The following is a 288,358-nucleotide window of genomic DNA, read 5'->3' as shown; positions in this document are numbered from 1 at the left end:
TTTAAATCTTCAGTCCATTTTGAGTTGATTTTTGTAGATGGGATCAAATAAGGATCTAATTTTATTTTTGTGCTTAAGGATACTCAGTTTTCCCAAGAATATTTATTAGAAGGCTGTTCCTTCCCCATTGTATGTACTTGGCCTCTTTGTTGAAAATCAATTAACTGTAAACGTGTGCATTTATTTCTGGTGTCTGTATTCTGTTCCCTTAGTCTGTGTGTCTGCTTTTATGCCAGTAGCGTATTGTTTTGATTATTTTGTAACATATTTTTTAATTGGATGGTGTGATGCCTCCAGCTTTTTTCTTTTTGCTCAAGATTATTTTGGCTATTCAAGGTCTCCTGCAGTGTCATGCACATTTTATAATTTTTTTTCTATTTCTGTGAAAAATATTAGAATTTTGAGAGGGATTGCACTGAATCTGTAAATTACTTTAGGTAGTATAAATATTTTAATGATATTATTTCTTCCAATTTATGAGAGTGGAATATTTTTGTGTCTTTCTTAATCAATGTTTTGTTGTTTTCAGTTGTATATATTTAATCTCCTTGGTTAAATTTATTCCTGAGTTTATTTTTGTAGCTATTGTAAATGGCTTTTATTTCTTTTTCAGATGGTTCATTTTTAGTGTATAGAAATGCTACTGGTTTATGTATGTTAATTTTGATTCCTGCAACTTTACTGATTTTTTTTTTTAGTTCTAATTGTTTTTTTGGTGGTCACCTCAGAGTTTTGTAGATATAAGATCATTTCATGTGAAAACAGATAATATAACATTTTCATTTTTTTTTTTTTTTGAGACAGAATCTTGCTCTGTTGCCCAGGCAGGAGTGCAGTGGTGCGATCTTGGCTTACTGCAACCTCTGCCTCCCGGGTTCAAGCAATTCTCATGCCTCAACCTTCTGAGTAGCTGGGATTACAGGCGTGCATCACCCTGCATGGCTAATTTTTGTGTTTTTAGTAGAGACAGGGTTTCACCATGTTGGCCAGCCTTGTCTTGAACTCCTGACCTCAAGTGATCTGCCCACCCTGGCCTCCCAAAGTGCTGGGATAATAGGCATGAGCCACTACTCCCGGTCAACATCTTCCTTTTTAATTGGAATGTATTTATTTCTTTTACTTGTCCAATTGCTCTGGCTAGGACTTCCAGAAGTATGTTGAGCAGAAGTGGTAAGAAAGGGCATAAGTATCTTACTCCTGATATTAGAGAAAAGGATATTCAATATTTGGTATACAATTATTCATAGTAGTATTTTATGATTCTTTGTATTTTTGTGGTACCAATTGTAATGTCTACTCTTTCTGATTTTGTTTAATTGAGTCTTGTCTTTCTTACTCTAGCTAAAGATTTGTCAATTTTATATTTAAAAAATAAACTCACATGGATATTTTCTTTTGTTTTTCTAGTCTCTATTTCATTTATTATGGCCTTAGTTTTTGTTATTTTTTTTCCACTAAATGTGGGTTTAGTTTGATCTTCTTCTAGTTCCTTGAGGTGTAACATTAGATTGTTCATTTGAGTTCCTTCTTTTTTTACATGTATGCATTTATTGCTACAAAATTCCCTCCTGAAACTGCTTTTGATGCATCCCTTAAGTTTTGACACATTGTGTTTCTAATATGATTTGGCTATGTCCACACCCAAGTCTCAGCTTGAATTGTGTCTCCCAAAATTCCACATGTTGTGGGAAGGACCCAGGTAGAGGTAATTAAATAACAGGGGCAGTTCTTTCCCACGCTGTTCTCATGATAGTGACTTAAGTCTCATGAGATCTGATGGGTTTATCCGGGGTTTCCACTTTTGCTTCTTCTTCATTCAGTCTTGCCACCACCATGTAAGAAGTGTATTTTTCCCTCCGCCGTAATTGTGAGACCTCCCCAGCCATGTGGAACTGTAAGTCAAATTAAACCTCCTTTTCTTCCCGGTCTCAGGTATGTCTTTAGCAGCAGCATGAAAACAGACTAATAGAGTAAATTGTTACCAGGAGTGGGGAGTTGCTGAAAAGATACCCAAAAATGTGGACGTGATTTGAAACTGGGTAACAGGGAGAGGTTGGAACAGTTTGGAGGGCTCAGAAGAAGACAGGAAAATGTGGGAAAGTTTGGTACCACCTAGAGACTTGTTAAATGGGTTTGACAAAAATGCTGATAATGATATGACAGTAAGGTCCTGGCTAAGGCGGTTGCAGATGGAGATGAGGAACTTGTTGGGAACTGGAGCAAAGGTGACTCTTGTTATGTTTTAGCAAAAAGACTGGCGGCATTTTGACCCTGTCCTAGAGATTTGTGGAACTTTGAACTTGAGAGAGATGATTTAGGGTATCTGGCAGAAAAAAATATTAAGCAGCAAAGCATTCAAAACATGACTTGGGTACTGTTAAAAGCATTCCATTTTAGAAGGGAAACAACATAAAAGTTCAGAAAACTTGCAGCCTGATGATGCAGTAGAAAAGAAAAATCCATTTTATGAGGAGAAATTCAAGCCAGCTACAGAAATTGGCATAGGTAGCAAGAAGCCTAATGTTAATCCCCAAGACAATGGGGAAACTGTCTCCAGGTTATGTCAGAGACTTTCACGGTAGCCCCTGCCATCATAGGCCCAAAGATCCAAGAGAAAAAAGTAGTTTCATGGGCCAAGCCCAGAGTCCCCGTGCTGTGTGCAGCCTAGGGACTTGGTGCTCTGTGTCCCAGTCTCCACAGCCATGGCTGAAAGGGGCCAATGTACAGCTCTGGCTATGGCTTCAGAGGGTGGAAGCCCCAGGCCTTGGCAATTCCACTTGGTGTTGAGCCGGTGGGTGCACAGAAGTCAAGAATTGAGGTTTGGGATCCTCTGCCTAGATTTCAGAAGATGTATGGAAACACCTGGATTCCCAGAAAAAAGTTTACTGCAGGGGCAGGGCCCTCATGGAGAACCTCTTGATAGGGCAGTATGGAAAGGAAATGTGGGTTCAGAGCCCCCATACAGAGTCCTTACTGGGGCACTGCCTTTGTGGAACTGTGAGAAGAGGGCCACTGTCCTCCAGATCCCAGAATGGTAGATCCACTGACAGCTTGTACCGTGTACCTGGAAAAGCCATAGACACTCAACACCAGCCTAGGAAAGCAGCCAGGAGGGAGGCTGTACCCTGCAAAGCCACAGGAACGAAGCTGCCCAAGACCATGGGAACCTACCTCTTGCATCAGCATGACCTGGATGTGAGACTTGGAGTCAAATGAGATCATTTTGGAGCTTTAAAATTTGACTCCCCTGCTGGATTTCAGACTTGCATTGACCCCATAACTGCTTCTTTTTGGTCAATTTCTCCCATTTGGAATGGCTGTATTTACCCAATGCCTGTATCCCCATTGTATCTAGGAAGAAACTAGCTTGCTTTTTATTTTACAGGCTCATAGTTGAAAGGGACTTGCCTTTTTTCAAATGAGACTTTGGACTGTGGACTTTTGGATTAATGCTGAAATGAGTTAAGACTTTGAGGGACTGTTGGAAAGGCATGATTAGTTTTGAAATGTGAGGACATGAGATTTGGAGGGGATGAGGCAGTATGATATGGTTTGGCTGCATCCTCACCCAAATCTCAACTTGAATTATATCCCCAGAATTCACATGTGTTGTGGGGAAGACCCAGGGGAAGGTAATTGAATCATGGGGGCTGGTCTTTCCCATGCTATTCTCACGATAGTGACTTAAGTCTCAAGAGATCTGATAGGTTTATCCTGGGTTTTTGCTTTTGCTTCTTCCTCATTCTTTCTTGCCACCACCATGTAAGAAGTGATTTTCACCCTCTGTCATAATTGTGAGACCTCCCAAGCCATGTGGAACTGTAAGTCAAATTAAACCTCCTTTTCTTCCCAGTTTCAGGTGTGTCTTTATCAGCAGTGCAAAAATGGGCTAATACAGTTTCTATTTTCATTTGTTACAAAAATTTTTAAATTTCCTATGTGAATTCTTTTTTTTTTTTTTTTTTTTTTTGAGATGGAGTCTCGCTTTGTTGCCCAGGCTAGAGTGCACTGGCGCAATCTCAACTCACTGCAAGCTCCACTTCCCAAGCTCACGCCATTCTCCTGCCTCAGCCTCCCGAGTAGCTGGGACTACAGGCGCCCACCACTGCGCCCAGCTAATTTTTTTGTATTTTTAGTAGAGACGGGGTTTCGCTGTGTTAGCCAGGATGGCCTCGATCTCCTGACCTCGTGATCTGCCTGCCTCGGCCTCCCAAAGTGCTGGGATTACCGGCGTGAGCCACTGCGCCCGGCCTTGAATTCTTTTTTGACCCATTAGTTTTTCAGGAGAATTTAGTTTAATATCCACATGTCTGTGAATTTTCTGGTTTTCCTTCTGTTATGGATTTCTAGTTTTATACCACTGCAGTTAAAAAATAAACTATGTGATTTTGATCTTTTTAAATTTGTTGACTTGTTCTGTGGCTTATTAAGTAATATATTTTGGAGAGTGTTCTATGTGCACTTGAGAAGAATGATTCTACTGCAGTGCTAGAAGTCCTAGTAAGAGCAATTAGGTAAGAGAAAAAAATTAAGAGCATCCAAGTTGGTAAGGAGGAAGTCAGATTGACCAGGTATGCAGATAACATTATCTTACATATAGAAAATCTGAAAAGTTCCACCAAAAAACTCTTAGGACTGTAAAATACATTTCATAAAGTTTCAGGATACAAAATTAAACAGACAAAAATTAGTAGCATTTTTATAAACCAACAACAAACTGGCAGAAAAGTAAATTAAGAAAGCAATATCATATTCATAATAGCTACAAAAAATGAAACTACCTGGGACTAAATTAAACCAAGAGGTAAAAGTCTGTAAAAGAAAAGCCATAGAGCACTGATGAAAGAAGTTGAGAGGACACACACCAAAAAATTAGTAAACCTCACATGTCTATGAATTGGAAGAGTTAACATTGTGAAAATGATGATACTGTCAAAAGTGATCTACAGATTCAATGCAATCCCTATCAAAATTCCAGTGACATTCTTCACAGAGATAGAAAAAGCAATCCTAAAGTTCATATGGGAGGACAAATGATCTCAGATAGTCAAAGCAATCCTGACCAAAAAAAAAAAAAACGAAACAAAACAAAAAAAAACAGCAGACATCACACTACCTGACTTCAAAATATATTATGAAGTTATAGTAATCAAGACAGCATGGTACTGGCATAGAAACAGACACGTAGATCAATGGAGCAGAATAGAGAACCCAGAAATACGTTCTTGTAGTTATAGCCAACTGATTTTTGACAAACGTGTCTAGAACATTCACTACGGAAAGGGCAGTCTCTTCAATAAAAGTGTTGGGGAAAATATTTATCCTCCTACAGAAGAAATAAAAATAGGTTCTAATCTCACACCACATATAAAAATCAATTCGAAATGCATTAAAGTCTCAACCATGAAACCAAAAACTATGGAACTACTACGAGAAAACAAAGGGAAGCGCTTTAGGATATTGGTCTGGGCAAAGATTTTATGAAAATCTCAAAAGCACAGGCAACAAAGCAAAAATAGACAAATAAGATTACATCAAACAAAGAACCTTCTGCCCAACAAAGGAAACAATCAACAGAGTAAAGAGACACCAAGAAGAATGAAATAAAATATTTGCAAATTATTTATCCAACAAGGGATTAATATCCAGACTATATAAGGAACTCAAGCAAGTCAACAGCAAAAAAAAAAAAAAAAAGGAAGAAAAAGAAAATAATAAAAAAATTAACAAACCAGGTAAATGAGCTAAACAGAATTTTTTCGAACAAAAACATACAAATTCCCAACAGATATGCCTAAAAATGGTCAACATCACTAATCATCAGGGAAATAAAAGTCAAAAGTCAAAACCATAGTGAAATAGAAGCTCACCCCAGCTATAATGAATAATGGCTATTATCAAAAAGATAAAAAAAATAACAAATACTGATGCAGATGCAAAGAAAGAAGAACTCTCTTTACATTGTTGGTAGGAATGTAAAGCAATCCAGCCATTATGAAAAACCGTATGAAAGTTCCTTAGAAAACTAAAAATAGAACTACCATATGATCCATCCATTCCACTACTGGGTACAAAGAAATTAGTATGTCAGAGACATCAGTAACCCCATGTTTATTGCAGCACAATTCACAATAGCCACAATAGGGAATCAAACTAAGTGTTTATAAATAGATAAATGGATAAAGAAAATGTGAGATACACACACACACACACACACACACACACACACAATGGAATACTATTCAACCTTAAAAAAATAACTAAATTCTATCCTTTGCAGCAACATGGATGAGCTTGGAGGACATTATGTTAAGCAAAATAAACTAGGCACTGAAAGACAAACACCACGTGAATGAAATGTTCTATATATGTCCTTGAGGTCTAATTTTTCTGAGATGTAATTGAAGTTCCAGTTTTTTGTTTTTATGAATGTTCTATCTGTATGTTCTGTTCATTGTTGAGGGTGGGGTTTGAAGACACTTAACTGTTATTGTATTGCAGTTTAAGATGGTATTTATTTAGACTGTTAGTATTATGTGAGAATTAAAATGATAATGACATTAAATTTATAGATTTTGTTATTTTTTGTGAAGACAAACCTATAGACAATAATAGGATAGAGATGTCACATTTAAACTTCATGATTGCATTTACATGAACTCGTGTTTGAATATGTGGACTCAATTCAATTTGGGCATAAAGTTTTCAGATTTCATTTGAATACCTGCAATGATAGAAACAGATTTGGTGAAACACAAATATGGACCATGTTTGGTTTAAATTCAATTTCAAATTTGACTCTGTATGAGAAAATAATGAAATTAACAAATAAGAAAGAACTGTCAAATATTCTGCCAGCAAATACTAGCTTGTAGATGCTGAATTATTTTAAGATTAGCTATCAACTTATTAGTATACGAGAAAAGAAACTAAATTTGGATGAAAATTTTGATAGCTACACAACATAAAAGGGAATATATTACTTTGAAAGGCTAATGATATATTTAATGACTCTGGGGAATTGTAAAAGGAAAGTGAATGTTAAAAAAGAGTAAATTCTCTGCAGTTTTCCAATCAAACTTCTCAAAAATATACTTTGCTTTTAATTAGAATCCGTTTAATTGAAAGAAAGCATATAACATTGATTTCTAGAATTTTATATGGTTAAGTAGAAACTTTATATGTCGTGGTGTATGAATTTTTTGTGTACAAAATTTTGTAGTGATATGGGCTGGAAAGAGATATATGCTGGATTTCAGCTACTAAACATTGATGATACAAAGTTATTTTTCATTACACTTTTGGTCAAGGAATATTCTTATATTTGACTATTTTATTTCAGTGTGAAATAAACTAAGACTCATTTTAGCTTGTGGGTAAATCTGTAAATGAGTCTTAGTTTATTTCACACTGTAATAAGATAGTCAAATATAAAAATATTCCTGGACCAAAAGCATAATGAAAAATAACTTTGTATCATCGATGTTCAATAGTTGAAATGGTTAAGATTTATAAATGAGCTTGGCACAGTAGTTCACGCCTACAATCCCAGCACTTTGGGAGGCCGAGCTGGGCGGATCACCTGAGGTCGGGAGTTTGAGACCAGCCTGACCAACATGGAGAAACACCATCTCTAGCAAAAATACAAAATTAGCCGGGCTTGGTGGCGCATTCCTATAATCCCAGCTACTCGGGAGGCTGAGACAGGAGAATCGCTTGAACCCGAGAGACGGAGGTTGCCGTGCGCCGAGATCACGCCATTGCACTCCAGCCTGGACAGCAAGAGCAAAACTCCGTCTCGGGACAAAAAAAAAAAAAAAGTAAATGAATAGCTTTTCTTTTTGATACAGTTTCATCTTTTCTTTGCCTGAATCTTGTGTAGCATGGTATAACGTCTCAGATGAGAGAATTAAAAATCAAGTCGCTCTGTAGATAAGTAAGACTTCTTCTATGTAGTAGCGAATGTCTCTCCTGTGAAGTTCTGCTTCTGTTTAGTGTGATAATCGTGAAAGATGAAAGATTTTTAGGTAAGAACATTTCAGTGTGACTTTTGGCATATTTTTAAAAGGGGCAATATTCACAGCTGTTTCTCTTTTAAAAATCAAACAGTTTGCAGCCAAATAAAGGACGTAAAAGGATTAGAGGCAAATAACTTACAGGCACTAATTTTGATTCATCATCAAAGTGCCAGGCACTAATTTTGATTGGGTTTGTGACCTCTGATAAATTTTTTGCAAATGATAATGGGACATTGAGAAGGTACTTATTCTGCGTGAGATACCACTGGATATTATGGCTAATTTGTAAAAGAATTGAAGTATTCGTGTGTTTAAAACTGGGAACAAATATGCAGAAATTGTAGATATCTGCAGTGATGGTGGGGATTTGATAATATCACCAAACAAAAGGGGCACATATTACTTTTTTTCCCTTAGTCTGTCTTCAACTGCTCTTTCTGATATAACCTTGTATAACGTCTTACTTTGTATTAATACTTTAAAATAATTTAGAGCGTTATTATAGTGCCTAAACAAGTAGTTTTAGACTTAAAAATTAAACTTGGCTTAACATTATTAAATGTAGATAATTTATGTTATTTTTTTCTTCAGCTTTTATTTTAACTTCCAGGGTACATGTGCAGTATGTGCAGGTTTGTTTCATAGGTAAATGTGTGCCATGGTGGTTTGCTGCATAGGTCAACCCACCACCTAGGTATTAAGCCCGGCATCCATTAGCTATTCTTCTTCATGCTCTCCCTCCCTCTTATGCCTGTAATCCCAGCACTTTGGGAGGCTGAGGCAGGTGAATCATTTGAGGTCACTAGTTCAAGGCCACCCTGAGCAACATGGTGAAACCCCCTTCTCTACTAAGAATACAAAAAATTAGCCAGACGTGGTGGCACACATCTGTAATCCAGCTACTCGGGAGGCTGGGGCAGGGAAATTACTTGAACCCGGGGGGCAGAGGTTGCAGTGAGTCGAGATCGCAGCACTGCACTCCAGCATGGGAGACACAGTGATACTTCGACTCAAAAAAAAAAAAGTGGGAAACTTTTCTCATGTAGTAAAAAGTGATAGCTAAACTTAAAACTAAGTACAGAAAAATAATTGAAATGTTACATGAGTTACTTCACATAAAATATATATTTTTTATATCTCGTCTTCATAAAAAGATGAAATAAAGGAGTTTATATATACCAGCTGCTGCTTCTTGGTAATTTCGGCACCTTGTCAGTCACACAAAAGAATATCCAATAAACTCAAGTAATGTTGAAATTGACACCTTGCAATTAGTATGTTTGTGTGTGTGTGTCTGTAATAATCTGAGAATTATTCCAGCTTTAACATTCTCAGACAATGATAAAATGTGTTGATAGTTAATATGCAGTTATTACTCACCTCTACAATACATTGTGTTTTGATATTTAAAGGATTTTTAAATTCTTTCCATCTTCTTATTTTAAATAAAAACTATAAATATCACTTTAATGGATGCCCCTAACTAGTGAGTTCATGAAGATTTCCTAGAAAAATTGTAATATGAATAATTGATATTGTATGAGCTCCATGGAAACCAACTCCATTCTTTCTGAGGTCTAACAATACATGTTATAGTGTACTTAGCACTGTGCTTCTGTATGTAAACAATAGTCCAACTTTATTTTCTCGAGATGTTCTCATGTATTTTTAAGCTGCTTGGTACAAAAAAATTATTGTTTCTAATTTCTCCATAAATGAAGAGAAGATTATAAGACTACAAATTTGGCATAAATAACATTAAAAGATGGGAGTACATTGCCCCTATCAAGAGACTTAGTAATGTGACACATTGCTCTTCATTCCACGTGAGTGAACATCATAAAATCAACATGAATTACAAATATCTTCCTGTTCTTGCAAAACCTGCAGACTTACTAGAAAACACAGGTTCTGAAAGCAAATATTTGCAGATCAGTTGTATCCCTGGAAATACAGACTCTTGAGGTTTGTCTAGCAGCAGGTGTTCATTCAAATTACTCATGATGAAACTTAAAAGTTAACAAAAATAATTATTATGGTAATTGTGTCTATTTTGATTTCTGCCATAACAAACTACCACAAATTTAGTGTTTTAAAATACACAAATGTGTCATCTTATAGTTCTGTATGTAGGAGTCTGACACAGATCTAACTGGGCTAAAATCAAGCTGCTGTCAAAGCTGCATTCCATTCTGGAGGTTTTAAAGGATGATTTTTTTTTCCTTGATCATTCAGATTATTGGTATAATCATTAAAGCTGTAGTAGTGAGATCCCTGTTTTGTTGCTGGCTGTCAGCTCAGGACCAGTTCCAGCTTCCAGAGGTCACTTGCATTTTTTTTTTTTTTTTTTTGCCTGAGTCCCCCTACTTTTCAAAGTAAATGACTGTGGGTCAATTTCTCTCATGCTTCAAATCTCTCCTTCTTCTGTCTCATCTCTTTGATGCATTCCTCTGCCTCTCTCTTGGCTTTGAAGAGTTTATGTGATTAGATTGGATGCACCAGGAGATTCCAGTGTAATACCCCCGTCTCAAGGTTTGTAACCTTAATCATATCACAAAGTCCCCTTTACCACGTAGGGTAACACATGCCCCGTTTCTGGAGATTAGGGTATGGACCTCTTTGAAGGTTTATTATTTTGCCTATCACAGTAACAATAATAAAAAATATTATTAGACACTTACTATATACCAGCAACTTTTTAAGTGTTTTACATATGTGAATTAATGTAATCCTTGCAATAACTATGAGGAAGAAATTATTATTATCTCTATTTTATAGATGAGGAAAATGATTCAGGGAAATAATTTAACTTTCCAAATGAAATGCACTCATGTAGAAAGTTAAATAAACTTTCTATAGTTATACAGTTGTAAGCCTAGTGTTCAAATCTAGCTATCCAAGTCCACAGGTACTCAGATCTTTACATTTTATTTTTTGTCCTGCCTTACAGGGAGTCAAGACATAGCTTTAGGTAGAAGCAGTTAAAGTAGAAGGTATTAAACTACTTATATAATAATTCATCCCAGTATATTGGCTGAAATCAAGGTGGGACTTACTAGCTCAGATTCTTACGTATGTTCTGTTCCCATATAACAAATGGGGTTTTGTCATTTCGTGTTTTCAGGCAGATTATCCATCATTATCTAAAAGCCACCACTTTGACTCATTCCAAAACACTTTAAATATTGAGATATTTAATCATGGAAGAGCCTGAGTGAGGAGAATCAACTTTCAGCAACTAGATGTCAGCTTAAAATTGTAGAAGCCTCCTAGTAAAGTAATCATTCTTTCTCAAGAGGCTGTGACCATAGAAAGTAAGAATGGTGAAATAATGTAATATTTGCTGGGGCTTTCGCAGTTGGAGTGTATGTGTGTAAATTTGTGGATGTAGGTGCATGCATGTTAAACCAATGATGACGTTTTAAACAGGACATATTACAGGACAAAAAGTAACTTTTGTTAGTAAAACACATAAAAAGTATGTATCCTTTGTTTTAAAGGTCTTTTGAAATAAATCCTGCAATATAGGATTCATAATGTCTTTTGTGAACTGAGTAAATATTATAACCACACAGACATATTTAAATAATGGATGGTTGAAATGCAAGCCTGTAATATGCAATAGTCTCAAGGTTAATGGTAACACATTCCACCTTTAGCTTCTAGTGTTACAGAAAGAAAAAAAATGCCCTAAGGTATTTCAGCTATTTACCTGTAAATTGCAATAAAAATTCCATTACATAGAGCAGTGTACACCCTTATGAAAATCAATGAAGTCAATACAACTTTAAAAATAATCTTGTTTACAAATCCACTTACATCACAGTGTATGAATCCAATATTCTCAGTGGTATATGACTAGATTTTAGTTAGTAAGCTGCCAACAGAATAAATAGTTTACAGATGAATATATTTGCAACCATAAAATCTTTGATTATTCTCTTAAATAAAATAATTACTGTTTCTTTATTCCCTTCTCCTTTCATTTGCTCTGGAAATGTACTGACAGCAAAAATACCATTCTTGAACAGTTAAATAATTAAGAGTGTAGAAAAGAGGTTGAATTAAAGAAGGAAGAGAGAAAAGAAGAAAAATGAATCACAAATATTTTGCATTTTAAGAATGGCAAATTGCACTACCTGTTGGTAAACATGTCTCTTTCTTTTAAACACATTACCTTCGATATCTGTTTCTCAAAAGGAAAAAAATATATGAATATCTTCATGTTTTGTTCCCAAGAAACTTTCTTGGAATTAGACAAACATTTTAAATGTTAGTATAATATATTTTGAAAAAAATTTTATTATTTAAAATATGATTTCATCACAAATTGCTTTCAGGTCTGTAATCATTATTATTGTGTAAATAATGATGACCATTTTTCCCCATGCCACTTGTTAAGACTGTTCCAACCATCTCTTCCTTACTCTGTTATTTAAAAAAATCTGTTTGCTTTGAGCAATTTTATTTTATTTTTTTTTTTTGAGACAGAGTTTTTCTGTTGTTACCCAGGCTGAAGAGCAATGGCGAGATCTTGGCTCACCTCAACCTCCACCTCCTGAGCTCAAACAATTCTCCTGCCTCAGCCTCCCAAGTAGCTGGGATTACAGGCATGCGCCACCACACCCCGCTAATTTTGTATTTTTAGTCGAGATGGGGTTTCTCCATGTTGCCCAGGCTGGTCTCGAACTCCCGACCTCAAGTGATACACCCACCTCGGTCTCCCAAAGTGCTGGGATTACAGGCAAATATTTTTGTTTTTTTATTTAGTCATTAGTTGCCTAAAATAAACAAAATATGTTTTGTAGTACTGCATATGAAAAGGAAAATGAACTTTGTTAGGCTTTCTAACTGTATTCCATGGTAGTAAATTGGCCAGAATTTCTAACTAACTGAATAACATAAATCTCTTGATATTTTCCTTTTTTCTTTCTTTCTTAAGGAAATCTTTTTTGCTATCAATATGAGCATCACTGAATCGAAAGGTCAAGTTATTAGCAAAAACTGTGCTGTGTAATGTTACTTTGTCTTAGAAGAAAACTGAAATGACCCTATGATGTTACTCTGAGGAGGATGTAGTGTATCATAGAGAGGGAAGAAACTGAAATGGAAAGGTCAGAGTGTCTTTGGGGATGGTGAAAAAGCAATGTGGTGTAAAGGAGTCATATTCCTCTTCGCAGGCTTCACTTTGCTTATAAACACAGTTTCTAAAGGCAAGGCTAATTCATTATCAAAACCAAAAAGGACCTTGTAAAACATACTTCAGGTCCTGAGTACTAGTTATTAGAATACTTTGGGATTCAAGACAAAGCAGCTAATTCCAAGTCAGTAAATGGATTTGTATAGCCATAGACAATTTGCTTATTTGGGGGGCCTTAACTTCATACAAAATGAGGGACTGGCATCATTGAGTGTTTCTCAACATGTGAACAGATTTTTCTATGTTCTTTTGTTTATGTCTAAAATGTGTAATTTATATGGCTTACTCATACAGACCATAATTTCTTTAGAAAGTCTAAGCCGGCTGATGGATAAAACCCCTCCCAGCTTTCACCCCATTATGTTAGGCCACATAACATAATGGGGTGAATGTCTCCCCAATCCATATCTGTCACTATTTTAGTTTTCAATAATCATGGATCAGGTACCTTCTGTGCATCAGAGAACTATGCAACAGAATTGCTAAGACATACAAAACTATATAATACACAACCCTCCCTAAGAATAATAGAGCTTGGTAAATAGAGGAATACATGTACACAAATAAGTGTAATAAAGAATTTCAGGTGCACTCAGAGAGCTATTAAGTTAGAATTAGGAAACTGTGGAAGAAATCCAGTTTTACCTGGGGCAAAGTGAGGTGATTAGTCCAGAAATATTGTATTTTAAGGAAATTATATTTGAGATTTTTGTAAAAAATTGCAAGGGGTAGGTCAGCTCCTCAGAAGAAAACCATTCCAGACAAAAATAATATAATAGCAAAAGCAGAATGTTCCCATAAAACAACTGGGCATGGTCAGAGTAATAAACAACTCAGTAGGTTTGAGCATAGAATATGAGGGTAGATGCAGCAAAACAAAATGATGGTGAATTAGGCAGAAGTTACATTTTCTGGACTAGAATTATTTCACAAAAGGTTTGGGTTTTATGCTGTAGGCAAAAAGGATTTAAGGCGATAGTAACATGGATAAAGCACTAGGATCTGGTTGTAGAGGAAGCTGTTTAAGGAGGTAAAACATTAAGAAGGTATTACTAATTTGCTGTGTGGATTTAGGGCTGTTAAAGTATAATTTTTCAAATGAAAAATTGTGAAACTCATGTAAAAACATAAAATGAAATCAAGAAAAATATTTTATTCAACTAATATATGTAGAAAACATTAACATTTGAGAAACTAGTTATTTATAAGCAATAGACAATTTAATAAAAGATTGTTAAAATTGCTAAATTGGTTTAAAAACTGGTTAATGTCCAAAAGGGCAGTAAACTAACTTTGATTTACTTGTTCTTTCAGATGCAAATTATGTAGCTATCTATTTCAGAAAAATCAATAAAGAACCATTTAACTTTACTAAATACTGAGTAAGGCTTTTAAGCAATAGTATGCAGTCAATTGAAAATTATATTTTCCTAAACCTTGGGTGGGCCCATCCTCCTGTATAGATAGAAAATACATGTCATCTACCTATTTGCCCTGTTTCCAACTTTTAGATGTTTTTTTTTACTTGGGAGAACTACATCATCAGTATTTTATTATGCACCATCCCTTCTGCTGAGTTTATGTACCATGTAATTGAACAGTTTAAAATATGCATATATAAGTTCTATTGTACCCTATAATAGTGTATAAATCATTAGAAATTTTCAAACTCAATATAACACTTGAGAAATATTTCTTGCCTCTAGAAATATTTATGGACAGCATTAAACAATGGACTCAATAATTATCATTTCAACCTGTTTTAGGTATATCTGTTTTGTCCAACACTCTGTCATACTTTTTAATAAGGCAATTATTTGTTCCTTCATTATAACCAATTAGCTCATTATGCACGTTTTCCACTAGATACATGGGCTTCTAAGGCCAATGTCACACAAAAGAAGGAGGTGACATAGTTAGGCATAACTATCTCATCATAACATTGTTCTGTTTCTCAGTTAACTCTCAGATTATTCTGAAAGCAAGAAAGGGGACTTATGGCTTTTAGTGGGCCTTCCTAAGATGTGAACTCTGTGGCCAGGATCTAATATGTGCCATGCTGAATGAATTCACTATAATCTCTGGTTATAGATGCTCATTGTGAACTTATTTCACAAAACCAATTCTGAGAAATCAGCATCTTAAAAATATCTAATAGGATACTGACAATATTTTACAGGAACAGCTGAACACTTGATACCCTTGATTTATAATCACATCCCCTTAGTAGGAAATATGAGGAAAAGCAGCCCTCTTTATATATTTATATAGTTTTACTTTAATAAGTCAGGACTATAAGACCTTATCCGAAATAAGTATAGTCTATTAAATACGATGCAAAAGAAAGTCCAGAAATCAACTACTCTAAATGATATATAATTATATTTTTGGTGGGTGTCTTTCCATATTTAACTGGTTTATATCTAAAGACTTTATGTAACAAGTCAGTATATTCTTGTTTCTGAGGGGTTATTTTCTAATGAATTTGTCTTAAAGAGAGGACTTGTGTTACATAGCTGAAAATTAACTTTGTTCATTGGTGCAACAAATATTTATTAAATCTTTCTAAGTTCTAGCAATCTGACAGTCAAAATCTCATACTTTCAAAACTCTTACACTGTAGTAGGGGGAGTCAGATGGTAAGTAAATACATTTGTATATAAGTAAGCAAGAAAAGTTTCTGTGGTGACAAGTGCTTTACAGAGAAATATTCATGTGCTAGTGATTGAGAAGCTTTCTAGGATAGGGGGTCAAGCTAATATCTCTCTGAAGAAGTTAAGTTGACCACGAAAGCTGAGGTACAAAAGAAAGCCCATCATGAGAAAATAAAGTGGAAAAGCATTTGATACCAAGTGAACACACAAGACAAAGTGGAGAGTGGATGTGCATGCTTAAAAAAATAGAAGAAAGCCAGTGTGGATGGAACAGGGGGAGAAGCAAATAGACTATGAGATGCTGTGGGTCGTAAATGACACCCTGAGGTTTTGGTTAATGGCAAAAATTTGGTTTCAACTTCAGAAAACTTTTCCAAAGTAACACTATTTTAACCATGTTCTATGTCATGTAATTTGATAACTTACTTGCCCATTTCTGTTATATTGGGGCCCGAATTTAGTCACTGTAAAATATTGTGAAGCTATTTAAGATATGCAATATATTAATGCAGATAAATTAGCTTAACTTTTACCTAAGCAAATATTTTATCCAATGTTTCTATTTTAGTAAAAGGGACAATTAATAGTAGTTAGTTCTTATATCAGCTGTTGGGAGAAACTATTTATAGGAGCTCACTCGAAGGATCTGTTTTCCCATCATTGTTCTATGCAAAAACCTATCTTTGAATCTACCTCTTCTTCAGAGTTTAGTACCTGCTCTTCATCCTACTTATCACCAACTTTCTTTCCATAATTGATGTGTATATATATCAATCTATTGACCTAAAATTGAAGGGCATTATAAACATACTTCTGTTGAAGAAGTGTATAACCTTCAGAAAAGTGATCTACAGTCTTGTTCTTAATGTTGTGGAAGAAACGAGTTAGTTGATACTGAAAGGACTAAGCTGAAGAAAAACCTCCTCCCAGATTTTTCTAGGAGCATATTATTTCACAAGAGAGATGAAAAGCTACTCCCAGAGATGGAGAAGGAAGAGACATTGATTATTTGTGGGAACAGTTTTGAATTCAGTGAGATGGCTCTTCGGAGACTGGGAAGGAAAAAGAGTACTGGACTATAGTTGATTCAATGTCCATTAATTCCAAAAATAAAAGCAGCTCTAGTTAATTGAAGTGAGGGGGAAATGTTTGGAACAATTTTGGAGGCTAATAGCCTTCATAAGAAGTTTGCAGAACAGGCTCAGAATTAGTAAGAAATTTATATGATTTTATATAAACCAGATGAACAAGGGAAACAAATATAAGAGAGTTCAGCAACTCTGTCATAATAGGAACTACCTGGTCAAGAGGCAGCTACTGATCTTACTAATGCAGTTGGACTTCCTTAGCTGCAATGAGAATGCCACATGCTTATGTGTGATCCTTGTTAGTGTGAATAATATGTGTGCTGTGTTTTCCTAAGATTTGCTGTGTTTGGCATAAGCATACATAATAATAAATGTACATTCTATATTGCTGAGTATTATTTCTTAGAATCCTAAAATATCTGTAAGATATATTCTTTATGTGTATCCTCACCAATAGATATATTTCTTAAAAGTATTTATAAAATTGAGAAAATATATTTTATTTTAAGGTATTGAGGTCATTAGTTTTTAAGTATCAATTTTAATTATAGACAGTAATTATTAACTTCCTCCTATGAAAGGTGGAACAATATCTTCTTTCTTTTTGTTAGTTCTACTACAGCTTTGTAGAATCCAGTTTATAAGATTTGCATCCTGTGGTGGGTCAGGATTCACAGGACTAATAAAAATTTCTTCTATGTTCTAGAAAATTAAATGGTCTACACACACCTTTTGAATGTAGTGTTTGTTTTTTTGATTTTTAAGTTTTGTGGGCACATAGTAGGTGTATATATTTATGGGGTACATGAGATACTCTGACACAGGCATACAATGTATAATGATCACATTATACTTCTTTTGATTTTTTAATAAGGTATTTTCTTGTCTCCAAAAGGCCTGGCTACTTTGAATTCTTTCACTTTTTCCTTATGATTGAACTGTACCCTGTTTGCTAGATATCATTTTTTATTTCTTTCTTGTGTGAGATTTTCTTCTAGGAAATGAAGAATACATACTAGCTAAGCTTAGCAGGATTTCTTTCTTGTGAAAGAAACAAAGATTGGTACTCTAATGCATTGGGCATTGAATGTTGCTTCTGGTTTTACTACTTTCCTTGAAGTAATTATTTTCTCTACATGAATATCCAAAATATTGTTTCTTCATAAATAAATTTTAACAAATTTGTATAAAATATGTTACATATTATACATGAAATTTTTCTAGAACTAGATATACTTTTCCAAACTACAGATTAGTTCTTTACTGAAGGGAAATTTGCTTATATTTCTATTTTTTTGATACATATGTTTTGGTTTCTTTTCTTGGGAATTCGATAATGCTTCTGTTGTATAGATTTTTATTTCTTCCATATGATTCTGCTTCTTGCTGATAGCTTTAATTTCTTTGTATTTTTTATGCATAATCAATGATATCTTGAGTATTCAATATAAGTAATTTAATTTTCAGAAATTTCTACACTTCTTGTCATTTAAATTTTTCCAGCATTTTAATAATAATGTATTTTGGTCATAAATGTTTTTTCTTATATTTTAAATATGTATTTTCTTCTATTTCTATTTTAGCTATATATTTTTTCTATTGAATTCATATTCATATTTCATTGCACAGAACAAAAAAATCCGAAAAAATTACTTCTGTTTTTTGTATTTTTATTTATTTGAGTTGGATTTTTTTGTTTTGTTTGTGACAACGTAGATTTCTCTTTCACTTTTTAAAAATCTTGACCTTTTAAATAACCATGTTTATTTATTTCTCTTTTATCTGATATAGTCAGTGAATTTTTCTGTCCCTTATCACAGAATTACAGACTAACTCCCCACAACCAAGACACAGTTTGAGGACCTGTGATTCTCTGTTTCCTCTTCTTTCCTCCCTATATTCTGTATCCAACACCACAGAAGGAGAAGGGGAGCACAGTAAGGCAGGCTGTGTCCTGGACTGTAGCTTGCTTCATATTTCACATCATAGACTTTGTTAAATGCCCTGCATTATGCTCCCACCATCTAGTTGGGGAAGCTCCATTAATGTGGAAAGACATTTTTGGATTTCCAATTTTTAAAATCTTCAGAAGCTTTTATTTTTGTAAGAGAGCAAACTACTGTACATTTACTTCCTCCATTTCTCCCCATAACTATTTTACTACCACTTCATCACAAAAGTTAAAACATGGAAATAGCCATTCAGCTTGCTTTACATATTTGTAAAATTCAATAAGAATTAACATGGTTTGTTAATTCATTAGCATGGCTTCTGAGGAATAAAGGTGGAATTAGAGACATCGTGCCATTACTCCAAAATATTTCTTTCTTCAAAATTGATGAACTGGTGCTGTGAACCCTCTGTCAAATGTTTCTACTATAAACATCTTAGACAGCGGATGGATGTTTCCCTGTAGAAATTAACTATTAATGAGGAGAAATATGAAAGTTAGGTGATTGTGAGAATGAAAATCACCAGGTATTTGAAATTGGCATAAATAACCTTGTTTTATCAAAAGAACATTTCTCTTAAAAATCACTTTCCATTTTCTGCCAGGATTCAAGAGCTCTTCTTAATTCATCTATTGAGTTTAATTTAAAACAGTGATTCTCAACCCTACTGCACATAAGAAATAACTAAGGAGATTTTTCAAAGTGTTTCTGCTTGGACTCAAATCTAGACAAAATGAAAATAAGTTTTAGAGCGAGGCCCAGACATCCACAGGTAATTCTTATGAAAATTTAGTGCTGGAAACCATCAGAGAATGCCAACACTAAAGTTTTTGATTCAATATTAAAGACAAATATCTTAAAATATTGTTTTGTTCTACCCAAATTGTTTTATTAAATACTAATAGCTATACATTATTCTAAATATATTTTGCAAAGGTAATGTAAGCTTTTCTACTAGGATGTGAAGAAAACATACTAGCTAAGCTTAGCAGAATTTCTACATAAAATTACTATTCTGTGACAAATAACAGTTCTTTCCTGGATTAAACATGTGCTGTCTGACATTTCCTTTATAGTTATGCAGTTATCTTATGTCATATATTATCTAGAATGTTACAAGGGGAATCCACTGGATCTCATTTATCACCCGTCTCTTTGAAATCAAATCAGTGTTATGTGAGAATATTGAAGGATCTTTTCACTAACGAAATAAATAAAACGTTAAAGTCCTAGCTGCACCAACACTTTTTAAAAATCTAGTAAATCGAATTGTATTTTAATAGGTTCCACAAATAATGTTATTCTTTCTGTTAGACTTTTATTTAGCAAAAAAGAAACACTTTTAATGTGCTTTAGAGTATTCACCAACACAATATATTGCACAATTTTCATCTGAATATTGTATACTGATGTAATATAAATTTTCAGGAAATATGCAGGGTGTATATTCTATCAGTTGCTTCTATTGTATCACTTGCAGCTTAAACATTGTGTCATAAAATGACTTAGCATAGGCTTAGCCCAAGAGTTTACTAATGAGCAAAGATGTAGATTTTAATTTTAAGTAATGAACAAACTCAATGCCATAGACAAAAATTAAATATTAGTCAGCTGAAGAGAAACGTAATTATATTTGCTATTGGATCAATGACCAGTGTCTTTCCTATTCTAAGTTACATGAAAAGTGTCTGTTTCCAGATCACCAAATTGATGTGTTTAAGTATTAGAATAGAGCATTCCATGGATAGAAAAATTAATAGTGTTAAAATGGCCATAATGCCCAAAACAATTTACACATTCAGTGCTATTCCTGTCAGAGTACCAATGAAATTTTTCACAGAATTAGAAGAAAAAAAAATTCTAAAATACGTTTGTAAACAAAAAGAGCCCAAATAGCCCAATAAATCCTAAGCAAAAAACAAAAACAAAAACAAAACACCAAAGCTAGAGACATGACACTACTCAACTTCAAACTATACTGCAAGGCTAAAGTAACTAAAACAACATGATACTAGTATAAAAACAACACGTAGACCAATGGAACAGGTTAGAGGACCCAGAATAAAGCCATACACCTGCACACCTACAACGATCTGATCTTTGACAAAGCCAAAATAACAACTATTGAGGGAAGGACTCCCTATTCAATAAATGGTGCTGGAATAACTGGCTAGCCATATGCAGAAGTTGAAACTGGACCCCTACCTTTCACCATATACAAAATGAACTCAAGATGGATTAAATACTTAACTACAAAACCTATATCTATAAAATAACCTAGAAGAAAACCTAGAAAATAGCATTCTGGACATCAGCCCTGCCAAAAATTTTGTAACAAAGACATCAAAAACAATTGCAACAAAAACATAGGTAAGTGGGAACTAATCAAACTAAAGAACTTCTGCACAGCAAAAGAAACTATCAACAAAGTAAACAAACAACCTACAAAATGGGAGAAAATATTTGCAAATTATGCATCTGACAAAGGTCTAATATCCAGAACCTACAAGGAACTTGAACAAATACAGGAGCAGAAACCAAACAATGCCATTAAAAAATGGGCAAATGACATAACAGACACTTCTAAAAAGAAGGCATACATGTAGCCAACAAGCATAAGAAAAACTGCTCATTATCACTATTTGGGAAATACAAACCAAAACCACAATGAGATAGCATCTCACACCACTCAATGATTATTATGAAAAAGTCAAAAAATAACAGATGCTGGGGAGGTTGCAGAGAAAAGGGCATGCTTATACACTGCTGGTGGGAATATAAATTAGTTCAGCCACTGTGGGAAGCAGTCTGGAGATTTCTCAAAGAACTTAAAATAGAACTATCATTCGACCCAGTAATCCCATTACTGGGTATACACCCAAAGGAATATAAATTGTTCTACCATAAAGACACATATACATGTGCATTCATCTCAGTGCTATTCACAAAAGCAAAGAGATGGAATCAACCTACGTGTCCATTAATGGTGGACTGGATAAAAGAAATATGGTACAGACACACCATGGAATGTGCTACACAGCCAAAAAAAAGAATTAGATCATGTCCTTTGCAGCAACATGGATAAAGCTAGAGGCCATTATCCTAAGTGAATGAATGTCTGAACAGAAAATCAAATACTGCATGTTTTCACATATAAGTAGAAGCTGAAAATAGAGTACTCATGGACACAAAGGAGAGAACAATTCCACTTGAGGGTGGAAGGTGGGAGGATGGTTAGGAATGAAAACTACCTATCAGTGATTATGCTGATTACCTGGAAGACAAAATTATCCATACACCAAACCCCCGTAGCACAGAATTTACTCATGTAACAAGCCTGCACACACACCCTTTGAACCTAAAACAAAAGTTGGAAAGGAAACAAACAAAAAAGAAATAGAGCATTCATAAAACACATAGGAGTAAACCAATAAAATATCATAGTTTAATTTTATCAGGGCTCTCAGAATCAAATATTTAAAATTTATTAAGGGATTCTGACAATTGCAGTTTGTGAATCCTAAAGACCTGCATACTACTTTTGAAAATAGAAGACATTATTTAATAACTGTTCTCTTTACGAATTTCTAGAGGTTTGTAACTGTTCTAGTACTGAAATCTCTTGTTTCGAAGCTCTTTTAAGTGTCTAGCAGTGGTAAGACCATAGGATTTGGCACCAGTCTTATTTGGATTTAGATCTTGAATCAAATACTTATTCAGAGTTCAACAATGGATAACTTACTTCTTTTGAGCCTAGCATCCCTATCTGTAAAATTATGAAGATAAAAATACCTTCTCACAGGTATGTTTTAGTTACCTATTTTTCAGATAATCTCTGCATGTATGGAAGATATTATTTGGCACACAGAAGTCGCAGAGTACATAAATAAATAAGAATAAAAATAATATTAACAGTAATAATAATTACAATGAAATTGTCTTTGGGGTCTACCAGGCCCCTACAATAAAGTTTAAGTTCATTAATCTAAAACTTCAAAATTGATCTACTAGAATGCTAACTTTCTAAATAGAAAAGAAGTTTCCTTATTTAAAAAGGAGGCATGCTTTTGAGAAATGCGCACATTCGAACAGGTGCGATATTTGGAATTTTGTGTGGTTATTTGTCTTTTTGGAATCTTATTCATATCTTTCCTTTTGATTTTCATCAGGTCTAACACTTCATATGTTTGGTCTGGAAAACTCTTATCAGTATAGATCAAGTTTAGGAAGAATACATGCCAATATTTTGAATTTGGTCAATTTTGGTATGGACTGGGCAATCTTTATAGAACCCTTTGCCATATACTCTCCTTAAAGTCCACGATGAAAATACCACTGTTATGAAGTCTTCCAAAATATCTAGGTAAAATAAGTCAATATTGATCTTATTCTGCAGGAATGCTAACATTTTTCTAAACAGAAAATCTCACTAAAACTTTGCTAGCTACTCTTTGCTGCTATCCGTATTCTTAAATGCCTTTTATACAATATTTTTTTCTGGTTAAGTAGCATCAAGTGTGGAGGAATCAATGCAGTTAATTGAGACTCATTTTGGTGAATAAAAATTATTGTGTGGCAAGAAAGTGAACCTCATTGCCACATGTTCAGTGACCAGCAAGAAAGAATCTTTAATTTGTAGTAAAGCATCAGAAAATCTATGAAATACAAACTCTACTTAGGTTTATTGTTTGTTTTTAAGTCACAGTTTTTATGTTCTACTAGCATTTTTTTTCTGCTCCATATAGCTTCATTTCATGGCCATGAAGCGTATTCAAAATAAAGTTAAAGACAATAAATTTTGATGATAGGAACCTGTTTTAAAAATATCAAACAATTCTTTTTAGGTAAAATGTGCTTTTAAAAATCTGTTCTTAGAAGAAATGAGTAAATCCCTAAGAAGTTTTAGAGGCTTAATTTATTAATTTTCATGGATATCATTGGAATTATAGCCTTAAATACATTGAAATACCTAATTTTTCATAGTTAATGCTATTTAGCTTCTTTTCATGTTTATAACACAAAGCAGCCCTCATAAAGAACATATCTGAAGGAGAGAGCTTCCACTGAGCTTCTGCAATCCAAGGGATAGTGCTTATTTAAGGGGTTAGTCCAGGGTGGGGCATTGGTTCTTTTTGAGTTTAGGGCTACCATTAAAAGTAAATAAAATAGAATAAGCAAAAATGCATTATAGCTATTTTTCCAGGCACATCAACATTTTGTTTGCACTGAGTTATTACCAGAAAGCATCACCTTGGACCTTAAGGGCAGCTATGAATATGGCGGCACGTGCTGTGCTGGGTGGGCAGGACATTGCAGCCTGGTAGCTCCCATCAGCATTGGTGGTAGCCACACGTGTGCAAATCACTGTTATGTAATGAGACAATCCAGAATGTGGCAAGGCGACAACTCTCAGTGTTTCTTCCTCTCTAGACTGTACATCCTTTGGGTTAAGTGTTGTACCTTGTAAATATTTATATCGACAGAGGCTAGCAAAGAGCCTGGTACATAAATAACTTTTTTATTACTCCATTTAATAACTGAATGTTAAACATGAATGAAAATTTTCTGTTTAGGTATGTATGTTTGCATGTGTATTCACATACAAGAGAGACAAAAAGACTAAAGTAGCAAAAAAGAATAAATCCATACTTGCAGCCTTGCTTTTTTAAATTTTGAATCATTCTATTCTGTAATTTTTTCTGGAAAAACCTGTAAGGTCTTATTGTTGGAAAGAAATTGTGAAAAATGTCACTAAGACAACATTTTTGAACTATTATTTTATGAAGCAGTAGTCTTCAAAATTGGGTACCTCAGCATCTGAGGATACGTAAAGAGTTTCTAGCAGGTACATGGGCATACACATAAACAGCTTTTTAAAAAATCAATTTCCAGATCTTCAACTTCAATATGTGTCTTTTCCTAAAAAAAATCTGCCAGAGAACATCTGTAATCTGCCAAATTTTTTTTCTGTCTCTCCTTTCAAAATTGGCCTTTTACCACTCACTATACAAAAGAAGAGAGTGCATCTCACCCATCCCACATAATGTGATATGTTCCCACAAGGTAAAAATACATCCAAGCACCAAACAGTTCTGTTAGATATATTGCTTTTGAGAAGAGCAATGTAAGGGTAAAATAAAAAGGACAATATCTAAGGGGCAGCACCCTAATTTATTCATATAAAAAACTAAGGGTGGAGCTTTGTGTAAATTATCTAACATATATTTATCTTGGAATTCAGTAGTGAGATTCCAATCATGGCAATATAAAATTATGTTTAATTATAAATTAAAAATGAAGGCAGACATTTTCATTGAAATTCAGTCTGATTTTGGCCGATAAGAGCTGCCTTTGCCATTTGGATTACCTGATTGACATTTCTCATAATTTGAAAAGACTACATCTGAAGATTCTTTGTCTTCATAAAAAATATAAGTGAGGTTCAACATTGAATCTAACACTGTAAGTGAAGTTCGAATATTTAAACTGTACTAAACGCAAAGCTTAATTATGGTAAACTTAATTAAATGACCACAGTGAAGCTGCTGTGAAGGATGGAAACCAATAGCACTATATCTGAATTTGTGCTGCCAATGGGTTTTATTTTCTGTTTAAAATAGGATTGAATAAAAAAAATGCTAGAAGCCTTTAAAATTAACTGTAAAAATAACTGTGTAAAATTATGATAATATTGATGTCAAGTTTAAAATGTGTGAGGACATAGAGAATTTTTAAAATTCTTTCAAAATAAAATGTTTTCAAATGAAAACAGACATAACAGCAGAGATTTCAGACTGGTTTCCAGTTTTATTATTGTATTTGTGTAATAGTATTATTGTGACCATTGTATTGTATGGAAAGCCATTACTCATTTAAAATATTACCTTGGCCTCCCCTTTCTTATTTCTCTTTATCTTCCAGAATTCAAGCAAAGAGTAGAGTAGAGAAACTTGCATTTAAAAGAGGATTTTTAGTTCTGGTTCTTAATGCTGGGCAGAACACATGAATTTGCCTACTTACTCTTCTCACCCAATTAAAATAGCGATCCACAGAAACAAAGCAGAATACATATACATCACCATATGTCTTAGTCATTTTGGGCTACTGTAGCTAAGTAACACAGTCTGGATGGCTTATAAACAGAAATTCATTTGTCTCAATTCTGGTCGCTGGAAGTCCCAACCAAGATCAGGGTGCCAGCATAGTTCAGTTCTGGTGCAGACTCTTTTTGCAAATAGCAGTCTTACATCGTATCCTTGTACGGCAAAAAGGGAGTAAGAGGACTCTTTGGTGTCCCTTTTATAACAGTACTGATCCTGTTTGTGAGGGCTCCATCCTAATAATCTAATTACCTTCCAAAAGCCCCACTGCCAAATACCATCACATGCGGGGGTAGGATTTCAACGTATGAATTTGGAAGGAAGGGAACAGAAAACATTAAGTCCGTTGCATTATATAATAATGTCCCATTCAGCACTTATCTTTTGAAAATATTTTTTGAAAATAGCACTATTTGGAGATTTGTAAAATCCTGTTTCTTGGTTTTATATATTTGCAGTTAGCCTCAGTTTTCCTCAAATTTTCTACTTCATAAATATGTTCAGGCTTACTTTATTCTAGTCTTCATTCATACAAGTATTGGTCAACTCTAAGGATGGAATAGAATAATTATTTACTATACTCTCTATAATGCAAAAGAAAAACTTGTCCTAATCCTTACTTGCCTACTGATTTTTTTCTTCTCATTTTATAACATGTCCTTGAAACAATTATATAATCTTATACTTCTTCATTTCTGTAGAAGAGTTCCAATTGCTTTACATCTTTGCCAATATTTATTGTCCTCATTTTAATGTTAGCCATCTCAGCAGATGTAGCACATTGTGGTTTTAATTTGTATTTCTCTGATAATAAATGATATTGATGACTTTCTTACTGGCACTGGCCATCTATATGCCTTCTTGTGAAGTGTTTGTTCATACATTTTAAGCAGTTTTTAAATGGTTGTTATGTTTTTACTATCCAATTTATAAGAATTTCTGATATATTCTGTATATAAATCACTTGTCTGTCATATGTAATATAAACGTTTTTCTAAGTTCATATTTATTTTCTTAATGGTATATAGTAAATCTTTTTTTCATTTTCTGTCAAACATATTTGCCTACCTCAAAGCAATAAATTTCCACTAAATTTTCTTTTAATAATTGTATAGTTAGCTTTATCTTTAGGTCTATAATTTATCTTTAATTGATTTCTTCATATATTGGGAGAAAGTGCAAATATTGTGTTTTTAATATGTTTATTCAGTTTTTCTGGCTCCATTTGCTAAAGAAAAATTTCTTCCATCATTTTTTTTTTCATAGAACTTTTTCAAACATCAATTGACTTTATAAGTGTGAATCTATTTCTGGATTATCTGTGCTTTTATGCTTTTGATATGCTTTTCTATTCTTGTCCAATAGTATATTATATTGATTATTATAAGTTTATGGTAAGTTTTGATAACAGTTAGTATGTATTCTACAACAGTGACCTTTTTTGGGGAACTGTTTTGATTATTCCAAGTTCTTTGCATTTTCATATGAGTATTTGAAAAAATTATCAAATTTTTCCAAGGAAGCCCATTGGCATTTTTACTAAATTTGCATAAAATGTATGGAACAATGTACAAATATTGACACTTTGAAAATATTGAATTTTCAAATTAATGAAGATGGTTTATTGCTCCATTTATCTAGGTCTTCATAATATTTTACAATTTCTCTTTACTTATTTACTTTTCTGAGACAAAGTCTTGCTCTGTCTCCCAGGCTGGAGTGCAGTGGTGTAATCTGGGCTCACTGCAGCCTCTACCTCCCAGGCTCAAGCAGTCCTCCTACTTCAGCCTCCCGACTAGCTGGGATTATAGGCATGGGCCATCATACTTGGACAGTTTATTTATTTATTAATTATAGAGATAAGGTCTCACTATATTGCTCAGGCTGTTCTCAAACTCCTGGGCTCAAGCAATCCTCCCATCTAGGCCTCCCAAAGTGCTGGGATTACAGGCATGAATCATAATGACTGGTCTTTTTCCACTTTTCAGTGTAGAAATCTTGAACTTTTTTTATTCATTCCTAAAAATTTACTTTGTTTACCTTTTTAAATATCTTTTACTGTAAACTGATTTTTAAAATTCGTTTTTCTGATTTCAACTTTGTTAACTTGTCCTGTTTTTTTTAAATTATTATCTCATTGAATTTTCCCTGGTCTTAATTATTTTCCTTCTATTAACTTTTGATTTCACCTGTCTGGCTTTTTCTGAATTTTAAGGGGAAATTTATGTGATAGATTATTAAATATTTTTATTCAAATATAATCTTTTAAAGTTATAAATTTCCCTCTAAACACTGCTTAGCTACATCCTAAAAGGCAGTCAGTTTTATATAACTCATCATTTTATTTTTGACCCAGGGGCTCTTTAGAAATGTGTTATTTTAATTCCAAAAATGCACTAATTTTCTAATAGTTGCATTGTTACAAAGTCCTAATTTTTTTTTCACTGTGGTTAAAGACCATAATCTGAATTTTCAATAATTATATGTTGTCTTATTCTGTTCTTATGCTGCTATGACGAAATACCCAAGACTGGGAAATTTATAAAGAAATGAGTTTTAATTGACTCACAGTTGTGCATGCTGGGGAGGCCTCAGGAAACTTACAATCATGTCAGAAGGCACCTCTTCACAGGGCAGCAGGAGAGAGAATCAGTGCTGAGAAAAGGGGGAAAACCCCTTATAAAAATCATCAGATCTCGTGAGAACTCACTCGCTGTCACAGGAACAGCATGGGACAAACTGCCCCCATGATTCAATTTTCTCCAGTTGGTCCCACCTTGACACATGGGGGTTATTACAATTCAAGGTGAGATTAGGGTGGGCATGCAGAGCCAAACCATATCACATGTGTACTGGAAGAGAAAATTTATTTTTTTGTGGTAGATTGTAGTGTTTTAATTTATCAATTAAGTCAGGTTGGTTGATAGTGTTTAAATATGCTATGTATCTTGTCACATTTTTATTTAATTATTCTAATACTGTGTGAACGATGATAAAAAGCTCCAAATGTGATTACAGATCTGCTGATATCTCCCTATAGGTAATCACTCTATGCTTCATATATTTTGAAGCTCAATTAGGTGAATATACAGATTTTATGCCCTCCTTCCAAAATTCCTCTTAATCATCGTATCTCAATTTTTAAATGTTAATATTTTTATCTAACACTTTTTGGTCTTATATTAATATAGATGCTACCGAATTAAGTTTAATTTTTATCATTTCATATTCATTTTATATTTTATCTTTCCTTATTTTAATTTAAATTATATATCATATAAATACAATATAGTTTTATTTTTTTATCCCAACTGACAATCTCTGCCTATTAAATGGAGTGTTTAATTTATTTACATTTAATATCATTATTTATATAGTGAAGTTTAAGTCTACCCTTAAACTTCTAAAAAGCTACTGCTAGCTTTTTAGAATCTCTTTGTTTAACTATTTAAATAGGTGTTCTAGGGCAGTATTTCTCAATATTGTCACTGTTGCCATTTAAGCCTGGATAGTTCTTTGTTGTGAGGGGCTGTCCTGTGTATTACAGTATGTTTATTAGCATCCTTGGCCTTTATTCTCTAGATGCCAGGAGTACTCCTCCAGTTACAAACAACCAAAAATGTTTCCAGATATTTTCAAATGTCTTATGAGAGAAAACAATCACACATTGTTTAGAATAAGTGCTCTAAGGATTAAAATTTGTAATAACAAGTTATCACTATTGACTTAAGGACAATATTGTACCACTTCATATAACATGTGAGAACCTTAGACTAGTAAAATTATTTTATCTCCTCAATATGTGAAACTATTGTGTATATATATATGATATTAATAATATATTTACATATATGAAAGATTATCTTTTATATTTATCCACGCATTTAGCACTTCTATTACTCTTCATATTTTTTGAAAATAAAAGCTTCCATCTGCCATCATTTTCCTAAAGAACTTCAGTTAAATTTCTTAGATATGCTGATAACATTTATTCTGCATTATTTTGAAATCTGAAAATGTCTTGAATGCACCTGCATGTTTGAAGAACATTTTTACTTTTTAACACTTTATTGGTATTCCATTGGTGGTAATGAAAAGTCAGTCATCATTTGTATGTTTCATCTCAAATATTTAATATGTTGTGTTTTTTTCTGGCTATTTGTAAGACTTCTCCTATTCTTTATTCTTGAGCAGTGTGACTGTAATATGTTAAGGTGTGTCTTTGGATTTATTCTGCTTAGGGATTTGCTGTGTCTTTTATATTTTTCACCAATATTAGGAAATGTTTAACTATGACCTTTTCAAATTTGTTTCTCCTCCATTCTCTCTAACCTTGCCCCCTGGGATGCCAAATGGGGATCCCTTCTCAGGAACTCCCTCTTCTTTATGACTGTGTCTTTAAAAACTCAGAAGCTGCAATAGTTGGGAAGCTGAATGTTTCTACTCTGATCAATGACACCACGATGAGCTGTTTAGACCCTTTCTCTTTCTCTCTGTGTCACAGCACTGTAGCGCCACCATGCGAACACTTGAGGGCTTGACACGGTTTACTTCTTTTTTTTTTTTAGGTGAGGAATTATTCTTTTATTTTTATTTTATTATTATTATACTTTAAGTTTTAGGGTACATGTGCACAATGTGCTGGTTAGTTACATATGTATACATGTGCCATGCTGGTGTGCTGCACCCATTAACTCGTCATTTAGCATTAGGTATATCTCCTAATGCTATTCCCTCCCCCCACCCCCCGCCCCACAACAGTCCCCAAAGTGTGATGTTCCCCTTCCTGTGTCCATGTGTTCTCATTGTTCAATTCCCATCTATGAGTGAGAACATGCGGTGTTTGGTTTTTTGTCCTTGCAATAGTTTACTGAGAATGATGATTTCCAATTTCATCCATGTCCCTACAAAGGACATGAACTCATCATTTTTTATGGCTGCATAATATTCCATGGTGTATATGTGCCACATTTTCTTAATCCAGTCTATCATTGTTGGACGTTTGGGTTGGTTCCAAGTCTTTGCTATTGTGAATAGTGCCACAATAAACATACGTGTGCATGTGTCTTTATAGCAGCATGATTTATAGTCCTTTGGGTATATACCCAGTAATGGGATCGCTGGGTCAAATGGTATTTCTAGTTCTAGATCCCTGAGGAATCACTACACTGACTTCCACAAGAGTTGAACTAGTTTACAGTCCCACCAACAGTGTAAAAGTGTTCCTATTTCTCCACATCCTTTCCAGCACCTGTTGTTTCCTGACTTTTGAATGATTGCCATTCTAACTGGTGTGAGATGGTATCTCATTGTGGTTTTGATTTGCATTTCTCTGATGGCCAGTGATGGTGAGCATTTTTTCATGTGTTTTTTGACTGCATAAATGTCTTCTTTTGAGAAGTGTCTGTTCATGTCCTTCGCCCACTTTTTGATGGGGTTGTTTGTTTTTTTCTTGTAAATTTGTTTGAGTTCATTGTAGATTCTGGATATTAGCCCTTTTTCAGATGAGTAGGTTGCAAAAATTTTCTCCCATTTTGTAGGTTGCCTGTTCACTCTGATGGTAGTTTCTTTTGCTGTGCAGAAGCTCTTGAATTTAATTAGATCCCATTTGTCAATTTTGGCTTTTGTTGCCATGGCTTTTGGTGTTTTAGACATGAAGTTCTTGCCCATGCCTATGTCCTGAATGGTAATGCCTACGTTTTCTTCTAGGGTTTTTATAGTTTTAGGTCTAACGTTTAAGTCTTTAATCCATCTTGACTTAATTTTTGTATAAGGTGTAAGGAAGGGATCCAGTTTCAGCTTTCTACATATGGCTAGCCAGTTTTCCCAGCACCATTTATTAAATAGGGAATCCTTTCCCCATTGCTTGTTTTTCTCAGGTTTGTCAAAGATCAGATAGTTGTAGATATGTGGCATTATTTCTGAGGGCTCTGTTCTGTTCCATTGGTCTATATCTCTGTTTTGGTACCAGTACCATGCTGTTTTGGTTACTGTAGCCTTGTAGTATAGTGTGAGGTCAGGTAGCATGATGCCTCCAGCTTCGTTCTTTTGGCTTAGGATTGACTTGGCAATGAGGGCTCTTTTTTGGTTCCATATGAACTTTAAAGTAGTTTTTTCCAATTCTGTGAAGAAAGTCGTTGGTAGCTTGATGGGGATGGCATTGAATCTATAAATTACCTTGGGCAGTATGGCCATTTTCATGATATTGATTCTTCCTACCCATGAGCATGGAATGTTCTTCCATTTCTTTGTATCCTCTTTTATTTCATTGAGCAGTGGTTTGTAATTCTCCTTGAAGAGGTCCTTCACGTCCCTTGTAAGTTGGATTCCTCGATATTTTATTCTCTTTGAAGCAATTGTGAATGGGAGTTCACTCATGATTTGGCTCTCTGTTTGTCTGTTATTGGTGTATAAGAATGCTGGTTTACTTCATTTTATTCTCTCAAGGGTCACTGTGCTGTACTCCATATTTTCCAATGCCTGAAAAGACTGCCTCGTATTTAAATCAGACTTATAGTTGTTTTCAGCAAGTCAGCATGAATGGCACTAGAAGAAAAAGTCAAAGTTCTGTATCAATATTTAGTCTGATCCGCTTTCTTTGTTTTTAAAGGCATTATCTAATGTACTTTTTAAAAGCCATTACTGGTTAAATCATTCTCCAGAACTTAACATAAAACACAGAAAGATAAGCCACATGCAGTGAAAAATTCAAGATGTATAAATTCTAATCATAATACTGACAAACTATATTGGATTACGGCATTTTCTTTATGATACACTAAAATTATTAGCCATGAGAAAATTGTATAGACCACTTCACTATTATGTAATTATTGACTGAGTGAGCACAATGGCACACAAAACACTGAAAGGCATATATATCAGTAGTGTAATATAATGACACATACATGCATATTACACATCTATATATTTCAACCAAAATGTGGATAATAATGAGGATAATGATGATGGCTAACACGTTTTTAGTGCTTGCCGTGTGCCAGACATTTACCTGTGTTAAGTACATTGATCTCTACAAAAATTCTATGAAACGAATATAATCATTATTCCCACTCTCCAGATGAGTAAAGCAAGACCATGAGAGGCTTAATAATTTGCTCATTTACAAAGCTAGAATCACCATAAACCTTTTATTCTTGCAAAAATAGTATACTTTTATTTTTTATTCTGAGAATTTGTGAACTAATTTCCTGACTCAACTTGTTATTGTTTTTATGGTTAACACCTTGTTAACTGTGGACAGGTGTTTCCCAATGGGGGATTGAGCTCCAACCAGGTGTCAATGAAAAGAAACCAGAAAGTTGGGTTAATAAGACAAGGAAAGTTGCCATGTATTTGAAATAGGGCTGTAAATAGGCTTGTTCTATCAAGAGAGAGCTATTGTCTTTTAAAATCTCTTCTAGTTTTTTTTTTTATAAATTGTCAAGAGCCTTTTGTATTTATTTGATTTTGATTTTAATTTGTTAACATAAAATTTGCTGATCTAATTAGTGTAAATATAGTTTTGATCATTGATTTTCATATCAAAATGAGTGCTTTATGAACCCTCCTCTGAATATTCTTTGCTAAATTGTACACTTTATAAATACAACATTAGAATAAGAGTAACCATGGAGGAAGAAGTCACATATATTAATAACAGTTGTGACAGAAAAAACTTTTTCACATTCTAAACATATTTTGTCAATCCTTTGCATTATGCAGTAATGGAATTAGATAATATATCATGACCTGCAGTAAACCCAAATTTATATAATATGCAGGTTTTGTGAAGAATTATATTGATATTTCTTTGATCTGCACAAATTCAATTGTATACATTAGAAGGAAACTCCTAGGCACTTTTTCACAAAGATGGTTATAGCAAGAAGGCATGATACTTCTCCAAAATCGACCTAGATTAAGAGTTTAAATATAATGGTCAGAACATCTAATTTAAAATGGAAATAATAAAATAACATTTTACGACTATAAGGTAAATAAATATGAAAAGTATTCATCAATTCTGGTGAGAATGAAGTGAGTTATGTGTGTGTGTGTGTATATGGTAGAAAATAAATTGTTAAAATAAACCAATGGTTGTGTAAAGTAATATAGTAAAGGAAGAGGGAAGAGTGTAGAAATGCCTTAATCTGTATGAAGAGATAAATAAAACGATACTTTTATATTCAATATTTTTATTACATGCATGTATGCTACCGAAATAATCAGAAATGTTGAAACGTTTTCATTTTAGTGTAATTTCAAGATGAGTGCTATAGAAATGAAGTAAGGGGTGTTTGTAATTTTAAATAGAGGGGTCATGGTAGAGCTCACTGAAAAGATAATATTTGAACAAAGACTTGCATTAGGTAGATATTTTTAGTGTTTTTTTTTTTAACTCTTAGATCTTAAATATGTTTGAAATTCAAGAATCCCTGGAGATTAGATTCTTTTTTGCCTCCCCAAAATAGATGGCCGGTAGTGTTAAACCCAAACCCGGTTTCATTCATTGTGTTGCTATGTCAATATTGTCATATGCCAATCACTCATATATTCATGGGCTTATTTCTAGGATATTTATTAAACACCATAGGTGTACATTTTTAAAATTCCTGACTGCAAAACACATGGTTTAATTTAAAAGTTTTAATTTATATATTAATGACATATATTTGTATTATAACATATAGTATAATTATATTTTGAGATCTGATAATTACTCCCCTTTTATTTTGCTTGTATTTTTAAGCTTTGTTTAGATTTATATTTACCTATAGTAATCAGAAACACCTGGCTAAGTTTTAGAAATAATCTGTAGTGATGGGGATTTTTATTATATTGAATTTATAAATGAATTTGGGAGAACTGTCATTTTCTAATTCAAATATATGATATACTTCTCCATTTAATCTAATTTTTTTAACCTTTATAACTTAAAGTTTTATTCATTTCTTTTTAGGTTTATTTTTTGCTACTATTTAGTTTTTGTTTCTATTATAAATTTAATATTTTATATTACTTTTTAAATTAATGCAAATACATTTTTATGTATATCGATGCTGCATCTAGCCATATTGTTAAAACTTCTTATTAATTATAATAATGTGTCCAGTAACTTCCTTTGATTTTCTGGAGGTACATTATTACTGCTAATAAATAATGTTATTCTTCTCTTTCTCTTCCTCTCTTTATTTTTGTGTTGACTGGAAACTGCAACTTATTTTGAAGGTTTGCTCTGTACTTGATTTTAATAGAAATATTTCTGTAGGTTTCATGTTAAGTATGATAATTGTGGTAAGTCCATAGTTAAAAATTTTAACCAAAGTTTCCATTTCTTCATAGTTTGCTTAGATATTTTATCAAAAATGTGTGTAGAATTTTATTTTATCCATACTTTTTATAATGTAAAGTACATTAATAGATTTGTTTAATGTTACAAGATATATTAATTCCTAGTTGCTTACTATGTATTTTTATCCAACACTAAATACATTTTGTAATATTTATACAAAGTATTTTTGCCTTTATATTTATGAGGTTTTCCCTTTGCTGCATCCTAGTATTATTTCTTACAGTACATTTAGTAGTTTTTCAGTTTTTTACTGGTTTGTAATAATTTTATAATTTGAGAAATATCTATTTTTTGAAAATCAGTAGAATTTGTCAGTGAAATCTGAGATTGGTATCTAATTGTGAAATTAAATACCAATTTTAAAAGGTATGGTTATTGGTGACTTTAGATTTTCTAATTCTTGGGATACATTTGCTAATAATATTTTTCTATAAGTTTGTTCATTTTATCTTGTTTTTATAGGTATTGTTTTAAATGTATATGTATTCACCAAAATTTCAATTTCATCCTTACCTCTATTCAAACTCAAGTTTCAGATTTATATATTGCTTATTTAAACATTTTTACTTTTTTTTTGTCCACACTTGTTAAAACCGTATGTATTTTACTTTTTTTTTTGAAAAACCAGATTTGGAGAATATTGATAAACACTATTTTATTCTTTTTTGAAAAAAAGATGTCTGCTTAATTAGCTTATATTCTTCTCATTACTAAACAAATTCAAAGAGATAAAAAGAGAAATTCTAGTCACATATCTAAGATCCAAATAGTCCACAGATTAAAAAAAAAATGTCTTAGGCCCAAAGGTGTCATAGGAGCCATAGATTCTTTATGGTGACCCACGATGAAGCCTGAATAAAAGATTAGTGAGAACCAGGATTGAGGCTTAATTCGGTAGGCACTGGTGTGTCTGAACTGATGGACTTGGTCACTTCCCGTATTGTATTCTCAAGCGTCTCTCCTGAATGATCAATGCCCACGTCAGAAGGGTTTGATAAACATTTTTATTATCACCTCTACTCAGAAGACTGACATAGTGAAGACAGGGACATATTAAGAGGGTATAACAAATGCAGGGGTTATATTTTTAAATTGGTAGAACATTTTTAAAGTTTAAATATATTTAAATGTTTTTTTTTAAGTTTCACTTAATCTGGGCACAAGCTTGTTAGTAGATCTTTGATGTTCTGTAGAAAAATAAACTATTTGAATCCAATTACCATATTGAAAATATTCCTCTAATTTTTTTTTTTTTTTTTTTTTTTTTTTGAAACGGAGTCTCACTGTCTCCCAGGCTAGAGTGCAGTGGCGCTATCTCAGCTCACTGCAAGCTCCGCCTCATGGGTTCACACCATTCTCCTGCCTCAGCCTCCCGAGTAGCTGGGGTTACAGGCGCCCGCCACCACGCCTGGCTAATTTTTTGTATTTTTAGTAGAGATGGGGTTTCACCGTGTAAGCCAGGATGGTCTTGATCTCCTGATCTCGTGATCCGCCTGCCTCGGCCTCCCAAAGTGCCGGGATTACAGGCATGAGCCACTGCGCCCGGCCTAATGTTTTAATTCCCTGTTATTTCTCCTCTATTTGTCTGAAGTTGCTATTCAGAATTTTAAATATTTCATTTACGTAAGAATCCTTTCCTTAGTTCCAGACACTGTGAATATTTTTTATGCAGATTAAAGTGTACTTGTATAAAAACTTCAGGAAAAATACAAAACAACAAATCCCAGAAGCCAAAATCAGATTACAGATCTAATAAGCTCTGTGAATTCATATGTGCAGCAGCTGCGCAGAAATGTGAAAACGTCACCAGGTAGAATGCAATTTAGATATGGTATCTATTGTGCATGTGTTTATTATTTCTTTATCTTGGGATAGGAATTTAATATTTTATACATCTCCCAAAATTATTATGCATTGTGTAAAATTTCTAAGGTCAGATTGTACAAAGATCACTGTCTAGAAATACGGGTTATCAAGTATAGGAAAAAGCAAGATGATTTTTTCCCCCAAAATCCCACTAGTCAATTTAAGAAAAGAAGTGTAATGAATTTGAAAATGAGAGACTAACATATTCTATTCCCTTAAGCACTCGAAATTTTCTAATGAAGGAAACATCTCCTGCTGAGCTTTTCCTTGGAAAACCCAATAAAGTTTTTATTAAAATGAACAGTAACAGAAAAGGCAAGTTTAACGTCAATTTTCTGTGTGGGTTCATAGAACATTTTCTCATAAAAAGCACTGAAGTCCTTTATTAAAAAATCAGTAAGACCCAAAAATGTAGTTTAGAAAAATAACTATTAATTAAGCTTTGAAGCGTATTGTACGATTGGAAAAAAAACAATTTATATAAAAGTAAAATGAAAATAGATGCCTTCTGAAAATAACTTAAATGAATAATGGTTTCACCATTTAGTTAAAACAGAAAAGTTTGGACTGAGCATATGAAACCAAAAAGTTATCAAGCAACTGTATATGATCAACTTCCTCAAGTCACCTAACCTTGCTTGAGCCCAAGACTCTTTAGTGGGAAACTATTTTATTTATGAACAAATGAAGGCTCTTTCACTATGACAAACATCACATTAATAGACCATCTTGATGTTAAATAAACCAAACATCATCCTTAGTATTAAAACAAAAGGATCATATCTTCAAGTGTGAAATATACTTAATGAAATATACTTGAAGTCCCACATCACACTGTCCAAGTGAATTTGGAGAACATTTTCACTTCCTTTTGTCAGAAAAACAAAAGAGCTTTGTAATTTATAATCCTGAAGGAAGCTATTAGCAATAACTAGCCTTTTGCCTTAAAAAATGCTAATCAGGTCAAGTAGCTGGATAAACATGGACATTTTACTTCTTTGCTTCTTAATGTTGGAGGTTACAAGATTAAAAAACCTTCCACTAATTGTATTTTTAGATATTATAATTTTAAAAATACATAAACATTTTTCATGAGCTATGAGTAAAGTGTAAGCATCTTCTTAAATAAGCAATCTTTACTCATGACTTAATACTAAATTTTTAAATTAGATTTTGGATTTTGCATTTCAAAAGTCGTTTACAAGTAAAATATATTTCTCAGTCACCTGCAATGGAACACTGTCTCACACTTCCCTGTTCCTGGACTTTTTTACAAAATGCCCTGGCATGAGCCTTACTGGGTCTATTGATATTATCTTGAATGCATTAAATGTTTACAAGGTCTTTTTGATATTTCTTCCCATAATAATTTATCTTTAAACTAGGGGAAGGGAAGATACACAAATAATATCAACACATAATGTGCGGCTCACAGTCATTAAAAGACACACACTGAGAAATCAATAGCTTTTTATTCCCTTTTCACAGCATTAAATCAATTATTTTGTCTTAAGATTTTTGATCCAAGAAATGTGCCGTGCACAACCCAGACTACTTCCCATGCCTGCCCTTCCCTCTGCTTTAGTCATTTGCAATAATGACTCAAAACTGTAAACAAAAAAAGAAAAATTAACTTTTTTTTTTTTTCTCCCTCTTCTTGTCTCCAACAAGGTCTACCTTCTGGAACTTCTCTTGCTTTTTTTTTTTTTTTTTTTTTTTTTGGCTAAGTAGGACTTTTGGACTGGAAGATGGTACTCCTTTCATCTTCTCTTCCTTTGAAAATATCGACATAGATTTCCTGTTTGATTTAGCGTAACTGAGCAGAACAATCCTGAAATTCAACCTTCTAACAAATTAATGGGAAAATAATGGACAATTTATTGTTGGAAGGAACATTAGGCCTTAGCAACCCTGATTCTTCCATATGTCTATGAGGAAATCCATAGTTCAACATGGTCAGAAGGTCTCACAGCTTTTCAGGGCAGAAAGGACTTAGAATACAGGTGTAATGTCAAACACAGAACTTTTTAAACAGTGTGATTTTATAAAGTGAAGGATCAACAAAAACATGTATTTACTTATTTTTCTATTTGTTACAATAGAAGCTTAGTTTTGGTTGATTTTGTTAAAATATTTATTAATAGATAAAACTCTTCCTCAAATAATTTGATGACTTGTTGGCAAGGCTACAAATTTTCCTCACCATTTGGAATTTTCTGTGCCATCAATCATAGATTTTAAGTCATTTTATCTGAATTTTATAGTGTAAAAAATATCAGAATTCTGACATTTGTCTGGGTAAAGAACCTATAGCACAAGACAAAAATAATATGTGCCAAAAAGCCACAAACTCCCTGTCGTCACTTTTTTGACTTACAAATGCCTAATGATTAAATTTAAAAGGAAGAAAAGTCCCCTTGCAGTGCAGAAAACAAGAATTGTTATCACATCTGCATTCTCAAATAAGTTTTAAAGAATTTTCGATGAAAGATTATAATCCACAATTGCTTAAATGGGTCAAAATGTAATTGCATTCAGATTGAAATGACTATTTGTATGGTCTATACTCTTGTATTAGCCAAGCTTTCAACCTTGTGATAAAATCAATTTGGTGATCACAATAAAAATCGTTTACTGTGTTATGGACTGAATATTTTCCTCCCCCACCCTCCCGCCCCACCATTCCTATGTTGAAGCTTTAGTACCTAATAGGATAGTATTTAGAAGTGAAACCTTTGGGAGGTAATTAAGGGAGAGAAGGTCACCAGGGTAGAGACCTCATGAAAGGATGAGTGCCCTCATAAGAAGACATACTAATGAGCTTGCTCTCTCTTTCTCTCCCCACATTCACTAAGAAAGCAGGTAAGTATTCAATGAGATGGCTTCCAAATGAAACCCATCTTGCTGGCAACTTGATCTTGGAGTTCCCAGCCTCCAAAACCGTGGAAAATATGTTTCTCTTTAAGCCACCCAGTTTATGGCATTTTGTTATGGCAGCCTTAGCTGACTAATACATATCACAACATAACAGAATATATAAGAATATGTAAGACCTGAAATTGTAATTACTTTTGGTTTGCTTCCAGATACAGAATTTTTTAATAAAAAAGAAATGAACAAACGTAAAAGATTTGAATTATATGTATTAATTTTTATCCTTTTAATTACTTATATTACTTACTTACTTTCACATTTGCACCTTATGTAACTTCCCTGTCCCTTATCTTTAATGAGTCCATATTCAATGCTTTTATTTTTATGTTGGATACATTATAAGAATTTAAAGGAATAAAAAATTATACTGTGCGTTTCTTCCAATTTCATTTATTTTTTCAATTGCAAGCATGCTGTATTTATTGTAATTTTTGTATTATGATCTTACACAGTGCAGTTATGGTAATTTTGCAAGTGTTTTCTATTTTAAACAAACAAACAGATAACAGATGATAGATAAATGAATAAATTGATAGATAAGCAGACAGACTTATTGGAAGTATGATGCCACTTTATTTTACATTTATCCTCTCCTGTTTATATACAAAGCCTCTTTCAAAATTGTGACTAACATTTTATGTACTCAGCTCTTTGGGAGAGAAAGTGCCATTAAGAAGAATATTACCTCACCAATTTCACAAAGACCGGTTCCAAAATTTTAAATGAAAGAAGCCAGTTATTTCTCTTTACCTTCATCAGCAGAATGTGAATTTGGAAATAATCATATTAGTCACTTTTACTTTCTTCCTACACAATGAAAATATGTGTTTAGAAAAGTTCAATCAATTTTGTTAATACATCTATGATTTTCTGAGAGTCTTTTACAGTAAAATTTATATCTCAATGTTAATTGTATGGATACTTATTTTTCATTATATAATGTTCAAAAAAGAGAATGTAGTTATGTTAATTTATGTATGGAGGAAAACCATTGATTTTTGGCTGCTTTAAGAACTAAATACATATGATTCAACATAGTTAGGAATGTATATAACAAAAAAGAAATAAAATTTACCCTAAGAAGATTTTATGTTTTTCATGCATTGAATATCTTAAAATGAGCATAGGGGCCAGCTGCGGTGGCTCACGCCTGTGATCCCAGCACTTTGGGAGGCCGAGGCGGACAGATCATGAGGTCAGGAGATCGAGACCATCCTGGCTAACACGGTGAAACCCCGACTCTACTAAAAAAATAAAAAAAAAATTTAGCCGTGCATGGTGGCGGGCACCTGTAGTCCCTTGCAGTGAGCCGAGAGTGCACCACTGCGCTACAGCCTGGGCAGCAGAGCGAGACTCCAACTCAAAAAAAAAAAAAAAAAAATGAGCATAGGTACAGTGTATCCAAAGTGTAAAAGTCTGAGTATCTTTGATTGTCTAGACCTTCTCTAGTAAATGCAAAAAGGCTGACTCAGTTTCAAAAATCACCAATGACCCCCTTGTAGGAGGAAGAATAGTGGACTAAATATCAATTACTAGCCGATTTCCTCTTTCCTAGATGCTTTCATGAAAATAATACTAAACAATTTATAATGGCAGCACATCTACCAGGCTATATATCATAGCTATCCCTTGGCATTAAGGAAGATTGAGAAAAATAAATTTGTAGCTTGATACTTTTTTTCCCGCAATAAAGTTGAGTTTGTCAGTAAAGAAGGAGAGACTGGCAGCTGGATAGGCAACTTGGAGTCTCCTAAATTTCCTACTAACTTTAAACTCTGTCAACTAAAGATAAAGTGAGAATGAAGAACAGATAATTTTCAGGCATTACAAAATTTTTTAATGAAGAAAGAAATCAGTACAACCTATAGCCAAAAGAGAATATTTAATGGTAGCAAAAAATTATTACAACAAACAACAAATAAAACCCTAGATAAACTCCAAATGAGAGATTTAGTTGGGAAGCTGAAAGGGGATGTGAAAATATGTTGTTTTTTAATATTATAAAAGCTCTAATGTATATAAAGAAGTTAAGACATTGACAGCAAAAAACCTGAATATGTGGACATAAAAAATAAGCATTAGCTGCTAGAAGAATAAAATTATACACCTATATTATATATATTACATATATTTTACAAAATACTTTATTAAAAATAAAATAAAAAATTACAATTATTTCCCGTGATAAATCCCAATTATTTCCTAATAATTCATATTTGAGTGAAAACTAAAATAAATAATATATAAAATAAACAAGTAAACATGGCCAGAGGTTTAAACTTATGAATCAAAATAATAAGTATAATTGTCAATTTTTCTCAAAAGTAACATATAAACAAAAATCACATCTGACAAAAGCTGAAGAAACAAATCAAGTAAGTGAATGTTTTAGATGAAAATAATTCAAGTCAAAGAACATTTAAATGGGAAGAGCACCAAATGATAAAATAAATCATCAGCCTTCATGCATTTAACAACATAGTGTTGAACCATGGAAAGTATAAGTTGAGAAACACATATATGTTGTAGAAAATAGCATTTGAGGTCATAGTCATACTATGTCAGAGTATAATAAATAATAATGTCTTAAATTAAGGTTGTTTTATAAATAAGCGCAATTTTATGTGTAGTCTGTATCAATTAGGTTTTCCTGTTTTAAAAAAAATACATAAAAACTTAATGGCTTATAAAACAACTATTTAGCTCTTGAAACTGTGATTTCTTCCAGGTGGCTTTTCTGCTCGTCTCCACCTGGGTTACTTCTGCATCTGCAGTCAGCTGCCAATAGATTAGACAATGCCGCTATTATGAACTGGTTGACTGTCTGCTTGTGTAATGGTAGCAACTGAACCATATGCTACTGTTATTCAACAGGCTGTCCTGGGCTTGTTCATAGGATGGTGGATGATTTCCAACATCTGCAAGAGACAGCATTTTACAGGTCTTTGTTTCCATCACATGTGTTCTTATCCCATTTTTTAGCCTAAAGTGTGTCTATTGCAGTTATTCTCTTCCACATCACCACTGTATATTAGGAGAATGGATACAATACACACACCTATTAAAAATGAATAAGAATGGGAGGCACATGACAATCCCTGTTCATGGCAATTTTGAAATCCAGACAGCAAGTATTGGCAGATGCCATTACTTCAAGGACAGAGCACGTTTTCTATTAGGACTATGTTCTGCTCCCTGGGAGTAGATTATCAGTATCATGCTCTCTAATGCTCTCTTGGATTGGCTTCTTCATTCATCATTGTTCTCCATGGCTCTTGGCTCTGAGTTCTGGAACCTTAGCTCTGCTGTCTTGGACATTCTTCACATTCCATAAAAATTATTCCATGTTTGCATCTGACTAGCTTCATCGGCCTGGTTCCTGGCCATAAGAGTTTGGAGATGCAAAAGTCTCTTCATTTTGAGCAATCTCTGTAAATTTTAGTCCAGGCTAGCAGTGTATTTGCCGATAAAACTCTCTTAAATACTATTTTGAGTTTATATGCATCTTATATGTGTCCTCTTCATGTCTGGAAGAAAACAACCATAGCAGCTTTTCTTTCTTGTTTCTTTTTTTCTTAATAATGAAACAGGACTTTTTATAATTTGGGCATATTTAGCTTTAGTGGGATGTTAATGACCTTAAGATCCATAGAAGCACTTTTATCAAAGTGAGAAGGTATACTAGGTATTGTTTTAATTCTTTCAGAGATTTTAACAAAATGACTTATATTTAACAAATTGTTATATTTAACAAAATGAGCCTCAGCTATGTAGTTTGAGTTAATTTTTACTCTGAGGTCATTTTTTACTTTAAGAATATTTTCATGGCTGAGAGTCTGGAATTGAAGAGCAGTTTTATTTTCTAACACAGCAAATTTTGGTCCCTCCATAGTCTCTCTAGATTCTGCATGCAAATTAAACTGTTCCTTCTTTAGCTCATCTCTCTCTCCTTTTTTTTTCACACACAGCTAAAAGAATCCAACTGACATTTTAAACATTATGCCTGGAAATCATCTTCACTACTAGATGCAGTAGGTTTATTTTCTTTTAATTTACTGCAGGCAATTTTTGTTCTATCTCAAAACATGGGTTGCCATTTTTTCAACCTACTATAGCAGCTTCATCCCTGCTATTATAGCTTCCACTACTAGCTTTGTCCAGGACTAGGATAAATCAAGCAAGACATCTATGGTGAAAAATTTAAGATAGATAATCACACTCAATGTTGTGCTTGTATTACCGCCATAAATTTTATACTCTAAATGTCTTACTCTTAAGGATTTATTTCAGTACATATTGTAATTTTTAAGAAATTATTATGATTTATTCACCATTTATCCAGTCTCCTAAAGGTAATGCCACATGTTCTAGGTTTTTGTTGTGGTAGCACCCTACTCTAAGAACCAATGTCTGTATCAGTTAGCCTTTTTTGTATAACAAACTATCCTAAAATTTAATGACTTATGTAACAGTCATTTATGTGCCCCATGATTTTGCAGATCTGCAATTTGGGCTACCTTCAGCCAATTTGAGCCTGTTAAGTCCAGCTTGAATCATTCATTCATTGAGTCAGCTGTCAATAATCTAAGTGACTTTTCACTGCAGAGATTCAATGGCTAACAGCTGAGAATCTGGGTGATTCTTCTAGCCTGCGGCAGACTAATAGTCAGCTAGACTCACATATCCATTAGCCTGCAAGTTGACTATAACTAGTTGGAATATGACAACCTAACCTGGAACAGGGGCTTCCCTGCATGTAGTGTCCTTTACTCCAGATTTGTCCATGTGGCAATTATGGAGTACCAAGAGCAGCAAGAGTGGAATCTATGAGATCTCTTTATGCTTATGTGTGGAACTGACACAATAGTACTTCTGCTATCATGATTGCTCTGCTGCTCCAGATTTCGGAACAAGTGTAAGGCTTCTTGCAGTTATACTTGCCAATCAGGGGAAAATATCATAGTTTCAGTCTCTGAACCCACTGAACCTACTGGGCAAGAATACATCTGTCACATGGTCTCCTTAAACCTTCACTCCTACCAGGACCCACAATAGCATTTTGGGTTAAGCCCTAATCTGTATTCATCAGCTCTTCAAGGGTCTGAATACTCCCCTTTCCCCACTGTACTGTTAGACTGGAAATTGGCCATGGGTAACTTTGTCATTTCATTTGCCAAATGGATAATTATTTGAGTAATGATTATCTTATGTATATATCTGTTCTTATATAACTATTTTGAAGGGTTCTTCCTTAAGGAGTCCTTTCTTAAAAAGTTAAATTGATGGATTCTGAAAGTGAGAATCAAATCACATCTGGAGATGGAAGATATCCAAATTTTCCACTGTGATGGCTGATACTGGCCTTCTGCTTGCCAACTCACCTTTTCTGTTGCCATAGTTAAATAAAATAGTCTGGCTCCTCATCCATCTTGTGTCTAAGAGTACCATGGTGTTTTAGCCATCATACAGACCCAAGCAGGTTAAAGAAGCTGAGCTTTGAAGCAACACTGAGTTTGCTGCCCACTAGAGTAATTATATCCTCTTTGTCATTGATGTTCAAGTGACCTCACCTGGCTTCTGTCTTCGTCATCTCAGGCTACCATAACAAAATACCATAAAGTGTGTAGCATTTAAATAACAGAAAAATACATCACAGTTCTGGAAGTTAAAAATACAAGATCAAGGTGCTGGAATATATATATATATATAGAGAGAGAGAGAGAGAGACAGAGAGAGAGAGAGTCTTGCTCTGTCGCCCAGGCTGGAGTGCAGTGGAGAGATCTCGGCTCACTGCAACTCCCACCTCCCAGGTTCAAGCGATTTTCCTGCCTTAGCCTCTCAAGTAGCTGGGATTACAGGTGCGCACCACCACCCCCCCAACTAATTTTTGTATTTTTAGCAGATGGGATTTCACCTTGTTGGCCAGGCTGGTCTCGAACCCCCGACCTCAGGTGATCTGTCTGCCTCTGCCTTCCAAAGTGCTGGGATTACAGGCATGAGCCACCCTGCCTGGCCTGAAATATTTAAAGCCTGATGATTGCCTCTTGGTTCACAGATGACAGTCTTTTCTCTATGTCTTCTTATGGTAAAAGGGGTGAAAAAGCTATCTGGGCTCTCCTTTATAATGGCAGTAATCGCAGTCATGACCCAATCAACTCCCAAAGGCCTCACCTCCAAATACCATCACAATGGGGATTAGTTTATAACATTTACATTTGGGGTGTATGTAAAAATTCAGTCTATAACAGTCTTCAGGCTGGGTATGATGGCTCACTCCTGTAATCCCAATAGCTTGGGAGGTCGAAACAGGCAGATCACTTGAGCTCAGGAATTTGAGACCAGCTGGGAAACATGGCAAAACCCTGTCTCTACCAAAAATACCAAAAAAAAAAATTAGCCTAGCATGGTTGTGTGTGCCTTTTGTCCCAGCTACTTGGGAGGCTGAGGTGGGAGGATTGCTTGAGCCCAGAAGGCAGAAGTTGCAGTGAGCCAAGATTGCACCACTGTACTCTAGCCTGGATGACAGAGTGAGACCCTATCTCAAAACAAAACAAAACAAACAAACCAAAAACAGTCCCTTGTATTATAAAATTTCAGCGTCCTCATCAGTGCTATGGAATCCAGTTCTATAATAGCATCTCTCAACCCTGGTCTACAGTTCATCACCTCCATTAATATTCTTAAATATGTGGTTAACTTTTATTATTGCCTATTGAATAGAGTTTCTTCTGAGTCTTTTTCTGGCAAGTTTATGCAAGGTGTGGATTCTCTGGTCTAAAATAATAAACTCGTTATAACATATGACTCAGTGAATTTTCAGACTTTGTCGCAATTCTGGGCCAAATCCATTCTGGTATCTCTACTGTAGGACATTGACGTATCCAAGCTTCAAGGAGTGATTTCAGCAGCATATTACAATTTGTGACAGGAGTCCATGCCAGGAATTTCAACTCTGACTCATGGTACAGTGCTCTCATGTCAAAAATTTTTCTCACTTATAGCCTTTTAGTAAGCCCCTTCTTATCTAGTATTCACAATAACCACCCAAACTTGTATTTTCAACTTACTAGTATATGTGCAGTGAGATCATACAACTCTTTCTGACTGAAAACTATTTCCAGAGAAGAGTCTACATTTCTCTGCTCAAGTTGTGCTATGACTTCTTTCTAGGTGATTATTGGGAGACAATGAGGGATGGGGAATACCTGCATTGAAGAGGGAAAGTGCCACTTTACAGGAAACCTTCCTACATTGAAGTCTGCAGTATTTCAAGCTAAGTAGGAGATTACTTTTCTCTAACTGAAGGAAGGAAGGTTTTCTATCTGCCTGGAGTGTTCACATACTTGAGATTCTCAAACTCATCAATAAAAAGGCCTGGAGTATCATAGGGAATCATCCTTTCCTGTCAGGTCTATAATTTTGGCATATGAGACATAGATACTGTTCATAATTCTCTTTTGTGGCTTTTTCTACCCTTAAAATTAGGTTATTAATCTCATTTTCAATACAGTTTGCCTAGAAGTTTCAGGAGATCATTTGAATGGTCACATTGCAGCCTTTTGGTTTTCACTGTGGACCTTGAGGTGATAGTTAATGACTGAGTTTGTGATGATCAAATAAACATACATTACTTTACCCAATGACTCAAATATTTAATTTCCATTGATCAATTCTTGAGAAGATACAGGAGAATATGCTCCACAAAATGAGGGAGTAAAATGAAAACAATGATGCCATCGGGTCCTAGAAACATGAGAACCAACATGGAAGACAAAGAAAGATAATTATTTCTGGTGATGGCAAAGGGATGTCACAGGACAAGTGCTTTGAAGCAGGCCTGGAGGACCAGTCCAGTTTGGAGGAGGATGGAAAATTCCATTTAATCATATTAGATTGATCCGACACAATAGTTGTGGCAGACAATAGGGGAATATATATAATGAATAATTATAAAGCTATTTAAACAAAAATTTAGCAAGAATTGACTCCAAAAAAAAAAAACTCGTTACTAGAAATAAAACTTAATTTTAGTACACAGGTGACTGAGCTGTGAACAATAGTTACAAAGTTAAAATGACACAAACACTAAATATTTATGAAGGCAAAAAATATGGTATAACTATATTAGAAGTGTGAGAGAAGTCTACATTTTTTAACGTAGTAATAAGGACAGTCAAGTTCTTATATTTTCTAAATAAAATCAATAGATAATATTTAAATTTTAAAATAAAAAAGCATCAGAAAAACTATGTCACCTAGAAATAGGAATTTAAAATATTAAGAGTCAGATAAAAATAAAAAGAGTCAGATAAAGAAAAGAAAAACCAAGAGTCAGATAAAAATATAAAATATATTTAACTCTGAAAATAGGTATCTGCTGAGGATTGAGGCAGAAGACAGTTACTTAGTCTCTTAAATCAGTTTCCTCATTTGTAAAGAAGGGTCACACAACTAGTAGGAGGATTTAATGAAATGATCCACTGAAAACATCCACCACTCTTCCTGACACTTAATTGCTACATACAAAAATATAAATATTGTGATGGCTAATTTTATGTGTCAATTTGCTTGAGCTAATGGACACTCAAACAGCTGGTAAAATATTATTCCTAGATGTGTCTGTAAAGGGGGTTCTAGAAGAGATTAGCATTTGAATCATAGACTGATTAAAAAGAGCCATCCTTACCAATGGGCAGGCATCCTCCAATTCCACTGAGGGCCCAAATAGAACAAAAAGGCATGAGAAGGGAGAATTGTCACGCTTCCTGAGCTGAGACATCCATCTTCCCCTGCCAGCAGACATTGGGCCTTGGTACTCCAGGAGGATTCCTTCCCCCTCCAACACTCCCACCCTTGCTTTTTAGGCCTTTGGCCTCAGACTGAATCATACTATTGTCTTTACTATGTTTCTTTGCAGATCCTAGGAATTTTTAGACTCCATAAGTGCAAAAGCTAACTGCCATTATAAATCTCCTCTTATATCTACATATATTCTATTGATTCTGCTTCTCTGTAGAACCCTAATACAGACATAACTGATTATGCTCTAGTAATCAGATTTTTAAAATTGTCAGCATATCAGTGAAGTTACTATGCTCATTGTATTCACTGAATTATAACTAGTGAAAAAATCACAAATACAAATAATTATGTTGAAGTTATTCCTATGATTCCCTAAATTGATACCAACCGTTATGCAGTTTGACACTTTTAGCTAAGTAAGGCCTATATATGACTGAATAACATGAGAAGATATAGCAATAACTCATATGTGCAAATAACTGGATAACAAACGCAATTATTTTGGATAATTCTTCTAAAAATAATAAAAATCTAGTAAATAACTTCAGGTCATTAAAAAGACAGAATAGCTAAAGATTTTCCTAAACAAATTAATGTTTCCTTTGTGCCTTGATGTCACTCTATATGGGTATCTTATGTCAATGTTCAGCAAGTGTCAAAGAGAAATACAGTTGTGGGCTTTGGTCTTCTTCAATGCAAGCTAGAGATAAGCAGAAAAAATGCATTCAATGTCTGTGCTTCGATGTAAGTTAGAAGCTAGAAAACATGAAAATGCTACTGGGAAATGTAATATATGGAAATTGGTTTGCATAATCCTACTTTCTGACAAAGAATGATGGTTTCCCTACATTTATCTATTTGATATCATAAACTGCTTATCTCAGCTGCAGGGCTGATACTGCTTTCCATGAAGCAGACAGTGAATCATAGCTAAATCAAACACTGCAACTCTTTTAAATGTAAGGATGTGCAGTTTGTTTATCTCCCAATGAGGACACTCCATCAAATGCATTTTCTTTCCAGAAACAACTGAGCGAAGCTATTTTAAAATCTGTTTAGTTGAGGATAGATTTTCATTATTTATTTATCAAACTGTTCTCTATTACACTAAATCCAAAGAGAAAAATATACCTTAGTTACAGAAAGTAAATAATTGGCCAATTGTACTTTACATTTATCAAATCTACCATCTTATAAGCATTAGGATATGTTTTAGTAATATTTTTGTTGATAACTGTTCAAAAGAATATTATGTTTTAAGAAAAACTATTTCTATTTGTTGTTATAATATGTATCATCTAAATAATTTCTCCAAATTATAAATATCATCTTGAGACACACTGTAGGAATAAGATGGATATTAAAAGAAATTATTTTTGGTTTAGATAATTTGGATTTTTTAATGGAATTTAAACAAGAAATATATATGCCAAGTGAAAGAAATTACTGAAACAAATGAGAAACAAGATTTTTGATAACTGATATAAGAGTACACATAAATATTGAGGGAATCAATGTGAGAAAACAACTATCAGGTAGAATTAGCTAGTTCTTGAAAAGAGATTGATCAACAGTTGGTTAAATGAATATATTCAAATATTTTTTTCTATAAATTTATTCATAAAGATATTTAAATCACTAAGAATGTGACACTATTAGTGAAAAAATATTTCCTTAAGTTTAAATTACCAGTCTATCATTTACTATCTGCTTGATTGGGCCATATATGTAACATATTATCTGTAACATGTTTCACTCACATCCCAGGGGATTGTTCGGTTATAAAAGATAATTTATGTAAGTAAAAATAACATATCTTGCACAGAGTAATTATTCCACAATCATGTTTCCCCTACTTTCCTCACTTTTATTGCCTCTTCAAAATACCTTAAGAAAGTTGTGTATTTTGACTGTGTATTTAAAAACGCTTTTAGAGTATTCTAAATAAGGGAAAGGGAATGCCACCTTAGCAAACAGTTCTGTACAATGTCAGCCTTCTACCTGTCAATGGTTTGCAACCTAGGATGGTTTATCCCAGGAGAATTAGGAAATTATTGGACATATTTTTGGTTATCACACTATGGAGGTGCTACTAGCATCTAAGAGAATAGCCACACTGCTGAACATTCTGAAATACACAAAATATAAAGAAGAGCCCTCCTCAGGCAGAGAATTATCCAGCACAATCAGTCAATACTGCTGAAGTTGAGAAACCCTGGTCTATGCATGAGAATGGTCCATCATGTTAAATAAAATGTATAAAATAAGTAGAAATAGTCCATTTTTCTTTACAAATAAGATTTGCCTTATAAATTTTAGGACAGAAAAAGATAAGAATGAGGTTAAATGTAACACAAAGCAGGCAAAAAAGGATTTTACTGACTGAAAGACATAGGTTTGCATAACTGACTCCAACAAGTGAAATCTATGAAGAAAATGGGCAAGTTACCCCAATGTCTTGGAGCATCAGTTTCCTTGGCTAAATATAAGAATAATAATGCCTTCCTTTCAGGGTTATAAAAATTAAATGAAATCACAAATATAACATTTCTAGCAAAATGTATGGCACTAAAGTGATGTCCCTCAAATGGCTTTGATTATAGAGATGTATAGTCAAGAATAAAACTTACTCTGAGATAAACTTATTTTCTTGACCAAAGTGATTTTATTTTAAATTTTAAACTGGAAGTTTGGATTCTGACTTTGGAAGCCAAATGTTTACACATCTTTCTGTTAGATCAAAGGGCAAGGCATTCATACTGCTAACCACTCTAAATCTCTCACTGTCAACCACCAAACCCTGCTGGCATTTTTCTACAGCTATTTTCACTCCATGTAACCAAACCTCCAAAATTTTAAGAATAATGCCATGTAAAATCTTTAGCATACTGTAGTTATTCTGAGTTTCCTACTATACTCATGTAAAAACAAACTACAGTTTTGCTTGTTTTCTATTAATATATTAATTCAAAAATCAGATATGGGATATAAGGAAAATTCATTAGAGAACATCCCAGCACAATAAAGAAAATTTCTAAAAACTCAAATCACAGTAGCCATGAACTGACTAAAAGAAAGTCAGACCATTTATATGTGTGTGTATATATATATATACACACATCTGTGTATACATGTGTGTATATATATATACACATACATGTATATATATATATACACATACATATGTGTATATATATACACACATATATATGTGTATCTGGTGGTCTCAGATGGAGATGAGGAACTTGTTGGGAACTAGAGTAAAGGTGACTCTTGCTATTCAAAGAGGCTGGAAGCATTTGCCCCTGCCCTAGAGATGTGTAGAACTTTGAATTTGAGAGAGATAATTTAGGGTATCTGGGGGAAAAAATTTCTTTAAAAGTTTGGAAAATTTGCAGCCTGACCATGTGGTAGAAAAGAAAAACCCATTTTCTGGGGAGAAATCCAAGCAGCTGCAGAAAATTGCATAAGTAATGAGGAGTCAAATATTAATCAACAAGACAATAGGAAAAATGTCTCCAGTGCATGTCAGAGACTTTTGTGGCAGCCCCTCCCATCACAGACCTGGAGGCCTAGGAGGAAAAAATGGCTTGCTGGGCCAGGCCCAGAGCCCCCCTGCTCTATGCAGCCTCAGGACTGGTGCCCTGCATCCTAGCTGCTTCATATCCAGCTATGGCTAAAAGGGGCCAAAGTCGAGCCCACAGTGCTGCTTCAGAGTGTGTAAGCCCCAAGCTTTGTCAGCTTAAATGTGGTGTTGAGCCTCTGGTTACAGAGAAGTCAGGAATTAAGATTTGGAAACCTCCGCTTAGATTTCAAAGGATGTATGGAAACTCCTGGATGTTCAGCAAGAAGTGTGCTGCAGGGGCAGATCCCTCATGGAGAACCTCTGTTTGGACAGTGCAGAAGCAAAATGTGGGGTGTGAGGCCCCTGCAGAGTCCCCACTGGCGCACTTGCCTAGTAGAACTATGAGAGGAGGGCCACTGTCCTCCAGATCCCAGAATGGTAGATCCACTGACAGCTTGCTGCATGTACTTGGAAAAGCCATATACACTCAACACCAGCCCATGAAAGCAGCCAGGAGACAGCCTGTACCCTGCAAAGCCACAGCGGCAGAGCTGTCCAAGACCATGGGAACACATCTCTTGCATCAGCATGACCTGGATGTTAGACATAGAGTCAAAGGAGATCATTTTGGAGTTCTAAGATTTGACTGCTGCATTGGATTTCAGATTTGCATGGGGCCTGTGGCCCATTTGTTTTGACCCATTTCTCCCATTAGGAATGGTTATATTTTCACAATGCCTGTACCCCCACTGTGTATAGGAAATAACTAACTTGCAATTGATTTTACGGGTTCATAAGCAGAAGGCACTTGCCTTATCTCAGATGAAACTTTGGACTGTGGACTTTTGAGTTAATTTTGAAATGAGGTAAGACATTGGGGGACTGTTGGGAAGGCATGATTGGTTTTGAAATGTGAGAACATGAGATTTAGGAGGGATCTGGGTGGAATGATATGGTTTGGCTGTGTCCCCACCCAAATCTCATTTTGAATTGTAGCTCTCATGATTCCCACGTGTCGTTGGAGGGATCCAATGGGAGGCAGTAAGCTTTCTTGCTTGCTGCCATGTGAGATGTGACTTTGCTCCTTATTCATCCTCCACCATGATTGTGAGGCCTCCCCAGCTATGTGGAACTGTAAGTCAATTAAACCTACTTCTTTTATAAATTACCCAGCCTCTGGTATATCTTTACTAGCAGTGTGAGAATAAACTAATACATTCCCTCACAAAGTACATCAAGTACTCACAGAAAAAAAAAAGGAAACAGACCCAAGAAAAGAGGTACCCCTAAAGGAAGAGAACAAAAACCATGTGGGAGGACAAAACATTTCCCAAAGATGGTATGTTGTGTAATAAATTGCTAGGGCTGCCATAGAAAACTACCACCCAATGTAGGTAACCGAAATAAGAGAAATGTATTGTATCACAGTTCTGGAGGCTAGAAGTCCAAGATCAAAGTGTCATTCATGTTGAATTCTTCTGTTGACTTTGAGGAAAAATCATTTTTATTTCTGTCTCTCTGGTGGTTGCTGGCATTCACTGGCTTGTAGACAAATAACCCCAATCTCTGCCTTCTGATTCACATGGCATTCTCCCTTTGTGCATGTCTGTCTCTGTGTCTAATTTTTTTCCCCTTTCAAAAGGACATCAGTCATATTGAATTATGGCCGACCCCAATGACCTTATTTTAATGTTTGTTTGTCTACATTTTTACTACTTCATAAAGATCCTGTCTCCAAATAAGGTTATTTTCTGAGGTACTGGAATTTAGGACTTCAATCCATGTGTTTTGGGGAGCACAAGTCAACCCATACTATTGCCTTTCCACACTACAGACCATGAGTCTTTATCTTTCGGAAGGGCAAGAACAATTTCTGTCCTTAGAACACTGGCAAAAATTCACTACATTTGGAAAGGGAATAGGAGGAGAAAACATCCTGTTCCTGACGAGGGGCAATATTATGTGCTGAACCTCCAACTGTAGTTGAGTGAGGACCAAAAGAACCAAGAACAACAAGCCTCATAGACTCAGGGATACAGTGCATGCCTAAGACTGAAATGTAGTCAGAAAAACAGTGAACACACCACTTACTATAAGCCAACAAGTGACAAATAACAAGTGACAATAGATTACTGTTAAAAAGAGTTGCAAGAGAAAAACAAAAACACGTCTATACTCTCTTTGAGGCATAACACAAATGGAAGCTCTAAATCTCAGAATCAAGCAGACATTGCTCTGACAAACCAACCTCCACCCTACCCACTAGATATTGCTACAGAAATTTGAAATCTAATGTGCAGTGAGTGTAACCATAGCAACAACAAATATCAAACCTAATCCAACTCTTAAATACATTAAATAAATCTCCACTGTAAAAGTCTGGCAGAAGAAAAAGAATACACATACCCAAACATGAAAACTTTCTTCATTCTACTTGTCCCACATACAATGGCTGCCTTTAAAAAAAAACTATAAGGCATAAAAAGATAAGAAGAAACAGAATCTGAAAAGACAACATGATCCTAAGAATTAGTCTCAGATATAACACAGCTCTGACAGGAAATTTCAAATAACTGATTAGTAAGTTTATGGCTCTTATAGAAAAAAAAGGACAAAAAGCAATACTGTTCAGTATACAAAGTATCATAAAAATCAATGGTATTTCTAGACATTAGCAATGAACAATTGAAATTTATTATTAAACCATTTACAATAGTATTTGTAAGAGGAGGGAAGCAGGAAGGAAGAAAGGAAGAAAGGAAGGTGTTGTAGTTGAATTGATCCAAATTCATATGTTGGAGCCCTAGCCCCCAGTAGTAAAATGTGGCTGCATTCAGAATGATTAAAAAGGGGATTAAGTTAAAATGAGGTCGTTAACGTGGGCCCTAATCCAGTTTGACTGGTCTCCTTGTCAGAAGAGGAAGTTTGGACACACAGAGAGGCATCAAGTATGAGTTTCTACAGAGGAATGACCATGTGAAGGCACAACAAGAAGACAGCCACTTACAAGCCAAGGAGAGAGGCCTCAGAAGAAACCTACTGACACTTTGATCTTGGACTTCTAGTCTCCAGAACTGAGAGAAAATTAATTTATATTGTTTGAGCCACCTAGGTTTTGTTAAGGTGGCCCTAGAAAACTAATACAAAGAGAAGGAATAAAGGAACAGAAAGGAAAAAGATATAACTCCAACAAATTATCTATAGAATTGTGTGATAATAATGACAACACACTGAGGAGGAAATTAAAGAACAGTTACATTAATAAAGAGAGATACTCTGTTTATGGACTTGAAGCTATTATCAAGAGGTAAATTCTATCCAGTTTAATCTATAGATTCAACACAGTCTCAATCAAAATCATGGTAGTGTTCTATCTGTATTAACAAGAAGATTCTAAAATTTTTGTGGAAAAGCAAAATCAACTAAAATAATCAATGCAATTTTGAAAAATAAGAACAAAGTTGGTGAAGTCCACTACCTGATTTCAAGATTTACACCTAGATCAATGAATTACAATACAGAATCCAGAAACACACACACACAATAATAGTCAAATAATCTTTAATGAATATGCAAAAGAAATTGAAAGAAAGAATAGTTTTTCAGCAAATGTTGTTGGGACATATAAACATCTATATGCAAAAAAATCAATCTGGACACACCACACTTTATACAAAAATTAGCTCAAATTATATAGACCTAAATATAAAACATAAAAGTTCTAGAAAAAAAAAACCCTGCATGACACTGGCTTAGGCAAATCATTTTTTTAATACAACACTAAGAGTAAAATCCATTAAAACACTGGCAAATTGTGAAGTAATCAAAATTAGAACATTTTGCCCTGTGAAATATATTGATCAGTGAAAGCAAAAAGAACTCTCTATAAACAGGGAATTAAAATTTGTATGTCATATCCTCAATAAAGGAATTATACCTAGAAATTATAAGAAACTCACAAAAGTCAACAATTAAAAAATGAAGAATCAAAAAAGAAACAAAAATGAAATGGAGAATCCAATTTGAAAAATTAGGCAAAAGGCCTCAACAGATACTTCAGCAAAGATATTAAGATGTATGGATGACAAAACAAACAATAAAAAAACCAAAAAACAAAAAAACATGGAAATGTGCTTAATATTTTTAGTCATTTGGGAAATGTAGAGTAAATCACAACGAGATACTACTAACCACCTACTAAAATGTTTTAAAAAATGGTAATATGTGCTGTGAGGATGCAGAGCAATTGGAGCTCTCCAATAATTTGTGGTGGGAGTGCAAAAATGGTAGCCACTTTGGAACGTTTCCGGCAATTTCTTAAACGGTTTACATGCATTTGCCTTATGACCTAGAGTCCCACTCCTGGCTTTCTACCTATGAGAAATGACAATATATATTCACACAGAACTCAGTATGAAAGAAATGGAAAAATCATGATTAGAACATGACACTAATAAATTGCTAAAGGCAAGATTCCACTAATGAATTCAGAAATTACAGGAAGAAAGCTTAAGCCAAACCAAGATATTTATTTAGTTTCAAAGTATCTCCTCCAAAACATTTAGTAATTACAAAGACTGAAAAGAAAAATTACTGTAGAGAATCCTGACATATCCCACCTGCTACAGTTTGAATGCTTGTCTCCTCTCCAAACTTCAAGTTGAAAGTTAAACCCCAATGTGATAGTATGATAGTAATAAGAGGTGGGGTCTTTAGGAGGTGATTAAGTCATGAGGGTAGAACCCTCATGAATGGGATTATCAACCTTATAAAAGAAATGGAGGAAATTAGCTAGGTCCTTTTTGTCCTGTCCCTTCCACCATGTGAAGACACAGCATTTGTCTCCTCTGGAGGATGCAGCAAGAATGCTCTATTTTGGAAGCAGAGAATAGTAGCCTTCACCAGACATTGAACCTGCTGGTGTCTTGTTCTTAAACTGCCCAGCCTCCAGAACCATGAGAAATACATGTTTGTCGTTTATAAATTATCCAGTTTCACACATTTTTGATACAGCAACACAAATGGACTAAGACATTGCCGTATCCAAGTGATCAGGACCAACAGTAATGGATAGTTATTTTAGGTGACTCCAGATCTAATGCACATGACCTTTTTTGCATTGTTCCGAATAATTCATCACCTCAGCCTGAGTAGGAGAAAATATGAGGCACACCCAAATTGAGAGACATTCTACAAAATAATTGACCAATAATCATCAATGATATCAAGGTCTGTAACAACGTGGATAGAATATGAAACTGCTTCAGAATGGAGGAAGCTAAGGAGACATGACAACTAAATGTAATGTATGATTCTAAATTGGATTTTGGAAAAGATAAAAGACATTAGTGCCAACACTGATAAAATCAAAATAAGCTCTTTACTTTAGTTAATATATTGCACCAAAGTCAGCTTCACAGTTTTGATAAGCATTCTGGAGTTATAGAAGACATTGCCAAAGGAGAAGCTGGTTAACGGTATATGGGAACTCCCTGCAGTATTTCTGGAACTCTTCTTTAAAACTAAAATAACTCATTTTTTTTTAAAAAAAGGAAGTAGATGTGCATTCTTCCATTTCCTATTCCCTTTTCTCCTTTGAGGGTGACTGCATGACCAGAGTGAAGGAGTCAGCTGAGCCTAAGAGGTAGTGATACTGAGGAGATGGTAGCAGGGATAGGTCCAGGGTGTGGTAAAGCCAACAAGACCAGCACTTTCCTGCTTTCCTCTGGCCTCTAGTGATGACTTACCATTCTTTAAATTCAGAAGCTTTTCTGATTTTAGCTCTCTGATTTGAGTTTGGGACACCTGCAGAATCCATCTGCTATTGAAAATTTCCAAACGTAAGCCTCAAATTGAGATTCACGGAATTCACAATTGAATTCACAGAAGATTCAAATCTTCTAATTTGCCTTTCCTCTTCCTCTAAGAGACAACTAGGAAAATGTATGGGAACCTCTACTTACTCTGCCCTAACCTCCAGAACTTTGATCTTAAACCTATACTTCTAATTTTCACTTTACACCCAGGAAATGAAGTTGCATTTACTCATCTGTTGCTAACAAGTGGACTATGATGGTAAAATGAAAGTTCTAACAAAGACTTTGCAAAAATGATATCAGATGCACAAATGACAGGTGGCCCTACAGGGCTAGAAGGAAATAGGTGGACAAGAATGAGTCAGACAACTATTTAAATTTTACTGACACAGCATTAGTAAATATTTCAAAAGAGCAGATATGAGTATTTGTGAAAAGAGTCTTTGAAGGAGTGGTTGGTATAAAAGAGGAATGCCTGCTCCTCACAATAAGCACGTAAAGGGGTGCCCTGGAAAAACCCTGATATGTGCCAGTGTAACTGAGGGAAAGAGTGGACTGGTCCCTGCTGTAAGAGATTTGGGGATGAGTGCTCCTTGTGGAACAGATGTGGGCCAAGTGTGAGAAACAACCACTGTGGAGTCAACTTAGTTCCAAAAGAGCCACCTGAATAGTTGAAGAGTCATCAGCAGAGAGAAGTGGAGGTATTTATAGAATCCTAGAAACTACAAAATGTGTAAGTGGCCAGCTACAGAAAAGATGCTTTTGTCTCAGTCAAAGGAGCTGTAGGTGGAAGATTTCTGAAGAGAGATTTCTGAAGAATACACTTATGAGAGGCAATTCTAACCACCAGCCAGATGAGGAGGGTATGATTCCAGTTCCCGAGAATGACCAGATGTAATAATTTTCTACCTCCTCTACTTTCATGTTCTCCAAATTTTATTACTTTATCTGAGGGCTCTGAAACCACACATAGAAAGCTGGAGAGTGCGGGCAAAAATGATAGGTCTATGTAGGGATAAAAGAAGAAACCACATATGTTCTCATTATGATCTTCCTATCTGTGGCAGACCCTACATGATGGAGAGAATAAGACAATTTCAAACCAAAAGTTATGCCTAATATACAGGCCTGGACATTTTAATTACTGATTGGAGAAGCTTATATCAACTGAGAATGACCAAAAAAAAAACACGGGACTTGCTGTAATTTTTAATTGAGGCAGAGAAAAACATACTCATTGAATGACTTAACAGTTCAGTGAAGATGAAAATAAAGAGGTTTAATTATTTATGCTGTAAGGTGGTCTTGTTTAAATGATCAGTAATTTGGTCGTTTAGTATTTGCATTTCTATAATAAATAATAATAGTTATTAATAACTAATAAAAAATAAATAAGTTATTGTTTATACAGGTTGAATACCTGTTATTCAAAATGCTTGGGACAAGAAGTGTTTGGATTTTGTTCTTTTTTTTTTAAGATTTTGGAAAATTTGTGTATACATAAGGAGATAGTTTGATTATGAGACCCAACTCTAAACACAAAATTTATTTATGTTTCATATACACCTTAAACATATAGCCTGAAGGTAATTCTATACAATATTTTAAATTATTTGCTTCATGAGGTAAAGTTTATGCTAGGTACTTATGTGTAGAATTTTATACTTGTGGTATGATAGTAGTGTTTCACATTTCAGTAAAGTTTCAGATTTTGGAACATTTGGGATTTCAAATATTTGGATGAGAAATGCTCAGCTTTTTATAGAAAATGAAATGTAAAAATTTAAATAAATCTGATAGAAAAATATAGGTTTTAAAAAATGTTACATGGAAAATTCAATATCAATGAAAATTTAATTTAATTTAGAGTGCCTCTGCACTACAGGATGGGAGAGGTGACACATGCCTGTAATCCAGTGCTTTGGGAGGCCAAGGTGGGTGGATCACCTGAGCCCAGGATTTCCAGGCAGCAGTAAGCAACGATCATGCCACTGCACTCTGGCCTGGGTGACAGAGCGAGACCAGGTCTCTAAAAAATTAATAATAATAAAACAAAATACCTCTACAACTGGCCAGACATGGCCAGAAGTTAGGAGTATTAGAATAATATGTATTATGCATAACGGAATTTGATAAAGTCATTGCTCATTAAATGAGCATAATACCTTTGGGAATACCGAGAAGGAATCAAGGAATTCCTGCAAAAGTTAACCTCCATCTCCATAAGAAAGATTAGTTTGGTTTCCTCCTTTGTACTACTTGTGAAAGTAGAGAAAGAAGAAGATAGAATACCAGGACAAGACCAAAGCAGAAGTTCTACAAGGATGCCATACACAAGAGATATGTGTGTGCGATAGGGCTTGGAAAGGGAAGCAGAAAGGATTGGCCGTCAAAAGGTGAGCATTTTGAAAAGTCCCAGAGACAATGGGATGAAATTACTGTATCTATTTTAGAAGACAACTAAGCATTAAAGGCATATTCACAAACATATTGGATTAAGGCAAAAATAGAGACTGAATGCCAGTCAAGGTCAATGAACCATCATATATTTGAAGAGGATAAAATTAAAAAAAAAAAAAAAACAACAAAAAACAGAGACTTTGTTTTATTTGTCATAAATGGGCATTGGTTATAACCAAAGCAATACAAATAACTATCTTTAACCATAATATTATGTGGCTATAAAAGGCAGAGGATTAAAAGTGGAAATTTGGGGAAATACTAGCATACAAGTCCCTGACAGGGAAAGAGAAAAATGAAAAAGGAAGATTAAGAAAGGAAACTCAGAAAAAGCAGTCAGCACAAGTCAAATGTGAGAATGTCAAGAAGGTCAGGTTCAGCTGAAAGATCAAGCAGAGGAAAGTCAGAAAAGCTCCTTGGAGTTGGCAATTCAAAGCTCACACATGATTTCAAAAGGAACATTTTCAGGAACTTAGTTTACTCAATGAAAACACAACAATGAGTTGAGTGTTAATGTTTCTTCCATCAATAACAATTCTGAATCTAGGATCTAAGTTCTGAATCTGACTTGAAATATGAAATGTTTTAATTATATGTTTTCCTCTAGTTGCAGAAGTGATTTAATTGAACATTCATTCATTATAACTACAACAATTGACTATATGTACATGTCTGTGTATACCTGCCCTCAAATGATACAGCTTACATAACAATTTGGGAGGAAACTATTTTGAGGGTTAAAGAAAAGGGTTTATTAAAAATAGATCTCATCCAATGGTCTAGTGAAAATTTACTGTTTGTCTTTCTTTGCAAAACAGACATTGGTAGGAACTAAAAAATATAGTTAGTTTAATTTAAAATAATCTTTAATAACTTTCTATGATATTGATTCTTCCTACCTATGAGCATGGAATGTTCTTCCATTTGTTTGTATCCCCTTTTATTTCATTGAGCAGTGGTTTGTAGTTCTCCTTGAAGAGGTCATCACGTCCCTTGTAAGTTGGATTCCTAGGTATTTTATTCTCTTTGAAGCAATTGTGAATGGGAGTTCAGTCACGATTTGGCTCTCTGTTTGTCTGTCACTGATGTATAAGAATGCTTGTGATTTTTGTACATTGATTTTGTATCCTGAGACTTTGCTGAAGTTGCTTATCAGCTTAAGGAGATTTTGGGCTGAGACAATGGGGTTTTCTAGATATACAATCATGTCGTCTGCAAATAGGGACAATTTGACTTCCTCTTTTCCTAATCGAATACCCATTATTTCCTTCTCCTGCCTAATTGCCCTGGCCAGAACTTCCAACACTATGTTGAATAGGAGTGGTGAGAGAGGGCATCCCTGTCTTGTGCCAGTTTTCAAAGGGAATGCTTCCAGGTTTTGCCCATTCAGTATGATATTGGCTGTGTTTGTCATAGATAGCTCTTATTATTTTGAGAGATGTCCCATCAATAGCTAATTTATTGAGAGTTTTTAGCATGAAGGATTGTTGAATTTTGTCAAAGGCCTTTTCTGCATCTATTGAGATAATCATGTGGTTTTTGTCTTTGGTTCTGTTTATTTGCTGGATTACATTTATTGATTTGCATATATTGAACCAGCCTTGCATCCCAGGGATGAAGCCCACTTGATCATGGTGATAAGCTTTTTGATGTGCTGCTGGATTCGGTTTGCCAGTATTTTATTGAGGATTTTTGCATCAATGTTCATCAAGGATATTGGTCTAAAATTCTCTTTTTTTGTTGTGTCTCTGCCTGGCTTTGGTACCAGGATGATGCTGGCCTCATAAAATGAGTTAGGGAGGATTCCCTCTTTTTCTATTGACTGGAATAGTTTCAGAAGGAATGGTACCAGTTCCTTCTTGTACCTCTGGTAGAATTCGGTTGTGAATCCATCTGGTCCTGGACTCTTTTTGGTTGGTAAGCTATTAATTATTGCCACAATTTCAGAGCCTGTTATTGGTCTATTCAGAGAGTCAACTTCTTCCTGGTTTAGTCTTGGGATGGTGTATGTGTCGAGGAATTTATCCATTTTTTCTAGATTTTCTAGTTTATTTGCATAGAGGTGTTTTTAGTATTCTCTGATGATAGTTTGTACTTCTGTGGGATCAGTGGTGATATCCCCTTTATCATTTTTTATTGCGTCTATTTGATTCTTCTCTTTTTTCTTTATTAGTCTTGCTAGTGGTCTATCAATTTTGTTGATCCTTTCAAAAAACCAGCTCCTGGATTCATTAATTTTTTGAAGGGTTTTTTGTGTCTCTATTTCCTTCAGTTCTGCTCTGATTTTAGTTATTTCTTGCCTTCTGCTAGCTTTTGAATGTGTTTGCTCTTGCTTTTCTAGTTCTTTTAAGTGTCATGTTAGGGTGTCAATTTTGGATCGTTCCTGCTTTCTCTTGTGGGCATTTAGTGCTATAAATTTCCCTCTACACACTGCTTTGAATGTGTCCCAGAGATTCTGGTATGTTGTGTCTTTGTTCTCATTGGTTTCAAAGAACAACTTTATTTCTGCATCCATTTAGTTATGTACCCAGTAGTCATTCAGGAGCAGGTTGTTCAGTTTCCATGTAGTTGAGCGGTTTTGAGTGAGTTTCTTAATCCTGAGTTCTAGTTTGATTGCACTGTGGTCTGTGGTAATTTATAGATTCAATGCCATCCCCATCAAACTACCAATGACTTTCTTCACAGAATTGGAAAAAACTACTTTAAAGTTCATATGGAACCAAAAAAGAGCCCTCATTGCCAAGTCAATCCTAAGCCAAAAGAACAAAGCTGGAGGCATCACGCTACCTGACTTCACACTATACTACAAGGCTACAGTAACCAAAACAGCATGGTACTGGTACCAAAACAGAGATATACATCAATGGAACAGAACAGAGCCCTCAGAAATAACGCCGCATATCTACAACTATCTGATCTTTGACAAACCTGAGAAAAACAAGCAATGGGGAAAGGATTCCCTATTTAATAAATGGTGCTGGGAAAACTGGCTAGCCATATATAGAAAGCTGAAACTGGATCCCTTCCTTACACCTTATACAAAAATTAAGTCAAGATGGATTAAAGACTTAAACGTTAGACCTAAAACCATAAAAACCCTAGAAGAAAACATAGGCATTACCATTCAGGACATAGGCATGGGCAAGGACTTCATGTCTAAAACACCAAAAGCATGGCAACAAAAGCCAAAATTGACAAATGGGATCTAATTAAACTCAAGAGCTTCTGCACAGCAAAAGAAACTACCATCAGAGTGAACAGGCAACCTACAAAATGGGAGAAAATTTTCACAACCTACTCATCTGACAAAGGGCTAATATCCAGAATCTACAATGAACTCAAACAAATTTACAAGAAAAAAACAAACAACCCCATCAACAAGTGGGCGAAGGACGTGAAGAGACACTTCTCAAAAGAAGGCATTTATGCAGCCAAAAAACACATGAAAAAATGCTCACCATCACTGGCCATCAGAGAAATGCAAATCAAAACTACGATGAGATACCATCTCACACCAGTTAGAATGGCAATCATTAAAAAGTCGGGAAACAACAGCTTCTGGAGAGGACGTGGAGAAATAGGAACACTTTTACACTGTTGGTGGGACTGTAAACTAGTTCAACCCTTGTGGAAGTCAGTGTGGCGATTCCTCAGGGATCTAGAACTAGAAATACCATTTGACCCAGCCATCCCATTACTGGGTATATACCCAAAGGACTATAAATCATGCGGCTATAAAGACACATGCACACGTATGTTTATTGCGGCACTATTCACAATAGCAAAGACTTGGAACCAACCCAAATGTCCAACAATGATAGAGTGGATTAAGAAAATGTGGCACATATACACCATGGAATACTATGCAGCCATAAAAAAGGATGAGTTCATGTCCTTTGTAGGGACATGGATGAAATTGGAAATCATCATTCTCAGTATACTATCACAAGAACAAGAAACCAAACACTGCATATTCTCACTCATAGGTGGGAATTGAACAATGAGAACACATGGACACAGGAAGGGGAACATCACACTCTGGGGACTGTTGTGGGGTGGGGGGAGGGGGACGGGATAACTTTAGGAGATATACCTAATGCTAAATGACGAGTTAATGGGTGCAGCACACCAGCATGGCACATGTATACATATGTAACTAACCTGCACATTGTGCACATGTACCCTAAAACTTAAAGTATAATAATAATAATAATAATAAAAACTTTCTATGAATTTCTTCCTTCCTAATAATATCTGATTGTGGAGAAACAACTTTCAGCCAGTAAATACATTTTATCATTCCAAAATATGACTATGTGGTTATCATGTCATGTTTTTGAAGACATTAAAATAATTCATGATTTAAGTAGTAATTCATGCTTTCCAGACAGGAACAGGTTATGCCATTCTATATTAATAATCCAATGCTTCCTACTCAATTCATTTCAACAATAGTCATTTTCTATTATGAGCAGCTAACTGTAATTACAAATTACTTCCCTTTGTTACTCTCATAAACATAATATTTGTGATATTTTGTATATCAAGTGAAAGATGAATTTCTTAAATTCTACATACACTCTGGGAATAAGTAAGTCTCTTTACTTGTGGAATGATTTATTATAACGTTTATTTTGGTGCAATTGCTTTTGACCCTTTCTAACACATTCCGTTTTTATGTGCAGATTTTTTAATAGGTTATACTTCTATTAATAAATAAATGTTTTAATACATTATAAAACCCAACCGATGTATGAGAGCCATGGTATTATCTCCTGCTGTCATCACAATTGAAGAATTAAGGGATTCACAGCATTTTTCTATCTGCTTTGAGATTTTGCAGATTTTCATACTTGTATCTCTGATAAGTGTATTTATCTGCTAAAGCTTAATACATAAAGCTTTCCTTGCAACACTTTAAGATTAACAGGGACATTTCAACTTCTTGTAAAACAAGATGGTAATGGAAATTTAGTTTACTAGATACATAAGTAAATATAATATTGTTTAAAACATTAATGTGAACAAAAAATAATTAAAAATAAGTTTTGAAATCTTAAGCCAACAAGTATCATTTGATACTTTCGATTTTCAAGGAAAACTGTATGTTTAGATGTGACTCCATATATCCTTACTTCATATTTTGGTTTCAATCCACAATAATCTGTTAAAACTGTGCAAATGTACCCCAAAAGTAAAAGTTACTACCTAAATATGATCACTTTTAGCTTTACAATAGTTTTTATTAGTTTAAATTTTAAATCACTTGAGTTCTTTTAAACATCTCAATATAAAACATTTTTTAAAATTTTAATGTGTCTATACATAGGACAAATATTGAAGATGTTTTTATAATATATTTGAGCCACTGCCACATCATGGAAAGAATGTAAAATTGGTTTAGAAAAACATCTGTCTGCAGAGTTAAATAGCTACATGATCTCTAGGAATTTATCCACACTTCCTGAGTGTTTCTGTGTCATTCAGTGAAATGCAGATAATGGTATTTTTCTAATATATAACTTAGGACTGTGTTAAGAATCAAAATAAGACATTACTTAGACATGTTTTACAAAGACTAAAGAATGATATAAATTCTAATAATTTTTATTATTCCAGCCTGATTTTTTAAAGCCAAATCCAGCATGTGGCCTTTTAAAATAAAAGAAATTTACCTGATAATTTGGAATTTCTTGAAATATATAGCTGTAAACCTGTGAGTGGGCAGGAATTCATTCAGAAGTTAGACCCAAAAATAAATACTTTAGAAAGAAAGAATTTTATTTAATTACTGATACTTAATTTGTATGATAATGTATAATTATCTTTAGGCTTTGTAAAAAATGTATGAGAAATAAATATCATAGGAAGTAATCTACCATCGCCATTCAGTCATCAGGATAAAACAATCCTGGAAATTTATGCCATTTAATGGAGCCATAATCCAGGGCCATTTCAAAAACATGTCTAATGGCTATGCCTAGATTCAAAATGTATTCTAGACCCTAATTCTGCACTGTTTGAAACATAGGTCAATAAACAGGTAATATTTGACTGACACAATTTTTTCCAACCTACACAATGTTTATAAATTTTTTTTTTTTTTTTTTTTGAGATGGAGTCTCGCCCTGACACCCAGGCTGGAGTGCAGTGGCGTGATCTCCGCTCACTGCAAGCTCCACCTCCCGGGTTCACGCCATTCTCCTGCCTCAACCTCCTGAGTACCTGGAATTACAGGCGCCCGCCACCACGCCCGGAGGGACAGCATTAGGAGATATACCTAATGTTAAATGACGAGTTAATGGGTGCAGCACACCAACATGGCATATGTATATATAAAATTTTTTTAAAAAATAAAATTTTCTCTAGTGCAACAGACTTAATCTATCTGTCAGTGCTATCTGTAGCTTAACAGGTTACAAACATGTTCCATTTGAAATTTCTATTGTAAGCATCCTGCTGCAATGGCAGCAGACAAATTAAATCATCATAATTTTCCTGATATTGAAGAGTTTAGTACATATCTTAAAGTTTTATCACAAATCTCAATTTTCTGTGACTAAATGAACTCATTATTAAGAGTTTTTATTCAAAGTTGGTATATTCCCCAAGGGGTGTTTAGAAAAATATGGAGCACTTTATTGATTAGGAAACAGAGATACATAATGCACGCAATCAGTGGGACAGCAGGAAGTAAAGAATCATCTTGCCCAAATACCAAAATGTATGGTCATCTAAAAACACTGAGTTCCATGGTACAGGCTTGGTTTCTGACACCAGTTTTGCAACTTAGCAGGTTACATTCTAAGTCTTAGCTTTTTTTTCCCTCTGATGATATTGAGTAATATAATTATTTCTAAGCCTTCCTCCTGCTTTTATGGTCTGATTGTTTTATCTAGCAAAACTCGATATCCTCCTTTTCTAATGGTTTATAACAATTAAGGATATAGCAACACAGCTTAGCATTTTAATATATCTTATGCTTTTGCTCCATATTTTCTTTTGCATAAATTATATATCCCAAATTACATTTTCAATGTCTTGAAGACATAAACTTGGATATACAGGGGTATAGCTATCTATATCAATATTTATATCTGTCTATCTAAATATTTCAATCATACAATACAGGCAAAAATTTTTGGCAATTACTAAGCGCTTAAATACCCAAGTCATCTTCTACATATACATTCTCATGTTTATTGGCCTAGAAGTACAATCTGTTCTTTCAATGGAGAATATATAGATATATTTTTTCCAAAATATCACGTTTTCATTACTTCATTATAATTTTTATAAATATTAAAATAATTATTACCTGGAAAATTGTTTATGGTTATAAATATGTTATTTCCATAAACAATAATGTATTGATAATGGCTGATTTATCAATTCATTGGAACAGTATAGATTTGCTCTTCCAAGATTAGTAAGAAAAGACAATTATTTTAAAAATATATAATCATTACTTCGCTAGAGTAAAATGTTGAAAAATTATTCACTTCCACGATTCATAGAAGTGTGAAACCCATTTAGTCAATCTTTTAGTTCAATCTTACCATTATGTGATTCTCATTTTGAAAAGATACTTTAATATTCATTAGATTACATCAGTTGATATAAGCTCTTCTTAAACTTCTCTATCTGATTAAATTTAAATTTTTCTTTTCTCATAACTCACACTTAGACATACTCTGAATTTGTAAAGCTATCTGTGAGAAAGTCAGAATAAAGTACAGCTTAGGTTTGTTAATATTTTTAAAAAAATGCTTTTTCAACAAACTCCCAAGTTCTATGCCTAACCATTTCTTTAGTTGTTTTCTTTTTTCTCCATTAAGATTTTCTACTGTTAAAAATAACAGCATTCTCAAATCATTCTACACTCTTCCTAATGAACCCATTAAAATATCTTTTCATTCAAGAAGTATTAAACTATTATTACTCAGTCATTTTGCTTTTGGCTTGTCATTCAGAAGAATGTTAAAGTTGTCTAAAACAACACTTATTTGAGTAATCATTTAGTCTTCTGCTAAATTTGAGCAATGAACTGTATAACAAACTTATAGGAATAAATAGAGAGCAAATAAATAATTTCTGACAAAACTTGATTCAAAGTATTCTTTAATTGTTAATTGGAACTCACTGGACAACACAGATGGTTATTATTACTTTTGCTTTTTGTTTACATAGTATCTTTTTTTTTCTTGAATGGCTTGTCTGAGTTCATAGTATTCAAGTCAAGGAAAGAGAAGTACAAATATTTGGGGTTGCTGCAATATTGAATTATGAAATCATTTCAGGAGCATTATGAGTCACTGAGTGCAGAAGTCCCTTTAGAAGCAACTCACTAATGACTGCTTGTAGAAAAATGCTTTTAATGGATTCTTTTTTTCCCTTAAGAAATAAATACATTAAAAGCAGAAAATATTGGAAGCATTACTTTAACTGAATGGTTAGTATCTGAAAGACTAGCTTCAGAAAGGCCACCAGACAAGAAAATTAGTTATTCTTTTAGTCAACAAACAATAAATAGAAAAGAAAATACTTCATTAATGTCCATGATTTTAAAGGATACCATTCTACCTTGAAGCATGAACCCAAGCATATAAGCACATCTGAGACTAAAGACCTTCATATTGGCAAATACTATAGAAGCTTTGTGTCTCAATTTTATTGGAACACACTGCTCTAGCTGACATCTTGGATAAAGCCCATCTGATGAATGCCACCAAGGACTTACCTGTAAGGTCTTATAATATTATGCTAATACACATTAAATACAATATAAATGCAAAACAGCTCATTTTGTCCTGGAAACAACCCTTGAAATAGTTTCTATTCCTATTTTATAGGCGAAAAAGTCATACAACAGAGAAAGTACAAGACATTGATCAAAGAAACCAAGCATTTGTCTGTTGATGAATTTTCCATTTGCTTTGTGAATGCAGGTACAATCAAATTGACTGGAAAGGTGAGCACAACTGCCTATCACTATGCTTTAGTGCAGAGTGAATGAGCTATCCAGTCTCCATGTACAGGTTTACAAATGGTGCTTTGGTCAAGTGAACTAACTGGTAATATACTCATAGTGGAATCTAATGATTCAAACAAATATTCTACTTTAATATAAAATTAGACACTTGTCCAAAAAGTTAAGAATAATAACCATAAATGTCAAAGATAAACTTCTTAAAAAAGGGGGAGTAAAACTTGAATTGTGGTTGTAAAAATCACTCACATTGGATATTTGGTATTTAACAGGGTATTCTTCACACATTTTATAATTTTACATGACTCCAGAATGATAATCAGAAGGTAAATGGGAAAATTTAATAACACTCAGAAGTGTCTTGATAATTAACTAATAACAGATTTTTTACAGTCTATTGAGAATTGCATTACCAGATTTATTTCACAAAGCCCTGTGTGGGTAACTTATTTAGAAACTTTAATCAGTCTGGACGGAACTGGATTAATCTGCACTCTTGAAAGCAAAAGAAAAGAGAAGAAAAGAAGGAAAGGAAAAGAAAAGAGAAGAGAAGAAAAGAAAAGAAAAAGAAGGAAAGGAAAAGAAAAGAAAAGAAATCAGTAGCCAAAAGAAAGCAAGGCTTCAACCCAAGTAAGTTGAAAAGATGTCAGATTAAATAGCCCCAAAATACGCAACCGTGTGCAACTATTTAGCATGATGGTTTGGTTTGTGAAAATCTCTCCCTCAGGAAAACACTTTAAGTATCTAAGATTCCCAAATATAAAAAGGAATAAGCGAGAATTAAAGCATTACTATAAAGCCTAACAAAATGAAGAAGTGTTTATGTCTTGAATAAAATGAAGAAATGTTTATCTCCATTTCCCTTTTCTTTGTCTGACCTACAAAAAAATACTATTTAACAGTAATTACTGAGGATGTTTCTTTGATATTTTTAATCGCTAACATTCCCTCCTTCTTTATGCAACTTTAAAGAATCTCAAATTGTTGCTATATGGTGACAATATTTAAGTTTGCTTTTGATGGCTCATTTATTACATTAGGTAGTACTGTGCAAGCTGTCAAAGTTGGAAGGTAACATCAGGAAAATTGAGAAGGACACTTCTCTAACATTTATAAAGTGTTAACTACTAAGAACTGTGCTAAGTACTAGGGGAGCACAAATAAATCAGACATTACAGCACTCAAGGTTCTTCAAAGAGCTCCAGGAAGACTTCAATCCGGCTGCTAAGTGATGCACTGGATTTCAGACATACACAGATTCTGTACTGAAGTAGCATAGGAGAGATTGTAATCAGCTTCACATATTAAGGTAGAGAAAGACTTAAGAGGTGATAACAAGAAAGCTTTGATTTTGACCTTGAATTGGAATTTTTCAGAGGAACAGTGGGGGTTCCAGTAATGTGAAAAGACAGTGCCTGCTTAGTTAATGATGACTAAGTTGTTATTGCCAAACCAAAAATCTGATATTACTAATGAGGCTGGCTCTGAATAGCTCTATTCCTCTATATTCATCTACTGTTATGACTACTAGACTTTCTCCTCTCCAGTTAGTCTGCTCTTCTCAGTCTTCTTCATGTGCTATGTTCTTTCACATTTCTAGACCTTTACCTACCCTGCTTTCTCTGACTGGAATGCTTTGTACTCCAGGTCGACATGGTGAACTACTTCGCATCTTTCAAGACACAGCTTAGAAGAATCAATTCTGACACATTTCCTTTGCCTGGTCCCTACAACTTATGAGTTGAAAATAATTCCTTTTATGATCTTATTGAATCTTATCCTTAAGTATTCATTCATTCATTTATTCATCCAATTATCTACTCATCTAGTTATTTTCTCGTTCACTTGTGCAAGACATATTTGTTAACCCTTTATTATGTGCCAAGCACAATGCTAAGAACAGGAGATCCACTTAGAGCAAGAGAAAGAAGTTTTGATGTTAAGCTGAACTGAACAGTACAATAGCTCAAAGTATTGTAGCTGAAAGTAATAGAAAATATGTGAGATTGCCTAGGACATCAGTTGGGGATGGAAAAGGGAAATTTGATAGAGCAAGTTGAAGGCCATGGTTCAAGAAAAATAAACCATTTATTGCTGGGTAAACTCGTGAAACATGTAAGAAATGCTAAGAAGCAAACTCAGAGATAATAAACAGTAACTCTAGTGGGAGGGGATTGCTTTTTAGGAAGCATACTCAGATATATTTTTCTGAGTCAAATATTTGGAAGTGACATTTAAGTTGATATATTAAGGATACAAAAGTGTGGAGAAGAGCATTTCAGTTAAGGGAAAAAAAAACCCAAATGATAATGATCAGAAGTGGCAATGTACTTGGCCAGTTTAGGAACAGAAATTAAACCCATGATGTAGGAACTTTGTTCTACCATTATATTCCTGATGTATAAAAAAATGCCTAACACTAAATTATTAACTATAGTCACTCTACTGTGTTAGTGGACACTTAAAATGTATTCTTTCTATTTAACTGTAGGTTTTCACTCATCAACCAACCTTTCTTCACCACCGCCTGCCACCCTCCCCAGTGATTAGAATGATTAGAATCATCCCAAGAAGAGATGATTCTAAATGTTCCTAACATGAAAAAAAGATAATCGTTTGAGGCGATGTATAGTTTACATACCCTGATTTGAATATTACACACAGTATGCATGTAGCAAAATGTCACATGTACCTCATAAATATGTATGATTATTATCTGTCAATAAAATGCCAGACACATAGTAGGTATCCAATCAATACTTGCAGGTTAAATAAAAGATAAGGAAAAGGTAAATGATGCTGGAGAGTACAGAAACATAAGAGTTATATGAAAGTAAAAAACTGGGCAGGGTAAGGCTATGGGAAGCTACACAGATCATGATAAACATTTTGGATTTTATTACAAATTCACTAGTGGATGGTGGGAAAGTAAGTTCATGCCAGATCTAGCTTAAGACAGAGAGCAGGTGTGAGGCTAAAATTAAATAGGAAAATAACATTCTGTGGTGATTACATTGTCAAATATTCTTAAATGCTAATATATAGGATTCAAAAGTATGCAAGGTAACAAGTTTGCTTACAAAGTTCTCGTGCTTAAAAAAGACTTGTTTTTGACTGTATGACATTTATTCAGGAGAAGGCAAAACTCTGGAGACAGTAAAAAGATCAATGGTTGCCAAAGGACTAGAAAGAGGAAGAGATGAATAAGTAAAGTATGGGGGATTTTTGGGGCAGTGAAATTATTCTATAAGATACCATAGTGGTGAATAAATGTCATTATACATTTATCAAAACCCATAAAAAGTACAACACCAAGAGTGAGTCCTAATGGACTTCTTCCAGTGACAATAATGTGTCAATGTTGGTTCACTGATTGTAACAAACATACCATCTTGTGGGGGAATTGATGGTGAGGAAGGCTGTGTATATGTGTGTTTGGAGGGGCATGGGGGACTCTCTATCAAGTAGAAATATTTCTACAGTGCAAAATTAATGATAAATAGGTACATGTAACTGGAGGGAGGGGATTTAATTGCAATGAAAATGTTGAGGAACACACTTTAGGAAATGCTGATATCGGCAGACACAGCAATCAGTTGTTTTAATTTTTTATTTCTTAAGTAGATTTCGGGGGTTCAAGCGCAGTTTTGTTGCATGGATATATTGTGTAGTAGTGAGGTTTTTGTGTAACCATCACCCAAATAGTGTAAATTGTACCCATTAGATAATTTCCCATTTCTCACCCCTCATCTACCCTTCCACCTTTCCAAGTTCCCAATTGCTTCATTTTGAAAAATCCCCAAAGTAAAAGCCCCTAGTGAAAAGTTGCAAATACAAATAAAATAATTATTTTAAAAACGATTTTAGACTCATGTTTCATCATTCCTGATAGCTCGGGAAGGCATTATTATTTATGCTCAAGAAAAAACATTCTCCTACATAACCATAAGAGGATTAACAAATCAGTAAATTAGCATGAATAAAATACTCTGTGTAATCTTCATTCTCCTTTCAATTTTTACAACTTATCCTAATAATGCCCTTTGTAGGCACAGGTTTCATTTCAATTTTTTTTCAGGAGAGAAAGATTTTATTTATAAAACATATTAGGGTATTATCAGCACACAAAAATCTGTACATATTTAATGTATACAGCTGGATGAGTTTGGTGATAAATATATAGCAATGAAATCATCACCATAGCTATGTCACAACACACCCACCATTTCCAAAAATTTCTTCCAATTCTATTTACTATTATTATTATTTTTATGTGTTATAAGAACAATTAAGATCTAACTTATTCACAAAATTTTAAGTATACAATATAGTATTGTTTATAGGCACTATGCTGTCTAGTAGATTTCTCTTTTTTTTTTTTTGCTTTTTTGCTTTTTTATCTAAAGATTTCTAAAATATATTCATCTTGCATAATTAAAACTTTGTACCCTTTGACTAATAGCGCCCTGTTTTCCCTTCCTCCCAGCTCCTGGCAACTGCTATTCTACTCTCTGATTCTATCAGTTTCACTATTTTCATTCCACAGGTAAGTGGCATTTTATAACATTTGTCCTTCTGTGTCTGACTTATTTCACTTAACACAATGTCCTCTAAGGTTTATTCATATTGTTGCATGTGGCAGGATTTCTCTTTAATAAATAGTGTTGAGAAAACTGGATATCTACATAAAAAATGAAATAGGCCCCTGTCTATACACCATAAACAAAAATCAACTCAAAATGGATTCAAGACCTAATTTAAAACCAGAAACACAAAACACCTAGAAGAAAACAGACAAAAAGAAACTTGACATTGGCCTTGGCAATAATTTTTTGGAAATGATACCAAAAGCACAGGCAACAAAAGCAAAAGTAGACAATTGGGACAACATCAAACTAGAATGCTTATGCGCGGCAAAGGAAACAATCAGCACAATGAAAAAGCAACTTATGGAATGGGAAAACTATATTTGTAAACCAAATGTCTTAGTCCACTCAGGACATTATTAAAAAATACAATAAACTGGGTAACTTTAAACAATAGAAATGTGTTTCTTACAGTTATGAAGACTGGGAAATCCACAATTTAGGGACTGACAAATTTAGTGTCTGGTGAGGACACACTTCCTAGTTCATAAATGGCCATATTTTCACTATAACCTCACGTGACAGAAGAGGTGAAGAGTCTCACTTTGGCCTCTTTTAAAAAGTCTCTAATCTTATTCATGTATATTTGTCATTGCCACATGGTTACTTCCAAAATGCCCTACCTTTTTGTACCATCACGTTGGGGGTTAGGATTTCAACAAACGAATTTTCAGGGGATACAAACCCTTAGACTGTAGAACCATGTATCTGTTTAAGGGGTTAACATCCAAAATATACAAGGAGTTCTTACAACTCAATAGCCAAAACACCCTAAATAACTCAATTTAAAAATGAGCAAAGGGGCTCAAGAGACGTTTTTCAGAAGAAGACATACAAATGGGCAATAGGATGTGAAAAGGTGCTCAATATTGCGAATCATCAGAGAAATTCAAATCAAAGTCATGGTGAGATATCACCACCCACATTTTCAGGTGACTATTAATAAACAAACAAACAAATAAACAAACTACAAAAGGCAAGTATTTGTGAGGATATAGAGGAAACAGAACACTTGTACACTGTCAGTCAAAATGTAAATTGGTGCAGTCATTATGGGAAACTCTATGGAGGTTCCTCAAGAAACTGAAACTGGAAAAATCATATGATCCAGCAATCCCAGTTCTAAGTGTATATACAAAAAAACTAAAATCTTGGAGAGATATGCATTCTCATGTTCATTACAGCATTATTCAAAATAGCTAAGATATGAAAGTAACCTAAATGTCTATCAATGATTGCATAAAGCATAAAATATGTTATAAACACACAATAGAATATTATTCAGCCTCAGCTCACAATTATGTGTTAGAATTAGGTTTCTTTTGTTATCTTTAGTTTGTATCGATTACTTTGATATTAATGATGTTGACACTTTTGAAGACTACAGGTCAGATATTTTGTAGAATACCCTACAGTGTGGGCTTCTCTGATGTTTCCTCATGACTAAACTCAGGTTATACATATTTGGCAGGAAAAAAAGAATTGATGTTGTGTTCTTTTCCTTGTATTCTATAGGATGCCACAAAATTTCAGTTTGCTGCATTACAAGTTAGATTCACTTTGATGACTTGATTAATGTAGTATGTGCCAGCCTTTTCTCACTGTAATGTTACTCTTTTTATTTTTGTAATTAATAAGTTATTTATGGAATTAAACTTAGTGCTATTTAAATATCCCATTCCTCACTGTAGCAAATTCACTCTAAGGTGATCCCTATTGATTCCCACTTTCAATCCTCTCTCTTTTAGTATGGGATGGAACTGTGGCTTATTTCTAACTAGTAAAACATGGCAAAGATGATAGGAGGTCACAATCATAATTTGTTTTATTAATGTATAAGACTCCATCTTGCTAGCCAGTTTACTCTAGAATTAACGTCTCTATTGCTGACCTTGGGGAAGCCAGCTTGAGTTCTACAGTCATAAGGAAATAAATTCTGCCAACAGTGAGTGCATTTAGAAGCAGAACCTTTCCCACTGAAGCCTCCAGATGAGAACACAGCCCTAGCCAATTTGTTTGCAGCTTTGCAAAGGACTCTGGTTAACACCATGATTGCAGACTTGCACAGAATCCCAGTCACACTGTATTCCTGAAGCAGTAAGATAATAAATGCATGCTGTTTTAAGATGCTGCATTTGTGATAATTTGTTACACAGCATAGAAAATTAATATACTTATCAAACTTTCTCTGAATTAATTAACACAGTATGCATTCCGATTTTATTTATTCCTACCTTATTGAATGGGCTATGATCTGGTACTATCAATATTTATTTATTCTCTATTTTTTGTTGTTTGGTTCTAATAACAGCTTTATTGAGATACAATTCACTGCCATACGACTCCCCAATTTAAAGTGCAATTCAATAGTTTTTAGGATATTCACAAAGTTGTGCAACCATCACCACAATCAATTTTGTATGTTGATTTAGTATCCTGCCACTTTGGATGCCCTTTTCTTGCTTTTCATTTAGCAAAATGTTTTCAAGGTTTATAAATGTTGAACCTTGTATATAGTATGTTTCAGTACTTCATTTCTTTTTATTGCCAAAGAATATTACATTCTATGTATATATGACATTTTATTTATCCATTAGTCAATTATAGTCATATATAGAGGTCATATAGATGCATATGTATACATTATATACATATCAATGCATATGTATATATTAAATACATACATAGAGATTATGTATAGATATGTATATATTATTATATATGGATTTATATATAGATGAAATGTAGATGTATATACATATATACAAATAAACGCATATACACATATACATCTATATTTATATGTGTATATATAGTATATGTATATCTATATTTCATCTGAGAGATGATCAATGGCATTTGATTTAGCATTGGAATTGAACAGTCCCCTCACTCCACAAATTTATGTAAAAGAAGGTAACTGCATATATATACAAATTGATATATACAAATTGAGCAAAACTTATATTTCATCCTACATCTGTATCTATTGAAATTCCTGAGTTTCTTCACATACTTTTAGTTCCAGTTCAACACCACTGAGTTCATGCTAATTTAATTCCTTTCCATGTTTATAACTACCTTCATTAGCAATAAGAAAATTGGTTCCAATTATTCTTCATAAATTACTTGTGTGTTCAATTTCCATGTAAGTGAATAATTTTTTATTCCTATTATGACTTCTTCTCCTCCTCTCAAACAAGAGGCAGTGATCCTATGGGCTGAGTCTCAATGACAAGTCACCTTCACTACCTACCACACCCTTCTTCTGCTCAGACTTCAATGCCTTGTTCCAGGCAGCTCTCCCATGCACAGGCAGCTCTCCTCTCACTGCTGCAGCTGATACTACACACTGTTCTGCTCTTTTGTAACGACACTGCTTCAGTCTTCTTGGACTCAGACACCACATGTCAGATGTCTTTCAACATGGACATCTTACCTTCCTTAGCCTCTAATATCTTTCACTGTCTATATTTCCAAAGAGGACATTCTTATCCAGTTCTGGCTCGCTTACCATGGGTTGGCTGCATTTCAGTGTGGCTGTTTCCTTTATCACGGAAGGCTCTGACACCCCACGCTGAAATGCACATAATCTCTAATCTTAAACCAATATAGCCCACTCTTCAGCCTGAATTTTGCTGGTGCCATCATTCTAAAACAAATAGGAGACAGAAAGAAACTAATACACACAGAGATGTAGATAAAAAGAAAAACATTAATTTTTTAAAATGTACTGATGATGAGACAGGAGGAAAAAATGATTATGAGTTCAAAATATAAAGCCAAATAGCTTGCATTAGCAAAGTAAGAATTTTTAATGTAGTATTTTGTAAATAGTCAATTGCCATATCTTTCATATTTTGTAATTAAAATATAAGTATATATACTCAGTTCTCCTCATGTAACTTTAAGCTCTTGACTAAATATTAAGTGATTTATTCTTTGCTTACTGAAGTTTCAGAATGTACAATGGACTTACATTTTAAAGAGAAAAGCAACAAAAAGACACGTGTGTACAAGAATAATTTTATGTAAAAGAAGGTGACTGCATATATACACAAATTGAGCAAAACATATTTAGAGAGCATATTATAATTTCAGAGGACATATGGTCTTATTCTGCCATGTTAATACATATATTAATTTGTTAAATACATATTGAAGTATAAATTATGTATTTAAATAATTAAGAAAAATAATAAGATACAACGTCATGTAGGTATAAAGCTGAAAATGACCTTACAATCTATTAATATATGTGACAGAAAGATAAACAAGTTAAAGAGTTTGTTCTCCAGGAATTCACATTCAACTCAGTCAGGCAGAAAGCAAATAGATTATTACAAAACAACACAAGACTTTGAAAAATTATGATAAAATAAGGAGTTGAGAAAAAAACAGAGAAAATAACCATGACCTTGGAAACAATATTTTCTAATAATTACTTTTTAATGGTTCTAAAACTCATAAAATCTAAATGGCTTTTCCATGATTCCAGATTTTCAGTGTGAGAGCTAGGAATGGAAGCAATTCTTTCCTCATATACCCTGGGTTTGTTTTTCTTTATTTTCAATATACCACATGAAGTGTAAAAGCAGACATTTTCTAGTATGATATACCATGAAATATATTTTATTCTAAAAAATAAATGATGTGGTTCACTGTAAAACATTTACACACACACACACACACACACACACACACCCTGAGGCCAATATAAAAACGTAGCTTGCAGTGAAGTATTTAATAATAAAGGAGTACAACTTCTGCATATTCAGCATATCCCCATCTAAGATGTTAATGAGGTAGAAAATTAAAAGACATAACAGCACATGGGTCTTGTAATAGTTCCCAACTCCTTTAGTGCTTTCTTTCTGTTATTCTTGTTGGACAATATTCACAATGAATTTTGGTATAAACACTTATCGGTGTGCTAGTGAAAGAATATAAATTCCTACTGATTTCTTGGATCACCAACCTGGGAATATTTATGGAAATTTATTTTCCTTTCATATCATTCTTTTATTCAAGTCTTCAAATCTGAGTAAAAATTAAAAAAAAATCCTAATATACTTTCTTACTTTTTCAATTTTTTTTGCCTCCACTGAGTGTTAGCTCTATAAGCTTTTATCTCCATATCAAATCAATAAGGAGAAATGCGGCAGCCCAATGTCAACAAGGAGAAACTAAGCCATAGTGAAAATATGAAAATAAAGAAATCTCAGGAAGTAGAGTTTAAAGACTTAAATGTTTTCTGATAAATTTAATCTTTCCAAAACTGCTATGTTGTAATAAATTCCCAGGCCAAGTCCATAAGTGAAGCTCTGTAAGTGGTTAGATTTAGCAAATCAAAGCATAAATATCTGCTGCAAAGCTGTACTTACAGCACAGCATGTTTTCAATAGACGATGATGATGCTTAAAAATATAAAGTCAAATACCTTGCTAGCAAAGTAAAAATTTTTAATGCAGTATTTTTAATGCAGTCCTATTGAAGACTAGGACCACTTGGAATCAGATTGTAGATTCATTAAAGCAAGTGTTACATTTTTCTTTCTTAGTTTGCTACCTTTCTAACATCACAATTGCCTAAGTAGTTCATGTAACCCAGAAGAGGTAATCATAAAAATCTCAGTTACAGACACTAGCAATATTCAAAGAAAAAATGTTTATAAAAATAGAAGAAGATAAATTTTCTTTAAAATCTTAACAGATTGTTTCTTAATTTCCATTGCAGAGCTAAATCCAGAAAACAGGAAACACATATGCCCTTTCAATTTAATTTATGACCCCAAATCCAACACATACTAAGAAGTAGTTGATACAATACGATGCTGAGGCCGGGCGCGATGGCTCACGCCTGTAATCCCAGCACTCTGGGAGGCCGAGATGGGCGGATCACGAGGTTAGGAGATCGAGAGCATCCTGGCTAACAGGGTGAAACCCTGTCTCTACTAAAAATACAAAAAAATTAGCCGGGCATGGTGGAGGGTGCCTGTAGTCCCAGCTACTTGGGAGGCTGAGGCAGGAGAATGGCGTGAACCCAGGAGGCAGAGCTTGCAGTGACCGAGATCGTGTCACTGCACTCCAGCCTGGGCGACAGCGCAAGACTCCGTCTCAAAAAAAAAAAAAAAAAAAAAAAAATGAGCTGAATGTTCTAGACTATTTATCAAGAGTGTGTACACCATTCCCTGTGCCTGAGTATAAGGATAATACATGTAAGTAAACTGTAAATCTAGGAAAACTAAAGTTTAGCATTTGGATTTTTGTTTTATTTAACATTAATTTTGAAATGGTCATAAGCTAATGCAGTACTTATTACTCCATTTCTCAACTGGAACTCAGGGAATTTTATCATAATTTTTTTTATGATACACTCTCATTCATGCATGAGCATCTTTTCATCTCAATGTCTTTCCCATCCAAGATTACCATTATTCCAAATCCCATTTGTATTGTTTCTTGCATTTCTTTATACATAGTGTATATTCCAATGTTTTTTGAAATCTCAATTTTTTAATTTAAAAAGAGTATTATGTTTTATATTGACTTTTAAGACTTAACTTTGGTAACTTACATATGTATTCCAGATGATATGCACCTCATAATGATGAAGTGGGGGCCTCTAAAAATCTATGCCTCCGTAAAAGAATGGAAACACTAGCAAATTTTTCAAAATTAATATTTTCAGAGCTCTGGAAATTAACCAAAACTTTAGAACAGTCCACAAAGTCATTTTTTTTTTCAAGAAAAAGGCCCGAATCTTGGTAAAAAGGGGTGAGATCGATGGTATATGAATTAGCATTGGAATTGAACAGTATCCTTACTCCACAAATTTGGTAGTCTTGAAAATAGCAGTCTTACAACCATGGTAGCTGTGGAAAACAGTAGTCTGGTAGATGCTGGAGGGAGACTGTGTTAGGAGCTTTCGAAAACCTTGTCCATAAGGAATTTTTACTATTACACCTGAAACGAGTGTTCCCTAGAAAAACCCTATTTACAGAGCTTGTGTTCATTTGATTTGATTCAGAGATCACCCAGGGCATTTGCCAAAAACAATCAGCATCAATTGTTTACCATTGTAGGTGTCTAAAGGGGCAATGCCTATTGAAGTAAATAGGAAGGTGGCATGAAAACTTGAAAATAAATATGAGGAATAAGAATACTTTAGGAGTCTTGAAGAGCTCCAACATTTTCCTGAGACTATATGAGGTTCTGTATAGGAGCAGAGTTGTGTACATACACAGGAGAATCCTGAGAAGGCCCTAAGCTTTCATCTCTGGCTAATTTTGAGGCTCTGCAAAACCACTAAGTGAAGCTTAAGGCAGAGTTGTAAACTGCCATACGGTTGAATGAAAGTCCCAGCACACACACACACACAAACACGCACACACACACGCCTCAAGAAAGAAACCTTGAGGTTCAAGTTATAGAAGAAAATCTCTGCCCAACCCTTAGCTGACCATTAAGCTAACCAAGAGACTTCAGTGGTTGCAAAAGACAAACAAACAAAAAACAAACCAACAACTTTACAAAATTAATCTTTAAAAGTCCCTAAAAAAACCCAGCAAAACAACATCAACAACTGCAAACTTTTAGAAGAACAATACTATTACCAATATATACATTTTAAATGTCCAGTTTTCAATAAAAAGTTAAAAGACAAACACAGAAACTAAAAATATTATCCATGCACAGAAAAAAAAATCAATCGAAACTGTTCCTAAGGAAGTCCAGATTTTAAACATGCTAGACAGAGCTTCTAAACCAGTTATTACAAATATGTTTAAAGAACCAAAGGAAATTACATCTGAAGAATTGAAGAAAAGACTGAGGGTGATTTCTCACCAAATAGAGACTATCAATAAAGAGAGAGAAATTATAAAAACAAACAAAATATTCTGAAGTTAAAAATTATAATAATTGAAATTTAAAAATTCTCTCGAGGTGCTCTGTAACACATTTAAGCTGTTAGAAAAGAAATCAAAGAAATCAAGCAACATAAAGATAGATCAATCAAGGTTATCCAATATCAGTAACAGAAGGAATGTTGAAAAATAATCAGTGCCTCAGAGGGCCCATAAAGAAAGTGTACTAATTAGAGACATATATGCACTTTTTGAGGATTAAAAAGAGTCTGAAATTAAAATGCAAAAACTGACAGAATTGAAGTGAGAAATGCAGAATATAAAAATGACAGTGGAAGACTTCAATATCCCCATGTTTAAGAATGGATAGAACAATCTGATAAAATATTTTTATAAAGTGTAAGACATAAAAAACACACTGTATACATCCTCCGCCTAAAAGACATCTATAGAAGAGTCCACCCAACAACAGTAGAATATATACTTTTCAATTGCAAAGGGAATATTTTCCAATATATGTTACATTTTAGGCCACAAAACAAGCCTCAATAAATTTTAAAGCATTTAAAATTTTAAAGCATTTTAAAGCATAACTTTGTAAAAACAGCTTTTTAGACTAAATTAGAAATTAGTTGTAGAAGAAACTTTGGCAAATTCACAAATATATTGATACTAAATAACACACACCTGAATAATGTGTCAAAGAAGAAAGAACAAATACATTAATAAATAATTTGAGATAAATACAGATACATACATAGTAAGTGTATATAGAATCAACAGTACACATGTCTATACATATATATTAACTGTATATAGAATTAACAGTCAGAAATAATCTCTTATATTTATTGTCAATTGTTTTTCAACAATGGTACCAAGACAATTAAATGGGGAATAGTTTTTCAACAAATGGTGCTGGGACAACTAAACATGCACAGGCAAATGAATGAAGTTCAACCCCAACATCATACACTAAAATTAATGTAATATGAATCACAGATGTAAGTGTGAGAGATATCACTATAGAACTATTAGAAGAAAACATAGAAGTAACTCTCTGAAACTTTAGATTAGGAGATGTTCCACATCAGCAGAACAAACTACACACACACAAAATAGATGAATTGGACTTCATCAATATTAAACATTTTTATGCTTCAAATGACACCATTAAGAAAGTGAAAAGACCAACCACATAATGGGAAAAAAATGATTGCAAGCCATATATCTTATATCTAATAAGGGACTTGTATCTAGATTTTTAAATGAACTCTCACAATTCAACAATTAAAAGCCAAATGACAATTTTAAAATAAGCAAAAGTCTTGAACAAACATTTTTCGAAGATGGTGTAACAATGGCCAATGAACTCATTAAAAGATGGTTTACATCATTAGCTATTAGGATTATGCAAATCAAAACCATAATGAGATACCCATTCACACCCATAAGAGGATGGCCAAAATTAAAAAGACTGACAAGGCTTGGTAAAATATAAAGAAATTGAAAATCTTATACATTGCATGATAATTGTGAAAGGTGCAACCACTGAGGAAAAAAGTTTGCCAGTTCCTCAAAATGTTAAATGTAGAGATAACAGATGACTCAGCTATTTCATAAATAATTTTACATCCAAGATAAATTAAAACTTACATCTACACTAAAACATATACATGAATGTTCAAACCAGCATTATACATTATAGACAAAAAAGTAGAAATAACCCAATCATCTATAGGACAGATGAACAAATAAAATATGACATATCCATACAATAGAAGATTACATGGCAATAAAAAGGAATAATGTGCTGATACATGATACAATATGGATAAACATTGAAAACATTATGCTAAGAGAATGAAGCTAGTCACAAAAGAACATATGTTGTATAACGTGATTCATATAAAATGTCCAAAATAGGCATATGTATAGAAGCTGAAAGTAGCTAAGTGATTGTCTCAGGCTGGAGTTGGGATGTGGAATCAGGAATAACTAAAGGATATAGGATTTATTTGAGGGGGGATGTCAATGTTCTAAAGTAGAAGTAACGATTGTATAATACATCTCTGTGAATATATTTTATTTTATTTTTTTCTTTTTTCTTTTAAAATACTGAAGTGTATATTTTAAAACAGTGAATTTTAGAATGTGTGAATTATATTTAATAAAGGTATTATACAAGCCATATTGCTGTGATTCACCCACATTGCTGCATGTGGATATATTTATTTATTTGATAGCTATATAATACTCATTGAGTTTTTATCACGCCTCTGATAACAGGCATTTGAGCTATCCACAGGTCTTTGGTAATGTTAACAGGGCTGCAATGAGCATTCTTGTGTCCATCCTCAGCTACACATGCACAAGAATTTCTCTCTTTGCTATGTAAGTTAAGACAGCATACAAACAGAAAAAAAAAATGAAACACCTTGAGTTGTGTGTTCCGTGTTTTTTTATTTGTTTGTTTTACCAAGTTTGAAATGATTGGAAGCAAGAAGGAACTAAGTAAAGTTAAATACAAATTAATTATTGTAGAAGCTTTCACATTTCTTGAAAGAGCAATAGGATGGTGCTACCCAGAGCCCAAGGTCACTGTAACACTAAGTCAGCTCTCTTGGAGACTTGGGTGACTAAGAAAGAATCCAGAAGCCTGCATTCACTGGCTGCTGCTGCTTTCTTGATTGCCACCATCCCTGCCACCAGAGTGCTGTCATCATCACTACTGCCACCATGGTTTCCATCACCACTACTGCTATTGCTGTTAATAACGTCACCGCCATGTCCTTGCTACAGCACCACTGCCAGACTGAAAGTAGGAATCATAGAAAAGTGGAGTTCTTTTCCTGCAGATCATTGACAGAACAGAGCAGTAAACCAGCTGGCAAGGGCATCTGGGAAATGTAGTTTACAGACCTCTGACATGGCAAGACAGAGCAAGGTACTGAGAGCAAGTGTGGAAATGAGAGGTACCTAATGCTTTCCAGCACAGTCCAAACTCTTGAACACATAGTATCCTTATAGATCTGCCTACCAATGTGTAATCTTCTATATAATAACAATAAAACCATATCTTATTTTTCAATAACACAAAGCCACTAGACTTCATACAAAGATGCACTCTCCCAAAACTGCACCGACTCCATGAATTCATTTCTAGAAATGTTAATTGCCCCACTAACATAGTCACAAGACATCTAAATAGTCTACAGCATAAAGACAAAATCATAAAGCTAACCATGGACAGCTTTTGCAATTTAAGTTAATAAGGAAAAGGAAAATAATAAAATGCTTAATATATTAAAAATGTACATAATGCACAAAGTAAAAAAGTTCCACAGCTTCTACAGTCCTTGTTTCTATAACTGGTCTCAAGGCTATAGTTTTTATTTGTCACTTTCATATTCATTCTCCATTCTACATTTTCTTCTCCCTCATTTTGTATCTCAGCTGGTCAAGATTCCTAATGAGATGAATCAAACTTTCTTTGCTGAAGAATAAGAATCATTGGCAGAACTAGGTTTCAGATTTAATTTTCTTCCCTCAATTGTGTATGAATTGGAGTCAATTAATCTAGACAATATAGTAGTTTTCTTGTATACCTGTTTATTAAATGGCAAGAGGAACCCCTAATTTTGGTTCTAAGGAATGATATTTTTGTCATCGAGAGAAAATAACCTTTATTTTAAGGGAGAAGTAAAATATTTACAACTGAGTTATTTAAGTGCAAAAATTGAGACTAGACACTCTTGCATCTGTTTTTTAATTCCCAGATACGAGCATTTAACCCCTAAAGAAGAAGTGGCATTTAGAGAGGGCATTCCTTAGATTATAGAAGAAGCTCAAAGATTTGAAAAAAGAAATACTGGAAAGGAAACTGTATTAATTATCCCCTATAATTTCTACTTTGCTCTATGCTTCCTTCTCAGAGTAGGACTTCTTGCTTACAAGGTTTTATTGCTGAGGATCCCTAAATTGCAACTAATTACCCCTAAGCCAATGTCAGTGGATAAAGAAAAGATCTCTTAAAGTTCCTTTCCAACTTAATTATCCCACAGATGTAATAGCCCTGCTTCCAGCAAAAGCAAATCCTCATCTCAATAGCTTCACACTCACTGATTTATAATAATGATTCTTCAAATCATCCAGTGGGTTCTAAGGTTTTTTTCCATTTTGTTGTTTTCTCTCAGTTGTTCTTTTGGAGTTTATCTTGGGTAAGGCTGTGCCAGTGCAGCATCTTGCTAGCAACTGAATAAAAAAGCATGCAGAACTGTGTAACAAGTGTACAGGAGCTGTTTAATCATTGGTGCGTGGTTTATTTCCTTGCTGATATCCAATAGGTAACGAGGTATTTAAATCACTTTACTAAATATTGTTTAAATCAAATTCCAGAAGGAATAAAATTCCACATATCCATATGTTACCACAGCTAAAAGTATAACACCTTGTTGGAAATTGACTCCAGAGACACTTTGAATATCACAAATAAAGTCAAATTACTTTATAATTGCATCTTGTTTTTAACCAAAAGAGTTGTTACCCCAGGCTGAATGCCTGCTTCATTCACTAGACATGAGATTTAATTATTCAAAATTGTTTCCAAAACCAAATATACGCTCAAAACATGAACATTTGATTACGTGAAACATGAAGTCACTGATAAAAAATTACAAAAGAAAAAATAAAAAACCCCAATGAAAATATGATTCATGGAAATGTACACTAAAATAGGAATTGCCAAAAAGGGTTTCCAAATAATTTACCTTAAAATATATACACAAAATTCTAAAGTCACTTCAAAATAGTCAGCAATCTTTTAGCTATATTGTTTGTGATTTTCTCAGAATGTGTTAATTAAATATTTTATTGTGAGATAATCACAGATTCGCATAGAGTTATAAGAAATTATATAGAGTGGCCCCCCTATGCTTTTCATAATATCTAGTTTCCCACAGTGGTAGTATCTTGCAAAACAATGATGAAATAAAACATCCTGGATGTTGACATTGGTACAGATTACCACAAAAGCCCTCAAGTTGACCATTTATACTCATATCCACTTCCCTCCTAACCACCCTCCACCACTCTTTCCTCATCCCTGGGAAACCATTAATCTGTTCTTTATTCGTATAATTTTGTCACTTCAAGAATGGTGTATAAGTGGAGTGTAACCTTTTGGAGTTGGCTGTTTTTCATTCAGCATTATTCTCTAGCAATTCATCCAGGTTACTGTATATTAATAGTCCCTTCCTGTTAATTGCAGTGTGCTATTCCACGGTGTGCAGGAACCACAGTTTGTTTTTCCATCCACCTACTGAAGGACATCTGGGCCGATTCTAGTTTCAAGTTATTACAAATAAAACTGTTATGAACATATGTGCCCAGATTGTAGTATAAATATAAGTTTTCATTTTTCTGGGATAAATTTCCAGGACTGCAGTTGCTGGGTCATATGGTAATTGCATGTTTAGTTTCATCAGAAACTGCCAAAATGTCTTCCAGAGTGGGTGTATCATTTTACATTTCTACCAGGACTGCAAGTGTCGTCTACTTTCTCTCTTTTATCAATAGCATTTGCTGTTCTGGTTTTTGTTGTAACATTTTAAATTTGCATTCTTTCACTACCATTTTGTGAATTATCAGCATACAAGTCTCCTGTGACTTTGCTGAACTCACTGACTAATAAAGCTCCAGTTATTTCATCAATTTCTTAGGCTTCTTTATGTAGACAATTATGTTCTGCAAATATAGATTTCTTCATTTCCAATTTATATTTCTTTTTCTTGCCCTCTCTGGCTAGAACTTCCAGTATTATGCTGAATAAGAGTGATGAGAGAGACCATTTTTGTCTTTTTTTTTTTCTCTTAAGAGAAAGGAATTCAGCTATTCACCATTTAGTAAAGTATTCTCTGTAGATTTTAGATGCTCATTATGAAGGTTAGGAAATTTCCCTCTATTCCTACTGTGTGGAGAGATCTCATAAATGAGTGTTGAATTTTGTCAAGTGGTTTTTCTGCACAATTGATATGATCATGTGATTTTTCTTCTTAGTCTATTAACATAGTGAATTACTACAATGAATTTTTAAATATTAAATTAGCCTTACACCCCTGGAATAAATCTCACTTAATCTTGATGTCTAATTCTTTTAATATACTGCTAAGTTCTACTTGCTCATATTTGCATAAGAATTTGTACATTATATTCATAATATTTGTGTTTAGTTTTCCTCTTTTTAAATATTGTTTTCCAGTTATGTAGTGGCCTCAAAAATATTTGGAAGTATAAGTTCATAATTGCTTATTTAAGCACTCTCATTATGACTGGTTCAAACTCATTGGATAATACTAAGATCACTGCTATCTTGGTGTTGGCATTTATTGACTGTCTATTCATCCATGCTGATAATATCTCAAAGATTGGTATGGTTCATTATTACTAAAATCTGGATATTTTGAGTATTATATTATCAGACACTGAACCCTATTTAAACCTTCTTTGGTTGTGAGCTTCCTCTGACACTGCTCCAGCAGGGGATGGGGAACTATGATCTCCTTATTGCCAGGTTAGATGAGTTGCCCAGTTTCTGCATTCAGCCTCCATTTGCACATGATGAGAGTAGGGGTTTGCTATTGTCTGAATGTTGGTGGTCCACCTGAAACTTCTATGTTAGAACCTAATACCCAACAAGAGGTTATTGAGGGGCAGGACCTTTGGGGAAATGAATAAGTCATGAAGATGGAGGCTTCATGAATGGAATTAGTGTATTTATAAAAGAGGTTGAAGAAAGGGTACTGTATTAGTCCGTTTTCATGCTGCTGATAAAGACATACCTGAGACTGGGAAGAAAAAGAAGTTTAATTGGTATATAGTTCTGCATGGCTGCGGAGGCCTCAGAATCATGGCAGGGGGCAAAACGCACTTCTTACATGGCGGCAGCAAGAGAGAATGAGGGAGAAGCAAAAGCAGAAACCTCTGATAAACCCATCAGATCTCATGAGACATATTCATTATCATGAGAATAGTATGGAAGAGACCAACCCCCATGACTCAGTTACCTCCCCCTGGGTCCCTTCCGCATTACCAGGGAATTCTGGGAGATACAATTCAAGTTGACATTTGGCTGGGAACACAGCCAAACCATATAATTCTGCCTGTGGCCCCTCCAAATCTCATGTCCTCCCATTTCAAAACAAATCATGCCTTCCCAACAGTCCTCCAAAGTCTTAACTCATTTCAGCATTAATTCAAAAGTCCAGAGTCCAAAATCTCATTTGAAAAAAGGAAAGTCCCTTCCACCTATGAGCCTGTAAAATCAAAAGAAAGCTAGTTACTTCCTAGATACAATGGGGGTACAGGCATTGGGTAAATACAGCCATTCAAATGGGAGAGATTGGCCAAAACAAAGGGGTTATAGGGCCCATGCAAGTCTGAAACACAGTGGGGTAGTCAAATTTTAAAGCTTCAGAATGATCTCCTTTGACTCCAGGTCTCACATCCAGGTCACACTGATGCTAGAGGTATGTTCCCATGGTTTTGGGTAGCTCTGCCACTGTTGCTTTGCAGGGTATAGCCTAACTCCTGTCTGCTATCACAGTCTGGCCTTGAGTGTCTGCAGCTTTTTCAGGTGCACAGTGCAAGCTGGGGATACACCCAAACCATATCATATATACACACCTTGTACCATGTGAGTACACACAGAAGGCACCACCTATGAGGAACAGGCCCTCACCAGACACTGAGGCTGCCTGTACCTTGATCAGAAGACTGACATGGATCTCTCTAAGCTAAAGTCATAGTGTTAACTGAGCTGCATTCCTTTTTGGCAGCTCTCGGGAAAAAACCCTTCCTTATCTTACCCATTTTCCAGAGGCTGCTCACATTTTTTGGCTTTTGGTCCCCTTTGTTCTTCAAAACCAACCATATTGGGTCACTTCCTTCTTAGGTCCATTTCTCTGGCTCTCTTCTTTCTCCTTCTTATTTTAAAAACCTTTGTAGTTATATTGGGCACATCTGAATAATCCAGGATAACCTCACTATTTTAAGATCAGCTGATTTACAATTTTAATTCTGTCTTCAAATATATTTCCCCTTTGCCATGGAATGTAACAGATTTACTAGTTATGAGGACTAAAACATGGACATTATTGGAAGGCCTATTATTCTGCCTATTGCACTCAGAATAATTGTCATCGTTTTTGCAATAAATTTTTTAAAGGCCAGAACAATTCATATGTGAATTATATATTCAGAGTTTGGCAATATCCTTGTGAGCTAACCCCAAACATCATCCAACCTTCCACATACATTTTAACTGTTTATTTATTGCTAGTGGTGAGGAATTGGGATAGGAGAAGTATCTTAGGCATGAATTGCAAAGCTCTAATCAAGGTTACTTATATTTTTCTGTTGTGAAAGCATTTTAGCATAAGTTATGTTAGCAATAAATCAAGAGGAAAAATAGAATAATTGTACTAGGAATCTGATTTATACACCTCTTTCCTACACTTTTGCATGCTGAGGACGGGAAGAGGATATAAGGGGGAAGGAGAGACTCAAACACCACCTCACTTTGTTCCTCCAGGTTGTACAAAGGTGAAGATGTCCTGACTATGATAGATCTCATTCTGGGCAGTTAGATCATCAATAGGTGAGTACAGGACCTGATAATATTGAGAAGAAGGTAGGTTATGATGTTGTTCCCTCATGAGGTGACGGGCTTGAGGTTTTGTTTTTGTTGTTGGTGGTGGTGTTGTTGTTTGAGACAGAGTCTCGCTCTGTTGCCAGGCTAGAGTGCAGTGGCACAATCTCTGCTCACTGCAAACTTCGCCTCCCTGGTTCAAGCAATTCTCCTGCCTCAGCCTCCCGAGTAGCTGGGACTACAGGCATGCGCCACCATGCCCTGCTAATTTTTGTGTTTTTAGTAGAGATGGCGTTTCACCATGTTGGCCAGGATGGTCTCCATCTCTTGACTTCGTGATCCGCCCTCCTCTGCCTCCCAAAGTGCTGGGATTACAAGCATAAGCCACTGCGCCTGGCCTGGCTTGAGGTTTTAACCTTAGTTTTTCAAATTAGGATCTGGCAACTAATTGAATGAATTGGACTGTTGGTGCCATCTACTTGACTTTCCATCACCATGGATGGGTCTAAGTGCCCCAATCCATTTTCACAAAGGTTTAGAAAATATTTTCTAATTTCCATTACAAATCACATGTCCCTGGGAACTACCTTATATTAACATAATTAGCTAAAATATTTAGTAAAATTATTTCTATATATAACATGTCTATATACTAAATTTTATGTTGCATGTTTTTGTACCAAAAATAATAACTTTTTACTTTATAATGTTTATATTTTAAAATGCTGACATAGGTATTATTTTTACAGAATTCATGAAAAAATACATTAGCATTATGTTCTATATATAGTGAAGGAGGAAAAATAAAGACAAAAAATACAGTCTAGAAAATATTATCCAAACGCATACATGATGTAAAGTACACTATGTCAAAGAGGAAGGTATATACACACAGCAAGATTTAACATTGTCATTTGCCAATGACAGTTGAAGAAATATATTTGGGCCTCAGTTTTATGGTTGCAGTATTTAACCAGTAACACCATTAGTGTCATCCTTAAATAGAAGTCGATAAACAAACTTTTTACCAGTTCACAAAAAAAGAAACTCATTATTTTTTCTTGTTGAATAGAAAGTTTATTTATACATGAAAAAATTTGACAGAAAGTATGCCGTGTAATTAATTAAGGACATCAGGAGACCTTAGTAAAGCAGAATCCAGGGGCATTGCAGGCAGTAATGTAAGTAACAACTCTTCGGACACATCTCATTTTGTCAATATAACGTCAACAAAACTTGACAGCTGTTTATACATAGGCATGGCATTTATCTTTCTTCTTTTATTCTAGAACGTGACACTAAAGAAATATATGGATCAATGAAGCACCCATCGGCACATAAAATTTAAAATTCAGCATATCTTAGATTTTTCATGATAAACAATAAAATTTAGATAATTGTATATTAAATTATTTCCACTAAAAACATTAGAATCTAAAAGCTTAGCAGATAAAGTATGAATACTGATTCTCTTTCTATTTTCTCCTTGTGAGCCATTATGATTACAGTGGAAGTGACAATGAGAGACACTTCCATTGATTTTATGCCTATTGAGATATGGGCTTAATGGCGCCAGGATGTTTCTACCTTTTGACACTTAAGTTCGTTATTAAAAGTCAGTGAAGTGTCTCCCAAGAGTGGCTCCTTCACTAAGCTTTGTACTGTTACTCTCTTCACAATAAGGCATTTATTCTTGGTGTTCTTTCATACATGAGGCAGGAATTCACAAAGATGTCAAAAAAAAAAAAAGCATGGTAAAAAGATTGTATAATGAAATAAGTTTGAAGGACAAACTGCAAAACTGTTTGCTTCCCACAAAATACCATGGAGAAATCAAAGTAACTACTGAATACAAATTATATAATTATGTTAAAATAAATATAGAATATACATAATAAAGTATCAAGTACAAGTTTTGCTATGTAGTATTAAATAATTAGGCAGAAAAGGTGGGAAAATATTTGTGGACTGGCCCTGAAAAAAGTAAGTCTAAATCCCCCCAAAATTTTATTATAGGGTATAAAATTGGGAGACTCTTTATTACTTAAAGGATTTAAATAACAAAGGATGTTTCAGAACTGAAAGAAAAAAGAAAAAGCATATATGAGCAACAGCAAAATGTAACAAGAAATAAACAATTTAAGGTAACAATAATAAGAAAACAGTATTTTCATAAATATATGACGGTATAAAATGAAATACCAATATATATCTTCGCTCTTTGCCATAAAAATAACCAAGTATATATGTACAATTGTTTAGCTCAATATTTCCTACATTGAAAGAGCTTAAAAATGTCAACTATTATTTGATAGAAACCATCTGAATGGAATTTCTTAAAGTTCCAACCACTAGATCTGTAAGCCTAATTTGTCATCGTCCTTCCTTTCACAATGCAAGAAATGTACCTATGGAGTCCTCCTTCCTGTCTTACAAAGCACAGCTATTTTCTTCTCTAACCCTAACCCTAATTCCAGCTTAAACTCCACTTCTAACCATCAGCTTCCTGCATAATCAATCACTCATGTTCTACTGAATCTTTGACATCTTGTATAATATTCAGTCATGTCAAAGTAAGGTGCCAGGAAAAGGTCTTAGAGTTCTGATAGAGTAATGTCTACCCTAAAAATTCCTGGACAACTGGTGACATGAGACTTTTAAGACTCTCAGGAAGAGCAGATATGAAGGTTTGAAAGGAGAGGAGCTTAGGAACAGGGGTGAGATATGAGTAGTATCAATGGAATCCATCCATTTCTCTCCCCTAGATCCATTTTGTAGGGCACATTGACACTTGATAAAGGGTCGGACTGAGAGGAAGTGAACCACAAGGAGCTGTGAAACATAACTCTTTGATCATGTAAGCCTACTGAAAAGGGTTGGAAAGATGAGGAAAGATTACCAATAACATAGAAACATCTTAGAGAAGAATATTCTAAAGCCAGAACAGGGAACTAGTTGCCCCAAATTCACTAGTTGCTAAAGAATTCACAGATTCTTTAGCTGCGATAATAAAATCAGGAACAAAGGGAGTCCTGAGAACTCCTGGAGCCTAGTACAGACTGGAAGACTGCAAATTTACATGTGGAAATAGGTGACAGCAAGCATCTTAGGTATGAGAAAGTAGCTAACACATTCTGGAACTCTCATAGATGTAGCTTTCCTGAGGAGAAGAAAACATCAGTATATCAGAAAGAAAAATTGTAAATTTTTGCATTTTCTAACAGTAACTCTGCTGTAACATGAAAAAATATTAATCTTTGTTTTTATAAACTTCTTTTTAGAAAAATATTTACCTTTTTAGAAAAATAGTTCCACAAGTAACTGAGTGAAAAAGAAAAAGATACTTAGAGGACAAGAGCTTAGGAATTATTTTCTAATTGGAATAATCACCCTGTATGTATAAAAGGTGAAAATGCTTGAGTGAATTTTTCATTGGTAAAATATTAAAAGAAAATTTCATTTTGAAGCCTCTTTTAAACAGATTTATTGAAGTATAATTTACATAATATAAATTGAAACTATTCTGTAAATGCACCTGGTAAAATGATTTTCAGTAGATTTGTAATGTGCAATAATCATCACTGTTGAGATTTAGAATATTTTCAATATACCTAAAATGTTTCCTAATATCATAGGTTATTGGCCGGCAATGATTGAGCAAAGATTGGGCTTAATCACTTGAGCCCACGACACTTCCTTCTGAAGATTAATCTGTGTGTGCGGGTTGGGGAATACATTCAAAGTTTAGGAAATTTTAATGTCAGCCTCAGATTTTACTTTCTTCCAGAGACTCTGGTCCTCCATTACACATTTTCATAGTTTCACAGTCAGACAAAGATGTATCAAGAGGTTTCCAGACCTTATGTGGCTTCTTCACTTCCAGGATCTCCCCATAAAGTATGTATCTGGTCCTCCACTTGCCTCAAATGGTACAGCAACTTCAAACTAGCTGAGCTGTGGCTCTCCTCATGTTTTCCTATCAAATTTGTTCTTCTTGCTAGGGATAAATGTTTTCCTTCCACTCCAAAGCAATTCAGTTACCTCATGAAGCAAATCTGCTGATATTCATGGTCAGCCCTGTCCTTATAAAATCACCTTATCCATGGAGCTGGGAACTGCACCAGGCAAGAAACTGCCACTTCCATTGTTCTTACCCAGAGCTTACAAATAAGCACTTCTCAATTTGTGGTTATCCAGTTCCCAGTTTTATGCTTGTTTTTGTAGGGAAGATTTGCCAATTATTTAATTCCTCTGTAAGTTCCCGAAATTTCTACTTTTAAGAAGTAAAATGGTTTAAAAACAATGTTGTGGGGTGCAGTGGCACAAGCCTGTAAATGCAGCACTTTGGGAGGCTGAGGCAGGAGGATTGCTTAAGCCCAGGAGTATGAGGTTGCAGTGAGCTATGATTTTGGCAGTGCACTCCAGCCTAGGTGACGCTGCATTCTGGACCTAGGCAGCACTCCAGCCTAGTTCTCTTCAAAATATATATATATATGTATTAATTTTTATGTTGCAGTCATAATTTTAGGATTTGAAATAATATATTTTCTTTATCATGTTTTTAGGGAATAGGTTATTAGACTTTGCTGAGTGGTGAAACTCTCAAACCATATCTCACAAATTAACTCTCAAATAACTATAACCAGTCTTCTATTCTCCAGGCAAAAGTTTGGATGTTTACTTTCTAGGGAAACTGAGCAACCCCAAATAAACAACCTGTAGATTCTGATGTTTTGTCATCCACATGAGGTGTTCACGTAACTTGTAGTATAGCCCAGTTACATGAAGAAACATTCCCATCAGCATTTTAGTTCCTCAGTTTTAAATATTTACATTTCAATATAGTATTAAATGAACAAATGGAAAAGAAATATAGAAGATTTTTTAAGGCTCTAAGCATATTTTTATTAAACACCAAAATACACAATGGAAAAGAAAAAGCACAAAACCAATCAACCAAAATATAATAATAACTGGGAACATGCAGGCACACAATGCTGGAAGCAGAAGAAAATGTTAAATCAATAATTATAATTAATGGCCTTAGAGTGATAGAAGAATACATTGTATCTACATAACTGCAACAAAAATTTCATAAAAGGAGCAAAAAAGAAATATTGGAAATACAAAAGTATGATAGCATAAATTAACAATTCAATAGGACAGCTGGAAGGTAAAGCTCAGAGATATCCTTGGCAGTCGAAAAATGTGGATGACAAATGTGAAAGAAAAGAAAATTAGGGAATTAATGTAAAAGGTTTAACATCCAACTGTGAGGAATTCCATAAAGGGGAAAATATAATTACATAGGTATTATACAGATACATATATATAATTTATATATACGTATAACATTGCCAAGGCAATTATGAATTGAGTGTAGGAAGCAGCAATAGACAATGAAAAAATAAAACGGGGAAATATTCCACACAAGAAAAGAAAAAGGAAGACATATGTAGGAAGAAGGATGGCACAATGGCACAAAATGTAGAGAAAACATAGTTTCTAGAACTGAAACAAATGACATGCTTCAGAAGGAACAGGAGATAAGGTGAAAGGGTCTCAGGGATCCAAAAAGAATGAGCCTCATTGGCTCAACTAAGGAATTTCCAGTTTGTTCCAAAATATCTATGAGTCTTGGATTGATGAAGTTAGAAGAATAGCTATTCATTTTCTTAAAAGTTTCTTGTCCTTTAATACAGTTTCAAAGTTACTGATTCTACTGAAGAGAAACTGTCAATGTATGAACTTGTAGGTGTTTAACACCTTGAAGTAAGGAAGGTGGACCAAGACTTGAGGCAGAAGGTTACAACAGCAGGCTGCAGGCAGCTGAGCCATAGCAGTCTCAGAGAAGAACAAGAAACTGAATCCTCTGGGGATGCACCAAACACATGCGTGATTTCAGTATTCTCAACAGTGAAGATCTCCTCAACTTAAGTAAAAGAACTAGGAGACATGAGGAATGATTCCAATTGAAAAATGAAAGTTGATATTAACTGAATAAAAGGGACAGTTTCCTTAGTATTAATATACTTCTCACTAAACTGGATACCATTTGCCATTTATAAGAGATGTTTTTGTTATCGTTTGTTGTTACCTTTACTATTGAGTACAAATCAAAACAGGTCAATACGTTGTACTTGTCCACTTGGTGGAGAGGTTAACATTAATATTTGAGCTATGTTAAGCCTATATTTAATTAACTGTGCTCCTCTCACCCAAATTCATAGTTGAAACCCAACTCAAAATTATGATGCTTTTGGGAGGTGTGGCCTTTGGGAAGTAATACGATGATGAGAGTGGAGCCTTCATTAATAGGATTAGTACCTTTATAAAGGGCACCCCTGAGGGCTTGCTTACTTTCTTTCTGTCATGTGAATATACAACAATAAGTTGGCAGTCTGTAACCCAGAAGAGGACCAGCACTACTACTCAACCATGCTGATATCCTGATCTTGGACTTTTAGCCTCCAGAACTGTGAGAAATAAATTTTTATTTATAAGCCACCCAGTCAGTTTGTAATAGCAGCCTGAACTGACTAAGACACCTGTACTAATATATGCTATATTTTAAAAGACTTTCTGTAATAATATAGAACAAATTTTATGGGTTATCTGCATTATACTCAAAACACTGACTGTTACCAGTACTTCCAATATAAAATAGTGAATACTATAGGAACCAAAAAGCACATTTCAAAAAAAGAGTTCAAATAAAATAATTTAGACAAGTCTAAAACAATTGAGATAACAAAAATTGAGATATAATTTTATAATTCAAATTTGATTTTCATGGATATTAAATGAAAAACAAGAATGAATGCCATCTCAGCAAATATGAAAACCCAGTTGTGATAGCTATTATTACTATTCTCATCTCAAAAAATAAGAAACTGTTGGGCATCAGCATATCTATAGCGGAAAGCAGTGAATATGGGACAATCTAGGTTTTCTGACATCAATTCCATATTCTTTCTACTCTATGACATTCTTTTTCTGCACTTGGATCCAAACTACAGAATTGTAACAATGCCATATGTATACACCTACACAGCGATGCATAAACAACTCACCAGTTATATTCTGAAAATATTTTTTTGTGTTCAGCAGTTTCACACATTCATTAGGGACTAATGATAACTTTAAGCAGTAACAGAGCAAATATTTCCTCTTACCTGGTCATGTTAACTAATACTAAGATTTTAAAACTACACACAGAGAGCCAGTGTAGTGAAATATATTCAGTCCATAACCAGGCACATAAAGCATGCTAAATAAACTTGTAATTTAAAATTTACCTATCATTACATATATCAAAATGTTTTAAGTTTTAATCTAAGGTTAAAACTATAATTGATTAGTTTAAAAATAAACACTTCAAATTACGAAAATAAAAAATTACTGAACCATAAACCTAATGTTTCAGATAAAAACTATTTGCAGTTATTGTTGCAGATAGTGAAAAACTGCCATTCCATCACTTTCACTCTGTTGCTTTCAATGAAATTGGCATATAATGGACCCAAAAGTTCAACCTAAGATACAGTAATTAAAATTAAGCAATATAACCAGGACACACAAAAAAGTTTATAGTTAATGAATGCAAGAATTAATTAAATTTGATTATGTTTTCTAAAATAAATAAATAAATAGAGATATAACTGAGTTCCTCATCATATGACTCAATTTCAGATCCTACTGAGTAACCCCTGCTTTTCTCATTCTCAAAGAAAATATATATCTTAAGAATGTTATAAAATATTTTTATCTCTAAGAATCACAGGCATGAGGAAACCCTGAACAAATACTGGAATTTTAAAAAAAATCAAATTTCAAAGTAAATATCATGGCTTTCAGGTAAAGGAGGATTTACACCTGTGTTGGACAGCCTCCATTTGCCCCTCCAAACCTGTTCTCCATCCTTTTCCAGCTTGCTCTGACCCCCAGAGGCTGACTACTGTGAAGTTAACCAGTGGGCTACAAGTCTTCTGGCTTCCTATTGTGTTCAGTCTATGGGAGGTTCTGGCTAGAGATTGGAGGGCAGGCGGAGGGTGCTGCCAGCATATTTATTCCACCACTCCACCACCACTAGTTCTCTCCCTGTCAAAGTCTTGGTTTTCAGTAGTCATGTGGCTACATTTCACAAAATCTTATAACCACTCCTTTCTCAATGTGAGGCCTACAGTGAGTGCATCCCTTATTGCTATCTCTGGGTGCTTCACCATATCTTGTTGGTTTCTCTTAATCCTGCACAGACCTCAGGATGCCAGTAAGCTCATGTGCTTCTTGTTACCTTCTCTTCCCTCTTCTTCAATCTCTACTTTGATCTGCTGCCCAATCTTCCTTCAATTCTTCCTTTAATCTTTCCCAAGTTGGCATAAACTAAGCCAAATGGTATTTTTCCTCTAGTTATACTTTTTACATCATCTCACAAGAGTTTTTCATATTATAAATACATTCTCAGTAGGTGAATGTCCTCTGACAAAGGTAACTGGAGAGTGGCACACAAGCAGTTTACACTGGAAGTTTAGCTGTTAGTCCAATTCAGCTGTTCTTGACTCCATTTTTGTGACTCCAACAAAACATAGTACAGTGGTTCACCTGTATATGTAGGGGATTGGTTCCAGGAACCCCCTCAACATACCCACCTATACCAATATCCACCTATAACAATATCCACGCATATTCAAGTTCCACAGTCAGCCCTGAAGAACCCATATATATGAAAACTCAGTCTCTTTATACTGGGTTTCACATTGTGAGAATATTATATTTTTGATCCACATCTGGTTAAAAAAAATCTTCATATAAGCAGAGTTGTGCAGTTCCACCCTGTGCTGATCAAAGGTCAACTGTATTATATAGCCCTGGTATCTCTGTCTTTCTTTCTCTGTTTCTTTTTCCTTTCTTTCTGTCTTTCCTGTGGTCTTTCTTTCTTTCTTTCTCATTCTTTCTTTTCTTTTTTCTTTCTTCTTTCTCTCTTTCTTTCCCTTTCTTTCTCTTTCTTTCTTTTTGTTAAATTTTTCTCTTTTATCTTTCTGTCATCTTTCTTTTTTTCTTTCTTTCCTTCTCCCTTTCTTCCTCTTTTCCTTTCTTTTTAAAATTTATTATTGAGTCTCTCCCTGAATTGACTATTTTTGCCTTTTTATCTGATTAACCTTGACACCTTTCTCTTATTCAAAATAATGCCTACCTCAAAATAGCTATACAGCAGATCATGTAAAGCATTAGAATACAATTCTTAAACTAATTCAAATAAAATTTCAGCAAGTTGCTCTGTTGTTAACTAACCTTATCAATGACACATTTGCAGGAAATTGCTTATTGTAAGGAAATATGCATTTGGACATCATTTTTCAATGATATCTGTATGTAGCAGGGAACCGATAGGAAGATAAAGAGAGCAAATATTTTCAATCCATCTCTGATATTGTTATCTTTGAGATAAAGCTAGCTTTAAAGTAGTATTTGCTCCTTCAGCTTTTTTGCACTGATGGATAATAATAATAGCAGAGTCACAGTTACATAAAGAATCCAGTCTCACCTACCATTAAACTCAGTATTCATAAGTGGCCACAAGACCAGTGGTAACAACACCCTTTAAAAAAGGTACTCTAATCCCTTACAGCTTTTTGACTGATGTATTTCTTTCTCTTGGTATGAACCTTCAGGTCTACTGTTTGGTTATTATTTATTTTTCAATTCTAAATATCATATTGTGGTCAAGGAATGATAATTCTTAGGTACTCAATCTCTGCCTTCTTTGGCTGACTTTAAACAGCAGATCATGTAAAGCATAAGAATATATTTCTTAAATTAATTCAAATAAACTTTCAGCAAGTTGCTTTGTTATTAACTAGCCTTATCAATGACATTTTGTAGAAAATTGCTTATTCTAAGGAAACATGCATTTGGACATCATTTTTCAATTCTAATGACATTGTTTAAACTCTTCACTTTTTTTTCTTGCTGACACTTTCTTACCAAAAAACAGCTATAGAATTGACTGGCCATTTTCTCCCAGTTTGTTCCTTTTTCTGTTGTTTAATTTTCTGACAGTTCAGTACCTTCTTTTCAGATTATGATTCAAATTGATAATATCATTATTACTTTAAGGAATCAGGATAAAGGAATCAGAAAAAAACAGACTTCATACATGTTAAGCAATCTTTTCATTTCTTTAAATTAGAAATTTATTTGGACCTTCATATAAATGCATTATTTATGTAGATTGTACACTAGGAAACACAAAAAGTGTGCAATAATAAAATTGTCCATCATTTTAGAATCGAATAACACAGCATTTTTGAAATTCAATACTTTGATTTCTAGTTTCAAGATTTCTGTCATTAAAACAAAATTTGTGGCAGTTCCAAGGTGGCTGAATAGGAACAGCTCCAGTCTACAGCTCCCAGCATGAGCGACGCAGAAGGCAGGTGATTTCTGCATTTCCAACTGAGGTACTGGGTTCATCTCACTAGGCCTTGTTGGACAGTGGGTGCAAGACAGTGGGTGCAGCCCACCGAGCGTGAGCCATGAGCTAAAGCAAGGCGAGGCATTGCCTCAACCGGGAAGCACAAGTGGTCAGGGAATTCCCTTTCCTAGCCAAGAGAAGCTGTGACAGATGGCACCTGGAAAATCAGGTCACTCCCACCCTAATACTGCACTTTTCCAATGCTCTTAGCAAATGGCACACCAGGAGATTATATCCCAGGCCTGGCTCGGAGAGTCCCACACCCACGGAGCCTTGCTCATTGCTAGCACAGCAGTCTGAGATTGAACTGCAAGGCGACAGTGAGGCTGGGGGAGGGGTGCCTGTCATTACTGAGGCTTGAGTAGGTAAACAAACCTCCAACTGGGTGGAGCCCACCGCAGCTCAAGGGGGTCTGCCTGCCTCTGTAGACTCCACCTCTGGGGGCAGGGCATAGCCAAACAAAAGGCAGCAGAAACCTCTGCAGACTTAAATGTCCCTGTCTGACAGCTTTGAAGAGAGTAGTGGTTCTCCCAGCACGGAGTTTGAGATCTGAGAATGGGCAGACTGCCTCCTCCAGTGAGTCCCTGAACCCCGAGTAGCCTAACTGGGAGGCACCCCCCAGTAGGGGCAGACAGACACCTCACATGGCTGGGTACCCCTCTGAGATGAAGCTTCCAGAGGAATGATCAGGCAGCAACATTTGCTGTTCATCAATATTCGCTGTTCTGAAGCCTCTGATGCTGATACCCAGGCAAATAGGGTCTGGAATGGATCTCCAGCAAACTCCAACAGGCCTGCAGCTGAGGGTCCTGACTGTTAGAAGGAAAACTAACAAACAGAAAGGACATCCACACCAAAACCCCATCTGTACATCACCATCATCAAAGACCAAAGGTAGATAAAACCACAAAAATGGGGAAAAAACAGAGCAGAAAAATGGAAAATTCTAAAGATCAGAGTGCCTCTCCCCCTCCAAAGGAATGCAGTTCCTTGCCAGCAACGGAATAAAGCTGGACGGAGAATGACTTTGACGAGTTGAGAGAAGAAGGCTTCAGACAATCAAACTTCTCCAAGCTAAAGGAGGAAGTTCGAACCAATGGCAACAAAAATAAAAACCTTGCAAAAAGATTAGACAAATGGCTGACTAGAATAATCAGTGTAGAGAAGTCCTTAAATGACCTGATGGAGCTGAAAACCATGGCATGAGAACTACGTGACGAAGGCACAAGCTTCAGTAGCTGATTCGATCAACTGTAAGAAAGGGTATCAGTGATTGAAGATCAAATGAATGAAATGAAGCAAGAAGAGAAGTTTAGAGAAAAAAGAGTAAAAAGAAATGAACCAATACTCCAAGAAGTATGGGACTATGTGAAAAGACCAAATCTACGTCTGATTGATGTACCTGAAAGTGACAGGGAGAGTGGAACCAAGTTGGAAAATACTCTGCAGGATCGGATATTATCCAGGAGAACTTCCCCAACCTAGCAAGGCAGGCCAACATTCAAATTCAAGAAATACAGGGAATGCCACAAAGATACTCCTCGAGAAGAGCAACTCCAAGACACATAATTGTCAGATTCACCAAAGTTGAAATGAAGAAAATGTTAAGGGCAGCCAGAGAGAAAGGTTGGGTTACCCACAAAGTGAAGCCCATCAGACTAACAGCAGATCTCTCGTCAGAAACTCTACAAGCCAGAAGACAGTGGGGCCAATATTCAACATTCTTAAAGAAAAGAATTTTCAACCCAGAATTTCATATCCAGCCAAACTAGCCTTCATAAGTGAAGGAGAAATAAAATCCTTTATAGACAAGCAAATGCTGAGAGATTTTGTCACCACCAGGCCTGCCCTACAAGAGCTCCTGAAGGAAGCACTAAACATGAAAAGGAACAACCGGTACCAGACACTGCAAAAACATGCCAAATTGTAAAAATCATCGATGCTAGGAAGAAACGGCATTAACTAACAAGAAAAATAACCAGCTAACATTATAATGTCACGATCAAATTCACACATAACAATATTAACCTTAAATGTAAATGGGCTAAATGTTACAATTAAAAGACACAGACTGGCAAATTGGATAAAGAGTCAAGACCCTTGACTCTGAATACAGTGTGCTGTATTCAGGAGACCCATCTCACGTGCAGAGACACACATAGGCTCAAAATAAAGGAATGGAGGAAGATCTACAAAGCAAACAGAAAACAAAAAAAGGCAGGAGTTGCAATCCTAGTCTCTGATAAAACAGACTTTAAAAGAAGAAATATCAAAAGAAACAAAGAAGGCAATTACATAATGGTAAAGGGATCAATTCAACAAGAAGAGCTAACTATCATAAATATATATGCACCCAATACGGGAGCACTTACATTCATAAAGCAAATCCTTAGAGACCTACAAAGAGACTTAGACTCCCACACAATAATAATGGGAAAATTCAACACCCCACTGTCAACATTAGACAGATCAACGTGACAGAAAGTTAAAACGGATCCCCAGGAAATGAACTCAGCTCTGCACCAAGCAGACCTACTACACATCTACAGAACTCTCCACCCCAAATCAACAGAATATACATTCTTCTCAGCACCACATCACACTTATTCCAAAATTGACCACATAGTTGGAAGTAAAGCACTCCTCAGCAAATGTAAAAGAACAGAAATTATAACAAACTGCATCTCAGATCACAGTGCAATCAAACTAGAACTCAGGATTAAGAAACTCACTCAAAACCGCTCAACTACATGGAAACTGAACAACCTGCTCCTGAATGACTACTGTGTACATAATGAAATGAAGGCAGAAATAAAGATGATCTTTGAAACCAGTGAGAACAAAGACACAACATACCAGAATCTCTGGGATACATTTAATGCAGTGTGTAGAGGGAAATTTATAGCACTAAATGCCCACAAGAGAAAGCAGGAAAGATCTAAAATTGACACCCTAATAACACAATTAAAAGAACTAGAGAAGCAAGAGCAAACACACTCAAAAGCTAGCAGAAGGCAACAAATAACTAAGATCAGAGCAGAACTGAAGGAAATAGAGACACAAAAATGGTTCAAAAATTCAATGAATCCAAGACGTGGTTTTTTGAAAAGATCAATAAAATTGATAGACCGCTAGCAAGACTAATAAAAGAAAAAAAGAGAGAAGAATCAAATAGATGCAATAAAAAATGATAAAGGGGATATTACCACCCATCCCACAGAAATACAAACTACCATCAGAGAATAATATAAACACCTCTACACAAATAAACTAGAAAATCTAGAAGAAATGGATAAATTCCTCAACACATACACCCTCCCAAGACTAAACCAAGAAGAACTTGAATCCCTGAATAGACCAATAACAGGCTCTGAAATTGAGGCAATAATTAATAGCCTACCAACCAAAAAAAGTCCAGGACCAGACGGATTCAGAGCCAAATTCTACCAAAGGTACAAGCAGGAGTTGGAGCTTTCCTTCTGAAACTATTCCAATCAATAGAAAAAGAGGGAATCCTCCCTAACTCATTTTATGAGGCCAGCATCATCCTGATACCAAAGCCAGGCAGAGACACAACAAAAAAAGAGAATTTTAGACCAATATCCCTGATGAACATCAATGCAAAAATCCTCAATAAAATACTGACAAACCCAATCCAGCAGCACATCAAAAAGCTTATCCACCATGATCAAGTGGGCTTCATCCCTGGGATGCAAGGCTGGTTCAACATACACAAAGCAATAAACATAATCCAGCATATAAACAGAACCAAAGACAAAAATCACATGATTATCTCAACAGATGCAGAAAAGGCCTTTGACAAAATTCAACAGCCCTTCATGCTAAAAACTCTCAATAAATTAAATATTGATGGGACGTATCTCAAAATAATAAGAGCTATTTGTGACAAACCCACAGCCAATATCGTACTGAATGGGCAAAAACTGCCCTTTGAAAACTGGCACAAGACAGGGATGGCCTCTGTCACCACTCCTATTCAACATAGTGTTGAAATTTCTGGCCAGGGCAATCAGGCAGGAGAAAGAAATAAAGGGTATTCAATTAGGAAAAGAGGAAGTCAAATTGTCCCTGTTTGCAGATGAGACAATTGTATATTTAGAAAACCCCATCGTATCTCCTTAAGCTGATAAGCAACTTCAGCAAAGTCTCAGGATACAAAATCAATGTGCAAAAATCACAAGCATTCTTATACACCAATAACAGACAAACAGAGAGCCAAATCATGAGTGAACTCCCATTCACAATTGCTTCAAAGAGAATAAAATACCTAGGAATCCTACTTAGAAGGGATGTGAAGGACCTCCTCAAGCAGAACTACAAACCACTGCTCAATGAAATAAAAGAGGACACAAACAAATGGAAGAATATCCCATGCTCATGGATAGGAAGAATCAATATTGTGAAAATGGCCATACTGCTCAAGGTAATTTATAGACTCAATGTCATCCCCATCAAGCTACCAATGACTTTCTTCACAGAATTGGAAAAAACTACTTTAAAGTTCATATGGAACCAAAAAAGAGCCCGCCTTGCCAAGACAATCCTAAGCCAAAAGAATAAAGCTGGAGACATCACACTACCTGACTTCAAACTATACTACAAGGCCACAGTAACCAAAACAGCATGGTACTGGTACCAAAACGGCGATATAGACCAATGGAACAGAACAGAGCCCTCAGAAATAATACCACAAACCTACAACCATCTGATCTTTGACAAACCTCACAAAAACAAGAAATGGGGAAAGGATTCCCTATTTAATAAATGCTGCTGGGAAAACTGGCTAGTCATATGTAGAAAGGTGAAACTGGATCCCTTCCTTACACCTTATACAAAAATTAATTCAAGATGGATTAAAGTCTTAAATGTTAAACCTAAAACCATAAAAACCCTAGAAGAAAAACTAGGCAATACCATTCAGGACATAGGCATGGGCAAGGACTTCATGTCTAAAACACCAAAAGCAATGGCAACAAAAGCCAAAATTGACAAATGGGATCTAATTAAACTAAAAAGCTTCACACAGCAAAAGAAAATACCATCAGAGTGAACAGGCAACCTACAGAATGGGAAAAAATTTTTGCAATCTACTCATCTGACAAAGGGCTAATATCCAGAATCTACAATGAACTCAAAAAAATTTACAAGAAAAAAACAACCCCATCAAAAACTAGGCAAAGGATATGAACAGACACTTCTCAAAAGAAGACATTTATGCAGCCAACAGACACATGAAAAAATGCTCACCATCACTGGCCATCAGAGAAATGCAAACCAAAACCACAATGAGATACCATCTCACACCAGTTAGAATGGCGATCATTAAAAAGTCAGGAAACAACAGGAGCTGGAGAGGATGTGGAGAAATAGGAACACTTTTACACTGTTGGTGGGACTGTAAACTAGTTCAACCATTGTGGAAGTCAGTGTGGCGATTCCTCAAGGACCTAGAACTAGAAATACCATTTGACCCAGCCATCCCATTACTGGATATATACCCAAAGGATTATAAATCATGCTGCTATAAAGACACATGCACACGTATGTTTATTGCGGCACTATTCGCAATAGCAAAGACTTGGAACCAACCCAAATGTCCATCAATGATAGACTGGATTAAGGAAATGTGGCACATAGACACCATGGAATACTATGTAGCCATAAAAAATGATGAGTTCATGTCCTTTGTAGGGACATGGTTGAAGCTGGAAACCATCATTCTCAGTAAACTATTGCAAGGACAAAAAACCAAACACTGCATGTTCTCACTCATAGGTGGGAACTGAACAATGAGAACACTCGGACACAGGAAGGGGAACATCACACACCAGGGCCTGTTGTGGTGTGGAGTGGAGGGTGGAAGGATAGCATTAGGAGATAAACCTAATGTAAATGACGAGTTCATGGGTGCAGCACACCAACATGGCACATGTATACATATGTAACAAACCTGCACGTTGTGCACGTATACCCTAGAACTTTAAGTATATTTAAAAAAGAATAAAACTGAACCCCTTCCTTTTACCATATATAAAAATTAACTCAAGATGGATTAAAAATCTAAATGTAAGACTTCAAATTATAGGATTCCTAGAAGAAAACCTAGAAAACACCATTCTGCATATCTGCCTTGTGAAATAATTTATGACTAAGTCCTCAAAACCAATTGCAACAAAAATGAAAATTGACAAGTGAGACCTAATTAAACTGAAGAGCTTCTGCACATCAAAAGACACTATTAACAGAGTAAACAGATAACCTACAGAATGGGAGAAAATATTGGCAAGCCATACATTAGATAAAGGTCTAATCTCCAGAATCTATAAGGAACTTAATTCAACAAACAAAAACTAAATAATCCCATTAAAAAATAGGCAAAAGATATGAACAGAGACTTCACAAAAAAAGACATACAAGTAGCCAACAAATATATGAAAAAATTCTCATCATCACTAATCATCAGAGAAAGGCAAATCAAAACCACAGTGAGATACCATTTCACACCAGCCGGGTGGCTATTATAAGAAAGTCGAAAATCAACAGATGCTGTCAAGGCTGTGGTGAAAAGGGTACAGTTATACACTGTTGGTGGAAATGTAAGTTCGTTCATCTGCTGTGGAAAGCAGTTTAAAGATTTCTCAAAGAATTTAAAACAGAACTACCATTGAACCCGGCAATCTCGTTACTGGGTCCCTGAAATCTCATTACCAAAAGGAAAGTAAATACTGCTACCAAAAAGACACACGCACTCATATGTTCATTACACCACTGTTCACAATTGCAAAGACATGGAATCAACCTAGATTCCCATCAGTGGTGGACTGGATACTGTGGTACATATACACCATGGAATACTACACAGCTATATAAAGAATGACATTATGTCCTTTGCAGCAACATGTATGCAGCTGGAGGCCATTATCCTATGCAAGTTAATGCAGAAACCGAAAACCAAATACCACTTGTTCTCACTTATAAGTGGGAGCTAAACATTGAGTACTTATGGACATAAAGATGGCAGCAATAAACACTGGAAACTACTAGAAGGAGGAGTGGGGAAAGGGGAAGGGTTGAAAAACTAACTATTGGGTACTATGCTGACTACCTGAGTGATGGATTCATTTCTATCCCAAACCTCAGCACCACCCAATATACCAATATACCCATGTAACCAACCTGTACATATACCCCCTAAATCTAAAATAAAGGTTGAAATTCTGAAAAAGATTAAAAAAAACTTGTAGAGAATCAGGACAAGACATTTTAGTATGTGAAAGATCTATATTGTATGTCCTTATTATATTTGGCTAGAGAGGACAAATGCCTTCAAAGTCAAACTACTCAAGAGAAAGCAAAAGGAACTATAAACTTGCAATACAAGCAAAGGTTGATGATAATAAATTACATATTATAATAATATATTATTGAATAAAATATTTTTGAAGCTTCTTCCTAAATTCATAAAAGTTTGGACATCAAATATAAATTTCAGGAAAAAATATTGTTGTTGAATTACATCATAACTAGTTCTGCATTTTCTTTTTCTTGCATATTAAGATATTTTTCAATATGTCTTTCCAATAATAATATTTATATTTTTCTTAATTCAAAGCATAAAATTTATACAGTGGTCAAGAGATCATCCTCTTGAGTTTAAAATTTTGTACCTAAAAGTAACAAGGAAGGAAATATTGTTTTAACAATATTCCCTATTTTTTTATTAACTGCCTTTTGTGAGGAGGGAGCAAGGATCTCTCTGGAGTCAAAGACAGGCAATGTTGCGACATAATACCTTGGTTTAAAGATGATTTAAGTACAGAGTGGGTAAAAAACATGCATTATTGGACTTTGAGTCAAATACCAGGCTCCAAATTCTAACACCCTAAGATATTAGTGTTGGAAATATTGCTCTTCTTAACCGGTTTACTTGTTAGTAAAGATAATACAGAATATTGCAATGAATAAAATGACTATGTCAAAGATTTTAACATTTATTTTTAAACTCATCTGTAGTCCGTGAAGACTAGAAATCAGGTAGCAAATTCAGAGTACTGTATTTATCCTGGTATGTTACTTCATGTTTCTCCATGATGTTAAATATAGAAGAATTGATCTGGGAAAGACATGCAGAATGCATTTCTCTAGTGGCTTAAAGCACGGCCACTGAAGTCACACAGCTTCTCAGTTTTACCACACATTGGCTAAATTTGAAGAGATTAAATAATGTCTAACCTTTAGTTCTGCTGTTTTAGAATAAGAATAATAATAGCCCAAGCATCATGGCATTTTAGAGATTAAACATGATAATCTATATCCAACGTGTACTTACTTGTGACCTTCAGGTGTAGAGAATTCTGCTAAAAGAAGGAGGCAATGCCTGCCATCATGGATCTTATATTGTAGTAAGGAAATAGCACATCCAGATATAGCTCAGTGGTTTATAAGAGAAAGTAGAGAAGGCTAAGTGGAAAACAGGAGAAATGCAAAGAAGCACTGTAATAGAATACTGCAGCCACAGCCTCACCTTTCTTGTCTGTCTTACCCAAAGGCCTCAGCCTGGAAGAGGCCTTCAGGCCAGTTCTAACACACAGGCTTCTTTGGTTTTTGTCCTCACATGGTTTTACATATTAATGATTTTCATGTAAACATTCTGATTTCTGGTTCTTATGGAAAAATTGGAAGATCTGGCATCCCGGACCTGTATTTCTACATGGCAACCATCATCTAATGTTGCATAACTACCAAGCCTTTAAACCATGTTTTGGTTCTGTACTTGACCCCACAACTACTCTCAACTCAGGAAGAAATGTGGTGGGAGCTGTGAGCTATATGAACTGGTGTCTCCAAGGTATCAGAGGGGAGCTGAGTGGGGAAAGAAAAGCCTTGAGCTGCCCCTCTAATCTCATGTATCACAAAACTGTTTCAACCACACCCAAGGTCCTATGAAGAGACTCCAAAGGCTCATTCAAATCCATACCGGAATAAAGGAGTAAGTTTTACTAACTCTGCAATTTCCTAGGAGCTCAGAAAGGTATTTTTTAACCTAAGTTCATTTATGAGAACTTAATTAATTTTCACTTTATAAAAATTATCTGAGGTAAAGCATTTTCAAAATCTTGCAGTGGCACTAGTAATTTTCATAAAACACTGTCTCCCATCTCCTTTCTAATGCTTTTTTCAACAGCCATCCTCCAGATCTTCATTCTCACCAATTACTGACCAGCCTCTTGTTTTCTTCCATGCTTTCCTTGCTTTCTGTTTCACTTCCCTATGCCAGATCTACCTCCTCAAACAGTCTAAATGTCAGATTCTATACAATGTTTATACGATGATTATACATTGTTTAGTTTAAAGGTTTTTGTCCACAATCTTCATGCAGATCAGAGCAGTAGTATTCAAACCAGCCTATATGGTTGTACCACCTGGGGCCCTTTACAAAATCATCAATGCATGGGTCCTATCCCAGATTGATTGTTTCAGGGGCTGTGGCCCTAAAATCTTAATTTTTCCAAAATTATACCAGGGTGATTTTAAAGTGAAAAGAGGGCTGAGAAGCACTGTTTTAGATATGAAAATTATTTAACTTCTTTAAAATGCACTGTGCTAACAAGATGTGAGGTATCAGGGGATGTTCCATAGGGAAGTCAGGGACAGAAGGGCTTGGAATGACCAATTAGTGTAGACAGTTATAAAGTAGCCATTGCTTTCTTCCTTCCGAGAATTTTAGAAAAAGCTTACCCCCCACCTTCCTAACCACTCCTCACTTCTCACCACAAAGGGATGACTTCTCATTGTGAAATTTGGAATTGGTTAATTATGTATATGTGACCTAAACTATTTTGGGTTCTTTCAGAGATGATTGCCCACAAATTGAGCACCTTCTGCTCTCATTCTTGAGTCAAAATGATAAGAATACTTGACATAGAGCCCATGACAGGACTGAGTCTTCCAAACATGTCCCAGTGCCTCTATACTGAGGTTCAAGGCAGGGCTTGAAGCTTCCTAGAAATCTCCTTGCAGCTGAATGTAGACTGTATGTTATCTCTCTTCTCTCCCTGCAGTGCATTCTAAGGATGGGACTTTGTGGTGGAGGTATGCCATCGACCAAATGTGTCCCTTGGAAATTCATATGTTGAAGCCTAAATTTCCAATGTTATGATATTTGGAGGTGGGCTTGTTACAGGTAATTATATCATTACACTGGAGTGCTCATAAATGTCATGAGTGCTCTTATCAGAAAATGAAGAGACCAGAGCTCTCTGCTCTCCATCAGATGGCCAATACAAAGTGGCCATCTGCAAACTAACAAGAGGGCCCTCATCAGAACTGGACCATGTTGGCACCCTGATCTTGGACTTTACACCTTCCAGAACTGTGAGAAATAAATTTCTATTGCTAAGCCACCAAATCTATGGTATATATTTTTAGAGCACCCTGAAATGACTAAGACAAGATGACAATTGGAAAAACCATAGATTATTCTCTATTTCACTGTGCAGTCTAAAATTTTGATCTCTATTTGGTTCCTGTAAGTGCTCTGATTATTCTTTTGGAAATTCTAATGAAAATATTATTTCAGACACAGTAAAATATCAGAAGAAAGGAAAAAAAATGAAAGGAAGAGAGGGAGGAAGGAAAAGGAGCAAAGAGAGGAAAGAATCTAAGCTCTTTGCTGAGGGATCCATACCTTTATCACTTTCGCCTCTATAGGCCTCAATAATCTTTCACTGAATTGAGCTGTAAGTCTGAAACACATGGTGTAAAATATCATTGAAATGTTCTATCAGTTTAAAAATATAATAAGGATAAAATGATCTTTTACAATGCTATTTTTTCCTATAATTTAAACATAACGTATTCTTTTCAAATAAATCAGATGATTTATTCATCTATAATCAAAATTTGTTCCCCAAAATGTTTCAATGTAAAATTTACTTAACTATTACAGTCTTTTATCAAAGACCTCCAATGTTTTTAACCAGGGACTAGGTCTTTAAAAGAAAGTCAGTAAAACCAACCTCTCTTCTGAGCCTATAAGTCCAGTTGAAGTATTGCTATGTTAAATAAAATTCCTCCTGTTTCATTAAGTGTAATTGTCATTCAGTAAAAACCTGTACTTAAAACAAATCCTTGTAACAATAAATGTGGACAGTTGGAATGTATGGACTTGTACACACACGCATACATACAAACATTACTGTAGAGCTAAAATAGAAATAATAATTCAAATATTCTGCTACGAACAAGATGTGCTTGGGTTTATTTCTCAATTTAATAAACATAATGTATCATTCCCTCTTGAATTTAATTCTGCCTGCCACTGACTTCATAGATGACTCCTGAAAAAACATTTAACTTCTTTTCACTTTAGTTTCCTTTATATTTAAAACAGGGCTTATAAACTTTGCTAACACCACAGAGACATTTTCATTTACTACAATGTATTTTGCATGTATTTCATTTACTACAAGTACATTTCATTTACTACAAGTACATTTCATTTATTACAAGTACTACAAAATACAATGTATTTTGCTTGTATTTCATTTACATTTTGCTTGTATTTCATTTTGTATTTTGCTTGTATTTCATTTACATTTCATTTACTACAAGCAAAATACAAAATACAAAACACATTTGTATTTTGCTTGTATTTCATTTACGTTTCATTTACTACAAGTACATTTCATTTACTACAAGTACTACAAAATACAATGTATTTTGCTTGTATTTCATTTACTACAGGTATTTTGCTGTTAATTAAAAAGCTCTTGGCACTTAAATTTCAGTTGTGACTATAATGAAAATACAGAAAAGATTTACAATTCCCTATTGAAGTTGATTTTCAAATAAAAATTAGTAAGAACAATTGAAAGACATGCAGTATTATACAATAAATATGTACATATGCTTTACTTTTAGATGGGGAACTAAACCCTTTTTTGTTTGTGAAATATGTTTCTCTGGATTCTCCATGCTTTATTAGGATGCATTAAACATTATGCATACTGGAATTTTTTATCGTTCAGCTTTCTGTTTTGACATAATACGCTAAACCACAAATTAAATTTACTGTGTACTTTGAGGCCCTCTGGTTGTGTACCAGTTTCTTAAAATTTGTGATATCCTTCAAAAGTTCCTGTAAAATAGACAAGTACAAATATTAATGCAGAGCCTTATTTATGATAGTCATATGTGGTGTTTCCTATAGTTTCACAGGTTTAGATTTATAGATTAAATTTACAAGAAGATTTTCTACCACTTAAAGTATTTGACCTGTGATTTGGTAGACTATTGCTGATTTTCTCAGTTATACATGGTTATACATACATAATTATGTCTAAATTTGAAACAAGCAATTCTTAAATATTAGTACATAAAAACAATCTAGAGCCTTGGTACAGCGGCTTATGCCTGTAATCCCAACACCTTGGATGACTCGAGGCTAGGAGTTAGAGACCAGCCTGGGAAATATAGTGAGACTCTATCTCTACAAAAAAATTAGAAATTTAGCTGTGTGGTGATGTGCACCTGTAGTCCTAAATACTTCAGAGGCTGAAGTGGGAGGAGTGCTTGAATTTGGTTTGAGTCTACTGTGAGCTATGATTATGCCACTGCACCCCAGCCTGGGTAACAGAATGAAACCCTGTCACTATTTAAAAAATTGAAGAAAGAAGTAAAAAAAAAAAAAACCTAGAAAGGCCCAAAAATGCAAATTCTTGGGCATCAACCTTCTGAGATTTTATTGAATGTTTCTGTGTTGGGGCTCAGCAATATGCATTTTTCAAATCCTTGATAATTTTAAAGCATATATACCATGTATCACAAATGAAGAGCTATTGGCATATGACACACAGAAAATTACTAGTGAAAATTATTGTCATGGAAAAATATTTTCATTATGACTACTTACATTACAATGATTCATGAATAAAGTCATTTATATTGTCAAGTAATAATGCACTTGTGTAAAACTCAATACATTTCTCACTAATATTCAACTAGAATCATTCAGTCACAGTTCCATGGGTTCATACCTTAAACTGATCTAATTTTTACGAGAATGTTCTATAAGTAACACTTCATTAGGGTAACCTATAGATCTGGGACTTCCAATCTATTTGTCATCAAATTCCTAAAGGCTTCTCACTGCTGCTACTTCCATTTAACTCTGGTGAAGGAATCTGCCCTATGATTTTCTTATTAGCTGTTTCTGGAGTCATACTTCCAAGTGTTTTCTCCACCAAAGTCAATAGGGGCATCACTCTACCACGAGTAGACTGGGATTCCCAAAATTTGCTGTGATTTCCTCCACGTGTGGGGTTGTCCTCATTCAGCTATACTTGGGAATTTTATTAGCAGTGCTTCTTTTCTAGTCTCAAAACTGAGAAAATGATAAATCTTTACTTCCAGAAGTGCATCTACCTGCTATTGAATATCCACTTAGTCAGTCTGGATAGTTCCTTCGCCCCTTCAATAGTTTTGTGCCTAGTTAGGGGCTACAGTTTTCCACTCTGATTATAATTCATCCCCAAATCCTTACTCACAACATAGTGTTGTATATTTTTGTCAAAAGGAAGTTAGATAATACAATAATACTCCAGTAAATCTTAAACAATCCAAGTGTTCTATAAACATCCCATATAAACATTTTCCATCTAAACATCTTTACAATATTTACGTACAAACTAGATTACTGAATTACTACTGAAATCTTTTCAACAAAATGCCAATTTCTTGATTTTTAAAATGGTGTCATAGCTTTAAGAAAAATAGAATACCCTTTATTTAGAAATAATTTTTTACACAATATAGTTCTAGGATTGAAAATGTGAATAAAATAAATATCTTATTTTACTAAGAGAAATAAACAGCAGTTTTGTAGATCTGATTCAGTTCAACTGTGAAAATGAGGTTGTAATTTACTATTGTCTTCAAATGAATAAAAGAGACTGGATGATTTCAAATTAAAAGTATGGGTTTGTTCAAGATTTGTAAGCTTACGTTCATAGTCAAATTATTTACTGTTAATCAAGATCATAAAAACTTTTCTCTTTATAACTCTTGTACCTTACAAAAAGTGGCTTAGACAGCTGTGCTAAAATATGAGCTAAACATAATTGTTACCTTTCATAAAATATTTTTATGTGAAATCTTCTCCGATTTATGTGAGGCCACTTATCTACTTTACATTAATTCTGGAGCAATGTGTCCTTTTATAGAAAATAAGATAAATATATTTAAAGTATAACATATAAAATATGACATAAATAATAAGACTATAAATAAACTAGAAGATAACTAGTACAGTAAAACACTTCTACATTATAAAATATTGTTTTATAAGGAAAAAAAGGGTAACCTATGGATTCAGAAAATCACCCTTTTCAAGCAAGGTGGTAAAAATCAGAAATACCCATCTGAAAAGTGAATGAAAACAGCTTGACATATAAAAAATGTTCTGAGGAGCTTGAAAACACATTGTGTAGAAGGAAAAAAATTAGGCAACATACTGCACACAGCCAAATGGCACCAAATCCTTAATTTGCATATAAGAAATAATAGCATCTCAAACCTTTTTTAAAAATTATTTTCAATAAATCTTCTTAAAATCTTACTCAAAATAGATAGTAAAATATATTGTTATAATCACTACTTCATATTCACTTTTTACCAGTAAATTTTACTCATTACTGACTTTAGAGATGAATACTGAATTTGGTATATTTTTAGAAGCATAGGACAACTGCACAGTAGATATAACACAGCTACTTATGATTACATAATAAGTCAAGCCCAAAAACTAGTTGAGGTGTAATTGCTGGAATATCTCAAAACCAATTCAGAAAAAAAGATAAATAATATTTACACTTTAAATGTGGGGATTTTTCCTCTGTAACATAGTTCATTTGCTCAAAAGTTGTCTCAGGATCTGCTCCTGAGACTCTAAGTCTGAACTGCTCCCAGGACTTGAATGGCACCACACCACACCGCATGACTTCCACCAGCAGAGTCACCATCTCGTCACCATGGAAAGTTACATGATTGAGAATTTTGTGCCTGTCACAGGGGTGATCATTTTAAATATATTGTTTCCCTGTTGATGAATGGAAGGTACTCACTATTACTGACATTGTCTCTGTTCTACCGTGCCAGAAACCAAGGTCATTAGAGACTGAGTTGTCTAAGGTCAGAAGCTGCTTAGGTGAAGAACTAAAACTTGAACCAGACCAAGAGATCCTACATCACTGTGCATTGTATGGTGCAACTTAACTAACACTGCTTTTTATTATTATTACTGGTTTTTATTTCAGATTACGGAATGTTCTCATGCATGTCTGTGAGTTAGCTATTATTTCAAAAGGAAATAAGCTTCAGAAAATTAGGTGACTGTGAAATATGATGAGTCTTCTGTTATTAACCGTACTGCATGATGAAAAACTTAAAATCGTATGCATAAAACCACTAAATGAATGTATGTCAGAAACTTTCACTGTGTTTGTATATGTTTAACAAATTTCTTCCTTTTGTTAATTAAGCATGCTTATGTGTCAGTTGCCTTTATTTGTTTATTTTTAGTTTGTTACTTTACTTTATTTACTTAGCAAATGTCTCTTCTCTCCCTCTTGAAGGAGCAAACCTCCCTCTTCTCTTATTTGAATTTTCTCTCATGTCACTTCATATATGGGCAACATGACAGCACAAACTACACAGAGTACTCTAAAGTTTTAATAGCTCATCAATTTTAATCTTTTTTAACTGTTTATTTTGTTCAGATCTATTGCTTTTTATCCTAAGTGTCTGTCTCTAAATAAGACAAGGCTCTAGGTGTATGCTTCTTTCTAGTTTATTAGCTTCCTATTACACAAATTATTTCTTGGATACAAATTGCCCCACTAACTCCACCCAGCCAGCCATCTTTACAATGTTGTTATGTCTCTAAAGGGCATGGCAAATGTGTAACTATATCAGGTAAACAATTAATATCCTCAGGAGTTGTTGAATTATAGTATATTTCTGCACACTACAACTATATCTTTTGAAACACACTTCTCGCTCCGCCCGCAGATTCTCTGTACTTTTAGTATTATGTAGATATACCATCCCTTATCTGCAATTCCACAACCAAAAAGCTCCGAAAAAAAAAATTTTGTTAAGCTACAAAATCATTTGAGAGAAAAACCTGATCTAATATAAAGCTATTTATCCCACTTAATGTGATTTTATTTTGCTACACAAATTATTTATTTGATTATGGTACTCTGCTTTAAGTGTCTCTCTGGATGACACATAATATACAGCCTATGTAAAAATCATCCATCTAACATATGGGAAATAGTTTGATTTCTCAAAACCAGAAGGTTTACTTAGGAGATTCTAGATGCTATGCAAAATTTTAAGAAGCCTAGCAAAGCTTCGATATATGTGGCTTTATTGGTTAGATTGAAGAACATTTCAAAACCCACATTGCATTCTCAAAGTTTGAACTTCTTTAAAATCAATACAGCAAACCACACATAAGTAAGAGGAGCCAAATATTATAATAAGTACTAAAGATAAAAACATAATTTTCACTTGATCCTTGCCTTCAGTTAAACTCAAGCCAAAATCTTTGAGTCTTCCTGATCCTTTCAAAACATGGTAACTGTAATTTAAGGGTATCTGTTTCAAGGCTTCACCTATAGAATAAAATATTTTGTATATACCTGGGCATTAAGTCAACAAAAAACTATTATTGAATAATGTTATAAAATTATAAAATATTAATATTTCTGTGGTAATAAGAAAATCTAGTTATTGCAGTGGTGTCCTTTGCCTTTTTATCAAAATGACTGCATATTTGCGACCTCCTTCTATACTTGTAAAAAACAAGTTGCTAAGTGGAAGATACCATGATATATGCTGGCTTAGTTTCTCTCCTTATTTGAATTCCATACACTCTTTTTTGTTCAAGGCTAAAATAGGAACTATGCAATGGATTAAAGTAATTTTCAAACTTGAGAATTGAAAACACAATTTTGCACTTTTCAATTGCCCAGATGAAACATTATTTTCCAGAAAAAATTGAACTTCTTAGAAATCAAACTATTGTAAAACTACTATTATTTTCTTTTATGTTATGATTTATTTTCTACCTGTGCATGATTGCCAGTTTTTTTATACATCTAAATTTCTCATTTGGAATCTATTCTCTTTACAGTTCTGGTTTCTATAAAAATTGTTTATACTTTGGTTAAAGCAACTTCCAAACTTTAGACATAATCTGAGACACATAATATCAATTAGAATATCAGGATCATATAATATTAGAGATGGAAAATATCTTAGAAATTTTGTATCCCAAAACTTTAATTTTACAAATGAAAAAAATCAAGGCTCACAGAAGTTACCAAATCCTTTCAAACTCTTACACCTATTTGTTGACAAATCCCATAGTAGATTCTTATCTTCTAGCCTAGAGTCCAGTGTTCCTCTCAGAATTCCATATTGCACCCCATCACTCTCCTACATCAAATACCCACATTTTCTTATATAAATTTACATATGATACTTAAGTTAACTATTTATTTCAGTGATATCTTAAATTTCATATTTTAGTTCACATATCTTCACTTTATACTAAAAGAATTGGAGAAACTATAATTCCAAATACACAAGATACACACGTTTTCTGTGTTGAAAACTTTTAACATAGAAGACATATGACACTTGAAGTTTTCCCACAATATTGCTAAATAATGAGTACATGGACAAAGATCCAATAAGACCTAATATTGGCAACAAAAGAGACAAGGACATTCTATGGTGACATTTACACATGTTTGAAAATGCACGTAAACAGTCATAGATATTTCCACTTAAAATGGCAAAATAAGCCCATGTTTTAATTCACCATCTGTATTACAAATACACGTTGAGAGATGAGACTGAATAATAGAAACCCAAAACCAATTTTCCATGCCCAAAAACAAACAAAAATCTCCAACCGGCCACAAATGGAATAGAAATGCTGAGCAATGATCAGGGCTGTGATTTTGGAGACAATAGATCTAAAAGTCATTTTATCTGATCCTGGACAAAAGCCTTAAGTGGAGGCAAATGAAATCAACTCATAAGAGATGGGTAAACAAAACAGGCAGAGATAAAATAAATGAATTAATTAATAGATTAAGCAATTGCAACAGGCTAGCCAACATAATTACAAATCACACAGAGAAATCTAAGAAAGATATCCAAACAATACTGAACATATATTTATTCCAGATGCAATTAATTTTATGGAATAGGTGGCAAAATAATTTACATCAATATTTGTAAAATGCATGAACAATAATGAAAAACTGGTTCATAAAATTGGGTCACCTAATTAGCAGAAATGAAACAAGAACAAGTGGTATGAAAAATAGCTAACAAAATACTTGGAAATAAAAACGGTAGTTAAATTTAAGAGACTATTACTAGAAGAACTGCAGTTTCTTGAAACATTGCTGAACCTGAAGATATGGAAGGATTCACCACACAGCAATAGTTTAAAGAGTCTCCATCATGCATCTTCAAATACGATTTGCAGAAGTCAATTGAACTAAGTCTTTAGTTTGAAAGTGTGTTGGATTGTTCAATTCTCACCTATGAGTGAGAACGTGTGGTGTTTAGTTGTTTGTTCTTGCGATAGTTTGCTGAGAATGATGGTTTCCAGCTTCATCCATGTCCCTACAAAGGATATGAACTCATGCTTTTTTATCTTGGACACAGGAAGGGGAACATCACACACTAGGGCCTGTTGTGGGGTTGGGGGAGGGGGGGAGGGAAAGCATTAGGAGATATGCCTAATGTAAATGACGAGTTAATGGGTGCAGCACACCAACATGGCACATGTATACATAAGTAACAAACCTGCACGTTGTGCACATGTACCCTAGAACTTAAAGTATAATTTAAAAAAATAATAAAAGAAAAAAGAAAAAAATTATATACACTAAATGAGATCGTGTCCATACCTATCCATATCTACACACATGCACATAACAAATTTTAGTAATGTTGGTTTATATATTTTATAGCCTATTTTTTCAAACAATATTTATAAAAGAATTTTATGGCATTAAATAGTGTCTAAAATCATAGACTGTAATGATTATGTAAAATTTCACCCTTTTTTTCTATAATAGTATTCTCTTATTGCTCAACATTTAGACTACTATTTTGATACTGTTGCTAACATGATTATCTCTAGCTGATTATTGAGATTAAAGTAGGATTGCTGGAATAAAATATCCAAGTATTAAAACAAAATAAAAAAAAGAAAGTGTGTTGCTAGCATTGAGCAGGAAAAAAATAAACTCACATCCAGACACAGCGGAGTAAACTGCACAACATCAGGAATGAAAAAGAAAATTATTTTAATAAATTCATCATTTTAAAAAAGCATTATTTTATAATTACTAGAAATAAAATAGTGTACAATAAATAACTATTATGAGGGAATACGTTTATTAACAAAACTGTTAAATGATGCTAAAAGACAATGAAGTAACATCTTCTGATTCTTTGGGAATAGTGAATCCATCCAATATTATAACCTGCCAAATGATCATTCAAGTGTGGAGATAAAGTAATAATACATTTTGACATTGCAAGAGATAGTATTGCTGTAACATAAGAATTCTCACTAAAAAAAAATTCTTAATGGACATATTTCATCCAGATGCAATAAGAAACTGGAAAGAATGTATAAGACAAAAGAGAATGGAAATTAATTGAATATGTTGCTAAAAGCTTCAATTGTTTACTAGAAAAGCAAAAAAAAATGTGTTTTAAAAAACTGTCAAACTAAATTTCAAAGCAGTGATAAAAAGATGCTAGAATACAAAACAGGACATGAATTGGTTGCTTAGAGTGCAATAAATACCTTGTCATGTTTAGGTTGAAATATGCATGCAAAATAAATTTAGATTTAATGGAAAAGTTTCATTACTTCTATGGTGTGTAATTTGAGGAATTACAAAATAATAGACAGAAAATCTATAGCTTGCAAATGAGTGGACAAGAAAAGAAGAGAGGAAGGAAAGAAAATAGGAAAGAAAGAAGAAAATATGAAAGAAATGGTAGAATCCTTGATCAATTTCACAGAAGCTAGAAAAAGAGTCTATGAAGAAAAAAAAATATGGTACCCAGTAAACAAACACAAAACAAAATACAATTTTAGAAATAAATACAGTATTTCAGACAATGGCACAAGTATTTAGATTGTATATTTTAAATCAAGATATACATGTTATTAAAAAAGATACATTTAAAATGAAGCTCTTATTCAAAATATAGTACAAACACGTATAACACAAAAGCATGACAATATTAATATCAACCAAAATATAATTAACAAAAAAGCAATAAAGATAAAGCAAGAGACTGTATAATATAAAAGGTAATATAACAATAACATTATAATGAAAAATAATATATTTATGATGAAAATATGAAATAATAAATGTACAATTTACAGTTAAATCATTTCATAAAACTAATAGTTTTATTTCTAAAACTAAACAATGCATGTAACAATACACACAAATATACTAAACTTTTTAAAATTAAAAAGAAATTAGCACATTAATTACAAAAGTGCAAAAAAGAAGATACAACATGGCTAAATGGGATTTTTTTTTTTCAGCTGTTGGGGGGTGGAGTCTCTGTCACCCAGGCTGTCACCCAGGCTGAAGTGCAGTGGCACAATCTTGGCTCACTGCAACCTCTGCCTCCCAGGTTTAAGTGATTCTCCTGCCTCAGCGTCCCGAGTAGCTAGGATTACAGGCATACACCACTACGTCTGGCTATTTTTTGTGTGTTTTTAGTAGAGCCGGGATTTCACCATGTTGGCCAGGCTTATCTTGAACTCCTGACCTCAAGTGATCCACCCACCTCGGCCTCCCAAAGTGCTGGGATTACAGGCGTGAGCCACTGCACCCAACCTGAATGGTATTCTTAAAGCAAGTCAAATACACTTGAGTATCAGGAAATTTTATCAGTTTAATATGCCACAGTGACAGGTTAAAGATGAAAATTATATGATCATCACAATAGAGTCTGAAACATGTTTAAGAATAATAACTGATTACAAATAAATAGCACTAACAAGCTATCCTAGCCTGATCAACCAGTTGCAGACATCACTCTAGTGGGAAAACAATAGGCATACACCTTTCAATGGTAACAATAATAACTAGTGATTCTCCTATCTCCAAGACTACTAGCTTCATACTGATTAGTCAAGGCAGTATGGTGAAAAATAAATAAATAAATACATAAATAAAAAAAGTGGGCTATAAGAAATGGAAGGAAAGTCATATTCATTAGTTTTTATTGGCTGAGTGCAAAGAAAATCTCAAAGATTACACAAGTTTATATACCACCAATTGAACTTTCAGCAAAGATTTTGGTTAGAATATGAATACGGAAAACAACATAATTTCTGCATATCCATAATAACTAATATGGTTTGGCTCTGTGTCCCCACCCAAATCTCACCTTGAATTGTAACATTCCCCATGTGGCAAGGGAGGGACCAGGTGGAGATAATTAAATCATGGGGGCAGTTTCCCTCATGCTGTTCTCATGATAGTGAGTTCTCATGAGACCTGGTGGTTTATAAGGGGTTTCCCACTTCACTTGGCACTCATTCTCCCTCCTGATGCCCTGTGAAGAAGTGTCTACTGCCATGATTGTAAGTTTTCTCAGGCCTCCCCAGACATGCTAAATTGAGTCAATCAAACCTGTTTCCTTTATAAATTACCAAGTCTTGGGCATTTGGGCTTGTCTTTATTAGCAGAATGAGTAAATTGGTACCATAGAGAGTGGGGTACTGCTTTAAAAATACCCCAAAATGTGGAAGCAACTTTGGAACTGGCTACCAGGCAGAGGTTGGAACAGTTTGGAGGGCTCAGAAGAAGACAGGAAAGTATGGGAAACCTTGGAAGTTCTTCGAGACTTGTTAAATGGCTTTGACCAAAATGCTGATAGTGATACGGACAACAAGGTCCAGGCTGAGTTGGTCTCAGATGGAGATGAAGAGTTTGTTGGGAACTGGAATAAAGGTGATATTTGCTATGTTTGAGCAAAGAGATTGGCAGCATTTTGCCCCTGCCACAGGGAACTGTGGAACTTTGAACTTGAGAGAGATGACTTAGGGTATCTGGTGGAAGAAATTTCTAAGCAGCAAAGCATTCAAGAGGAAACAGAGCATAAAGTTTGGAAAATTTGCAGCCTGACAATGTGACAGAAAAGAAAAACCCATTTTCTGAGGAGAAATTCAAGCCTGCTGAAGAAATGTTAATCACCAAGACAATGGGAAAAATGACTCCAGGGCATGTCAGAGACCTTCATGTCAGCCCCTTCCATCACAGGCCCAGAGGCCTAGGAGGGAAAAATGGTCTCCTGGGCTGGACCCAGTGCCCTACTGCTCTATGCAACCTCAGAACATGGTGCCCTGTGTTCCACTGCTTCAGCTCCAGCTGTGGCTAAAAGGAGCCAACTTACATCTCAGTCCGTTGCTTCAGAGGGTGCAAGCCCCAAGCCTTGGTGGCTTTCACATGGGGTTAAGCCTGCAGGTGCACAGAAGTCAAGAATCGATGTTACAGAACCTTTGCCTAGATTTCAGAGAAGGTATGGAAATGCCTGGATGTCCAGGCAGAAGTTTGCTGCAATGGCGTGGGCCTCATGGAGAACCTCTGCTAGGGTAGTCCTGAAGGGAAATGTGGGGTTGGGGCCCCCACAAAGAGTCCCCACTGGGGCTAGTGGTGCTTAGTGGTGCTGTGAGAAGAAAGCTACTATCCTCCCAATCCCAGAATGGTACATCTACCAACAGCTTGCACCATGCACCTGGAAACACTATAGATACTCAATGCCAGCCCATGAAGGCAGTCAGGAGTGGGGCCACAGGGGTGGAGCTGGCCAAGGCTGTGGGAGCCCACTTCTTGCATCATCATGACAAGAATGTGAGACATGAAGTCAAAGAAGATCATTTTGGACCTTTAAGGTTTAATGCCTGCCCTATTGGATTTTGTACTTGCATGAGGCCTGTAGCCCTTTTGTTTTGGCCAATTTGTCCTGTTTGTAATGGGTGTAGTTACCCAATGCCCATTCCCCTATTGTATCTAGGAAGTAACTAACTTGCTTTTGATTTTATAGGCTCATAGGTTGAAGAGACTTGCCTTGTTTCAGATGAGACTTTGGACTTGAACTTTGGGGTTAATGCTGAAACAAGTTAAGACTTTGGGGGAGTGTTGGAAGGGCATGATTGTATTTTGAACTGTGAGGACATGAGGTTTGGGAGAGTCCAGGAGAGGAATGATATGGTTTGGCTGTGTCCCAACCCAAATCTCACCCAGAATTGTAATAATCACCACATATCAATAGCAGAACAAGGTGGAGATAATTGAATCATGGGGGCAGTTTTCCTCAAGCTGTTCTCATAATAGTGAGTTCTCGTGAGATCTGATGGTTTTATAAGGGGCTTGCCCCTTTGCTCGGTGCTCATTCTCTCTCCTGATGCCCTTTGAAGAAGTGCCTTCTGCCGTGATTGTAAGTTTCCTGAAGCCTCCCCAGCCATGCTGAACCATGAGTCAATTAAACCTCTTTCCTTTATAAATTAGCCAATCTTAGGTATATCTTTATTAGGAGCATGAGAACAAACTAATACAATACCCAACTAAAAATAAAAAATAAATCGTCACTGAATTTGGAGAAACAAAATATAAAATATATAAATTATCTGATTGTACTCAATAATACAGAAATTTTTGAGAAATTTTAAAAACATCAGTGAAGGACAAAATTAAAAAATTAATAAAGAGAAAGATATATTCATGAATCAGAAAACATAGTTTTGTTTAAAGGTCATTTGCTTCAAATTATTTTATGAATTAAAAAAGTCATCAAAATCTCAAATGTCTTATTATTGAAACTCAAAAGCTGATTTGATAACTTATAAAAAATACAAAGGCTAAGAATGGCTAAGATCATTTGAATAAGAACAAAGGTAATGCTTGTCTTATATTTAAATTTTGGAAGAAAATGTGAAGCCTTTTTTGATGTCATTGTAGGAAGGGTTTCTTAAAAGTGTTATAAATATATATGCCATAAATGATAAATTCCTATAATTAAAAGTTACTAAAACAAGAATGGCAAACAACTGATGGTAAATATATATTCAAATTATAAAAGTGACAAAGGATTAGCTGCATAATTTATAAGAACACCAACATATCAGTCTAAAATAGTGCAACACATTAGAATGTGGGCATAGACTATACATTGGCAACTAATTAAATTGAAAGCCCAAGTGACCAAGAAACAATGAACAATCTCCATAGTAATCAGAGAAAGGCAAAAAAAAATTCCATAAGATACATTTTTGGGCTCATCAGTGTGGAAATAATTAAATATCTGACCATCTCTATCAATGGTAAGGGGAAGAAATGGAAAAACCTCATGACTGGATAGTGAAAGATAATTAATTGCAATATTTTGGACAACATTTTAAGGTATCTAATAAAAATAAACTCTGCATTCCATTTGATCTAGGAATTCCAAGACTTCTTTCTATATACTGTAAAGAAATAGGTATTTGTGGAAAAGGTAACATTTATAATAATGGACATGAGACATGATTTGCAATAAAGAAAATAGAAACTAGCTAACCATTCTTCAATAAAAATACATAAATGATTTCTGATCTAATCACACAATGCAATACAGTATGGCCGATTCAATGAAAAGTGTGTGTATATATATGTGTTTCTATACATACACACACTTATATAACATATGCCATATGTCAATTCTACATATTTACCTAACATATAATATATATCATAATGAGAAAGAAAAAGGAAGAATATCTATGACATCATGTTGATAACACAATTTAAATATACATGAAACAATACTACAGATTGTTATCAACATCACAGAAATATTATAACATTTACACAGAAATGGTAATTGCATAGTTTGGGACTGATTCACCAGGAATGGGAGGGGAACTAAAAAGTTGCATACAGGGACTTCAACTGTATCTGTGTTGTATAGTTTATTCCTTAAATCTGCAAAAAACACGCCAAATGGAAATATTGGCTAGATAACAGATATGCATATTTTGTCTCACGTTTATATGCTATTTTGTATTTGAAATAGTTCACAGAAAAAAGAATGCACAGCAATATCTGAAAGATCAGCCACATTATCTAAGAATGCTTCTTTCAGATAACACAGTATTCTTACTTAATCGCAGTGTTTTCATTTGTTCAAAGCTGTAGAATTATTTTATTATTTAATTTTTCATAGTATCAGAACTTTCCCTGATATAACACATCTTGGTTAGTGGTGTAAGGATCATGTACACAGCATTTTAGTCCTATGGGGCATAGTTGGAGAATGTCACTCAGAATACCAGAATTTAATAATACATAAGCTTCCTGAAGAGAAACAATGAGAAGGAATGTACAGTATAAAGCAATGCACCAATTCTTCATTGTGATTAATATTTCCTTTAAAAAATCAAGCAAACAAAAAACTTCTACCTAATGAAAATATTTATGCTTTCTAGTCAAAATGACAATAGCTTATGGCAAATTTATTACAATAAAAAATTGTAGCCACTGCATGAATAACCTTTAGTCCATGAAAGATCACAGATCATGCAAATATTTTACCTAAAAGAAATCAAAGATTTAAAATTTATAATTAATTTAGCTGGTATAAGAGAAAGGGCTTTTTACCTCAACTTTTAATTCTAAAAGTTATCAAACCAGCAGAAAGAATAATTCAATACATGCCTATTTGTCTTCAGCTTAATTCACCAGTTGTTTATATTTTATCATGTTTGATTTAATTCTTTTAACACATGTATGTTTTTTTTAAATTATATTTGGCACTGTATGAATATTGTTTGACAATAACCTTTCTCCCAGTGATCTCATCATCCACTGATGATGCATGAGTAACTGTATTACATGAAGAGTTGAAATTTGTCTGAATTTTACCCTCAAAAAAGCTTTAAAGTTTAGATTTCTTTTTCTCCTGACAGATAATGAAATATGTGACCCAGTCCAGAGACAGGTGAATGTCTAAAGGCATTGGCTGTTATTCTATGATTTTAGATCCAATATAAGTCTTTGAAAAGTCTGTCCTTGAGTAATATATTAAGTTTAACTGTACTGATGTCTAAACATTAAGCCAGATACTGGTGATATTGTGGGATGTCATGCTTTTCTGCTATGGTCTGTTTAATCTGTTTAACAGTATTCCTTGAGCTCTGAGAATCTTATAACTCAAGTATCAATTATGTTTGGAAGAGTTTAGAAAATCTAAAATTTTCAATTTTTTTTATTTGCAGATTATATAACATCTTTACTTTTGGCACCAATATAGCCAAGTCCATTTTAAGAGGACATAGGCTAGGGGTGGCAGCTTATGCCTCAGTGAGGCAGGAGGATTTCTTTAGTCCAGGAGTTCAAAACTAGCCTCATCTCTACAAAACAAAACTTCATCCTAATGAGCTCATCTGGAGAACTGGAGATATTTTTTACTTGCCAGACCTGCCTCTTCAATCAATTTTAACATTTCCTTGAGCCCATCCTCTCCCCTTTTATGTGATTTGCTTCTGAGCTTGGAACTTGCCTGTGACTTCGACTCTACGTCTCTAGGCAACCTTTAGATGGTAAATTACTTGTGCACAAATATGAAAATCCTACTTCCTTGCCTCAAATTGAAATGCACTTGAATGTGTGTTTCACATTCCAGGGCCACTCTGCAAGATTAAGCTAATGCTAGTACTATCTGAATTTGCATCCATGCTTAGGTAATAGATACTTCCGTTTTCCTATTTCTACTTCTTCCACTTTCTGACCACTTTTTGCTGCAGGCTTTGCCCTATTAAAGTCCTCCTCTCAATATCTGATTCAGGAAACTCTCGCTCAAGACAGTTATATAGGTGGCATTAAAAAGACCACCCTACTGTATAAATCATAAACTGGGCTTCACTGACTTTCTCTACCAGGATTTCCAGCAATGGCTGAGTAGACAGAGTGCTGTCTGGCTTCCTATATAATAGAGCATTTATTTCAACAGGGAAGAGGCACAAAGTGGTTGAGGAATGGCTGCTGAAGTCAAACAGACCTGAGCTTGATTTCAGTTTGTCAACTAACTAATAATGTTAAGATTTTGAACAACTGACTTATTCTCTTGAGGCCCTCAGATTCTCCATCTATTAAAAGGAGATAGATAAAAAGAAAAATCACCTTCAGAGTTTATCTGAGAAGTAATAAGATCATCATGAAAAGAGTTTACTACAGGGGACAGCACATGAACATTCAATGAAAGTATCCATAATTAATATTTTAAGTTTATATTTGTGTATGAGACATCTATTTTATATATATATGAGATAGATAAATATTTTATAATCATGTTACAAATACACATACATATGAATCTAATATCAAATTTTATAAGTTGAAATTTTGTAAATTGTGTATTATTAAACAGTAATCCATTTTGTATAGGGTGCCTTTAATTTTGAAGTAGAAAACTTATAACTTGAGAATGCTGTCTTTCATGAATCAGCACTTTATTGTTTGCAAATTACAATCACATAATACTTCTCCATTCTGTGATTTCTATTATACTTCAATCCTGTGAGGTAAGCTTGGTGGGCATTTGTGTTTTATACATCAAAAATTGATCTGCACGAAGCTTAATTATCACACATCATTACAGAATAAGTTCAAGTAATTTTGATGAACTACTTCAACTTTCTCAAACCTATAAAGCTATTGCTATATCTGGTAACTCCAAAGCAATGTTGGCAGTTGTCTAGAATTCAGAATATTTCCAAATGGATGAAATGGACTGACAAAGTATATTTTGCCAAGATTGTTTTCTCTTGATTTTTAAAACTATTGCGTATATGTTTATGCAGAAAGAAGTGTATTCATAGTAATGAATATTTGGAATAAAGTATATTAATGATTACAGCATTTCATGTAAGTAACATTTGGTAGTGAAAAACCTTATGGTACACAGTTGTAAGATATAACTAATATAATAAACTCATTATCCTAAATAGCCCACACCAATATATAATTTAACAGAAATGATCTTGTATTATTATCGAGATTTTTAAAAATTAATCATATGGCAACAGAATGAGGGAAAAATCTCATTTGTCAATGCATCCCTCACAAAAATTTGAGTACTTTAATAAATTCTAAAATTAACACTATTAAGCTTGATAAAATGGTAATGCAATCTTAAGTAGAATTCCAGGAAGTATAGAATTGTGACCATGAGGAGTTCTCCTAAAGTCATTTCTAGACAAAGTGATATATATACTTTCTTCATTATTGCAATTTTATTATATTAGTAAGATTGAACTTAGGTGAAAGTAACAGACTGGCTTATCTAGAGCAGATGCTTCAGGTGAGGCTTGATTAGGAGATCACTGAATTTTCCAAAGACCCACTGGTTTTCCTTCTTTCATTCGGCCTTCCCCCAAGTAAGCTGCATCCTATGGATCCTAATATGCTTCTACATTCATGAAGGACCTTTGTGTGAGAGGAAGCTCAGCGTATGAGAGACAGCATACCTTGGTGAACTATGAATGTAAACTCCCTGCATTAAAAACCTGTTTCCACCACTTCCTAATAGTGTGACCATAGGGCAGGTTAATTAATCTCCTTTTATCTTAGTTTTCTCATATATAAAATGAGGATAATAATATGCAGAAATCACAGAGTTTGGTAAGAGATCTAAATGCGTTAATATTTGTAAGTCACTTTGAAAAAATTCTAGAACACAGAAAATAATATGTAAATATTTGTTAAAGTAAAATAAAAATTTTCCCAAAGGTTTAACCCAGTATCTGACACATAGTAGGTACTGGATAAATGAATGATTAATGAATGAAAAAGAGGTACTCCAAGCAAAATCAAGCATAAATGCAATACAATGGCTATAATAAAGAGAGATGAAATGACACTGTATGGAAAAGGTTTAAAGGAGGAAGTTCAAGCTAGATAAGAAACCACTAATTATATCCATAACAGTAAATTCCTTTAATATGTAAGAAAGACTAAACTTGTTCTGTTTCTCAGAAAAAGGTTAGAACTAGGACTAAAGAACAGAAGATAATTGGATAATTCTGGTAATGGTGTTTATCTAATAGTGTGGAATAGGTTGATATTAAGCAGCAAGCCCTGTCACTAGAATCATTCAAGCAGAATCTATTTTAAAAGATCACTAAATTCTGAAGTAATTTAGAAAAAATGACTAACACCTAAGAAGAATTTATGTACGTATTTCATTGTATGGACTGAAACATAGAATGGTTTTGCAAACCTCTGCTTCTTCTTTGTCTTTACCTAGACTTCTGAATGTCATGTTGATTTTGTTGTTTTTATTTCTGTAATGGAAAAATTAATAAAAGTATTACTGTGTTTTGAGAATGACTATTAGGTCAATGTAAATCTCTATGCTATGCTATCACAGGTAAGAAAGAATAAACATGTTTTAAGACCAGTGAGCAGAAGTTCCTGGCAAACTGATTTATTTCAATAAAAAAGAAGGATAAGAAAGAAATTTCGGGAATGTCATGATTATGGCATTTGTATAATATCTACACAGCAGGCTATCAGATTTAGTTTAAATTTACATTGCCAATCTTTCCTCTGGCAGAAGGAAATAACTCGTGCACCCTTGGAGGGAAACTAGTAATGGAGTATAAGGAGGTCAGCCTGGAATCGAAAGAAAAATGGAAATGCTACTTTACAGTTTATGCAAACTGCTTAACAAAATTCAGTGAGTCATAGGGACCTAGAAGCTCATATTCTTTGACACTGAATTCCATTTCCTACATTCACTATATTCTCAAACATTTCCAACATTTGCTTAGTCATGCCATACATATGCAAAATTCAGATGCAGAAAAAAGCTACACCATGAAAGCAATATAAGCAAAGCTTATAAGTCCTTGCTCGATGACAATTCTACACTATCTGAAAAATCCTAACTTGATTTCCAAAAAAAAAATGTTCTTGCAAATCTGCCATACATAAACCAATCCATCATTTCATCTTTCTAGTTCAGGAAGAAAAGGAAGAACTCATAAAACAGCTTGGAATTTAACTCCCAAGAAAAATCACCAAAATGATGATTTTAATTTGTTAGCATGTGTTGGTTTGCACTCACTTTTATGCATTTCCTTTTGGGAGATTGCTAATCATTTGTAAATTACCTCATGTAAAATTGCTTCTATATTTAAATCTTGTGGTTTTTTTTTCTATAAATGTGCAGGTATTTAAGTACATTTAAACGTAGCTTTAAATGATGCTCACTTGATCAACTAAACAAATTTTAATGAGTGGAACAATGCATCAAAACACCCCAGCAATCACAAGTTGACATATCTGTTGGCCATGTTTAATTTTCTTTTATAGATTTTGGTTATATCTATCCAGAAAATTATAAAAATAATTAAGTATTAACTAATCCAGAATACAGTTTAGAAAACCAAGGCTAAAATACACTTTTATCAAAATCCTATTTTGCTAATTAAATCCAGATATTTGTTTAACTGTCTGTATACAAAGTTGACTATTTCTCTTCAAAAGACTTGCTTTATTCAGGACCAAATTTCTGCTTAAAAACACTATAGAAAATTGAATCTCCCAATGCGTGTATGTATCAATGAATCTAAAATGGCAATGATAATAAAAGCAAAATTTATTAACTAAATATCATCTATTAGGTGACTGGGGTTTGCAAATACCTTGTCCAAAGCAACAATGACCACTCTGAGGTTTATTCCTAAACCTTAAATATAGACAAGCTTCTTTCAAAAAGATTAATTGTAAAAAAGTTGTTAAAAATAAAAGTGTATACTTTTCAGAAGTTATATTAAAAATAGTAATCATCTTAAAAAATTGCTAGGTTTATTTTTAGTAAACATATCATCAGAAGACACACAAAATCAATTATGTTTCTATATAGTAACAATGCTTATAGAGAAAACAAAATTAAAACACAATACCATTTATAACGGCTCCAAAGGAAATGAGATACTTTGTTATACAGTTAATCAGATACATACAGGAGTTCTATGCTGAAAATTGCAAAATGCTGATGAAATAAATCAATGATGATATAAATAAGTAGACATGCCATGGGCATGTATTGGAAGACTCAACATAAATAAGATATCAGTTCTCCCAAATTTATCTATAATTTCAACACAACTCTATCAAAATACCAGAGAGATTTTTTGTAGCTATGGACAAGATTATTCTACAATTTATATGAAACGAAAAAGGATCTATAATAGAAAAATAATTTTGAAAAAGAAAAATTAAAAAAAGGGGAATCAGTTTACCTAATTTCAAGACTTACAATATAACTACAGAAATCAAGATTGTGTGGAAGTGTAGACACACACATCTATGGAAAAAAAACAAACAAAGAACACAAAAATAGACCCACAAAAATATGCTTAACTGATTTTTAACAAATATGAAAAAAATGGAAAAAGGATTTTCAATAAATGGTGTTAAAGCAATTATCCATAGGGAAAGAAAATAAACTTTGATCTAAGTCTTATACCTTACATAATATTTAATTTAAAATAATACACATACATAAATTTTAAAATATAGAACTGTTAAAAAAACATAGGGGAAATTTTTCAGAATCTACAGGTAAGCAAAATGTTCTTAGACATAAGCAAAGAAAGCACAATTCATTAAAATGTGATAAACTGTACCTCATCAAAATGTTAAAAAAAAAATGGTCTATGAAAGCCTTTTTTTTTTTTTTTTTTGAGACAGAGTCTCGCTCTGTTGCCAGGCTGTAGTGCATTGGCATGATCTCGGCTCACTGCAACCTCTGACTCCCTGGTTGAAGTGATTTTCCTGCCTGGGATGACAGGCGTGAGGCACTGTGCCCAGCTGAAAGCCTTTTTTTAAGACGATACAAAGACAACCTTCATACTGGGGGAAATTATTTACAAGTCACATGTTACGGACTGACTATGATACCCCCCACTATCAGGGTGTTGGTGTTTGGAGATGGGGGTCTCTAACAAAGTAATTAAAATTAAATGAGGTCATAAAGCTCATTTAAATGAGTTCTCATCCTATAGGTTCAGTGTCCTAAGAAGAAACACAAAAGAGCCCTTTCTATCTGTGCTATGTGAGAACACAAGAAGATGGTTGTCTACAGCCCATGGACGGAGCTGTAGCCAGACACTAATGCTGCTTGCACCTTGCTATTGGACTTCTCAGCCTCTGGAACTGTGATAAAATTACCTTCTGTAATTAAAACCACCCAGTGTGTAATATTTTGTTAAGACAACCCAAACTGACTAATATACCACATATGTGACAAAGAACTAGTACCTAGAATAACTAAGGAACTTTCAAAGATCAACACAAACACACAATGCAATTAGAAAATGGACAAAGACATTGATCATTTCATGGAGGAGGATACATAGATGGCAAATAAGCACATGAAAAGATGTTCAACAATATTGGGGAAATGCATATTAAAATCACAGTGAGATATCACTTAACCACACTTATCAGTATGGTTAAAATAAAAATTAGTGATAATACCAAATGCTGTTGACTATGCAAAAAAAGTGGAACATGCCTACAATATGGAAAGAGTGTATACAGCCACTCTATAAGATATTTTGGCAGTCTTTTATAAAACTAACAAAGTTATTACCATATGAACCAGCAATTGCATTCCTGGGCACTTATTCCAAGCAAACCAAAATTCACGTTAACACAAAAACGTGTACATGAATGTTCATAGAAGCTTTCAATAGCCAAATACTAGAATCAGCCAAGATATCTTTAAACAGGGGACTGGCTAAACAAATTCTGGAGCATAAATACTATTGAATACTATTCAGCAATTAAAGGGGAACAGAGTATTGATACATGGAACCACTTGGATGAATCTCCAGAGAATTATGCTGAGTGAAAACAACTAATCCTAAAGAGTTTCATATGAATCATCATATGATTCCATTTATATACCAGTTTTTAAAAGATAAAATTTTAGAAAAGACTAGAAACAGGTTCGCAGTTTCAAAGGCTTTAAGACTAGAATAGGTATGAGGGGAGGTAGATGAGGTTATAAAAGGACAAGAGGGATCCCTGTCATGATGGAACAGTTCAGTATCTCGATCTTGATGGTGGTGGATGCACAAAACTACATATATGATAAAATTTTATTGAAATAAATACATACATGCATGTGTACACACATAAATGGGGACAAGTAAAACAAAGGAAATTTGAATAAGATAGATGAGTTATTTTTTCATTAATATCCTGACTATAATACTAGACTATAGTTTTATAAAGTATTTTCATTGGGAAAACTGTATAAAGAGGATACGATATTTCTATGTATTAGTTTTTATAACTACAGATGAATCTATATTTGTCTTAATAAAAATTTCTATTAAAAACATCATTAAGGGAAAAAAAGTTGAATGTCCTCCAAAAATGGAAATAGTATAACTTGATGTCTATTATACCACGGATTATTATGCTGCAGGTAAAAAGAATGAGTTGTTATTTTTCAAACTGACTTGATGAGATTTCATAATCCATTGCCAAGTGTAAAATTTTAAATATAAAGTAATAGATATAACAATTTCATATTCACAAAACAATGATGTATGTGTACAAATAATAAGTGACTGTATGAGGATAAAGAAACAAGCAGAAGAATACATCAGATGATTAACACTAGTTTCTTAGAGGTGATGAAGAAGAGAACAAAAAAGTATTCAAAAATTTTTAAAAGAGTGTGTATAATATGATCACCTCTATAACAACCTATAAACATATGTAGAGTGTGTGTGTGTGTGTGTGAAATATGTATAAAATTATGGCTACCACAACTTTAATGGCACCTATTTTTGGTTACTATATTTAAGGACAATGTTTTCTTTATTCATTTTAATATAAATTTGTTCATTTTCTACATCTGGTACTTTTACTGAATTAATTAAAATGCATTTCACTCTTCGAATTTTTAAATGTTCATTCTTTTAGTCAACATTTTCTGTATAATGTAATCATGTCATAAATGTGTTTCTGCTACATATTCAGTGTACAATTTTGTCCTAGTCTTTTTGGTTTTGCAGGGAGAGTTGTTGGTTCTGGGTGTTGTTAGAGGTCAAAGCTTTTTCTATTGTGCAAGCCTGGACTACATGACTTGCAGTTTTGGCTCTTTTCTGCCTACAGAAACTCAAACATACATGGAAACTCAAATATATTGTATTAATTAGGGTTTATTTTTCACATAGCAAGAATTCTGTAGGTAGGCAGTTCAGGGCTGATACTGGATTTGGAGGAATTCAGTAGTGAGGTAATCGGTTTCCTCTAATTCTATCCTCCACAATTTTACTTTGCAATTTCCTTCCTCGTGGTTACAAAATGGTTGTTTCAATTCCAGGCATGACATCCACACTCCAAACAAGAAGCCTTTTTTTCACCCAGAAAAATAATAATTTTCCCAGAAACTCACACAGAAGAGAACCTCCTGCACCTCACTTGTTGAAATAACGTCATATTGTAACTGAAGCAGCAGTCCAAACTGGGCCTTCCTTATTTATAACAGAATGTTAAGTTCCCTTGAAAGCAGAAAAGAGCCAAAACTGCAAGTCATGTAGCCCAGGCATGAACAATAGAAAGGGCTTTGACCTTCAACAATGTCCAGAATCAACAATTATCCCTGCAAAACCAAGAAGACTGGGACATAACTCAAACCGGACCACTGGGACACTTTCAGAAGTGAGAAGTCTATCGGCCAGGAAGATCCAGGGTTAAAATCCACCTCAACATACCTTGCAATAAATGGTCAAATTTGGAGCCCTCCAATCAGATCCCTCCAAGTCAATATTCCTAAATTCTTTCCCTGGCCCTCTGCTGATCTCTTAAAACTTGACCTAGATCCCAAATAGGGGAGACAGATTTGAGCTGCGTCTTCTATTGCCTTGCTTGCGGCCTTTGCAATAAAGCCTTTCTTTTGTCAAGAGCCAGTGCCATTTTACTGGCTTCTCTGTGTGCTGGGAAGTGAGCCCATTTGCTGAATAACAATTCTGGTACCCAAGGTGGGACAAAAGCCTGCCCAAGGCACCATAGCGCCTCAGTGGGGTCCTGAGACTCTGCATCCAAGTGGCATCACCAAGATTGGTTTGTCTGTTTGTCTAGAGCCTCAGTTGGCTGTCCCTGTCTCTCCGCTGGGGTCCTCCTCCAGCACTACTTTGTCTTTTGAGGAAAGAATTGCTTCTGGATCAGATGTCTTTGGGGTGGGTACTTTGTTAATATGTGCTTACACCTTAAATTGTCTTTCGTTTAGGATTGTGGGTTGGATTCCCATTTTTGTCTAGGACCATAGGTTCAAATCCTACCCTAGGGAGATCTTGGACAGACTCAAGTCCCAGCCTTGGGTTAGTGTCCCAAAGACTAAGGGCAAGATCGATACTTAAAAGCTGTAACCCCTGGAGTGCTCAATCTAGTCTGGTCTTGTTTTTTTCTGTGTGTGTGTCTGTATTTTTGGTCTGTGTGACAACAGTTGGCCCAATAGAGGTTAAACACTTTTACGGTTGCAACAAAAGCCTTATATCCTTCCTATCTCTTTGCTGGTTGGCCTTGCAACAAAGTCATTCTTTTCTCAAAAGCTGGTGCCATACTGTTGACTTCTATGCATGGAGGGCAGGGAGCCCATTTGCTTTTATAACAATTTAGTCACCAGTAGCTTTTGGAAGGTTAATTTTTAACTGGACATATTACCATGCCATCTAAAATTAGGATTGTATGAGTTTTTAAAAATGAAACAATAGAAATTAAGTAAATATCTGGTAATGTCTAACAGTACAATAAACATATATAACAAATTCAGTAATAAATAGCATTATACTGTATAGTAAGCTTAAAATAGATGATCTCTGCTTTGTTAAAAGATAAACTTTAGACAAATTAAATGTAAAAGCACTTACATGAGCAGAAAAGATAGATTCAGGATCAAAGTAGATAAATTCAAAGCAAAGTGTATGGTAGGTAAGAATTTAACACATGATACAGTGTAAACCGTTTGTATTCCAGAAATATAAGACAATGTATTGTATTTTGTACTGCTTTAAAACATTTAATTATCTTACAAGCCTGTTGGGACATTTTAATGAGGTAATACAAATAAGCCACTTAATACTCTGAGTGGCATATGAAAAAAGCCTAGTTTTTCTCATCTTTTCTAATTTAAAATTAATTAATTTAGATAATTACCTTGCACCTCGTACTTCTTTCCTAAAAATAAAATTCTAAGCATATAATTAATAATTATCTTTGTCCTTTTAAAAAACTAGATGCTCTTCTAGCATAATAATGAACAAGCTTTGCCTTGTCTCAAAACTAATTAGGAGTTACATTACAAGGATTCAGATTATACTTGAGTTTTATATGAGGTGACATTGCATGTCCTCAAAGTGTATTTTTAATGATGCAATATTGAAATACCAACAAATTAAGAGTCATGTTTAATTGTTATTGACTAACCTAAGAAATGTTTCTTTTAAGAATATTTCCCAATTCCATGCTGAAGATATAAAAACAAAGAAAAAAATAAAAACAAGAATTGCTTTAGTTATCCTAGAATACAAGCAGTTCTTACAGATAGAAAGAGTACACATTGTATTTTTAACTGAAGTGAAGGGATAAGTGTTGAGATTTTTAAAAGAAACTGTGCAAGAAGCCAAGCCATAAAAATGTGGAGATGGCAGCTTGCTGTAAATTTTTCTGGCAGTTATGTCTGTAATCCTAAATCCGAGTTACTGAAACCCTGTAATACAATAACAATAAAAGCAATGCAGCATGATCACAAGGCCTGTCAGATTTATGATGAGCTGGTGTCTTCCATGAAAGGAACACACCAAATCAAATTAGTGGAGGGGAGATTAATAGAATTTCATCAGTTTCTAGGATGGAGACTATAAGCCGCATCATATACTTTCTGTGTCCCGAAAGGCAATAGCTCCAGTGCTTTTGAAGCCTAGCCCATAAATGACCACCACAAGTGGCCTTAGCTATTGTGAGGCAGGGCCTTAGATAGTTTAGTGTAGGGGAGTGAGTTTCAAAGACAGCACTAGTACTCTACCTTAAGAAGCAGTGTATCGATCTCCTGACCTCGTGATCTGCCCAGTGAAACCCAGTCTATAATAAAAATACAAAAAAAAAATATTAGCCGGGGGTGGTGGTGGGCGCCTATAGTCTCAGCTACTCAGGAGGCTGAGGCAGGAGAATCGCATGAACCTGGGAGGCAGAGCTTACAGATCATGCCACTGCATTCCAGCCTGGGCGACAGAGTGAGACTCTGTCTCCAAAAAAAAAAAAAAAAAAAAAAAAAGAAAATGGAGTGTATCATAATGTTGTATGCTTGAATTCTAGGGCCAGTTTGCTAAGGTTTAAATTCTGCATCCACTACCTACTAACTCAATGACCTTGGGAAAACTTCTTAGTATATCTGTGCCTCATTTTTTATTTGTAAATGAATAGCAATCTAATAGAGTTGTGGTGAGGATTAATATGGTAAATACATGTAAAGTGCTTAGGACAGGGTTATAGTGAGCTATATTTCCAGCCATTATTCTTCTACATGTTTAATTCCTATCTGACTGACTGTGATGAAAAGAAAGTAAAGGCAAATAGAAAAAACAGAAAGCAGAAGAGGGCTCTGAAGTGCAGACTCATCTGCCGGGGAAAGGAAAGGACACATCATCCCTCTGAAAGAAAGAACTTTCTATCATTTTGATATGGAAAGTGTGACTGCAGGAAATTTTGAGTTTCCTACAATTATGATTCAGCCAAAAATTGCTTGACTCCTTGTAGGGATGATGGGAGCATTGGAGATTGGCCTACAGTGGTTTTGTCTCCTTCAAACCGAAGAGTTATAATTGTTATAAAATTTCTATTTAAAAAATAGACGGGTATTGTGAACCATTTAAGAGTTAATCATTTTAACAGCAAATCTCAACTCTTCTGGACTATTGACAGCCTATGACTATTTGTTTGACTTAGTAAATATTACCCTGTCTTCAAAGGCATAAGATCTTGTTTGAGTTTTGTTTTATTCATAATTTTTCAAATTCATTATCTATGAGAATTTTATAACTAATTTGAAGTAACTTGAAAACCCATGGGATATTCAGAGATCTCACAGCATCATATATTTGCAGATCTTTGGCCTAAAACTATCTATCCTGAAAATTGGTATGATATTTATGATGTTTCTTCGTTTAAGAGAGAAGAAAAGATGCTGACTTTTGCCATGCAAAGGGGTGGAGGGCAGAGGTCTAAAAATAGGTAAAGACATTATCTATAATATATAAAGTAATTAAATTAACAGCCCTAAGAAGATCTACCACAGATGTCAACTCTTGAAAGCCATATAGTCTTTGCCTATGATTTTTTCAAATAAGATTATGATTGCTTAAGGGTACAGATTTATGTCACACTTACATGTGCTTCACACAGTGCCTCACACAGTACTATACTTCTCTTCTTTACCTGCATTCACACAGTCAGTCCAACTTGTAAATGCCATCAGTTTGATTAAAACATTTCTCTCTTTATTCCTCTCCTATCTCCTAAATCTTATATATCTAGCTTCCTATTCATTTAGTTTGATTATCTAATATGCCTCAGTGTATGCTCAAGTGAATTATTGACTTTAATTTCTACTTCTGTAGTTTTCCAGCCACTACAGTTGGTGATCCAACCCAAAGCCCCTGGGATTCCTTAACCTGTTTCCTATTCCCATTCCTCAGCTTCAACATTCTTTGAGCTTGTACCTGTAATAGTCTGTCTTAGCTAGGGATGCTGTTAAAAAATACCATAGACTAAGTGGTTTAAACAACAAACATTTATTTTCTCATAGTTGTGGAAGCTAAGAAGTCTGGAATGAAGAGGCCAGCTGATTCGGCTCATGGTAAAGGTCCTCTTCCTTCCTTGTAGATGGCCAGCTTCTTCCTGTGTCCTCACCTGGTGAAGAGACAACATTTTTTCTTCCTGTTCTTATAAGGCCACTAATCTTATGAGGCCCCAAATCTCACCCTCATGAGCTCTAACCTAATTATTTTCTAACCCTTATTTAATCTGACCCTAATTATTTTCCAAATACCATCTCCAAATGCCATTAAACTTGGAGTTAGGGGTTCAACATATGAATTTTGAAAGGAACACAATTGAGTCCATGGCATCTTCTAAAAAAGATAGCCCTTGGCCTACTAGAGCTGCTTAGAAGTCACAAGGAACTGAAGTGCTTAGGAATTTAAATTGGCTTCCCTGATTGTTAGCTCATACCTAAATTGACTTAAGGGAGGAAAAGCTCTGAGATGAATTTATGCTCTAGAATTCCTTATGAATCAGGAGCAGTCTGGGACTTTATCTATCATGGCATTCTTGCTCAGCTTTCCTCCCCTCCTTTTTATACTTCCCCACTCCCTTAGTCTCTCCTGGAAATATTTTCTTATTAAATTATTTGCAAACAAATTCTAGTTTCAGGAATTGGTTCTAGGCTTAGATACCCCAAAAGCTTTTTTTAATCTCCCAACAGCTCCTCCTCTGGCACTTCTTCCTCAATAGTACCACCATTACATCATGTTTCTCAGTCCTCAAACATTGTCATCATTCTTGATTCCTTTCTTCTCTTCATCTTACATCTCATCTACTGGTAGTGCTGCTGACTCTGTCTTTAAAATTTCCCCACTGACCACTTCACAAAACATTTATTGTTTCCCTCTTAGACAGAGGACCATAAAATGTACTGCACTCTCTCTCAGAGTGAATGGAAATACTACTAATAATTTTATAGTAACAACAGGTAGAAAAACAAGGATCTTTTCCAGCACAAAGGGATGTAGGATACCTAATCTTGGTCCCATCTATCATACTATCCACTTCAATCTTGACCTAGACCTGTTCTTGGCAGAGTAGCAAAAGTGCACATTAGGTTATGCTGCCAACTGCTGAAAAAATCTCCAATGGCTTTACATCACAGTAGAATAAAATCCAAACTCTTTATCAGTCCCTAAAATACTGTGTATGATTCGCCATCTAACAACTTCTCTGACCTGAATTTCAACTACTCCCCCATTCACTCACTGAGCAGCAACCACACTGAAATCTTTGATGTTTCTTCAGTACTCCAGGCACATTCTCAACTCGGGATCTTGTATTTGCTGCTTTTTCTGCCTGCCCAAAATAATATGCCCCTAGTACAGCCCTGTCTCACTAATTTCATTCATGTTTCTGCTAGCCTGTATAACATACATCCATCTTCCTTCTCAGTCACTTCATGCTCTGATCCTCTTTACTGTTAAATATTCTTTTGTAGCAATTATAGCAGCCTATCACCCGTCTTTGTGTATTGTTATTAATATCGTTGCTCTGAACTAACATGCAAACTCCCTGAGGGAAAATTCAGTTCAAAGGCCTGCACCTGGTCCTAAAAGGCTAGCACAGAATCAGCACACAAATATATGTAATGAGTTCTAGTAAGTTTTCAATGAGTGCTAAATTCCCCTTTAAAATTCTTTGTGGCTGTGTCTGCACGTACATTGCTTTAGTTAGATAAGGCGCTTTTAAATTTTGTAAAAAAAAAAAATAACAAATAAAAAATGCCAAAATGCATTTCAACTCTAATCCCTTTTTATTTTTTTCTTATATATTGAATTTAATTTATCATGTGTTTCATAGTTAATTTTAGAAACATAATGAATTATTCACACTTAAATGAATTATAAGAATGAGTACCTGAGAATGAGGGCTTAAATATGTATAGTATTTGATGAAAAACATTGTAATTTCTTACACAGAAACTAGAAACATATTCTTTACCTTTGAAAATCTCTCCATCTTGCCATCTCTTTTTTATTCAGAATATGAATAGATGGATCTTTTACTTGTAATAAGCATGCTTGTAAACAGCTAATATATTTTAAATACTAGGTCCTGGAGTATAATTTTAGAAAATGAATCCTGGAAATCTAGCACAAAGCATTCCCTGAACAAATCCTGAGGATGTACAGAAAATATTAGGAACCACTTTTATATATTCCCCATTTATCTAATCCTTCCTAACTCTTCAAGACCTTTCTGCCACAACTGAAAAAAAAAAAAAAAAAAAAAAACTATTTCCTTTAAATTTCAGCTTTGATCAAAGTGAAGTGGCATCATCACATAAAAAATAAAGCTTTCTCCGTCCCAAGATATTGCTTTTAGACATGAGTCTATGTATGTTTTATTTTTAACATTTCAAAAGATAGAGGTGGAATCCCTGAAGTTTGTTAGAGACTGAGGTGGGTACAACCATCTCACAGTTTGATGCTATATTCTACTAAGATGTGATCTACTTGCTAAACATTCGTTCCCATCTTGGTATTTTTTTTTCTACTTTAAATGTAATAACACATCAACATAATTATATAAGGAATGTAAATATATTCTCACTTTGGTGAAAAAATCTAGATACATATAGAGTAAAATACGAAAATCTTTGTAGCCAAAACTCCAAACATTCTCTCTGAAGAAGAAGCCACTGTTAATAATTTGGTGTGTATCTTTATTGTCTTTTTCATGTGAGTGTGTGTGTGTGTGTGTGTGTGTATGCATTCACATCTATTTACTTCAATGATACCACACATATGTGTTTGTGACTTTCTATGCAAGTATAGATTTCCTTTTTTACTGTAATAGCTAAATGTATACCATAGCATATATGGATTATCATTTGCCCTATCCATTTTTTTTTGGCTTGAAGTGATTTCAAATTTACAACTATTTTTAAAATTTGTAATAAATATCTCTGTAGATAAACCTTTGTGCACTTGTATGTCTGCATGCTTCTACGTAAGATTAATAACATAATAAGTTGAGTGAAATGCTACAGATAATTCTTATTTTGATATATCCTGCCAAGTTGATGCTCCAAATAGATTGTTCCAATTTACACTTACCTTTAAGAGTGCATGAGAACACATTTCTTCCCACCAGCACAATAGTAAATACTACCATATTTTTATATTCTTGCTAAAATAATATGCTTAAAAAACAATGTCTTATAGCTGTTTTAATTTTTATTACTTAAAGAGTTATATTATTCTACATCTTTAAATAGAAAAATATTGCCCATTGATATTATTGCAATTCTAATTTGAACTTATCTTTTTCTTGTTTATTTACAGTATTTAACTTACCTTGTTTTCTTAAATCTCTGTCTGATCCTTTCTTGCTTATGGTAGTTTTTAAAGTATTCTCTTGCTTCAATTTTTAAATTTTAATTGTATATTAGATATATGATGTCTAATCTTGTAAAACCCTTAGGTCTTATTATACAGATATACGCTAGATTTTTTTTCTTACAATGCCCAGAATTAATCAGAATGAATTATATTTTTCCATAAAAGATGAACCACTTAATCTACTATTTTCCCTACCCATTATCTCCACAGTGAAATCATATTAGTGTGAAACTGATTTATTTTGAGGGAGGTAGAAGGGTATTTTTTATGTTGAAGTAAAATTTACAAACAGATAAATAAGATCTTAGACCTACCATTTAATGTTTTAAGAAATGCAAACATCTATGTCACCACAACCTCAAACAAAATATAGAGCATTTTTATCACTGCCGAAAGTTTTCTTATACCCTATTCCAGTCCCCACACAATGCATAAGCAATCGCTATTTTAGTTTTTGTCACCGTAGATTAGTTTTGTCTGTTGTTGAACTTCATATGAATAAAATTGTAGTGTGTACTATTTGTGTATCATTTATGTCAACCTATGTTTCTGAGATTAATCTATATTATTCCTTATATCAGTAGTTTGTTTTTTCTTTGCTGAGAAGTATTCCATTGTATAGATATATCACGATATTTTCATCCACTTTCCTGTTGATGGACATTTGGGTTGTTTCCAGTTATTGGCTATTATGAATCAAGCTGCTATAAGAATACATGTGTAACTTTCTAAGGGTATATGTCTTTATTTCTCTTAAATAAATACTTAGAAAGAATACTGTCATATTGTGGGATGGGTATGTGTTTAATTGTATAAAAAAAGAAAAGCTGTTAACTAGTTTTTAAAAAATAACTTACAATTTTATACTCTGAGTAATGCTTCAGAATACCAATTGCTGTGCATCTTCACTGATTTTTTTAGTCTTTTCAATTTTAGAAACTCAAGTGAGTGTGAAACGTTATCACACTGTAGTTTCATTTGTGTTTGCCATTTTAATGATGATGGTGAGAAACCTTGGAGTAATTTTGGCCATTCATATTTTTCATATTGTTAACGCTCAGTCCAGTCTTTTGCCCACTTTTAATTGGGCTGTTTGTCTTTTTTCTAACTGCTTTATAAAAGTCATTTATATATTTTTTAAATACAACTTTTTGTCACATACACATATGCAAATATTTCTCCCAATCTAATATAACTTGCCCTTTCATTGTCTGAATGGTAACTTTGGAAGGACAGAGGTCTTAGTCTTAATGAAATTCAATTTAACATTTTTCTAACATGTATTTTCTTTCAAGCATAGTGTTTGTTGCGCCATCTCAAAAAAATCTTGCCTACTCAAAGTCACAAATATATTTTGTGTTTTTTGCTAGAAACTTTATAGTTCTGGTCTGAATCCAGCTCAAATTAAATTTTGTGTATGGTGTGAAATGAGGATTAAAGTTTATTTCTACCCATATGGATATCCAGTTTTTCTGGCATCATCATGATTTATTTATTTATTTATTCATTCATTCATTTTTATTTTGAGACAGAGTCTCACTCTGTTACCCAGGCTGGAGTGCAGTGGTGCGATCTCAGCTCACTGCAACCTCCGCCCTCCAGGTTCAAGCGATTCTCGTGTCTCAGTCTTCCAAGTAGCTAGGATTACAGGCCCGCACTGCCACATCTGGCTAATTTTTGTGTTTTTAGTAGAGACGGGGTTTCACTATGTTGGCCAGGCTGGACTTGAACTCCTGACCTCAGGTGATCCACCCACTTCAGCCTCCCAAAGTGCTGGGATTATAGTCGTGAGGCATCACGCCCAGCCAGGATTCTTTTTTAACTTTTCAAGTTTGACATAATGAGTAAGAGTGCATGTTTTGAGCTCAAACAACTTATATTTAAATCCTGACTCTACCACTCCATATCTATATGACATCGAACACTATATCTAACTTCTCTGCATGTCACCCTTTAAGTATGGATAATACATTAGCCTTAAAGTTGAGATGATAATGGACATATTTCTGAGTTTTGCTTTCTTTCTTTTTTAAATGTTGAGGATTATATGTTATCACATATATGAAGATATTGGCACAATACTTGGTATACAATAACTTCTAGAAATATTAGGTTATAAAAAGAGAAAAAACAATTTCAGAAATAATATGAAAATGTTATAAAAGTATCTGATAAAATAATACAGTGATTCTGATTTCTTAAGTATAAAATGCTATTTTCTCAAATATTTTAAATATTAAGTCAGTTTCAAACTAGCGTCACAAAATTTTGAATATACTACCATATTAGTATATTCAATGTAAAAAATAAAACTGGCTGATAAGAACTGATCTAACATAATTGTGGGTTTTTTCTATGAATTAACTTTGTTTTTCTTTCCAGAAATTTGGTGTCCTGAAATTTCAGACAAAATTGGTATTATTTTATTAACCGTCTTTGGTGCTAGGTCTATGGGAACTTTAAATCTGATTACTAATATTTTTTTTCTGGCAATGTTTACTTTTCCACTTTTATTTTAGATTTCGGAGGGGCATGTGTAGGTTTTTGTTACATGGGTATATTGCATGATGCTAAGGTGTGGAGTACGGCTCTCATCTCCTAGGTAGTAAGCATAGTACCTAATAGGTAGTTTTCCAACCCAGCCCCTTCCCTCTTTAGTAGTTCCCAGTGTCTCTTGTTTCCATCTTTGTGTCCATGTGTACTCAATGTTTAGCTCCCAATAAGTAATATTATGTGATATTTGGTTTTCTTTTCCTGCATTAATTCACTTAGAATAATGGCCTTCAGCTACATCCTTGCTATTGAAAAAGGCATGATTTTGTTTTATTTTATGGCTATGTAGTATTTCATGGTGTGTATGTTCCATATTTTCTTTATCCAATCCACCATTGATGGGCACCTAAGTTGATTCCATGTCTTTGCTATTGTGAATAGTGCTGCAATAAACATATGCATGTCTTTTGAGTAGAATTATTTATTTTCTTTTGGGATTCCTAGTAATGGGATGGCTAGCTAAGTCCCCAAAAGCAATTGCAACGAAAACAAAAATTGATAAGTGGTACCTGATTAAACTAAAGAACTTCTACACAGCAAAAAGAAACTGTATCAACAGAGTAAACAACTAACAAAATGGGAGGAAATATTCACAAACTCTGCATCTGACAAAGGTCTAATATCCAGAATCTGTAAGAAACTTAAGCAAATCAGCCCATTAAACAACGGGCAAAGGACACGAATAGACACTTCTCAAAAGAAGACATGTAAGTGGCCAACAAACATAGGAAAAAATGCTCATCATCACTAACCACCAGAGAAATGCCAATTAAAACCCAGTGAGATCACATCTCACACCAGCGAGAATGGCTATTATTAAAAAGTCAAAAAATAACAGATGCTGGCAAGGCTGTAGAGAAAGGGCAACTTACACACTGTTGGTGGGAATGCAAATAAGTTCAATCACTGTGGAAAGCAGTTTGGAGATTTCAGAAAGAACAAAAACACAGCTACCATTTTACCTAGCAAAGTTTCTTCAATTAATTTTTCTTACTTTTCTGCTCCATTCTCTCTCTTTTTTATTGATAACTTCTGTTAATTCACATTAACAGAAGTGTTTATATCACTTCCAACTCTCTTATATTTTCTGTTTTTAATTTGCATCATTTTTTTGCCTTTGCTGAATCTTCCAGTTGATAAATTTTTACTTTAACTGTGACCATTCTCTTATTTAGTCTGTGTATTAATGCTATTTAACTACAATTATATTTTCTTGTGAGTGATATTTATTTTTAAAAATACTTTATTCTCATTTTCTAAATGTAATTCTTTATTCTCACTGAAATATATATTTATTTTAAATTTCCCTTGGTTTGTTTTATTGGCATAGTGTTATAAGGTGTTGGTTATTCTGCTTATTAAATTCAATAATTCTCTTTCGTGTTGTTGGCATTTTTAAAGAATTTGCTCATTCATTAGAGCCTGGTGAATTTGATATTTGTTATATGTGTTTGCTTTCATTGTAAGTAACTTCTGTTTGCCATAGCTTGTTTTGTAGTTATATATTGAAAATCAAAATTTGCTTAGAGCTTTTATTCTGGGTCTGAGAGAACCCTCTAATCCTAAAAAGTTACTACCTAACCCTGGGTTATTGCTCAGCTTCTGTCCAAAATGTGCAACTCAGGAGTAGCTCAGAGAAATCACTTCCTAATCTTCATAATTCTCAGCCAAAGAAATTCGTCAAATGAATAAAAGTGATTTGCAAAAAAAAAAAGGAGAAAGTTTTCTCTCTCTGTAAGTATTTATTTATTTATTTATTTTTGAGGCAGTGTGTCACTCTGTCACCCCCTGGCTGGAGTGCAGTGGCATGATCTTGACTCACTGCAACCTCCACCTCCTGGGATCGAGCGTTCCTCTCACCTCAGCCTCTTGAGTAGCTGGGACCGCAGGTGCTGTGCGCCACCACTCCCAGCTAATTTTTGTATTTTTGGTAGAGGTGGTGTTTCGCCATGTTGTCCAGGCTGCTCTCGAACTCCTGAACCCAAGCAACCCATTTGACTCAGCCTACCAAAGTGCTGGGACTACAAGCGCGAGCCACCACACCATGGCCATCTTTACATCCTCTTAATAATGTCTTTCACAGAGTAAAAGTTTTAATTTTTACGAAGTCCAATTTAACAACTTCTACTCTTACTCTTTATTTACGTATCATGCTCTTGGTGTGATAACTAACTCTGCTCATCAATATCTGGAAGACTTTTTCCTGTGTTTTCTTCAAAAAGATTAACATTATATTTTATATTTAGCTCTAATATATATTTTGATTTAATGTTGTTATAAGGTATGAAGTATAGTTAGAGGTTTATTTATTTATTATTTTTTGCAGGATGTCCAATTGTTTTAACATACTTTGTTGAAAATGCTTTTCTTTCTGTGATGAGTTGCTTTGTACCTTTGTCCAAAAAAAAAAAAAAAAAAAGATTGACAGGGACTTCTTGTTTTAGGTCTGATATTTAGAGCTTGAAAATCATCACTCCTCTCTTCATAAGAAAAAGCTAAAAACTGAAAATCAGTTACTTTTCTTTTATGCATTGGAACACTGAGGTCTCAGGGCAAACGTCCACCCTGAAATTTGTTTAAGACACTTGATGCACAAAGTGCACTCGGCTGCCCCGACCTACTTAATCCTATGTACTGTTTATGGTCAAGGTCTTTATGGGGTCCCACATCTATCATTAGAACCCCAGACACTGTTCTTTGCTCCAGTACAATTTGTTTTCTCTTGGGGACTCCTTTACTTTTGTTCACTTCCTAAATGCTTGTGTTCCTTCAAATAGTATATTAGGTCTTTCTCTAAATTTGCGTGCTAACTTTGGGTCATATGATCCAGTGTCATAGCTTTACTCTAAATAATTTATAATTAACATTTTTCTTGGTCACATTTTTCAAGAATCTAGAGAAAGCTGTGGATTTTCTCCGTATATAAATATATGAATGGACTCATGGATATAAAGTTTTGCTTAAAGTGTTTCAGAGAATTTTTAGACTCTCTGGCTATGGATAGCTGTATGTATTTGCTGATAATTTACAGAATTGTCTCTTCAATCTCATTTGTCTTCTGAATTTAAATTTTGCATTTTCAATTTTCCTTTTGAACAGCTTAATGTGAGCTTAGATATTCTCACGTTTCAGATTTAATATGCCCACATATTCTTTATGCCTAAATATTCTCTCAATACCTATTGCTTCCCTATAGTTTTCTGTGTCACTAAATAGTAGCACTATCTGCCCATCTGCCCAAGCTGGCAACTCAGTTGGCATTCCTGACTCCTGCATTGTTCTCCCTCGTGCTTCTCCCAGCCAAGCAAGTACCAAGTCCAGTTGAAGCCACATCCTCGACATCCATTTACTTTTCTCCATTCCCTGTACAATTGTCTTTTTTGACACCAGAAAAATCTCCCATGAGATAAGGGAACAGCCTCATGCCTGGTTTTCCTGACTCTGGTCTTATTCTAGCTAATCCATTCTCTACACCACAGCTCAAGTAAACTTTCAAAAATGTACGTAGGTTGCTGCTTAAAACCCATCTTTCCTTAACATAAATTGTGAGGGCCTTATTTATTCAAACTTATCTCCCCACACAATGCCTTTTGTCCTGGGCTTGCTCTAAGTTTCAGTCCTAGAAAACTATTCTAATTCTCTGGGAGACATGAACATCCTCATCTCAGAGTTTTTCTCAAATTTCTTCTGTGCAAGTATTCGCCCCTCTCTTCTCCACTTTAAATAACACATTGATCTTGCAGGTTAATCTTCCAAGAAGATACCCCTTTCTCTTAAGAATGGTCTGTGTGCATCTCATAAACGTCCCCATTACTCCAATACACTTCAGTTCTAACACTAAAGTCTTTGTTATATTAAATTCCATGTTATCTAGTTGCCTGTCTCCATCTACAAGAATGTAATCTACTCGAGGCTTCTAAGATGTTACCATTATAATATTTCTTGAATAAATAAATGAGTCCTTCCAGAATCATTGCAAATTCTGCCTTTCCCAGAAGGCTTCCTCTATTACTTTCACCCATGTGGATCTTTTTCTTATCTAAATGCCTGGTTGTCTTGTTTTCCCAGTGTAGCTCTTACCTTTTCCTGCATAATACCATGAATTTATTTCTTTCTTCTAGCCTCTCTAATACCCTTCAATTCATGCTACAAGCTGGATATCTCTTCTAGAAACAAAAATTGGGTTATGTCTTGTCTCTATTTAAAAATATTGTATTCCCACCCCATATGCCCCTACCCCTAGTTTAAAGAAAGAGAAATAAAACTTAAAATTCTCACCTGTCTTATAACATATTACATAGTTTAAACCTTACCTGAGTCTCTAGACTTGCTCCTCCACATTACTCTTTAACAATTGTTATCCTGCTTCAAGGCTCAGATCGGATGCCACCTCCTAAAGAAGTGTCTTCAGATTTCCCTGTTTACAGATCCTCCTTCCCTTCCACTTTGATGGGACCTTTCAGGCTTTCTGCTAAGAAGTAATTATTATTTTCCTCCACTAAAACAAGAATTAGTTATTCTTTTCCTCCACATGATCATATCCAATCTCTCTCTGGAGAGTGGAAAAATAGATTATTTATTGTCTCCTCAAAAACCCTAATACAGAGACTTCATACATTACAGATACTTAGGAAATGCTTGTTGGTAAGGAAATGGAAGTTTTCATTTCCTCTTTCCTTCAAGTCAGGCATCATGCCATTCTCATTTGTACAACAGAACCTACAAGAAAGCTAAGCATATTGATTGCTTATTTAAAGATTATACTGTGAGGCAAATTTTTAAGAAAATACAAGCCACTTTAGTAGGAATCCAATGTGGAAATGTCTTAAATTACCTGATCTTTTACAATTACAGTTTTATAAAATCTGAGATAGAGAAAACACGGTTCAATTGCCAGAGCTTGAATATACATGTGATATCTTAAATAAATAAAACATTTATGTTATTTATTTGTATTATATATACAATGAATGTAAGCATAATATGTATAATTTATATTTATTTATACTGAGTAAACAAATAAATCATTATAAGGCCCTAAATAGGTGATAAAGTAATGTTAACTTTATAAATAATAAGATTAATTATAAATTTATATCATTTTGTAATGTATAAATTACTCTGAATTTTTGTTTTATTCAATCTTCACATCAGCCTATAGGGTAGTGTCTTGTCAAGAGTTTTCCCTAGATAGTTGATTCCCAGAGACTTGAGGTCATTAGAGCAAATGCCATTTTTAAATAAAACTTTTTCTCTTTGGTCACCAGATTTTTCTGGAAATTATTTGAAACCTGTACATTTTAATAATTTAAAAAAACAGTGACAACTTGGTTGCAGTATAACAGATTCAGTTAGAAGCCAATGTTACGGTTTAAAGGCAAGGGTGTAATTGGCTTTTGGCACTATATTTTAGATTTGTTTAGCCGGTTTGTTTGGGGAGCCCACCTTCAAGATTCCTGGATGGTCTCCATAGATGTTAAGATTAAATTCAATTGACATAGTAACAACAAAGGCCTTGTCTTCAACTCTCAGGGCCAGCCTTGTGCCCCAGGATGACCCTCTCTGTTTAAGATACTGTTTTCCACTTCTTTGCCTGCAAAAGGAAGAACAAAGTTTACATAGTGGCCTGATGACTGTCCCCAACTTTCTGCCATCAGAATGTATAGGATGCTGGTTGGATTAGTGAGAAATAATTACTCTTCGCTTTAGCTCAGGACACTCCAGTTTCTTTTGTACCCATGTGGTCTATGAAGAAAAGGTGGTGGGAATAGTATTTGTTGATATTTCATCTTTACCTTTGAGTTTCTCTGTGTTAAGGCTTAATTGTATTGGTGAGGAAAACTTGCCTGTACCTCTATCTTACTAAATTAGACTCTTTAATCAGACCTTAGTCCAGCTTAATTCAAGGGTAGAGGTATCTTTTTAAGGTAAAGTTTAATGTAAAATCAGCTTCTTCTTTTGCACACAAAAACATCTTTTGCTATGTAAGGATTATGTTATGTTAGTATCTCAGGAAATGGAATTTTAAAATAGATTTCACAACATGGGTCAAATAACACATAATGATCTAGAAATATTTTTCTCTTTTTTTAATCCTAAGTGTTGCTCTGCTATTATCACAGAACTATCATTTAAGCCACACATTATTTCTAAATTATCTTCCTTTTCTGTAAACTCAGTGGGATAAATATGGAATCCGAGGCCTTTCATCAAGGATCTAGATAACAACCAGTTAACACAGTTCACATAAAGTTCATCTTTTTTGTCATCTTCATGATTTTGCTGATTTCTCAAAATTATAAAAATATATTACAATTGAGTTAAATGGACATTTTGTCCACATAACTGTAATTTTGTATTCAGTAATAATGGCCCTCTGTGTTTCACTGTTCTGCTAAATGAGTTTCTACACCAATGAATTTGTATGCATACTCTTTCTTCAGATGTTAAAAATGAAGTACTATTTTTCAATAACTTTTACATATGTATATTTAGGCACATTTCTAAGCTAAACACTGCATATATTTTACTTTAAAAATATTAATTTACCTTAGAATTATGTTCTCCAATTCCATCAGCCTGCTACTAATGACATTATTTCATTCCTCTTTTTGGCTGAGTAGTATTCCATGGTGCATATATACCACATTTTCTTTATCCACTCAGCCAATGGGCATTTAGGGTGGTTTCATAGTTTTACAATTGCAAATTATGTTGCTGTAAACATGCATGTGCAAGTGACTTTTCCATATACTGACTTCTTTTCTTCTGGGTAGATGCCCAGTGGTAGGATTGCTGGATAAAATGGTAGTCCTACATTTAGCTCTTTATAGAATCTTCATACTGTTTTCCATAGTGGTTGTGGTAGTTTACATTAGCACCAGCAGTATAAAAGTATTCCCTTTTCATCACATCATGCCAACATCTGTTATTTTTTGATTTCCTAATTATGGCCATTTTTGCAGGAGTAAGACGATGATATGGTTTGGCTCTGTTTCCCCACCCAAATCTCATCTCAAACTGTAATCCACAGTTGTCTAGGCAGAGACCTAGTGAGAGGTTGTTGAATCATGGGGGCGGTGTCCGCCATGCAGTTCTCATAATAGTGAGGGAGAATTCTGATTTTTTTTTTTTTTTTTTTTTTGAGACGGAGTCTTGCTCTGTCGCCCAGGCTGGAGTGCAGTGGCACGATCTCGGCTCACTGCAAGCTCCGCCTCCTGGGTTCAGGCCATTCACCTGCCTTAGCCTCCCGAGTAGCTGGGACTACAGGCGCCCGCCACCACGCCCGGCTAACTTTTTTGTGTTTTTAGTAGAGACGGGGTTTCACCCTGTTAGCTAGGATGGTCTCGATCTCCTGACCTCATGATCCGCCCGCCTCGGCCTCCCACAGTGCTGGGATTACAGGTGTGAGCCACTGCGCCCGGCCTCTGATGGTTTTAAAAGTGGCAGTTTCCACTGCGTGCCCTCTCTTTGTCCTGTCACCTTATGAAGACATGCCTTGCTTCCCCTTCACCTTCCACCATGATCTTACGTTTCATGAGGCCTCCCCAGCCGTGTGGAACTGTGAGTCAGTTAAACATCTTTTCTTTATAAATCACCCAGTCTCAGGTAGTATCTTTTTTTTTTTTTTTTTTTTTTTTTTTTGAGAGGGAGTCTCACTCTGTTGCCCAGGCTGGAGTGCAGTGGCATGATCTTGGCCCACTGCAACCTCCACCTCCTGGTTCAAGCAATTCTCCTGCTTCAGCCTCCCAAGTAGCTGGCTATACAGAGGCACATGCCACCATGCTTGGCTATTTTTTTTTTTTGTATTTTTTTTAGTAGAGATGGGGTTTCACCCTGTTGGTCAGGCAGGTCTTGAGCTCCTGACCCCAAGTGATTCACCCGCCTTCACCTCCCAAAGTGTTGGGATTACAGGCATGAGCCACTGCACCTCACCTGGCCTCAGGTAGTATATTTATGGCAGTGTTAGAACAGATTGATACAGGTGGTATCTCATTGTGGTTTTAATTTGTATTTCCCTGATAATCAGTGATGTTGAGCATTTTTTCATGTTTGTTGGCCATTTGTATGCCTTCTTTACATAATTGTCTATTCACGTCCTTTACCCACTTTTTGATGAGAATTTTTTGTTTTTTTCTTGCTGATTTGTTTGAGTTCCTTGCAGATTCTGGATATTAGTTACTTGTCAGATGAATAGTTTGTGAATATTTTCTCCCATTCTCTGGGTTGTCTGTTTACTCTGCTGATTATTTATTTTGTTGTGCAGAAGCTTTTCATTTTAATTAGGTCCAATGTATTTATTTTTGTTTTCACTGCTTTTGGGTTCTTTAATTTGCTTTTGGGTTCTTGGTCATGAACTCTTTTCCCAAGGCAACATCTAGAAGAGTTTTACTGATGTTATCTTCTAGAACTTTTATGGTTTCAGATCTTAGGTTTAAGTCTTTGATCCATATTGAATTGTTTTTTTGCATAAAGTGAGATATGAAGTTCCAGTTTCATTCTTCTACATGTGGCTTCCCAGTGATCCCAGCATTATTTTTGAATAGGGTGCCCTTTCCCTGCTTTCTATTTTTGTTTACTTTGTTGAAGATCAGTTGGCTATAAGCAATTGTCTTTAGTTCTTTGTTCCCTATTCTGTTCCATTGGTCTGTGGAACTTAGGGGCTCATTTTTATACCAGTGCCATGTTGTTTTGGTAACTATAGCCACCTTGTAGTATAGTTTAAAGTCAGGTAATGTGATGCCTCCAGATTTGTTTGTTTTGCTTAGTCTTGCTTTGCCTATGCAGGGTCTTTTTAGGTTTGGCATGAATTTTAGGATTTTTTTTCTACTTCTATGAAGAATGATGATGGTACTTTGATGGAATTGCATTCAATCTGTAGATTGTTTTTGGCAGTATTGTCACTTTTGCTATATTCATTCTACCCACCCATGAGCATGGGATGTGTTTTCATTTGTTTGTGTCATCTATTTCTTTCAGCGATGTTTTGTAGTTTTTCTTGTAGAGATCTTTCACTTCCTTGGTTTGCTATATTTTTAAGGTTTTTTTGTGTTTTTGTTTTTTGTTTTTTTTTTTCAGCTGTTATAAAAGTGATTGAGTCCTTGATTTGATTCTCAGGTTGGTCGTTGTTGGTGTATAGCAGTGCTAGTGATTTGTGTGTACTAATTTTGCATCCTGAAACTTTACTGAATTCATTTAACAGATTTAGGAGCTTTTTGGATGAGTCTTTGCGGTTTTCTAGGTATACGATCATATCATCAGCAAACAGTGACAGCTGGACTTCCTCTTTACCAATTTGGATGCCCTTGTTTTTTTTTTCATCTTGTCTGATTGCTCGGCTAGGACTTCCAGTACTATGTTGAATAGAAGAGGTGAAACTGGGCAATCATATCTTGTTCCAGTTCTCAGGGGGAAGGTTTTCAACTTTTCCCTATTTAGTATAATGTTGGCTGTGGGTGTGTCATACATGCCATTTATTACCTTGAGTCATGTCCCTTTTATGCCAATTTTGCTGAAGGTTCTAATCATAAAGTGATGCAGGATTTTGTCAAAAGCTTTTTCTGCACCTATTGAGATGACCATATTATTTTTGCTTTTAATTCTGTTTATGTGATGTATCACATTTATTGACTTGAATATGTTAAGCCATCCCTGCATCCTTGATATAAAACCCACTTAATCATGGTGTATTATCTTTTTTGATATGCTGTTGGATTCAGTTAGGTAGTATTTTGTTGAGGATTTTTGCATTTGTGTTCATCAGGGATATTGGTCTGTAGTTTTCTTTTTTTGGCTATGTCCCTTACTGGTTTTGGAATTAGGGTGATACTGTCTTCATAGAATGATTCATTATTCTAAGTGAAGTAACTTAGGAATGGAAAACCAAACATCCCATATTCTCATTTATAAGTGGGAGCTAAGGTATGAGCACAGAAAGGCACAGAATGACATAATGGACTTTGGAGAGGTGGGAGGCATGGAGGCAGGGGGCAAGGGATAAAAGACTACACACTGGGTACAGTGTACACTGCTCTGTTTGATGGGTACACCACAATCTCAGTAATTACCCCTAGAGAACTTATCCATGTAACCAAAAACCACCTGTTCCCCAAAAACTATTGAAATAAATAAATAATATTAATTTTCCTAAGATTAAAACCCAGATGAACATATGTGGAAATATAATAATAGTAATTAACATTTGTTGAATGCTTACTATATGCAGACAGTGTTCTACTCATATAATTCCATTAACCTCTTTAAGATAGGTTTAAGATCATCCTATTTTTTAATAGGGAGGAGTTAAGTAAGATAAGTAACTTGAGTATCTTATCCAACATAACACAACTGTTGAGAATATGCACATACATTTACATAATCAGGCTTTTATATAGAAAAATACATTTTAATAAACTCATATCTTATCTCAAACTGCAGTCTTAAAAATAATCTAACTGTATCCCTAAAAATAAACTATAAAATATAGTTTTAATTTAACCAATTTTTAGAGATTACTTAAAATGGAACAGGAATAGTAACATGATAATCAGGGGACTTTCACTATATTTTGACTTTCTTCATACAGATGTAAGCCCTTCATACTTATATATTTCTGCTCAAAAGAATAATGCAGGCTATAAATACATGTGGGCTTTTAGTTTAAATGTTATATAAATCAATTGAAGGAAGAAGCACACTAATTAGTGGTGTTTTAAACAAATCTAAACAGGTAACATTAGAGATTCTAAAGACCATAATTGCAAAAAGGATAAGATTTTTTGAATCTACTTTAACTATTCCACCATCCTCAAATTTTATTCATGGTAAAAATAAAATTTTATCTGGTTATTCATTGCTTAGGACATTAGAAATAAGACTATGTTTCCTGTACACTTTAGACAGCAGACTTGAGGTTTCCTTGGATTGGAATGATATCTAAAAGGTGAAAATGATCTGTGCAGAAACCAGTTGATGTTTGGACTCTGCGTGGACACTCAATGACATTCTCTCTAGGCACAGCTGGAAGCCTAAGGAATCTACAGCATCTGCTGGGGACTTCAGATATAGAAGTTGCATTGAAAGGTAAAGAAAGTTACTCAGCAACTGTCTATACTACTCCTGGAACAAGCTAGTTTTTCAACAGTGCAAATTACATGGGAATTTCTGGGGTGTTATATATAATAATAACTCCAAAAACTAAAAGAGTTCAATTTGATCAATGTGATGACAATTAACAAGTAGACAAGACATTACAGGCTTCATTTCTGTTTTTTCCTCCAAAAACAGAGCAAGACAGTCTGTCTTCATTTATTTTACCTTATTTTAATTCACTGCTGCTTTAGATTATTTTTTAGAAAGGATAGAAGAGAAAGTATCCTGTATTCCAGTGGTTGAGATAGCACTCATACAATGATTATGTAGACATAATTTTGGAAGCTGATAAAAACAAAATGAATTAAATATTTCATAGCTTTAGCAAGGAGTTTGGAAAATAGATATTTGAAACAAATTAATTATATGAAAGGGAGTGCGTGCATGTATGTGTGTATGGGAGCCAAATGTAGTGAGATTTTGAGGTCAGACTTGTATGAGTCTTAATTCTCCACTCACAAGGCAAGAAGGAAGCTGTACACAGTTCTGCGACAACAGATAACTATTTATTTTGAACTATTTATTTGACAGTGATCTCATATTTTTATATCATATCCCAAAGTAACATGATCTAGAAAGAGTCATTTCCCTTCACATGTCGTCTCTAAGTATAGAGAACTGGAGAAGGCTGTAATGAGAGGCACACAGCCGGAGAAAAGACATAGTCCAGCTGCATTAATCCAAAATCCTAGAATTGACACTAATCTCTCACGTAATTTTAAAGGAAGCAAGGTTCTTCATAGTACATCGACAGTCATTGCATTCTCAAGAAGCATGGCTTGAGCCCTCCTGTTTGCTGTCTTACTATGGAGCAGAGACTATGATTGATATAGATATTTCTGCCTCCAACTCAGAATACATCATTTGATTTATTAACTACACATTATATATACATACATATATATATATGTATGTATATATATAATATTATTTTCTAGGTTTTTGGATTTTTTTAGAATTTTTTTGTCTTGTTTCATTTCTGCATCTTGCCACTTTTCATAATCATGACATTGTGTAAAGATTTCATATTTGAAAATTTTAAAAATAAATAAATTCCAAGTTTTGGTCTTGTCTCTGCTTCTATTACTTGCATTATTGTTAGTATATTAAGTACCTTCTTTGGGTCTCAGCATCCTTGTGTGTAAAATGAGGAACGAAACTCTAAGGTCATTTTCAGCACAAATTCTATGAAACCTGTAATCACTTCTATTTCATGGTGTTTCATGAAGTGCCCTCGAGCTTTTTTTTTCTTTTTTTTTTTTTTTTTTTTTAACAATTCAGGCTTACATTCTTCTCAACCATTTTAATAGCTCTAGTGCTCCCAAGGGAGGGAAAATTATAGCAAATGAACAGATTATTTGCTCCCTATGATGCAGTATCTTTGAAAATTTCAAAAGCCCTGACCATATGCTTACATTCCCATCTTTCATTCTAACCAGTGGCTTTACATTGACACATCCTTCCTTTTCTCTTAGGTGAATTATCTTCTGGTGATAAAATCAATACTTTGTCAATGTAAGTAGTAACTTACAAAACACAACCAAAAGAAAAAAGTAATTACCTTTCATCCCACTATCTCAGAGACCCACTATGAAAATCTATTTCTCCAGGTTTTTCTATGTGTGTGTGTGCATGTGTGCCTATGTGTGTATGTGTAATTTAGTTTACCATATTTGCTAGGTTGTGCTTTCAGTGCCTTTTGTGTCTGCCTTCATCACATATAAATATTGTGAACATGTGTCCATGTTAGTGAAGATAGAATCTATACCATTTTAATTGCTGCTAATTATTTCAGTGTTTAACAGTGTCATGACTTATTTAACCAAACAATAGACTGATGGAGAATTTATCTATTTATAACATTTGTGATTATAAGAACCTTAATAAACATCCTTTATCTTTAAATATTTATCTGATTTTTTCCTTGCATATTGTATACATAAGATTTATATACTTTAGTTTGTTGTTGTTGTTGAGAGTCAACTTACAAAAGTATTTTCATCTATATCTGGTCCTATGTAAATACCTTCTTGACCCTACGATTCTCCTCTTGACTTTCACTTCCTGAGTCACCATTCCTTAGACCTTCAGCATTCACCATTTACTGCATCCACATCTCTGCCTGTCTCAAGGGCTCGAGCATGGTACTCGGTTTCAATGTTGCACCAGTAGCATGGTCATCTGCTCTGGCTTTTAATTATCTTTTTCTTTCCTTTCTACTTGTTCATATCATGCTACCCAAATCTACATTTTAGGCTATATATCTTTCTTTTTCATTCCCAATAAAATATCTAGGATAAAATTTATGTACCATCATGTGGTTTTATGTATCTTTTTATTTACTCCATTCTCTTGGGTATCAAATAGATTTGGTTTATGTAATTAATATTTTGATTTTATATACTTTATGTGTTTGTATTATATTTATGTGTAAAACTCATATAGCTGATCTTTTAATCCCTTGATTTTATACTTAGTCTATATGCACTTAAAGGATTAATGTCATAATTCAGGGATATGAATTATATCAACAAAATCCTTTCATATGGTATTGACTACCAGGTTTGAGCAAAGAGGCATAAACTTTTTGTAGTTTTGAGATATCTAAAGAAGAAAAATATAAATAGACTTTTCTGCTACTCAGTGGATTCTACAGTCTCTCAAGTGCATCTTAGCTTCATTTAATCTTTGATCCATCTTATATAAACATAACTATTATACCTTTCTTGCAAATATAAGCTCATAGTTGTAAAAATACAGAAGCAGTAATCTACTTATCTAATATAGAAATAGCTTATTTTTGTTCTAGGGTATGCCAATCGAAAAAAATCAGAGAGAAGTATCTCCAAATATGTTTAATTTATTCAGGAATTAGAAAAGTGGATTATAACCCCATATGCACAGCTATGGCAAGCCACATACACATCTGAAAAGGGGAGAGTAAAGGGAAACTTTTATTGGCAAAGGAGAAGTTCTCATAAGCTGCTTGGAAACAGAGTTCTTGGTTTTAGAGACTGAAGGCAATAATTGGCATCAGTTCATTGGCAGAGATGCCATTAGTGGGCAGGTGTTCTTTCAAGAGCATCTTATCTGAATTGCTGCAGTCCTAAAGAAAGAAATTCTTGTGGCTTATTTTAGAAAGTCCTTGAAGCAGTCTTTATTCCAGATATGCAAGCATGAACCCTCCTCTTTTGTGCTCTCCCAGCTCTGGCTTGTTTGGATCTGGAAAAAAGTTATTTCATCCCGGTACCTGCAACTCTCACGGGTAGAATTCAATAGTCAGGGTCCTCATCGTGCCTATGCCTAGAAAATGAACTCAGAAAGCTAAAGTTGGCAAGTGTTTACCCTTGCTAGAACTTGAAACTATGAAAACCCAGAGGTGGCTTTCAATATAGTTGCCTTATGTAGACAACATGACAGCCATTCTGGACCATAATCCTGGGAGCATGATTAGCAACCTTTCAGAATTTCAGGAAGACTAAAGAGAAATAGAGCAAATATCCAAAGATCAAATAGAATGATCCATCCTGAGCCATCTTAAAATCTCTGGAGAGGAGGATAGATAGGATAATAGTGAGGGACCTCAGTAAGTGTAAATAAGAGCAGATTATAGAAGGAAGAAAGGCAGAGTTTTCCAATGCCTGCAACCAAGAAGCTGAAGGAAAAGAACAGAGAGAAGTGGATAAGATCAAAACTACCAAACATAGCCAAGAAAAGGCAATTGAAGAGGCAGATTAGAACCATCAACCTTACTTTGGTTTATGGCCGGTATTTATTAGACACAGTACTGCTTCTTGCAAATCCCCAGGATAATGGTTAAACTGTGCATAGTAAGTTCAACTGGTTGAGCTAAGGTGTTTAGATACTGCTAGTGTGGCTGTTCTGGCTCAGGAGTGCATACACACATATATATATATGCACACAGCACCTCACACCACTGGCTTGTGAAGTGTGTGGTCACTTTTCTTTTTCACATTCAGGAAAAACAGAGTGGAAATAAAAGCAGAGAAGAACAGTGATTAAACCGATGACAGTGTTTATTCCTGTGAACCATTAGGTTAGAGAAGTTAAATCCAGAAACTAGATAGATAGATAGATAGATAGATTGATTGATTGATTTTCAGATGGAGTCTCGCTCTGTCTCCCAGTCTGGAGTGCAGTGGCGCGATTTCGGCTCACTGCAAGCTCCGCCTCCCGGGTTCACGCCATTCTCCTGCCTCAGCCTCCCTAGTAGCTAGGACTACAGGTGCCTGCCACCATGCCTGGCTAATTTTTTGTATTTTTAGCAGTGACAGCGTTTCACAGTGTTAGCCAGAATGGTCTCTATCTCCTGACCTCGTGATCCGCCCGCCTCAGCCTCCAAAGTGCTCGGATTACAGGTGTGAGCCACCGCATCTGGCCCTAATAGTGATATATTTATAAAATATCATGAAATTCTAGGACACTGATAAAATCTTAAGAAATTATTTCCATGAGGGTCATTGTGAGTCACTGCCGCGATGTGGCGAAATAGGACATTCTCCCTCCATTGCACTGATCTCAACAGCTCCTTTCTACACGAACTGGAGATTAGTAGGAGATGGCAGCCCATGGCGGAAACAAAGATGCTTATGGTGGGTCACCTTCAGTAGGGAGTGCAATAAGTTTCCTTGTAACAGCTTTGCAGGTAACTGAGCTTACTTAGAAGGAGCAGCCAGATAAGAAAAGAGATTTGGCAGGTATTTTTGTGGTAATTACATCTGACTCACTGGCATAAGGGACACATTTTTTTTTTTTTTTTTTTTTTTTTTGCTGTGGGGGCGGGATTTCCTGATGTAAGTAGTCTTTATTCTGAAGGACTAAATATCTTGCCTGAGGAATGTTGAGTATGGAGCCATGGTAATGTGGTATAAATTTATATATGTCCTATTTGTAGCCACAGGGGTTGGGCGATCTCGTGGTTACATACAAAACATACGTATCAGGCCTGGTGCGGTGGCTCATGCCTGTAAACCCCACACTTTGGGAGGCTGAGGCAGGTGAATAACGAGGTCAGGAGATCAAGACCATCCTGGCTAACATGGCGAAACTCCGTCTCTACTAAAAAAAGAAAAAAAAAATTAGCCAGGCATGGTGGCATGCGCCTGTAGTCCCAGCTACTCAGGATGCTGAGACAGGAGAATTGCTTGAACCCGGGAGATGGAGGTTGCAGTGAGCCGAGATCGCACCACTGCACTCCAGCCTGGGTGACAGAGTAAGACTCCATCTCAAAAAAAAAAATTAAATTAAAAAAAATATATATACTTATATATTTCAAAGAGAAGCCAAAAGTGTTCCAAATATTGTGTACACTTTATTTATGGCTCTGGAGAATTTTCCCTTTGGGGAGTTTCTTTATGGTTTAGATCAATTTGAAGTCCTCCAAATGACTTCATATGGAAAATACCAGTTAGTCCAAGGAAGCCAGCCAGGAACCATCTGGTTTCAAACACCAAACTGGGATCATAAAATAAATCAATACTTGTTCATAAATTCCTGAGATAGTCTCAGAGAGGGAGTAAAGTCTATATCAATCAGATAAAATTTTCCCATGTCATACAAATCCAGACCCTAGAGCTCTGAAAGGGGCCTGCTGTCTCTCTGATGGGATGAAATAACATCAAACTACCTCATCTGGAATAAACAATGTTTCCCACAATCAGCATTTGAAACATAAGGAAGGGTCTCCACATTCAATTTATGATCAAGAAAGAAAAGCTGCTATTTTGTTTCTTTAAATATGAATTTGCTTGTGCCTTATAAGAAATTTTCTCCACAGGCAGAGTCTGGAAGCTAAAAAATGAGAGAAAAGAGGACAAAGAAACAACAGTGTTAAGGGCCATCGTCCTAAAGGCAGTACAACTTTTAACACTGTCTGCTCCCAGAGTGAAAGTTATAATTGATCTTAAACTGATACCATTTTTTCTTTGAGATACATATTTTTTAAGAATGCATGTGTTTAAGTGTTTGTGCATATATGAGTGTGTTTTTTGTCTAAGAGTAATTTACTAGTAGGAGAGAACAACAGAATACCAAACTTGGATGGGAGTGGGAGAGGAATCCAGGGGCCCTGAAACCTATTTAATTTAATTTTGTTTTTTTGAAACAGGGTATCTCTCTCTTGCCTAGGCTGGAGTACAATGGTGCCGTCACTGCTCACTGGAACCTCGATCTCCCTGGACTCAAGCAATTCTCCCACTTCAGCCTCCTGCTTAGCTAGGACTACAGCCACTGGCCGCCACTCCCATCTAATTTTCTGTATTTTTTCTAGAGACGGGGTTTAGGCATGTTGCCTGGGTTGGTCTTGAACTCCTGAATTCAAGTAGGGGCCTGCCCAGGTAGCCCAAATTGCTGGGATTACAGGCATGAGCCACCACGCCTGGCCCTGACACCCATTTTAAACACCTGTTTGCTGTGAAGCAACTCATCCAACTCCCCCTCTTTTCCTCAAACTATTACTAAAACCTGCATGCTATTATTCCTGTTACATAACCCAGATATTGCAAATAGACAGCCATGAAGTATTATCCCGGTGGAAGGATAATGCCCTGGCAGGAATGTCCTGGGGAAGTGTATAACCAGTGGGATTTTCCTAAAGAGGCACACATTTTCACTGTGAATAGAAGAAAGTGGGCTCTCTTAGGATGACTACAAGAAAAGAAATCAAAGTCAGGAACTGGGGTATTCCCCAGAGGGAAACCAAAAGATGGGATTTGAGCTTCTTTCAACTTCTATTCTTAGAATCTAGAAATATCATCTTAACATCTCATCTCCAGGTCTACTCTCCCCACATTGTTGTAATTCCCTGTGGTTATGCTCAACACTTCCATTAATCATGTTACGCATTAAAACCCATTATTAGAAGTTTATATAATGGCAAAAGTATTGTTGAAGGGACAATGCTAATTCTGTAGTTCTAGGCAGAAACCATGGAGTGATCAGGAAGGGCCCGGTGTCAGGGGAGAACAGATTGCAGCACACCCTACTCCAGATCAGGAGGGAGACAGACCCCATTTAAACCAAATAGTCTACAGGAAAGCTGCCTTTGTCCAAGGAAGGGTGAGGTAGAGGCTAAGAAAAGAAAGTGAGATCTCATCATTTGGTTGATAGTGGCTATCTAATCCACAGATATTTGGGTTACAGAACTAACTGGATAAATATAAATTTCTATGTAAAAAATAACCTGTAGCAAGTACATGCATATTTCAGTAGATATTCAATGCAACTAGATATTAATTTGTAAAGCAAGGTATTTGAAATATGCTTCTAAAATCTTTATTTTGGAAAATACATTTTGACGCAATTATATTAAAGTTGATGTTTTATCATACTTAAATTCTATTACTCTGTAACAGTTCCATGAGTTTCTCCTCCCGGACCCCAAACCGAATTGTAAGTTTCATAGCTCAGAACTATTGCAAAATTCTGTGACTGGGATTTGCTGCTGCCCATAGTTAAATGACTTCCCTTAGTCGGACATCAGCAAGAACCCAGTCTTCAGATAGCTATGTTAGAAATGAGTCACCCTAGCTTTCTCATTGTGGTGACAGCAATGCTTGCTTTATTTTTAACATCAGTGGTAGTTTTGTGGGAGAACCATAAGTACTTCATAACATGGGATTACTCAGTAGATCTCAAAATGCCCTAAGTTCATACAACCTGGTTACAATAGCCTCCATGAATTTTCCTTCTATGTGATTTCAGAGTTCTAAAGTCCACTTTTAAAGCTAGATGCACCCTACACACATTTTCCTCATATGTAACCTTAAAATGGCTATCATTTATCACCCCATTCCTATATCAGTGGAGAAATTATGGAAGTTGAAAGAAAAAATAAGGTAAGTAAACATTTGGTTATTTGAGACAGAGAATGTGAGATTTTGAGGTCGTTAGGCTTTAGACACATACTCTTAAAAATAAATTTCTGATTTTTGTATCTGTTCTTTCTAGCGCAGAAAGAGTTTGTGTAATTCTTTGGTTCTACCATTTGTAATTATTTGGTTCTCCCACTGTACCCATAACAGTGTTAGTTCTATACCAGTTCTCAGCAGATAAAAATTTTATTGACAGAGCCTTGTATTAGAATTTAATCTCCAGATATCAGATTCAGATTCCTTTGCAAACTTCTCTGCAAAACACAAAGTTCAATTATTCTTGGTTGCCAAGGAAACAACATGAGACACAGGACCACTGACTACAGGGTGAGTGTTGTCAAGCCTGGCCACCCTCTGTAAGCATATAGAGTGTCAGAAACCTATGTTCAAATAGAAGTAATTGCATTTGCCATTCTAAGCTATACATAGTTCTATTTGATGAAAGTAAAGTTAGAGTAATTGGAATAAAGGCCAAAGATATCATCTTTAGCCTTCCAGACTTTAATGGTATAAAGCCTGGTGTATTAAGATTTTTACTCAGGCAAGTTTTAATATGGTTTGTCAATCAAATATGAACAAAATACGACACCACTGTTATTTGCTCACAATGAGAAATCTATAGTTCATTGAAAATTAATGATTTAATTAATCAATTAAGCCTTCTGAACTAAACTTCCTCATTTCTATTTTAAATTTTGCCTGGGGATGGCCACATAATCAGGCATATTTTGGCACTAGATTTTGATGATGGCTTTCATTTTTGAATCTCTAAATAAAATATAATAGACTTCATATCCTGTATGAAAAGAGGGATTGTTTCTTTCTCCCCATACCATTCTCTTATCCCACTGTTCTTACCCTCACTCCGTCACCATAAATGAGCACCACAGTCATGGGTTGGACAATTGTCCCTGTTACAAACACATTTCTTAAAAGCGAAGATAGGCTTGTTTTCTTGGCAACAATACCAGTGAAATATTCTCACATGATTTACCTGTTCAAGAGACAGTTAATAGGCGGGATCCAGACTTGAAGGTAGTCATCTGATTTAGAAGGCAACTTGCTAAGTCTCATCTGACAACAAGACTAAATCTGAACTCTGCCTAGACAAACTCCAAATGATGTTTGGGTTAGTGAAGGATACAGAGAACATTAGATGCAAATATTCCTCATCTTATTTAGCCATGACAGTTATTAGACCACACAGACTTAAATATTTATGTTTCCAGCTGTTTGAATTTAAAATTAAAATGTTCTTTTCCCGTCTCTTTGTGTGGCTGACTCTTCTTTTCAGGCCAAATGCTACCTTCTTAGAAGGCCTTCCACAGTGTACCTCTCAACCCCCTCACCATAACCAACACCTTTTTCTAAAATTGGAATCTTCCTACTTGTGTTACAATGTGTACTACATTTTGTGGTTATACACGTCTTTGTTACCATTTACTGTCTTATCAGTAGATTGTGATTTTAGGCCCTCAAAAAACATGTGTTGAATGAATGAGAATGGACTGTAATTATTCATCTAAACATAATAAAAAGATAGTAAAATACATGTTCTTTTCATAATTTTAAACCTTTTTGTTTAACAATACTATAAATGTTTATATAATCCAACTACTACTTTAACAAAATCAGAGAAAACTTGTAAAATAAGATCATTAATAAATAAAGACATGGAAGTATGCTCCACACATTTACATTATAGAGAAAAAGATCATATACTTTGTACATATTTTCTAGTGAAGCATAATGTGCATTTGCTATATTAGTTACAAATATTCAATTCTATATAACACAAAACAAATGGAATGGATAAATCTCAAACATGTCTTAAGCAAAAACAAAATAAGATGATAGGACGAGGCCAACATAGATAAAGTAAAGCAGAATATCTGAGTGCTAAAAATAGAGGGCCCAACGTGGGGACTAAGTAAGTACACAGGAGACATATGAGGCTCTCAGTCCTCAAGTGGTCTTAAATTTGACACCTATTGGTGAAACTCATTCTGACCACACATGTCAAAACCCCAGGCTTATTGGCAATTTTCATCTGTGGATCAGGTGTGCTTGTTCCTGCATCTATTTGATTATGCTGTGTGTTGTGAAGGTCCCAGTCTTATCTGGAAACATTTATCCATTTCCTTTTTTGATATGGCAATTTTGTCTAACTTCTAAAGGCCCATTTTCCCACATGTTGCCACACCATAAGCAGGAGACAATCAAAAACAAAGAACAAGGTTTAAAATAAGTAAGTAAATATAAAGCAAGTCACTGTGAAGGCCAGCTCATAATTACTGAAGTTCAGAAGAAATGAATAAGCAACAGGGGAACAAACGGCAGAAAGTTCCATTTATATTTTCCAACTCTCCCCACTATAGGCAAGAGAGATGAGCCCTAGGCAACAGGGCTAGAATAGTGAATCCCTTCTTGCAAACCAAACTCGAGTGCTTCGTGGGTCTTTCCATCTTCATTTTTGCCTATTCTCCTATTGGTATTATATGGGGAAAAGGTAAACAAAACAAAAAATGTAAATAACCTTTTGGCTCTTAGCCCAGACTTCCTGCCTCTGTTTATAGGGACAGTCAGGGACTCTCACACATACACAGCAGTGTAGGCAAGCTTAAGGAAGACATATACATTGTTTAGTGATAAGCCACCCTTTTGAATTCCTTGCCATAGGAATTTAAGTTAGCTGATAATGGGATATCCTAAAAGAAAGCAGACTTCTGTGTCTCCTCTGGGAGCTGTTTGGGATACATGGTTTTGGCTGGGGGGCTGGGGGTAGGGAGTCCCAGGAATTAGGATGTACACAGTAGACAGGAGTTAAACAGGTAGCACAAACAAAGGGCTATTCTTCCTAACAACTATAAGTAGCCACAGACTTTTACTTAATTTCTCAAACTCCCTTCCTGAAGTATGTGCATTCCCAAAGGATGTAATAGGACTCCCCTCAGCTGTATTTAAATTCTCTTTTTCACCTCCATCTCAAACTCTACATAGTATAATTTCACACTGTGCAAACATTAATGATCAATTGTTTTGTTCAAACCGCTTCTTTATCCATGTACTGCTAAAGAATGTAGGTTTACTATCTTTTTGTTATATCTAAATATATCTGCTTTCTAGAATATTCTGTTGAATCACGGATTTGTATTTCCATTTGTGATATAGCAAAAAAAGAAGTGTTTAGAAAACAGCCATGTTGCCACAAATGCACATGCAAACACGTTATAATTACTTGCAGAACTTTGGAACATCTTGGAATAAGCCTTGCCTTGAGCCACGAAAAAAACGCAAGCCTAATTATATGCTTGCTCACTCTTTTTAAAAGCTTTACATGCCCCAAATTTTAAATATTTGCTTGGATCTGGATAGACTCCATAAAAAGCCAAAGTACTTTCTGTGTAAATAGTCAAAACCCAAAGGGGGCCCTTATATGGCTACTCTGTCCATGGCTAGTCAGAAATCTGTTAACAGGAGAACAACAGCCCTAACATTAAACTTGTTTGTAACTTACCTCAGTGCTTAGTAATAATTTCACCAAAAATAAAAACATCATATTGTTTTAGAATGACAAGAAAATTTTGTAATAATCTGTTCAAACACACTTTTCTTCTTCTCAGCAAATATAGGAACAGCTAAAGACTACATGATATGCTCACAGGCCCATAAATATTTAAGCCTCTGAGCCATGTTTTTCTGATTTATTGACCAACACTGACAACCAGAGTAAAATTGTCTCTAATTCCATGAGCTGATAGCAGCCACTGGATGGATGGGCAGGAAGGGTAAAGAGAGGTTTGATGCCCCAGTTTACTCAGGACTGTCTTGGTTTTACTATTGAAGGTCATTATGAGAAACCTCTCAGTCACAGGCAAACCAGGACAGTTAATCATTTGTGTTTTGAGTAAATAACTCCAATTAATATGGGAGTTTAATTTTTCACCTATAGCTCTGTGATCACCTGGAGTATGAGTAAAAAGGCCACAATAAGGCTATAAGCATTCTGGTTTTTTTGGAGGCTAAGGAAGGATGGCTTTGAGAAGTGGATTCCTTAGCCCAGCAACGCACATGGTAGCAATTCAATATTAAATGAATGAAAGATTGTTAAATTAATAAGACCAGTAATAAGGTGAAAAAATTGTCTTGATGCAATGGTAGCTTCCAGATACAACACCCAGGAAGCTATCTGTGGTAGACAGAATGAATAATGGCCTCCAAAAATGTCCTTATTCAAATCCACGACCAGATATCATATACGGTTACATGGCAAGGGAGAATTAAGCTTATGGATAGAATTGAGGTTGCTGGTTTCTTGTTTTAAAGAGATTATACCCTATTATACAAGTGGGTTCAATGTAATCACGAGGGTGATTAAATGGGGAAGATGGAGAGAGAAAGGTCAGAACCAGAGAGAGTGTTCTGAGAAAGACCTAATCTGCTATTAATGGCTTTGGAAATGGAGGTGGCTACTAGCCAAGGAAGGGGAGCAGGCTGTAGAAGATGGGCAAAGCAAGAAAAGAGATGTTTCCCTAAAGCTGCCAGAAAATAACACAGACCTGTTGGCATCTCACCTTTAGGCCAGTGAGATCCATTTTGGGGCTTTGACTTTTAGAACTGTAAGATAACAATTTTGTATTGTTTTAAAGCTCTAAAATGTGTGGTAATTTGATACAGCAGCAACAGAAACTAATATATCATTCTAGAAATAAAGGAACAGAATAGTTCATACACCAACTTAAAATGTTCAAATCACATGGCTTATTAAAGAAATTTAAAACACATGATAAGAAGTAAAAGATGATGTAAGAAAAAGGAGATAAAGTAAGTCAACACAGTTAACATAGGGTGCAAGCACACTACTTGAATCTTGAACACTGAACATTATGTTCATATTTTCTGTCCCCTCTCTCTGCCAGATCAGCCTCCCAATCACCCCACTGCTGTGGTTAAGAAAATCAGAGTTGAGATATTGAGTAAAACTGTCCGTGAATTATAGGTGCCCTGGACCAATGATACACATTGGCAAGACAAAGGGGCAAGTATGCCTGGCCATAGCTGTAGCTCACCAATTAACCTAATAAATAGCCATGGGTTTTATTCATGTTTCCTTGGTAGAAGACACATGGAACCAAAATGATGTCACCAACAAGTGGCTAAATTAAGAACTCTTATATATTGAGTGCTCATATATACTTACTGTACCCAGAAAAGTGTTTTTTATATGTTTTTATATCACAAATATTTAGTGTTCAGGTGCCTCATGTATAATTCACAGTGACTCATGATTATAAATTATCTCTTGGTGCTCTATTACTTATTTATACTTAACACATTTTATGAGTTTCATCCAGCCCATATGTTCTTGTCTTCTACAGCATAATTAAGTATTCTCAAACAATAAAAGAAATGCATGTTACACCTGCGAAGAGGATGAACAAAAATTGAAAGGTGTTTTAAGGCTGATCCAATGCAATGACATTCTGAGGACGGGTTTCAGGTCTCAACAAGCCTATCTCTGTCACTTGTCTGTATTCCTCGAAAGGGAAATTTACAGGAAAACAATTTTTTAAAAAGATAAAATATGTTTTCCTTCTCCAAATCTAATAAAATTCAACTGATTTTTTTCTCGGTGAAAATTATTCATTTAGGACATACTTTGTACCTTTAATCCATGGAAGCTCTTTATGTTATTCTACATAAAGAAACATGCTCTTAAATTATTGTGCCTTGTTCTTTGAGGGAAACTGAGAGATAGTACAAAAGACAATACTCTGAATTTAGGAAGATGGACACTTGTCACCTTTCTACCACTAAATATCTCTGTGATAATAGGCCATTTACCTCACTATCTTGAGCTCCAACTTTCCTCATGTGTAAGATTGGGGAACCAGACTTGAGGATTTCTATGACCACATTTGGTCATACAAACAAATTGCCACCCCCCTTTCCTGCCCCTGGATTTGACTAAATGTTGGCAGTTTTGGCAGCTTTGGCTTTTTCAGGGAGCCTTAAAAGTCATGAAATAAAATTCATAACCCAAAGTAGGTCTCATGGTCATATATGACATTTAGCATACACAAGTACACAAATTACACCAATGTTTTATAGAAGGTTATTGCATTGGTACAGCCTTCTAATATCTCTCAATTTTTGTTCATCCTCATCACAGGTGTAACATGCATTATTCCAGTGCCTGAGAATATTTAATTCTGCTATAGGAGACAAGAAAACACGGGCTGGGTGAAATTCACTAAGGAAATACACTAAAATATAGTTAATTTAGCCTTTTTAGTTTTTAACATCATTATAGTTATAGACTTGGATTATAGTGCAAGTGGCTAACAGAACTTCTGTATTCTACAGAAGAAAATCAACAAACAAAAAATGTCCAGAGATTAGCCCCAAGCTGTAATAGACAGGTACAAAAGATCTTAAAGAGTCAGCAAGTGACCTTTTTAAATAAAAGAATATCACATTATCTCCTCTACTGTGGCAATTATTCCAAAGCTTGGTTTCTGCCTGTGTGTTTTCCTTGCTGTTAGATCATTCTCATTCAAAGCTCCTGTGCTGCACTTTAAAACCAGTTCCGGTTGTCTTGTACCTAAGAATATCTGCTTACTGAGCTCTGTAGAAATAACTCAGTCAAGTCTCTATTCAAATTACTTTTCTTGAAACTAAAACATTCTCTTATTTTTCTTCTTCCTTAAGAGACTGCATTTTATAATCCTTATTTTTCCTCTCTGAATAAGATCACTAAAGAAGTGAAGGCCAGAATTGGACTATTCCCCAGTGAGGATTGACAAGTATGAGGCCAATGAGAAGTTTCTTAGAATCCTGTAGATTCTCACAGAAGCAGGTGGCTGCCTGGTCTCAGGCTGGGCAAGTCACAAATTAAGTAAGAATGTGAAATCTGATACCATGCCTAACAGGATCCTGCTCTTTCTCTTTGCCCAACTCAGAACTCAGGTTTGACTTATTCTTCAAAAAGACTGAAAACACTAAATTTATTTAAGTTTCAACTTACAAAATCTTCTTATAACTAAGTATACTACCTAACCCCTTTACCATCTCTGAAAGGCAGAAAAGGAGAAAAATCCAAATGGCATGTACAAAAACAAAACAAAAATAAACAAACAAAAAAAACAGTGCTACTTCCAACTTACCTCATTCCCAGCTACACTTGTCATATTAAATTGGGTATGATACATCCAACTGATATTTTTTGTTATTCCTAACACCCTCAGTAATAATTTTAAAACATTATCAAAAGAAGTTGCAGAAGGGTTTCCTTTATATAAAATATATTTTGTCTACTTCTATAGAAAGTTTACACCAAAAAAGGCATCATCAGCACTTGCCTCCTTCAAAAATTTGCACGAGCTAAAATTTGCAACTGTCTTTTAAAAGTAGTTTCTAACTTGTATAATATTTCTTTCTCTTCCTCCACATTATCTTCCAGTTTTAAAGTTTCCATTAGTGTAAATATAGACATGGCATCAGAAATGCGCACACACATATGCAATCATACGGAAAGTAAGTTCATATTGCATGTGCTTCTGCAGTTGGTGACTGCCACTTTAGCCAGGGTAAAGGTTTTTGAAGCTTCTGATATTTCTGTCTTGGAATTGCAAAGCTAAAAATGAGCAAACACCACAAATTCACTTTGCCTTTTAAGATTTTCCTGGCATAAGATCAAAGAAAAAAGAAGAAAAGCCCAAGATAAGGCTTAAAACTATGAAGCTTGCACAAAGGCATGAGAATTGAAAAGACTGTTTGCAGTTGAAATAACTCTGACAACAACTGCTGCATCCATAGAAACAAGGCCTCGGGTCTAGTCTGAATTTCAGCAGTAAAAGGGAGAACAAATGTCTCAGGTACTGCAAATGTATTTAGGATCTAAACTCTCCTCATCTTGCTGAGAACTGGCCTTTAAAGAATCCAGCTACTCGGGAGGCTGAGGCAGGAGAATCGCTTGAGCCTGGGAGGAGGAGGTTGCGGTGAGCCGAGATAGCACCACTGCACTCCAGTCTGGGCAACAGAGTGAGACCTTATCTCAAAAAAAAAAAAAAAAGAAAAAAAAAAAGAAAAAAAGAATTCACATTGTTACACACTTTATTTCAAGTAAGTAAACAAAACTGAAGAAAGGAGAGCTAGTCCATGAAGTGCCTATGGGAATCACTTTTGCAATAAATAGAAAAGAGGGAAATTACTTAGGTTAGTATATAAATCATATACTACTTAAAGAGAAGTATGATTTTAGCCTCTGCTAGACAAGTGAAAAAGGAAGTTCTTTTTTTTTCAGGGAGGCTGCTTTATAAACAAAATGTGAGCTTACCCAGCACGACCCAGGCACCCATATCTGTCCTCTCACAAACTTCCCTTCAGTAACTCATCCAAACAACACCGTCCTCTCCAATTCACAAGGACAATGAGTTCACACTGGTGATCTGCTCCAGTGCCTGGAAAAAGACTTCACTGCCCAAAAGTCAGAATAGTGATTACAATTTACCTATGAGTGATTTTTTCTTCCTAAATAGCTCTTTCTATGTACTTTCCAATGTACCTTTATGAATTGGCAATATGAGTCTACGAATAAAGATAGGGTATATGAGGCTTTAAATGCAAATCATGGTAATGTAACACTAAAATTTTCTGGGTATATGGTACATCTGAGGTTTTGTGAAGCCTTTCTTTTGTTTTCTTTTGGGTTCATGGTATCATCACTTTAATTTTAAAATAAGAATTAGCTTCCCTTATAAAACACATGGAGGTAGGCTAGTTAGTATTTACAAAAGAAACAGTGTCCCCATATTACTGCAAGTCTGCAGCAATGAATTTGATTCACTAAAACAAACTTTAGGAAGTATATATAGCAAAATACAGCTTATAAAATGCTTTTCTCAGCTTATTTGTAGTTAAGTCAGATACTTTTACCTCTTGAAAGAGAAAATATTTTTCTGTAGAGCCCACAGTGACATCAGTTCTCTGAATACTCCTGCCTTTAAGTTTTCAGAAGCAAGAAGATATGAGTACAAAAGTATATACCTCGAGTCTCTGTGTACTATAAATATTAATCAGAAATCAGATAAAGAGAAAATTCAATATGATTGTGTGTATGTGTGTACTCAAGTTTCTAAGAAAGTGTTAATAGAGAGACCTATGACCACAAAGATATATATTTACATACATAATATATTTATATATATTTACTTATACATATTTTTTTACATACATAATATATATTATTATGTATAATATATATAATATAAAAAGAGAGACATGTTTTTATATGTGCATGCTATTGTCAATTTGAGACTATAGACAGGGACTGTGAATCTTCTCCTTTGGGATAAATATCTGTAGCTTTTGCCTCCAGCCCTCAGTTCTAAGCTAGACTGGGAAGTCCTAAAGCTCACTGGCCATGTCTCATCTCCTTTCTGTCCCCTGATGGCTTAGAGTTCTCAAATATGTAGAATGAAAGAATGAGGAGCTTTCAGGAACCTTCTGGACAGCTGTGTCAGGGCAGAAGAAGCTGTACACTTTTCTATCTCTAATGTTTTCTACCTTTAACCATGTCTTGAATTTGATTTTTGAAACCCAAATTTAGGTTTCTCCACATTCTGGCTTGCAGGTTGTTTTACCCAAACTAAAGAAAAATTAGCTGGGGGAAATAAGAGAGGGAGACTGCAACATCCTTACAAAGTGTTTATTACCTTCCTTTTTATAAAACGCACTTGATCCCTTACGTGTCCATTGACTTGCTTAGTGTTGATGAAATTAGGAAACTTCCACAGATGGTGAGGACAGTCTGGAAGCTAGATTCGCGGACAGATAAGCAGAAAAACAAGTTGTAGGTGCATGTCTTAGACTTAGCATTCATGATGGAACTGCTTCATCTTGGAGTGGCTTGTTTTTTTGTTTGTTTGTTTTTGTTCTTGTTTTTGTTTTTAGTTTTTTGTTTTTCATTTTTAACTAGAGCTCTCAGAACCAGCAATCAAACTCTCCACCTCAGGTAGAGTTTGTATTCTTCTCATTTGCTGATACAGATGACTTCCAGCTTTTAAATATTTTGGGCCACTGCCTTGAAAATGAGTTTCCACAGTAGCAGAATAATTTGCCTTTGAACATTCTCTAAGTTCCACCTCACACATAATATTTTCAGTTCTCCCTCTCCTTTGACATCATCTTAGGCAGTTGGAGAGATTATTATAGACTTAGAATCAGATGCAGATATAGACAGATATATACTTGTAAATATACTGACCAAAGTTTATTCTTAAATAAATGTCACATTATATAATTCATAATCCACCGGTGAGCAATTACAGTTTTATTATAGAAACTTAATGAGTGGGAGCTCTGACAATAAGTATTTTAATGAAAAACTTCCCTTAATCGTGATCAATACCTACACAGATATTTTGATAAGAAGTCCTTCCTGAAAACTAGTAGAAAAATGTTGAGGATTATCCATCTTTTTCATCTTTTCAGGCCTAATAATGTGTAAGTATTAGCTAATATGCACACTACTGGCACTATATATGACTAACAGATGAAGACTAAAACTTGGAAAATGATCTTGAATTAGAATATTTAGAAAAATAATAATATATTTATTCAATTCTACTGCAAAGTACTTAGAATTATTCAGAAAATAAATCAATACTTTTAAAACTATCATGTTATTAGTATTTCTTATCAATATAACCAAGTTTGAGGTACTATATGAATGAAAGTAGTTTATTTAAAAGACAAAACCATAAAAGGTAATTTTTGCTTGGAAGTAAATAAAATATTAAATATTCCTGGGGTGTTTAATATTTACATATATTTCATTTTATATCAGGAATCTAAACTAAATCAGCCATTGGTTATGATGAGATAATCAACCAGGGCATGTGGTTTTATTTAAACTTCTCAAAAACAGACAATACTTGGTCTTTCTTTTTTCTCTACTACTTATACACAGCCTGCTTGAGTACCTTGCAAATTCAACAACAAAAAAATTAGTTTCAACATAATGTCTTATTCATTTTTTCATTTCCCCCATTATAAAACACAGAATTGTGCACATATTTGGTACACAAGAGAGTTTTTAATTGAGTTAAACTGTGTAGAATATATTTCTGCATTATTCCAATCAATAGCCATTCAAGGGAAAAATACTCAAATCGTGTTTTCTAATAATGGTCCACTGAGTTATGCCTGGTATTCTCTTCTAGAGGGAAGTTGTGGAACATCTGGGGACCGCCAGCTGTTTCCGTTATAAATAGTGTTAAAGGTTTTCTGCGTCTGAGCTTTATGTGATTATCTGTTTGGGGAGCCTAATTTTATTGTAATCACTGTGCGTTTCATTTTAGTAAGCATTCATATTCACTGTCAAGACTTGTTCTTTATCACCAAACAACTGTTTAGCTGCTTAAATGTAAAGGCAATGAAGGAATCCAGAAATACACCAAGCTCCAAATCCCACGTTTATTCCCTCTTCTGTATAAATCAGAAATATCTATTTGAGCATTTTATACATTTAAAGTCTTTTATTAAAAACAAATCGTATTACAACTTTCTTCTAATGTTACAGTTTTTAAAATAGCAGAAGGAATATTTTGGTAAATTACTATTTCAGAAAGGCATTTTATTTCATTTCCATAAATGTATGTCACCCTAATATATCTTATTAATTTATTTATCCATTTTATTCTTGTTTTGTTTGTTGTTTTTAAGTCTTTCATTGACTGTTCGGCAGTATCTAATTTTATTTAGCAAAATAATGATTTATTATTTATGTAATTCTGATTACCTTAATGGAAATATGAAAAAACATAGTCAACAGAAAGAACTATTCAACTAATACCTTCATAAAATGATCAGGTTTTATGTAATACCGTGAAATATTTTTAAAAATGAAGGCCTGGGAGTATTTTTTTAAAAACCTGTACAGTTTTTAAACCTGAGTGTATGGTAGCTAAATCATAAGTCAACTAATTTTTGTAAGTCTTCTCAATTTTTGCTAAATATCTTAGTAATTTATAATTTACTGAATGTTTACCATGCTACTTTACTTTGTGTTTTCTTTTGGGGTATGCATATATGAACACAGGTGAATTATTGTCCTTGGAGCAAATCATGTAGGATTTTGTGTACTTTGATATGCTTTAGTTCAAGAAACCTAAGAAATTGATGTGATACAATTTGTATCACCTTCTGAATTAAGAAAAATGCTGGATCAGCTTTAAAATATTTTTCTCCAGAGGAGAAAGAGAATAAAACAACATGACCAAATTATACGTAAATGCTTCTGGAAATCATATGATCATATTTTATCACTAAAAATTTCAGTCTATGTGCTTAACACATTTAACATTATTCACAGTTTCCAGTACATCACTATACGAAGAATAAATGCATTGACAAACATTCCTATAGAATCAAGGTCCTTTGCATCTCTACATTTTGTAACATAGTGTCTACAACCATCAGAAGGGACAGGAGACATTCTAAATGGCAGAAGTAACTCTCAACTGGGAATGTATATTGAAATTTCATGTATAAACTTTCATTTGCTCCTCCCACATAATTCTTATACGTCTCTCTTGGCTTGCTTTGGGTAAAGGCTGGGGAGGGGAAGTTCTGAGACTTAGTCCTGCTTAAAATAGTCTGTGTCCTGAAAAGAACCTTCTTTCTGTGTCACACATCTGCCAAAGCCTTGCGACCCTCATTTGCAAAATGGTGATAGTATGTGCCCTGCTTTGCATTCACAAGGTTATTGTAAAGTCCTCATAATAACTTGAACACTCATTACTTAATTTTAAAAGTTTTACATGCAGTGTCTCAAACCTTCCCAAATGTGTGTCTCTAGTGGGTTTCAGGTTCTAAAGTGAATAATTCCAGTACCACCTCATGATAGCCAGAAGGGTCCTGGGACAGAGACCCCAGGCTGAAACCCTTAGACTAGAACTATCATGAGTTACCTCATCATTTTACCTTAGTAGGGTATAGGAATTGTGAAGGGTGTTCTTCATACAATAAAAGAAAGTAAAATAAGGGTGAAAAGCACTGCTTAATTCATTTAATTATTATAATATCCTTACCAGATACATATTATTAGTATTGCATTTTATAAACATATAGCTTGAAACTGAAGAATGTATTAATATAGGGTTAAGTGATGTACTTTGGAAAGATAACTTACATGATAATATTTTGAAAGAAGGTAAAATAAAATCATCACATGAATTACCTTTAATAATAGATATATTATGTCAATATCAAAATATTTTTAAAGCACAGAGACAGTTAAGCTTTCACCAATATATGTTAAGCTGACTAATATAAATATTATATGACCACCATTTTCAAAGGGTTAGAGTTGTTGACTTATTTAATGTCTCTTTAAGTCCTTTGTATTATTGAAATCAGATTGACCATAAGCTACCCAATATGTTGATTCCTCCATAGAGATGTAATTATATATCCCAAGATTTATAGTTGATTGTCAACAAAAGTGGATACTATAAATGAAAGAAAAATAAAATAAATAATTTTGAGAGACGGAAAGGGAATGATGCTGGCCTATAATTTTTCCAAATCAAGTTCATTTGATTTAGTTACTTTTTTCAAGTTGATTCATTACATATCTAGAGTTACCTGAAGAATACCCTGCTACTTCAAACTCAACCTCATTAACTTGGCTTCAAAGCCTTAAATAAGCCTTGATTTCAAACCCCTTCCATTCTTGAACTTTCCTCAAATTTTTCTTATTGGGATACGTGGAGAGTATGGTTTCCTCTCCCCATTTCAACTGTAAGATCCCAGAGAGCTGATACATGCACTTAGCTTTAAAGATTTCTATATTATAACCTAAAATATACTATCCAGTAATTTTTACATATTCAATTATGTACTTATGCAACAGAAATTTTATTACATAGTCTGATGCTATGATTAGAAAAATAATGGTGATCAAGTTTGACAAAAATCACTGCCCTAGTGGAGTTGTCTTTTTTTTTAACGTTTATTTTAGGTTCAGGGGTACATGTTATATAAGTACCCCTCGTTTGAATACTGGCAGGTTTGTTATATAAACAAATTCTGTGTTGTAGAGGTTTGAGGAACACATTATTTTGTCGCCCAGGTAATAAGCATAGTACCCAATAGATAGTTTTTGATCCTCATCCTCCTCCAACCCTTCACCCTCAAGTAGGCCCTAGTGGCTATTTCCTTCTTTGTGTCCATAGGTACTCAAAGTTTAGCACTCACTAGTAAGTGAGAACATGCAGTATTTGGTTTTCTGTTCCTGTGTTAGTTTGTTTAGGACAATGGCCTCCAGCTCCATCCATGCTGCTTCAAAGGACATGATCTCATTCTTTTTTATGGCTACATAGTATTCCATTATATATATGTAATACTATTTTTTTAATCCAATCTACCATTAATGGGCATTTAGATTGACTCCATGTCTTTGGTATTGTGAATAGTGCTGTGATGAACATACACATGCATGTGTCTTTATGGTAGAATTATTTATATTCCTTTGGGTGTATACTCAATAATGGTATTGCTGGATTGAATGGTAATTCTGTTTTAAGTTCTTTGCGAAATCATCAAACTGCTTACTACAATGGCTAAACCAATTTACATTTCCACCAGCAGTGTATAAGCATTCCCTTTTCTCTGCAACCTTACCAGTGTGTTATATTTTGACTTTTTAATAATAGCCATTCTGACTACTGGTGTGAGATGGTATCTCACTGTGGTTTTGATTTGCAATTCTCTAATGATTAGTGAGGTTGAGCATTTTTTCATATGTTTGTTAGCCATGTGTATGTCTTCTTTTGAAAAGTGTCTGTTCATGTCTTTTGTCCACTTTTTAATGGGGTTGGTTTATTTTTGCTTCTAAATTTGTGTGAGTTCCTTATAGATTCTGGATATTAGACCTTTGTCGGATGCATAGTTTGCAAATCTTTTCTCCCAATCTGTAGGTTGTCTCTTTATTCTGTTGATAGTTTATTTTGCTCTGCAGAAACACTTTATTTTATTCTTTTTTTGGAGATAGAGTCTCACTTTGTTGCCCAGGCTGGAGTACAGTGGTGTGATCTTGGCTCACTGCAATCTCCGCCTCCCAGGTTCAAGCAATTCTCCAGCCTCAGACTTCTAGGTAGCTGGAATTACAGGCATGTGCTACCTCACTGGGCTAATTTTTGTATTTTTAGTAGAAATGGTGTTTCACCATGTTGGCCAGGCTGGTCTTGAACTCCTGACCTCAGGTGATCTGCCCATCTCTGCCTCACAAAGTGCTTGGATTACAGTCATGAGCCACCACGCCCAGCCACTTTAGTTTAATTAGATCCCAATAGTCAGTTTTTATTTTTGTTGCAATTGCTTTTGGCATCTGTCTCACAAAATCTTTGCCAGGTCCTATGTCCAGAAAGGCATTTCCTAGGTTATCTTCCAGGGTTTTTATAATTTTAGGTTTTACATTTAAATCTTTATCTGGAGTTGGTTTTTGTATGTGTTGTAAAGAAGGAGCTTGATTTCAATCTTCTGCATATAGCTAGCCAGTTATCCCAGCACTATTTATTAAATAAGGAGTCCTTTCCCCATTGCTTATTTTGTCAATTTTGTTAAAGATAAGATGGGTGTAGGTGTGTGGCATTACTTCTGAGCTCTTCATTCTGTTCCATTGGTCTAGTTGTCTGTTTTTGTACCAGTACCAGTACAAACATCAGTATCATGCTGTTTTGATTACTGTAGCCTTATAGTATAGTTTGAAATCAGGTAGTATTATAATCTAGGCTTGTTCCTTTTACTTAAGATTGCCTTGGTTATTAGGCCTCTTTTTTGGTTTTATATGCATTTTAAGATAGCTTTTAAAAATTCTGTCAAAAATGTCATTGGTTGTTTGATATGAATAGCATTGAAACTTTAAATTGCTTTGAGCATTATGGCCATTTTAATAATATTTATTCTTCCTGTCCATCAGCATGGAATGTTTTTCCATTTGTTTGTGGAATCTCTGATTTCTTTGAGCAGTGTTTTATAATTCTCATTGTAAATATATTTCACCTCCATGGTTAGCTGTATTCCTGGGTATTTTATTCTTTTTGCAGATATTGTGAATGAGATTGTATTAACTCTCAAATTGAATATTATTGTTGTATAGAAATGCTACTAATTTTTGTACATTGATTTTGTATGCTGGAACGTTGCTGAAGTTCTGTATCAGGTCAGGGAGCTTTGGGGCAGAGATTATGGGGGTTTTTGAGATACAGAATTATATTGTCTGTAAACAGGAATGGTTTGACATCCTCTCTTCCTATTTTGATATATTTTATTTCCCTCTTTTGACCTGTTGCTCTGGCTAGGACTTTCACTACTGTGTTGAATATGATTGGTTAGTGAAGTCATCCTTGTCTTGTTCTGGTTTTCAAGGAGAATGCTTCTAGCTTGTGCCCATTTAGTATGATGTTGATTGTAGGCTTTACATAGATGGTTCTTATTATTTTGAGGTATCTTCCTTCAATGCCTAGTTTGTTGAAGGTTTTTAACATGAAGGGATGTTGAATGTTATCAAAAGCCTTTTCTGAATCTATTGAGATGAGCGTGTGGCTTTTGTTTTTAGTTCTGTGTGCATAGTGAATCACTGTATTGGTTTGGGTATTTTGAACCAACCTTATATCCTAGGGATAAAGTCTACTTGACTGCGGTGGATTTGCTTTTTGTTGTGCTGCTGGATTCAGTTTGCTATATTTTGTTGAGAATTTTTGCATCTGTGTTCATCAAGGATATTGGCCTGAGGTTTTCTTTTTTTATTGTATTTCTTCCAGGTTTTGGTATCAGGATGATGTTGGCCTCATACAATGAGTTACGGAGGAGTCTCTCCTCCCTGATTTTTCAGAATAGTTTCAATAAAAATGGTACTAGCTCTTTCTTATACATATGGTAGAATTTGACTGTGAATCTTTCTGGTTTGGGGCCTTTTCTGGTTGGTAGACTACTTATTACTGACTCAATTTTGGGACTCATTATTGATTCATTCAGGGATTAAGTCTCTTTCTGGTTCAATCTTGGCATGGTGTAAATTTCCGGGAATTTATCAATTTCTTCTGAGTTTTCGGATGTGTGTGCATAGAGGTGTTCATAATAGTCTCTGGGGCATTTTTGTATTTCTGTGGGTCATTGATAATGTCCCCTTTGTCATTTCTGATTGTGTTTATTTGGATCTCATCTCTTTTTTCTTTATTAGCCTAGCTAGCAGTATATCTGCCTTATTAATTCTTTCAGAGAAACAGCTCCTAGATTCATTGATCTTTTGTATGATTTTTCACGTCTCAATTTCCTTCAGTAAAGCTCTTATTTTGGTTATTTATTGTCTTCTGCTACCTTTGGGGTTGATTTTCTCTTGTTTTTCTAGTTCCACTAATTGTGATGTTAGGTTGTTAATTTGAGATCTTTCTAATTTTTTAACATGGGCATTGAGTGCTATCAACTTTCTTTTTAACACTGCTGTTGGTTTGTCCTAGAGAATCTAGTATGTGGTATATTTGTTTTCATTAGTTTCAAAACATTTCTTGATATCTGTCTTAATTTCATTATTTATCCAGAAGTCATTCAGGAGCAGGTAATTTAATTTCCATATAATTGTATGGTTTTGAGTGATTTTCAATATAAAGAAGTTGAAGATGAGGTGAAATTATAATGTAGTGTGGTGTATGTGGGAAAGTACAGCTTTCAACTATCACAAAAATAATGGGAAAGAGAATCAAACAGGAGGTAAGGTGGGGGGAAGATGTTAACAGTGACCAGGAAAGCCTTCCTAAAAAAAGTTATATTTGAATCATCAAATAGAATTTAGCTAGGTGAAGAAGTTGGAGAAGAAGTAAAGGAAGAGAAAGTGAGAACAGCAGGCAAAGAACTGCATCTTAAAGAGACTAAACAACTTTAGATAAAGGAAACAGTTCAATATGGTTGAAGTATGGAGGATGGGGCTGGGGATATAGGTGTGATGTGAGTAGAACAAGGCATAGGACACCATGAACAAGAGTTTGAACACTCTCAGTGTTTTAAGCAAGGTAGTGACACAATCACACATTTAGATTTTGGAAAGATATATTTATAGTGTGGGAAATTGACTGAAGGCACAAAGGATCACCGTTATGTTCTCATGAGACAGCAATTTCATATTGAATTCGGGCTAGTGAACAGGCTTGATAGATATTTGGGAAGTAGAATCAGCACATCTTCCTAACTGATTTGTTCTGAGAAGGATGGTCAAGGAGTGCTAAGAGTCTTGGACAATTCTCAAATTTCTGGCTTGGGCACCTGGGTGGATGGCAATCCTCTGTCATAAATACATATGCCAGAAGATCAGGTTTTGCACAGTACAAAGTGAGTTCAGTTTTGAATGAATTAATTTGAAACTACCAGTATTATATGCAATTAGAAATGCCCAAAAAGTAGATGACTACACAGGTCTGGAGCTAAGGAGGTAAATCTCCAATACATGTATAGATTTGGGAGATATCACAACTCATTTTGCTTTTGAAGCCATGACAGTCACGAAGCTAACTTTTTAAGGAAAAATGATATGACAAGAGGGCCTAGCACATTTAAGATAAAAGTAACATTGTTGGCACCTGCGCAGAGACTGAGAAGGAAGAGACAGAACAACAGACCAAAAAGGCAAGTATATTGCCCTAAGGGCTGCGGAAAAGGAATGTTATAAGAGGAAGTGATGAGGTGTGTTAAATGTCGTTAGTGGGTGCGAGCTATGAAAACAGCACATTATATTTACTAAAGGGATGTGTCAGTGACTAGGATGGGAAAAGTTTCAGAGAAAAGGTGCAGGATAATAAAATAAGCCAGTAAGTGTAACACCTCTTTTATTAAATTATCCTGTGAAGATGGGAGATAAAAATCAAGTGTAGATTAAAGAGAATATGAGCTAGAAAGACTATCTTTTTCAGATAGAAGACACCTGAGGATGTTTAAATCTGATAGAAAATGAGCAACAGAGAAGGAAAATTTGTCCCGAGAGAGGGGACATAAACAATAGATCAGTGTTCCTCAGAAAGCAGAATGGAACAGGAGCCATAGATCAGATGAAGGGACTGGCTTAGGACTCTTCAGCTGTAACAAGATAGAGGTGAAATGAATGAGTACAGGGGTAGGTAAACATGAGGCTTTATGGCAAGAGACTGAGGGAATCCTATCAGCTCTTAGTTGATTATACTGGCACATAGCGAAGTACAAGGAGTGATGTGAATATTGGAAGCGTTTAGAGGAGAGACAGAAATTATATAAGGGAAAGGAACCAGGGGGTCCCAAAATAATGAAGAATAAGAGAGTTGGAAAAACTGAGTGAGAAAGGTGAAAGGCAGGATGTTATGTGCAGGTGATGGCCAAGTGCAAGATCTAACTATTAGAGCGGATTGGAGAAATGGCATAAAGGTGCAGATCAATGCGGTTGCGAGAGAACTAAGAATACAGAGTTTTATATGGTTCATTTTATAGGTTACTATACACCCAGGATTATTATGAGTATTGAAATGTAAAAGAATAAGCCCAAAAATATAAGGATGCGTGTAGAAGAGAAGGTAGATGAGTCCTGCAACTTGTCAGTGATCAAGGAACTAAAGATGCCTAAGTGGACTCAGCTGACCTGCAGGTACAGTCATTTTTTGGTGGATAAAGGAGTGTCTCTCAGAGCAATGAGCTGTGGCCCTTTGACTATGTTTGTAGGTCCTATCCAACTGAGCAAGGGATTTTTCTGTTTTCATATGAAATAGTAGCAGCTTATTGTGGCTAGGAGAACACTGGAAAGAAACAGTCATGGTCTACTTTTACTACATGATCTGGGTTTAACACTGTGGTTCCCATGAGGAGGTGACCCAGCCTATTTGCTATGGGTAGAATGGGCTGAGGCACCAGAGGTCATTGCCTAGTTTTTTGATGAGACAGGTTTCTGGGTCAAATGGAATCAAAATGGAATTTTAGCCACAGTTTTAAGAATTTTCAGCCTCGATTAATTTAAACCATCGTAAACTAGTCTACATATAAAATGGATTTAAACTGCTGGTATTTGGACTACCAATAAAACAAGAGAGTTAACATTATTCCAACCAATGAGCAGAGGAACTGTCCACATGAAGAACGTCCCTTATACACTATTCAGTATCACGTACAAACAATAATCCAATGCCACTTTTGTTAACACTGGGAGTAAGCTCATTATTTTATCCTCTATCAGAAAAAAATTAAATAAATTAGAAGAATATATAAGGAATTCATATATATGTGTGTGTGTTTATATATATATATATCCTTTTTCAAAGGACAAGAAATATCATAAATAAAATGGAACCATTTTAGCATTTTTGAAGTATTTGTCATTTTTTCCTTCCTACTGTATGTGCTAAAATGTAGGGCAGAATATCTTCTTTGGTGTTGACGAGGAAAAATCTGGTGCTAATTTGGAGAGGACAGTTAAATTTGCTAAGTATGAAACAAAGACATTTAGTGTTCTCTCCACATTCTTTTTTTCTTTTTATGCACTTACTGGGTTTATCACATAAAAATTTGTTAAGTAGTATTATGTGAGCATGAGTTAGCACTTACAGCTTCTTTGTAAATTCTGAAGGTATAAACATTCTGCTTCTGACTCCAACTGAACTTACCAAATGATGAGAAAGTTATCACCATATCATTATTTTGAGGTTTTATCTTTACAGGCAGGAACATTGGTTTTGCACATTTGCAATTCCTTTTTCAGCCTGAAAAAAATGGTCTTGGGAATTTTTTTTTCAATTAAGAGAATTAATGTCATGGTTTACATCTGTAAATAACATGTCTTTATTCAAGACTATAAAGGCATTTCCTGATGTTCTGAATTTAAATACTCTCCAATTTTTATAATCTACAAATAGGTAATTAACATGAAATTTCAATATTACTTGGAGAGAGTTTGTAATGAAGATTTTTCTGGAACTATGAGAATTAATAAAAATAGAGTTGTTAAATACTGCCAGTCTCCAGAAGGTTTGCCAGTCACAAATATGGAGAAGTGTGATAACATCACACTTATCTTTGGGTTATATACTTCTCATGTCAAACTCTAATTTTAAGAAATAAGAGACTTTAAAAGTCTTCACAAAGAGTGCTTTCTCAAAAAACTTCTTTTCACCCTTTGGAAGGGTAGAACCCTGGAGGAAATCCACTTGGCCTTAATGTATACCCCAATCTGTGCATCCAAGTTATAAGTCAGAAGCCTGGACAACTTGCAGGATGTCCTGTAACTCATCAGAAACAGTGAACGTGGTTCTATGGCATTCCATATTTGGTGTTCTCAATACTACAAGGCCAATCTTCAGGAAGTTTGGAACCACTTAGAATTTTCCTAGACCAGGGGAAAATGCTTTCATCTAACATAAAAAAGACCATTCTCATGGTGAATAACAAAATAACCCATTTTAGGTTTCTTTCTTCCTTTCTTTTCTGCTTTCCTTCTTTCACTCACACATTAGCCAATGTTCCCTCCTTCTACTGACAGAGTCATTTTGCTCTTTCTTTCTTCTCCAAATAAACCTGTTAACTGTGTCTGACACCACTTGATTATATTTGAACACCAATTTGAGTTCACAGGTAAACTTTCCCAAGACTTTGGCAACTTAGGCACAACCTCCAATAGTGAATGTGTCTGACAAGGCTCAGTGCTGTCTTGATTCCTCTTTCAGAGGTGAAAACTTACATGCTGATATGGTTTGCTCTGTGACCCTACACAAAACTTATCCCAAATTATAATCCCCATAATCCTCAAGTGTTGAGGGAGGAATCCAGTGGGAGGTGATTGGAACATGGGGTGGTTTCCCCTATGCTGTTCTTGTGATAGTGAATGAGTTCTAAGGAGATCTGATGATTTTATAAGTATTAACATATAGTATTATCATTTTCCCAATGAAAACAGATGCTCCAGAAAGATACACTACAGTGAGCATTATCTGATGAAAACTCTTCCCCCTTCACTGTTCACACTTCTCTCTCCTGCCTCCTAGTGAAGAAAAACGTGTTTGCTTCCCCTTGTGTTATGATTGTAAGTTCCCTGAGGCCTCCCAGCCATGCGGAACTGGGAATCAATTAAATCCCTTTCCTTTATAAATTACCCAGTCTCAGGTATTTCTTTATAGCATGAAAACGGACTAATTAACATGCCCTGCTGCTTCAGCTTTCAGCCCTCTTCACAAATTGTGTTATCTGAAAAGCACCACATTGTCCGATATCTCAGGCCCTTCCCAAGGTGGCTTTTTTCTAATTACTAGTCAACACAAGGTTATAAACGTACAGCCCCTTTGCCACAACTAGGAACAACTTTCAACATTCATTCCAGTTTGAGAGCTTTATGTAGGGTTCTGAGAGGCCTTTGTTAATATTAAATTATATCCAGTTTTTCAGTCTGTTCAGGGTTCTTCCCGTCCTTAGGTGTTTATTTCCAGAATACATCCTAATATATTTTTTGTACACTAATCTTCGCAGAGTCTACTTCCTGGGAAGCAACAAAGAGATTCTGTTTTATCATAATTTCTCACATGAGTACAAAGATTAAATGAAAATAAAAATGTGCCGGTCACTTCGTAGATGATCAATAACTATGCATTGGATGAAAGAAAGACTTCATGCTTTACTAAGAGCTTCAAGTGTCAATGAGCAAGCAAGTTCTTTTGCAGAGGGGTTGGGAAGGTAGATCTGGCAATTTTCCCAGTGCCTCTGAAATAACTTCATTTGGACGGCCATAACCAACAGGTAATTTTTTTTTCGGATTTTTTTAGTTCTTAGCCTCACCTTGCTGACATGTCCTGAGACTTCATGTTCCCAGATTTTTGTCTATGCTTTTGGGCAATTATGTTCAGAATTATTTTCACTCAAATACTCTTCTGAGCCAGAAAGGTAGTTAAGGCTCCCTCCCTCATGCCCAGTAACCAGCACGGAATTAAAATGTCAATGATATAATGTAGTTACATTTTTAAATTTCCTGCTTTTGCCTATCTATATTTGTTTTTCTTTTGCCTCTACAAAATGGGGACAAGAAACTTTTAGGGATGTTGTAAGGATTGAACCAAGCACTCCCATAGGTTTGGTGTGAATCCTCTTTGCTTAGTAGGTAATTTACATTGTCTAAGTATCAACTCCATGCTCAGATTCCTATTGTGGTCAGAAATTTACAGAGTCAGTACTATTTTCACCTTTTTTTGTGAATATTTCAAATATAATTTGCATAGAGCAAAAGCATAAACAATAATTGTTAATACTAACTTTCCTTAAATTGTTTCCCTAATATTAACTAGTATCTTAGAATGTGAAATAACAGCTATTTGAGTAAGTAGCAGATAAATTAGTAGATGGTTTTGTCCACAGCTCTCATCTTTGAGACAAAGCAGAAAAGAAAACAATGGCAGTATTTCATACAGTTTTGTCCTGGGAGATTTATGCTCAATAAATGGTATTATTGAAATCATCATTGTTAGTATTAACATTTTCCCAATGAAAACAGATGCTCCAGAAAGATATACCACAGTGGGCATCATCTAATTCCTAATATAGTGGTTTGCTTTGTAAATATTTTGTTTTTATTTTTAATTTATTCCATCAGGCAATTGATGGTAATTTTTTTAATGTGATAACTCACATTCACATGTAATTTACATAAACTCATTAAACCCCAATTCTGTTTTCTATTATTCTAGTAAATTTCAATCCAAGTCTAAAATTGTGAACTGCAGAGGTAATCTGAAGGTTAAAATTACTCTTCTAGTTTTTAATGCTGATTTTTTTAAGTGACTTAAGATAGAAAATACATTAGAAAATATTTAAGCAGAATTTGGTAGTCTCTCAGTGATTTAAGAGTAACATGATCTAAAATAAATGAGGAAAATGTGAATCAATACAACCCAATTCTTATAATATAGGGAATGTGCTTCCTCCAAGGCTCAAACAATATGAAATAGAGAAAAGCCATTATCTCACCTGATCATTCTCAAGTTGTACATCATTCAAGCAATGGGGCTTCCGTCATTTCCACCAAGATTATTGCTCTATGCTAAGGATAAAAGCCTGTTGGAACATTTGCCAGAGTCTATTTTCCCAGCTCATTTGTTCACTATACTTACAATTTTTTGAACAATTCAGTTTTTTTCATGATGTTTCTGCCTTTAAAAAAAACCTATGAAAAGTTACACCATATCAACTTAAAATTAGGTACTTCTGTTCTGGCACAATTCTTCTTGCATGTAAAAAGTTCTACAATGGAACTGTCTTGTTTATGTCTTAGACCTCTGACAGCACCACTCACACACACTGACATGGAACAGAAGCAGTCCTTGATTTTCCTCTAACCCTCTTGAGTTAGTGAATACAAATGAGCATCTGTATCTGCTAAGTCACCTGTATAACTGGGCAAATTGTGCAATCTCTGTGTGCCTCAGTTTCCTCAACCATTAAAGAAAGTAGTAATAAATACCTATACCACTACGTGGTCATTATGGTGTTTAGATCAGTTAACTCACATAAAGGGCTTAGAAAAATGTCTGCTAAATAGTGCCAAATAAACGTGAATTACAATAATTATAAAAGTATTAATATCCTTCTTTGGTTTTTTCTCTAGCTTTTTGTCTTATAAATCTGGGAAGACTGTAAAGGTGTTAGCATTGGGGTCTTATGGCAGAGGACACGGCTGATGAAAGAAGAGAAAACGACTTTCTCCCACGCTTGTTCAAGCAGTGGGAGCTGGGTCTCTTCCTTTCTTCTCCTCTTCACCAGCGTCCCAAGCCCTTGCTTTTCACTCTCTTCCTCTCACTTTCCAGCGTTGGGTTATAAATTTTAAGCTGGCAGCTGAAACTGGCAGAATTAAATGAGAAAAAAGAAAAAGGAAACCTGTTCAGCTATTTCCTCCCACACGCTTCCTATTCTCAGTCCCCTTATTCCTATCATCCTTGCTTTTCCCTAACATACTGGTATCAATCTCATTGTAGTAAGAAAGGTGGGAGGAAAGGGCAAGAGAAACCTGTTTTCCTTCTCAGAGGGCTGCTAGGACTGCTGCTTCTCCCTCTCTACCTACTTCTAGAGGTGCTCCCAGCCACACACAAGGCTCACTGAGCAGTAGTGAGTATCAAGGAAATGAAGCTTCAAGAAAGGTTAGCTCCACCCCGCCATTGTTCCATGCTGAGTCCCTGGCCTACCTCTCTGGTCTCCTTCCTCTTAAAATCTCAGGAATGAGTCCTACCTCTTATTCTCTCATACTATTCCGGATTCTCCACCCTAATTCTTGAGCTATCTGCTCTGGTCGTAAAGCATCACCTCAGGGAAGCTGGAGGTCTTGGAAACCTTCCTATTGCCGTCAGTGAGAGTGAGAGAAAAGAGATGACCTCCCTCGCCCATCTTGATTATGGCAGTATAGAGAGGGAGGTGTTGTCCTAGCATTCCATACTGGAACCTAGAAATACCTTTCTTCCACTGAAACATGGCTAATACGTGCTCAGACCTTCAGATTTATTCGCATTTTTCTTCATAGACATGTGAATGTTTTTCTTGAGTTACATAGAGATTTGTAAAGGAATTAGATCACCTGTGCAAAATTGATTCTACAGGGGAAAAATCCATTTCATGTTCCAAGCCACTGAAGTGTAAATTACCTTTGGGACAAAGGCCATTTTTAGGATGAGAATTGTCTGTATCTACAAAGTACAGGATATATTATGACCCGCCTCTTAGGGATCATAACCCAAGATTGCATAATACAAAAGCTTCTGGTCTAGTGGGGTTCTTTGTTTGCTTTTTTTTTTTTTACCATTTTAATAATGTTTTCATGTATTTCAAGATGCACATACAGATACTGACTTCACTATAAAATAGGTTGACAACTTTTTAAAAAGTAATCCAATTTCCTACCAAAAATTCCAACAGTACAATATGTGTATAAAATAAAAAGTCTTTCTCTAACTGCAAACCTCCCTATTTCCAGAAATAAACACTGCTAATAGTTTCTTTTCCAGGGGACTCCTTTAATAACTTCAAAACAAATATTAATATCTCTAATGGTTTCAAGAGGGTCTTTTAGAGAGGCCCAAGTACATTTGCCACTAGTAGCTCCCAAAAGTTTCTCTAGAAAATATGTTTTCAATTTAATTTTGTTATCTCTAATCAGTAAAACCCTGAGCAAAATACTGCCTACTATAGAAGTTTCTGTGAGAATGTGGGGCTCAATTATGTCAATTAAGGTCTTTCACCTTTCGCTCTAAGTCCCTGGTGCAGGTCTGTCCCTGACCCAAAGTGTTGTCAGGCTTATCAGCAGTCAATAACATTGTGCTGATACAGCAATGCTTCTGATAAACTCTTTGAATTGTCTTATGGGTGCACTTTAAAAGGAAGGTCATCTGCACACAGCAGTAGCTGGGTGACATTTGAGAGTTTTCAAGACAGTGGAGTTAAATGAATTCCCACTAGGAACAAGCATATTTCACTCTGGCACGATCCTAAACATGCTTTGGTATGGCAGTTTGAATGAGACAAAGCCTGCTACAGTGTATTTTCTTTCTAGTTGATAGAGAATTTGGTAAAATCAAGTCGGTAAATGATCAAATGATCATATCACAAGCTCAGAATTTGGTAAAATAAAGTTGGTAAATGATCAGATGATCATATCATGAGCTCAGGATCTAAATTAATTTCTAGCCAGATTGGCCTCAGAGTCTGCTGACAAGTTAGATACAATATAGATCCTTTACACGTCTTTTTTTTAATCCTTTGGCCATCTTTGTAAAGCATCTGAGGCTTCTGTGCTTTGTTAATATTATCCTGTCCTTTGTAGATGAAATTTTATATATCTCTTCATTCTACAAATGTGATTTGAATAGACATTATGTATTCAGTGCTGTTCTAGGTACTTAGAGTACATTTGTACCCCAACTAACAAAGATCTCCACCCTCACAGAATCCACACCTTGGTAGGGGGACACCAAAAACAAATGATAAATATCAGAAATTTGCATATGTGCAAAGTTGACATATGCTTTAGAAAATATTTTAAAAGTAGACCAAAGTAAGGGCCTTACGTAGTAGCATATGGGGGTTTAAAAAGGGTAGCATGGGTAGATCTCAGTGAAAATGAAGCATGTAAATAAAATCTTGAAAGAGGCAAGGAATTAGCCATGAAGGTACCTGGATAAGAGCATAGGGAGAAGAGATGAAACTAACATACTAAAAAGTGTCTGAAAGACAGCAAGAGGCCCACAGCGAAGAGGGAGAAATGTAGCAGGAGATGAAGTCAGAGGTAACAGGTGCCAGATCACACAGGGCAGCATAGAGCATGGCATAGACTCAGGCTTTTAAAATGAGGGAAGTGAGGAGCTGTGGGAGATTTGTGAGCACAGGAGATCCACAGTCTATTGTAATATTAAAAGGATCGTTCTGGTTTTGGGCTAAGATTATAGAGGGATAAAAGTAGAAGCAGGAAGGCCATTTAGAACATTATACCAGTAATCCAGGGAAGCATGGAGTTTGTTACCCTTCCAAAGTGTATTTTAATTTTACCAGACAATGCCTCACCTCCCTGAAAAAAATGATTGTTTAATTAAAAGCAAAGAGAAGAAGGAGGAGGAGAAAGAGACAGAAGAAAAGAAGAAGGGGGAGATCACCAATAGTTTAATTTTAAGCTTGCTGAAGAAGAAATTTCAGGTGAAGCTCTTCATGGGCCTCTAAAATTATTCCACAAGCACTATTTCATTGATGCACAAGATAATGGTTGTGTCAGATTATTCTAGAAATTGTGAGAACAAGAAATGTTGAACAGAGATATATATAATGCTTTCTGTTCACTCATTCATTCATGCCTCAAGTGTTCCTTATCACTTGTGAGTCGGGAACTGTTCTAGACAGTGGGAACATAGCCGTGAACAAAACAAACAAATGTCCAAGTCATTGTATTACTTGTATTCTAGGAAAAAGTTATAAAAGTAAAAATAAACAAGCTATTTAGCATATTATACAATGATGACAGTGCCACTGGAATAATGTAGAGCTGAAATAGAGGGCTCAGAGTATGTAGCAAGTGGAAGATATTTCAGGTTTATTTAGAGAGCTCAGGGTAGACCTCAATAATGAGGAAAAATAATGAAAGGATATGAGTACCACACTCAGATTTCAAAAACTGATAATAGAGCTCCTATGGCTTCCAAAAGAAGTTAAAAATTGATAACTTATTACACCTCTGATTCAAAAGGACTTTGACCAGGAATTTGGTAGTGATTGAACTATAAGAAAATACTATATCAATTGTAATCTTTTTATCATGATGATTTTTACTGCAAATCTCATATTGTACTGTATTTGAAATCTCATATGTAATTCACTGTCAAATGAAAGAACACATATCATATGATTTCTGATACAGTTAATTACAATTATTATGTTTTCTTTCTTTTTTCAACACTACATATGTTTAGGAAATTGCTAAAAAGAATATAAATGAGAATAAATGTTTTAATTCCGAAATACCTTTCTATCTGCCTTATGTCAGTCTTTTTCCAAAATAAATTAAAAGTTAAATTGTTTTTAAATATAGGAATTGCTCTAATAATAATAAAAGAAATGATGCTACTTTTCCAAATGTGGCCTGGCACTCTGATATTACAGTTAAGCCAAAATCTGACTGGAATCTTTGACAATTCTGTGATGAACTACACCTTTCCAGCTGACTTTATGTAGCCCCATGTTCATCATCCAGAATAGTAGTCATCTTTAATATGTCAAAAATCTGAACAGCTATGACATTCATTCCAAAAGTTCAGCAAAATATGTTAACAAGGCTTAGGCTTTATGAGGAAAGAGGTTGTCTAGGTGATGATGAGAGAATTCTTTTCCATTTTCTCAATCTGGGAACCAAACTCAAAGACCACAAAGCATTTAAATATTATCACTAACCTGTGACCTAGAATCTTCCTCCAGGTGATACTGAATAGCAAGATTTTAAAAACTATTAATATATTCCTCAAAATAGGAGCTTATTAGGAAATGTGGTATCCATGAATAAATAAAATTGAGGGACACTGTTTTTAAACACCATTGCCAGGTTCCTTACTGAAAGATTTCTCAGTGATTTTAATAAAATGTAGCCCCAAGAGATTGATATAATTAGCAATGTTCTTCAACAAGCTATTTATCATGAAATCATTAGTTTTGTAGAAAAGCCTATTTACAAGGAACATTGCTGGGGAAGCCCTTATGTAGAGGGTGGAAGTAGGAATGATTACAAACACTTAAACACTATATCAGGTGTTGGCCACTTCATTCATTATGTTCTCTTCAACTCAATGTATTTTTCAGAACTCTTTTATATGCAAATGCAGAAACCCAATTTATATTGGCTTAAGCCTCCCAAAATAGTTTCCTGTGAAATAAAAGTGAAAATATATGGCTAGAACTGGCTTTGAGCATGGCTAGGTCCAGGAATTCAATCATGCTTCTATTCAGTCTCTGACTCTCCTCGGCCTGTGGCTGGTTCACATCCCTCTTAGTCAGCTTCTTTTCAGAAGGTGACCACCCAGCAAAGTCAGATTTAATTTTTCTGAGCCTCTTAGTTTAGCAGAACAATGGCTGCTCCTTCCACATTGTGCAATGAAGTTCCTTGATTAAGTCTCATTGGCTTGGCTCTGGTGATGTGCCTATTCCCATACCAGGCTCATTTGTCAAGAGGATGGGCTTTACTCATCAAAGTCTGCGGCACATGCCCAATTCAGAATTAGCACATGGAGCAGGTCAAGCTCACCCCTCCCCATGGTCTGAAAGTGGGAGGACAGTTCCTCAAAATGTAATGAGGTCTCAGCTGTACTTACGAAAGTAGGGATGAAGGGTTGTCAACAAGAAAAAAAAAATGGCCACAGATCAAAATTGTAAAACTAGCTGAGGTAGAAGTAAAAGTAAAAGCTAACTCTACATTTTTTAAAAAGAAAAGTCATGTTTTAAAAATATTGGATACTTCTTCTTTAGCATATAAGTTTATTAAGGTATTTAATAAGCTGCACTTATTTGCATAATAGATTATTTCCTCCATTTGACTCTTGACTCCCTATACATATATATCCCATTGCACCCAAGATTATCCTGTGGAATTCTATGGATTTGTTTGCAGCTGCCTTCCTCATCACTGGAGAGCTCCTCCAAAATCAGGGTCTTGTGTACTCTGTGAACACAGTGCCTGGAACACTGTAGGCATTTCATTCTTGTTGAAGAAAATAGAATTCTTGAGGCAGGGAGTATGTCTTACTTACCTTCTTTCTCTAGCCTATATTGCCATACATATACAGATGTTCACTGAGTGAGCAAACAAATGCTTAAGAAAATAGAAGACAGTAATTTAAAAATACTCAGGACTCTAGTGGTAAATAAATTTTATTTCTTTTGCGCATTCAAAATCATAACTTAGACATCACTACAATGAGAGACTACTGCTGAAAGAATGGAAAATCCATGATTTTTAGGCTCATAGAAGAAATGAAATGTCAATATCTATATGAAATTATAATTTTAATTCTGTACTCTTCAGTAAGTGGGTTAAATGAACAACAAAATAAAATAAATTTTGATATTAAGTTTTAAAAATTACAATGCAAATATATTGTTTGAAATTATAAATTGTTTGGAAAACCAAATGCCAGTGGCTCAGATGATTGGGACAGAGGCTGCTGGTTGTCCTTTCAAGGTTGTGTTCCCTTCTTTCTCAGTAATAGGAACCCCAAATCTTAGCTGGGTATCTGGCAGCATCAGCAAAAATTACACTTTCTGTCTGACTAAGTGTCTGTAGATAATGAAGTTCTGGAAATGGTGTGTACACATAAATAGGTCACATCTTCTTGGAAATATCTTTAAAGGTCAGGGATATGGCCCATCCCTTTCTTGCTCTCTTTCTTATTGTCAGAAATAGTTTTTATGGCTACAGTTGAAACAGCCATGTGAGACCATGTGATCCTTGGGTATGGAGACCACGCATGGCAAGCAGCAAGATAGATGAAGCCTGCTCCCATAACGTCATGGACCATCATATTCATATCACCCCTGGGCTTCCCCTCTGGACGTATATATGTGAGAGGAAAATAGACTTCTATTGTGACTAACCCCCTTTTACTTTGAGTTTATTGTCATTTGTGACCAAACTTAGTCCTAACTAAAGCAATGACTATTTATTATCTATGTCATATTTCCATTCCATTAACATGAATAACAGACACTTGCTATGTTCTGACCTACAAATCTCTTGGTTAGCCTTTCACTTTTTTTCTGGTTAGTTTTTATTCTAAGCCTTTGAATGTTACAGGCAGTAAGGTCAACAACAGCACTTTGCCAAGAGCCAAAATGTCTCTCCAGGGAGACTATAGCAACACTGACAGGATATCAGGCTTTAACATCCAAACCACATGACTCAGATTAATTGATTTCTTCTTCCCCCTACTGAAAGGATTTTAAATAGTTCTGTAATGCCACTATCAACCCACCACCTTATCTGACATGTGTCCTTTCTGAAAGACCCATTCAAGCTCTACCCAGCCCTGGGTAGAGCTTTTTCTCAGCCCAGCCCTGGGTGACCTGAGCCATTCCTCTTCTTCTCTTTGCTGCTCATTTGACACATACCATTTTTTATAGGGAGAAGTGAGACTGCCTCCTTCCGTTTTCTACCTTCAACCATGTAGAATCCACTGGTTTGGCTATTTATTTTTAGTTTTCAAAATACTATAGAGCATGAATAAAGATCAAGAGAGGAAGGCTTTTCATGTCATGCTTTTTGACTAATTACAAAACAGAACATTTTAAAAGTTTCTTGCCCTATTTGATGACCAAACTGAAGTCAATTTAATCAACAGAATATCATGGTCTTTCTGTCAGTGCTGCAGTACTTTGTTTTAGGAACTTACACCATTTATTATTTGCCCAACTCACTGCCATTGCAGTAAGAATATTCCATGTTTAGAATCTAGAATCTAGATTAGAATTAGAATCTAGAAATTAGAATCTGGAATCTAGAATCCATCTATTACATGAATATGTTCCAAAGTATTTCTTAACAATACACTATTAGATAAATGTATAACTGAGAGGAAGTAAACACAGAAGGTGCTCAAACTTCTTTGAATTAATAGAATGACAGAACAATATTTCCAGTCATTTTTACTAACCTCATAAAATGTTGTCTTGAAACAGATGAAGGAATGGAGACACACAATTTCCTCATGATCTCCCTAGGTGATAGCCCCAGAATAAGACCAGGAGCCCATAGCTCTGTGCCCTAGCTCCTGGACAGAGTGGTCTCAGCAACAAGTCACAAAGTCCCCACAATTGCAGAGCCCTGGTCATCACCATCTTCTTATCTTCTCCCACTATTGCTTGTCTCTGCCTGCCTTAGGATAAGGGCCACACACTGGCAGAGTATCCATCATGCCCAGAGAAGCAGGCACTCATCAGCTGTACTGCCATGTGTGACTCAACATGCCATACTGAAGCTATGGCTTCCCAGTGCCTGCCTGGAGGGGCCAGACAAGACAACTTAGACACAGGGAGGAGGGAGCACCCCACCATGAGAAGTTTGGCCAATCAGAGACAGCAGGTAGCAAGAAGCTGGCAGAGAAATTGTTCTTGTGTTGCCTGTTATGGATTTTCCCCTGATTGTAGATCCAGCTGTGTTTTCTTCTTAAGCTGTGGATGAATCAGAAACAAATTTATATTTGCTTTTCCTCTTCACTTTCTCTTTTACTCTCACTCCCCTGAATAATAAATTAGCACCTAAGTTTGTCTAGGCCTCTGCTTTCTAAGAAACCTAGATCTCTTAGTTCGTGGTCCAATTAGCATACTCAAATATCAGGCAATCAAGGATTACATCTGCAATCCAAGCAATAGTACAACAGTAAGCAGAAAAAGAAAGAGCATACAGCTTCTCCTTAGTCAGACAATTTCCCAGAAATTATAAACAACACTTCTTCCTAATTCTCGTTGGCTACACTTGGAAAAAGAGACATACCTAGCTACAAAGAAGGCTTAGGTGTTCCAGAAGATAATGTGTTAAGCTAAAATTTGCAAAACCATAATACAGGAAGAAGGAGAGGATAATTTCGAGGGTGGACAATCAGTGATATTTCATACAGTATTCACAGATTGGAGCAGAAACAGTCCTACTCCTAAGTCACTGTTGCATTCATTTTTCTCTGTCTGCAAACTTCCAGCACACCTTTCACCATTTTTGTTTTCAGTTAATGACCTTGGTTATTTTCTCAATAAAAAATTGAAGCAATCAGAAGAATAATTCTACAAGTCTATTGTAATATCTGCCCACCTGCCTGCAACTATGTCCATATTCTTTGTGTGTATCTTCACTCCTAGTCAAGGCCATTCCTTTCACGTGTAAATTACATCTCATTCTTTCTCGGTCATTCCAATACGTCACTCCACTTATTCTTTTCATCTCCTGTGGTTCAGTATTTTAAGCAGACAAAAGCATGTTGTAATTTCGCCTGTCTCCAAAAAGACTTTCATTATCCTCTTCCTCCTCCAGTTACCGTCCCATTTCTCTCTTATTATTTACAGCAAAACTCCCCTTTTGGTGCAGTTACCTCACTTAGCTTAAATCACAACATATTTGGCTGTTTTTTTTTTTCTACCTTTCTGGTCCCTGCACCTGACTCTTCTCACTGAGTCATCCTCTTCCTCCTCACTGCTAAATGTTACAATGCTCCAAGGCTCAGTCTTTGATTCTCTTCTCTGTGCTATCAGTGCTCACTTACTAGGTGATCTTTTCCAATTTCGTGGATTTGAATACCATCAGTGTTCTGATAGCTCCCACATTTGTGACATCTTTTGTGGTCCCTACCTTTCACACTCAACAACCACCAAATCACTACCTCTACTTGATTTCTAACAGGTATTCCTTAAATAGGATGTCCAAAACTGAGCTCCTGACCCAAATTGGCTTCTTCCACAGTATTTACCACCTAACTTAATGGCAACTCCGTGTTTCTAGATGTTTAGATTGAAAGCATTGATGTCGTACTTGACTTCTATGTTTCTTTTACACCCCACACTAATCCAGTCAGCCAATTTTTCCCACTCTACCTTCAAAGAAGATCCAGAACTTACCACTTTCCACCACCCTCATCTTTTACCTGAGTCAGTGCTACTTATTCTTTTATCTATCCTCAACCCAGAACCAAAAGAATGCAGTCAAACCCAGGTCATATCATTTCACTACTCTGCTGAAAACTCTCCTGTGGCTTTCCATCTTATTTGGACTTAAAGTAAAAATTATTGCTAGGATGTAAAACTCATTGTATGACCTGTCTCACTCTCTATCACCTCTCTTACTTACCCGCCTCTTGATGCTCTTCTCTTCAGTAGATGATGCATTCTACCTGGAACTTCAGCCCATCCCACTACTTCCTATCTCCTTCCCCTGCTTTCTTTATCTCCTTAGTCTTCAACACTGTATGACACAGTACATAATTTACTTAGACCATCTATTATTGGTCTCTTTTGCTAAAATATAGGCTAAATAAAGCAAGATTTTCTTTCCAGTAGTTCTTGTTGTCTGTATTCCAATATCTAGATACAAAATGGGTACTTAGAGTATCTCAGTTTCTAGAGAAGTCCCTGGCACATAATAATAAGTATTCAGTAAATCTTTGAGAAGGAAATAAATGACAGGTTGCCCTGTGGTCTTACAATGGCTTAGCATATGCCCCTTTCGTCTTGTTCAAAGGAGGCTCACACCTGTTCTTGGCTGTGCCCCAAGAACATCTGAACTTAAATTTCCTGAGAGACTTTTTCTAAAAATTGCCTCCTTGGGGCATGCATTACCAAATTGCTGCATGTGGAAAATCCTATTGCAAGAACAACAGTAGCTAAACAGAATGTGGAAATAAATTCAATTACAACAAATGAAAAAAGTGAGGCAGCCATAATAAAAAAAAAATGTATATGAAGCACATAAAACAAGACCTAAATGAATGGAAAGACAGCCTGTGTGCTAACACTAAGCAAAAATGTAAATATATCACAAGTTAATATACAATCTAAGAAAACTTCAATCAACATTTCAGTGAGATTTTTTGAACTTGCTAATATTATTTTGAATTATATGTGGGAGAAGGAATCTGCCAAGATTCCCAAAGAAATATGTAAAGTAATAGAGAATAGGGACTGTCAAATATAAAAATAATGTGGTATAAAAGCAACAATATAAGAGACGCCATAGAGACGCCAGTCCTCGGGGACTGTTGACTTCTAGTGCCCTTGACGTGGCAGCCCCTAGGAACCCAGTGACTTGATTTTAATCACTTTTTGAGAGACTTAATGCTTCCCGTCAGACCTGATAGCATTGATGACAACACTTCCGCCAGGTCCACTCACACATAGCCTGTAACTCATTCAAAGGAAGCTCATGTCTCCTCCCCCAATGCACTGAAAGCACAGACCTAACTCACTGCCACAAGGACTTGACTTCCCTCTTCCACTGGATCTCTGACTCCCCCACTTGTCTCATGCTCTATTTTTCCCAAACAGAAGGCACAGGCCTACCTCTGCCTAGTAAAGCAGAGGCAAGAGATCAAGATGTAATGGTTTTGGTGAAGCCCTTGCACTGGGTGTAAGCTAAGAGCTAAATCCCTATCCCTCCTCTCTTGGGGGTGGGTGTGGAAGTCACAGCAACCTAGCCAAATAAATTTTCTTCATAAATCCTCTTCTCATTTTCCTTGAAAAACCTCAGCATAGGCTTTCTTTTTTAAGTTCTGAAACAATATTTTAGACAATTCATTTAAACGTCTGCATTATTATACTAGCACCTTTCTTTGCAATTATATTACATATTTCATTTTTGTGTTTTAATCAAAACCTACAATTAAATGTACTGATTAAAATATGTAACTTTCAACCTATTGGATAGAATATTTACAAGATAGTATAGGACATCCAATTTATTTAATAGAAGCCAAGAAACAGGGAAATACAGTTAGAAGGAATAAGTTGTAGTATTCAATAGTACAGTAAGAAAATGACAGTTAACAATAATTTATTGTAAATAGCTAGAAGAATTGTAATGTTCCCCATACAAAGAACAGATACATATTTGAAATTATAGATATCCTAATTATCATGAATTGATCATTACACATTGTAACACATTGTATACTTGCATCAAAATAATCACAGGTATGCCAAAAATATTTATAACCATGATATACCAATTAAAAATACAAAACAAAAAAAGGAAGAATAAAGCCAAAAAGAATTATAATTTTTAAAATTTTCACAAACTATAGAAGAAATAAATTACGTTATAAATATTTAATATTAATTCTGGTAATTGCCTACATTTAACCATTTCAGTTAAAAGAAAAAGATCTTCAAATTTTTTTTAAAAATCCAGCTAAATGCTTTAAATAAACATTGCTTAGATATAATATTTCCCAAATATAGAAAAAAATAAAGAATTCTACCCAATCCAGTTTATATGGCTAGTATGAAAGATTCAAACTGTATGAAAACAGCTTTCCATGTGAATGGAAAATTATAAGCCAACTCTACTTATGAATACAAATGTAAAAATTACTTATAATTTATTACCTAAAAGATGTACTTATTTATATTTAATTCTGACAAATAGAATTATGGGAATTTGAAATTGCTTAACATTAGAAAACTCTATCAATGAATTTATCTATGTGAACACAAAAACTGAGAAAAATCATAACATCATGTCATTCGATGCAGAAATATTAGATGTAAAAAGTCCAACATCCATTAAAATTAAGAATAGGTGAGAATTTTCTTGACTTTAATAAAAGGCATATTTAAAAAATTAGCAAACATACATAATAATGAAATGTTAAAGTAATTTCACTTAAATATGAAATAAAACATGGTTTCCCATTCTCGTTATTTTTAACCATTTTAGTGAAGGTTCTAAGTCAGTGCAATGAAGCAAGACAAAATTTAAAATTATATGTAAATTTGTATCATTTCAGCAGCAAAAAATGCTTTTTGTCAATTGATATTTACATACTCAGTTGGAAATTTTGAAATGTTCACTGAAAATTTGCAAAAGCAGCAATAATAATTTTAACCTTTGACTCCTCAAGTTACAACAACTAAAATTATGTTTCGTTAAGAGGTAAGGAACAGAAGCATTAGAGAGAAAGATCATGAAAATTAGAGATATTAATTCATTTCACATTGACTCTAAATTATTATCCAGTGACAGCACCCGAACTTCAAAGCTCTCAGATATCCTCCTTTCTCCTGAAAGAGTCCGGGTCCACTCTATGTTTATTATTCTCCCAATTCCATCCCTTCTATCATCTGTGTAGCTTGCACCACACCAATCTTGTTGCTTTTCTCTCTGTGTTCTTGCCCTTATAGAAAAAGACTAGCCCTTATAGAAAAAGATTGTGAAAGCTTCTGCATTAAATAATGTAAATCTCATTTTATTGATTAGAGGGTGATAAAAAAGACATAAATCCCATTCTTTCTTTCAGCCAAAGATGTAATGGATCTTTGAATGGTGCCATGTAGATTGCATTCAAAAATGTTCCTCTTCACCAAGCATTTTATTCTCTCTTCCCCAAGATGAGCTTCCTGATTTCTTGGGACAGACAGATCCTTGCACTACCTTTTTCTCCAGTCTTTCCTTGTTTTGCTAATCCCAGAATGCTCCAGTGTCCTAGCTGTAAAATACCATTATTATTTCTTCTCTCAGAGATAAGATTTATTGACTTCCACCTTGATATTGTGGGATTACCGAAGTGAATTGACAAAATAGAGTGTTCCAACTTCTTCCAAAACTTACAAAATTTCCTACTTCTTAAAAACACACAAACCAACAGATACCCATAAGTACACACACACACACACACACACACACACACACACACACGCTACTTCACCTAAGATTTATGTAGCCATGTTCTGTCCCTTCAGATCATCTGACATCCATTTGAGACAATCTATTAGACACTGTTATAGTTATTTAAGTGAGGGTGTCTGCATTAGTGGTATAATAATTTAAGTAATAGGTACAATAGTCATTGATATCATGAGGTAATTAAACATCATAATCATACCACAACCAACATTAGTGTTTAAAAGCAGTGAAAATATAAAAACAAAATTTTCCAATTATTTAACGTGGCTGTCTGATATTAACTTGCATGAATATTTGTACACTTTAGTTTTTTACTAAAGTATTTACTAAAATAATCAGCAAATAACACAAAAATATTACCACAGTAGTATTTCCTTTAAAAATTTAAAAATCAATTGTAAGAAGCCAAACCAAACAAAAAGCACACAAAGAACTTAACTCTTAACTCATTAGGGTGCACTCAGTTGCACCATAAACTCTTAGAGTATAAACATCAAACACTTTCTTAAGCTAAAATCTTCATCTGGATGTCTACAATTTACTTCTTTCCATTAATACAACTGCAAATCATTTCAGTTTGTGAAAATCCTTTAAAAAATATAATTATTTAAGCTTATGGCCAGAAAAATACATGAAACCAATTTAATAAATGTCTCTGAATCCATTAAACTGCTACTGCAGCCCAAGTCTATATTCATAAATAATGATAACTATGTATATAAGCATGGGCATCATTTACTCTTCTGATTGCAATCTCTAGTTAATAGACATACTGCATAGTGCATTGCCCTGTAGAAGCTTCAAATAATTATCTGCCTCTCTTCATCTCTTTTGCACTGATGTTGAAAAATTAAGGAATTCATTCGTAGGGCCTCCACATGGAGAGCACTGATTCAAGAAAGAGAGCATCACAATAGAGCGCTAGTGGTAATAGCCAAAAAGCCGGAGGTAATAAGTGGCAGAGAGCAAATTAGTATTCAGCTGACCAGTTCTCATCTCTTTCTCCCCGGTACATTTCAGGTGTGTCTCATTCAAGGTCAACGGGGGATTCGTGCGCAGAAAAATAATGGGAAAGCCAAAGGGTAATAGCCCAGGCTCTGAGTCCCCCGGGCTTCAAAACTTTGCTCATCCTCTCAGAACTCACCCTTGTCATATGCTGACACTATCAAATGGCTGTAAACACACTCAGCAGCTAATTTTAAAATCTTATTATTGAAAGCATTTTGCACTTTAGGAATGCCAATCAAATTGTCTAGTAACTAGATAAAAATAAGGGTAAAATGGTACATATACCAAACCAGCTAGCTTCTTTAAGTTACTTCTCATTCATTTTTCACACTTCAAAATCCCCATATGGCTATCTTTCAAAGCAGCATGGTCCCTCTGAGGCTGAGTTATTTGGCAACTTAAAGATTTTAGCCAATTTTTATGACTGGAACATAAGCCCTTCACATCGTCAGTATGATACAGCAGTCCTGCTGAATAACTTAAATTAAAAAGCACTTGTCATAATTCTGGCTCAAATTAGTAGAAATACCCTAATTAAATCCACTAGCAGTTCTGGTTTCCAAATTTCTAAGAGACAATACATTTGCCTCTAATTCTAGCTTTCTACAGCAGGGCAAAAAACCTCACATGAATTGCTATTATTTCAATGAGAATTTGAGTTTCTTTATTTTTTAAATGACTGTAAGAGCAAGAAAATCACACCCTCAAATATTTTTTTATCTCCTAGAATTGTGAGTGAACATTCTTGTTACTATCATTTTCTATTTAAGTTTACAGTTTAAAGAGCAGTTTTTCTGTCTCTAGTTGATGTATAAACATTTCACTATGAAAACGCTCTGGCTTAATCAAAATGAGTCACAAAGAAGTTAAGCCAGGAATTTTCCAACCTTCATCAAAAGTGGCACTATTAAGGCTGAAAGAAAGCACTAATAATCTAATCTTCTGTTCTCAGTTCTCAGGCTTTCCTCCCTGAAGTCTGAATGTTTATGTCAGTTTGAGCACTCTTGCAATCAAATGCCTGTGAGGAGAGTATGAGGCATTTAAGACAAGTGATGAAATGCCAGCCATGACTTTGATTCAAATGGAAACTGTGGAAGAAGCAAAGTCTGTTTAGTTTTTAGTACTTAAGAAAAGAAGAAAAAATGTGTAACAAAATTTTTAAGAGATATACTGATATATATAAATCAGATGGAAAAATGATAAAGCTTTGCTCATGTTAGAATATAGGCATGTTTGAGATTGGTCATCATTTTCATTACTTTTAATTTCATAAAGATTAAGATAGCAAAGCCTGTCATTTAAAACCAAAGCATACATATGACTTCTGATGGTGCTGTTTTGTTCAATGGTAGTAATCAGGTGGGCACGCCAGGTTCCCAAGAACAGCCTTTTCTTATTAAGTAATAAGAAACCTAGCAAATCTAGTTGGCAAACCCTCTCAGAATATCCTGAGTCTGTTAAAGGGTTGCAGGCTGGGCATTTACTTGATGTTACAAGACATTTTGGCAGCAGTCTAAATAATATTTCTGTCTATAATTTCCTCATCCTCAACAAAGATATTCATGCCCATTGTCAGGAATGAACCATGTGTTGGAAGTAATTAGGAGAGTTAGAGCTGAGGAAAACAGGATTGAGAAGGAACTGGAAAATTTTGAAGGCATTTTTAGAGAATGTATATATCAATATCAAAACATGGCTCCATTCAAAATCAAATGATATTTTCCTTTTTGTGGTCCTGAAAAGTTCTACAATGATTCTTAACTAAAACTTTTTTTTCTTTCCTTTGAAAATGTAAATTTTTTTCACAACTTATGCTGAGTAGCCTGGTAGGTGCTAAATTCCTTTCATAGATTTGCCAATATTCAATTCAGGTACAGGCAAGTAAACATGATTTCTAGATTTTACTCACATGTAACGATTGTAGAATATGCTATTCTTACTGTGTCCAATCCAAAATAAAGACTGTTAAAAAACATGCGATTTCCCACAAAAGATATTCTCTTTTGGAAGTAAACTAAAGGTGGCTTTTAAGAACTAGATTAAATTGCCTCCCTTCATACTCAATTTAGGATGAAATCCAATATAAAATTCTTACATTTTTCCCCCTGCCTTCCTCCCTTCATTTCTTTCTTTTTCCATAAATGTTTATTGAGTACCACTATGTCCCAGTTATTCTACTAGATGCTGGAGATTCGAAAATCACCAAAACATAAGAAAATTCCTACCTTGATGAAGATTAAATCCTTCTAGAGGAAACAAACAAAAAACAAGATAAGTAAAATAGGAAAAAAATGAGCGACAAACAAAGCAGATAAATAGAAAGCATTAGATGCGAGTTGAATTTTGAACTGAGTGTCCATGGAAGGTCTTATTCAGTAGGTAATGTTTATGTAAGAACCTGAAGAATGAGAGTAAATGAGATGTATTTGAAAAAGGTGTATATGGGGAGGTGCAACAGTAAGTGGCGAAGTCCCAAAGCTATGAGCATACCAGGCTTTCTTAATGCAAAGTGTGGAGGTCAGATGACCAGAGCAAAATAAACAAGGCAGAGGTATAAGAGATAAAGTCAGAGAAATAAGTGAGAACAACCAGATCATGTTGGCTTATAAGTCATTGTAGTCATTTCATCTTTCCTTTTGTAAAGCGAAATAGTCATCATTGGAGGGTTGTGAGCCAAGAAGTGATATGATCTGACTTATAGTTTAGCAGGATCACCCTCACTGCTTGCTGAGGAGGGAATGAGATGGGCCAAAAACAGAGTAGGGAGACCATTGGGAAAACTACTGGAATAGTCCAGGGAGAAGAAAACCATGGTTTGGATAAGGGAGCTGGCAATGAATGTGGTAAGATGTTTGAACTCTGTGTGTAACCTAAAGGTAAAACTAAAGAGATTTGTTACTGGATGGGGCATGAGATGTAAGGCAAAATAAGGCAAGAAGCATTCTAAGATTTTGCAGCAAAATAAAAGAAAGAATGGGATTACCATTTACTGCAATAGGGAAGGCCACAGGAAGAGGATTTACAGGGATGAAATATCAGAAGCACAATTTTAGATTTGTTAAATGTGTTGTCCAACATGAAATGGAAAAATAAAATGGTAGAGTTCAAGGGAGAGAATGGGACTTGGCCCAATGTGATTTGATCATTAAGAAGATATATGGAGTTTTTAAACATCATAACCTCCAGTGAAAACTATTTGGAAATTATAAAAAGGATAGATCATTGTTTGGATGTCCGCAATCTTTGAAAGCAGTGGCATCACTTTTTTATTTGCTTCAATATCTTAAAAATTATTATCTGCATGTGATCCTAGGAAGCAGATTGGCTGATAGAAAATTTCCAATATGTGCAATTTAGGCATGGTACTCTAAAGAATAGACACTGTTAAGTTTCAAGTGAAGCTGAAATTTAATTACATGCCATTAGTTTATAACAGAGACAGCAAATTTGAACAATTTTTATTCCTCTTTCTTTATAACTGGACTTAATAAGCTTTTCAATAATTTTTGTCAGGCTGGTAGTAATCATCCCTTTGGTTAACTTCCACCAGGCCAAAATTTCAGGGTCTAGCTTTATTATAAATCACAAGACTACTAAGCTGCAAGAAACAAAGGAATAAAAATCCAGCAATTTAAAAAAATGTATTGTCAGGGCATATCTTCTATACACTGTGATATTGATCTCTTCAGTCCAAATTGTGAAAAAGTTCAGAGAAGAGTTAAAAATAATAATAAAACTGCTCTGAGACTTTTGGACCAAAATGACAAACTGAGTATGAGTACATGACTTTTTCTCTTATTTTTCCCCGAACTAAGTGAAAGGAATTAAGGAAATAAAGATGGAACTAAACCTAAGATATAGATGCAAATTGAGGATATGCCATTAGTGACAAACAATTTAGACAAATGTCTGAAGATGAAAAGTAAATTGTGTTTAAACTGATGCATCTATTAAAATGGAGAAAGTTGCAGTACAAAACCTAGTCAAAGAAGAATTCTATGTGGGAAACCTTCTTGCTCACAGAACCCCAGACATACCTGAGGTTTGATACGGTTAGACATGAAAACAAGACCAATGTTTGAAATAGTACTTAGTGTACCATGCATGGTGAATGAATGAACACACCCTATATGGAAAGCATCCTTCTGAAATTTCACATGGGAAAATGTTAAAAGAGCTGTCAAAGTTCACTTTCAAAGGCAACTAGATACATATATTTATCCCTTGCCTTATGATGAGGATACATTCTGAGAAATCGTTCTTAGGCAATTTCATTGTTGTGTGAACATCTCTTAAAGTGTACTCACACAAACCTAGATAACATATCCTATTACACACCTAAGTTATATGGCATAGCCTATTGCTTCTGTTAATACAGCATGTTATTGTACAAAATAATGTAGGCAACTGTAGCACAAATGGTAAGTATTTGTCTATGCAAACATATTTAAACATAAAAATGGGACAGTAAAAATACGATGTTATAATCTTAGAGGCTCCCATCATATATGCAGTCCATCGTTGAACAAAATGTCATTATGTTGTACATAGCTGTACATATATATGTGTGTGTATATATGGGTACATGTGTGTACATATGGGTACATATGTGTATATATGTATGCATATATGTGTGTATATATGTGTACACACATATATGTAAGCATATACATATACCCACAGGCATATATAAACACATATATGTATTTGTATGTGGGAGTATACATGTGCATATATGTATATATGTGGGTGTATACATGTGCTTGTATATACACAAATGTATACACCTATATATACTCATGTATATACCCTTTTACAGCATCATCAGATAAAATAATTTAAAATTCTGAAAGAAGGTAATTTGGAGTTTAAATTCTATATTCAGCTGGACAGTCACTTATGTGAATAGGTAAACAATCATTGAAAAATTGGTAAGGTCTTGGAAAATTTTGTGCCCCCACATGACTTCTTCACAAACCAGAAGAGAAATGCAGAGATAAGAAAGAAACGGGGGACCTAACCCAGTGGTTCATTTCAAAGAGAGCTCAGAAAATTACCTGAGCAGAAAGCAATTGATCCATATCAGTACAGAAACCAGAGGATTTCCTGAAGGAAATCTTTAGAAAGAAAGTCAAGTCCATTCAACAAGAAATTTAATTTAAAAATTAGAAGTTCTATGTGTAAAATTAAGATAACATATGTGTCCGTTATGTTGAACAAGCATGGCATGGTTTGTGACAACAAACAAATTAAGTTTATTTCCACCAACTTTTTAAACTTTTTTCAGTAGAAGCAATCTATCCCATCCCAAGGTAAAAACTCTGGAAGGCCCATAACTTCTTTGCTTCTCTGGGTAAGATATTCTTACTGTATGTAAAGCTGCATAGTTGTGATTTATTAATTACGGTCTAATTGAAATAATTATTGAAATTCTTTGCGGTAAATAATTTCCCCTCAGCTAACTAGGTTCTAATACAAGGTGGTAGCCAGTGAGAAGGAGGGGAAATTGTGGCTTCCCTTCTTTCTCGACCTTTGCTAGTTGCTGTATTGACACTACTAGAGTCTAAGCAGGAGAGAGGAGAGATAAGGGAATATAGAAGTTATGAGTAACATTGTACTGATAGAAGCTAGCTTTTTACTCTGCAGCAGAAGAAGATAAAACTGATTCTTTTTCTCTTTAAGCCACTTCTGAAAACTTCTAAGAGATTCCTGCTGAATTCCTCTCTCCTGCTACTCCATTGTTCTAACTTAATGTACGTCTACTACTGGTGATCACTTGCCCCTGAGCATCTCACGATACTGCTCCTGAATTTTTTTTGGCTTAGTTATACTCACTTCACCTGAAAATTTTACTGGACAGAACTCAAGAAAACCTCATTCTTTTCCCTATTTTTTCATTTTTCAAACCAATAATCTATAGGAAACACCGCATCTCTTGTTCCAACAGTTTTTAAATGCGTGGGAGATGCATTTGAAATTTTATAGAGATCTCCTCAAAGTCTTCCCCTAAAAACAGTGACTTTGGACTGCTTATCTTTCTCCCTCATGCCCTGCATCTGCCTCTAGTGCACAGCACAGGCCCAGAACAAAGGAGATACACAACAGATTTCATTCACTCAAAAATCTGATTATCAATCTAAAAAATCAAACATTGTTGCATTTCTGCAAAAATATTTGGCAATTGACTTATTAGTAGAATTTGTTTTCCAATAGTCAATTTTTACACTAATTTACACACATAGTTGTAAGGGTTGGCCATTTGTAGTTGTCACTAGTTTGTGACACAGTCCAGGAATCTGAAGTATAATTTGAGGCCACAGGTCAAGATGGATTTATTTTTATCAATTTGGAGATAAATATCTATAAACTTGACTTAAGCTGAACCAAATATTCCCATGAACTAGTAAAAAAAAGTGGATAATTTACATATTAATCTATTCATTTTTTCTCCCAAAATTAACAGTATTTTATATCATAGTTGTCTACCACTGACCTACAACATTAAGTATTATAGAATGATAGTTCTTAAAAGTTACTTTAGACAGTATGCATGCCAAAAGAAATACTGCATGTATAAGGTCAGATAGCAATTAGTAGAACTAGAAAAACTTAACTATCTTAACATTAGACCAGCTTTTTTATTCTACTTCTCCTGATTAATATGTAAAACATACACCTATTAATGTTTACTTGGGAAATTGCTCAGAATACAGAGCGGAATTTTGCAACATTAATTAGATGGAGGCTATGAGACTGCAGCAATAATTAAAGATGCCTAATTTCAGAAACCAAAAAGGAGAAATAATCCAAAAGTCGAAAGCAAACAAATTATGAATCAGGGTTAAGGTTGAGATGCAGAAAATGGTTGTGGATAAATAAAAAGTAATTGCTTTAAATGGGAATCAAAAGAGAAAAGCATGGAGGACCATAGTGTAGTGGACTAATCATTAGAAAAATGCAGATTAAAACCACAATGAGTTTTAATCTCACATCAGTCAGAATGGCTATTATTAAAAAGTCAAAAAATAAGATACTGGTGAGATTGTAGGGAAAAGGGAATGCTTATACACTGCTGATAGGTATGTAAATTAGTTCAGCCATTATAGAAAGCAGTTTGGTAATTTCTCACAGAACTCAAAATAGAATTACCATCAACCCAGCAATCCCATTATTCGGTATATGCCCAAAGGAATATAAATCATTCTACCATAAAGATACATGCAAGCATATGTTCATCACAGTACTATTCACAATAGCAAATACATGGGGTCATCCTAAATGCCCATCAATGGTAGACTGGATAAAGAAAATGTGGTACATATATACCATGGAATACTTCACAGCCATAAAAAGGATGAGATCACCTCCTTTGCGGCAATATTGATGAAGCTGGAGGCCATTATCCTTAGCAAACTAATGCAGGACAGAGACTGGAGGCGGGGAAGAGGATGAAGATTAACAAACTACCTATTGGGTACTATGCTTATTTCCTAGGTGGTGAAATATTCTTGACACCAAATCCTTGTGACATACAACGTATCTATATAACAAACTTGCACATGTACCCCTGAACCTAAAATAAAAGTTAAAAAAAAAAGAGGAGGGGAATTGTGCAAGCTCCATCTCCAGAAATTTAAATAAATTAAAAAAGAAAAATCTAAAAAAAAGAGAGCGTTAAGAAAGAAGTTGGACAGGTGTGGCTTGATTTTATGTACAACTAAAAATATGTGAATACTATAAAAATTTTTTGAGTTTTTCTTAGCCTTTGTTATTTCTTCAATATTTTATCATATTCATTATTTTCTATTCCCCCATCGTAAAACTCTTAGAATTATAAACAGATCTTATATACACGTCTCAACACCAGTGAAAGAACTCTATGCTGGGGTTTTACTCCACAGTAACCTAAAAAGAAGAAAAATTGGATACATTTAACAACTGTGGGCATCCGTGAAGAAGTTCAGAAACAGGATTGAGCTACAGAAAATTTACACTGAAAGCCAAAAGACCTGCATTCTCATCCCAGCCCTGCTGATAACCACTTGTGTGACTTAGACTAATTATCCCCTCTCTGTTCCTCAGTTTATTCACTAATAGACAAGTGGGAAGGCATAGATGAAACAAGACTCTCTACAGTTTTCCCTTTCACTGTGTTCATTGTCAATGGAATAATATACGCTATATTGGTGGATGTCAAAACTTATTACCAAAATACTAATGTCAACCTTTTGCAATATGACAGTTTTAAGTGTATCTCTGTGTGTGTGTTTTTGTGTGTGTGTGTGTGCATGTGTGTGTGTATTTGAAGAATGTGATGGTTAATACTGAGTGTCAACTTGATTGAATTGAGAGATACAAAGTATTATATTAATCCTGGGTGTGTCTGTGTGGGTGTTGCCCAAAAGAGATTAACATTAGAGTCAGTGGGCTGGGAAAGGCAGGTCCATCCTAAATCTGGTAGGCACAAGCTAATCAGCTTTCAGCAAAGATAAAGCAGGCAGAAAAACACAAAAATGAAAGACAGGCCTAGCCTTCCAGCCTACATTTTGCTCCCATGCTGGATGCTTCCTGCTTTCAAACAACAGACTCCAAGTTCTTCAGTTTTGGGAATCAGACTGGCTGTCCTTGCTCCTTAGCTTACAGACAATCTATTGTGAGACCTTGTGATCATGTAATTTAATACTTAAAAAAACTCCCCTTAATATATATGTGTGTATATATACATATATATGTGTGTGTGTGTGTGTGTATGATATATATATATCCTATTAATTCTGTCCCTCTAAGATAACCCTGACTAATACAGATTTTAGTACCACGAGGGGGGTGTTGCTGAAAAAGATACCTGAAAATGTGGAAGCAACTTTGAAACTGGTAACAGGCAGAAGATGAACAGTTCAGAGGGCTCAGAAGAAGACAGGAAAATGTGGGAAAGTTTGAAACCTTCTAGAGATTTGTTGAATGACTTAGACAAAAATCCTGATAGTGATCTGAACAATAAGGTCCAGGCTGGGGTGGTCTCAGATGGAGATGAGGAACTTGTTGGGAACTGGAGCAAAGGGGCTGGTGGCATTTTGCCCCTTCCCTAGAGATCTGTGAAACTTTGAACCTGAGAGAGATGATTTAGGGTATCTGGTGGAAGAAATTTCTAAGCAGTAAAGCATTCGAGAGGTGACTTGGGTGCTGATAAAAGCATTCCATTTTAAAAGAGGAACAGAACATAAAGGTTCAGAAAATTTGCAGCCTGATAATGCAGTGGAATAGAAAAACTCATTTTCTGGGTATAAATTCAAGCCAGCTGCAGAAATTTGCATAAGTAGTAAGAAGGCTAATGTTAATCCCCAAGACCATGGGAAAAATGTCTCCAGGGCATGCCTGAGACCTTCATGTCAGCCCCTCCCATCACAGGCCCAGAGGCCCAGAAAGAAAAAGTGGTTTCAGGGGCCTGGCCCAGTGTCTGCATGCTGTGTGCAGCCTAGGGACTTGGTGCCTTGCTTCCCAGCCACTCCAGCCATGGCTGAAAGGGTCCAATGTACAGCTCAGACTGTGGCTTCAGATGTTGGAAGCCCCAAGCCTTGGCAGCTTCCATGTGGTGTTGAGCCTGCCGGTTCACAGAAGTCAAGAATTGAGGTTTGGGAACCTCTGCCTAGATTTCAGAAGATGAATGAAAATGCCTGCATGCTCAGGCAAAAGTTTGCTGCAGGGATGGGGCCCTCATGGAGAACCTCTGTTAGGGCAGTGCAGAAGGAAAATGTGGGGTTGTGGGGTTGGAGCCCCCCTACACAGAGTCTCTACTGGGCCACTGCCTAGTGGATCTGTGAGAGGAGGGCCACTCTCCTCCAGACCTCAGAATGGTGGATCTACTGACAGCTTGCACCATGTGCTTGGAAAAGCCACAGACACTAAACACCAGCCCATGAAAGCAGCCACGAGGGAGGCTACACCCTGCAAAGCCACAGGGGTGTAGTTGCTCAAGACCATAGGAACCCATCTCTGGCATCAGTGTAACCTGAATGTGAGACATGGAGTCAAAAGAGATCATTTTGGAACTTGAAAATGTGCCTTCCTTGCTGTATTTTGGACTTGCATGAGCCCTGTAACTTTGTTTTGGCCAATTTGTCCCATTTGGAACAGCTGTATTTACCCAATACCTGTACCCGCATTGTACCTAGGAAGTAACTAGCTTGCTTTTGATTTTACAGGCTCATAGTCAGAAGGGACTTGCCTGGTTTCAGATGAGACTTTGGACTGTGTACTTTTGGGTTAATGCTGAAATAGGTTAAGACTTTAGGGGACTGTTGGGTGAATTTGAAATGTGAGAACATATTTGAAGGTGCCAGGAACAGAATGATATGGTTTGGCTGTGTCCCCATCCAAATCTCAAATTGTATCTCCCAGGATTCCCACGTGTTGTGGGAGGGACACAGGGGGAGGTAATTGAATCATAGGGGCTGGTCTTTCCTGTGCTATTCTTATTATAGTGAATAAGTCTCATGAGATCTGATATTTGTATCCCATGTGAGTGCTTGCCAATGGGTGACCTCAGCAGAGAAGGATTTTAATGATCACGTGGATAAGCTGACCCATTCTGTGGAAACCACTCAGCCTCCTTCCCCAGACAACCCTGTCATCCCCCAATGGGCCCATGAACAAAGTGGCCATGGTGGCAAGGATGGAGGTTACGCATGGGCTCAGCAACATGGACTTCCACTCACCAAGGCTGACCTGGCTATGGCCACTGCTGAGTGCCCAATTTGCCAGCAGCAGAGACCAACACTAAGCCCTCCATATGGCACCATTCCTTGGGGTAATCAGTCAGCCACCTGGTGGCAGGTTGATTGTATTGGACCTCTTTCATCATGGAAAGACCAGAGGTTTGTCCTCACTGGAATAGACACTCTGGATATAGGTTTGCCTAACCTGCACACAATTGTTCTGCCAAGACTGCCATCTATGGACTCACAGAATGCCTCGTCCACCATCATGGTATTCCACACAACATTGCCTCTGACCAAGGGACTCATTTTATGGCTAAAGAAATGCAGCAGTGGGTTCATGCTCATGAAATTCACTGGTCTTACTATTTTCTCCATCATCCTGAAGCAGCTGGAATGATAGAACTGTGGAATGGCTTTTTGAAATCACAATCACAATGCCAACTAGGTGACAATACTTTGCAGGGCTGGGGCAATGTTCTCCAGAAGGCTGTGTATGCTCCGAATCAGCATCCAATATATGGTACTATTACTTCCATAGCCAGGATGCACAGGTCCAGGAATCAAGGGGTGGAAGTGGAAGTGGCACCACTCACCATCACCCCTAGTGACCCACTAGCAAAATTTGTGCTTCCTGTTCCTGTGACATTATGTTCTGATGGCCTAGATTTCTTAGTTCCAGAGGGAGGGACGCTGCCACGAGGAAACAACAACAATTCAATTAAACTGATACTTAAGATTGCTACCTGGAAACTTTGGGCTCCTCCTACCTTTAAGTCAACAGGCTAAGAAGGGACTTAAGAGTGTTGGCTGGGGTGATTGACCCGGACTATCAGGATGAAATCAGTATACTGTTCCATAACAGAGGTAAGGAAGAGTATGCGTGGAATACAGGGGATCCATTAGGGTGTCTCTTAGTATTACCATGCCCTGTGATTAAGGTCAATGGGAAACTACAACAGCGCAATCCAGGCAGGACTGCAAATGGTCCAGACCCTTCAGGTATGAAGGTTTGGGTGACTCCACCAGGAAAAAAACTGACCTGCTGAGATGCTTGATGAAGACAAAGGGGATACAGAATGGGTAGTGGAAAAAGGCAGTCATCAAAACCAGCTATGACCACACGACCAGCTGCAGAAATGAAGACTGCAATTGTCATGAATATTTCCTCCTTCTTTTGTTCAAAAAGATATTTGTCATGTATACACTTGTACTAAGAAAATATCTTCATTTTATTTCCTTTTCCTTTATCATGTGACATAAGATTTATTGACTTCATATCAGCATTTAAGTATTGTTAACTTCATGTAATAGTATTTGGGTTGGGGATTGGTGCATTTCTGGTTGTACGAAGGATAGTTGTATTATGTTAGGCAAAATTATGACCTCATTATTGTCTTTATTTGAAGATTGTGTGTGATCTCAGGAGATATGTATGGGTTCAAGCTGACAAGAGGTGGACTTGTGATTGTTAATACTGAGTGTCACTTGACTGGGTTGAGGGATACAAAGTATTTATTCTGGGTTTGTCTCTGTGGGAGTTGCCCAAAAAAGATTAACATTTGAGCCAGTGGGCTGGGAAAGGCAGACCCATCCTTAAGCTGGGTGGGCACAATCTAATCAGCTTCCAGCAAAGATAAAGCCTGCAGAAAAAAGTGAAAACGAGAGATGGGGCTAACCTCCCAGCCTACATCTTTCTTCCATGCTGTATGCCTCCTGCCCTCAAACATCAGACTCCAGGTTCTTCAGTTTTGGGAATTGGACTGACTCTCCTTGCTCTTCAGCTTGCAGATATCCTATTGTGAGACCTTGTGATTGTGTGAGTTAATACTTAATAAATTTTCAGTTTATTTCTGTCCCTCTTTTAGTTCTGTCCCTCTAGGAGAACCCTGACTAATACAAAGTATTTAACAACTTTTCCTTATATTTTCTACTTTACAAAACTTGCTACTTTAGGCACTTCCATGTTGAAAATAGCTTATTGTGACTTCTAGTACTTCTGTTTGATAAATCCATGGAAACTTTTCTCTTTTCATGTTTAATTCCCTTTTCATCCTCACCATTTTTTGGCTTATCTTCATCTGCCCTGACATAAAATTTAAAGTCTGTCTCATATAGTTGATCAATTTGCTACCACCTCCAAAATTTCTTTAACAGTTTTGTCAAAGTTTAGTCATTATTTCTGATAGATACAGGAGGCAGAGAAATTCTAGGCAGACAGAGGTAGGTCTCCAGCAAAACCCCACCTTTGAGCTGAAAAGCCTGAAACCCGTGGCCCAAAGTGAGACCTACTATCCCTGTTTGCCTGCTCTCTCCCAATTGGTTGTTGTTGAATAATGTCTTTTTACCAACTGAATGTTGCCTTTTCGAAAACTACCTACGGCCCACCTTGCCATCCATCCTGTGTCTATAAAGACTCCAGACTCAGTCAGTAGAGAGGGAGAAGTGGCTTGACTGGAGAGAGGTGACTTGACTTCAGAGGGATGGCTGGACTTCAGAGGAGCCGGCCCGAGATGGCCAGAATTCAGGGAAGATTATCTGCCTGTCCTCTCCATCTCCCCTCCCCGCTGAGAGCCATTTCCATCACTAAATAAAATTCTCCACCTTTACTACATCCATCAAGTGGTCCATGTGACCTAATTTTTGTTGGACATCGGACAAAGTTCAGGACTCACTGAGTGCAGGTACCCAAAAAGGGCTGTCCCACTGGCCCTTTGTCCTGTCTGGCGGAGAGCAGCCACCCCACACCACAAGGCAAGGGGCCCACTGAGATGATAACACACAGCTGTCCATGAACAGCGGAGATAAGATAGCATTGTAACTTGGCCTCTGGGGCTTCGAAGATTGCAGGCACCCCACTCCTTGGGTGCCACTGCAAGGCCTGCACAGAGCATGCTCCTGCCGCCCAAAGCAGCTGGCTGGATCCCTCACTTCATCACTCACACCTGGTCTGGCCATGGGGTCCGCACAAAGCCTGCTCCTGCCAGCGCCCAAAGTGGCTGGCTGAATTCGGGACTCGCTCACTCACGGGCTCCCTCCTGCAAGACATTGCGAGAGGTTGAACACAGCGGGCCCAGTATTCAGGGCCCCCATTCGCAAGTGCAATAAAGCGGTCGAGAAAACTCCTGCATCATTTTTACGGTTCTTTAAATGTGTGCTTAAGTTTTTTAAAAGGTGAAAAGAAAAACCATTAAGTATAATTATCAGTAATTCCTTGCCCATTTCCCAGCCAGTAAAATGATACTGGATAGTACCTATTTCATTGGGAAATTTTAAAGATTGTCTATGCATGAAAAGAATATAGCACAGCGAATAACAGTCAATAGACATTGGTTTTTCCCATTGTTTAAACAGCCACACAGGAACCCAGTTCTGAAATATAGGATTAGTACCATGTCACTAAATTCCCAGAAATTCATGAAAAGGCAGTTCCTAGTATCGCTATTCTGAAAGATGTACCCCCCAGGCCTATTAAGGTGCAAGTCCCTTAACTTTTCATACTATTATCTTTTCCACGACAAGTTTTCATTTGACTTTACTCTCATATAAAGAAGGACTTAAAGTGAAGAGAAATATCTTACCTGTTGTGCGCTAATTACTGAGGCTTCCTTCATTACCATCTTGCTCTTTAGTGAAAAAGGAAGACAAGTTTTGAGCCTCTTTGGCTTGAGCTAATTACCAAACATTTTTTTCGCTGGGTTCTTGCTCAGAGGAGGGCAATAATCAGGACTCTGAGCATTGGTGTTTCCTTGGCAGCCATGTCAGATACTAATTGGCAGGCCTGAGGCTGTGAGGGAAGAGATTTTACCTGACTAGTTGAGCTGAGAGCCTCAGGACTTCTTTCTTAAAAGCAATCTCCTGCTGTGATTTCTTACAGAAAGCCCGAGATTTAACCAAAATGCTAGCGATTGTCACTCATAGGGGCTGTAAAAAGGTTCAGGGCACCGGGAATTTTCCACTTTGTTGCTTGTGCAAGTGACAGTGTTCTGGGTTGCCCACGGTTTACTATGTTGATAATTAACGTTTTGGCTACAGTCAATTTTAAGAATTGACCAGAAAATGAAAAACTGATTAGCATGACGCAAATGGATCAACCTCCTTATGAGGAAACAATTTGGTTGAATATTTTCGGATGAAGTGATGAAAACATTCCCAGCCTTCAGAATTGCACTAGAAACAACACATGCAAATGAAAGTATAAGAATCCACAATGATAATTTGCATTTTACACATTTTCACACAAATGTCCCAAAGGCCTCCCAAAACACAAATTAAATTTCACACATCTCCTCTAAGGACACATTTATTGTTGTTTATGAAAAAAGAGTGGGAAATTGAGACATAAATCGGGAGACAGCCACAAATTAGTCAGGTTGACAGAATGCATAAAAGATAGAACTCAGTTTCAAGTTCTAAGCACTAAACCACATAAATTATTATCTAACAGTAAAAATGAAAAGGAAAAAGATTAAATTCATTTTCCTGTTCTTTATAAGGTGGAAGCCTACATTTCAAAGCTTGTCATGCTGAAGATTTATAATTTATAAAACAAAGCAAGCAGAAAAATATTTCTTGCAACAGTATAATAATGTTTTTAATCCAATTCTCTTGCCTTTTGAGCAGATATCAATTGAGCCATCACCATAAGTAAGGCACTGTGCTCTGATGATGGAGAGTATAAAACGCAATGCATTCTCTTGCGGACTTTGCCATCCATTTGTAGAGAACAGCAGTCAAGCCTGGAAAGTAAAAGACAACTCCATATGAGACTGTGATTAAATGTGAAATGATTAGTGTCACGATTGTTCAAAAGAGGGACAGCTGCCTGTGGCTGAAGGCATTTCAGGAAGGCTTTTTGAAAAAGGGAATAATTGAACAAGCCTGCTAGAACATGAGAAAAGACAAAAAGATAAAGAGTGACGAGAACATTCCAGTGAAGGAGTGAACCCTAGGGGAGGGTGGAAATGCATTATGACACTTCGTGAGAAACAGGCAGACCAGTATAAAAAGTTTGTGAAATCAGCTGAGCAGTTTGGAATCTGATTATTGGAAGGCTACAATGTCAGGAACTTGAGCTTTATATTATAAAATATGTTTTCCCAATTGCCAAATTCCCAGTGGCATAAAACACATCCCTGCTTCTATCATTTTATTCAAACATAATAGCATCAATGCTCAAATTTATCTTTTGACTATTTTCATACAAAACAGAATATTTCAAATGAATTGTTTTCATCACCTGGTGGGTATTTCAGTAATGAGATACGGTCATTTCATTTCTCACTTCCTACCTCATTCAAAAAAGTGAGGAAAACTCATTACAACTTGGGTGCCCTAGGAAATTAAATCCAATAATGTACAAATAAATGTTCATAATGCATGTTTTTACAAATTGTAGCCCTAGCTAGGCCACAAACCCAGAGGTAGCCCTTCAAGGAGGTTAAGAACTAGGATCCCAGAGTCACTCACACTTGATGTGACTCTATACTGCCAATTATTAGCTATATAAACTCATACAAATTACTTAACCTTTTTAAGCTTCAGTGTCATTATCTGTAAAATGGGGATATGATGTTCTCTCATTGTTAACATTGTCACTCATTTATCTTTTCAACAAGTATTTATTGAGTACTTACTCTGTGCAAGGAACTCTTCCAGGTGCTGGGAAAATAGGAGTAAACAAGATAGACAAGCAACAAGCATGTTTGGAAGGTTTAAGTAAGACAATACCTATAATGGATTAAGCAATACACCTAGTGAATGATCAATAAATGTTAACTATTATAACTATTATTAACACCTTACCACACACTTTATGACTTTGAGCAAGTCCCTTTACTGCTCTGAGCCTCAGGTTTCTTTTTTTAAAAATAAGAAAATAAATATGTAGGGCTCCTAAAATCCTTTCCATCTTCTACATGCTACAATTTTACAACTGACAAGCTTTTTCCAATGTTGAGGGAGACACCAGAAAAGAGAAAAAGAAAACAATCCCATTGATTCACAGAAACAGAAAGGTAGGAAAAAGTCAGTGTTAGAGTTTTCTATACCTATTATTCTATATAATCAGCTAAAAGAAACATTCCACTATTAAATCAGAATGTAGTATCTACAAAGATTGAGAGTGATATATAGTGCAGACAATACGATCACATTTGTAGGGGTTATTACTATTACTACTTATATTTTTGTTTTAAAATTTGGGTGAACATAGAATAATTTCTTGGAGGTATCTGTATGACGGAGATAACCAGACTGTGAGACAGTTGGTCTAATGACAAACTCTAGAAAATAGCGGCCAATTCATATCCAATCAACTTATAAATATGGCCGATGGTACTAAGTGAATTGTAATATAGACAGTTTGATGATCTTGTATAAAGACTTTCTTTCTGTGAAGTTCCAAGCACAACTATACTTAGTAAGAATGTTATTTTCTTCTGCAAGTAGAGGTTTAGTGAAACACTTAAAAAAATCTGTTCCGAGCCAATCAGTAATTGATTTGTCACCTGACAAAAATTTGTTGTTATTCTGTGAGCACTGGACCTTGAATCAATGACATGAACATTAATTTATGATTCTGAAAAATAGAGAATCAAGAGGACTTTGTGCATGACTTGCCATGCTTTTAAAAATGTGAAGTAAGTGTGATAATAAAAGTGGTAGTAATAATAGTAGAAGCTACTGTATTCCAAAGGAATGCTAAGCCAGGAAATACATTATTTCATTTAATTCTTATAGTAACCCAAGGAGCTACTATTCTTCCTGTATTTTGGGTAAGGAAACTTACTCTGAAACTCAGAGAGTTTCAGAAACTTTCCCAAGGTCACACAGCTAGCAAGCAGCAGCAGAAGCCTGAATATTGTCACTCCTCTTTGTTAATGACAGATGCCAGATGACTATGCTAGAAACTCTTTAGGTATAAAAGCAATTCAAGAGAATATAAATGAGTCATTCCTGGACTTCTTAGCAAAGAGACCTTCATTTTCTGCATTTACATTTCAAAAGACTATATGATAAAGAAATCATTTGCTATTGCTAGATAAGTGCTCCTTCAAGCAAGAAATTTAAAACCCATTTTTAAAAAATAGGCAAAAAAGAAAGAAAGAAAAAGTACCAGCTCTAATTTCCTCTCTATATTAGACAACCACAAAAGACACTTGCAGTTCTGGCATTAAAAGCAGGCTGCCCAGAATGACTGCAATCTCTGAAAGTTTGCATTTTAAATGAAATAGTTGCCTCTGTGACATAAATCAAGATATTCCATACATTTATGAAGTTGGAGGCCTGCTTTGTGTTCATATTGTTAACAATCTTCTGGCATATTCTGGAATGTATCTAATTCTTTTCATCTATTTTCCCAGCAGAGTTTACCTCTGTTGGCATTGGGATTTTTGTCTTCTTTATTCAGTATCCTCAGCACCTATAAGAGGGTTTGAAATAGTAGGTATTCACTATTTATTTGTTAGTTAATAAGTTAATAAATCAATTAATATGATATAAAATATATTGAAGAAAAAATGCTATCAAATTTTGTGTGTGTGTGTCTTGAAACTGTCACACAACTCAGAAGCCAAGTTACTCTGAAGCCGTCATTTGCGTAACTGAGAAGTTACTTTTCATGATACCCAGGACAAATAGAAAATTGTTCCAAGTATTTTTTCCTTATAAAATCAGACGGGCTGGAAGTCTAAAAGGATTATTAGTACCTAGACTACATCAAAAAGAAAACTTCTCCAATTCTAATGTTATCCCATTTCAAAGCCTACCCTTTTTAGGTTTGTATATAAAATATGATCTGCCTTCTTTCAAAAACAATTGGCAACAGCTTAGCACCAAAATAACTTAATCAATCCCTGGAAAGATTTTTTATTTTTCAACTCATCCTGTTGCTTTACCCTGAGAAGTCTTAAAAATGGTCTTAGAGCTTCTGGAATTCCCTTAAACTACTCTCTTAAGGCAATTATCAGGAAGATTTATGTGGCAACCTGCTTACTTTTCTACCTCTCTTCCAAGGGGCTGAACTTTAACTGCTGAATTAACTTAGTCCCTTTGGCATTTGGGGACTTACTATAAGGGAAGTTATATATTTTTTCTCTCCTAATATCTTCTTCAGCCTATTTGATAAGAACTTCTATCCCACTAGAAATATTAGAAAGAAAACGTCAGCCATTTTTTGGACCCCCTTCTCTCTCTTCTACCCTAGAGAAGAATAGTAACTGTGTAAATTAAGGTAATGCTAACTGCTGTAACAAATCTTCAACTTTCAATGGCTTAGCTTAGCACAATAGAGATTTCTTTTTCACTCACATAACAGTCCCATGCCCTTAGATCTAGCTGTCTTTCATAAAGTGGCTTAAGAATGTAGATCCCTCCCATGAATAGCTCCATCATTTGTTAGGGTCTTGAAAATGTCTACATCTAAGTACCCAATGAGAAAAGGAAAGAGATGGAGAATAAGGTGCATCATGGTTCAGAACTGGCATACATATTTTCTATTAATATTCCATTAGTGAAAAAAATAGTCATATGGTTACACCTGGAGGCTAGAGGTGGACTGGAACACACATACTTTGGCTGGGAACCGGCCTTCCTGGGAAAACTCCACAATAAGGAAAGGTACGCATTCTTTTATAAAATGTTTGGTGGATCGCATGCACCCTGCCAAAGTGAGACTGTGGGACCCTGCCCTCCACTGGGGAGGTTAGATGGTTGGGTTGGATAAGTCTGTTTGCAGATGCTTTATGTCTCTTCCTCTTTGGTGCTCTGTTGTTGAAATGGCCCACCTGGAGATCGCTCTGTCTTGTGGTTAGCCCTCCAGGGCAGACTAGAAGAACCTGCAGAGAAGGCTTGCAGTTGTCAGTTTTCCAATTGGAGACTGGGTGAGTAAGTTCAACTCAGAGAGAAAGTAGAATAAAAAGCCCCTGTTGGCCTCAAATTCAAGCTTATTTTACCACCTAGCCTTATCAAGAATACATCTGATTTTTTTTTTTTCGATACAAGGTCTCATTCTGTCACCCTGGCTGGAGTGCAGTGATACAATCTTGGTTCACTGCAACATCTACCACCTTGGTCAAGCGATCCTTCCACTTCAGCCTCCTGAGTAGTTGGGACTACAGAAACGCACCACCATGCCTAGCTAATTTTCTTTTCATTTTTCTTTCTTTCTTTTTTTTTTTTTTTTTTTTTTTTTTTGTAGAGACACAGTTTTGCCAAATTGCCCAGGCTGGTCTGGAACTCCTGAGCTTAAGTGATTTGCCTACCTTGGCCTTCCAAAGTGCTGGAATTACAGGCATGAGCCAACACATCTGGTTCACATCTGACAATTTTCTAAGTTTCTATTAGATAGAGGGATATAGATATACAGATAGCTAGATAGATAGCCAGATAGACAGATACATAGATAATAGACAGATAGATAGATGATAGATAGAAGATAGGTAGATAGATAGATAGATAGATAGATAGGAGAAAAAGGAGAAGAAAATCAAAGCTCCATAATTAAGCTGAAGGATACTCAAATTTAATTTTCTTAAAATAATTATTACTCTTGTTTGAGCTTTTTAAAGTGACTTAAAGAAGTTAAGCCACCAAAACTATTGTAAACACTTTAGAAAACAAAAAATATATATTAAATCCTTAATCTTCCAAATAACCTGAATTCTTGACATTTAAATAGTTTTCCCAAGATAAACCTAAAGGCTCAAAAAGGAAATAAATGTTTAATGGAAGCATACTTTGATTCCTTTGAACTTGTTGCCAGCCATTGTTCAGCCTCCTTGTTGGGTTTAGGTTTGCAGGTTTTTGCCTATGCTTTTCAAATTTCAAACCTGTTTTTTCAGAGTGGCATTGGCCCCTACTTTTGTGTGAACCAGACACAACTTCTTTTTTTTGCCACGCCACAATACTGTAGTCAGTACTGAGTGGTCTTTTAAAGTGTTCTGGGTGGAGGAATTTCAAGGGGGAAACGGCAAAGCTCTCCAAGGAAGTACTTGGGTGGCCTAGCATTGAAGACAGAGAAAGACTGCAGGGAGAACCAAGCAAGCAATATTTCCTGGTGATCCATTTAAATACAGCCACAACTTTAGTACAATAAGCCTTAGCCACAGTGGCACAGGGAGTTGGACTCAGCTCTCTGGCAGCTGGCACACAAGCTACATTGAATTGGCAGAGGAGGAGCTGGCTTGCTCACAGCCCAAATATGAATGAAGTATTAAGTGTGAATTAGAAAAATAACATTTTAAGACATGTGTGGCCTCTTCTCTCTCCTGGCTGTTTTAGAGTCAGTGTTTCATTCATGAAAACAGAATCACAAGTAAAACCTTATTGGATTTTAATTTCTCAATCAATATGGAGTAATTTTTGACATGATTGTGTAGCATCTATTTTCTTCTCTTTATTTTTCTTCGATAACAAGGTTTAAAACAAATTAAATGTAGATTTGAATACAGACCCACACTGGTTACCTTCTTTGGCAGGAGAATCCTCAAACATAGTTTGGAAGTGATGTTTATACACATCAAGTTAACTAGACTGTGGTAAGTAACACCAAATCATGGGTTTATCAAGAAAATTAATTAGAAACAGGTCCTGATAGTGGTTGTTTAAACAGTAAGACATCAGTGAAGAAAGATAAAAAGAAGAGATATAATGGATTGCCTGTTAACTTTCATTTTATTATAATTTGTAAATTTCAAATAACCTGAACAACAAAACAGCCAACTAGGTTAATGATTTACGTCAATGATTTTCATTTCCAACAAAGTTAGTAGATTACTGCCTGAAAACAGGCTGTTGATGAAAACTATTGGAAATGAAGTCCCTTAATTTTTTTTTTTTTTTTTTTTTTTGAGATGGAATCTCCCTCTGTCGCCCAAGCTGGAGTACAGTGGCGCCATCTCGACTCACTGCAAGCTCCACCTCCCGGGTTCACGCCATTCTCCTGCCCCAGCCTCCCTAGTAGCTGGGACTACAGGCGCCCGCCACCACGCCTGGCTAATTTTTTTGTATTTTTAGTAGAGACGGGGTTTCACCGTGTTAGCCAGGATGGTCTCGATCTCCTGACCTTATGATCCGCCCACCTCGGCCTCCCAAAGTGCTGGGATTACAGGCGTGAGCCACTGTGCCCGGCCTAAGTCCCTCAATTTTTAAACAGTGGTAAGCTTTCATATTGTTATTTTAGGGGAACCCTTTTCAGGGTTATAGATTCATGTGAGAATAGATTCATGTGAGAGATCATGTAGGTTCTTCTTTATTTTCTAGAGTTGGCTATTAAAGCCTACTGCTGAGAAAAATGAAAGAGATACCCTATGCCTGTCCCATCTTTGTATTTTGGAGTCAGATAACTTGTTTTCTACCAGAGTCTCGCTCATACCTGACTTAGATGATTTAGAAGATGACATTTTTGACTTTTTTTTTATTTTCTTGAGACGGAGTCTCGCTCTGTCGCCCAGGCTGGAGTGCAGTGGTGCAATCTCGGCTCACTGCAAGCTCCGCCTCCCGGGTTCATGCCATTCTCCTGCCTCAGCCTCCCGAGTAGCTGGGACTACAGGTGCCTGCCACCGTGCCCGGCTAATTTTTTTGTATTTTTAGTAGAGACGGGGTTTCACCGTGGTCTCCATCTCCTGACCTCGTGATCCGCCCTCCTCGGCCTCCCAAAGTGCTGGAATTGCATGTGTGAGCCACTACGCCTGGCCTGGACTTTTTTTAGTTAGTCGTACGTGGATGAGATTTTGGATTAGAAGCTGAGGCTAGAATGGGTTAAGACTTTGGATGGAGGTGAATGCATTTTGTACATTGCAAGAATATAATTTCACTGGACCAGAGAGTAAAAGGGTGTAGACTGAATAGTGTCACCAAAAAAGTCATGCCCAGCTGGATCCTCAAAATGTGGTCTTATTTGGGAATCAGGTCTCTGCAGATACAGTTAGTTAAGAGGAGTCCTAATGGATTAGGTTGGGCCCTAAATCCAACATAAATGGTTTCCTTGTAAGAAGACAGAGATGCAGAGGAACACTAGGAAGAAGACTATGTGAAGACAGATTAAAGCACTGGAGTGATGCAGCTACAAAGCAAGAAATGCCAGGGATTGCTGGAAAGAGAAGTTAAAAAAAGGTAAGGAAGTATTCCTCTCCAGAGCCTTCAGAGGAAGCAAGGTCCTGCTGACACCTTGATTTCCAGCTTCTAGCCCCCAGAACTATGACAAAATACATTTTTGTTGTTTAAAGCAGGGGTTCCCAATCCCCAGGCCACGGACCTTGTAGTATTCTCATAGGAGCGTGAACCGTATTGTGAACTGTGCATGCGAGGGCTCTAGGTTGTGCAGGCCCCATCCCATCCTACTCCATCCCACTCCGTGGAAAAATTGTCTTCCAAGAAACCAGTCCCTGATGCCAAAAAGACTGGGAACTGTTGGTTCAAGGGGAATAAGAAAAATCTCTATGAAAAGATATAAAAGTAGTTCTACTTTGGTGGTAAAAATGGAGATATTATATATGTGTGTGTGTGTGTGTGTGTATTTATATCTATACATACATAAACACTAGAAAAGTAAACCATAAACTAAAGATGATACGACATTTACAGAGTTCATAAAAATGAGCTGGAAGAATAGGAATGGGAGTGATGTTTTTTGAGTATTTTGATATTTGGACTCTATATTAAAAATTTAAAAAAATTAAATCTAAAGAATGAAAAAGAAAATTCTCAAATGGAGTATAAATAGAAATAGTGAATCCAATCATATATTGAAATGGTTGTTGAACTAGGCAGAAAAAAATTCATACAATTTTGGACATAATATCTGACTATATATCCAAAATAAATTACATGGCCAATTGAGAGAACTTAAATATGACTTATATATAAGATAGTATTATGAAAAGATTTTTAATTTTCCACATTTCCAAAAATTTCCCCAAATTTTCTATAAACATTTCCAAAAATATTATTGTTTATTTTCCAAGAGTGGTAATGGTATGTGGTATTTTTTATTTTATTTTATTTTTTTAGAGACAGTGTCTTGCTCTGTTACCCAGGTTGGAGTGCAGTGGCATGTTCATAACTCACTGCATATTCACCCTTCGGGGTTCAAGAGATCTTCCTGCTTCAGCCTTCCAAGTAGCTGGGACTACAGATACATGACAGCATGCCCAGTTAATTTTATAAAATGTTTGCAGAATTTTATAATTTATATTTTAAAATTTTAATTCTAAACTTTTGTTTTTAATTTTATTTTTTTTTCTTGGTAGAGATGGAGTTTCACTGTGTTGCCTAGGCTCATCTTGAACTAATTTTAATTTTTTTTTCTTGGTAGAGATGGGGTTTCACTGCGTTGCCTAGGCTCATCTTGAACTCCTGGCCTCAAGGGATCCTTCCAACTTGGCCTTCCAAAGCACTGGGACTACAGGAGTGAGGTATCACACCTGTCTGGTATTGTTATTCTTAAGAGATGTATTTTATATTTTTTAGAAAAACATTGTCATAATGCCTACAACTTACTTTTAAATAGCTTATATACATAGTTAACAATAATGTATACATGTACACATAATTGTGTACTTGAAATTTTCTAAGATAATAGATCTTAAGTGTTCTCGCCACACACAAAAAGGTAACTATATGGAGTGATTAATATGTTAATTAATTTGATTGTGGTAATCATTTCAAAATGTACGTTTATCTGGTATCATCAACACATTGTCTACTTTAAGTAAATACAATCTTTATTTGTCAATCATACCTCAATAAAGCCAGAAAATATGCAACATAGGGAAAACATATAAATATATATAATTTTTAACTTTTGAGCTTGGCTTTGTTGCCAAATCTTATCAGTCATTCCATGAAAATACCAATATAATATAATGGTTAAGAACACAATTTCTGGAGTTAGAAAGTCTAGGTGTAATCCCAGCTTTAGCTTTATAATCTCAGGTAAGTTATTTAACCTCCATGTGCCTCAGTTTCCTCAGCTGCAAAATGGTGATAGCAATAGTACTTAGCTCATATGCAGTTAAACACACACAAATAGAAAGAGGAAACTGTGTACATTTATATATAAATAATATTAGTATACATATATAATTAACAAATATAAATAAAAGGTGTATGGCAATCACTGTATTCTTTATGCATTCTATAGGCTTGAACATTTTCAAGATAGCTGGAGAAAAATTAATCAGCTTGGAATGTGACTGTTTAATAATGGAAAGTTACTGAATAATTTTGGAATCGGGTAGAGATAAAAAATTAAAGCCAGATATTTAGAGGAAAAAACGGTTTCTACTGGACACGGTTTGCAGCAGTTATTAAAAAAACAATCAAACCAATCCATGTTTGTACCCCAAAGATCGGGCTGTTCACCGTATTTATTATGCAGGGACCACCATCCCATAAAGTGGCTGCTTTAAAAATTTTTATTGACATTTCCTATATTATATTCATCCCTGAAACCTTCACAGCAGCCAAGTTTAACTTTTCTTGTCAGTAGAGGAAAAAACAATTCAGTGTCATTAAACAGTTTGAAACTGCCATTATAACTCATTCTCTGATGAAGGCAATATACTGGAAATGAATCGTCAAGGAGAAAAGAAACAAAGAAAATTGAAGGGAAACATTCCGACGCTGGAGGACTATCTTTTTACTCTTAGCCTCCTCTGCACTGTAACTCAGAGGTGGGGGTATGTGTGGGGGTGGGAGTGGGACTGATGCTTGCAGGCTGCCTTTCCCAGGTTCCAATGACAGCTGGCTTGCAGCTGGTTTTGGCCAAAGGAAGAATAAAAAGGAAGTGAAGGGTAGAAGGGATGCAGAGAGAGGCCAGGGTCTTTATCTCCCTCCTCTGGTTGGGTGGGTTCTTCCACAGCATCAGAGTGTCCGGCTCCAGCCTCCCCTAGATAGGCCTTAGATGATTCCAGCTTCTACTGTGTGAGCATAGTTGGGCTCTGGTAACAACTTAACTTATTTCCTGGAGATTCTGCTGCCTCTTACTGCTGCCAATTTCAGGGCTTCCTCCCCATCAACTGCTGGCATCTCATCTTTTCTATTTCCTGTTTAAATAATCCCTTTATAAATTCCTCATGTTTCAAATATGCAGAATTATTTTTTCCTGATTCAGGATGTGACTGGGAAATGTGAAGTAAAAAGAAAATGAACTTCAGAACAGTCATATATGAAGACATAGAAAATGAAGAGAGAATGGCAAATATTCTGATATAATATTAACCAATATATATTATTCTCTTCTATAGAAACTTTAACCTACTATTTTTAACTTTTGGACTTGGTTTTGTTGCCACATCTCATCAATCATCCTATCACAACAGCAATATAGCATAATGGTTAAGAACATAATTTCTAAAGCTGTACAATCTAGGTTTAATCCCAGTTTTAGCTTTGTAACCCTAGGTAAATTATTTAATGTCACTGCCTTAGTTCCCTCATCTGCAAAATGAGGGTAGTAATAATACCTATGCTATATGGAGTTAAATTACGTAAAAAGGAAGCATTCAGTAAATGTTACTTAATGCATGTGTTTACTTATTTTATTTTACATAGTAAACTTATAAACAAACTGATACTGGCAATGCTGCCTTTTCCATATTATAATTTTTATGTCAGATCACAGTTTTCAAAGTACTTTTAGATACATGACTTCATTCCACTTAACAATTTAGTTGAGGTAAGTAAAATAGGTTTTATTATCCCAATACAGATAATAAAACTTAATCTGGAAGAGATCAACAGCAAGAGAGAGATAAGCAAAATCGAAACAAGTGTGTTTATTCCTAGTTGAGAATTTTTCTGTGACATCATTGGTGAGTTATTTTTGGGATTCTACCACACTTACTTTTAACACATTCTCTTAACTTCACCTGGCCAAAATAATGTATAAAGAGCAAAAATAGTTGAGTGCCAATGATTAAATATAATCCCATAGGTGGTTTTATTACATTTAATATTTTACTTTTTAAGAAAAAATCATCACATATTTATAATATCAAGAAAACAAAAACAAATTGGGGGGTAATCAATGATAAAATTAACAAAGTAGTTAATATAGAATTAAGAGATGGGTACTCTACAATTTGAAAGCATGTAATTAACCCTGAGTTATAAGGATCTGTGGGGAAGGTAGACAACTTCAGAGATAATATACTGAAAAGACCTAAGAGAAAGAGAGACATGTAGGTGGGATATAATTCATGAGCTCTGTTACCTCAGGTTAATTCAGTGTAATGAGTTATTTTATTCATCATTGTTTCCAAGGAAACAATGGTTAACTCATTTCATGGTTTAATATCTTGCAATCACATATACCATTCTATACATGACATGAACATAATGGTTCTTACTCTACAATTCATCTATGTGCTTAAAACGCCCATGTACATTACACATTAAGAGCAGTTAAACAGTGAATATAACCTGAATAATTACATAGTACTATAGGTATGTTCTCACTATATTCAATGATCTAATGTTAAAAATAGACCACTACACCCACATTTATTCAATCGGGTAGCCAGAATATATTTATTTGCCTTTTATTATTATATTAACATAAAATATGTCATTAATTCTTTAAAAATGAATTTTGAATTATGAGTTATCAGTGCATGCCAGTCTTTTCAAATATTTTTCTTATACAACTCTCATGATAAAAACATAAACATAACATGCATATATGCAAGAAAAAGAACAAACTTTGAAGATTTCCAAACTGGACCACATGAAAACAATGTTTTTCTTCATATTTGTCACAAATGCAGCCAAATTTTAAAGTAAAAGTTTTCTAAACTTTTAAGACACAGAATATTTGAAACTTTGTAAAAGCTTACATTTATAATGTTCAGTAATCATTCAGATATTTGATATCTTGGACAGACACTATTAAATGAATAGGAAAACATATTATCTAGAAATAATTACATTATAAAATTGATTAGCATCAGGTAACAGAAAGATAGCATTAATGAGTTCAGTCTTGATAATGAGGACATATAGATTGCTAAATAAAACTTAGAGGCACTCCAAACACAACACTGGCAGAAAAGAAGGACTATCAGAGAAAATATAATACAGTACAACATGACTGCAAAAATAGAAAAAGAGGTAATTTGCAAGATTTCAATTAGCTGCTGAAATACTTTAAAACATTGTAGAAAAGTAAACACTTAAGGACAGAAAACTGCACTTTGGGAGCATGAATAGACAAATCATGGAAATTTCCATAAATCATTAATAAGTATTCTGATGCAAAAAGTTGACAATTCTGGTGGATCTCAATTTAGGATGATAATCCTGAGTCATAGTCATATAGAAAAGATCAGTAAAACTGAATTATTCAGTAAGCAAATATTTCCCTAGACCAGAACAGATGAAATTCTCAAACTCTACAAGCTAAGGATGTTTAGTTTCTGAGAGGTGGTAACAGAAATATTTTTAGAGCTCTGGCTTTGTTGATACCTACATCTGTTTATATCTAGCTAGCTGGTTAGCTTTTTTTTTTTTTTTTTTTTTTTTTTTTTTTGCTTTAAGTATATTTTAAATATCCTAAACAAAATATTAGCAAAGTGAATCTAACAAACATACTTAACATTTTGTTGAGAATATTCTTATAGAAAGAATAATACACCACAAACAAGTGGGATTTATTTCAGGGATACAAGGCTGGTTCAACATTTAAAAATCAGTTAATGTTATCCATCACACCAACAAGCTAAAAAGGAAAAGTCATATATTCATATTAATAAATGAAGAAAAAGCAGTTGAAAAAATTCAACATTCAAGATTTAAAAAACAACAAATTAGGAGAGGACTTCCTCAACTTCTTAAGGAACATCTACAAAAAACCTATAGCTAACATCATACATAATGGTGAAAAACACAAATCCCTTACATTAAGATCAGGGAAAAAGCAAGACTGTTCTCTGTCCCCGCAGCTTTTCAACATTATCTAGGAAGTTTAAGCTAATGCAATGAAAAAGAAAAGAAAAGGTAGATAAATTGGAAAAGAAGAAATTAAACTGTCTTTGTTTTCAGGGGACATGTTTACCTATGGAGAATATCCAAAGAAACTGACAAGAAAAAAAAACCTGAAACTAATAAGCAATTAGGTTTCAGAATAAACGGTTAATGTACAAAAGACAATTACTTTTTTAATGCACCATCAATTAAAAATGAGACTTGAATTGTAAAATACAATATCACTCATACTAGCACCCAAAAATTAAATAGAAATAAATCAAGCAACATATGTACAAGATCTATATGAGAAAAACTATAAAAATCTGATAAAATATATCTAAGAAGAACTAAATAGAGAGTCCATGTTCATGGATAGAAAGACTAAATATTGTCAAGTTGTCAGTTTCTCCCAACTTGATCTACAGACTCAACACAATCCCAATCAAAACCTCAGCAAATTATTTTGTGAACACCAACAAACCGATTCTAAAGTTTGTATGATGAGGCAAAAGATGCAGAATAGCTAATACAATGCTAAAAAACAGGAAATCAGAGTACCTACACTATCTAATTTCAAGCCTTATAATGAAGTCCCAGTAAGTAAGAAAGTGTGATATTGGCAAAAGAATAAACAAATAGATCGATAGAACAGAAATAGGTACGCATAAATGCAATTAACCAATCTTTGACAAAGAAGTAAAGCTAATACAGGCGTGGTGACAGGCGCCTGTAGTCCCAGCTACTCGGGAGGCTGAGGCAGGAGAATGACGTGAACCCGGGAGGCAGAGCTTGCCGTGAGCCGAGATGGTGCCACTGCACTCCAGCCTGGGCAACAGAGCGAGACTCCGTCTCAAACAAAACAAAACAAAACAAACAAAAAAAAACAAAGAAAATGAAAAGAAAGCACATCTAAATTATGGGATGAATCTTAAATAGTTCTTAGAGTAATATTTATGACAATATATATTAAAAGAGAAGAAATGATTCAAATCGATGATCTCATCTTGTATCTTAAACTAAAAAGTGATAAGAGAAAATTAAACCTAAAGTAAGCAGAGGAGAGCAAACAATAAGTCTGAGTGAAAATAAATGAAATAGAAAACAAAAAGTAATGGAGAAAATAATAAAAGCATATATGGTTCTTTGAAAATATAAATTTGATAAACTCTAGCCAAACTTAAAATTTAAAAAGAGAGGATAAAAAGACACAAATTGCCAATATCAGGAATCAGAGAGGTTATATCCTCAAAGATGCTACACATATAAAAAGATAAGGGAATATGATATACTACCCTATGCCAGTAAGTTGACAACATATGGAATAAACAGATGGCCTGAAAGATAAAATAACAAAGCTTACTTATGAGGAAGTGGTAGAATAGCCTATCTATATTAAGTAATTTGTACTGGATTAGTAGTTTAAAATCCTACCAAAAGTAAACTCTATTCACAAATGGCATGGTTGCATATGTAGAAAATCTGATGTGATCTTCAAAAAAGTGACTAGAAGAATGAATTAAGCAAGGTTCTGGAATAAAAAAATCAATATGCAAAAATTAATTGTATTTCTATATACTACTAATAGTAATGGCAATCAGAAGTTAAAATTTGAAATAGTATTTACAATAACATCAAAGAAAATGAATTATTTATGGTATATCTAACTAAAATGAGTAAAAATTGTACATAAAATCTATTACTAAAGTGAAAGAAGACCTAAGTTAATGAAGAACTATATAATGTTCCTAGATTAATATGTGGTTAATGTGGCTTAGATATCAGTCCCTCTCAAATTAATATATAGATTTAATGCAATCTCAATTAAAATTATTGGGCTTTTCTCTAGACAATAAGCAAATTCTAAAATTTACATGGAAATGTAAAGGTCATAGTATAGCCAAAGTATCTTTGAAAAAAAATTTTGGGGGTGGCGGGGAACTTACTCTACCTGATTTGTAGACTTATTGTAAAGCTAGAGTAAATAATCCAGACTGTACAGTATTAGTGGTAAGGTAGACAAGTGGATCAATAGAAGATATTAGAAAGTGAAACAGTAGATTCACGTATATATAGTCAAAGTATATCAGTTAGGAAGTAGCAGACTTTTCAAAAAACAGGGGTAGGACAATTGAATATTTATAGTCAGGAAAGAAAAAAAAATCTTTAATCCATCCTCACACATATAAAAATACTAATGTAAAATGATTTATAGATCTAAAAGTAAATCTTGAAATTATAAAAATTCTAGAAGACAGCATAGAATGAAATGATTGTGATTCTGTGTTAGGGGCAAAGAGTTAGTAGATACTCCACCAAAAGTATAATTCACAAAATAAAAAAATTCAACCTCATCAAAATTAACAATTAGGCTGGGCGCAGTGGCTCACGCCTGTAATCCCAGCACTTTGAGAGGCTGAGGCAAGCAAATCACTCGAGGTCAGGAGTTTGAGACTAGCCTGGCCAACATGGTGAAACAATGTCTCTAATAAAAATACAAAAATTAGCTGGGCATGGTGGCACATTCCTGTAGCCCCAGCTACTTGGGAGGCTGAGGCAGGAGAATTGCTTGAACCCGGGAGGCGGAGGTTGCAGTGAGTCGAGATCGTGCCACTGCACTCCAGCCTGGGAGTCAGAGTGAGACTCCATCTCAAAGTAATAATAATAATAATAATAATAATAATAATAATTAAAGACACTGTAAGAAACATTAAAAAACAAGCAACAGACAGGAATAATTACAAACATATTTACACATAATGAATCTGATAATGTGTATCCAGGCTATATAAAAATTCTCAAAACTCTATAGTAAAAATTTTTCAGCCATAAAAAGTAATAAAAACCTGTCACATGCCACAATTTGAATGAACCTTGAAAACATGCTAAATGGAAAGAAGCCATACCAGAAATTATCACTATTGCATGAATTCATTTATATGAAATTTTCAGAATATACAGATCTAGGGAAACAGAGTAGATTGATGGGTTGCCAGAGATGAGTGGAGGAAAAGATTAGGCATGATTGTTCATAGGTATGTGATTTCTTTATGGATTAATGAAAATGTTCTGGAATAAAATAGTCATAATTGTTGTACAACATTGTGTAGTTATACTAAAAACCACTGACATATACACTTCAAAATGGTGAATTATATTTCATGTGACTTATATCTTAACGTTAAACATTATAGAATGAAACAAAACTCATTAATGAGAAAACAAGCAGCCGTATTTAAAAAAAATAGTCCAAGACTGTGAACAGATCCTTTTTAATAAAGATTTACACATAGCAAATCACCATAGAAACAGTTTCTGAACATCACAAGTTAAAAAACACACAGAAATACTAGTACACACACCAGTAAGAGTGACTAAAATTTTGAGACTGACCTTACCAAGTATTGCAAATGTCAAACAACTGGAACTCTCATTTACTGCAGGTAGGAATGTAAAATCTGATAGTTGCTTTTGAACAAAAGTGTGGTAGTTTCTTAAGAAGTTAAACATAAACCTACCATTTGACTCTGTCATCCCATTTTTGGATGTTTATCAAATTAAAACACATATGTTTATACATGAACTTGTATATAAATGCTCATAGTAACATCGTTAACATCATCTTTAATGACTCAATACTAGAAACAACCCAAATGTCCCAAATGTCCAATTGCCCAAATGTGAATGGATAAACAAATTGAGGTATATCTATAAAATACAGTATTTCTCAGCAGTTAAAAAGGCATTAAATAATGATATACACATTAATATGGGTGAATGTTAAAATAGTTAAATGAATGAAAGAAATTAGGCAAACATATGATTTCACTTATATAAAATTCAGTCGTGCATCGTGAGAGCAGATAAAGATTGCCAGAGAGGAATCCAGAGAGGTGAGGGCTGGAAGCAAGAGGTTATAAAAGGGCATGAGGAAAGCTTTGAGGATAATGCACATATTCATTATCTTCATTATGGTGGTGGTTTTACTGGTGTACAAATAGATTATGTTTTACCAAATTGTACTTTGAGATATTAGCCATTTATGGAATGTCAATTATACCTCCATAAACTGTACAAACAAATTAATTTTAAAAAACGGAATCAAATAAACTGATTTAGTCTCTGGAGATATAACAGATAATTAATGTCAGAGTTCATGACATTTTAACCACAAACTATGTGTAAACCAACATTATAAGGGTGCCAATTCTAAGATTTTCATTTTGGAAGTGAGACTGCAGCAAAGAAAAGTAAAGCAATGTGCAGAAATATATGCAAGATAACTCATCTACAAAATAAAAGAGAAAGAATGGATCCCTAGTGATTTTGGTTCAATTATTGCCAAGCTAAACTTTGTTTCCTGATATTCTCTTTTTTCATTTGAGTTTCTATGGGTTCTTTTCATATTTTAAAACCAAACTATCTATCATTTGAATAGTCTTTTTATTCATTTATTTATTTTGTTTGTTTGTAGGCACAGGTCCTTGCTATGCTGCCCAGGCTGGTCTCAAACTCATGGTCTCAAGTGATCCTCTCGCCTCTGCCTCCCAACATGTTGGGATTACAGGTATGAGCCACCACACTTGACCTTTTCTTTCAAGCGTGGAGCAAAAACAAACAAACAAACAAAATACTTTGTTGGTGTTTCTATGAATTAATAAGTAGGTAACTAAATTGGCAAATAATCTAGACTATTCTGACCAAGATTTTATTGACCAGTACCTTAGTTTGAGGTCCCTTTAGAAAGAGATACTGAAGCAAGAATTCAAGTAAAAATAATTAGTTAGGAGGTGATCCTACAGTTTTGCTGATGCACAGACACTCTAATAATAACAAAGGTGATATACTCAGGGCACTGATGTCATCTGCTATGCCCAAGTAAGGGAAACCAGGCAAAACATTACTGCTTACAGAATTTTCTTTAAGAAGAGTTATTTCCAGCTGGCAATGCTGCATTTTATACCTTCCCTTGTTTTCTTCCCTTATTTAACCTGGCTCCCTGTTGCCGGTAAGAACCAAATTATCTGTTGGCTTGAGGCACAACAAGCACCTCATTAGCTAGCCCTCACCTACTTCACCAGTATCATCTTCTACATGATTCTACCATAGATATCACATTGAACTACTTGCAGTTCTGCAAAGACACCGTAGTTTTGCATAACAGTATGAATTTAAACATGCAAACCAGCAACCTGAAATAGCTTTCCTCTGTGGTGACTGTTAACTTAATGTTTCAATATGCAACATAAATATACCAACTTTTACCTGAATTCTCCAAATGTCTATATGTCTCTGTGTCTCTATGCATATTTCTGAGACAGCATTTATATTGCATTATATTGATTAATTCATTGCTCTATTCCAGTAGATCAGAAACTCCCTAGTGGCAGAGATTATTGTATTCATCTTAGCTCCAGTGGTTGGCACAATGTTGTGCAGATTGAAAATGCCCAATAACTTTTATTGCATAGTTTATGATTTTAATCATTGAAAATAGCATCAATAAATTAGCTAAATAAGTGACAATGCACTTAAAGAGTAGTGTATTATGCAGCTTTTAAAAAGAATTGACTAGTGGTACATATACTCTTATGCAAAGGTAACCAAAATATATAACAAAAGTTTAAACATAATGTTAAGTGAAAATAACAAGTTACAGAATGCTATAGTGTGATCCAATTTTTGTAATATTTTGGTAAAATACAAACATATATATACAGCATTCATAACTAAATACATATATTCTATGAAGTATCTGGACAAATCATATAGTCATGCATGACTTGACAATGGGGATATAGTCTGAGAAATGCGTCATTAGGATATTTTTTCTTTGTGTAAACATCAGGCAGTGTATTTACACAAACCAAGATAATGTAGCCTACTACACAGCTGGGCTATATAGTATAGCCCACTGTTCCTAGGGTATAAAGCTGTACAGAATACTACTGTACTGAATGCTGTAGGCAATTATAACACAATGGTAAGTATCTGTGTATCTACACATATCTAATCATAGAAAAGATACAGTAAAAATACCAGATAAAAGATTAAAAATGATACACCTGTATAGCATGCTTACCATGAATGGAGCTTGCAGGACTGGAAGTTGCCCTGGGTGAGCCAATGATTGAGAGGTGAGAGAATGTAAAAGCCTAGGACATTACACTATTGTAAACTTAATCAACACTATACACATAGGATACATTAAGTTTATTAAAAAGTTTGTCTTTCTTCAGTAATAAATTAATATTGGCTTATTTTAACTTTTTGCTTTATAGAGTTTTTACATTTCCAAACTTTTTGACTTTTCTATAATAACACATAACTTAAAACACAAACATATTGTACAGCTAGCTATATAAGAATATTTTTTCTTTATATTCTTATTGTATAAATTTTTTCCTATTTTTACACTATTTAATTCTATTTTTGCTTTTTAAACTATTTTGTTTAAGAACTAAGACATACACACAAAAGTTATACTAAGCCTACAAGGTGTCAGGAGCATTAATATCACTGTCTTCCACCTCTACATCTTGTCCTGAATGTCTTCAGGGGCAATAACACAAATGGAACTGTCATCTCCTATGATAACAAGACCTCCTAAAAGGACCTACCTGTGGATATTTTACAGTTAACATTTTTATAAGTAGGCATACACTCTAAAATAATAACAGATAGTATAGTAAATATATAAACCATTATCTTAGTGATTTATTTTCATTATCAAGTATAATGTAATGTACATAATTGCATGTGCCAGGCCTTTATAACTGGCTATACAGTAGGTTTGTTTACAGTAGCATCACCACAAATATGTAAATAATGCATTTCACTACAATATTATGATGACCACGACCTCACTAGGTGATGGAAATTTTTCAGCTCCATTATAATCTTATGAGATCACCATAGTATATGCAGTCCTTCTTTGACAAAATTGTTGTCATGTGGTATATGATCGTATACAAAACTATTAACAATGGTAATGCCTGGAAGCTAGAATTATGAAGCACATACATTATGTTTACAACTCTATGTTGTTTAATTTATATAATAATAAGGTAATTAGTTTTATAGGATAAAAATAACAATAATGATAAATATAGACAGAATTAGGTTTTATCATAATAAAACCTAATTTAGAAATAGTAATGTGAGAATCCAGTTAATTCCATTTAAATCAGCCAAGAAGCTTGAGTTCCATTTAATAGAGTGTCCTTGTAGACTAAAAAAGAGAGGTGGTGGGGAAAAGCATAAGGAGATGCTACGAAGGAAATTGAAAGCATTTTGTATATTTTAAGCTGAGATAGAGAAGACTTGGTAAGGAACATAACCTGTCTTCAAATTATTGAAGATTGTATTATGGAAGAGGTCATAAATGTGTTGTGTTTTGCCCTTGGGGTTTTCCTAAGGTCAGTGTGTGAAACTTACAGAGAGAGATTCAGATTTAGTGTAAAAAGAGACCTTTTGCATGGTCATCATTCTACAAAGATAGAAAGAACAAGCTCCATGGTTTCCTCGTTTTCACAATGCCTGAAGTTATCCAAATACAATCTGGAAAAACACATGTCAGAAAAATTGAGCAGTAACTCCCAGTCTGGTTAGAAGGGAGGGTTAAATGCCCTATCTAGGCTCCCTTCCAGCCATGAGGTTATGATACTGTGAGATCAGAAGTTTCCAAAAGAGCTTTGTAATTTTTAGGACATGGAAAGCATTTCCATAAAAAAGTGATTCTTTTTAATTAAATTTGGTTCACATTACACAGTTAAAAGCAAAATGAAAAGTCTGGAGACATAGTTCTGTTCCAAACTTTCTAATAAATTCATTCATTCATAAATTCAAAATTTATTGAGTGCCTGCTATGTGTCAGGAACTTCATGAGAAAAATAAAAGGAAAAAAATGGTATAGTCCAAGTAGTTTGTATTTGAATAGATGAGGAAAAATCTTAAGCAAACAATTACAATGCAATAGTTGAATCAATGGAGGAACATAACACTGTTCAGTAGCAGCAGAAAGAAGAGGAAGAACCTTGTTAAGGAATGCCAAGAGATGTATGGGTAGGGGGGCATACAGAAGCATGCAAATGTGTGAACCAAGATGCAGATCTGAAAAAATGTAGATGGTTTACTATTACTAGAACTTAGAACATCTATATTTTAAGAATATGAGAATAAAAAGTCAAAGCCACATTAAAGAATATTTTGAGTACCATTCTAAAAAAAAAAGCAGGGTTTTCTTTGAAGGTAATTGGAAGCCACAGGAAAGACTTTAATAATTAAAAAAAAAAGAATACCAAGGACGTACTTTATAAAGTTTGCACCTGTCAGCTTCATGAAGGAAGAGATGGTGAAAATTTAGATAAGAAAAGGGAAGGCAGTTAATAAAATTTAATTGGCTTTTCAAAATGTGGCTAAAGAAATGGAGAGATAAGCAAAAGAAAGGAGGGCCAATAAGAAGGTAGAATCATCAGGATTTAGTGATTAATTGAATGTGGATATTGAAGGAAAAAGTAAAATTCACTAGGCCTATAGTGAGTCTGGTTTTTGAAACTGGGTAGATTATCCGAGACAAGGAATGCAGAAAGAGGAACTCTTTCTGGGAAAAATAAAAAATAAATACAAAACAATAAAAACTAGCATCAACACAAAATCTTCTCCTGTTTGATGTTGTTAAGAGGACTAAATAAAAATGTCCTGGACACCCTGGAAGAGATGGACTGGAGCTGAATTACAAGATCTGAGCTAGAGACACATAACTGGAAGTCCTTATGAACATATATGCTTGAAAAGCTTATTGATATGGATAATATTCCTGGAAAGGGGAGTAAAACAATAAGAGAAAGGAAAACTGACATCTTTACATCTCCTATCTTTAAGAGAAAACAGCAAAGGTAAGAAAATAATTAACTGGTTAGATATCATAAGTGATCCTCCTACTTGAAAGCAACCTACAATGCTAGATAATTTTTAGATCTTTTTTTTTTTTTTTACTTTAAGTTCTGGGATACATGCGCAGAATGTGCAGGTTTGTTACATAGTTATATGTGTGCCATGGTGGTTTGCTTCACCTGTCAACCTGTCATCTAGGTTTAAAGCCCCACATGCATTAGGTATTTGTCCTAATGGTTTCCCCCACCTTGCCCCCACCCCCCAACAGGCCCTGGTGTGTGATGTTACCTTCCCTGTGTCCATGTGTTCTCCTTGTTCAACTCTCACTTATAAGTGAGAACATGCGATGTTTGGTTTTCTGTTCCTGTGTTAGTTTGCTGAGAATGACGGTTTCCAGCTTCATCCATGTCCCTGAAAAGGATATGAATTCATTCTTTTTTATGGCTGCATAGTATTCCATAGTGTATATGTGCCATTTAATCTCATTTGCAATAGCTACAGATGAAAAAAAAAAAAAACCTAGGAATAAACCTAACCCAAGAAGCGAAATATATCTATAATAAAAACCATAAAACATTAATTCAGCAAACTGAAGAGGACACACAAAAACTGGAAAGATATTCCATGTTCATGAATTGGAAGATTCAATATTGTTAAAATGTCCATACTACTAAAGGCAATCTATATATTCAATTCAATCCCTGTCAAAATACCAATGGCGTTCTTCACAGACATAAACAATCGTAAATTTTATATGGAGCCACAAAAGACTCAGAATAACCAAAGCTGGAAAAAGAACAAAACTGGAGGAATCATATTACCTGGCTTCAAATTATAATACAGAGCTATCTATTATAACTAAAACAGCTTGTTACTGGCATAAAATACACACATAGACCAATGAAATAGAACAGAGAACCCAGAAACAAATCCATACATCTACAGTGAACTCATTTCTGACAAAGTTGCCAGGAACATATATTGGAGAAAGAACAGTCTTTTCAATAAATGATGCTGGGAAAACAGGACATCCACATTTAAAAGAATGAAGCTAGACCCCTATTTCTTACCATATACAAAAGTCAAATCAAAAATGGATTAAAGACTTAAATCTAAGACCTCAAACTATGAAATTATTACAAGAAAACAATGGGGAAATATTCAAGACATTGGGCAAAAATTTCTTGAGTAATACCCACAAGCATAGGCAGCCAAAGAAAAAAAATGGATAAATGGGATTGCATTGAGTTAAAAAGCTTCTGCACAGCAAAGGAAACAAGCAACAAAGTGAAGAAGCCCCTTCTAACTCCCCCACCAAAAACTCCACCTCTCTTATCCTAACTGGCTCTAAGAATGCTGTCAATTAGGTCTTTAGTCTCCAGACAAACGTGGAAATATGACAACCTCAAATGAAAGACCTAAGATTCTGTTATCAGAAGTTTGCCAAATGAAAGCTCCAGCCACATCATCCTACAATGAGGCTTATAGTCAACAGGCCTCAGAGGATTCCACTACTCTTAATCATGTGCAGACAACCACAAATGAGCACACATCTAGGGGAAACCTCTAACGAGAGATATAGAGATGAAAGAAAATGTATAAGAACAAGCGCTTTGCAGGCTGTAGAGAGGATACATGGAAATAAAACTCTTTAATACAACAATTAGCATCCTTAAAGAAAAAAGGAAAGACGGCAAACCATAAAGTAAGAACACAGTGCTATAAAAAGGAATACTTAAGGGAATAAAAAAATCTCAGTAATTAAAAATATAACAGCAGTAATGAAAAACTTTGGAGAAGTGCTAAAAGATAGAGTCAAGAAAATGTTCCAGAAAGTAAAGCAAAAAATAGTAAGTGTAAAAAGTATTAGAAAATGAATGCTGGAGATATAACTTCCAGATAGAAGTTCTAAAAAGAGAGAACAGAGAAAATTGAGAGGAAGTAATCATTTAAATAATTTCAGAATAGTGCCCACAACTGAAGTTTATGAGTTTCCACATTAAAAGGATACTTTAATACCTAAATGTTAACTGTTATTATAGGAAGTCAGTAAATGATACCTAAAACTGACCAATAATAAAAATGTATTATAGTCCTATTATTTAGAAATGCTGAGACAAATGCCAAAATAATCAGATAAAAGAACAAAAAAATTACTTCTCAGGATGAAGAAATAAAAGGAGAGAGGTTCTAAGAATTGCATAGTTTGTAGAATCATTTGATTTTTAATTCACACTTATTAATTAGATAAAAATAAAAACTAAAAATCATAAATAATCCTGAATAAATAGATTTAATGGTAGATTCAACCAATATGGATGAAGAAAAAACTAATTACCTAGAAGATACATCTGAGGAAATTAATCAGAATGTAGCATAGAGGGATAAAGAGATAGAAAATATGAGAAAGAGGCTAAGAGACTGGGAGAATACGTCGGGAGGCCTAGTATGTAACTAATTGGAGTCCCAGAAGGAGAGAGAGAGAGAGAGAGATAATAAAGGGGAGACAATACTTAAAGGAGTAATGACTGAGTTTTCAAGGACTAATGAAAGACTTCAATGCCTACCCTTAGAAATTCCAAAAGAAAGGTCAAAGATAAACCAGGAGGTAAGGATGTCATGGAATCTAAAGGAGTACAAATTTTCTATGATAAGAGCTGGATCCACATTTCTGGTTATTTTTCTATCCTGTCATCAATTGTTGACTAAAATATATAAACCTACTTGCTTACACATTTAAAGAATGTATTTGCCATGTACAAAATATTTCAATTTTGGCAAATCACATACACACCTGTAGACACATATCATGTAAACTATTTAGGATGGCTCTTTACTAGTAAACTCAACCAAAGTGATCAAACTAATTTGTAGGTATAGACTTTGTCTCATAACTAAAGAGAAAATCATTTTCCCTTACACAGTCTCCCTAGGAAATGTGGCCTGAGATACAAAGGTAAAGTAGCTCAAAACATATGTTAGTGTTGTCTCTATAACGCCACAAACAACTGAAGATAGAATGAAAGCATCAGGGAATCAGTTCTCTGTTTTGCTTACATGATAAAACCCAGTCTAACTGATTCAAAATACTAAATTAGTTATTTTGGTATTATGTAGAAAAAACCTTGGTTATCTAATTAGGGAGTTCATTTCCTGTTCCTTTTCCTTAGCAACCTGGTTTCCATCTGTTTATTACCCAGTCATTATTAGTTTCTACTTGGATGACCAGGTATAATTTAGGCAGTGTAAGTATCATTTCAAAATGGTTAACCCTGCATCACACTGTAATAAAATTATTTTGCTCTTAAAATTTTATATGATTTTTAAAGTTAGTGAGCATGCAAATTGGGGTTTCATGAAAGGCACAGGCAACAAAGAAACTTTTTTAATGCATTTATTTCTTTGTTAATTTAAGACATTTCTCTAGTGGCAGCCACATGTGAATAAAGCATTGCCTTAATTGACAGTAAAAAATTTCTTCTAGAAACTAGTACAAACTGTGGAGAAGTGCAAAACATGCGAATATCTGTACTGATGTGTTTATGGAAAGGTAGAAGTAGAGTGAAGACAGAAAGTGGCAATAAGACCAGTGAACAAGTGACAAGGCTTTCTTGGAAAGAGCTTGGTAATTAAACACATTAACACTGTTCCCTGGCAGTATGTTAGTTTAGCTAAAGCTAACTTAGAGGACATTTCACAGAGTACAAGAGCTCATATGGAGCCTTTATTTAACAACTTTCAGATCATCACATCTAGGTTATAAAATAATAGCATCTTCACTTACAAGAGAGTATCATGATCAACTTTGTCTTGTAAATGTTCTTCCTGGCTGACTTACACATTGACTTAGGTAATGCAAATATTTCCTGTGATATTTTTAGCATTAAAGGGGTCCTTTCATAGCTAAAATTTTAACTTTTATTATAGGAAGTAAGTAAATGATACCTAAAATTGACCAATAGTAAAAATGTATTATAGTTCCATTATTTAGAAATGCAGAAACAAATGCCAAAATAGTCAGATAAAAAATAATTACATATTATTTATTTTGGGTTTTGCCTTTCTTTTTAGTTGCTGAAAGAAACACAATTTCCTTCTGCTATCTCTTTGCTTATTTCTTACTCTTCAAATAAACATTTTATGTGTAAATGGAAGAAGAAAATTACCTTTTTTTTTTTTTTTTTTTTTTTTTTTTTGCCTCAGCTAGGTTCTTCCATGACGCAGAATTGTTGAATATACAGCTCTAAAGCTAAAAGTAAGAAACACAGGATTCTGTCTGGGGAAAACTGTGTTGTATACCCTGAGGAAATGACAATAGGCAGTTGAAATAAACATTGATAATTAATTTTGCTATTTATCTTTGTTTTGTTTTGGTCCAAATCAATGAAGACGAAGAGTCAAGATGGTGAGCAGTGGGTCTTGGCCGATTCTATTGCAAATCTAATTAAAAGATTCTTCTCATCTAAGATTATATTGGAATTCTAAACACAAAAGATGCTGCCACTAGTTAGAACAAACATAATTCAAAACACTCCTAAGAAAAGAAGTGGTGTTTAATTGCTTGTCAATAGGCTATTGTTTAATGTTATTCACCTCAGATCAAACTTGCTCAAAGACAAATGTTCATGCTTTTATTAGCTGTACTCTGTGACATGACATTCAAATAAACTAAAGACTAATAAATCAAAGTGTAGGAATTAGAACCACAATATTTATTCTTTCTGGGTATCCGTGATATATAAATGATTGCTTTGTGTTAAAATTCTCTATAAATAAAGTAATATTGCTTGAAGGCATGAAATTAAATTAAGTTTGCCATTACTCTGAACACACCACCATTTTTTAGTACTCTTTCTGTATGTGGAAAATTGGAAACCCTCTTTACTCTCATAATTTCCAGTGTTTATACATATGCCTGTCAAACAAACCCTCCCTTTTAAACAGAGATTATTCTTCATTTAATTTTGCATTCTCTTTCAAAACCAAGGGTTAACACAAAGCAATTACTTCCTAATGTATAGAGACTGGATGAGTGAGTGAATGAATGTATATAGATAGGTGGAAATTTTGGAGGTTTGCCTCTCAGTGTCAGAAAGTCAGATTAGGCAGACCAGCATCTTTCCTTGGCCTCTGATATAGCATCTCACTTTAATTCTTATTTTCCTTTTTGTTTTGATGCTCCTTTGCCTCCTAATTTCTTCAGGCAAATAAGAATTTATGAAGCACCTTTTCATTGCAAATCAATTTAGGTATATGCTAATTGTAGTCATGGTTTGTTCATTCAATAAGCTTCCTGTTCAGTATGGAAGATAAGAAAATACAAATAAGAATAAATTTAAAAGTTATATCCTAAGAGTAAAGCCAATGAGGTTCTATGGCAACCTCCATTCTTCTAATGACACCATTAATTTACCACATTTCCTTCATCCTAAAACAGTATTGATTTTCAAGGCATATCATCAAATTGAGAATAGCATCTTGAGGAAAGACATTATATTAAAATGTACATATTTTAAAACTACTTAACAGTAACATTCATTTATCCATAAAATTGCATGTCACTTTATTCATCAGTATCAGTATCTAAGCCATAACACAGTCCAAGTCTAAAAATTCTTCTGATAAATTTTAACCATCAGTGGGTAAGCATATCATCATAGTGACCAACAGTGCTCACGATCCTAATTTCTTAACATTTTTAGGAGCAACAGTATAATTTAGAAACAAATCAGGTAATTCTAGAGTTTTTTTCTCCATTTACTATTTCGTTAAACTCTAGTTAACCTGTTTGTGTTTATGGCTGAAGTGATAGTCCACCAGGATTCAAAAACTGGTCAGAGTTTTTATCTAGTTTTGAAAAATCTACAGTGAATTCCAAAAACTTTGGCAATACTACGACCTTCATTATGCTAGATGGCAAAAAACAGGCCATCGTCTAGGTTCATAGTAACTTCTAGTTCTAATGCTCCTTAAGCGGGTTATCTTTCTGTGGACATTTTAAATGACAAATGCAGATTCAAATATAAAATTCAACCACTGCTGATGGTACTAAGGCAAATAACCCTTCTCAAATAGCAGCCTGATGAAACAGAAGTCAGATGAATATACCTTTAATTCTTGACCATGTTACCATAAGCTCACAAATGACAAGTATAATTTATTTCATGCATAGAAGATTTTTTTGACATCAATGATGTTTACCAATTTCAGAAACATTGACATTAAAAGTAAGTTGAATTTCTTAGAATTGAATTTCTTAGAATATTTCTGTTTGAATGTGACCCATAACTTCTGATAATTTAATAAAATGACATTCCCTATTTTTATTTGTGCCTAATATGCTGGGCACTTTACACTTTATTAATATACTCAGGATGTTGCTATATTCTGGCCAGTAGTGTTGCACCTCTAATTTCTACTGTTAGTACATGTATAGATCCCCTAGGTAAAATCTCTAGAAATATAATAGACCTCTTAGGGCAATGAGGGAGGCTTAGTCTGAGTTGCTTTTTGTTCATATAAATCAGAAATGTACAAAATCAAGTAGAAATGTAAACTACCCAATCAACTAAACTTTGTGTTACTGATATCAACTTTCCAATCTACCTAATGTTTAAGTGTAAAAGAAGGAAATAAAAGATAAATCAAACGTAGGTACATAGGGGCTGGGCATGCCACTAATAAACAAACAAATCAACAAAAAACAATATTACAGGGGAAATTCAGTCCCAGAGGAAGATGATAAATCTAAATTCACATTTGTTGTTTGTGGGTAACAAAATAATATCCGAGGTAAAAATTTACATTGGTTATTTAGAAATGGTATAAGTTCTGCAATTAAAGAAGTGAACTGTTGGTAACCGTTTGGAATACAGTCAGTAATTGAAGCCCCAAAGAATTAATTGCTATTAAGAAATAATGATAAAAATAAATTAGAACTTGTGTTCAAACTTAATATTTTAATGTAACCATCGACTTCTATAACATGCATATATTCCTCGAATGTGGCTAATATGATGAGGTCCACTCAATCCTATATTGGGAAACTTAGATGACACTAGAGTGAGTTTCTAATACCCTGGCATTGCTCTGAACTGCCAGTTCCTAACCTACCTTAAATCCTACAATTTTTTCCTCATCTCTACAGATTCTTACCACAGGGTTTCTCCCCCAACCCCATTTATGGCCTTGTTTCTGCCTTCAGACTGTAGGATGGATTCACTCCTATGTTCTGGCTTTCCATGACATCTATACCTTATCATTATTTTGTCTATAGCTGTACAGTCTTCTGCAGCCCTAGGTGAAGATCTGCACATCAGGAACAATCTCAGGATTCTCTGTCTCATTGCAGCCCTCCCTGAGTGTTGTACTCTTCTGTTTTAGAATGGATCCCTCTAATGAGACCCACATCTATTTACTTAATAGGAGACCACTAGTTTCTACAAAGAATAAAAAAGGATTGAGCATTAAAAACAAAGAGTAAGTTTCTTGAGGGGAGCTCTAAAAACAAACTAAAAGAGCAAATTTAAATATAATAGGAAAATCCATAGGATAAAAATAAGTTGTTCTTAAAATTTTATGTTTGCTCAATAGTTTCTAAAGTACAAATAGATCTCTATTCATCGGTAAAGACTAACTTCTCCAAATTCTAAAAGCATAAAAAGTGCCAGACTATGAAAGATCTATTCAATTAACTCACATGTACACCATCTGCCACCATCAAATTTACAAAATGCATAAACTCCGCAAAACAATTTATAACAATTTATGACAATCTTAAATCATGCATTTAAAAAATAAAATTTATATTTAAGTATATATGTATACATACAAACATATATTAATATGACTGTATATATTAACCTAGTATGCACAAATAAGTAAAATAACTACGTTAGCAATTATAAAAAGTATTTTCTTACAGAGCAAATCTTATGCAAATTTAGCAATAATTTAACTATTAAAATTTCAAATTATTAGAACAAAACAGCTTTCTTTTTTTCTAAAACCTTTTTTTTTGAAACTTCCAGCATAAGTAATAATCAACCCCAACAGTTTTCAAACAATACTTTTGTTTGAGTCCTGGGCTTCCAAGTTGAAAATGGCAAAATAAATCTCCAGTAAATAAAATTATCTTCCTTTTTTGAAACCTTTATATTACAAATGCTACTTGCACAATATTAACGTTAATAATCATAGATTTTAATTTCATTAAAAATGATATTTGTAAAAAATGCAAATTTGTGTTAAGAAAGGTTAATCTGGATCATATTTGGGGCAAGAGTAACAAAAATAAGGTTGAATATTTTGCTCTGATCTCAAATCCATCCCATAGGATGTAAAATGAATTTGAAATAAAGTCAGGCGGTTTTCACAGGCTCAGAGAAACTGAATTCTGCAACTAGTATTACCTACCACTGGTGGCCAAGAGTCCAGATGGATCCTGAAGTTAAACATGGCTTATTCCGAGCTATTAGTGCCAGCTACCAGACAACTGAATATTCTGAGAGATAATCAGCCATTTGTTGAGAACCTCGGGCACATACCTCTGGCTTCAGGAGGTAAAGGAGAAATACATATTTCCAAATATCATCTCATAATTATTTAGCAGCAGGCCTGGAATCACTTGATTACCTCTTAATTGAGTAAAGTGTTCTTACCAAAATGATCACAGGTCAAAATGGGAAAGCATCTACCATCCTTCTTTTCTCAGATTTGTTTCCCATCATATACCTGGAAAATCCAAAAATAGAATGTGGAATTTTGCTGCATTTTAAACCAATAGATTAATAACTGGTTATTATAGGTTGGAAGGTTGGAAAAGGGGGAAATATATATTATATATATATATATATATTATATATATATATACACACCGACATATATATATACACCTATGTGTACATATACACATATATATTCACTTGAATGCTCTTGAACTCAAGTCTGAGAGGAAAGAGGCCCATCATGAAATAGAAAGGGAAGTGAAATTTCATTCATTTGAACAGATCAAAGGGATTATAAAGATACGTATTGGAAATAGATCTACAGGAGTAGTTGAGATTTTAGCAGACTAAGAAGAATGAAATGGCATGTTTATCAGAGGGAATAACAGAGGTAAAGAAGCTATGTTTAAGAAATAGCCATCGAGATGCAGGAGGGCAACAACAGCTCTCTTTGATGTTTGAGAATTAGGTGCCAGGCACAGCCAATAGTATACACAGGTAGATCTAATGACGGTGGTCCAATATTCCAATAAAGTTATGAGAGTAGCAGTATTAAATTATCACCATTTTATTAATGAAGACATTAAGGTACAAAGTGTTCATATAACTTACCTTCAAGAACACAGTTAACAAGTATGAGAGTTAAGATTATGAACTGAGGTGGAGCGACTGTCAAGCCAATATTCCTAATCACAATGCCATACTATATATTGAGGAAATAGGAGAGTGTGAACTGGTTAAGTAGATGAAGGCTATGTCATGGGGACCTAGCCTGCCTCCTAAAGAATTTGTTTAGGCATGTCTCCTATTGTGTGAGTTTATGTGATATGAATTAGAGAGAATATGATTGAATAATTAAGGGGAAAGATTGTCACTACTCCAGCAGCTGTTGAAAATAATGTTATTGTGATTGGGAAGAAGTACCTTGCTCAGTGGAAAAATGCTATTGAGTAAACAGAGTAGGAACCCACACATGCTTGGTTTGCAATAAATGGATGCTCAGCTGGTGTTCTTTCTTCTATTTCCTGCTGGAAGTTGTAAACAACACTAGAATTCATTTTGACAGTACAAAGTTTATTGATTCTTGTCTGATCTTACATGCTCTTCAGTATCTTCCCAGGGATGTTTTGGTTTATTTTTATTGGTTTTGTTTATTATTTGTCGCGTTCATATAATACTGCCATACCTCGTTTGAATAATAATTTCATCAAAGAAATTTTTGATAAAATATAATTTGGTTATTGTGGTCTGGTATTATTTACTCCTTTCCTTACCCTCTCTTAACACATACATATTGAAACAATTGGTTTTATAATACAATTTTTGAAAATGTGAATTTTATTAGTAATATTGCTGTCATTAATAGCAAAAAAAAAGATTTAACTTAAAACTCAGTATGCAATGGGGAAGCATTAATGGTTTCTGAGAAGATAAATGTTATACAAAGAACCATGAATTAGATAGATAGATACTGGGTAGATGGTTTGCAGTAAGGGAGAGAGAAAAAACAGGAGAAAATAAAGATGAGTCAAAGGTGACTGCATTTCAAACTCATGTGTCTGAGAGAATAGTAGTAACATTAATAACCTCAGCCAAAAAGACATAAGGACAAATGTAATAAAACAACAGTCTCAACTGATCATGTTTTGGAAATACACATTTTATAGGCATAATTCTCCTGTCATGAAATTTAGTTATCTGTAACAAACACAAATGTCACATTAAAACCATTTGTTTCCCCAAAGGCCCATATCCCTGCCTAAGATGTTACTTATAAGAAACAATTAAAATCAATCCCTTAATAATTTATATTTTTCCACATATATCCCAATTCCTCTGTGTTTTTGAAAAGGCTGCACCCTTTCAAAGGTGAATAGACAATTATGTGCAATGCCTATTATAAGTGCTTCATGGTTAAACTAACATACTGCTTGCTGAGTTACCATGGAATTTAACTCTTAGTAATAGAGCGTAAAAGCACTTCTAAAATTGAACTTAAAACCCATATACTTATTAGGAGTCTCTTTATTTCTTCTACTGTTAGTAGACTCCACAAATATATTTTCAATAATCAAAATTATAATTCATTCAACAGCTGGAGGTCAGATATCAATTCTAAATCATTTTCTCACAAGTTCAGGCCTTTGAAAATTAAAATTAGCTATCCAGTTACAACAGCAACAAATCAAAGTTAAATTCTTACATTATCACAAGGGGACCTTTGTCATAAGATCTAATTTTGATCTATTTTCTAATGCAAAGAAGCATACCTAGTTATGTATAAATGTGCTTTTGATAGTTTTTCAGTGGAATTGACAAATTATGGATTAGCCTCATCTCACCTTCCTTAGATAAGCAAATATTTGGAAATCCTCCAAATGCATTAATCAATTGGAACATGTCTGATTAGTCTGACATTATCTCTTGACAAATGCCTTCATTCTTTTCTGAATCAGCACGATATACACAACTTCAGTTTGTCTCTGTAGCAGACATTTCCTGTGAGGCGAAAGCAGATTGCAGCATGAATACATTGTCTAAATTTATTTTGAATTGTTCACCTAAATTTTTAAATCTTAACAAAATATTACATGTGGTGAGGTTTGTTTTATCATTTTCCAAGGCAGGAGTAAATTGAATTCTTCTTATATACCTCAACCGAAAGGTTAAAAACTGAAAGTATTTAATACAATTTTAATAAGTAATCTGAATCGATAAATGTGTGGGTAGTTTTCAATATGAACACAAATATTTCATTGAACAACTGACAATTCAACAACCATGTTCACGCTTATTAATTTTTTTTCACAGTTCTTTCTGCTATATCCAAATTGTTATTTGTGTTGGGAAAGTAGATCCAAATGCTTAAACATATTCCTTCCCTCTTTTCTATGAATACACCTACGATAAAAAATGATGTTTTGTCCTGTGGTTTCATCTAAGTTTATATAAGAGATCTAAAGGAATAGAGCAATATCACATACCTCACAATTAAGGTGGCTCTGTTTCCAAAGATGAAAAAGCTGGTGGGAGGGATAGGGAAAAGAGTAATGCACTTGGAAATACCATACCAAAAGATAGCTTAAGGATGGCCTTTACTAGAAAATATGACTCTGCCATGATAAGAAGTTGGAGTGGCCCTGGGGAGCTATCTGTCCATTGCAGAGAAACAGAGCTAATCTGATAAAGGGCTTTTGAAGCAAAGTGACCCTGGAGCATTTGTTGCCTGTGTGACAAAGCTGACTAGTCTGGTCCTCTGGGCCACCACTAAGCCTACTCTTAAAAACAACACCTGATAAATGCACTCAACTACCTGTTGTGCCTCTTTCCCTTAAACAAAACTTTACCCTATAAAACAATGTGTTTTTTTCCTACCTTGGATGCATATTAAATGCCTAGGAAGATTTTAATACATGCCTTGGTCTCTGACTTATTCAAGACCCATAAAATCAGGATGTGGGTTGGAGCAGAATTTGTTTTGTAAGGGATCTCCGTGGTTGAGAATCAATGCCTTAAGTGATCAGGCTACAGGCATCCTCTTCTACTGGTCACAATCACTTTTCCAGAGCTCAATTCTGCTCCAGGTGAATACCCATGACCAACTCAAATCACATGCTGCCTGAGGCCCACATTGTAAGCTCCCCATACCTGTCATAGAGTAATCTTCATGAGATACTGAGGCTGATGGTTGTGCGTTAGATACACGCATGCTAAAATCAATCCAGAAAGGAGAATTTAGGAGAAGAATTAAAACATAGTCACAGCATAGGAGGACTGGAAATAAGTCATTCTGAAACAAAGAAAGCAAACAAATGCTAGAGAGTTCACGCATAATGTCATACATCAGAAATAAAGCTTATTAAGGCAGTATACTGTACAGAGTGTAGAAACCAAAATCTTTACCCAGTTGTCAACGGGGCTCCCTCCATCTATAACAGTCCCTGAAGAGGCTATATAATGCAAGACTTTATAAGAACAGAGATTAATTGACAGTTACTGAGTGTGTTCAATGGAATAAGAATAATAGAGTTTGCTTCGAAGAGGCACACAAACTACACATGCAATATAAATTTACTATTAACTGTCATTTTTAATTCTGTAACTAATAAACTCACAAAAGCCTTTAACCCCATGAACGTAAAGTAGTTGCTTCTCATGGGCCAACACTTGTAGGTAGATTAAAAATGGCAATTTCGAGTATATAGCCGAGGAGGATTGTTGAGTCATGCTTGAGATTAGCAGGAAAGAAATGCCCTATTCAAACAGCAGCGCCTGCTGTGGGTGCAGGAGCATGTATGCTGGCAACCTCACCTGCCTTAGCCATGTTCCTTATCTGCTCCTTCTGTATTGTCTTCCCTTTACCCTCTTATCTGGTTCTACTTAAATTGCTGATCTTTTTCTGTATTCAAGAGTTTTAACACTCCAACACTCTCTGACTAGGAGCAGGTAATTACTCATAGCTGAGTTTTTATAATAATTAAAAAATTAGTTTTATACTAATTACAAAAATTAGTTTCCTCTTCTTATTGCTAAAAGTTTGCATGTGTGTCCTTAATGAATGACTTTTTTGCAGGGAAGGGTGGAGAAAGAGGGGGTTGTCTTCCAAGGATCTCTGTTCTTAAAAGACCTGAAGAGTTTCTCTTTCTCTTTTTTAAAAAATATGTTCTGGAAAATGCCTGTCACCAATAACATATTTTCCAGAAATAGGCTTGTTTTATTTCTGTATAATGCTGTCTTTCTCTCTTTCTCAATCTCTACTTGGAGCTGACCTGCTGTGGTGGGAAGGGATTTCTATTCTGCTTTGGGTCTGAGTGGGAAAAAGCAACCTCCATTTCACGTCTAAGTGAAAAACACGCCTCCACTAGAAGCCAGGGACCCTGTGTGGCTTTATGTCTGAAGCAAAAAAGAACTTAACTTTTGATACTTTCATAACCACTTTTTCTTAGAATAAAGTAAAATTATTGTGGGAACCATGACCTAAATTCCTCCAACATGTTTACTCAGCTATTTCATAAGTCATAAGACGTAAGTTATTTCATACAACATAATTTCTTGTCTGCATTAGCATATTTCTCAGCCCCACACATAAAATGAGATGGAAAGCTTGATTAAAAACATACTAGAATGGATGAATTTCAGAAAATGTCTGTAAATTCACCATATGACCGAAAATGAAAACCAGGGCATAATACTTGGTATTTAAATATTCTATATCCTGTTTCCTATAGAATTTTTGACTAATGTTTTTAGACTCATAAAATACACTGTCCAAGTAAAGAATTCCAAGTCTTCCATATTCTGGATAAAACTTAGAAGAGTTTTAAATGAATTAGTGATGTAGAATGAAGTCTCTCTTTATTAATCAAGATGCTACAATGATGGAAATATATTAAGGATCTGAACTTAAGAAAATAGATAAAACTGTGACAATATTTATCAAGTGAAAAAGATACAATGGGCCAAATGAAATAGAGTTAGGAACAAGAAAAGAGCTCATGGCTATAAACTGAGTAGAGTTTGTTTTGTTGTTTTGTTTGTTTGTTTGTTTTAAGATGGAGTTTCACTCTCGTTGCCTAGGCTGGAGCACAATGGCAGGATCTCGGCTCACCACAACCTCCACCTCCCGGGTTCAAGTGATTCTCCTGCTTCAGCCTCCACAGTAGCTGGGATTACAGACATGTGCCACCACGCCCAGCTAATTTTGTATTTTTAGTAGAGACGGAGTTTCTCCGTGTTGGTCAGGCTGGTCTTGAACTCCCGACCTCAGGTGATCTGCCTGCCTCGGCCTCCCAAAGTGCTGGGATTAAAGGCATGAGCTACCACGCCTGGCCTGAGTAGAGTTATTTTTGTTTCTGTTTTCGTTTTTTAAAGAATTATAAAGTAGTAGAAAGAGCAACTTTATGACAATTTTTAATTAAAGAGATCATATCCTGGTAAATTGTAACTATCAACACAGACACAAGAAGAAAGAGAAAAAATGTGAATTAATCCAGAACAATTTAAATTTGCTAAATATTTATTTCTCATGAATTTATGTTTAACAGAAGGCATCATTAGGAACATAAAAATACAAGCCATAGAAAACAAAAGTGAAAAGGAAAGCCACACGATAGAAGACATTTATATAAATATATCCATAAAGACCACAAACTGAAGCTATACATGTGTGTATGTATATGTATTTGTGTGTGTATGTGTAGGTGATAGATATTCTTACAATTCTTTGACAAAGAAAAAAATAATAGAAAAATAGGGAAAATACTTGAACAAGAAATTCACAAGAAGATATCTACATGGTCAATAAACATATAAAAATATATTCAATTTCACTAGTGATGAGGAAAATGCAAGTTAAAACCTCAATGCGATACCACTATGCATTCACTGAGATGGCTAAGATTAAACGACTGGCAACACTAAGTATCAACAAAAATGTGAAGCAACTGGAGCTAATTTCCTGCTGGTGGGATTGTAAATTTGTTTGACTGCTAGGGAAAACTGGCAGTGTGCACTGAAGCTCCCATATGCCCTCCCTATGACTCAACAATTCTACTTCTAGACATATGCCCAAGTATTTGTGTGTGCATTTGAATGTATGTATACAAAAATACTAGAAGGAAGTTCATAGCGGACTACTTGTAAGAAAAAAACACTGAAACAATCCAAATATTCATTAACAATAACATAAATGAAGAAAGTATGATATATTCACATGACAGAATACTATAAAATAATGAGAATGAATGTATGCTCATTCATGCAGTTACAAAGATGAGTCTCATAAATGTAATATTGAGCAAAAGAAGCCAAACACAGAACAGCACACGCTGCGTGATTTCACTATTATAGAGTTCAAACTAATCCATACTGTTTTACAGAAAATTTTTGCTCAACTTTGAGCATGCACGCACAATTATATATCCTGAACAACTTATGCTCTCTGGAATTTTACACAACCCAGTCTTGATTTGATTAAAACCAGGCTTTCAGTTAGTAGTGAAGTGAACCTTGATAGTGGCCTCTTACAAGGAAGTCTACCATCCACCTTATAAACCAGCCAGAGACCTGAACTCAAAAAGCTGCCTAATTTTATAATATTTCTCCTTTTTTGATCTACATCAAGCTCTTTCAATTTCTAAATAAAGAGAAACTGAACTTGTACTTGAACAATGTCTTGCCAGGCATGCAAATAAATTCAGCCTCATTTTACATTGTTATTTATTAGCCTTTATTTCTTTTCACTTAAGAAGTTGGTAGACGTTAGGATACTGGAGGCACTTACAAGGAGGAGATACAAGGTGTGCTTGTGGGGTGCTATTCCCTCTTGATCTGTGGTAGTGACATAGCTGTGTTACTGCTGTGAAAGTTTACTGAAATCTACCTTTATGATTTTATAGTGTACATTACAACAAAATTCACTGGAAGAAAGACAAAAAATGTGTAGTCATTAAAAATATTTCAAACGAAACAAAAAACCACAATAAAGTGAAACAAACAAAAGCCCTCCAAAAGCACATTAGGCTAAGATGATTTTACAGGCAAGTTCCACTAAACAGATAAGTCCTAACCTTGTTCTAGAGAACAGAGATAGAAATATTGTGCCCCTGCTCATCTTTTTTGTTTTGGTTAATATAACCTTGATAGCAAAAACTAGACTGTACAAGAAAAGAAAATTATAGGCCAATCTTACATATGAATATGACTCCAAAACCCTTTTTATAAATCAAAATTTAGAAAAGAAATTAGCAAACAAGAAACACAGATGTATTAGAGAATTAAAACAAATGGTAAATAAAATTCAGGTAGCCCAAAATCAGTACATTTTATAGACAGACCCTATGTAAAGCTTCATATAATTTAGATTTTGAAGCTGGTAATATTCAGATCTCAGAAATAACTAAAGATAAGTAAATCTTACAGGACTTATTATAAAGAAAGATTCAATTTCCCCATTATCCAATTAACCTTTTGCCTAAGAAGCAGGAAGGAGAAAGAACATGGAGGGAATGTTACAGGTTTGGTTAGATTCCATTATATCTATTCATAATTCTCCTGAAGAAGGCAAAGCTTGTCAATGAAGCTGGCTGTTCCAACTCAGAAAATACAGGCTTTTGCCCAGGCACAGTGGTTCTCAAGGTGTGGGCTCAGACTAGTGTCATCAGCAGCATCTGGGAACTTCTTAGAAATGAATATTTTAAGGCCCCACACTGAATCATTAAATCAGGAACTCTAGGGGCGGAGCCCAAGACCCTGTGTTTCCATAAGCTCTCCAGGTGATTCCATGAACTTTAAAGTCTGGCAACTGCTGTCCTGGGGTAGAAGACTCTGCTGCAAATGGGCAAATGCTGTATATTATGCTACATTCCTCTTTTTATTTACTCCAAGAGTCAAAACAAAACAAAAAGATGGAGGAAGAATGTGCTGAAAGGAAGTGTAACTCCCAACTAAATCAAAGTGACATTTAAGCAGACAGAAATGGAAAGAACTGAAACTTACCCTTTAGCTTTTCTAAATATGGGAGAATATTGTGAGGTATTAAAAACAACTTGTGAAAAGTCATTCTGTTACTTGACGAGATATTTTCAGTATCAACTTTTTTTTTTAATTACAGAATAATAAATAGTAACTGTAGAAAAATATGACTGCAGACAAGCACAAAATAGAAAAAAAACTTGTAATTACATTATCCACAGACAATGTTTTAAAAGATTTATAAATTACTTTAATAATATGTTTTGATAACTGGTAGGACCCATTCTACATAATTACTCATTTGTTTCATAATTTTCCTGACTATGCTTATGATAATATATTTGCACATACTCTTAAAGATTTTAAATAAACAGTTTCATACAGGACATATAATTTTGTAACCTGTATCCTATACAAAAAAAATATGAAACTGTCTACATCTCTTTGTATATAAACATTTTCTTCTACAGCATTTTAAATGTGGCATGTCATTTAATTGCTTAAATGTGTCATAATTTACTCAATCTGCTATTGTCGAACAAGCAATATTCCTGATTATTTACTTTTAACAAAAACTCTATAATGAACATTTTTGTAGGAAATGCTGCTCATATACTAAAAGTAGAAAGTTAATAAAGGTTTTTGTTTATTGTTACTACTCTTTTATATCTTCTCTCTCTCCTCCTCTTTTTCTCTGTCAAACACATACACACACAGAATTGCTGTTCTTTTTTTGTGTATATATTACCAGCATTATTTGCATTTTTGCACCACTCAACAATGGGTGTTATTTCTTTTGGTCTTTTCCAAGTTGATATAAAATAGAATGTAATAAAATTTCGTGTTCTATTTATGTAAATATAAATATGGTTGAACACTTTTAATGTATTCCTTAGCTCTTTTGTTTCATTTGTAACTTATACATATACTGTATCTATTTCCCTATCTTTTAAGTTGTATTTGTTTACATTGAAAAAAACGCATATATAGGTTTCTGCTTTTCTAAAGGTCAAACTAATAATAGATGTAAAATAAAAGTCCCGTTAATGCTCCTATGCCAACTTTAATCCAATTTTCTTCCCCAGAGATACCAACTATTTACAATGCAGTGTATGTCTTTCAATCACTGTTTTTAGTCATTTACACACATACGTGCATGTACACAAACATATGTTTATATATACATACAGGTTTTTGACAAAATTTTAACCACATTGTATACAGAGTTCTCTAAATTGCTTTTTTTTTCTTTCCTAACATGTTTTGGGAATTTTCTCATATTGGTATATGTAAATCATTTTTCTGTGGCTTTATATTTTCAGTGGAATATATGTATGATAATTTTAAAAAATTCTTTTACAAATCAATGTTTCAATTGTTTTCAATTTTTTCATGTTTAGATAATGTCCCAATAATGTTTTACATATAATTTTGTTCATGTAACCAGTATGTTACATCATTAAGATTCAGTAAAATCAGAACATTGTTTTCTGTCAGTTAACTATACAAACCCGTTCTGATTTTACCCTATCCCTTGATAAAAATCTCTATAAGCCCTTTAATATTATCTCTTGGACAATTAGTAAGTCTTCCAGTCACATAAGTTATCATAATACTGCTCCAATATGCATTCATGCTTAGCATGCACCAGGCAACTTGCTAAGCACTTTCTGTGTATAGTCTTTCTATCTTTATAACAAGCCAGGCGCTGTGGCTCACACCTGTAATCCCAGTACTTCTAGAGGGCCAGGTGGGCAGATTACCTGAGGTCAGGAATTTGACACCAGCCTAGCCAACATGGTGAAACTCCCATCTCTACTAAAAATACAAAAATTAGCCGGGCATGGTGGCATGCGCCTGTAATCCCAGCTACTCGGGAGGCTGATGCAGGAGAATTGCTTGAACCCGGGAGGCAGAGGTTGCAGTGAGCCAGGATCGCACCCCCGCACTCCAGCCTGGGCAACAGAGTGAGTCTCTTCATAACAACCCAAGGAGGTAGGCATTTTAGATGAGGAAACTTAGGAACTTGGCTTACAGAGGGCACACATAGCTAGTGCAGTGTATATATCAGAGTCGGTTATTATTTACAAAATAAAACCAATTATATGAGAAGAATTTATTAAAAAAAATAGATGTCTGTAGTGATATGTTGCTTCATTTAAAGATAAATACTGGCCCATTGTGGTAAATCATTGTATGTTGACTTTTATTCTTTACTATGATCACGCAGGAGACTATGTGCATTTATGAACATTTATGCACTTCTCTCCCACTGTAGATGCATTTAGCTTGATTGTTAAGCACTGCTGTTACCTAAAGCACTGTCAAAGATACCTTAATTCTTAGTCCATAATTACAATACTTGGACCTCATCCACCGTTATACTGATATAATATTCACTAGTAATACTATTCTGAACAACACAGAAAACGAAACAAAACAGACAAAAAAAGCTCCTCTATACTTTAGCTTGTATTGATTAACTAAGAAGGAACATTTTCATTTCCATGGTAGGCAGGCAAGAAACATCTCTCTTGCATAATAATGTTTTTAGTCTACAAAGATGTAGCTGGCCCATATCCCTAGACTGCATGAAGACACCTAATTAGCCCTTCTAATGCTACAACCCAAGACTGCTCTGCATGTTCTTCTGTATAAATAACACATATTATTCCTTAAATTCCTCAGATTCGCCCTTCACCTTCCACCAAGGTCCATGTTTAAAATCTTACCAAAAAGTCTGGAAGGGGTAGTGGAATTAAATCTATCCCATGCTTATTAACTTTTAAAATATACACTACAATAACAGAATGACCTGTCAAATAGTCAAAGGAACACTTTGGCTTTCTCAGATGCTAATTAGGTCAATCCTCCGATAGTAGAAAACTTAAAAATGCTTCTTCACTTTTGTCAGTCTATGTCTACTATTGTTAGGTCATTTTTTTTTTTAATTTTATGAGTATATTGATTAGGAGAGAATTCACTCATCTTAAGATAGTTATCCATGTTTCTCATTTCAGACAATTATATCTTTTAGATCAGGAAAAAAATGAAAGGATGAATATTTTCCCTGTTGACACTGCAGTTGCAAAAATATAAAACAATATTTCTCACAAAATTACAAAGATGTCCACTTTCAGACTTTGTGGCTCTCCTACCTCTCTAATCCTTCCTGTTTACAATTCTTTCTTCCTTTTTTTCTTTTCTTTTGTGTGTGTATTTTTTTTTTTTTTTTTTTTTTTTTTTTTTTTTTTTTTTTTTTTTTTGAGATGGAGGCCCACTCTGTCTCCCAGGCTGGAGTGCAGCGGTGCAATCTCAGCTCACTGCAACTCCTGCCTACAGGGTTCAAGCAATTCTCCTGCCTCAGCCTCCTGAGTAGCTGGGATTACAGGTGCATGCCACCACACCCCGCTAATTTTTGTATTTTTAGTAGAGACAGGGTTTCATCATCTTGTCCAGGCTGGTCTCGCACTCCTGCACTCCTGACCTCAAGTGATCTGCCCACCTCAGCCTCACAAAGTGCTGGGATTACAAGCGTGAACCACTGCACCCAGCCTCTTTCTTCATTTTTAAACATTAGAGTTTCACACTTCAGGCTACACCCTTTTCCTCTTCATTCCCTCCCTCTCTAACTGCCTTCAGTCACCCCTTGGAATCAGTTTAAATCTGTCACATTTATCTCCAGGCCGGGTACCTTATTTGAGTGTGCAGATGCCTCACACACAAATATGTGACTCATAACCAGTTGTCCTTCATTGATACCACCTAGCACTCAACCCTTTATGCCCAAAACCAAACTCGTGCTTTGGCTGTGCTCAACTGGTTTCCTCCAAGCTTTTTCATCTTAGCAAGGAACTGGAAGTCATCCTTAATAGGTCTGCTTCCCTCTCTGTATAAGTTCAGGTACATCCTAAAAAACTCTCAAGTCTTTCCACGTATCTCCACCACCAACACACTACCCCAGTCTAAGGACTTTTGTCTCTTTCGGGGAGACTACTAAAGTGAAACCCTTCTGTTTTCCTGTGGGAGTATGCCATTAGTGTACACACTGTAGCCGTTGTTGATATTTTAGAATGTAAATCTGATCATGTCACCTCCAGCCTTATCTAATCACCTTTGTGGCTTCCCATTGTTCTTAGAATAAAGATAGAGTATACTTAGGCTTCCTATAACCTGACCTCTGCTCTCTCTCACTGTTCTTACTTTGAACTACTCTCCTTTTTTTACCATCTGCATTACTTTCCTTTCATTTTCAAGAATATTTTAATCACTATCTCACCTCAGTGCTTTCATACATGTCATCATCTTGGTTGCCACTCTGTTCTTACTTCACACTCCCTTATTTGTTGACTCATGGTGACACAAAGATGGCACCGAAATTCTCTCTCAGGAAAGACGTGATGTCCCAGCTTCAACTGTAAGCCCCTTCAAGGACTACCTCAGCTTCAGGGATCCATCCACCTTGCCCAAGAGCATGCCCTTTTTGGAGAGACCCACATCCAGTGACTTACTGAGTGGAGCATCTTTGAACAACTTGAATGGACCATTGCAGCTACAGAGCTCCCCATGGGGTCCCCTGAGGCTGGCATCACAATTTGACTTCTCCCTCTGCTGAATACTGTTTCTTCTCCTTCCTTTCGCAAATGTTGATCCTGATGGTTCTCTCTAATAAACTTTCTGCCCACTAAACTGTCTCAGAATCCACTTCCAATATACTCCTTCTCCAGAGGTTGGCTTAGATGTCACTTCCTGAAGGAAGCTGTGCATGAGTTTCCCAGGGCTGCCAAAAAAGCATACCCACAAACTTGGTGACTTATAACAACAGAATTTTATTATCTCACACTTAGGGAGGCTAGAAATCTGAAATCAGGGTGTCAGCAGGGCCACACTGTCTCTGAATTCTCTAAAGGAAGATCATTTCCTGCCTCTTATAGCTTCTGGTGTTACCAGCAATCCTTGGTGTCCCTTAGCCTGGAGATGCATCACTCCAGTCTCTGCCTCCATCTTCAAAAAGGCTTTTCCCCTGTGTTCATGTCTCTATGTCCAAGTTTTTCTCTTCTTGTAAGTACCCTTATCATATTGAATTTAGGGCCCATCCTAAACCAATAAGACATCATTTAGCTCAATTATATTTGCAGAGACCCTTTATTAGTCTGTTCTCACACTGCTGATGAAGACATACCTGAGCCTGGGTAATTTATAAAGAGACAGAGGTTTAATGGTCTCACAGTTCCACATGGCTAGGGAGGATTTACAATCATGGTGGAAGGTGAAAAGTGCGTCTTACATGGCAGCAGACAAGAGAGAATGAGAGTCAAGCAAAGGGGAAAACCCTTATGAAATCATCAGATCTTGGAAGACTTATTCACTACCATGAGAATAGTATAGAGGAAACCGCCCACATGATTCAATTGTCTCTCACTGGGTCCCTCCCAAAACACGTGGGAATTATGGGAGCTACAATTCAAGATGAGATTTGGATGGGAATACAGCCAAACGATATCAACCCTATTTCTAAATAAAGTTACATTCACAGATTTCAGAGGTTAAGACTTCAACACATCTTTTTGAGAGGCACACTTCAAACCATAAGCTTTATGACTGAGGACATATTTAGATGTAAGTAAGATAAGTTATAGTAGATATCTGTCATTCTTTTCAGTGATTAAACATCTCTAAACTTTTTTTTTCTGCTATTTAGGGATTTTCTTAAATCTAACCATAAAAGTCCATCTGTTTTCCCAGCCTCCTTTATAGTAAGGATAAAGATACATAACTTCCATCATCAGAAGCACTTCTGCCAAACACCGAATTCAAAGTTAATGGTGCCAAAACAGCATACACTGTGAAGAATCTATTTTGGGAAGAAAGGTGACAGTGACATCTCATTTCCAGAGACAGGGGTGTTTGAGTTCAGATACTATCAACTACAAACTCATAATGTTTGTACTCAAGAGTGGTGGCCCAGTTGTCGTCACCAGACCAGTTATGTTGTGTGACTTTGGGTACTGATATTGGATAAGCAGTTTCTAAGCAGGGCTCTCTGGCCAGCCTGAAAATTCAGTAAGGTTAATACACTTTCAAACTGCCTTCTTATAATAGCCAGGGTTGGTATCTATTATCTGCAACTAAACCCATAGCTTATACAGAAATCTATCTAGGGTTAGTTATTTAAAGGAAGGAATGAGGATGAAGTAAGTAACTGTATTAGTTTGAACCTCCGTAAGGCTGCAGAGGTAGAGTTAGAATCTGGGACTCAAATGTTATTAGGACTTCCTATCGACTTCAGCTCATCACATCTCTGCTTTTCTCTGTGTGACAATTTTTTTCTTTCAGGCTGATTATGCCTGCTGGAACCAGGATCAGCAGTAGCCCCTATTGTCTCATCCTGGTTTTTGAGAGAACAGAGAAAAAAGGACTTCTCTTTGCCAGTTACAGTTTTAAAAATCCAGACAAAATCTTTTGATTAGCAATCTTGAGTCAAAATGCTCACTCCATGGATGAATTAGTATCATCAGGAAATTGAGTTACTATGAGTTAATTCTGTCTGCTGTGGCCAGAGAAGCAAGTTGGTTGTCCAAATCTCTTTAAGAATACCTACCAGAGTAGAGAGTAGAAAGAAATGAACAGATTCCTCTTAAGCAGAAAGGTTTGGGGGTGGGAAGACAGTGGGTGGCATAAATATGGCCACAGGAAAAACAATCACTGTGAGCCTGCCTGGCAACTACCTCAATTTGTGTCTACTGTGAATGTTTTCTTTCCTTTTTTTTTTTTTTTGAGACCAAGTCTTGCTCTGTAGCCCAGGCTGGAGTGCAGTGGCACAATCTCATCTCGTCTCACTGCAGCCTCGGCCTTCTGGGTTCCAGTGACTCTCGTGCCTCAGCCTCCAGAGAAGCTGGGATTACAGGCGTGGCCCACCATGCCCAGCTTATTTTTGTATTTTTAGTAGAGACGGGGTTTCACTATGTTGGCCAAGCTGGTCTCAATCTCCTGACCTCATGATCCACCTGCCTCAGCCTCCCAAAGTGCTGGGATTACAGGCGTGAGCCACAGTGCCCAGACACTGTGAATGTTTTCTATGCTTACAGATAAAGTTTTATCTATGTCTACAAATAGTACCAAGTACTAACTCTTTAGAACTTTACATAAGATAATTAAATAGATCTTATATGCGTGAATGTGAATATGGGCTTTAGGTATGCACAAATTCTTCTGCTAAACACTGCTATATTCCCAATGTCTTAGGGACATAGCAAATAGAATATGGAGATATTGGCATTTATTATTATATAGCCAAATAATTAAGGAACTATCTGATTCAATGAGTGAATCTAAACCAGATATTACAGTAACCAAGGGGTAGCATGTGTTTAAAAAAAAAAAAAAAGGCCTGGCGCGGTGGCTCACGCCTGTAATCCCAGCACTTTGGGAGGCTGAGGCGGGCGGATCACGAGGTCAGGAGATAGAGACCACCCTGGCTAACAGGGTGAAACCCCGTCTCTACCAAAAATACAAAAAAATCACTGGGCGTGGTGGCGGGCTCCTGTAGTCCCAGCTACTCGTGAGGCTGAGGCAGGAGAATGGCGTGAACCCGGGAGGCGGAGCTTGCAGTGGGCCAGGATCGCGCCACTGCACTCCAGCCTGGGTGACAGAGCGAGACTCTGTCTCGAAAAAAAAAAAAAAGGTTTGTGCCTCTTTACCCAATCTACTTCATATTTTATTTCGTTTCATATTAAGAGGTAATATAATGATAAAATTACAGGATTAAAGTAATTATACTCTTTACTAGATTTAAACAAGTTGCTTAAGTTCTCTATGATCAGAATTCCTCATCTAATCAAAGAGAATAATATTAGGACTAATGTCATAGGAGCCTTGCAACAAGTGTGATATTAAGTGGAATATAGGTTTCACTCCACAAAAGCTTACTTCTGTTATTCTATCCATCAGATCCAAGTAACTCCTAAACCACCTTAGTACCATGATCACATCCATATGCCTCTGCCTGCTTTGACTCTCTATCCCAATGCTGTTGCTTTGTTCCACTATATCTATACTATCTGGAAAAACACTTAGTCTCTTCTTCAAAAAAAAAAAAAAAAAAAAAAAAAAGGAAAGTAGATCTTCCAAAATAAAGACAAGAAACAAAATAAATTTTTCTCTAACTCCATCTAACCTTGAGATTGGAAGTGGAAAACAATGAAATGATTTCTTAAATAAATAACAAAGCGTTTTGTCTTTTTAGTGTCGTTTCCTTCCTTACAGCTTCTTTGTCGTTCCCACTGAGTCTCAGGTGTAGCTCTCATTACATCAGAAGGTAGAAGAAAAACCACTGGGAATTAGAGTAAGTTAAGTGAGAAAAAATATAGACATAGTCCTCCACTTCTCCATTAAAACAGTCAGATACAATCTCAAAAAAAAAATACAGAATCCCCAAAATATTTCCATGACAAACAAATTTACAGATATAATTAGCCTATGTATAATCATTATTTATTATTATATATCGTAATCAGAGTACAGCTCTTGCCAAGCTAATGTGCCCTCACTCCTGGAGAAAGACTAACAATGAATGAAAAGGTTGACTATTAGTCTCAGATTTGAAGATATGATTAATGTAAAGCAACCAGTGGGCTTTCTCAGGCCTAAACACATTGATCCCCGGAAGATCCATTTTTTTTCTCCTTACTGATTTAAGGAAAGAAAACAAAACCAACAAACAACAACCAAAAAAGGTCAAAAACAAAAGCAAAAGACCCTAGAGGTCCTGTCCAGAATTTTCCTGTTTTTCTCTGAAAAGGAATAGTTTGGGTGAACCTAAGTATATTTAGACAAGAAATAAACAACAGGAAATGGGTAATTAGTTTGTGATTTTATAATTAGTGTGTTCATGATATTTTCCCTCTGTAGGATACACAAATAATAGAGACTTACAGGGCTAGAAATTTGAGTTCTTTTTGAAATATTATTTTAGGAGTCTAAAAAGGGCTTTAAGGTTCATCTAAAAGTGGTACCATCTGTTCTTATTATGATTTCTCTCCACTAAAGACTATATTGTTTTATATAAAAGTACAATCTTGTCAGAGAATGAGTTATAAAATGTTAATTTCTGATCTAGCTCTCATTTTATTATGTAATTCTATCTTTAAGCCAAATATATAACGAACAAATTACTTCACAAAATGAAAAGCTTGCCTTATCAAATTACTATTTTATGGGCATTAAAAAGAAAAGCAGATTATATTTCTTTTGTTGAATATTTTTTAAGAGAGATAATTCTGTAAACTTCTTTGGAAAGATGAAAAACATTCTTATCCATACATCATCTGAATATGTACTTACTTCTTACTGCAACGCTTTCAAATTTATAACCATAAAATAGCTTTCACTCTTGATTTTTAGAAGCTTTAGTTCTGCCATCTGGAAAAATCATACATTCATCCATACATCTATTTTTTCATTTATTCTGAAATATAATTTTATCACCAGTGGGTACTATATGCCAGGTATCAGCATGGTCATGTGAACAAGCTGATTCTCCATTATTACAACCACTCTTGTACCAATTTCTTTAACTTTCTTGCCTCTCTATCTAGACCTTGACCTCACAGATATTAGTATGCCTGGTCTGTCCTCGTCATTCAGTTCTCAGCTCAAATTTCATCTCCTCAAAGGTATACCATTGGTCATAATATCAAAGATAGTACATTCGCAATCTGTCACCCTACCTTACCTAATTGATTTTACTAAGGAAACTACCACCAGAATCTATAATATTCCTTCAGTTGTTTATATAATTATTGTCCATATCCGTGAGCAAGAATATAAGTTCCATGAGAGCAAGTGGCCTAGCCTATATTGTTCAGTGCTAGGTCCCCAAAACCTTGAAGAAAAAAAAAATTAATGAGTAAATAAATAAATCCTAGCTGGAAATGGGTATAGATATTTAACAAATAATAATACATAACCATAAAAGCTCAACAATGTTAAGTTCTACAAGATACTTGAAAATAGTTTTGCAAGTGTGTGTTGTAAGAAAGTTTAACCATGTCAAAGCCAGTTTGAAAAATACCGAATTAACCTAGCCATATGAAGGACTCTTACCCTTATCCAAAAAGCCCAAGAAAAGACTAGTTGAAACATACACTGTTGAGCTAAAAAGTTACTTTGGTTACAGTGTGAAAACAAGATCAGGGTGCGGATGAGTTTCTGGAGACTGGTCTATACTTCACACAAGAGATCAAGGGATAGTAGTGCAAAAGGAGATCAGAAGAACAAATTTGACAAGGATTTAGGGGATAAACATTAGCTAAACTTGGCCATGCATTGTATATGAAGACAAGAGGGTGCAACACTCAACTCATCCATCCTAAACAACTGCATGGATAGTGGTGACACTCAGTGAAGTGGGAGACCCTGGAAGAAGACTAAGTTTAGTGGGTGAAAAGATATGCTGTACTGAGTTTGAGTTTGAGGCATTCTTGAGATATCTGATTGGTGATTTTGAATAAGCAGTTGAGTACATAGGTCTCCAGTTCAAAGACAAAGTCTGAACTGGAGAGCTAGACTTTGGGGTTATCTATAATGGAAATCACAGATGTGGGTGACATCACCTGGAAAAATGAATGTTTTTACTTCCTTTCTCATCCAATTTAGATGGCATTCTCTGTCATTATAACCATTCTTGTACTTTTTTTTCTTTTTGTTTCTGTTTTTTTTTATTGTTGTTGTTTTTTCTTTCTTGCCTCTCTATCTTTGTATGACTCTTGCTGAGGGAATTCTGGATAGATTAATCTGTTTCACCTCTTCATTCCTAAATAATACTGGAGAAAACCAACAACCTTACAGATTGTTGCCTTTATAGTTTCATGGGTATTTAATACCAATTGACCTTTAATAGTAATCAACAATTCTTCCTTTTGCTCCACTCAAGTATGTATATAATTTTCTACAGAAACTATGTTAAGCCTTCAGCATTTATACTAATCCCATCATTTACCACTCTCAATCTCAGTAAGTAATGCTGTTTCTTGAGTTGCAGGGAAATCAACAACTAAACATTGAAATCGTTGAACAGAAAATTTCTCAATCTCCTATCACCAGTTTTACAAACTCTTAGATGCAACATAAGATAGAACGTAAGAGTATAGGCTTTAAATCCAGACAGCTGGTTATTTTTGGAAAAGTACGTGAAATTTCTGTGCCTCAGCTTTTTTGTCTGTGAAATGTACACAATCCTAATATCTAATGTAAAAAGAGATTGCATGGTTAAATGTACTAGAGCAGTGGTCTCAGACTTGCACAAGTATCACAGTCACCCAGAAATCTTGTTATAGCAGACAGCCTCATTCTTAGAATTTTGCAGAATGGCCTTTCTAACAATTTCCTAGGTGATGCTGACACTGTAGCACAGCAACAAAGAACACAGTTTCAGAACCACTGATCTAGTACATGCGAAGATTTGGAAATGTGGTTGCACATAATAAGCATTCAAAAACTTTTGCCATCTATCTATCTATCTATCTATACACACACATACACATATATACACACACACACATACCCACACACACTATATATATATATAATATATATATAATATATATATATTATATATAATATATAATATATATATATATGCCTTTTACTCCTTTTGTCTTGAGACAGTGGGGAAAGCCTCTCTCCTCTCCATAGCTGATCTCTCAGCTTTGTTCTCTGGGACCCATGAATTTCTCTTTCTCAGGTAATTTGATCAATTGATTATTACCTATAATTATTAACCTTCATCCTCTTTCTCTCTGCATATTTTATCTCATTTGAATTACCAAACTGAAATTTAAGCATGTTCCTTCTATATGAAAAAATAATCACTGTCAATATTACGGAGTCTTCTAAAAACCACTCTAACCCTTTTCTCCCTACAAAGCTATACATTCCAAAATAATTGTTTTTAAACATTCACTCATGTTTCCCAGATTTTCAACATTTACCAGCCCCCCAGATAATTGCTTTCTGACTTATTTCCATACTGCTTTCCTGATATTGTTAAAAAATATCAGCACTAACCTCACTATAGCTAAACACAATGGATATTTACCACCTTTGGGAGCAATTGGCTTTGCGGATCACACCTTTTATCCTGAAACACCTCTTCTTTTTTAATGCACACTCTCCTGGATTTTCTTTTATTCGGTTACTGCATCTCTAACTCTTTTTTTTTTTTTGAGACGGAGTCTGGCTCTGTCGCCCAGGCTGGAGTGCAGTGGCGCGATCTCGGCTCACTGCAAGCTCCACCTCCCGGGTTTACGCCATCCTCCTGCCTCAGCCTCCCGAGTAGCTGAGACTACAGGCGCCCGTCACCACGCCCAGCGAATTTTTTGTGTTTTTAGTAGAGACTGGGGGTTTCACCGTGTTAGCCAGGATGGTCTCAATCTGCTGACCTCGTGATTCGCCCACCTCGGCCTCCCAAAGTGCTGGGATTACAGGGTTGAGACACCGCGCCCGGCCTCATCTCTCTTAAAAGATTTGCCCTTTGGGGGGCTTCTTTTCTAAATCTGGCTTTTTTGATTCAGTTTGTATTAGTCTGTTTTCACACTGCTGATAAAAACATATCCTATGCTGGGAATAAAAAGATGTTTAATTGGACTTACAGTTCCACATGGCTGGGGGGGCCTCAGAATCATGGCGGGAGGTGAAAGGCACTTCTTACCTGGCAGTGGCAAGAGAAAATATAGAAGAACCAGAAGCAGAAACTCCTGATAAACCCGTCAGACCTCTTGAACTTATTCACTATCACAAGACTATCACAGGAAAGACCAGCCCCCATGATTCAGTTAGCTCCCCCCTGGGTCTCTCCCACAATACATGGAAATTCTGGGAGATACAATTCAAGTTGAGATTTGGGTGGGGACGCAGTCAAACCATATTAAGTTTGTTTGCTTGTTTTTTTAAGTCTTTTTCACGGACATTTTCTCTTCTGACTCTTCATTCTGACTGAACAAATATGTTGAGAAAGGAATACTAATCTGAAGGTATAGTATATAATACACACTTAGAAAAATGTATTAGAAATAGTGAGTAGAAATACAACATTTAAAGTCAGTGTATTCTAAGAAATAAATATGTCATCAGGATTTTCATATTCAAAGGAAAAAAAATTGATAGGTTGAAGAGGTATTTGTATTTCAATGGTAATTGCAGCATTACCCACAATCGCCAAAGTATAGAACCAACCTAAGTATTCACGTGTGGCTGAATGGATAAAGAAAATATCACATATACCTAATGGAATACTGTTCATTTATCCTTTATAGAGAAGGAAATTATATCATGTGTGACAACATGGATGAAACTAGAGGGCATAATGCTAAATGCAATAAGTTAGGCACAGAAAGACAAATACCACATGATCCCACTTAAACGTGGAATCTTAAAAAGTTCACACTCATAGAAGCAGAAAATAGAATGGTAGTTGTCAGGGGCTGGATGGCAGGGAGCTGTTGGTCAAAGGATACCAAGTTTCAGTTAAATAGGAGGAGTAATTTCTGGAGATCTATTGTACAACATGATGGTTATAGTAAATAATAATTTATTATACACTTGAAAAATATTAAAAGAATATAATTAAAAATTCTCACCATAAAAAATGATAAGTATGTGCTGTGGTCCAAATGTTTGTGTTCCCCCAGAGTTCATATGTTGAAACCCAGATTCCAATTTGATAGCATGAAGAAGTAGGGCCTTTTGGGAGGTGATTCAGTCAGGAGGCAGAGCCCTCATGAAAGAGATTGGTGCCCTTATGAAAAAGGCCCAAGGCAGCTTGTTTGTTCCTTCTGTCATGTGAGGACACAGCAAAAATGCACCATTTGTGAAGCAGAGATTGAGCCCTCACTAAACATGAAATCTGCCAGAGCCTTGATCTTAGACATTCCAGCCTCCAGAACTATAAGCAATAAATCTCTGCTGCTTATCAATTACCCAATTTAAGGTATTTTGTTATAGCAGCCTGAATGGACTAAAAGTAATGGATATGTTAATTAGACTGATTCAATTATCTCACGGTATATACCTATACCAAAATACCATGTTGTATGCCGAAAATATATATAATTTTTCTTAGTCAATTGTACTTTAGTAAAGGGAGGGGGCTTTTATAGATAAGTAAACAGAAATGGGGAATTTATAGAATTTTATGTATTTTTACCACAGGAAAGAGATGAGGTAGGAAGTGAAAGCGTGCAAGTGAGACTCACCTGTACCTTCACCACACCCTGGATTCCCTTTGAAATGGAGACATTGTTTAGGCTAATAATATGTAATGGACAAAAAAAAAAGTGCACCACATCAATGTGATATACATGAAAAGCAAAGAAACTCAAGGTCTAATTAGGTTCACTTTGGGAGAAAGTCTCAGGAGGAGTCAAATTAAGCTATATAAAAATGAATTAAGTTAGCCCAGAATACTTCGGAGCTCCTGGAAACTGCATATGCATTGTTTCTAACAACATTTGTTTTTAACTAGTGCTTATAAGCATATAGTTGCCTATCAGCTTATGTCTTTAATTCTTCCAGTCAACATTGCTACCTGGGAGAAATCTGGGACTGAAAAATAGAACAAGTTCATTGGCTGGGTGATTACCATTATTTAAGTTACCTGTTACTTTGATTCCTTTTCCTAGGAAGGTTGGGTCCCATTGCACATTTACAAATCACAGATTTGTGATTCACAAATTCACAGATCCTGTATGGTTTCAGACTTGCATATCTAACTGACTGCTACTAACTCCGCTTGAATATTTCAGGCACTTTAAATTCAATGTTTACAAAACTGAACTCACCATGTTTCCCTACACCTGCTTTCCTACTTTTGTTTTCTATCTTAGTAAATGGAAACTTCCCCAACATAGTTGCTAGTATCAGAAAACAAGACAGTAATTTTCTTTCTTTCCTCTTCCTCAGTCTATAATCTCTTCCTCTAATTAATAATTAATATATTCTATTGAGTCTACCTCTTACATTTTTAAATCAATTTAGCCACTATTTACAACTTACTTTTCCATGCTATCACCATCCTTCCTGTGAAAGAAGAAATGATATTGTCTGATGTGGACATGCAATTGACAAAAAAAGTCCCACATTGACAAATTGTTTCTGCATAATGCCTAGGTTCTTTCTGGTACATAGTAATAGCTGTCAAAGAAATTTCAGGTATCAAGGATTAACTATTCTCCTACTATCCCACTATTAACTTTTAATAAAAGCAAATATCAGGCCAAATTCTCACAAATATGTAGACATTTATTAGACAGATAGTCTTTAGCAAAACCATAAACTCAATCATTGCCTTTAGTTGGCACCACACAATCAGAAATCCTCTAAACTAATGCCTGAGTGGAGAAACAATCAAGGTTCAAACCTCAGACACCAGAAGGTGTATACATTTTAGTCATTCTACGTGTCTTTAAAATATTTAACTTAACAAATGATATTCTCTTTCTAGCATTCATCTTGCTAATTGACAGGTGTCTAGTTATATCAATAAACACTATTTTTAACATTCAGTATGCTATTTATCAAAGAATTGGTTGTTGTTGGAGATAGGACTAGAGAAGGGCTTTCAGTGGTAGCCCCTGGGATGTGGCTGTTTTTGATTTGAGGCTAGTTGACCACCTTCTTTGGCTGTGCAATCATGATGTATGTTAGATACCCAGGCCCAGATCTAAAGCCTAAACTAACTGGTATATATATATATAATATTGCATTGATTACTCTAAAATATTGTAATGTAATATACAGACATTCTAGCAGTGCTTTTAGTCTTTCCTTCTCTGTAACCTTAAGGTACTTCTTAAACTAGAACTCTGATCATATTAATTTCTCAAAACTGATCAATGTCTTCCCATTGTTCTGATTATAAAATAAAATTTTAGCCTCATCTCACACTTAACTTTTCTATCCTCCTCTCTCGCTATCACCTTCACTCCTTGTGATTCAACTACCCTAAATATCTACTGAAAATATACTTTCATTCAAATTTTGAACTTTTCATATACTCTTCCATCTGCCTGGGAAACATTTTCCTTCTTCTTCACCTGTTCACCTTGTATCTACCCTTCAAGAGATGGGTTACATATCAGCCTGTCACTTCCTCAAGAAGCTTTTCTTTTTTTTTAAAGTCAGAGAGTTACACTCTGCTCTGTTACCTAGGGTGTAGTGCAGTGGCACGATTATGGCTCATTGCAAGCTTGACTTCCCTGGATCAAGTGATCCTCCCACCTCAGTCACCCAAGTAGCTGTGACTACAAGCGTGTTCCATCACAGTCAGCTATTTTTTTTTTTTTTTTGGAACAGGGTCTCACTATGTTGCCCAGGCTGGTCTTGAACTCCTGGGCTCAAGTGATTATCTTGCCTTGGCCTTCCAAAGTATTGGGATTTCAGGCATGAGCCACCATGCCTGGGTACAAGAAGCTTTTATGGACTGCAGTTTCCAAAAAAAATATGTTCCCACATTAGTCTGTGAAACATCTTTCATAACACTAATTACACCAACTTGAAATTCTCATTTCCACTTTGATTTGCTTGTTTCTATTACTCATTAGATCAAATGGAATAACTTACAATTCTTAGCACAACGCCGAGAACAAACTTGTTCTCAACAAATGTAATAGTCCTTCTCTTTTATTCGCCATATCCCCAACAGTTCTTAATATCAACTTTAGGTTTTATCTATAGAATAGTTTATTGCTAGAAAGATTAATGAGTTGAAAATGTTTCATTTTATAATTGAATTTATGTAGGAAAACAGTAGCAGGCAAAATTATACTATTTTTGAGTCTTTTAATTCAAAAGATGAGTAGTACAATGCAAAATGCCTTGATTTGGTGTTTTTTTTTTTTTCTTTTTCCTTTATTATTATTATTATTATTATTATTATTATTATTATTATGCTTTAGGTTTTATGGTACATGTGCCCAATGTGCAGGTAAGTTACATATGTATACATGTGCCATGCTGGTGCGCTGCACCCACCAACTCGTCATCTAGCATTAGGTATATCTCCCAATGCTATCCCTCCCCCCTCCCCCCAACCCACAACAGTCCCCGAAGTGTGATGTTCCCCTTCCTGTGTCCATGTGTTCTCATTGTTCAGTTTCCCACCTATGAGTGAGAATATGCGGTGTTTGGTTTTTTGTTCTTGTGATAGTTTACTGAGAATGATGATTTCCAATTTCATCCATGTCCCTACAAAGGCCATGAACTCATCATTTTTTATGGCTGCATAGTATTCCATGGTGTATATGTGCCACATTTTCTTAATCCAGTCTATCATTGTTGGACATTTGGGTTGGTTCCAAGTCTTTGCTATTGTGAATAATGCGGCAATAAACATACGTGTGCACGTGTCTTTATAGCAGCATGATTTATAGTCCTTTGGGGCGAAGGACATGAACAGACACTTCTCAAAAGAAGACATTTATGCAGCCAAAAAACACATGAAAAAATGCTCACCATCACTGGCCATCAGAGAAATGCAAATCAAAACCACAATGAGATACCATCTCACACCAGTTAGAATGGCAATCATTAAAAAGTCAGGAAACAACAGGTGCTGGAGAGGATGTGGAGAAATAGGAACACTTTTACACTGTTGGTGGGACTGTAAACTAGTTCAACCCTTGTGGAAGTCAGTGTGGCGATTCCTCAGGGATCTAGAACTAGAAATTCCATTCGATTTGGTGTTTATATACTTTCTTTCCCATATTTTAAAAAATGCTCCAATTCTTAGATCTCCCAAAACCTTGCATTACAAAAGCCAAATTTAACCCATTTGTGATTGTAATACAATGTTCAATTGTTGTATTATCTATACAACTTCAAAGAACGGATTGACCTCACCCCCTGTGCTCCTGCCTACAAATTGCCATTTGCTTTTATTTGGGACATTTGTATATAGTTTCATCTATGGTTTCATTATATCATTAGCAGTTTATACCTTTAGGGTCTAAAATCTTTGACTCAAGAGTCTATGGAAAAATGGAGAAATATTTATATATTAGATTATTATCAACTAACTCTTCATAGTTGGCTGAAGCCTTAATAACAATAGGTTAGTCAGCATTTGAATAGTAATTCTGGAAAAGGTTAGGAAAACATAAATTGTGTTTACACAATTGTGCTCATGCACTAGCTAGTACCTAACAGCTGTAGTGAAAATCTTTTAAATGTAAATTGGCTCCGCTATCTGCACATATGTGACCACTTTGAAATCAGTGAAATGCAGTATAATGAAATCATCCTTGGAATTCTCTTCCCCCACGTTGAAGGCTGGTCACAATTCTCTGGGTCTATGGGCATTGGATCTCACAGAAACATTGATGAAATTATTTTTGCTTACGATGCTTCATAAAAAAATGGCCTCTTTAGAAAACCTAGACCCAGTTTGAGTGCCTGAAGTCTGTTTATCCTTAGGGTAACAGTTTTACCTCTGACCATTCAGGTAGATCAGGTTGTCAACTGCAAATACCGTTTTCCCAAAGTATAAAGACTACATCCTCATATTTATCTGTACTCACAAGAGGAGACAAATTTCTTAAGAATTATATTTAAACAGATATTCTCACCTGCCGTAAACAAACAGGTTTAAGTATGTCATATTATTGCAAAAAAGCCTTTTTTTTTTTTAATGGAAAAGCTAGAGACGGTTGAAAAAATAAAGCTAATCAAGCGGGCCCCCATTTTGGGTGGTAGCCCAGAAAGGCAGAGGAAGCAGGTTTAGAAACACAGTAGGCAGAGACACAGATAATCATCATCAGAATAGGCAAGTGCAGATTTACCCTGAAGCTAATGATGCTTAAACTATGGAGCCCTCCTATCTAACTGCTGAGAGCACAGGGAGTTTCTGGAAATTGTGGAAGGTTCTAGGTAAATAGAATAAACAACATTGGAAGCAACTCTGATAAATAACCTTGAAATATCTTGGATGAAATTAATCTCTATCTCCAAAGCTCTAGTAATTGTTGATTCTAAATATTTACTTTGGAACCTCATAATGAGTTTGTAGTTTCATATTTTTTTCTTAGAAAACCTCTACCTCAAATTATATCAATTTCAGGCCTCACAGAATGTGGACATTTCCTTACCAAACAGAAAAGGCTAAAGGAGTTTCATTTCATTTCCTTTTAGTTCCCATTACTGATATTTTCATTTGTAGCTTGGAGGTCAGGGTCTATGTTTTGGGAGCTACCGTTAGATATATGGGCTTTCTTCACAAATTTATTGGTATTTCTGTTCAAGAATCAATAGTAAGATAAAAATAATCTGTAAACTTACTTGAAATAGTGGAATTTAATTTGACTGGGGGGATCAGTCCTAACAATGTCGTTTTAGAAAAACATAATTATTTTCACATTTTATTCATATAATAGATGAGATGTGAAATGAGCTTCATGGATGATAAACGCACTGATGGCTGCTAAGTTTTACACTGTATAAACAAGAATTGAGCTGCTGCTATAGAAAACCATAAAATTTTAGTTTAGATGCTAGATATGGAGACAATAAAAATACTCTAAATGAAAGAAGGTTATTAATCCTATAATGAGATCAGAGTATCATATGCATTTATGTACCTGTAAATAGAAATGAGTTTGTCTCCACACACAATTAGAGGTATATGCCAAACTTATATTTTAAATATTAAAGTCAATTATCCTTTGGGAAAAAATCACTTGTAAAGGATATCATAATTATAAATAGTTTTATTTTTGTGACATGGAAATAATTACATTTTCTAAGTCATGAAAAATACCAAATAGAGAATATTGAACTTCAAAAGAAGATACAGAGGCAAAGATCAGTTGTGATTTTGCACATTTAAAAAAGAAATAAAAAGAAATGTGTTTATTTGAAAATAGTTCTAAACAAGAAAAGATCAGAACCCCACAAATTCTAAAGCATTGTATTAGTCATTAGCTTCAGTGGAAATATAAACTTGAACTCTGCAAAGACAACAACAAGGGACTGTAGAATATATTTAGATGTAGAATACATTAGAAAAGTGACTTGGTCAGCCTCGGTGGCTCACGCCTGTAATCCCAGCACTTTGGGAGGCTGAGGCAAGTGGATCACTTGAGGCCAGGAGTTCGAGACCAGCCTGGCCAATGTGGTAAAACCCCGTTTCTACTAAAAATACAAAAATTAGCCGGACATGGTGGTGGGCACCTGTAATCCCAGCTACTTTGGAGGCTGAGGCAGGAGAATCACTTGAACCCGGGGGGTCAGAGGTTGCAGTGAGGCAAGATCGTGCCACTGCACTCCAGCCTGGGAAACAGAGTGATACTCCGTCTCAAAAAAAAAAAAAAAAAAAAGTGACTTATTTTGCCCATTTAAGAAAAATGCAGATTAGCATTTATCTTCCTTGATTTCATATGACCACATTCTTCTCATATGTTATGAAATTCCAGGAGATAAAAGCAAAATGTGAATATCACTTCAATGTTTTCATTGTGGTAGATGTGTATGCCTAACGTAGTGTTAAAGAGTTCTCAGTAGTGTTGTAGATGATCTCCAAGCCCCTGTCTGTCACTGGGATAAAGACTACCTCAATAATTAATTTTAAAATGCATTAACTTGAATGTATGATATACTATTTTCATATTGCCTAAAGGATTTGACTTCTGCTCTCAATTCTAATTAAAATGTAAAAAGTGGGAAAGATGCAGATACTGGTTTTGATAAGCCACAAGATGAAAGCTATAATCCTCTCATCCTCATTCAGCTATCCAATTAATAACTGGATTAAAGTTTCTCTGAAAAAAATGCTCACATTGTTCACATCTTTCTGGACAGCACACAGCTTGTTAAACCACCTTGGGAGCATTGACTTTGAAATATATCAGAGAACAACTATGTAGAGTATCTGATATTCACTTTTTAAATGTTGTATCACTAAAAATCACTTATCTAATACCTGCATAAACTATATGAAAATCTATTATATTCCTTGAGGAATTCATATCATCAACTTGACAGTATACCAGATGCAAAAAAAGACAGCTTCTAAGACTTTTGCCCCAGTAATACCTCTTAAAAATTCTTCTGCTTTCTTTTGGTACTTTTTATTTAATTAGAGGCAGAAAATTGAAAAAAAGAAAACAAAACAGAAACTCTAATCTGATTTAGAAATAGGAACATTTACTTATTTTGTTCAAGAAAGCAATACAATTATTTCTCTTCCTTGCTTCTCCTGAAAGCAGTGCTTATATTTACCAAGCTTTTATAATGAAACACAATTAATGTCTGCTGCTATATGTTTATCACTGAACCACACAGCCAACATCACCATAGAAAACTGGTCATGTAATCTTAAAGATATTAAAGAAAAGTCATAGTTTCTTCTGTAAAATTATTTTAAGCTAATTCCATAAGCTAATCCATGTTGTTATTTTTAGATTTACAGAAAACTGTTGAATTTAACACAAATAGTGTACCCAGTTTCCTCTGCATTACATTACATTAATGAAGCAATATTGGCACTTTATTATTAATGAAGTACATGCTTTATTCAGAGTTCTGTAGTTTTTAATTTCATGTCCTTTTTCTCTTCCAGGATCTCATCTAGGGCACTGCATTACATTTAGTCATCAGGTCTCCTTAGGTTCTTCTTGCCTATGAAAGCTTCTCAGACTTTCTTAGTTTTGAAGAGATAAGTACTAGTCAGATATTTTGTAGAATGTCCCTCATGTGGGCTTTGCCTGCTTCTTTGTCTGGATTTCATTTATTTATTTATTTATTTATTTTGGTTTTGAGTGTTTTTTCACAATTAGACAAACATACCGGTTTTGGAGAGAAAGACCACAGAGGTTTGTATCATTTTCATTATATCCTATGAAGGAACATACTATCAATATGACATCACTATTGATGTTAATCACTAGAATGGGGTAATACACTATTTTGCTTTTGTAATTTTCTAATTTTGGTTCTGTTGGTTAGTAGTGTTAATAACAGCAAAATCAAAACTCATTGTTTAGATTTGTTATATTCCCTGAAATCTTAAACTCAATCAGTTTTTTCTCAAATATTCAAATTAACATTCAAAAGAGATGCTTTTTAAAAGTCATATAAAATCCTTTAAATAATCTGTTATCTTGAACACTTTAGGATTCTCAGGATTTTTCCCATTGAAAATGTTTCTAATTTACTGTGTTCGTATATGTGAACATTTTTTTCTTTTAAAAAAATGCATGAATAGAAATGTACAAAACAATTTTCAGCTGTATTAAAGGGATAATGATTAAACTAAATAAAAAGAACTAAAAGAAAATGTAGAAAAATAAGAAATAATAAGATATATTATTCTCTTTAAGAAGAGAAGTCCTTCTTAAAACAAGACCTACTTTAGAATAAATAATAAAGCAATTATCAGCTTGATTATTTAAATGTTAAAAAGTTCTGAACAACCAAAAAAAGTGCTATAAAGAAAGTTAAAATCTAATGAAATGAAAGACTGGGAGAACATATTTTCAATATGTGTAAAATTACCAATAACTAGAATATTGTCAATCTTTATTAAAAATTAAAAGGAAAAGACAAAATCAAAATAAGAAAAGGAACAAAGAATTAATTTTTAGCCAATTACCAGATGGCAAAATACAAATAACTAATAGAGCTATGTAAAAATGTTTACTTGTACTGTCATATCGAAATGTAAAGTAAGCCAATAATGAAATACCTTTCCCACTAATCCAACCGGCAAAAATGTAAACATCAAATGAAGAAATAGTTCTAAAGCACATGCTATGTGGAAATGTAAATTTACACAACATTTTAACATAACAATTTTATAGTATATACTTACATTTTCGGTGGCCACACCCTTTAGCTTAATAATTACATGCCTTACTGTCTAGCCTAGATTGTACCTCTATACAAAAATCTGTTTAGAATTAGTATTGTTACAGAATTGTCTGTAATAATAAACAAAAAACTGCCTGTGTCCATAAATAATAAAATACAGCCATATTTTTATATAAGTAACAATGAAATTAAAGAAAAAAATAGTAATATCTAACACGAATTCACTTCCTTGACTAAGTTTTAAGTGTTTTATTATTTTTGTTGCTGTTGTAAATGGGATTGTTTTAACAAAATTAAGAATACCCATTTTGTTTGTTGAATAGCTTGTTAGTAGTGTATAAAAACACAACTTATTTTTGTTTGTCAATTTTGTATCCTGAAACTTTACTGAATTTGTGTACTCATTTAAACAATTTTTCGTGGGGTCCTTAGAGTTTTCTCCATATAAGATCATTTCAACTGCAGAAAGAATTTTATTTCCTCTTTTCTGATTTGGAAGCCTTATATTTCTCTTTCTTTCCTAATTACTCTATGTATTATTCCATTTTCACATTGCTGTAAGAACGCCTGAGACTGGGTAACTTGTAAAGGAAAGTAGTTTAATTGACTCACAGTTCCATATGGCTGGGGGTCTCAGGAAACTTACAATCATCACAGAAAGGTAAGCAGGCATGTCTTACACGGCAGTAGGTGAGAGAGAGAGCTCATAAGCAGGGAAACCTGTCTTATAAAACCATCAGATCTCATGAAAACTCACTATCAGGAGAACAGCATGGGGGAAACCACCCCCATGATCCAATCACCTCCCACTGGGACCCTCCCTCCACATGTAGGGATTATGGGAATTACAATTCAAGATGAGATTTGGGTGGGGACACAAAGCTAAACCTTATTATTCTAGCTAAGACTTCCAGTACTATGTTGAATAAAAGTAATGAGACTGGGCGTCCTTGCCTTGTTTATAATCTTTGATAAAGGCTTTCAATTTTTCACTGTCAAATATAATGTTAGGTGTGGGACTTTTTATATATTGCATTTATTATATTGAGGTAAATTACTTCTTTACCTAGTTTGTTGACAGTTTTTCTCATAAAAGCGTGCTCGATTTTGTCAAATGCTTTTTTGCCTTTACTTGGATAATCTCTGACTTTTTACCTTTCATTTTGTGACTGTGGTATATTACATTAATTAGCTTGCCTATCCTGAACACTCCTTCATCCCAGAAATAAATTCCCCTTGGTCATGGTGTATGATTCTTTCAACATACTAGTAAATACAATTTCATAGTCTTTTGTTGAGGACTGTTATATCTATGTTCATCAGGAGTATTAGCCTATAATTTTCTTTTTCATTTAGTGTTTCTGTCTGGTTTTAGTATCAGGGTAATGCTGGCTTCATAAAATGAGTTTGGAAGTCTTTGTTGTTCAATTTTTTGGAGGAGCTTTAAAAGGATTGGTGTTAATTGTTTTTGAAATGTTCATAAAATTCACAAATGAAGCCATCTGGTCCGGGGCTTTTTTTGTTGTTGTTTAAAAAGTTTGACTGCTGATGTAATTTTCTTACTTGTGAGATACTGAATAAAGATGGCAGGTAGGAGGCAGGACTAGCTTGCAGCTCCCACTCGCACAGGCAGAGCAGCATGTGGAGACTCACATTGTGAACTTTTGCTCCAAGAAGTACCACAGCAACATACCAGGAAAGCTGAGATAATCCACAGACCCTCTGAAGGAACTGGATCACTGCTGCAGGCTCCCTGAGATGCTGAAAAACCGAGTCTCAGCGGGGAGGCTGGTAGTCTGGGGCAACTTCTCAGCCCTGGTCACCGGAAATAGACTCTGTGCTGTTGGTGGGGCATGGTGAGAGTGAGACCAGCCTTTAGGACTGTGGGCTGCATGGGAGTGGAGTGAGGCATGTGACTGCAGGCTTTCCCCTACTTCCCTGGTGACCTGTGTGACTCAGCAGAGGCAGCCGTAATCCCCCTGGGAAAATACCTCCATTGGCCTGAGAACCACACCCCCATGCCCCCTATCAGCTGCAGTAAGCTCTGCCCAAGGAGAGGCTGTGCTCAGACATGCCTATCCCTGCCCCCACCTGGTGGTCTTTCTCTGCCTGCCCAGGTTGCCTAAGATGAAGGACATAACCTCTTGGGAGCTCTATGGCCCTGTCCACCACCTGAGAAACCTCAATACTTAACCAGACAAGTTTGCTTCCTTCCTATGGTACCACAGCCAGTGTGCTCTTGAAAGCATCACCTCCTGGCTGGAGGCCGACCAACACAAAACCAGCTCACTAAACAAAAATACAACCAAGGACCCTCAAAGAGTCCGCTTCACTCTCCTGCTTCCTCCACAGAAGCTGGTATCCACAGCTGAAAGACCTGAAGATAGATCACATCACAAGACTCTTTGCAGACATTCCCCAGTAGCAGCCTGGAGTCCAGTAGATCTGCTGGGTGGTTAGACCCAGAAGAGCAAAAACAATTATCACTGCACTTTGGCTCTCAGGAAGCCCCATCCCTAGAGGAAGGGGGAGAACACCATTTCAAGGGAACACTCTGTGAAACGAATCTGAAAAGCAGCCCTGGAGCCCCACATCTTCCCTCTGATATAGTCTACCCAAGTGAGAAGGAACCAGAAAAACAATTCTGGTAATATGACAAAATATGGTTCTTTAACATCTCCAAAAGATTACACCAGCTCACAAGCAATGTATCCAAACCAAGACAAAACTCTTAATTGCCCAAAAAATAATTCAGAAGGTCTATTACTAAGCTAAACAAGGAGGCACCGAGAAAGGAGAATTCGAACTTTAAAAAATCAAAAACTTGATACAGAATAGGAAAGAAAAATCTTCAGTGAAATATCGGAAATAAAAGACAATCACAACTTCTGGAAATCAAGGACACACTTAGATAAATGCAAAATGCACTGGAAAGTCTCAGCAATAAAATCAAACAAGCAGAAGAAAGAACTTCAGAGCTCAAAGACAAGACGTTCAAATTAACCCAATCCATGAAAAACAAAGAAAAAAAGAATTAAAAAAAAAAATGAACAAAGCCTCTAAGAAGTTTGGGACTATGTTAAGTGTCCAAACCTAAGAATAATTGGTTTTCCCAAGGAAGAAGGGAAATCTAAGTTTGGAAAACATATTTGAGGGAATAATCTAGGATAACCTCCCTGGCCTTGCTAGAGATCTAGACACCCAAATATAAGAAGCTCAAGGAACACCTGGGAAATTCATCACAAAAAGATCATCACCTAGGCACATAGTCATCAGGTTATCTAAAGTCAAGACAAAGGAAAGAATCTTAAGAGCTGTGAGGCAAAAGCATCAGGTAACCTATTAAAAAAAAAAAACAAAACCTATCAGAGTAACAGCAGCAGATTTATCAGCAGTAACCAAGCTAGAAGGGACTGGGGTCCTGTTTTTAGCCTCCTTAAACAAAATTCAGCCAAGAATTTTGTATCCATAAATGAAGGAAAGATACAGTCTTCCAGACAAACAAATGCTGAGAAAATTTGCCACTACCAAGCCAGAACTACAAGAACTGCTAAAAGGGGCTCTAAATCTTGAAACAAATCCTCAAGATACACCAAAATAGAACCTCCATAAAGCATAAACCTCATAGGACCTATATAACAATAACACAGTTAACAAAAAAGGTATTCAGACAACAAATAGGACAATGAATAGAATAGTACCTCACATCTCAATACTAACATTAAATGTAAATGGCCTAAATGCTCCACTTAAAAGATACGGAATGGCAGAATGAATAAGAATTCACCAACCAAGTTTCTGCTGTCTTCAGGAGACTCACCTAACACAAGGACTCACATAAACTTAAGGTAAAGGGGTGGAAAAAGATATTCCATGCAAATGGACACCAAAAGCAAGCAGGAGTAGCTATTCTTACATCAGACAAAACAAACTTAAAAACAACAGAAGTTTAAAAAGAGAAAAAGGGACATTATATAATGATAAAAGTCTATCCAAAACAAAAATATCACAGTCCTAAATATGTATGCACCTAAAATGGGAGCTCCCAAATTTATAAAACAATCACTGCTACACCTAAGAAATGAGATAGATGGCAACACAATAATAGTGGAGTATTTTAATACAGTCGTCCCTTAGTATCCATGGAAGATTGGTTGTAGGACCTTCCTCAGATACCAAAATCTGTGAATTCACAAATCACTGATATAAAAATGATATAGTATTTGCAAATAGTATGCACATCCTCCCATATACTTTGAATCACTTCTAGATTACTTATAATACTTAATACAATGTGAAAGTTATGTAAATAGTTGTTATACTGTATTGTTTGGGGAATCATGACAAGAAAAAGTCTGTACATATTCAGTAGAGGTGCAATTAAAAAATATTTTCAATGTGAGATTGGTTGAATCCATGCATACAGAACACAAAGATATGCAGGAACAGCTGTGTTCTCATTTGCATTACTCTTACATTGCTTGCCACTTTAATTTCATTTCCACAATGACTGGATATTACTTATAAGAGTATTTCTTAATTTTAAATTAGGTAAGTTTTTTTTTTTTCAAAAAGTCACCTTTTAATAATTTATTTCTATTTCTTAATTATGATCATATCTAAAATTTAGATATATATTATGTCCATCATTTGTAGTCCATAAGTGTCTCTGTATATCTCTTTATTGATATTGCCTATGCATACAAATATATAATGAAATTTATTGAATATATTATTCAGTTACCTTATATTTTATCTATTTTTTGCTTATGATATCTATCTAATCTTAAAAGAAATATATTAAAATCTTTTAATTTTTAAAGGTTTTTTATTGCATTACGAGTAGTATTGTCTTTGAATATATTCAGCTGCTATTTATTTCAGTGCCTAAGAATTTTTTATTATAATATTTCTTTCTTAACTTGGAGCTCTTTATTAAATTCTGAACCTCAATGTTCTTTATTGCTATTAGCCTAAAATTCAACTCTATATTATTTATATTGCCACTTTCATTTTGCTTTCCTTGTCTTGTCTCTCTTTGATCATATCTTCATTTTCAACCTCTTTCAATGTGCAATTTTAAGTGTTTCTTAAAAACAGAAAATAGCTAGGTTTGAAGTTTCACTCCAGTCTTGCTATCACTGTTTTTTAGAATCATTGAGCATGCTTACATTTAATGTAGAAACTTACTTATTTCATTTTATTGTTTTGTCCCATCAACATGTGCAATTTATTTTGCTTTATTACTTCATCTGTTTTTGTAATTACTTATGCTATTTTATGCCTTGTTAACTTGGATATTTGTGTATATAGTTACCGTTCCTTTCCCCAAATTCATGTATTTCCCCCTTCAAGAGGCTCTGGTTTCTGAAGGCACAGCCTCCTGAAAATTTTAGAATACATAGTCCCCTTCCTCCTCCTGTCCCAAGTGTTGCTGAGATAATTTAAGACTGAATTTTTTTGGTACTTTTTAATATCTTACTTTATTTTATTTTACATTCTGGGATACATATACAGGACATGCAGGTTTGTTACATAGGTAAACGTGTGCCATGGTGATATGCTGCACAGATCAACCCATCACCTAAGTATTAATCCCCATATGCATTAGCTATTTATCCTGATCCTCTCCCTCCCCCTACACTCCCATCCCCAACAGGCCCCAGTGTATGTTGTTCCCCTCCCTGTGTTCATGTGTTCTCATTGTTCAGCTCCCACTTATAGGTGAAAACATGCAGTGTTTAGTTTTCTGTTCCTGCATTAGTTTGCTGAGGATAATGGCTTCCAGTACCATCTATGTCCCTGCAAAGGACATGATCCCATTCCTTTTTATGGCTGCATAGTATTCCATGGTGTATATGTACCACATTTTCTTTATCCAGTCTGTCATTGATGGGCATTTGAGTTGATTCTATGCTGTTATGAATAGTAATGCAACGAACATATGCATGCATATATCTTCATAATAGAATTATTTATATTTCCTTGGGTATGTACCCAGTAATTGGATTGCTAGGTCAAATGGTATTCCTAGTTCTAGGTCTTTGGGGAATCACCACACTGTCTTCCACAATGGCTGAACTAATTTACATTCCCACCAACAGTGTAAAAGCATTACTATTTATCCACAGCCTCACCAGCATCTGCTGTTTTGACTTTTAGTTCCAGTTTTCTCCTTGCAGTACCTCCCTTCCATGTCAATCTTTATCTCTTAACTTCCGCATTCACAGTCAGTCTAACTTATTTTTACAATTAACTATACATATTGCAAGATTCTTTGCTTACCTTGGTCTCTTTTTCACTTAATCTTCTGCTATTTGGTATTCCTGCTCTGATTCATTTGGTTTGAAGAGTTCTTT

General features: G+C 35.0%; 1 long non-coding RNA gene across 1 annotated transcript; it reads right to left on the bottom strand.

The window, feature by feature from the left end:
• Window positions 1-242,231: 242,231 nt before the first annotated feature.
• Window positions 242,232-253,164, bottom strand: LOC129058672 (uncharacterized). Its single transcript, XR_008523951.2, has 3 exons — window positions 253,013-253,164; window positions 250,605-250,677; window positions 242,232-242,355 (listed from the first exon to the last, which is right to left on the bottom strand). It is a non-coding gene; the product is annotated as an uncharacterized LOC129058672 (long non-coding RNA).
• Between the last annotated feature and the right edge of the window lie 35,194 nt (window positions 253,165-288,358).

This window comes from Pongo abelii, chromosome 2, assembly GCF_028885655.2.
Source record: "Pongo abelii isolate AG06213 chromosome 2, NHGRI_mPonAbe1-v2.0_pri, whole genome shotgun sequence".
Classification (NCBI taxonomy): domain Eukaryota; kingdom Metazoa; phylum Chordata; class Mammalia; order Primates; family Hominidae; genus Pongo; species Pongo abelii.
This window is presented reverse-complemented; position numbering and strand designations above follow the sequence as displayed.